Consider the following 288,358-nt stretch of genomic DNA (forward strand, 5'->3'; position numbering starts at 1 on the left):
TCCATTGTGCCGACATGAAGTCTAAATTGCTTTTAAATTCAACAGTCGTTGCTGTTTGCTAGCTGAAAGTGCACCGCTTTGCTTCCACTGCCTTCTCTGCTCCTGTCTGTGCGTCAGAAACAATGCATTTGAGGTTAATCAGAAAAACTGAACTTTTAACACATCGGTAAATCGGTACAGTTTTGTTAATATCATAGCTGTGAATATTTGAACTTCCTAAATATATATATATATATATATATATTTTTTACTATGGCAACCGTTGAACTTGTTTCACCCTCTTTACAAAGAGGAAATTAAAGAAAATTTCAGCTTATGTCTCAGGTAGAACATAGATCGTACCTGACCCCAGAAACTCTCTGCTTTGGAGGATTGTCATTACAGTCTAACACCATATGTAGTTTTATTGCCCAGTCCTATCTTCACTTGTTCAGTTGCTCCTTCGCTCACTCACATTTAGATTTTTTTTTTTTTACAGTGAAAGCGCTCAATTCGTCCCTTTCATCCAACAGAGCACTTTGGTGCCAGACAACAGGTTTACTGAACAAGGTCAGGGTCAAAATGTGTTTATATAGCACATTTCCAACAGTTCCAGCAGCACAAAGTGCTTTACAAGGAAAACATCTAAATGTTAAAAGAAAAGTATCAGAACAGAATAAAAAAAAACAGAACAAGAAAAATCAAACATACAGAGGAAAAAAGAAAGACAGGGTCTAAAAACAACCATAAAACATTTGGGCCATTGTGTCCTATGCCACTTCCTAAAAATAAGTCTTTAAAAGTGATTTACCAGAGTTTGCACAGATTTAGAAAACTCTAGGAACTCCGATAGTTTGTTCCTATAGTTTCTAAAAGTTGAATAGGAGGCAGATTTTTTTTGTTATATACAGCGTGAGCAGCCAGATCGCATCGGGCCGTACAGTGTAAGAACAGACAAGGTGAGCTGTGAACTTTTAAAAGCAGAGTGTGACTGATTTATGTTGAATGCCTTCATGATTTTTGGACTTCGGGTTTCTGCAGGTATCCGTCAGATTCTGTAGTGCTGACCTGCTTTCAGAAAGCGCTCAGTCGCTTTGATGACTCTGTTCAGCAGGAATGGAAAAAAAAAAAAGCCAAGGAATGACCAAACACCAGCAGAGTGTTTGGATCTTCTGTGCGGAGCAAAGTGAAACCTCTCTCCCGTGAAAACATCTGAAAAGACCTTACGAGCATTGATAAAACAGCACTCACCGTAGTCATTGTTCAGGTAATGATGTTTTTACATTTCACGGACTCCACTCGTCTTTGGCAACTTTCTTCAAAAAGAACTCCTTCACTTTACTCTCAGACAGACAGAAGCAGAGTCTCTAACTCACTCCCACATTTTATGGGCTTCTCATTCCAATAATCACAGAGAACAGCCACATCTAAGAGAGTGGCTCTTTGTACACAGAGCCTTGCTCTTTTAATAAAAGCCCTGCTGCCAAGTAAAAGCATATCACCGAGATTTTTCTTTTATCTGTAACCCTGAAACGTCCTTTATTATAAATAAAATGACAGAATTAGAGCTCTTAAATGAGGAGAAACTAGTGAATATCCTGCAACAGTGTCCAGGAACAAGCTGATTGATGGGACGCCAGATAACGGCTCACTGTATCTTTTAAAAGACATTTTATAATTAAAAGATAAAGAAAAACATACTAAAAAGAGAAATTGAATATCTGATGTAGATATTATCAGAGTTTTTTTTTTGACACTTTGAACGTTTCTTACAGCGTGTCCATGGCTTGAGGTTTTATGCCGCCCAACAAAGATTAGCTAATGAGCCCACATGAGGTATGCTATTTTTCGAGGCCTCCAGCTGTTCAGGAGCGCAGATCAAATACTCTCCAGCTTTGCCTCGCTGTCATGATCTACAGAAGGCAAAGAGTAGCGTTTAATGTTTAGTGGCACCGGTAGACTCAGCTGATGACACAGGTGATGGGAGAGGGAGGCCCGACCTGGACTAAACTCAGAAACTATCCGGCGGTACTAATTAGACTAGAAGGTGAAAATCCAGCATGTTTGTTTGAATTTATATCCAAGTCAAAGCTCAACAATTTTTCCTGGAATAAAAAGCCGCCCTGCCGTCTGGCTAACAGCTCCAGGTGTGGTTTTTTCCCCCTTTTTTTAATGCTCAGAGACAAATAAAGCCATCTGGAAGGTAATTCTACACACACAATTACTATGACAGCACCATGAAAGTGATAAAAACTTCAGAGAAATGTAAAAACATTAAACACAGGCAGATGAAACCAGGACGACTGCTGGCTTCAGTGAAGATTAAATCCATTATCGCTGATGAACGTTCACGTTTCTAGTTGGGTGCTGATATTATCAGCAGACGGGAAAATGACAATGGGAGCATAATTCTCCAACTTATTGATTCAGACATCTTGAGCATAGATCCTTATCAGTTTAGAGTTGAGGTGTGTATTGCACTGTTTGGCCAGATCTAAGTTGTGCTCCTTTTGAACATATAAGCTTCAATTGTGTTTTTATATGAGCCGTGCTTTATCCTTTAAGAAAAAAGATAAATTAAATAAATAACACATCACTGTGGTTCCGAGTATTTCGCTGTCCCAGTTATGTCATGATTTAAAATCAAATGCAATGTGTCCCTTCAGGCCTGTTAGTTTGTGCAACACTGTTACTCTAATTTTAATCCTTTTACCAAATCAGTTCTTATTAAAATAATATTAAAGGACTTTCCCAGTGGACAAGGCTTTAACTTGTTTTTCTTCTAATAGGTTGAATAAGTATATACATGATGCATTTGAGCAAATATTGAAAAATAAATGTTCAAATTAGTGAAAAACAATGTGACAATTAAAAAGTTGATTATGTTAGATTTAAAAGGTTGCTCATATTTGTATCAGTCAGCTAATATGTGAAGATAAATTTGTAAGTCTTATATTTTATCTGAAATATTTTTTAAATATCTGTTGTTCAGGTGCCGCGGTATCTGGAACAGGGTTGAGCCAAACACAGCAGATTATCAAAATGAAATGTCTCAACCAATGATGAGTTGATAGTTGAGCTGGTGCTTTACAAGTCGTTTTGCTTGAAAAAATAACAAAAAATGAGACAATGATTATCAGTTTTTCTGAAATATTGGTGCCTATATCGTCCTCCAATACTGGAATGACTGACTTAGCAGTGAAAATAAAACCAAAACCTACAAAGTGATCACAATCTTAAGCCGTGTTAAAAGAGGGAACACAAATTAAAACCTGACCTTTTGCACACTTTCTCACTGTCTTCTACTAAAGCAAGAAACCTAAACTCCAATGTTATAAATTAAACAGTTTGACTAGTTTACTTTGTAACAAAATAGATCATCATTATTTTATATATATATATATATATATATATATATATATGTATATATATATATATATATATATATATATATATATATATATATTATTTATTTATTTATTTATTTATTTATTTTTTTCCCCCCCCGGGATTTTGGGTTCTTCTTGCTTAGACGTTGTTTTCTCATGGCTTTACCAACAACATGGTAGTCTTACAATTTTCAAAATTTTTTTTAGTGTTGTATGGAAGTTGTGACTGTAAAACTAAGCCCTCCTCATCTTCTGTTGTTCAGTGATGGCTTGGTAAAATTCAATGTACACCTCTATTTAATTGGAGAAAACATAGTGCATTTCAATGCAAGCAAAGTTGGATGATGCTATTAATGTGTTCCAAAACAAAGAATGTTTTTTAGAAAGGCATTTGGAAAAGACACAGGCCTGTAGTGTCCCTTGAAAATGTCCTGGACATTATAAACAAGTCAAACAACTTTTAATTCTAACAGAGTCCACTGTATTTAAATATGAGTATTATGACCCGAAAACGTTATGATTAAGAGTTTTGCTTAAAATGCTGTCAAAATATCTCCGATAGCTATTATCTTATAATTTATATATTTTTTTTCTTTTTAAAATAATTCACAATTAGCTATTTTTACATGGAGATTAAAGCATTAGGGCTCTGAAAATGTATGACTTGACTTCATGTTTAGAAATATGCATTGTTCCCCCTGTGGTTGGAAAAAAAATCTGTTTGTACTAAAAAAAACAAAATCTTGTTTAATGTGTAGAGGATGGTTTTGTGCTTTACGTTGACTGTTTTTAGCAGCTCTCTATTATTTATGTCACATTTAGTCAGTCATACACAAACTACCTTTCACTCTTCATAAGACAGAATGTTTCAGCTCTGTTTATCTGCAAAAAATACCACGTAGAGCAGCGTTATTGTCATTGTTTTAACAATTGCAGCCATAGTGACTAAACCAGCAATGGGATTTTGAAACACATTCTGGGGCCCAATTTCGCTGCATTTGTACATTTAACAATGGCTTTTGAGCAAGTGGCCATGTTTTTTTCCTACTGTCCAACAAGAGGAAAACGGGAACGCAAAAAGGCGAAGATGACGTAACTAACCCGTGACTTATTAGTTCCGACCTCTGAGGCGAATGGAGCGCACCATAAGTCCTGGAGAACGGCTAAAAGTCCCTGCAATGGAAAAGGTGCTATTGAAATGCCCGTGTGCAACAAAAATGAACATTGTGAGCATTAGGATATACTGCTGATGACAACTCCACAGAATCAAACTTTCAACCATTATTGGGAGTTTATTGTTAAGTATTTGCAAAATGTCACATTTTAAAAGTCAGTGACAGATTCCTGCATATTTTTTCCCCGCTGTCGGACTTTATTTGGACCACAGCTGGTCAGGACGCTTGGCCGTGAAGTCTCAGGTGTTTATGAATTTTCTCCTCACAAAAACTCCAGTGACTACTGCAGCCAGTTTGAGCAATGCCTTTTCTTTTTTTTTTTATTTTGGCATCCTTGAAAACTACTCCATGAACGGCAGTTTCTGACTGAAGAATAAAGAAAAGATGTAAATATGAGTTGGCTGTCAGAGAAGGAAGGTACACAGATTTTAGAGTGGAAGCACAGAGCTGAGGAAATTGTTTTTAACACAGTCAATGTAATAATACGTTTGGGGTTTACCATATATATATGAATGTTTTTAGCAGTCTAACTGCTTGGAGTGATTAGCAGTACAAATCCCAGGTCTGTGGGATATGAAGGATATGAAGTGTGATTGGAATAAAAAGCTATGCACATTTAAGTGAAGTTACTCTAAAATGAATAGCTAAATTTAGAGTAAACAAAAAAAAAAAAAAAAAACAGCCAAAAAACAAAAAATAAATAAATCAAAAACAACACTCCTCAACCCTGTGCAGATGTTTCTTCTGCTCTTTTCCCCAGTTTTTCCAGTCGGCTTTTCCGCGTCTGTTTCTCTGGCAACCATTCAACACGTTCGGTGGAGCAGAAGAGCAAAACAAAACTCATACCAGCGCAAATTTACACACAGCACACTTAGAGGGAATGCAAAGACCCCGGCACCGACAGGAGAAAAACAAAAAGCAACTGCAGGTTTGTGTTTGTAGCAAACATCTGAGCTCAGCCGGGGAGACGAGAACATGAAAAATCAAAACAAGCTTGTTCTCCACAGGCCAACATTGTATACACTGGTGTACATGCCGAGTCAATGGATACCTTTTAACTTTTTGTGGGGATTTTTTTTTTGGTCTTTTAGTATAAAAACACGTATTGTTGTGCTCTTTTAAAAGGCTTTTAAAAGAGCAGCGTTTCTCTTTCGTCTGTCTGTATGTTTAACGTCGCACCAAAGCAGTTTATGTTTACATTATTTACAATCTCAACCATATTAAACCCGTGTACACAGGAAAACATATAATATAGAACGACATAGGAAGCTGAGACAAGTTGACACACCTGACTAAGAAAGGACACAAATACTAAAAAGTTTAATTGTGACTAAACAAATTCTATGATATGAAGGTGTACCATTAGTTGTATGTGTGGACTTAGAACAACTGAAGTTTACATTTAAAGTTGCACCATCTTTTAGAAATCATTAAACACTTTAGAAATATATATTGAAAGATAATCCTAGCAATATTTCTATATTAGAACCTTTCTACAAACAGAGGGATCAATTTTGCCTTGCAAAAGGGAATTTTAAAGGAGTTGCACCCAGACCATGAGGCCAAATGTCTCCTATAGGCTCCCATGTTGGTTATCGACCCGTTGTGCCTGTTTTTCAGCAGACTGTGGTGGTGGTTCCAAGTTTTAGGAAATAGAATCGGTTTTGCTTCTCTGGGAAAGTTTATTTGAGGTGTTAGAAAGAAGCCTCTGACAATAAAAAACAAACTGCAGCTCCAGAGCGGCCATCTTGGCAGTGAAGGAGTGGACCAGATATTTACCCTTGCTGAACTGCTGAAGAGGTCAGGGTAGTTTAGTGGTCCAGATTACATGTGTTCTGTGGATCTAGAAAAGGGTTATGAGTGCATCCCTGGAAGTATGAAATGCCTGGGTTGCTTTTAAGGGCTTTCTAGTCCTTCCTCATCCCAAACAAGAGTTCTGGCCACATTTTGGCACAAACTTGAGTTTGCTCCCGGTGAGGGATGGGCTTACCCAGGCCCGCCCCTTTGCACTGTTTCTATTTGTAGTGCTCAAAGATGGGGTCTTAAGATGTAGTTGTGAAGACAAGTATGTCCGGTTTAGGTAACCTCTGTCAGTGTGGCAATATAAATAACTACACAGGCTGGTTATGTCACATGTAAGTCGCCTTTCCTGGAAAATTGCAGTTTATGCTGCAGGATTATTTTAAAATGCAAAACATTTTGCAATGAAAAATTTATTCATGAGAGAACTTGTCGATATGGTATAAAATATATGACATTCCATATCTTAGATCAGTGTTTTTACTTGTATGTTGTCTTTTTAATCATTCATTATCAGAGCCGTCAACATTTTTTGATACTTAACGTAATTATTTTTCAAATTTTCATAAAAATTGATACAAGCACAACTATTTTCACCTTGAGCTGGTTGCAAACACAGAAACTCCTACCCTTTCCCTTTCTTGCAGAGGGGCCCCAGAAAAATCATGGCTGACAATAAAAGCAGTGAGCTTCTGCTGGAAGTTTAAAACACCATGGGAAGCAGTGGCAGCTTATCAATAACAAAAGCACAGAAAAAAAGTGTATACAGTAAAAAGAAATGAGATAATAAAAGTAAATATCACATGTATTCTCACATAAAATGTCAAACTTTTGATTTAGCTGCTTTCCCATGCTAATTTTTGGGTTTATTTGGAATTACATATGTTTTAATGGCGGGGGAAGACATATGACTGCGTCTGTATGTTTGTAACCTTGTGGTTGCCATGTGGCTTCATGCTGGTTTCTAATTGGTTACTCAGAAGATTATCTTCAGTGCGCAGCTCTCTGAATCTGTAGCCAACCAGCTCTTTTTGTGTCATTCTTCATCCAGTCAGATTAATTCCTAATATGTTTCAATCAAAGTCACATCCCTGGCAGCTCAGATGCGCAGGCGCAAATGTCACCTAAACATAAGGATAAAAACAAGTCAGACAACAAGAAGAAGACAGGAGAGAATGGTGGAGCAAAACAAAATGTGGTTGTTTATTTTTAAAATAATTTCACGAGGCTTTTGCTTCAAAAGAAAAGCGGATAAAGGAATTTAGACTGGGCTGACCAGGCTTAAAAAATCCACCAGCAGACAAGTGACCGTGGACAGGATTTTTAGTAGAGTTTAGTCCAATATCCAACGTCTGGTGACACTCTTGAAATTTTTTTATTACCAGCCGTCTCTGATGACATGTGCATCAAAAGGTAGTTTTTTTTTTAACCCTTAATCCAAAAACGAAAAAGCATTTTTTGGATGAATTTTTCCCATGAGGCAGAAAAACAGGAAAGTCAAACAACGAAGAATGCCAATAACAGCTCTGCTAGCACTGCAACACTACCGAATGTGTCTCAAAAACTGACACTAAAATTTAAGAGGGATTTAAAAAGGTCAGTAAGGCTCCTGTTTCTTGCAACAATCAAGTAGGAAGCATGCCAGAAGGCATTAACTGAAGTCATCTTTTTAAATACTAAATTACTGATAGACCCACTTCTGTTGTCTTGGTTTGAGTCGCCCTCCATCAACTACTCCACTGAAGGCAATTGTCTAATAAAGAGAGTGAGAATATTGTCATACTGTAATTAGTTATGCTTTTCTCCTCTTTATGAAGAACAATCCAGTGCTTTCTAAAACGGTTTCAGCAATATAAAAAATATAAAGTATTTAGATTTAGATAAAAAAAAGTATTTAGATTTTTTCTTAGTATTAGATTTAGTTTAAAATATTGGTATCATGACATATTCTCAGTGGAATATGTCAAATGGACAGTTGGACTGAAATATCTTGGCATAGTCGGGTCAACATAATCAGGTAAATGAAATAAGACATTTGCATGTTGTCGTTGAATTCAACAAACCCTTTTCTAATCCTAACCATAACCAAGTCTTTTTGGTCAGGTTTAAGTACGGTTTGAGAACAGTTCGGTGTTTCTCTAACTAACAGACATTGACAAATATCCTAATATTTGGTTAAGTTAATTTCAAATTGTCATACACAGTTTTCATAAGACTCTTATCATATATTCCTGCACAGATGTCCTTTACACACTGGTGCATACATGTAATGAAATGTGTTATCTTAACATGGTAAGGTTAAAAAATAACAGTAAAGATTATCAAAGAAAATATTTTATTTTTTTCTTCTGACCAATGCGGTACTTTGCGGCACATTTTTGACATGATAAAGGTAAATAGACGCTTGTAAAACACTTCTGCTTTTGCCTGTGTTTAAAACAGACCATTCTACCCTACATAGGAGGTTGGTGTCCTGTAATAAGGATTGAAAAGTTGCACATTGCCACAATAATGCCAATACTCAGGGATGTGATGATCAGAGAAAAATGTCGAAGGTTTTCAAGTTGAAATGTACAATGCATTCCAGAAAACATCCTCAGTTGGATTTTACATGTGGCCACCACCGTCTGAACTCTTAGCCAAACAATAAACCCAATTTGGATCCTTTTAGCACTTATTAAAGTTTTCCAAAATAAGAAAGCTGAATTCTTCCAGGTTTAATGGTCAAAATCTCATTAACAAATGCTTGGAAAACTACAAAACAAGCAAAACAAAACAGTCAAAACTTCTGCAAAGTGTATCTTTACATGACCTGTGAAGAATTTAGTTGGTATTAAAGGCTGAAGATCATAAGTGAACTTTGAAACACATTTGTAATGAAAAAAAAAAAATATATATATTTTGGTGCATTCTGAAGATAAGTGTCCAAGTTTTTAAAAAATTTGACCAATACAATTTAAACTCCACAGGATCACATGATTGCCAAGTCAAGCTTTAACACATACATTTCAACACAATATTTGATCCTAACAAAAAAATAAAATAAATCAAAGCCATGATACATGAAAGAAAATCTAGTCAGATGTGAACGTCTATAATCGAAGGTGGCTCAAGGTCTTTGCATTCGCACACAAGAAACGGTTTGTGAATTGAATAAAAACCAAACAAAAATCAGATCATATAGCTTGTTGATGCCAAATAAAGTTTGTCTGATGTGCTTCTTCTTGCCAAGAGTGCATTGACATAAGGCACAGGCACAGTTCCTCTCTTACAAAAGAGATGCTTTCTTATTTTTTAAGTTTTTCTTCTTTTTTTTTGTCAGTGCAAGAAACAAGTAGGGGGACCACCGCAGAGGTTCAGGCTGCCTATGTTTTATTTGTGATTTGAAATCGGCTGGGATAACTTTACTTCAGCATATTTTTCTACAACATGGTTAGGTTTCTATTATCATTGAAAGGACAGAAACACCTGCAAAGCTTTTTTTTGGGGGTGGGGGGGGGGGGTATATCTAAATGTCTAAATGAGATATTTAGTAATAATCACTTTGTCAGGACTTTAGCACCTAAGAGCATGATTTTGACATGCCATGTTAGCCAATTATTATTTTATCAATTGACTGATAAATAAATGAATGTAATTGATTTGGATTTTAATGCTTGTTTAAAAGAAGACAAAATAAAATATAATTTTTTTGGAAGCAACAAATCCAAATAGCAACAACATCATTACGTGTCTGTAAGAACACCAAATCTAGACGAGCCAGCAAGGAAACCAACTATTTCCTACATACTTATAAATCTGGGTCAATTAAAGCCAACTTTTTATTAGTTAGAATAAACAAAATGTTACTTAGTCCTTCAGCCAGAAAGGATAGTGATCATCTCGAGGTAAACCCGAGCTACCCAAAGATTAGTTTTCGGCTATAAAATGAAAATGGACATTATTAGAAACTGCATAAACAACCAAAAAACCAAGTTAGCGATCCAAATGTGGTACTGGATGACTGACGTTTTTGCATTTCACATATTATTTAAATTACAGTAGGCTATGTTCCCAGGGTACTGCAAAAAACCACTACAATGCATGTTCAAGCCCTTGTGTTCAATGACGTCAGGTTAAGATAAGAATAGTAACCATCGGCCGTCTATATTTTAGCATTTGGAATTAAGCTTGGTTTACTGAATACTGAGAAATCTGATTATTAATTAAGAGAATGAGAAGATAAAGAAAAACAGTAGGCCTGTTGTCATGGGTGAATCACCCTAGTGATTCTGGCACTGACATGCTCCAGGTAGAAGGGGAACAAATCAATGTCTGTATGGTAGATCTTGGGGGAATTTCCTCTCCATGTCTGCCAGGAGAAACCACTTTCTGGTATTGTATTTTAAGTGTTTGCGGTGTCCGTTTGCTTTTATCAAATAGCTTTGTGATGTGAGTTATTTAGAGCCGAGTCAGTACATTACAAACATCAACCTTATTAATAGTTGTCTCTGTCAAGTTCTTTCAACAGGAGAGAGCAAAAGGTGCCACTTTGTCCTTCTGTATTAAAAAGTTGTTAAAATGTGTAACTTTTAGAGTCTTATAGAAGTGAGGGACAACAAATATATTCACACTGAACTTTTGGCACCTGTCAGAGACCTTAAAGCAGACTCGTGCTTATTGACTGTTTAAACACATCAGTTGAACCCAAGGTTAAAGTGTTTTTGATTGAAAAATGATGTCTATTTGTTTGTCCGTTGGCTCCGGCAGTCACTGTATTCGCCATGGATCAGTCCTAGAGGCAGACAGTGTTTGCACATTGGTCTGCTCCGAGTGTCAGTTTTCCCCCAATATTTTATATATAGTTTTACAAAAACCTAGAGTAGTAGTCCTAGAGGCAGAAGTTGTTGCTGATCTGGCAGGTGGATCCGGCGCCAGCCAGGGACAGGAAAAGTCTCCCGTTAGGACAAACGCAAACTTCGTAGACAGTCTGCCTAGTCCCCGAGGATGAGGAGCTGGTGGAGGCCTTTCCCTCTGGCAGCCTCAGCAGACGGATCCTCTGAGCATCAAGAGCGATCTGAGGTGGACGGAGAGAAAACTGGTGAGACTTTAGAATATGGTTTGGGCATCAGAAACACTCGATTAACAGAGTTTTGTAGCATAGTTTCAGTTCCAGTCAGAGGTTTGCACACACCTAAAGGGACAGTGTTTAACTAAGTTGGCTTTTAATTAGCAAAAATCAAGTATTGCTTTCAGAAATACATATTCTGGTAAAGTCTAATAATATCACATAACAAAAGGAAAGCGTTTTCATAGCTTAGAATTAGTTTATAAATACATTGGTGACTGTGCACCCACTTAGAGGCGCCATGTTGCGTTGGCATTTCTGATTTCAGTAACCGAAAGGCGACAAACTTGTCACCCTTACGCGTCTTAACTATCTGTCTTCTATGTGAAGACATGCTGTCGGTGGAAGGGGAGTATAAAACAAGTGAAGACGACTGTAGAGCTTCCTCTTTGCCGTTTGAAATTAAGGACCATCCATACTCTTTGCCCAGCTAGAAGGAAGAGAAAGTAACCAAGAAAAAAAAAGAAGTACTAACCGGGAGAAAACGAGAGTCTGTATCGGTGCAGCTATTATTACCAGGTCGAGATAATTTATGAGGGAGTGGGGATTCAAAATGGATGTGGAGGTTGCAGGCTTTCTGCTGAACAGCAGGTTAGTTAATTCTATATAACAGTGAAGTTTATGTTAGAGTTATGTTAGAAACAGGGCAGTGTAGTCTAGCAGCTACTCTGTCCTACTGGCAGAGATGGCTAGTTTGTTTGTCTTGTCTCCCTTTCAGGGAGTATGTGTGTATGCGGAGGGGCAGAGTGATATTCCCAAATAAGCGACTACACGTTCAGAAATGTGCCCAAAAAAACAAGACTTACGGAGTTTACAAGCGACTTTAGAAAAAAAAAAAACAAGTGGACTTGACAACAGTGCCAAAAACTATTACTCTGGCTATTAGCTATCTGCAGTAGCTTGGTATCAAATACATAAAGGAAAAGGTCTGTTCATCCTGAAAGTAGTAAATACATTATGTATTCACAAAATAGGAGGTTAAAAATCGTTTTCTGTGGGAGTTGTAGGTCTATAAAAACTCCAGGTCTGACCAATCCATGCCCCTCGGTCCGAAGGACTTGGATTAGAGTTTTGTTCCCCGCTGTCCTTCAGGTTCCGGGGGTATCACCTTATCTATTGGTTGTCCCACATGCCAAATATTCTGATGCGCTCACGTAATGTCAAGTGTTCTTGCTCATTCCTTCATGGTCTCCGCTTGCTGCGCAGGCGCACTTCTAGTGTTTATGTATCCGGTTAGCTTAGCAGCTAGCTTAGCAGTTAGCTTAGCGGTTAGCTGTTCATTGTAGCTCCGCTGCTTTCACTGCAGACTTTGAACATGGCTGAGAATCGCATGAAGCAAACTGCGTTCATGTTTACGAGAAGAAGAGGAAGGACTCAGTAGAAAGAAATAAGACCAGAGTGGATTTGGGAGATGTTTAAGACGTGATCCCCCTGAAGAGCGGAAGAGCGAGGTAAGCTGGTCTTGCGCATCCACAGTTATTTAAAAAGGGACTTGGGGAAACTTCTGGAAAAATCCGACCCTAGCTTTAACGGCGAGGTCGTTTGTAAATAATTTGGCACACTATTAGATGGTGCCCCAGTGTGTAAATCTTACACTGAGGCTGTAAATATGTATTGTATTTATAAATCACAGTTATAGTTTGTTGTGTATAACAATTCCACCTTCAAACAAGTAAGGTCCAAAAGAATGACCAAAATCCTCAAATTCATATCAGAATTGCGTACATGATGAGTTGATTGAAACTTACAACGGAAACAGTATTATCCTCTGAAAGGCCAAGAAACAAGCAAACACAAGTTTATCATAGACAATACACCTTATTCCCAGTTTAAAACAAATACTGGGGAGGATATGTACATGATTAATAACAAGCTGGGCTTGAAACCCACATTGTTTCACTGCAGAGTAATAAGGATACGAGCCGATGACATCTTTACGGACAATTCTCTTGTCCTCTGGATTACGGCATTACTGGGGTAGCTATATTTAGTTAAACAGTGAAATATTAGAGGAATTCATGAAACAGGGGAACCAGTATAGATGAGAGGTAAAAGTATTTAAACTTTTTTAAAGACAGGACAAGTCATATGGGATTAATGTCAGAAACGGACTCCACCTGGTTAAATATTTGCAGGACCAATTGGAAATCTGTGCAACTAAATTTGATCTGAGAGGCAAAAGGAAATTAGAAAAAGATATTTTCATGTTGTGCGCTTTGTGATGACCATAATGTTTCATTAATCATTCTTTAACTGGCATGAATTCCAATTTAATGTTTAGTATAACTGGTTTAACAAATTTCTGCCTTATGCCATTATACCACCAAGCTCATACAGTATGTTGGCCCATTCAGGTAAATTTTTTTTACAGAGAAAAGACAGCAGGCGATTTACACAACAATGTCAGAAAAAAATATGCAATATGCATGATTGTACAGCAACATCTCGGAGTAGCTATGGCGTGTGCTTGTGTACCTTAGCATCTGAAAAACTAATGATAATCAGATAAGAAATGCAATTTTCTGTTATACTGAGGAAAATACAGCAGCCGATTTGCACAATGAAGTGAGAAAAATATACAATATGCACGAATGTCACAAGTTTTCATTCCTTTTTTCCTCCCTTTCTTCATGTGTTCAATATTTTCCCTCTAATTAGTCCAACAAGTGTGGGTGGATTGCTATTGACGTGGGGAGAATTTCATGTCAGTTGCATCTTTACAAATATGTTTAATTGGAAAATGGATGATGTGGTCAATGCATATATTGGTATATATAAACAAAAAACAAACTTCTTTTACTCGGTATCGTTACATTGGCTCACTCTCCTGAATTTATTTGCTATTTTGGTATTTTCTGAATTGCGCTGGAGTGTGCTGCCCTCGGGCTAAGGCCGACAATAAAGAAAGATCAATAACCGTGATTCACAGAAGCGTGTTTAAATTTTAACGAATATTTGTTGGATAAAAATCCAAAAACAGTCAGTCCGAAAAATCGCCTGCAGTTTACTGCTGGTTATTTCTCCAGAGCAAAAACAGAAAAAGAAAAAAACAATCTAGTTTGCTCTGCTCCCCTCCCTTTACAAACACATTTTCTCATAACTCATTTTATCTCCCTCATTGATTGGAACAAAATATCTTTCTCTCTCCGTGTTGTAAAAAAAAATAAAAAAAAATAACCCACCACGGCATGAATCCAATCTCTCTTCCCTGTCCTCCTCCTCGTTCTCCTGGGGCTCGTGCCAGACCGGTGTTTTACTGGCCACAGAGAGGAGGAGCTCTCCAGCCGTAAAAAAGAGGAGGTAAAGGAGCCATTACCAGGAGCTCCGGGGAGGCATCGTCACCAAATGACCTGGAACCCTTTTTAAAGCTGATTCTCAGCTGGCTTCCTCAGACAGCTGCTGCTGAACAAACCTTTCCACCACGAGGGGCAGATAGACCAGGACTCCCTGGGAATTTGTGGGTCCAGAAGGGTAAGGGTACACATAGATAAGCTTTGTGAAGCATTAATCTAACCAGAATATTTCATTGTTAACGAACAAAGCTATTCTTTTTTTTTTTTTTACGATCTCCCACTTAATGTTTGTTTTCACATAGAAAAGTGTAAATTATATATCATGTCGCAAACACATGAACAAGGAGAAATAGACATCCCTCTTAAATCTAAAAATTTACATGAAAGGGATTGACTTAACATTTGTCAATAAATCAGATTTAAAATGTAAATTCCCTTTATAGACTTGCAAATTTAAGACAGATAATTTTTTTTAATCTACTTGACTGGCAACTTTTTTAGTTGTTTCATCTACTTGACAAGGAACACACAATGGAATTTAATTATATCCCACACTGCAAAAAGGGAACTAAAAGTGAGTGAAATGTTCTTGAAATTAGTGTATTTTTCTTTGATCTGAGCAGGTAAATAAGATTGTCTGCCAATGAAATAAGATTTTTGCACTTAAAATAGGAACAATTCATCTTCATCATCTTATTTTGAGTGCAGGATGTCTAATTATTTTATTTTGGGGGTAGAAATACTAATTCCATTGGCAAATAGTCTTATTTAGCTGCTCAAACCAAGAAAGAAATACTAATTTCAAGAAAATTTTACTTACTTTTAGTTCCCATTTAGCAGTGCATTTTATGTTTGTTTCATTGCAATGGCATTTTTAATGTTTAAAATGTTTTTATGTGTTTTGTACAGCACTTTGGTCCCTTTGGTAATTTAAAGTGTTCTATAAATAAAGTTGGATTGGATGGATGAACAAACGGACACATGGCTATTCATCTGTTTTTGGTAGAGAAATGTTTGATCTGTAGATCGTAAATACTCCCATCCATTCATTGGGAAAAGGTCAATTATAGAAGAAACTTTTGTATTTATAATTTTAAAGTTGGCTAAAAAGAATTCACTGGGAAAATATGAAAGTTTGGTGGTAAAAATGTTTATCAACCCTGAAAACATATTTTTCATTTTACATCAAAACCTTTAGCCCTGTTGTTTTAGTTGTCTCTTTGTGTCAGTCTGTGTAAAAAACATCCCGATTAGACACAAACTTTACCTTTTTGTCAGTGATTTGATTACTATGTTTAGCCTCAGTCTAGATGCACAGTCTATTTAAATATGGGAGATGCTTAGAAACACTTGTTCTAACAGACTCTGTCTATAGAGCTCACATTTATCTAAGGAAGACACGGACACGTGCTCGGCTGCCCGTTAATGAGCAACCTCGCAACGTTTCTGATAATTTCAGTATCTGCCCATGTGGCCCGTCGCTGGCTAATAACCAAAACCTCTCTTTAATTGCGGTGGCAGCTCCCGAGGACATGGAGGCTTCGGTGTAAGACAGAGGTTTGACAAATGGACATTTGCAGGACTAATGGAGTGTGAGAGCGCCGTTCTAATTATATGCTCTGTTCACAGTAAGTTCCACATTTCATCTCTGAGCACACGTCCGTGAAAGCAGCGAGAAGCCGCGTGTGCAGGCGAGGCCTTGGAGCGCCGCTGCTTCTGCTTTTAATTGGACCAAACCGGATCCAGGGTCACCTTCATAACCTCCGCCGCTCCCGTTCGTCTCATATCAGCAGCCTGTTTCTAGTGCAGCAAACTGTTTTTTGTGGGGAAACTTTTAAATACTTTCTTCCCCCTAATCCTATTGCGTTGATTTCAACAGATCTGACACGTGAAGACTGCTGCGGTGTACAGGGGGGAAATCCTTTTATCAGCACAGCAGCCGACCGTGATGAACGCCACGGCTGATGGGCGTAACGAATCGCTGGATGGTTGGAGGAACTTAGGAACACAAAGAAAAGGCGATGGGCGGATGACCCAAAATAGGAGAGAGAAATGATAAAGAAGCAGCAGCAGCAGCGTTAAAGACAGAAACAGGAAAAGATCGAGTGAAAATGCATAGCTGTTAGGAGATGAAAGGCTCAGCTTTGTTACACTGGCCTTGTTCAGCGAGGGAGGAAGGCAAAGAGAAAGCAATCAACTTCTGCTCCCAGTTTTCCTGCTTTTGTTCGCTCCTGGTGGACGGCCAGCATGCGGGAAAATTGCCAGTGGCCATCTTAATAATGTCGGTCCATGCTGGCTCAGAGAGTTAAACATTGTTTGTGATGTTTGCTAAAAATAAGTTTGGACAGAAGGAATATTAAACTGAGCTGGAGCCAGAAGACAAGGACAGTTAATTTCTCCGCTTGCTGCAAACAGAGTGGGAGGTTTTTCTATCAATAGAAAGCCAAACCTAGAGGTGATTCTTTTGCTCGGCTCCTGGATTTGATGATCAAAGCATCAGAGTACCATCAAAGTAAACAATTAGGACACCAACGTTCAGTTCCAAATGAAGAAATGTTCACATATCGATGTGATTTATCCATCTCTGGACTACAGAGTCACGCGTTAATCCCAGTTTTACTCATTAAACTAAAACAACGTTGTGTATTCTAACCAAGTGCACTGCCTTCCTAACAGCTGGCGTTTTTCCCCCTTTGGCTGAAAGAACCTCAATGAGACGGTTCTCGTATCCAACTATCAGTCTGAGTAAACTTTGCCCCACTCCTCAATTTCAGTTGTGAGAAATAAGCATTTTATCCATTCTGGTGTACCAGTAATTTTATACTGATGTGTCCAAATAACACCGTTCCAGAAGTCCTTTTTTGTCTATTTTCTCTTTCTCTTGACCCTGCACACTTCCCATAGAGGTAAATGTGTTCAGCCGCTTCCCGATCGTGCATGTTGCAGCAGATAGAGTCTCTTGTAAGTCCTCTGATGACATGGTAGCGTTTCCACAAAGTTCTTTTAGCATCCTGCGGTGGGTTTTTAGTGTGAACATGCTGCCACAAGCAGACCAGGACATGTCAGCAGATGTTTTTAATGGCCTCCAACTTGTAGACTGTTATCTATAACGCAGAATGACGTTGAGATCTGTTTAATTCCATTGCCAACCCAATTAGCTGCTCCAATCACCATCCTGAAGGCCTCAGACAGGTCTTTCTCTAACATCATGGTGTTCACCATCACGTCAGTCTGGATCACACCAAACTAGCAGAGTTAGGCTTCTTCAAAACCAATATGCTGGATAAAAACGTTCTCATGCACCTGATTTTAATGGTTAGCAGTGAGTTGTCCCAATTTAATGCTCAAGAATTCCATTATTATTATTATTATTATTTACATTTTACAGAGAGATTTAAAAAGGTTGTTACATCAGTTTTTGTGGTTTATTTATATTACTTTCAATTTCTCAGAGTTGTTAAAATAGGAATGATGATGAAATAGAGGGCAGCCCTTACTTAACAGTCTAGGCATCAAGCTTTAGATCTCTCCTTCTAGCATGATACCACATGTGTAAAAAAATAAATAAAAACATGATGCAAATATAGTCAAACACAGAGAGAAACCAAAGCAAGTCGCCTTCAAAGTAAAAGCTATTTTATAAAACGGTTTTAAGTGACCACTGTGGCCCAGTATACGACTTAATTCAAAACTCCCGGGTCTGGTTTAAAGAAAGGGATGTCTGGAACTTCACTCCTCAACCTGCTTACAGCTCAGCCTGACTTGTGAAAGGGAATGAAAAAAAGACAGAACTATGAAAGTTTGATCTAAAAACACATCTATTTATTCACACAAAGCCGTAGGTCTCGTTTGGTTGCAAGAAGGGGTTGCATTAAACTAAAGGAGGTTAGACACAGCTCTAAAATAAGTAGAAAACACCTGGTGTTGTTGTTTCTTTAAGAAATTCCATCTTGTATAGAAAGAGCTTCTTCAGGTCTTCAGTCTAGGTTTTAGTCCCAAGAATCACTGGAAAATCAGTGAAATAGAGCTGTTAAGGCCACAAGTCAGTGGCCCTCTCCTCTAAGTAAAAGATTTGGGCTGCTGTCGCTTGGGGATTTAAACGTCCCAAACATCCTCAACATATGAGCTGTTTTGTTCACGTCTCAAGGCGTGACTGGCTGCAGAACCACCTGTATACTATATATAGTATATATAGAAAACTCAAGGTCTCTATATAATACCAAACAGAGTAAACATTGGTGACCTTAAAGCAGCACCGTGTACGTTTTGACCCAAGCATTAGCTTAATTAGAGATATATTAAATTATTTTTTAGGCCAATATACAGTAAGGATTTTCAGTTCAGGCTGCCCATCTCAAAAACTCAACAATGTAACTTGAGAGGAGCTAAGCTTACATGCTTCTTCTTTTCTCATACTCAAGTAAAAGTTTGTCATGGCCATGGTTATTACAAAATTCAGTAAATATAGTTCACAAACCTGCATGTCAGGTTTACTCTGTTGAATTTCCTGCATCCTTTCATAATCAGATGATTGAGCCTGTAAATCTGTAAATTACAGGTCTAGCGCCCCCTGGTGGCTAAAAGTTACACGGTGCTGCCAATCAGTGACCTTAATTGCCCTGTTAGTGTGATTGTTCTGACTGTAACTTATAGGCCTGTTGTTTCCAACCACGCTGCGAAATGAAGACGTCTCTTCAAGAACCAAGAGAAGAAGTCCAGCTGTCGCGTATAAAGCATTTCAGATCACCATGTCCTGAATAGACTTGACGGCGCCTGGCAATCAGTTTTGGAGCCTCGGCCTTTTCTGACCAATCAGTGACCGAAATTTGTCCCAAAGTGAAATATGTCCCAAAGTATTATTGGTAAAAAATAAATAAAAAATGTTGTCAGTTGGGAAATTACAATTCAGACGTGTTATCCTAAACGTTTAGAAGGTGGAATACAATTTGTTCCTTTCCCAAAACCTAAAACGAGTCTAGAAAATTGTAAAAGATGGATAAAAGCATGCAGCTGGCCACATGAGCAGCTCAACACAACAGCGATCGAAGATCCGAAGGTAACTCAAGTTTTGCTCATAATTACATTGCATACTTAAAGGTTAAATTAAAGGGTAATGCTTGTGTATGTTAGAACTTCTGGTTGCATAAACTAAATTTTTGTCAGCTTCGATCAGTTAACAGGACTCAGACTTCGCACAAAGTGTTTAACAGGCAGTATAAAGTAAAATTTCCACTCCTTAATTCTGTAAGTTCTTTCCATGGACAGGTCGATGTCAGGATGAAAACATTTACTGCAGTCTGCAGTAAATGTTTTGAGTTACTAATATATATATTTTAATTTGTGTAATTAAACTTGGGCTTCACCGTCAATTCTGTCTGTGGTTACCTTGAAATAAGTTTACGGACTAGATGTGCAACTCGTTTGAAAATATTTTTTCAGTCTTTTTCTCCTTACTGTTGGAAGATACAGCAACGATGCCCCACCACAAGCCTCCGTTAACACTTTGAGCGTTACCATCACTGCCAGTACAACGTCTTTGTTAACGAGAGTAGATTTATCAGGGGTACGCCACGATCTTGGCGAGGCGATCTTACAGTTGCCGTCATGTCAATTGTCAAGAATCTATGACAGCGCACTAAGAGGAAGCTGTTTCAGCAGCATACTGCAGGGAGCTACACTGAAAAATCCCTTAATTTATCACTTTTGATGAGTTTTTTTTTATGCGGTTGATGATATTTAGCATCCAAGTAGCGCGACAGTCAGCGTGGGAGTTGACCCACCTCTCCGTCTTTGGACTCCAGCCGCAGCTCGTTCCTGCAGATGGCCTGGATGTCTCCAGCCTCGGCCAGGATCTGGATTCCTTTCGGCGCCTCCATCAGTAACGAGCGAGTGGGAGACTCCAATCTGGAAGAACACAGTTACGTTAGAGATCCAGACCCCTGATATCTGGACGGGTTCAAGCTCGTCTCCCTGTAACCACCTTTGTGATGCAGAACAGCCCAAACCGAGTTTTTTGTTACATCGCTCAGACCCATTGTAGCAGCAGATTCCAGCTTTCACTACACTGATGACTACAGGCTCTTACAAAAGTATTCACACTCCTTAAATATTTTATACATTTCGTCACATTAAAACAACAATCTTTAATGTTTTTTATTTATGTTATAGCGCAACATAAAGCTGTGCATATCAGTGAACTGGAAGGAAAATCCTACATGTTTTTCTCAACTTATTTTAAATAAAAATGCAAAGTATTCAACCCCTTTTACTCTGACTCCCCCAAATAAAATCCGGTGCAACAAGTTGCACTGATGATGCATTATGGTTCATAGTTTTTATTTTAAACAGCCGTTGGATGTAAAATAAATAAATAAATAAAATAAAATAAAAATAAAGGTGCTTACATAAATAAACTTTGATTTAATTAGCTGGCTTCAGAGCACACATAATTACAAAAGAGAGCCCAAAGTCAGTGGCTCAATGTATTTTATTGGAATTTTAGAGGAAAAAACACTAAATAATGCATAATAACGAAATATTTGGAAATTGGTGGTTTTTATAATTATCTAATGTGGATTTGTATTTATTTCCTTGAATCAACACTTTGTAGAACCACCTTTGGCTGCATTGACACCTGCGAGTGTTACAGGTTATGTCAGTTTTGCACATTTAGAAAACAAAATTTATGCCTATTCTTCAGATAATAGCTCTGACTCAGTCAGAATAGCAGAGAGCATCTGTTAACATCAATTCTCCAGTCTTGCCATGATTCTCAATTCGATTAAACTTGTTATTTGTGACGAGGCTATTTAAACAAAAGTATTTGATCCGATCTAAATCTTTCAATTTGAACTGTATGTTAAGGGTCATTCTTTTGGAGGAAGGTGACCCTCTGCGTCATGCCTCTCATAGTGGACAACTATTTTATGTGTATGTATCAGAATAATAGAGACAAAGGCATCACACGATTGGTCAGATTGTCAATAAATTTTAGAAACGATGTTCATGTTCCTTCTTTATCACAATTATGTTACATAATTGTTTTGGTTTTGCTGTAGCAAACAAAATCACAGCAAAAAAATACATGTAGGTTTGTTGTAAAGCGAAAAGTAATGGGGAAAAAGTTAAAGGGATGCACACATCTGCCTGGCTCTGTACAACCTAAACCTCTGAGGACCCGATCCCACTTCAACCCTTTCAGTTTGTGAACCGATTGAAGCAGAAGCAGGCGAACATGAGAGCCGTGTAAACCGAAGTGGACCTGACACCTGACCACCACCCAAGTGAAGCAGCAGTCAGAGATTTGTGTTTGCGGATCAAGAACCGTCTCACTTCTCGTGTCATCGCAACAGAACCGCTTGCAGCAACGATCCAGAAACACGTCCGAATGTTTCCGTAGATTCAGACGTGAACTTGGATCATCTGTCACTGCTGTGGTCGGGAATAAGAGCTGTTCACACTGTGTCACACCAGAGCTCTGATATCACTAATGTCACACAAACTGCATTCAGCTCTTTTTCTGAGTTTTAGTCTTGCAGACAAAAGGAGATAAATAAACTAGATACATTTTTACCTTTCAGCAAGATGCAATGAACCAGACCCATCATCCCAAGTGTTTGTAAGCAGGAATTAAACGTTAACATAAAATGTTTTGGATCATTTCAAAACGGGGTCATTGGAAGGCCAGTTAATGTAGAACCAACTGTGCCTAAAAGAACTGAAACATGAGGACATTAGAAAAAACCAAGTAGTGAATGTAAAAGTTTCTTTTTATTCAGGATTTTCTAAACACACAGGCTCAAATACGGCTGTGTTTCAGTAAATTACAATGTTATTGAAAAGTGAAATCACAAAGCGAAACAAAGATTTAGGACATACAGTGTATTTCAATGACACATCATATTAAAGATTTTTAACACACAAATGAAATGTAATGATTTACACAATCACGGAGAAGATGATTGAGTTGAGTGTTGCTCGGCAGACATTCTTCGTCAACCTCCAAAACAAGGTTAAACCAAGAAAGAAGCTGTGGTCCAGTATTCAGGCTAAATGTTGGAGGCTGGCTGGGAGGAGAAAGCGTGTTTGAAAAAGATGCACCAGGAACAAGTTTGTCTGCTTCCTTCAACAGGTGAGGGAAGACAAATTCAAGAGTTTGGGGAAGATTCACGAGTCATGAGCTGCAGCTGGAGTCAGAGTTTCAAGAGTCATCAAACACTGACATATCCTGGACCGGGGGTACAAATGTTGCATTCCTCATGTTGGGACACTCCTGAACCAGAGACAAAGGACTGGACTTCTGCTCTGTGGTCCAAAGTCCTCTTTTCTGTTGAAGGATCATTTCGTATGGAAATCAAGATCCCAGAGTTTGGAGGAAAGGTGGAGAGCCTCAGAACCCACGTTGTTTCCACAGTCAGTGATGAAAAACGGCGCCATGTCATCTCCTGGTTCTGGTCCACTGGGTTTTCTGAAGTCCAGAGTCAACGGAGCCATCCACCAGGAGATCTGAAGAGGCCTTCATGCTTCCTTCGGCTGACAAGCTGTTCGGAGATGCTGGTTTGGTTCCAGCAGGACTTGGTACCAGCCCACAGTGCCAACGCTACCAAAAGCTGGTTCAGTGACTGTAATCTAGCCTGACCAGAACCCCGTGGAGAATCTATGGGATGTTGTCAAGAGGAGGATGAGAGACAGCAGGCCCAACAACGCAGATGACCTGAAGGCCGCTATTAAAGCAATCTGGGCTTCCTGAACACCTCAGCAGAACCGCAGGCTGATCGCCTCCAGGCCCCGCCGCATCGAGGCAGTAATTCATGCAAAAGGAGCCCAGACCATGTATGGAGTGCATAGAAAGGTACAATCAGCTAAAATAACAGAACTAAATGCTTGAAAGATACAGTATCTCTCTCAGTTTCACATTTCCCATTGAATTACTGAAAAACTCACTTTTTTGATGATATTCTAACTCATAAATTTATATGTACCTATATGTACAGACTCACCATTTGGTCAAATGCCTCTTAGCAAGTTGGTTCGTAAAGACTCTTAGTTCATTTGGCCTAAATTACTAAAAAACAAACACTTTGCATGGAAAGAAGGCCAATTGCTCTAAATGTATAAGTTGGGATTTCAACATAGCTGACTGCAAGGAAGAGGGTATTTGACATAAAATGGCTGCATAAGTTAAAAACAATCAAAATTATTGCTTAATATTTTAGTATATTACTACCAATAAACCTTATTGAGCCGCATCAAAAGAGATGGAAAGGCACTAAGCTGCTGGTTTATGGCAATGACAACATAGGAGTGTTAAAGAAATGCAAAGATCAATGTCAAAGCAGACCTAATGAAAGCGAAAGAGACCGACCTGACTCCCTCACCAGGTAATAAAGTCGGAGGTTTGACTGCTGCGCTAATGAACAATGAAAGGTAAGATGACACGACCGCATAGCAGCCTCACTTCGCTGGTTATTAACTGTGATGATAATCATAATCCTGCCACTCCAGTTGATAATGCTGGCTGTAAAACGACTGTTGGCTCCCTGTAGTTTTTCCCTTTCATTTATATTAAGAGTTGGACTCTCACTCAGACTTCAAAACCAGGAAGATTTATGGGTTTGGGTCTTATTAAAGCTGCCCTGTTTGAGTAGTACAAAGGCAAGTATGAGAGGAGTGGCAGCTAAAAAAAAAAAAAATGGTGAAGGTCCAAATTAAATCTATAATCTTATTTTATTAACCTCTTGCTCTCTCCTTACAAAGAGGATTAAAAACCCCTTAACACATTATAACAAGAGTTCTTGATACTGTAATTAATTAAAACATTCTATTATGCGTCAGCACTGTAGTAAAGTTTTTGTGCTGTGTTTTTATTGAGCATGCGAGGACATTTGCAGTTTATGTCAAAGTGAAAAGGTTTTTTTTCTCAGTATGGAGGGACTTGGTATTTCTGGGGGGGTGGGGGGTGGGGGGGATACTTGTAGTATCCCCAGAGCTGTTTCTTGATTTAAAAACCTAGTTTAAAACCAAACGGTGAAGCTTACTCTTCACCTCTTTAGCTGGATCTCCTTGTCCATTTTTTCTGCCTCACAGAATAAAGTGTTCTTCTGCCTTTTAATCTTCCATGCTTTATTTTTTCTGTGCAACAAAGAGAGCTAAAAGTATGAAAATGTTTCTTGAAGTGAGTCTATTTGTCGTTGATTTGAGCAGGTGTATAAGATTATCTGCCAATAGAATGAATGTTCTGACCCCTAAAATGAGATAATTAGATACACTGCACTTTTAATAGGATGATGGAGATGAGTTGTTCCCATTTTAAAGCTATAGTTGGTAGCCTGTTCATACACTTTTTGTTATACTGAAATGGTCCTTCCATTCTGACAATAGTTGTTACATTATGTATTCAGAAAAATTAGATTAAGAAAAATGTCATTTTTGTTCAAGCTGCAGGCCTGTGACCAATCACTGCCATTCGCACTGAATGGCAGTGATTGGTCAGAGTTTTTGTTCTGGTCTCACTCTCCTCTGACCCTCAAGTTCTGGCAGTATCACCTTATCTATTGGTTGTCCCACATGTTAATCATTCTGACACGCTCACGTAACACCAGTGTGCGTGTAGTTTCCACTTTCTGGCTGCGCCTGCACACTTCTAGTGTTTATGTATCAAGCTAGCTTAGCGGTTAGCTTCGTGTTAGCATCTCTTTGTAGCTCCGCTGCTCTCACCGTATACACTGAACGTGACTAAGACTCGCAAGAAGAGAACAAAAAAGACCAGAGTGGATTTGGGGTGATTTTCTTCACGGAATCTCCTTGAGGAGCGGAAGAGCAGGTAAGACGGTCTTACGCCTGCGCAGTTATTGAAAAATTGCAGACTCTACCTTTAAGTGCAAAAATGTTTTCAGGTTCTTTTGAAATTGCCTGCTCAACTCAAGGACAAATACACTAATTACAAGAAAATGTTACTTACTTTTAGTTCTTTTTGTGCCGTGCTCATGGAAAGACCAAGCAGTTGGGTTTGTGCTGAAGTTGCCTTTAAAGGTATTTTTGTTTTTCTCTCTCAGGCACTGACTCAAGGTTATTAGGCCGCAGTCAGGTACTTAATTTGGGTCAAAGATCTCCCTGAGTCTTCAACGACTCTCCACCGGATCCTCCAATTCAGAGCAGGCGAACCATTTTGGGACCACTTGACCTTCTTGCCCCATAACACTCGGGATCTTTTGAAAACTTTAAATGACTGTGTTGATGCCTCCGTCCTCTCAGCTCTCCTTCTGCAGTCAAACCATCCAGCCTCATTCTAGGACAAAAAGTATTTTTTCTTTTACAGTTAGGGGACCTGACAGAAAAAGGACTTATAAACACATCTATGTGCTGAATTTGACATCTTAAGGCTAATTGTCTTAGCGTCTGGATCAGCTGGTGAATAAAACCTGCCGCCTGGAGTCAGTTTGAATCACATTTAAGACCATAACTGCAATATAAATGGGCAGTCTAGTCACCGTTTCATTTATTATTTAATCTAATCCATCTGGTGATTATGCAGCAAACTATTTTAATACACTTTGCTGCTCTACAAATTTGTTCCTCCTCATTACTTATTCAGTTTCAATGTTGTCTGTGAGGAAAATAAATCTCTGAATGCAAACAAAGCAGGTTTGTTTTTAGCATTCAGAGAGGTGCCTGTTGAAGGAAAGGCCTGCCTGCTCTTCTCATCTCCTGCGGTTCTTTAAGGTTCCCCCCTCTGGGAGTCCGGCGAGTCTTCCTCCGGCTGCAGTTCTTTTTCATTTCCTCTTCACGGCCCCCGTGAATTCGACGCTCGCCTCCTTTTAATCGGTTTTGCTTCTCCTTGTTTTCTTTACGCTTATTTTTTTTTATCATCGTATTCAAAAACAGTTTTTCAAATCAAACAAAACTGGGGGAATCTACTTTTGTAGCGCTCTATCAAGTCCGACGACCCCAGAGTGCTTTACGCCACGTTCAGTCATTCAGTCGTGGAAGAAAAAGAAAGCTTCAACCTCCTGTCTGGCTGTTTTATTCAATATTTGCCGTCTTTTACCTGCTGTAGCTTTATAGTTTGTTTCCATGATGTCATCCGTGTTACTTTTTACGACTGGCACAAGCTCATTTCCTCTCAACGATCAATAAAGTTTCATCTTCCTCTGACCTGTTTTCTTCTTCGCTTCATTCCCCTTCATATCACCCCCCTCCTTCCCAGGCGCTGCTTCATATCTACAAGCAGGATCAAAGGTTAATAACTTTCTACGCTTCTTCCTCGTATTGTTCGTATTCAGATAACGGCGACCGGTTTTCAAAGCTGCAGATAGATCCTGTAGATGTGCGCCATGTGAAACGTGCAGCTTTAACGCTCCCTGCCTTTGGCTAAATGTGACTTCTCTCTCCTTGATCAAATGAACGTAGCACTTCTATAAAGGATTCACACATCCTGTCATCGGATTTCCACTACTTTGCTTTTTTTTGTTTTGTAATAACCCTAACGCTGTTTCAGATCATCAAACAGATTATTTATGACAAACATATGATGACAAAAGCAGCTTTTTTTGGGAAGTGATAATTTCATGATAAACTGGCGGTGCCATCCCTTGGCAGGAACTGCTGTCATCAAACGTTTGTGATATCTGGCAATGAGTCTTTTACATTACTGTGGAGGAACGCTGGCCCACTCTTGGTAGAATGTTTTAATTAGACCTCATTACGGAGTTTTAGACCGTGAACGCCAGGTTTGATGACCAGGCCACTCCAAAACACTTTTCTGAGCTATGCAGAGGTGGGCAGAGGCGCTGGATCCATACCCTGTGTGCTCATGAGGTTAAGGTCCCAAACTCTCTGGCCAGACATTATTCTTCACGTTATTTTTTTCCCAGAAAGCAGAATTCATGGTTCCATTACCAATGACCAGGTCCTGCCACAGCAAAGTAGCCCCAGATCAGCACACTGCTACCACCATGTATGACTTTTGGTTTAATGTTTATTTCCTGAAATGTAGTTACGTTTGTGCCAGACGTAACGGGTTACAAAACTTCCTAAGATTTTCCACTTATGTTTTGTCAGTCAACAGAATAACTTCCAGCAGAGTTTGGAGAACATTAAAGTTTTTTTGGGGCAAAGGTAAGATATACCTTTATGCTCTTTTTGACCCCCAATGGTTTTTGTCCAGGATTTCTTCCATGGCGGCCATTTTGTCTTTGTTGAATCGTGAAATCTGATCTTAACTGAGGCAAAATAGGCCTTCACTGTAAGTCTTTTACATGTTCTAGGTTATTTTCTAATCTCCTGGAGGGTTTGTTTTATTGAATGTCCACTCTCAGGAAGGTTCTCCACTGTCCCATGACTCACTGTGCTTCCCTGGAGGCTTTATGAACTTTCCAGAGTGATAAATGTCAATGGCTATGGTTCTTATCTACTCTTGAATTTCTCTGGATCGGGGCCTGTTGTGTAAAGTCCCTCTGTGGTGTAGTGGGATCTGTCTGGGTCTTTGTGTCTTGATACGGGGCGACATGAGTTTGCATCCTGGATGCATCAGGAAGGGCATCTGGAGTAAAAACTCTGCCAAGTCTGTGTGTAAATGGCAATGACTTGCTGTGGCAACCCCTGAATAAGGGAGCAGTGGAATGGACTCAAAGGACCTGTTGTGTTGCCATTTTCAGATCTTCTAGCCTACTTCATGTTGTCAGATGTTGCCCATATCCATAAATACCGCCACCCATAACATCCATCCATTTTCTAATACGTCTATCCCTTGTGGGGTCACGAGAGGTGCTGGTGCCAATCTCCAGCTGTCAATGGATCCAGAAAGAATCCACATTTCAAATAAAATGTTACTGAAACATTTTCATAATTTTTAGTCATTTTTAATTCTTGACATTTTTATGTAGACCATACTATCTAGGAACATTTAATTAGTCATCAATGACTCCCTGCTTATCTGGTGTATAAATATGACATAAAGAGGGTGACTTAATTTAACCTCCCTTCAAAATGGGAAAGACAAGAAGACATGACATTCAAGAAAGGCAGATTTCTGTATGTGTTGATCTCCTTAAATCAGGAAATGGTCACAAGGATAACACCTCCTCTCCTAAAGCTTCAGGTATCTAACGTTTTAACACATACAAGGAGACAAGGAGAGTCTTCTTTTTCTAGTACATTTGCAAACTGCTTAGTTTCTGAGATAAATGCAGAAAAACGAAAATGAAAGCACTGTGAGAGGAGGGATGAATCAGGACCTGTACGCGCGAAGGAGGAACTAATAAACGGAAACAGGCCGTCAAGGTATTTAATGCAAGAAATAGGAGTGAGGAAGTACAAGCAGGCTGAAGATGGAGTAAGATTAGCGTTGAACAAACGAGGGAGGAGAGAGTCTACCGGGGAAAATAAAGGTGGTAAAAATCAGGGATGACAAAGAGGCAAAGAAGCAAAAAGTTGCAAAAAAGAGAAGAAAACTTGCAGAAAGCAACATTTATTTAATCAGTGATTTCAGATGCAGCAGTCAGGTCGATCTGCAAAGTCATTGTTCTTAAAATAATCCAAAATGCTTCTCTGCAGCTCTGGCTCTTCCTGTCGAGGTGAAGCAGAAAACAGTAAATGTGGAACACGCTGTTTCCAAGGTGAAAGTCACCTCAGAGATTTAACTTCTAATAGGCCCTGAAAACGGCGCCTTATTATAAATCTGTGACCTGTCGACCTTCCAGAAAACTCCTCATGCTGTGCTTTCACTGCAGTTATTTCACTTTTAGGACTTCTATTGTTGACAAACATAAGATTTCAGGAACCAATTGGCCAGTCATTAGTAACTGAGAGGGAGAATTGTAAAAAAAAACTGTCAAGAGCGGGCTTTATTTAAAATGTTCAGTAATGAGAAACTAGTACCAAAGCATATCAAGACAGGTGAATCTCTGGTGAATCAAACACTAGCAGATGGCATGGCTCCTCAAATCATCACTGAAGTTGAAAACCCAGCGATTTGCAGGCATAGCGATCCAAGATATTTATCTAAGCTGTGAAACCCTCTGTGCTTTTCTGGTTAAAAGAAAACTCACAGGACTGATACTTTCAGAAAAAAGGTTGAGTGGAAAGTTTAGATTTAGAGGTTCAAGCAAAGTTCTCAGCATTTCTCCATCGATTGGTTGCAAATACATAGCACCACAAACGCAACACTTTGGTGACCACATCAACGAAAAGTTCAGGATTCAGAGGTTTTATCTTTATTTCTTCTTTGATGGGAGAAGTACAAAAGCTGAAGAGAGTGAAAGCGCATTGGTTTGCACAATGAATTTGGAGCATATTGGGGGCATCTGGTCCACAGAACCACTGATCCATGACCCCTAGCTAAATGTTTAATTTCGTGCTGCGTTCAGGATTCTTATGCAGACCAGAAAATCCTGAATTAGCAAGTTTTCAGGTCCGGATAGAAATTGAAAATTAAAAAAAGGTGGTGACAAATTGGTATTTCCATCATCACTGTACATCCATCCATCCATCTGTCCTCTGCATTTAACCCACCACTTTGGGACCCAGATAGCAGCCTGGGGGTATTTGAACTGGGGAACTTGCATCCTTCCCAGGATGCAAGCACCATGCTCTAACCACGACGGTGATACGCCCCTCCATCCATCCTTACTTTCTTGTCCTTTTAGTTTTTCTCTCCACCTTCTTTCCATTGTTACGACTCCTTGTGTTCAGCGTTGGGCTTTTACCTTCCCATACACCACTGATTTTACTGACTTCCTCGCTTCATATCAACAGATTTGACTTGAACTTTAATATGATTTAAATAAATAGCTTTTTTTTTTAATTCTCATTCATGGTGTGTCTGCCTTTTTGTCATGGTCTTTGAGCCAGGTCGTAAAAACCATCTTACTCTTTTGTCCATCTGCCATTGCTTTTTTATTTCCTTCTGTGCTTTTTTTTTTGGTTAGTATTTAAAAAACTTTATTTACAGTTTGAGCTCAATAGATGAATGTCAGCATTTAAATCGTGATGTACCGTGAGACGTAATCTTCAGGAACATGACGACTTTGCTCATTTCAATCTGGAAAAATACCAAAGTTATGTAAATATGTCTAGGAACACTGTATTTCACTTTACTTCTACTTTTTCTTTTATCAGACTTTAAAAAGCAAGTCACGTCATAATAGAAATTACACTTTGCCAGAGGAAAATGACTCAAGAAATATCAGGAAACTTTCCCCTTGTGACATTCATTCAGCTTCATTTTCTAATTGGCTTATACGACAGGGGAGGCTTTTATCAGTCTGCTATAATATAGAGAAAAGGATCCAGTACACCAAAGAAAGGCTCTAGTTCTTGAGAGAAGAAGAAAAATCTCCAGATGGAGATTCTGTGGGATTAACAGGAGTTTTTCAAAGTTTTTGAATGTTAAAACTTTTTTTTTCCGTCCTTATTCTTCTGAAGGAGGAGAATCACCCCATGCCTCCTTTCAGCTCAGGCACCTTTCTGTTGCATATTTGTCTTCCAGTTCACATTCTCTTTCCTACTTACTGCTTCATATATATTCCTTTTATCTGTGCTCGGTGTTAGTATGGATATAAATCAAGCTACATTATCGAATTCAGCCACGCTGGAGTTTCGCTTTGCCAAAGACGACTGACTGATGCAAGGACACATCCTGTTGACAAGACATTACCACGCAGATGGATATGATGGCAACGGCTTCAATAAAAGAAGTGTCAGCTCTGGCTTGGATGTGTGTTTTTATGTGCAAATGCCTGGTGTTATGATATCCCCAAATAGGATTTGGATGCTTGATTGCTACCTGCTATGGGTTTGCAGAGATTTGAGAAAGATTAGATTTTAGCTACACTCCAATGAGCCTTCACGTCTTTCCTGACATAATTGCCCATTTTTCATCTTCAACTGGCTGGCTGGCACCAAATATCTACAAACTGAGGACAGCGAAGGTAAAACTGTCAAATTATGTAGACGGTGACGTGACGGGTGTGCTGGAGCGTTCAGGAATTAACTGAACTTTGTTAATGAAACTTTCTTTAGTCACTTGGCGTTTAAAACGAACCACAAAGGAAAGCGGCAGTGATTGATGATGATTTGTCCATTTCAATGCACACATCATTGAAATGCTGTTACATTTGTCATTTAAGTCCTTTGTGTCTTAACCCTAAGAGGCAGCACACATCGACAGCGCAGGACACATGACAAAAATAGATGCTCCGGTTTAAAAAAAAAAACCCTGCAGAGCAGTGATCCTTAAAAAAAACAAAAAACTGTATTGATGAATAAAAGATCTGGAGCACAACAACAGAGGGAACATAACTACACTGAGATTTCCAGGGAGGATTGAGTGCAACCTATTAAAAAAATGCAAAGAATCACATATGCAGATGGATTCAGAGCCTTTCGGTTGGTTGAGTCCAACACAGATTGTATATAATGTTGCCGATCTCTAATTAAATACATAAAATGTGATATTTTATTTATGAATTGACATATTTTAATGAGATCTAGAGTAAAAAGACTTTTGATTATATTTATAAATAAATATATTTAAAAAAATCTACTTTTCTTGTCCTGTTTGGGTGTGCTGAAGAAACAACAAAACATGTATTACCAACAATTAAGTCCTGGACAACATGGCCAATAATAAAGTTCCTGAATTTCTCCCAAAATCTCTTTGCCCGGTGATCTTTTCGAACATTTTCTGTTCAAAAGCGACAACAATCCTGATGAAAGTACCGACGGCAACGTAGAAAGATCAACAACGCTCATGAACGCGGATCAGCGCAGCTGCTAACCTCCTGCGCAACATAAGCTAACGCTAGCTGTTGCTAGCTTGACAACCAGCCGGATGACGTTTTTATGTAGTGGCTCCCCCTTCGAGCGGGGGTCATGCTTCAAATACGAGAGAAAGCTGAGTGCTGCAGGGACGACGTTTGGTTTGAGATTTGTAAATTTGCCACATTCGGAATAACTTGAGCCTAAAAAGCGTACTTTATATACATGTTGATCAGATTATCAACCGGCATACACCACCACTCTCATTCAGAATCCCATTTCATTCAGATTAAGTTTAATCTGATCACAATATTCTGATTGGCGGGTTTACATGACGCTTTTTTATTCTAATCGGCCGTTTATTTAGATTACTTTTGTCTGTGTAAACGTAGCTATAGTCTCAAACGAAGGTTCAAGGCTAAAATATGTATTATTTTTTTTACTCAAAAAGTAGTGATTCATATCTAAAATTAGGGTGAGTGGAAGAAACGGTATCACCTTTGATCTATTCAGCTCCATAACAGTCCGTCATAAACATGCCGAGGCACGGTTTCACTGTATTTTCATATGGCTGGATTATCGCTGTGGAGTTGATCAGAGAACTACATGTCTTTGGGATGGAATTAAAATATTTGATGCGGAGGTATTTGAATGCCATTTTGGTCCATAGATTTTGAAGTGTTGAAGAAATAACTTTAGTAAATGAATATAAAATGCCCTTGTTACATGATCAGGAAGATATTACATTTCCTATGTTGTATCGCTATTGTCTAAGTCAACAAAAATTGGGTTATATTAATATCTGGTTTCAACATGAAACGAAATAAATTATGAAAGATATAATTTGTTAGAATCAACACTCCATATTCCCCTATTTCACTCCATCTATAGTTAACCTCATCCATCACAAACATCCCTCTCTCTCCTTTTTTTCCCTCGGTTTCTGTCGCAAGCTTTCTTCCCTGATTGACTGTCATAACAGCTGACAGCACAGCCGAGAGAAAGATGATAAACAAGACATTTACATTAGAGAGGCGTCCGTACCTCACACTCGCACATAAAATGTACGCGGTGGGGGGATACAGGGATGGAAAAAAGCCACACAGCCAGCCGAAGATGAAGTGGACTGATGGCCGTCATGAAAACCTATAGAATCTGGAAAAGCTTTCTACCTTAAAGAGATATTTCATGAAAAGCCTTTTGATTTTTGGGGAAACCTGCAGCAGCAGTTTAGGGGCTGGTCTTAGGTTAGACATAAAGCAAATCACTGAAAGCAGGAACATGAATGAGGTGCATGGCCGGATGTGTAAGGCGCCACAAAGAGAAAAACATAATTTATTTGGCAAATGTAAATCAAGCCAATCTAATGACTACAGATCTGTATTTACCAGCTTCTATGGATTAGGGATTATCCTTTTCAGACATTGTTTTGTTTCCACTGGTGAAATACAGATTTGTTTTTTTCCTGTGACACTAGACCCGTATTATCTGTGTCCATGGATTTCTTTCCTGCAGTACAAAAGATCCATTGTCTCTGGTGATCATCGTTTTGTTTCTGCAAACGACTACGGATGTGTTTCTCGTGAACTTTGTTTCCGCAGGTTACTACAGATTTTCTGTTTCCAATCGGGATCACAGGTTTGTTTCTGCTATGGATAGTTGCTTCTTTTTAGTGCTGCAGAGTCTTGTTTCTACCAGTTGCAGCAAATGTGCTTTCTACAGGTGACTACTGAGTTGTTTCCATCTCTGACAACAGCACCACAGACTGAAAAAAATCCTTTATCCCTGCTGCCATTAATCTGGTCAATTCCTGGTCTATATTTTAAGGACTAACATGGACTTTTTTCTTTTTACTTCTCTTGTTTTTGTTGTGTGGCTGATTTTAACATCTGGCACTGCTGTCTGTCATTGAGAATAATAAAGTTTATTTGACTTGACAAAACTGACCAGAGACTGGATCCTAGTGGGGACTTTTGATTCTTTTTTTCCAGCAACAAGAGATTTGTTGGTAGATTATTCATTTCTTATAAAAAATCTTATCTTTCAGGTCCCTTGCTCTGTGTAAATATGATTCTTTGACATCCTAAATTCTCAGTGATACCTCCGTAGCCTACTATCTTTTAAAAATCAACAAGCATTTCCTTTTTTGTCCAGAAAATACAGCTCAGGTGTAACAAAGTTATAAAGGTCCGTGGGGACCTTATAGATAAATCTGAAACTAAACAATTTCTATGCGGAATAAAGTTAATCTTATCTAAATATTATAATTCTATGATTGTTAAGGAAGTTTATGTGCTCAATTTCTCCACTGCTTAGTTGGTGGATCAGCCAATCAGCTCTCTGTTTTCACCACTACTCCTAAAATATTGTCACTTTAGGAGCTCTCTTAAGGCTTAAGAAGCTTTGTGAATAACTTTTAAATTTTAAGAAAAATCTTAGAATTCAGAAAATTCTAAGAATTGTCCTAAAATGACGTCTCTAAAGGCTACTCTTAGTCTCAGGTATCGTTGTGAACAAGGTTCTGCTGTCTGTGAGTTAAAGAAATGGATCATTATGGAACCTGAGCGTAAAACAATGACCGACAATAGACATCGTCCCCCCTTCTGATGATAAGTGTCTGAGGGTGACGCCTTTAAGATCTTAAAATATTATAATATGCAATAAATTCAGCATTTGCTCTGAGTCGAACTATTTGAAAAATTAAAGATCAAAGATCTGTGTAAAAAGAGCGAAAAAAAGCAGGCCTGTGTGTGTGTGTTGCTATACGTCAGATGTTTGATTTGTGAAACAGTGTACAGCTAAATCCTAATAATAATCTTCAGAGTAATGGCTTCACTGCATTCAGAGGGAGAACGATAAAAGTTACATTTTGACCATTATTTTTAATGTTTTGTTGGATTGAGGGGGTGAAATTTTTCTAATTCTTCGGGGGTGGGGGTTACTAAATAACTGGTCACCACACTGCAAAAAGGGAACTAAAAGTAAGTACAATTTTCTTGAAATGAGTATATTTTTCCTTGATTTGAACGGCTAAACAACACAATTTGCCAATGGAATGAGTATTTCTACCCCTAAATTAAGATAATTAGATGTACTGCACTTGCTATAAGATGATGGAGATGAATTGTTCTTATTTTAAGTGCAAAAATATTATTCCATTGGCTAATAGTCTTATTTACCTGCTCAAATCACGGAAAAACAAACAAATTTCCAGAAAAATGTACTTACTTTGTGTTCCCTTTTTGCAGTGCATTGTTTAAGAACTTTTTATTAAATTGGTCAACATATTGAGATTTGAGAGTTTTTTTTTTTTTAATTGCTGTGGATTTGTTTTGATATCCAGAGTACTGGATGTACTTGAATGCACCATAAACGCTGTATTCAGAGCCTACCAAACGGACATGGCTGTACAGGTACTGATACACCCTTCGTACCATGTTTATGCTTTCCCGGACAGCTTACAATCCTTCTGTGTCTTTTTAGTCACCGCTCTAACCTCATTGCCATCCTTTTACATCGCCCCGGTACGGGATTTGTTGCTAAGATGTTTGCAGATGAGTCGATTTGGAGGCAACAGGCTCTTGATAAACGGAGGAGAGGAAAAGCACCGTGATAAGGCAGCTGTTTCCAAAGATGAACCCATTGATCTCATAGATTGCAAACACAACACTGACTCTGACTCCTACAAGCACGGATCGTTACAGGGTGTTAACCACCCATGAAAAAAAAAAAAGCTGCTTTCAGCACTTGGCTGGATTCTGCGTTCTGAGTTCTTATCAGGTTAAACGCTTCTGTTACTCGACAGGTGGGAAAATGTGCGGCTGAGTGAACAGTGGACATATATTATGTACCCGAAAACATCCATGAGCACGATTAAACAGTTATTACCATTATATTATTTATGCTTATATGGGATTTATTGGCACAACTATTGCTGCAAACAGATGGGGAAAAAAAAAATCAAGCATCTAACTAAGCAGTGATTTAATTGTGTATAATATAAGAGCCAACAGGAACTGCTGGCTAAAAATAAAAATGATAACTGTGTGAAGGCCACTAAGAAAAAAGCACAAAGATACAAATCTAACTAAAAACAGCAGCAATCAGTCTTCTAACTTTACAATACTTTTTCCTGCCTGTCTTTACTGCTGTCAATAAACTATTTTTACTGTTTGAAAGCAATATCCTCGCCGGTAATGGTCAATCTGGAGTGACAAATGAGTTTCCGTTCCTTGAAATACACACTGCATGAGTCAACATCACTTCAACGTACTTTACGCTTCTTTGTGCCCGTTTCACTTTGAGAAAAACATTCACAGTGTATCTTCTTTTAATTGTCGCGTAATATGTTTTATTTTTGGTCGTTTCCATGGTCTCACTGGAGAACAATCTGAGGCTATAACTAATGAATTACTGGCCCCTAAAACGAAAGTATTGACCTTCTGAAAGACCAATTTAATGTCTATTAATTGTGTTTTCCTTGTATAGATTGACTCAATAGCCCAGAAAAAGAGATATTGGGTTCATTAGAACAGAAAATTAATAAACTAGGTACTGCACAGCGGTAGTAACTGGTCTCACTACTTTATTTGTTATGTGAAATAATGCCGCAGTATTAGTAGTAGTGCTGTAGAGATGAAGGGAGGAAGGTCGTTTTCGGTAGTTTTTGAGTACTGAGATCTTCTGGAAGCCTGAAACTGCCAAAAATAAACCTGAAAATATCTAAATGACTCGATAAAAAGAACAATTGTATTGTAATTTTATTCTTTATTCTTGTGAAGTTTTACTAAATTATTGTTAGCAAGATTTAACATTAGTTTATATTACATTTTTTTCATTACTTAATAATATTTCACATTTATTTTGCATTTATTTTTGCACTATTTAATCACTGTATGAGTTTTGATCTGCAGTGCAAACGAGGACAACTGATCATTTCTAGAATAAGTGCATCGTATACGACGGCTATCAGTCCTCGATGCGGCTCACCGGTAACTGTAGTTTATAAGTGTTATTATTAGCCTTTCGTCCACAGGATGAGTAGCACTAGCTACAAAGTTTCCATGGTCCAGCAGACAGTAACCTCTGAATAATGACTTGATAGCTACATTCCTGTTGAGTACAACACAAACTCGCCATGTGGAGAAAAGTGGAGTGGAGGATGCAATTCTCACTCTACTTTTTAAACACTTGGATTTCAATGAGACACAAGTCACATTTTTATTTGTGGACTCTTACTCGGCTTTTAATGCAGTCCAACTGCGTATTTAAATCGAAACGCTCCTGAAACAGTAACGGTCTGCTGTGTTTGATCCTGACGCTGTATCAATCGTGTCTCAGATTCATCTGGGTCACCTCAGGGCTGTGTACCGTCACCTTTGCTTTTTATTCTGTATGCTAACGTGTCGGAGCGTACGTGAAAATAGATCCGTAATAATGGATGTGGGTGACTGTGTTGTTTGTCTCCGCCAGGAGAATGAAAGCAGCCACAGTCCGGTGACTGATGACCTCCTTCAACGGTGTGAGGAGGAGTCTTACCTCTCACTGAATGCTGATAAGACCAAAAGACATGATCATTGATTTTAGGAGGAAAAATCACAAGCACAAAGCCACTTTAATTGAAGGTCAGGCCATTAAGACTGTGCACAAACATCTTGGGACTATTGTAGATGATAAATTGAACTCTGAAGCCAACTGTGAGGCGTTGTGCAAAAAAGACTCATCAGCGCCTATTCTGTTGCAGGAAAATGTGTCATTTTAATACAGACAAAACCAAAATGATCCTCTTCTATCCTACTTTTATCACATCCGTTTCATCCTTTTCTTTGCTGTCATGGTTTGGTCATACAACTACGAAAGAGAGAAATTCCTTCCAGCAGATAAAGTGCCGTCCAGACTGATTGGAGAGTCCCAACAATCAGTCTCATCCCTGTAGAGCAGTTAGGTACAGTTGATTGCTTCTCCCCTTCAGAGTTTCAACTCCTTCCCTCCAGATGGAGATTCTTAGGCCCAAAATGTGGGACAAGACTTTTTAAAAACAGCTTTGTTCCTACTTATGTTAATGAAATACACGAGCTGAAATGACACATAGGCTCTCAATGCATATTTATCTTGATTGCCCTCCTCATCTGTGTCTTTTTATTTTTACATTTCTTTTTCTTAGCACTATATTTTATGGTTTTGGATATATTGAGATATTTTTTTTGTTGTTGAACCGCTGCAAAACAAACCTACCTACGGGTACAAATAAAGGAATGTTGAAAGGTGAGACCTCCTCAACCACTGCCTGGCTCATTAAAAATAGTGAGCTATTCTAGTGGCACATTTGGGAGGAGCCTATAGAAGCCTTTGCACTTCAGAGGAACACTGTTAGTCAGAACTGGAGAAGAAATAACATATTTCTGAATGCTGCCAGATTTGTAGGTTTTTCCCCCACAAATCTTGTCAAATTTTCCACTCTTGATGCCCATTGTGCTACTTATTGGCATCGCAGTTTGGCCCTACATGTAGGATATTATCACTCTTTGCCAACTTTAGGCTGCATCATCGGCTGCCTTGCACCTGATTTTCTTTTTTTTCCACACTTTTACATTTGTTTTGATTTTAGACGTGAAAATGTCCACAACCATTGTGAGCTCTAAGTCTAAACAAAGTTGAAAAGAAACCCTTGTAAAAATAATGATGTATTCTGGTTGTGACATTAAAGGACCACATTGTGGTCGATACATACAATTATATTTCTTGAAAATAACCTCCTTGCACATTTAATGTATCAAATACCTTAAAACCCACAGTTTACTGCATTAATTTCTGTCGGTGCTAACTGTGCTAAATGCTCTACTATTAAAAATTCTGCTTGTGTATTCAGTATATTCTTTTTCTGTATATCTTTATAATCTTTAAAGGAGCATAGCATAAGTTGCAGGATTTTTGCAGACATCTGCCTCCTGTGGCGTCAAGTTGAAATTACACCAGTGTTGCGCATGTGTCTGGGAGAAGAGGAAGAACATCTGTCGCTGCGATGGCACAGGCCTTTTCTTTAGAGATGTAATCTTCTGAAGTAAGAAGGCTGTAAATATTTAAGTTAGCCCGTGTTCTGTCGCTAATGCATTGATTACGGCGGAGACTCAACAAAGTAGCCAGGTGAACGAGAGTGTGCGGCGCGTCACAACCACGCACACGCCCAGAGGAATCACTCTCACTTCAGTAAATAGTTTTACACTTCAGGCAATTGTAAGGGCAAGTATGGGAAAGACAGTACTTGATATCTAACTTCAAAAACTTGCACTATGCACCTTTAACAATGCACCGTGTAATTGTTTTATTTTAATAAGCTTTTTCAAAAATGGAAGTATCAGGCTCCTGTCCATTCACCCGTAGCAGCCATCCCATCTGATCTGTGAGCAGAACTTGGACTCACCGAAGCTCTTTGAACGGCTCCGCCCTGACATGCGGCGTCTCCACAGATTTGCTGAACACTGCTCCTTCTGCCCCTGAAATCACAGAAGACAAAGTCAGACCGTAGGCTGCATCAATTGAAACCGCAACCCCCGCGCCCCATCTGATCAATGGACATAATCTCTGAGACTCTGCCAATCTATACGGCTCTGGTCAGTGTGCCCAGCGGCCCCCATCTCACCTCGCAATAGGATGGGAGAATGCGCTTCTTGGAAAATATGAGGGTCCACGGTTAAAAAAACAAAACAAAACAGCAACATTTTGAAAGAAAGTTTTCTCTACCGGGCTTCTTTGATTTCACCTTTTTTCCTTTTACCTCTAAGTGAAGAAGCTCACAGCAAAGCAAATATTAGATTTGTGAATGGAAGAAGACCAGACTTTGCTCTGTCATCACAGCCCCTGAAAGGTAGGATATGAGCCAAACTACAATAAAAGCATGTATATACTTGGCAAAAGTTCTGCTGTTTCGTAGTTTTTCTAGTCATATAAATGAATTGCTTGTACTTGTATAGTGCTTTTAACTAGTCTGACGACTACTAGTTTAGGTTCTAGTGTTAGTCTGGGTCGTCCCCGGGATCTCTGTCTTCAGATTATATAGTCATGTGATGGCAATTTTCACTGCATAATTGATAAATGACGATGATATTTTAAAAACCGTTGCACATGCGGGACGTTGAGAAAAACTGCCATTGGTGTCAGTGACATTGAACTCAGATTGTGACTTTCAACACTAGAGCTCTGCAAACCGATTCTAACTTCAACTGTTACTCTTCTGTCGTTTTTGCTTGATTGCAAAGAGGTGCGACATAACAGCACCGAAGGAAAACAAAACACACACACACACACACACACACACACACACACACAAAGAAGGTAATTGGCTGGCCCTTTACCCTGAGGCCCTGATTGACCTTAGAGCCATTGCAGCAGCCTGCCGCTTTGGGTAAGCCCAACCATCCAGTCACATCAAATCAACTAACCATCAGGTGAAGATCAATAGCCATGACTAAAAGCAATTCAAGGCGTTTTAAACGGCTGCGGAGAGCCCAAACAGCTATTGCTCACTTTTCAACAGTAAGTAAGAGGGACAACAAAATGATCCAATCTTTTAAATAGCAATTCTTGTTATGTGTCCTCGGTTCAACTATTAAATGGGAATTTTTACAGCTTTAGTCCAACTGTGTCAAAACATGTCGTATTCCTGACACCTCCATTTTAACACACTGTGCTTAAAGGTGGGTAACGATAGTGATTTTCTGCTGAATGGAGTCCTGAGCTTTCTTTTGTGCTTTGGAAACATTGAAAGAACAAAAATTAACACGTAATGATTTACCTTTGGCTTAAATTCTACAACCAGTTCTGCTGGATCCCAGTCAAGGCTGACCCACGGTTGTCTGGGGCCTTAAGGAGAATCTGATTTGGAGCCTCACTTCCAGTTGAGAGCATCACCACCACTAAAAGTATTTCAATACAGATTTGGCGAATCTGGTAGGGGGTGACAAGCTTAATTGGCTGATTTTATTAGCAAACAGATAAATGTTTATTATTTTCTGAGATGTATTTGTGAAAAAACCAAACTTAAACACAAATAAACGTCTAAACCCATGGATTGTATTTATGTTAAAAAAAGGAAACTTGCCAGTTGTTGTCAACTTCATACTTAGGGATTTATCAATGTCGAAACAATCAAATAAAATATAATAGTGCTCCCATTCTCAATAAACAAATGTAAACATTTAAGATCTATGTCTATGTTAAAATTAAAGCATTTTTTTGGAGGTTCCTAGTGGTTTGGGAGCCCTCATGCATTAGGATGGCTCTGATCCCAGGTCTCAAGGTGTACAAGTTTGAGTCCCACTTCAAAGATTTCAATGTCTTAAAATACTTAGTTATTTTATTTTGAAGAAAATGTGAAGAAGAGCTTCTGGTCAACACATCTTTTGAACAACTATGAGTCTTGCACTCTTGCAACACCTAAACTGAGACACTTATCGAAGGTCACTTGTTTTTTCTTTCCTATTTGTTTTGCTGCCTCACAATGAAAGCCATCTTTGAAAAATATTTCTAAGGACAACTCCACAAAAACACCACACAAATCAGAGCTAGGGGCTTTCAGCAAAACAACATGATGAGAAGACAATAAGGCAGTCTAGCTCTGATATGGGACATACCCTAACCTCATCTGTTGCCACCGACCATTTGCTGATGATGGCGGTTAGCGTGTTGATTGCTCCAAACAAGAGTGGTAAATGAGAGCAATTGAGATGCGCTGTATAAGAATGTAGTATGAAAGTCATATCTATAGGAAGGACTTGGTTTTAAGAACAGATCAAGTGAGAATTCTCGTAATTTAGTTAAAAACAATGTCAACCATTTGTTACTTCACAATGAGCAGAGGTCCACAAGCTTTAGTATCCAGGGCTGGTCGTGTTGAACATTTTTATGTATTCTGTTGTTAATGTTTTATTTATCTCAGGTATTTAATTTCTGTATAAAGTACATTTTATGCCACCCATTCACCCATTGCTAGAACAACCTTATGAAGACAGATTGGACTTATAGCCAGGACAAAGCTCGGTCCTGATCATGTGGACCCCCATTTGTAGGGTCAGGGGTAAAGCCATGGTGTGGGGGTACGTTTAGAGATATACTGGTAATGGCCAGGGTTGATATTAGGTTTAGGCACAAATGGAGTTAGTAAAATAAATAGAAGTCAATACAAAGTCATAATATGGTTTGGAACACAAACCTGTATTGAGGGGTTGAGGGCATTGACCTATAAATCACATTTTAGCCTTCTGAATTGTAATTGAAAGAGTCCCATCCCTGAAAAGCAAAACAGGAAATTGTATCGGAGCTACGAAATCTACTTTCTACCAATATCCTACAGAAAGGACCCCAGACGAGGGATGATATAGAGAGATTGTGCAAAGGAGTGGTCAAAGAACCCTCTCTCTGTTTCAACCTTGTGCAATGTTAAGTCTAAAGTGTGTCCTATTGGTATGAGAGGGTGGTACAGAGTATTACTGGCGGCGTGGCCACCCTAGGGTGCAACTTATATTTAGCAAATTTAAAGAATATACCTTCATGCTTTATTTGTAGATAATGTATCTACTTTGCTGTACGCAAAATACATAAAAAACAGCCTACCTTCCTACAACTGAAGCTTTTTTTTAATACTCAACACCTGGACTGAGGCGCTTGTGGCAGGACAAGTCTGACATATTTGCTATTTTTTAATTAAACAGGTGTTTAATGGTTGACTTTCTCTGAAGACTGGAGATATTTACAGTCTCGCTCCTTCGGGGGAGCTCTTCATAACACAGATAAACCTGTCAAAAACTGGGGAATATAAAGCATCTCTATGCAAATTCATGTTATCGCTTATGTGGAATAGATAACTCTCCCCTTAATCACTGCTACAGGTGGCGCCACTTCTGTTCCTCTCTTTTTTCTCCCCTAAATAGATTGAGCTAGTTTTGAAAAATGCCTTGTCAGTACAAGATGTGAATCAGGTAGAACAAGCTATGGCTGGTTAATATATATATTTCACAGTATTGTGTTTTTTTTTTAAAGTCAACATTTCAGTGTCAGATCTTATTCATCTATATTCTAAAGAGCAACATTTCTTATTTTTTTCCCCCAGAGAAATAAATCTGAAGTAGCTTTTGAAAGGCTGAGGTAACATTTGAATTATCTACTGCTCACTAAATCAGAACGTAGATTTAGAGGGTAGAAAATGAACAATCTTTCACCACAGACAGCTGGATGGATGGTTGGATGGAAAATCACATCTTTGTTTACTGGTTGTGTCACATCCTAAATTCCTAAAGGAATTGAACTTTGGCTTTTCATTAGCTGTAAGCCACAAATAAAATATTAACAGTAACAAACTTTAAGTAGATTAATGGCAGCATGGTGCCACCACATCAAAACTGAAGGAGTAAAAAGGAGAAAAAAAAGTAAAAAAAAGAGAAAAAGGGAAAGGAAAGAAAAGAAAAAAAGAAAAAAAGAGAAAAGAAAAAAAAAAGAAAAAAAGAAAGAAAAAAAGAAGAGAAAAAAGGGAAAAAAGAAAAAAAGCCAACAAAACTGAAGGAGTAAGTAAACTAATTGTAAAATAAAAATTATTACATCTATTCTCCCTTAAAACGTGTCTGACTTTTCAGCCTTCACATTTTACTTTGGGCCTTTTTGGGGGCTATACACACGAGGGACACCAGAGAGGTGACTATGTATGAATGTTTTCAAACTTTTGAACTTCACGTGACATCATGCTGGTCTCTAATTGGTTACTTAAAGATTCTCCTCGGGGAGCAGCTCTCTGAACCTGTGGCCAACCAGCTCCTTTTGTGCCATTCCCCATCCAATCTAAATTAATTCCTCATACCTGTCAGTCAAAGACGCACCACTTGCAGCTCAGGAGCGCGGGCGTGAATGTCACTCAAGCATATGAATGCAGACGGAAAAGTCAGACAGTGATAAGACAGAAGAGAATCGCGACAGCAGAATTTAATTTGGTCATTTATTTACAAAATAATAATTTCACGAGGCTTTTATTGGAGGAAAAAGGCGGACAAAGGAACTTAAACTGGACCGACCAGATCTGAAAATCCAGCAGCATCCAAGTTAACGTGGACAGATTCATTTTAAAGTATAGTTTAGGGTCATAATCTCCGAACCTCTGGTTCTTTTAATTCCCGGCCACCACTGCACTCTGAGTGTGGAAAGTAGTATTGACTATTCACGCTTTAAAAAGAATTAAAGGAATCTTTTAACTTTGATATTTTAATATACTGTCCTGTAATTTATCAAACTGATCACTCAGATGATCAGTTCATCATAAAATTTGCCCATGATCAGACTCCTCCGCCGGTGAAAATGCAGATATTTTCAGCGCCGCTGCCTGCTGGAGTAGCATTCAGAGCCCCGGGAATGAGACAGCTCCATTCATGTGCACCTCGGGTGAATAAAGTGTGATTTATCTGATCCTCTGGATCACACGGCGCACATGAATAGCGAGCAGGAAGCGACAATACGTCACAGTGCTGACATGTTGGCGGAGCAGCTGGGGCGGAGGGTCGGATGAGAAAATAAACGATGCCATTAAAGATTAATGCGTTCGCTCGAGCGGCTGTGTGTCCGTGTGAATCCATGTCCGTGTCGAGGTGTTTATGAGGTACTACTACCGAGCAGGACCAGATATCATCAGTTGAGGCTTGAAGCATCTCAGAGGTGATGAAATACAGAGACATACACGCCACAAAAGAAACTCCCTGCAGGAATAATCTCTGTGATTGGTTGAGGCTGTAGACATGCATGAGCAACGTTGACTGAATACCAAAAGCCTTTGTTTATCTGCCGGCATTCATGAGCGTAATGCACAATCACCAGGGAGTAATTTTGACATTTCAGCATTATTACATGAATGTTTACCTCCTCAATCTCAAAGACTGCGGAAATCAACACATATACTTAGACATATTTGTGTTGTACTGGCCAATTTAAATGGATTAAGGGTAATGGCAGCTTGTACTGACTCTGTTTGCCAGCTGTAATAATTAGTAAAAGAAATTTGTAAAAAAAACAACAACACTTGTCTTCCATCCTGGTATGAGTCAAAAGCCAAAGGGAAATGTGCCAAGAAGAAGAAATAAAAATAAATGGTGCTGTTACAAAGCCAATTATGAATTGAATCATAACAGCGGACTGTTGACTGAAGAAGAATGGCGTCTTAGGGAACACGGTAAATCAGTTTGACACTAACTGCTGTTCCAGAGCCTTCAGCTTGGTCTCTGCCCACCATCATCTTTCTGGCTTCTGGAGCTAAAACTAATAGAGTGCAAGTAATTGGACCAAGTGAGAACTTCACTTTCCACCCATGGAGCATAAAATCAGGTAAACCTGCTCCGCTTCCTGTTGTAAACAACTTCACCCTTCACATTGACTGTATTACCCAGAAACCTTAGGGCTTCTGACAGCCCCCCCAAATCTAACCAATCACCATATTTCACTGATGAATAAATAAATTAAAAACTCTGCTGCTCAGAGTCAGAGAATATACACTAAAATTAATGATGCTTTCCTGAGGAAGTCAGCAGCATAGACGTTATATAGGTAGATGCCCCATGGTCTGGTGCTGCCTATTGGAGCCGACGTTTCAGTGCGGCGGCCATTTTGGATGGGTCTCTTACGCGCCCCCAGTGCTTTTATTTGTACTGAGGAAGCTGTTTGCCCTGCAAACTGCCGAGATGTGGTTATGATACAGGATGCTGTTACAATAAAAATTATGTTTTCATGCTGAAATATGTTGTTTAAACAACGTATTTCATAAATTCACGGTCCTTAACAGACATGGCATATTAATGTAGAAATAGATGATTTCATACCGAAATACTGTTTCTTTTGCTATTTAACAAAGACAGACATGTGTTATGGCATTTTATTAAAAATATATAAATAAATATGCACTTCAAGCTGAAATACTGTTTTATGCTCTTAAACAAAGATACATGTGAAATTATATATTGATAAATGTATAAATTAATATATTGCATGTTTTAATAAAGAAACAAATTGGAGTGTTCGTTTAAATGTATTTCACTCTCTGTACTCTGTATGTACAATCCTGAGCCTTCTGTACATATCAACAGTAATTTCTTCATATATTTGCATGCACAGATGCATACACAGTTTTTTTAAAGGCCTGGAAAAGTGTTTTTTAAAATTTCCAGGTCATTCCAGTGTCTTACACTACCCTGCTTTGCACAGCTTCTCACATGTGTTGGCACTCTATAACTCCAGGTTACTTAATTTGGCAACGCGATTCAGCGTTAGTTGGTGAAATACAGCGATATGAAATTAAAGAGCATACAATTATGTTTCATCTGTTGGGTTTCTGCATTGTTCTCACCAAGTAAAACTCATCTTCAGAACCAATCTCAGCCCAGAAAGGTGATCCCGGGATCCGGGATCTGCTTTCAGTAGTTATCCCCGATTATTGTAACCGTCAACTGCAGAAAATCCGGTCAAAGTTGCTCCCTCTGCGTTTACTCCCATCGACTCCTATGCCAGCCTTGAGTAGGAGAGACCCATCCAATACGGAGGCGACGCAGAATGGGCTCCAGCACGTAATGAGGCGTCTACTTTTTATAATGTCTATGGTCGGCAGATCAAAAGAGACCAAACACATATAAAAAAACTTCCGATTGGATAATAAAGAAGAATATGAGTATTACCAGATATGAGCATATATTATTTTATATCAATCCAAAAGAACCTGATTCATATCTAAGACCAAAGAAAACTTTAAAATCCATCCAACCATTGTGCCTTTAGATTTGCCCATCCATCCATCCATCCATCCATCCATCCATCCATCCATCACTATGGTAACACATGGTGACAACAAAGACTCTTGATCGATCTTGTCTATCCAGTTTGTTCATTCATCATTCAGTTATCCATCCATCAATTAAGGCATTCAGTTATTTATCCATGCTTTGGGCAATATCAGGTTCTATATTTATGATTAGAGAACTCCAGAGTTATTTGAAAATATGGGCCAAAATGGGTCAGTCTATAAAATTATGAAATGTTGACATAAAAAAGTCAAGCAAAAGCAAAAAAAAACAAAAAAAAAAAACATCCAAACAGTTATTTATAATATTTTGCTTATATTACTTTTAAATTCCAAACAATAAAGCCCTTTTCCAAGGATGCAAAAAAAATATAAAGTTTATTTTAAACTGTCTTAAATTTCAAGTTCATTTACTATACCACAGCAAGGTTCTGGATTTCAATGTTGTCGACATAAACACAAAAACTGGGTTTGACCATGTATGAATTTTAATGTGCTCCGGCCATATGGCAGCAGAGTTATCATTAGCAATAAAACTGAAACTTGCACTCAGTGGCTCATAGTAAACAACAAAAAGATGCATGAAGATGATTAGAGGAACAAGTGAAGCCCCCCTGGAGCCGATCAACCAGGAATTCAATCTCAACTTTTCCCCAGAGGTAAAAAGATGACTGATTATCATTTCAGGGACCTGTAACCTTTCAGAGGAAGTCCATACTCCACTAACACTTTTCTGCTGGGAGCTCAGCATATCTGTGCAGCTTGTTCAGGTTTCCAACCATGAAATTATGAACGCTGACTTGACGTCCAGCAGCGTGAAACCCACTCTCCTCCTGTCAGAGGAAATTCTACTCTCCACGCTGCCAGATAAAAAACGATTTGTGGTGATCACTGTGTTCCGCGCTGATTTGGGGATGAAGGGTAATTTTCTGTCATGGTGTACCCAATTTCCCTCAATCTGTCTCAACCATCTCCTCTGAAACTTGTAACTGCCTCAATTTCCCTGAACAAGTCTGAGGAGGCAGAGAGGAAAAGTTCAGTTTGGACTCTTGGAAACAGAAAACAAATGTTAAGTCAAATAAAAACCCAGAAGATGGGAGAAATATTGAAGTTTAATGAAATGGAATAATGCAGCTGTACTTTGACTTTGACCCAATATGCTAAACTAAAGGCAAACAGAGTTGCTAATCTTGTTCTAAGGAAGTTCATTTTGCCCTCTCACCTTTTCCATCTACTAGTTTCCTTCTACAATAACAACTGCTGTATGAATGATGACTAATGTATTATGCATATATAAGCAAAGTGTCACAAACTCAGTTGGCCCCTGCTAGGGTCAGGCAAAGTGTAGATTAACCCATGCTCCAGCATATATGAAATAAATTAGTTGGCTTTCAGTAAAACGTATACAGAACTCAACTTCCTCCAAAGATAATTCAAACTTTTGCTTTAGCTGTACTGTAGTGCAGCTAAAGCAACCATTGGTGCGACCATCCATGTTTTTTCCGCCACTGTCAGGCAAGTTGGAAACTGGACAATAAACGTAATCCTCGAGCCTTCATAGGTCCGACTTACGAGGCAAATAGAACGCATCATTAGAGAAGAGCTAACAGACATTGTAGATTTTAGGTAATATGGAGCTGAGGTAAAGGCCAACGCAGTTTAGAGCTAATGGCAAAGAGAGCTGAGTTACTGACCAACAGAAAGTTGAGCAAAAGGCTTGTAGAGATTTGAGCTAAAATATAAATAAATAAAATATAAATAAAATTATAAAGTAGACTTGGCAACTCAGCGTAATCTTTATTTAGGTCTAAGGCGAGGCGTGCCATCTACTGTTTGTAAATACAAATTTAAGGAAGCAGTCAAAATACATAAATATCCTGTACGTTGAGAATACCGGACATCCCTGCTAATATGGGACAGCTGAAAATGCAGGACCGGTACCCAGATGTGCTTAATAAAATATGTTTAGGGATTGGCGCCAACTAAAACGGAGAGCTAAGAACAAGAAAGCAGAGTTGAGTCAATCCCCAGCACACGGTGAAATATTACACAATTTAACCTGAAAACCTGGATTACTTGGAGGAAAATGCAACGGAGAACAGAGCAGCTGAACTGCACGCTCCGGAGCCCAGTTATCACAACAAAACTGCATGGTCCTCGAGGTGAGTTTATAACTTTCTGAAGACAAAGGGACCTGCCTCCCACAACCCTGCAGGTCCAGAAGGTTTAATATTCACCCATTTAATATTTTTTTTCCCTCTGCTCCCTATTACCCACCTCTCACTTTCCATCATTTCCTTGTGCTCGTTCTCTGCAGCAGAGTCTATAATATTCTCCTCCTTTAGTATTTCAGTCAGACTGGAGGTGTAGCCAGCAGCCCTATCTAATAAATAGCCATTGCCACCTGCTGCGACATTTTGCCCTTATTCTCTCCTCCACGGCAGGCTGTGAGGAAATCAGCGGCTTTTATTAAAGGGGGCAATTCTCCACCTCAACCATAGGTTTAGGTTGCCAGTGTGTGCAACCAGTAGATTAGTGAAAGGGAAAAAGGGAGGATGAAGTTCAAAGATAACAAAAAAAAAAAAGAGCAGAAATCTGTCACAAGCTGCACGTATCCAGTGAAAGTATCTCCCATGCTGCAGGTAAGTATGAATAATTTACTCTCGGTCATCGCATCCCTCCTCAGCTTCAGCTCTCTTTCTTTTTATATTGCCTCGGGATGCTGACAAAGCATGAAGCTCGACAGCGATCGCAACAAAAGCAAGTGACTCTACACCGATCCTCTGAGTTTCAGCGGTGATGCACGCCTCAATCATCCAACCCAGTCTGCACCAAGCGACAAGCTGTCATCAAGTGGTGAATAATACAGGCAAACAAGAAGCGGCTATAACGCTTCCGGGAGGCAGAGCGACTGTTTCACAGGATTATGATGCGGTTTTTAATGTGGCTACAAGTCATGGGACTGAAGTTTGTTTTGACTTCTAGAGGAGAAATGAGACATTTTCTATCAAAAAAAATCTCTGTGGGATATGTCAAGGCCCGGTCATTAGTTGTGTGTTAGCTACAGGCCAGCATGGGTTTTTTTTTCCAGATCTGTCAGAGCTATCCACACTGAGTCAATTATTATCTTTGTTTTTATCCATCAATATGTTGTGAAAAATGGCCCTGCTGAATTTACCATCATGTAATTTTTTTTAACGGGGTTTAGTAAAAACATCCAGAGATACTGGATTCACCCAAGCTAAACATAATTTCCTTAACAATCCTGAGAACCTTCTTTTTTTTCCACAGAAAGAGAAAAAGTTTAACAAATCCTGAACCGTGTTCGAAGAAATCAAATCAGTACGGCACATGTGTCAAACTCAAGGCCCGCGGGCCGAATCCGGCCCATCAAGGCAATTTATCCGGCCCCCAAGAGCCAAGAAAGGCATATCATCTCATAAAGTAGAGATATATCTCCTTTTAAATTGTATAAAGTGGCTAAAACTGTGCCTCCTGTAGCGAATATTGATTTTTTTATTTACTGTGTAGTAACAGCATCCTGCCACTAGATGTCAGTTTTCCCACAACACATTAAAACAACCCAGAAATGTCCAAAAAGAGGAAAGGTGATGCAGAATGATGAGAGTTTAAAGAGTAACTCACCGAAATATCAGCTATATATACATCAGCTGTATAACTGGACCTAAGGGTCCTACTTTCATGTTACTGTGCATTTTTTTTATATTTCTATGTGAACTGAAATTAAATTCTCAAATCAAAAGTATCATCTATACAAGTGCAAAACAACCTTTTTATGATGCCAAAGTGGCCCAACATAGAAATCAGTTTGACACCCCTGCAGTACGGGATAACTCGTCTAAAGTTTGAAAGGTCTATATTAAGCCAATGTGACATGAGAGTAAACCAATGTTTTAAAAACATTTTATTTCAAAAACAGTTTATTTCAAAACTGCAAATGAAACAATAGGAGCCCCACTCATCACTCTTAAGATAACTGGACTTCAAAGCTACAGGTGGAAAGCTACAAGTTGGTTGGCAAGATGTTATAAATAAAGGTTATTAGCTCATAATACACATCTGTTTTAAATCTGAGTTGATAATTCATATATGAACTCAGAATTATCACACCTTGGAAATCTCCTCCCATGGCTCAATCTTAGGTGGTCCTAATTCCAAAAAACACGTTAACCCCCCCAAAAAAAAAATGCTATCATCACAAACAATCTATCTCAATTGCCGTTTTAAGCAATTTCCTTTGGTTCTACAGTAATCAAGTTAATGTCTATGTATTTTACTTCTTTACCTAGAGATGATTAAATGCAGTCCCTGTTCCTTACAAAAACCCTGCCATAGCCCTTTAAGTTCAGCGATCAATCAAACATTCAGATCGGATGCCAGATTCTGCAGCATTAGCCAGCCATGATTTGCAGTCATATGTAATTAGTGCTTATACATTGTTTGTTGTGTCTTTAACAGAATATATTTCTCCATGACACAGACACATTAAGACCTTTTAAATTGTAAAAGATACGCAAACCACCTGCGTTGAAAGAGACTTCATCTCAGCAAAATTTGCTAAAAGATTTACCACCGTCTTTTACTAGTTGTTCTTCTTTGCTAAGTTCTTAGACAAAATTGTACCTCTGCACTGAATGACTTGTTTTAATGAGCAGTGTTAGTTTTGTTGCTTTTCAGCTGTGAGATTAAAACATGCAGTTGCCTAAATGTTAAATGGCTGGCCTGCAAAAAGGATGTGCCAGCAGCTGAGCTGAAAAAGCTGCAGAGCTCCCTTTATTGATTTTACCACTGCAAATGTACTGATATGCCTAAGCACATAAAAAAAGACACACAGCAGCTATAGTGGAAAGAAAAAGTTTGAAAAACCTTCAGAAAGACTCAATTAAACTATTGATGTAGACTTGAAGAGAAATACCTATAATAAGACATGCTCTAAAACTTTGTACGGCTTTGTATATAGGTAACATATTTACCCGCCAATTTAGTAGGAAAACCTGTTCAGCTGATCTACACAAATCCTCAATCAGCCAATATCTGAAGGAACTAAAAGAGGAGACACATTCCAGACTGAAATTTGTCAGTTTTCCCACCAATTATAGGCTCTACTAATGTGCAACCTTACCATCAGACATGTTTTGTTAATAACGCTGGGTAAAGGTCGTTCCTGCACTACGCGGTGATTCAGAACTGATGCATCGAAAATTACAGGTGGACATTGGTGGCTTTGCGGTTGGTTACATCAATCAATTGCCAACAATGATTCTACAAATGTCGTTATGAACCTGGGACCTTTATGTCTGTGTCTGAAATCTGCAGCCTGAGGGGTGGCAGTAATGAAGTCCCGGACATCTAATTGGAAGAACGAGAGTGAACGCGGCATTGGATTTTCCTGCCGAGGACGTGAAGCGCGCTTATTAACATGGCTTGGCTTCTATGTTGGCTTGTATGTTTGTACACCACTTTGTCTGTTAACTTTGTTCTAATATTCAAGGTTTCTGCTTCAGGAAATCACATCATGTGTGTCTTTATGTTGATCCCTGCTTGGCTTGTCAGAGTCCTGTAGCAGCTGCCTTCTGTTTGGATAGCAGTGTTCACTAAAGGAAACTGTCTAGCCATGTTTTAATCAGAAAGGAGATGAGAAAGCTGATAAGGTCAGCTGGACTCCACACAGTTATTTAAACTAACATCAGAATACAGTACATTTTATGTACTCTAGGTGTGCAGAACAGTTTACTTTCTCCAGGTGCTGCGTACATATTTTTGTATTCTATTTAGGTCATATTTTTCAATACGTTCAATCCGCTTTCTCTGTTCCCTATTACGTTTTTTGAACTATTACATCACAGTATTTTCTGCGGAGCTGCTAAATAAGGTCACGGACTTCCAGCTAACCAACTATGTGAATCCGCCTGTTTCAATGGATTATTTTTATGTCAAGCTAATACCTGTGCTAATAGATAAATACACTAAAGGCTAAGAGTTGAGCTAAAGGCGCATGGAGTATCATATTATCAAAGATTTCAGACAACGACTGAGATAGGGTGACCAGATGTCCCAGATTCCCGGGGACAGTCCCTGTTTTGGACGACCTGTCCCTGGCTAAAGCTGTCCCTGGAAAAGCCCATGATTTCATCGTTTTATGAATGAGAAAAACATGTTGAGTGCAACAACAAGTTATTATGGTAGATGGTAGAAGAAGCACAGAGCACGCTGTTGAACCCCTTCAGTTAGACTTGCGCTGTGAAAAAGAATGAAAGAAAAATGTTCACTGCTTTTGGACACAGTTCGTTCTCCATCTAGAGAGATCACATATGGTACTTTCAACTAGCCATGGAACCTCAACATCAATAACATAATAGATGAGCTGAAAATATGGCAAAAATAATATCATCCATCCATCCTATTTTTGACCCGCTTAGTCCCTCATGGGGTCGCGGGGGTTGCTGGTGCCTATCTCCAGCGTTCACCGGGCGAGAGGCGAGGTACACCCTGGACAGGTCACCAGTCTAAAGTAATATCAAGTCATTAATATTAAAGAAAAAGTTCAGTTACATTAAGTCTTATCATTTTTTAGGAGTTTATTAAAAGTATTAATCCACAGACAACGCCATGTTACCTCAACGCAGTGAAGCCGTTGCTCTGAGGATTGCAGATAATCCTTTCCTAGTCATACTACTGATTGCAGGTACAGACTAAACAGCAGGGGGTGCTGTTTCCACATTTAAAGGATTTAGAAAGCTTGCATTTTCTCGATGAAAACAGGCAATTTTATTCTTGCACCACTTGTAATACGTTCACACACCCTAAGGGGGCACACCCCACATTTTGAGTAGCTCCGGTGTAGCTAAATAACGTACCTGTGTGTAAATAACTAACGCAGAAGTTACTGCAAAATTAATGTTATGTTAATAAAATTGAGTATTTTTTATGTTTTATTTATTATTGCTTTGTGTTTATTTGAAGTCATTAAAGGCCAGAAGGATATGGTCTATGGTAACGAGGAAAAACTTTTGTCCATCTCGAGGACAGAATAAGGAGCAGACATTTCATAGCAATAGAGCAGTCACTATTCCTTCCCAACAAACGGAGCTAAATTGTGTGTTTGGGAATGTGACAAGGATAAGGAGTTCAAGGCATGCCAAATTGGGATGAGGCTTAAGGTAATTACATAATCCTTACCATTCAAAGATGCAATTCAATTGCAGAAATAAGCAATCCCTCATACATGGCTGTTGGTCTCCAGAGCATCTCTTCTGTTCTCCATCTGTTGTGACTCATCTGTACTTTCACAACCTAGCGGTGCCAAATCCAGCACCGTATGCATGAGTTTATTTTCCGATTCTTTCATGGTGTCGCGGGCGTGGGGAAGACGGGAACCTGTCTGACCAGCCTTTCCTTTCATGTTCCTTTTAACTACCACGTAATCAGCCTTCATCTCCTGATCTCCCGGTCAGTCGATATACGAGCGGTAGCCTCGGATCGATACCGACCCACATCACATTTACACTCCTCCACAATCGCTCTTTACCACTTCAGTTTACCTCCTCCCCTCGCCCTGTTTGCCTTGTAAACATGAACAAACAGGCTTCATGTGGGAATCGATGAAAGCCTTTGCGGGGATTTATTTTAACAACCAAGAATATTACAATGTTTTTATTTCTAAAATGTGTGACCTCAGTCACGTCTGTTTTTCTTGCTTTTTATATTTTGTCTCGTTCAGTCAGTTTCTAGCTGACCTGCTTCCCCAGAGTTTCATCCGTTCTCAGTCTCAGCTCTTTACTTTGGCGAGGTACTTACATTTCTTGCCCTTCTTGTTTCCACTACTTCAGATCAGATTCTTGTTTCTCTGGATCTCAGCTTTTCATTGCTACGTCTTTTTTTTTTTTTTTTTTTTTTTTACTTTTTCCTTGTATTTTATGATCTTTATCCATTTCCTTGGATTTTTTCCTCTTATTTCTTAGTCTTTGTCTGCAAGATTTTTTTTCTATATTTTTGCTCTAGTGCTTTTTCCATTCCTCTGCTAGTTCCTTATAAACACACACCATAAAGACATAACCAACAGAAAACCTAACCCTAAATTTTAATCCTGGAGATTACAACATTTCTAAAAATCCACCAAAATTAACTAAATGTCTGAAATAAATGTACACATCAAAACACACCATGAACCAGTCAACTGTCAACGTTGTGGTGGTAAATAAAACACTAGTCTTGTTAATAAAATTATTATGCAGCTAGCAACCTAAAACAATTTGAACTTTGTGCAGTTAATTGTTGTTTTTTTTCCCCCTTTCTGTCTTAATCTAGCCATCAGGAAACAAATAAAATGATGGCCCTTTTGTTGGTTCTGTTCACTCTCAATTGGTTTCTGAAAGATTCAAACACAAACTAAAGATGTTTGAAAAATATCATCAATTTCCATCCATGCTATTTAACCATGGAGCACTTTGCCTAATTAAACTGATGCTCTGATCTGTGATTCATGTTCAGATCAGAAGAGCAATAAATGATCCATAGTTTGTCATGAGTAAAAAAAAATAAAAAAAATGTATAAATCAAATCAGCTGTAGCTTACTGTGGAAGAAACAAAACGCACACAGATTCACATGTTACTTATCGGTTTGATTTATACAGACTCCGGACCAGATGAGGACCTACAGTGTTGCTGTAGATCATGATCCGTTACTCTTTTTGAAAGCTTTATCTGTAAGTATAAAGCTTTCAATGCATGTACACATTTACAACACGTCAGCGCAAACAGAAAACCCTCTGAAGTTAACGGTTCCATAAGACGAACCCACCGGTAAGTAACGACGGTGCATTATACCAAACAAACATGTCTTTGAATATCACAAATCATTCAAAGAGGTAAACTCATGCAGACTCATGCACACATACAGTATTGAATTGTATTGCATTTCTATGCTGACCAGTGACAGGTCTATCTGCCCTTAAAGCTGCAGTACGGAGTTCTGAGAAAACGGTGGACTAAGCCTGAAATTTAAATTGGACAGCCAAATTATAGCCGCTGTAAAGTCCTGCTTTTATAATTTAAGGCGGCTGAGAAAAGTGAAATCTTTTCTGATCTGGCAGCTCTTTGAAACAGTTATCCATGCTTTTATTTTGCCCCGGTTGAGATTTCTATAATGTACTTTATGTTGGAGGGAGTCAGTCCTTGCTCTGTCATCGGCAGCTGGTTCAAAAAGCTGCTCTACGTCTTTTAACTGGTACTCAACACATCACCACTGTTCTGGCCTCACTCCAATGGTTGCCTGTACATTTTAAAGTTCACATAAAAAGTCTTATTATATATAAGATCTTGCCCCGCTGTACCTCTCTTACCCTCTTGGTCTGTCAGCTCAGCCAAACAGCAGCTCCTGCAGGAACAAATGTTTTTCAAACTAGCCCTAAAACCTGTTTCATTCTTCTGTTTTTAATCTCATTGAGACTCAATGTGATCTTACTTGCTTTAATATGGCTTATTGTATTGATTTTTGTTCTTACAATATGTTATATTTTTAGATGTTTTATCTTTTAGTACATGTTTGTAATATGCAGCTATGTTCAGCACTTCCTTTCAGTGTGGTTGCTTTAGAGCACTTTTTAAATCAAGTTGGTATGGTAAGTTATGGTACGGCGATATATTTCAAGTGTTTATTTAAATAATCATGGCTTACAGCTAATGACAGCCCTAATCTAATATCACATAACTGGAATAGAATAATAGAGCAATGAAAATGGGTTAACCCAGAAATGTGAGGCTATTTGAAAGGTATGTTCACTCACTGTCTAGTATTTAGACCCAATACTTGGCTGTTTCTCAATATGCATACTTGAGCGTTCTCTTTTGCTCGTGACACGTCATCAGCCTATTCTAATTGCCAAGAACACCAGACCGAGAACGGACAAAATCCCCGGATGTTGTTCTCGCCCCGCCCTCTTCATGGAGCATGCATCTGAGTCAAGGCCGCAGCTTGATATAGGGCAGCGCAAACGGAGCTCACAGTGGAAAGTCAAAAATTCCCTTTTCTGTTGCTGTTGTTCTTCAAAAGCAAAGATCGTTTGAGGCAAGAATTTTTTAATTGTAATTAATTAAGATTTAATTCTAATTAATTAACTTAACTAGCATGGTGGCTCTTCAAACTCTGACGCTGGCTGCAGTCCACACCTTGTGAACCTCCTCCAAATTCTTTATAATACTTTGTTTCACAATCGCCTCAAGGAGTTATTTTTTTACCTGGGTTTTCCTTCCACTAAACTTCCCAGTAATATGCTCGGTCACAGTAACCTGAAAAATAAGCTTTATTAATATCAACCAGCCCCTGTAGCACGTTATGGCCTACCCCCCACATGGAGGATGTTAATAATTGTTAATGAATGTGTAGGCCATAACGTCATATCTCTCTATATATTTAATGGACTGAATATATTTTGCGCTTCTTTTAGTCCTAAGGAAACTGGATGATTTCATTGAATTGATTCTGTAAAGCGCCTTGAGATGGCATCTGTTGATGATTAGATTTGGATTCAGTCATGCCGACTCATCACACTTTACACTGCAGCCACATTCACCCGATCGCGCTCAGAAACGCACACACATTCATACACCGCTACTGTTAAAGTCAAGTCGTCACAATCTTTGTCAACCTCACGTAAAATTCAGTGTTTTTGAGAATTTTCAGGTTTAAGTTTTCATCAGCTGTAAACCATAATAATATAAATTAACAAAACTAAACACTTGGAATACATCACGTTGTGTAATAAATGTATACAATATGAATTTCACTTCTTTTTTTTTAACTCAAAGTATATTTTCAATGAAAGTCTAACTCATTTAAAGTCTATATCTGAACCCGGTTGTGACGGAAAAACAAAAGCACAAGAAAGTGTCCAACAATTTGCCACTTGAACAAGAAAAGTAGCAGTATGGATTTCTACACTTCTCTTTTATACGGTCTTAAGCCCAAAGCAAATCAAAAACTATTCAGCTAACTTAATTTAAGTCCAACCAAACGTAATGAAATCATCATCCATATCCAGCTTCCTTCCTCCTATAATCTGTTTTATCTTTATCTTGCCAATTTTCCCCTGAATCTACTTGAGCCCTGAATATTTTAATCGTTTTCCTGTTTTCTTCCTCTCCTGTTAATCATTTTCTAAATGAATTTCCTCCTAACGAACCCAACCTTTAAATCCATAGAGGAGACAGGGAGCAGGACGATGAAGGTGAACGCCGGACCAAACGACGGCCCTGGACGAGGTCCTGGAAAAAAAAAAAAAAAGGGGAGCGCGGGGGACTTTAACCCCACAACAGGACAGTGAGACTGCACATTATCAGGAAATATATTTAGCCGTGCTCCATCTCATTACAGCGGGTCAAAGTGAACTCGAGGAGAGTCGGTGCCAAACAGAACAAAATGAGCCACGGGACAGATTTAACAAGAGGGGCGACGGACTGCCTGCAGCGCCAACAGACAATTAAAATCCCTCCATCTCAACTAACAGGAGAACTCAGTGGCTAATGGCTGAGGACACCGAGCTTTTAAAGAGGTAGGATGTGGGATGTGGACTGAATCCCATTAACTCTCATAGGCAAGAAGTCACAGAGGATCTCACGTATGGTTAATTCTTTCTTTCTGTCTGCAATCTGCCTATGACAAAATCTCTGAAATAAATGATCAGTCTAATAATTGATAACACGCACAAGACTTTAACCCATGATATCCCTATCAGTGCTATTCATTGGTAAAGACAACATGCATGCAAACAGATGCATCTCTGTGAGACCCTGCTCTGCATTTAGGCCGACTTTTCCTCCATACTGTAGAAGCGCTCACTGTGCCGCTTCCACTCAATCAGCGCCTGCCATGCGGATAATGACAGAAAGCCATATGGCAGACACAAACACAAACGAGGGCAGCGCCTGGGCAAGTGACAAGTGGCACGGTATTTACACAACAAACAAACAAAAAAAAAAGATCCATCGTGACAATTAGAGCGCCGTGTGTGGGCGGAGCCACTCGTGTTCAGCGTGCTCATGTTTGCTCTCCGCTGCACGCGTTAATCAGCGCCTCGGCAGCTGCTCGAATCCAACGCAGCAGGCGAGCGGAGGGCGGAGCTGCATGGACGACATGTTTTATGGTTTCATTTTAAAAAGGGGACAGCGTTAGTGTTGAGCTTACTGTGGGCCACTAATGTACTGTAAAAAACTAATAATGTGCGTTTGACTCAATAAGAGATTAAACGATCTTTAGGGCGACTCTGGTGAAACATAAGAAAGAGGAATGTTTAATGTCGGATTTTCTCACCAATAATTTCTTTGAATCACCGGTTGCTATAGATATTTCCACTTAGAATGCTTATGTGCACTGCAAAAAGGGAACTAAAAGTAGGTAAAATCCTCTTGAAATTAGTGTATTTATCATTTCTTTGAGCTGATAAATCAGACTATTTGCCGGTAGAATAAGATCTTTGCACTTAAAATAACAATTCATCTCAATTATCTTATTTCAAGTGCAGGATGTCTATTATTTGTTGTTATTTTAGGGGTAGACATTCTCATTCCATTGGCAAATAGTCTTATTTTGCTGCTCAAAATATACATATTTTACCAAAATCTTACTTGTTTTTAGCTCCCTTTTTGCAGTGTGATTGGCATAGAGCAGAAGTTATATTTCTGGAAGGGCCACAATTAATGAAAGCCAATAATTCAAGTGCTGTACATTCAGCAATTTAAGACATTATGCAACCCCCCCCCTCCCCAAAGAAAAAAGAAACAAAAAAAAAGATACAATGATTACAATTATCTGTTAACTTAATCCATTTCACTGTATCAAATCTTGTAATAAGCAGAACCCAAATGTGTAATTCAAACAGAGACATCAAGTGATGTAAAACTGCTCAAATATTCCTCTTTAAAACAACGTTATGACACCATAAGCATTCTGTAGCGACCTAAAGGACACTCCTGAGAGACCCTGTGGGGTTATTAGGCTTGGGTTGTTGCAGCTCCCAAGCTCTTGTCTGCACTTTGGTCCAAATACAAACAAGTTGAGCATGAGCACTGTTCTGTTTACTGACACCGTCTCTGTTTGGTTTGCCTTCAGGTTAACAAATCTTCCCTCTGAATGACCCCAGTTGAGAAGCCCTGGTATTGAGGCTTCTGAGTCAAAGGCTGCCTCGGTGGTAACTGGCTAGCATGCGGTGAGTTGGTGGTCGCTGTGGCTTAGAAAGAGCTTACTCACTGGCTGCTACAGGGATTCCCGCTCAGAAAACGATTGTCATTGTAATCCCTGGCTATGTCTACAGTGGTGCTTTTTTCCTAGAATGTGCTTAGTCAGTTGTTGCTTTGGTAATCCCTGTTTAGAATTTGCTGAGTTGGTGACTGGCTATTACGACCGCTGTCAGTGATTGGCATTATTATTGGCATTTCTGCTTAGAGTGCTCGGATCGGATCGTATGTGCACTGTCGTTAAATCTGTTTGAGAACCAAGAGTGATATTTCAGAAAAGATCATCACATGGTGGAGGTAGTGCTATGGTTATGTAGAAGAACAGTGGTTCGAAGCAAACCAAGCAATTCAGTCCATGGCCTAATCAAAGTCTGGACGTAAAGTTGACAGATGTGAGGTTAATCAGGCCGCTTATCTTTGAAAAAAAATCCTCCAGCGTATCTGAAAAAATAAATATAAATTCTGCAAAAAAGTGTGGGGAAGATTTCCTCCCCATTGATGTAATGGACTCAGAGTTATTAAGCATTTATAACTGTACACAGATGAGCTTTGATAACTCTTTTTCTTTTAAATGTAAAACATTCTAAAGATTGCCTTTTCTATTTACTCTTATTGCATTTGTCCAATGACAAAATCTAATTGAAGATCTGAAGAATTCACATGTGACAACAAAGCCAAAAACAGAAGAATCTGTTTTCACAGTACCTAAAATGTTTTTTTTAGGTACAGTCGTATACATTTTTCCGTCTTTTGCACCTTCACAAAGTCACTTTCACTTGTAACTTTCATTGCATTGACATCTTAGCTAATGTATTTTGTTTCGCTTGTCCTTTAACAAACTTTGCAAGATCAAAGAAGTTATGTTATAGACGAACAAAACTTTAAAAAACTTTTTCAGAGTCTATTTAACTGCCCCACCTCTCTTTTCCAAAGTCACCTCAGAGCAAACTCAGCCATCGGTGATGAAAGGAGTGCATCATGTCTGTCGCTTATGCTTCCACACAAGATGTTATGAGTACATTAGGGCTAGCGCGCTCGCCTCCTCGCTCACACAGATGGCCCATTATGTGTCGAGGAGGATAAAATCAGAGCGCACATAACACTCCTGTGCTGCCTGTAGAACAAACGCTGCCTGTCACCGACATCTAACTGCCTTTGCAAAACACCGGCCCAGCTGTGATCGCCGAAGACGGCCTTACCAGGGCATTTACTAGGATCATTGGAGACGGAACCAGCTGCAGACCTCGGGAGCAGAGGTGGATCTCATTTCTTCCACCATGATCACCATGTAATCTGGCTTCCTGACTGCTGGAGTTCAGACTGGCCCTGGGACAAAGCTGTGGGAGACGTCCTCACACCCTGTAGACAAGCAGGTGTCTTGTGTGTACATGTGCTGGAACAATTTTCCTTCAGGTGCACCGATATCCGCTAAACTGTTTTCACCTGTGCAGATGTTCCACTAGCCTCGTGAGACCATCCTGATCTCGCGAGCTTTCAAGGTTTCACTCGCAGATCAGTCTGGCTACTCTCCGTTAAAGAAAATTTGGAGCCGTTCACCAAACGAACGTCCAATCAGCGTTGGCTTTGAGGCGGGTTGAGGTGTGACGCAACGAGAAGCGCGACAGTTCAGTCTAAAGAACATGGCGGCTTCAGCCGATGAAACTAGCGTTAGCGTGGCTATCGAGCAAGTTTTATCGGAATTACAGAGTATTTTTTTGCTGAGCTAACGAGCCTTTACCTGCAGCAGCAAGAGTAGCTTGGCTTGTGGTTGTGTTTTCGTCGTCGCTCGTAACAGAGCGACGACAAATCTGATTGGTTTATTTGGCCCGTCTATCACCAACATAGGCCAATCAGCAAACCAGTATTTTCGCCCCTTCCCAAAATTACTTCAACGGAAGGTTTCCAGATGGATATGCGGAGCAAATCTATCTGGCGGAGTCAGGTAAATGTTCCACAGGGCAACATCAGAATGTATAAATACCAGAATGTATAAATACCAGAGTAAATATTGCACAATTATCGATAATATGACACGATCAAGTAAAAATAAGATGAAATATTTAAGTTTATCAGTGGAAAAATCCTCCAGCCCGTTTAGAGAGCTGACATGATATAATATGCAATATGCATCATAGTACAGCAGCATCTCAAAGTAGCTAAAGGCTGGTTCACACAGCAGGATTTTGAAAACAGGCTGAGAGACACCGCACGTAATGATAAAAAAAAAATCTTAGATAAAACAGATCAAGATCAAACGTGAGTTCAGAGTAAATAAACATGGGCGATATTGGCGATAGTTTGTGGACTGATTTCAACGGAGAAAAAACATAAAAAGAAAAGGCGTTGGTTAAAGAAGCGGAGACAACGCAACCGGGGGCCTCTTCGCTCGTTGCGCTGTGAAATGGAGGCGAGTCAGGGGGTTTTCTCTCAGGGAATCCTCACCTCGATGTCTAATTGGCTACACTCCACATTCAACAGGCTCCGTGCTCGTTTGTCTCCAGGGAACACCACACATGGTAGGATACTCCCCTAAGATTATCTTAAGACACACGGCGATAACTGGCGCTTCTCAGAAAGGGGGAAATCGGGGAAGAAAAAAAAAAAATCGGGCTAAAAATCCTGCTGTGTGAACCAGCCTTAAGATGTGTCCAGGACAGTGTCAGCGATTAATGACTGGATCAGAACCCGTGAAACTACTAGCACATTTGTAAGCAGTTATTGAGTCTGCTGTGAGCAGCAGAGGTCGTAAAGTCTAACAGCAGCTGGGAGGAATGACCTGCGGAAACGTTCCTTTGAGCTTCTGTCCTCCCGGCAGAGATAGCTCATTTGTTCGTCTCCCTCAGAGAGAGAGAGAGAGACGAATAGAGAGACGTGTGTGTACGCGGAGGGATATCAGCCGGCCCCTTCACTATCTGTAGCACAACAGCAGAGGCGGGTCTCTTTACTGTATTTTATAGTGGCTTATATTAGACCCCAAATAAGCAACTGCATGTTCAGAAACGAGCTTAAAACACTGTGACTCACGGAGTTCACAAGCGACTTTAGAAAGCCTGAGTTCTTTTAAATCAAGATTAAAAACACATTTGTTTAGGATTGCCTTCGACTGTTCTACTGAAATATCATTAGTTTAAATTTGTAGTCCAACTGTTTTTAATTAGCCTTTAGTTTCTATTTTCCTATGTTTTATTTTGTTTCTACAATTTATTCCAACTTACTTTTAGTGTTTTATTTTCCTATATTTCAATCATGTAAAGCACTTTGCATTGTCTTTATACTGAAATGTGCTGTACCAATAAATTAGCCTTGCCTCTCCTAAAGCGTGTGCAAATAGACATCAGCATCTGAGAAATGGTGTAAATCAGGGGTCGCCAACCTTTTTGAAACTGAGAGCTAATTCACTGCTGCTGTGTCACACGAAGGGCTACCAGTGCTGCTCTTTGAACTAGAAGAGTCAGAGTTCACCTTAACTTTATGTAAAATAAACATTTTTTAATGCTTTGTTGTAGATATTGTTGTTTTTAAATCTATATAAATGCAAGAGTGAATAAACAGGAAGAGGAACAGAATAAAATAAAGTTGTAGATGCAGCTCACTGTTGGATTAGGCTTTTTTTTTTTTTTAGAACAGGCTCTGCTGGTGACCCCTGGTGTAAATGATTCACAATAAGCTCAGGACCTGTGCATCCATTAGCATGTTTGTAAACCGTTATTGAGACTGTTGTGAGCAGCAGAGATTATAAAGTCTAACAGCAGCTGCGAGTAAAGGCATTACTGTGTGATATCCAAGCCTTAGCTCTCATTTTCGGGAATATTAAAGAGGAGTAGCAACAGAAATCCAACAGTTTATTAGTAATATTGATGTTGTCTGGTTACAGTCTCTGCAGGACCTGTAACATCAACATTTTATTACTTGAATTGCTCAGCTGGCACTGTAACAATTCATTAATCTTATTTAAAGGCATCTTCATCCAAGCATCTTCTCAATTTATCAGATTTATTTAGAAAAAAATGCTTATTTCTAATTGACTTCACTTGTGAAAGGCAGAGAATAGATAATTTTTAATTTTCACCAACACAAATTTGAATTGTTTGCTGCTGATTGAATGAACAAAAACATAGCGTATGAAATAGAGTGTGAGGCAACACATTTGCAATCTTTGTAAACTCCTGTAAGACTGTGCAGTCTTTTACAACAAGAAAAGCCTTTTGTTTGGTTCGCACCTGTACGGTTTTGCTGGATGAGAGCCTGGATCAGCAAAGTCTGGATCATTAAAACCAGCACACAGAGTTGACATGAATCCTACACCATGCAGCAAACCCATGTGTGCATTTTGTTCTTTTATCGATCTCTTAATCAGAGCTAAACACAATCTAACAAGTAAGCAGTTACTGAACTGGATTTTCTTGTGTACTCCAGATAACACCATAAAATGTGTCTTTCTTAGTCTGGCTTTAAATATATCCTGTGCTGTGACGTGGCCTCTTGCAGTAACTCTCGAGTGCCTTTTATGGTCTTATTACAGTTTAACGATGTCCACTCTGGGGGAGGGAGAGCTGGGAGTAAAAGTAGCAGCAGCCTGAAGCTGTCGGGGTGGATATACGATCCAGACTGGGTGAGATCTGATGAAACATAAAGATCGTCCAGGACAGACTTCCTGGGGTAGCAAAGAGAAGATGAGGAAAGATGTCTCCTTTTGTATTCATTATCAGGATTGGGTATACTATGTTGTCAAATTTGCTGTGAGTCAGTGCCATAATTTAGACTTAATGCAATAAAATACAATAAATAACTTCACTGGAGAGGATTTACAAATTCCAAGTCATAATAAAGCTAAAGTGATTGACTTAGCACTGAAGCTGAAATATAAATGGTCCGTGTACTTTTAGTGTTACAGTATTTCTTATTGTATTGTATTTATACTCAGGCTAACATGGCCTTCTGATGTCACTTCGATAACATCCCTATAAATACCAAAATATAAATATTGATATTGGAGTTGTGTTCAAACTACTCAGAATAAGTATAATTGGAAAAAGGTTTTGCTACACGTATTTTTTGTCTTATTTAACTGTTTCGTTATCCTGACAATTTCTAAGCTAATTATTAGACCCGTGTTACGCCAGCTCCACGGGCTGGAAGCCTAAAAAATAAACAATGCTTCTGTATTTCAGCAACTATCACTCAGAAAAAAAATTGCAACAACATACTTACACGTATGTCAATATGTATATTAGCCCTAAATTAGCATTTATCTTAGCATTTTAACTGGACTTCAAAGAACCCAGCAATATGTCTGGACAATCGTCTACTAACATCGTTAACATGTTGACATTAGCATGCCGCATCATGTTTGTAGCAGTGTTTTAAATTTTTAAAAATAGTACACTAAATTTGGTTATTCAGAGTATAATGTATTGCAAACTGAGCAATTAAGGCATTTTAATGTTAGCGCTTAAGTGTTATTTTTAGCATGCAGAGGTTTAACAGATAATCTCAGCATTTTCGTAGCATATGCAAATTTTAAAACAATTTATTAAAATGATATTACGCAATCATGGTTTAGCAGTATTTTAACGTAAACTGACATTTTAATACATGTGGTTTAGTGAATGTAGTGTACATATTCCTAACGCTGATATACTAACACAACACATTATTAAAATAACACTAATATTAAAACTAACTCTAGCATGTTTTATCGGTGGATTAAAAGTTCATTTCTAACAATTTTCATTTACTATAGACCACCAGAAATTTGTCGATTAATCAAATGGCGAATGGGAACATTAGCATTAAAATAATAGAATAACAAAGCTAGAGTATGTTAAATAGCGTTCCAATTGTAATGTTAATTGTTTTAAAAGAATAATAAAAACCTCTTTGCATCTCAGTACCGCACATTGCTTAGTGAAGAACAAAAACACCTGTACTGAACAGACAACATTGTTCCTTTTTTTGTCTAATTATTGAGACATTTTTAAATGCAATTTTAATGGAAAATGTGAACCAGTTTTGACTGGTTCAACTTTACTTTTTGTTTAAGCTTGATAGGAAAATGGTATCACATGTCGTATTACACATTGGTTGGAACTGAAAACAATATTTGAACTTTGGCATGACCAATTATCCTTAGAATTATGCTTTGACATCTATAGTACTGTGGTGCAGTTAAACCCTCAAATGGAAAACATAAACTGGTTATGTGGAGAAAAGTGAGACTTGCAGAAGCAGTGCATGACTCTTAAGGTGTGTTAACATTGAGCACGAATGTGCCACGCCGAGAGACAGATTTATATGATATCCGAATGCACAGGCCCCATGCAGGACCGACGTGTTGCAAAATGACGCTAAGCGAAGGCACAGAGGCAATTATAGGAACGCGCAATCTTGCCGATTAAAGCGAAAGCAGAGCGACACAACACCTGCGAGGGATGCAAGGCTACAGTTGAGTTGAAAAAGCTGAACTTTGGTGTGTTGTCGCGACGCAACAAGCCTTCAGGAACTGGATGTGGCTGTGACGTGGGGTGGAGACGAAGCTGTTTTCATTCAACATGGAAGAAAAGCTAATAGAGGTGGTCTGCGGTCTGCCTGAGTTGTATGACTCAATCAATTATTACTGCTGAGACAAGTCTTGGAAGGAGCAAGCCTGGAAAAAGTGAGTGAGGAGACTGAAGTGGCAGTTAAGTGAAAACGTCACTAGATAGTGCCATTGTACTGCTGTATTTCTGGCTTGTCGACCTCTGTGCAATTGCTGCTGCCTGTCGTACGAACAGCTGGTGATAATGTCAGGAGAGCGACAGCACGCAAAAGCGCCAGCATTGTGGCGTCAATGTAAACGCACGTTCACAAAGAAGGCTATTCTTGAGACGTTGATGAGTAACATTGGTGTTCAGAGCTTGAGCATAAATGACATCAATCAGAATGCTGCCAGAAGTTGCATTTAGTGGTTATCCATCACTGCTGCAAATTACAGGCAAACTGGGCCCACCACAGAGTGGTCCTGAATTCCTTTCTTAGGTTTGTTTGGTCTCCAAGCAACTGCACCCAGACAACATGCCAATGCGTAACTTCTCTTTATGAACTCTCTGCCATGTTATGCACATTTTGTCCATTCCCTTTTTTCTTTCTTTCTTTCTTTTTTTTTTTTTTTTTTTTTTTTTTACATATTTCTTGATTTAGGTGAAGGAGCAGAATAAAACATTTCTGAACACAACTGAAAACAAAAAAATTGTAGAATACCTCCGATAGCCACTAGGATGCATCTCTGACAGACTCCACTTGCAAAACCAATAGGCAATACCACAAGAGTGATAAAATATGCTCATGACAAGCAAAAATCAAATCAAAGATTGGAAGAACAATTTAGGGCATTCAGGTGTCTTGATTGGTTCAATATCTCATCTTTCCCTCCTGCCTCCCCTGCAGTGGTCTCTCACAGACAACAGAAATACATTATATTAAAAGTCCTTCAACAAAAACAAGAGAAAAACACTTTTCCTTGGACAAACATTTCAATTTCAGGCCAACCTGGAGCCAAAAAGGCTGACTCAACGGCTGCCGGAGGTCCGCAGGGCAAAGACAGACACAGAATAATGCCAGGTTCTACTGAGCAGCCGTGAAGAAAACCATCAACAACAAATGGGCTGGCCTCATTACAGAGTGGGTCACAGCTCCTGGAGCGAGAGTGCAGAAGGTAGCGGACCTTGATGTCTCTCAGGTCGTGACCCCCAGCTGCAAGCTGAGAAAGAGCCGAAGGTCACAGTTGTTTCATTAACAACAGAAAATAATTTAGAGTTGAAAACAGAAGTACTTGAGGTCAGCGAATTACAGCTGGGTGAAGGTGCCCGGCCAATCAGCTCTTACACTCATGCTCGAAGCTGTTTTCGTAATCTGATACAAAATGGTTTGCCTTAATGAGGACTTTCTGGCTTCTGTTTACATGTTCACCAGGAAAACCTTTTCTGCTGAGTTTGAACTACAGCTTCAGATTTCTAGATGCATCTGAATGTCGATGGTAATGACGATAATGATTCCGCATCGATGCAGTGACATCTGATCATTAAAAGCCTCCGGACAAAAAAACAACAAAACAAAAACAAACGATAGCACACGGTCATTAATTATTTGCTTTTTTGCTTGTAAAAATAAATTATCTATTCAGTAAACTACCTCTGACATTATAAAATAGAGAGGATGTCACATCTTCAGAAAACATATTGTTTTTCCTTCAATGCCATTAAAATTATTGTTTCCGCATTGACCCGTATGTTTTCAGATTCCATGTTTAACATCATTTGATGTAACCCTGACCACTTTAAACTCCCATACTGAAAAGCCTCATTAGGAAATAGAAAATGAGAAAAATAAATAAATCTATCTTTACCTAAATAATCTGGTGCAGGATTGCAGGGGGCCTGCAGCCTATATGCTGTGGATCCTGGACCGTTCGCCAGGTAATCACATAAAGCTTATACTAAGGGGCACTTTGGAGGGGTCAGTTATTATTAAATGCATGTTTTTATATGATGGGAGGAAGCTGGAATACCTGGAAAGAACCCACACATGCATGGGATAACCATCCTGATGGGGAAGATTCCTATAAAACAAAGATCAAATAAAGTAATAATAATAATAAAAACTAGAAACAACAACAGGATCACCAGCTACACAGATGACTCCAGTTTTTTTCAGATGTTGATGCATCGCAAAAGTGGATTTTATTATTGTTAATTTAAACAGGGGAGGAAAAAGAACGGGGAAGAAGGCAGGAGGGCAGGTGAAAGTAATCAACAAGACCAGCGACAGGTGAACAACATGAAGTGAGAGAGTTGCAGGAGAATAACGACGGGGTGGAAACAAACAGAAACTTAATACAGGACAAAATAATAGAAATTCCCTCCTAGATCCTGAATGTGCAAAAATGACAGAGGGTGTCTGGGAGAAATGTAAATCTGACTAAATAACACTAGGAGGGAAAAACAGGGAAGAGCACGGTCCTAAGGACATAAAAATAAACAAACATAAACTAACTCTAGTGGCGAGGAACTCCAGAGAGGAAGGAACACGGGGAATAGAAAGAGAAAAAACAACCTAGAACAACCAGAAACAACCCTAAAACGATAAAGAACCAATGAAAGGAGGAGCCAGATTAACACAAACAACCATGGATCCTGAAAAACTGAACTCAAAACTAATCTCCTGTAAAGCTGACAAAAATAGGGAAAAAAAATTCAAACTTTAACCAAAATGTTCAATCAGGCCCTTTGTTCTTAAGACTATCCACAGAGTTTAACTAGAGAGTCTCTGCACTTTAAAAGCAATAAAACAGAACTCAAACTTCTAAAACTTTAATTTGGACCCTTTTAAAGTGACATCTCTTTGTTTCTCCTCCAGAATGCATCGATTAATATTTAATGTTTTTATTCTGTTTCACTCCCTAACTTTGGAGTGTCACATTATACAAAAAGGTTTTAAAAGAGGAAGTAATTGTTTTCATCCATCTGCGAACTGAAACCCCGACCGTCCTCAGATGAGTTTTTAAACAGTCCGGAGTGGGAGGAGCAGATGTTGACTCCGTACCTCATTTCACTGCGTGTTAGTTAAAACTGCTGCAGTCATGAAGCGTCACATCATCCACGAGGGAGACGTTTGTTTAATGCTAAAACTGAGAAGAGTCAGGGTAAACAGGATTTGAAATATTAATCTCCAAAAACTTGATAAACTTATTTGTCATTTTCCTTGATTTACTTCCTGATAGTAAAGACAAACAAAAGATAAATAAAGCCATGAAGTGACGAGTTTATTGGACATTTCTATGTTTATGTCCTGCTCATATTAGGCCCGGTTCTGCTGAAGGTTTCTCTCTGTTAAAAGAGAGTGGTTCCTCTCCACTGTCGCCACATGCTTGCTTAAAAGGAGGGATTGCAGAAAATTAACAATGTTACAATCATATGTAGTTCCTTAGATAAGTTTTTACCAATTTCATTATAGAATTAACTGAGCAGCTGTACTGTACAATCATATTGGACTGTATGCACTTAATCTTTATCATTAGATTGCATTGGAAAGGATAGTATTGAATTGAATTTGAATTCTATATATTTTATAAAGTCTTGCAATGTAACTAGATATATTTGGTGAGTAACGAACAAAACTTTGTATTTATTGAAATTTTGACTAGGTGGATCTGTAGTGCTCACTTTTCAACTGTCTGGCTATTGATTTATCTAGTTGCAATTAGTCCTTGGTCATTATCGTGCTTCCTTTAGTGCAACGCAGAAGTAAGACTGGCAGCAAAATGGTCCCACAGCATAATGCTGCCACCGCCATACTCAACAATGTTACATCTATTCATCATGACCAAACAGCTTAATATTTGGTCCATCTGGCTACAGAAGTATCCTGAAGACCAACATTTAGCTGGTCCATGTAGGTAGAGTGCAAATATTGGGGGCTTCTTTCTTTGTCAGCACCAACTCAGTCACTGTGATGTGTGTTCTTGACTTGTTAGAAAACGCCAGAACTGAACCACTAAAGCAGTCACATAGAAAATACACTCCTTATAAAAAAGCCTAGCTGATGAGTGTCAATGCATCTGATTTACTCTGAAGCAGTTGCACCCAGTGATGCGCACGTGTCTGAGGATTCATCGTCAAATCACAAATCCTCAGAATGGCAGCTGAATGTTGAGGAGACCAACAATTTAAGAACTCCTATATTCACTTCTTACTTTAAGACCTTAAGCCTGAAACATTTTCCGTGTTGAAACTTGTATAGTAGATGCAGCAGATTTTCCCCTATGTAGTCCAGCTTTAATATTTAGCTAAAAATAATTAGTTTCAGTTGTTGGTTCCGGTGTTCTCGATGCATATCAGTGCAGTTACAATCACTTGTAACAATTCAAATGAAAAAAAAATAAATAATGTTTTTCATCCAATACAAACCCAAGGAATCTTAAAAGAAAATACTAACTTTAAATATATTTGATGTTAAACACAGTAGTTATATCTCGGGGAGATCCACAAATCCTTTCTCTGGGTTCATTCTTGCGTTACTGATGGAAGCATCCAGCAGTTTTGTTAAAGTAGGGCTTCCTTTTTGCCCTAATTAAACCCGATAAGTTCTGCTTACTCAGATTACATGTTGGTATTTGAACCTGCTTCTGCACTGCACATGCATTTTGACTTCCTGACATACCAAATAAATGACTTGTTTTGTTCTGCATACGTAATACCCCGTGTTCTCATCTTAGCATGAAAATCATTGGTCTTTGGTTTTCATTCCGACTCTGATCTCAGACAAAGAAGTCTTTATATTTGGATGAAATCTTCTCTGTGATCACACAAGGATCTTTCATTTGCTTTTGCTGAACATGAAAGAGAATGAGCTCCGTAATGTGGAGTGGTGATTACTTAGCGAGTGCATCAAAGCTCAGGGAGGGCTGATAACACGTACCATACGGTGGAAGTAAAAACACTCTCCCAATTACCCCCCCCCCCTCCCTCCCTCTCACCTCGACTCTTCCCCCTGCAGCCTGCCCTGCTCTATTATCAGAGCCTGAATACATTTTCTGCCAGACTTCAGAGGCACATAATTGAAGGTAATGAAAGGAGTTTGATTATAATTACAACAAAAAAGGAAGAAAAAAAAAAACAGCCACTGTTGTTGTTTTCTGTGGCCCTCAAGATCATTTTGGCAAGTCTTCATTACCATGAAGGCATCATATGTGTTTTAGTTTGCGTTAGCGGGACAGAGCCCATGCAGGTGTGAAAGAAAGGAAGAAAGAAAGCATCAAAACGCTCCTGAACACTACAAAACAGCAGAAGGTGGGGGATTATCAGCCCTCCAAACACAGAGGGATTACAAGAGGAACTGGTTTCCACAGAGAGGGTTTCTGTGTGTATTCCCGGTTCAGAAACCTTTTTCCCCATCACATCACAATCAGTTTCCTTGTGAAAGCTTTGTGATTTCACACGCTCCATCAGCCCCTTTTGTGCTAGCTTAAACTTTTTTTTTGAAAACCTGCATGCATTCGCCATGAGCATCTGCTTTTGTAATCAAATATAACAAAGGTATTTTAACATCCTAAAATGATTATCTTCAGAGATGTAAGAAGTCAAGTCACAGGTTACTAAATGTAAAAGAGTTTAAAGTACCAAAAGATGGAAACTTAAATGAGATGTTCTGTGAAAAATAGGAAATAGCGTATGCTTTAATAACAGGAAAAAAAAAATAATTAGGAAATCTGGACAAATGTTGCACATATTGCTTTAAAGCACCCTGAAATAGTTTAATTAGTTGTCTCAAAGTTAAAGAACACTTGTTTTGAGGCTCAGTCAGTTTCTCTAGGTTATCTTAATTTACAACGAGTGTCATCTGTATAAAATATGATCTCGTAAAAATGTTTTTTATTAAGTTGGTTATACAGAGACATGTAAACGGATCACTGTTAAGTCTAGTGTTCTAAGTTTAGGAGAAGAAAATATTGAGACATCAATGTACCTACAGTATGAAAGGGTAAAGCACATCAGCGCCTTGGACCGTCCAGTTTACGATGCATAATTATTTCAAGACAACTACAATTTGGCAGATTTTGTGCAAATGAACCGAAATGCTTTCAGAAAGTTACAAAATAGAAAAACTGCAGCAAAACAACTGTAGATTGTAAAGGATTTATAAGAACTTGCATCCCCATCGGCATCATCCTCTGCCATTTATTTTATTGCAGACAAGAAAAAAGTTTGCATTCCCATTTTTTTTTATTTCACAGTAGAAAGTTAGTTCTCACAGAACTCCATTTAATCAGACGATCTTTCTTTATTTAATGTACTTGCTATCTAGAGACCCGCCCGCCTTCTTCCTGGTGAACTTCAGATGTTAACATGACTCTAATCCTCGGTTGTAAGCGGACTCTTGTCTTTGCTGCCTGCCTGTAAAATTTAAGCACCTCTGGCCTTTGCCGCTCTACGCTCCGAGCTGTGTACTGTATTTATCTGTACAGTCGGCTGCTCCGCGGTTCCCTCTCTAAGCTCTGAGGGGAAAACCAGAGGCGCGCACCGCCTGAGTGAGCAGTGCTTATTCCGGAGCTGGAGTCTGATTCGAGGCGGGACCGAGCGGGATGCAGCTCGCAGGAAAATCTGTTGAGGGAATATCGGCTGACCCAGTGACTCAAAAACCTCTGCTGCACTGCAGAGTTTTATTTAACTCAATGGAAGGAGACTAGGCAGCAGTTGTAGCAGAATTAAAAATCACTGGATGACTTTAAAAAGTCAACATGTATACATTTAATGTTTAAAAGTGGCTTCTTTTACATACTTAGAGTATTTCAGGTTTATAATTGCACCCTGTTTTGTTAAAAATATAGGCAGCTATAATTAAAATGATAAACTAAGCAGTCTTAAAATCAAAAAATTAAAGAAAATCCTGAATGTGACAATTGTGCGATGGTCTCAGCATAAACATCACCTTATTTCCCAGAATAAAACCAAGTAGTGTGCAACCAGAGAGATCAGAAACAAGCCAGAGGATACATGTTTGACACGACTAACCATCGTTCCCACCACGTTGGTTCACAACCGTCTCCATCCTGCTGGGAGCCTGTCAGTGGATCTGACTGCACTGCAAATGGCTCCAGAAGCCACTGACATCAGCCTCATGGATTTCCAATGACCTCAGCTGGGCCAATTAAAGATATACGCAGAGGATGATTATGCGTTTTATTGGAGGGGAAGGAACAATAGGTTCTGTAATGATATGTGACAGTTTATAAGATGTCTCCGTCCTTTCATGTGTTAAAAAGGACAAAAAAGAGAGAGCCAGCTTCTCCCCGGCTGCTTTTATATCCGAATGTGTCGGGTATATTCATGATTCCCTCCACTGATGTTAACAGTATTGAATCAATCTTACATTTACTTCCTTCAGAAAGCTAATTTTAAAATGTGTTGAAATATTACTTAAAAGAAGAAGAACCTACTTACCTACCTTAATGCTGAGTCACTAGTTGCAGCACAAACATTTAGGCATCAAATAATGTTTTTTTTTTAAAGTAGCTATTTAAAAAACAAAACAAAAAACTGCTATACAAAAAGTAAATTAGAAGTACGTCAAAAAAATCTAATAGTATGATAATATAATTAACCTAGTACATAGATTTACTACACAAAGTGAAATATTGTCACCTTCCTAAAATAATGGCCTATGTCATTTTTATCAGGTTATTCAGAAAACCCGAAATTCAATTAAGTCAAATTCAATCAAATCAGACAGATTGGTCAAAAAGTTTTCTATCTAAGGAAACCCAGCAGGTTGCATCAAGTCTCTCCAAGCAGCATTCACTCCTCCTGAAAGAGCGTAGAGCCACAGTGGACAGTCGTCTGCATTGTTGATGGCTTTGCAGCAATCCCTCATGCTGAGCATGCATGAAGCAACAGTGGAGAGGAAAACTCCCCTTTAACAGGGAGGAGAACCTCCATCAGAACCAGAACCAGGCTCAGTGTGAACGGTCATCTGCCTCGACCCACTGGGACTTAGAGAAGACAGAGCAGAGATACAATAAGAGACAAAAAAGCACAAATTTCCAGGAATCTTTTCTACGTTATATGGTAATAGCGGTTCCTCTTTCTTCCCTGGATGATGTCACAGCTAACAGAGTACCAGACCAGGTGTACCTATTGTGAAGAAAAAAAAATGACAGAGAACAAAAAGGTAAAAGATGAAATAACAAGCAATGCAAATTGGAGAACAGCAGGAGAACTCTGCAGAGTGAGAAACGTATCTAGAAATAAGTTATTGACCTAATTTAGACAAAATAAATAATTGGTTTTGGCAAAAAATGACATATGCCATTATTTTAGGAAGGTCGCAAAAGTTCCAGGGTTTATTTCTTGTAATTTAGATTATTATGGCTTAAAAGGTTATGAAAACCCAAAATTCATTGTCTTGGAATCCTAGCATATCGTGTACAACTTAAGTACAGTTGTGTGGAAGGATAAAGGATAGGATAAGTTGCCCCAGCAACAGGGATAACCACAGCCTTAAGCAAAATCCGTTCTTTGCTGAGACACTGAATTTTGGGTTTTCATTATCTTGAAACCATAATCATCAAAATTACAAGAAAGAAAGGCTTGAAATATTTCACTAATCATTCTGTATTATATTTGAGTTTCAATTTCGGAACAAGATGTTGAGCTTTTTAAACAATACTCAAATGTTTTGAGCTGTACTTGTAAAAGGAAGATTAAGGGCTGATGTATAAATGGAGTGAATAGGAAGTTGGTTGGATGAAAGTAAAATGTTATGAATATGAAATTCTAACACGTGGAATTTGTAAAAGGTTAAACTAATTTTATACGGCCCACATTAACGGAGATGAAGGATGTGGCATTCTCCACACTAAATCGCTCTACCTCAGTTGTTTTAAATATTCACTGTCTTGTACTTTAAAGAAAGAGATTTTAGTTGTTGAGACATTAACAGATAGAAATTGATCCAAGTTTAGGTTAAAACTCAGCCCAGTATGCTTTGCTGTTAAAAATTAAAGCAGTTAAGAGTAAAAAAAAAAAAAAGTGGAATAAAGTGTAATTTCTTTGCTCTTAAGCAAATTCAATAAAATGGATTTGCTCGTCATTTGGTGACTAATCTGATTTCTAGTTAAATCCTTATCTAGAAACCAGATTAGCACCTTTTTAACCATGATTTTGAGATCTCAAAATCATGAGCACTAAATCCTGGTAAAGCTACATGAAGTCATAATTTCCTATCAAGTATTCTTTGTACGTTTCTTTTTTAAAAGCATATGGTGGAACAGCAGTTTGCTCGTCCTTGGATGGAAAAGTAAGACTAAATAATACGTTTCTGCTAAACAGTTTTTTTTTTTCTAGACTCAAGCTGAATATGAAATCTGGAGCCAATCTTGAGCTTCTCTGATGAGACAAAGTTGGTTTTCAGGGCTAGAAAGTGTGAGGCTGTTTAAACCCAGTGATGGCGGAACGACACGCTGTTTTGGCTCTGACATAAATACTGCAACAGAAAGCGCACCTTTCCATGACCCGACTCAGAACGCTACCTGTCTTGTTGTCTCCCGGCATCTCCCATCTGTGCCGCCGTCTGCAGGGAGGATCCTTTCACTGAGCGGTCTGACAGTAATGAACTGTGACTCTGTCAGGCTGGAAAGGTGGCAATGAATGCAGATGAGGTGGAGGAGTAATGGCTTACACGAAGGGCTCTCAAAGGTGAATGTCAAAAGGCGCTGGTTCGGATTTTTTATTGTTTTTATACTTTGTCAACTTCAGTAATGCCGACATGCTGGAAAACGTTGCCTTTTGGCTAAGGGTGCCCGAGTCCAGTCCTCAACAGCTTCTTTTATATGTATCCCTGCTCCAGCACTGCTGAATTAAATGGATAAGTTGTTATCAGGCCTCAGCTGAATGACTGAGGAGGGAATTCAGCCATTTGATAAAGGTGTGTTGGAGAAGTGATGCAGCTAAAGGATGTTTACAAAATAAAACGCTTTAATAACCTGGAATTTTTCCCTTGCAGAGTTTGGGTTTACATCTTGTGCCACTTTCTTGTTCTCTCTTTTAGATTTCCCCTCACTTATTTTCAGGAAAGACTTTCAGCTTTACGCAGAGGAGGTCTGGTATCTTCTTTTTTTTTTTTTTTTGTCTCTGACCGTTGGTAGGATGGAGCCCGGGGTGGATGGATGGATCAGATCCTTGTCTGCAGCAATAAGGGAGCAGCTCCAGTCTATCGTGGTAAAGAATCAGCAGAGTCAGAAGGTAAAGCTCTTGATTTACCGGTCCATCAATGTTCCAACCCTTACCCATGATCCAGAGATATCGATAATGACTGAAGGAATGAAATCCCGGATTCAAGCCACCGATAAGAGCTCACTTTGTAAGTTGGACGGGTTCTGCCTTAAAGGAAAAGCGAGAAGCTCTGTTATCCGGAGGAAGCGCCGTTGCATCCAAACATGGGTGTTTTTGAACATTTGATCAGGATTTCTCTAGTTTGCCTCACTGTGGAGGGTTCCAGACGGGTTTCACCTGTTCACAGGGTAGAGCAACCCATTTTTGCATCATATGTGAGCAGCTCACCTGTCCCTGCTGAAGAAAAGCATCTCCACAGAACAAAGCTGGCATGTTTTATGGTCAGATATGCAGAGATGTTTACTGTCACAAAGTGTTTAGGAGGTTGGCATAAAGTTGAACTTTGGTTGCATCTAAACTCTGCAAACTGGACTTTTTACAGATTCTTTCAACACTAGCTTTCTCTTTGCTGCTCTCCCAGACAACTACTGTCCTCTCAGTAGAGTCTCCCACATGAGTTGTGGTTCTGTGCTGATCCTCCATAGTCACAGTGAGCCTCTTGGCTGCGTCTCTGATTGATATGCTGGTGTAGATTCTCAGTTATCCAGGACATCCCGAGTGCTTAGACTGATGGAAACTGGACTTTTTGCTGTTGCTTTTTGGAATCGTCCAGAACGCTCCTTCAGTTTTGAACATGGATGTGAAGCATCGGGCCTTTAAAAACCAATCAGAAGACATTAATAAGGCCAGTTGATGTGATTAATGACGTGTGTGACCTTAACGGCCTCCCGGGATACCGTTTTATAAGCCAAGTCTGTTTTAAACTTCTCCACAACTTTATCCCTGCCAGTAATGTTCTCTAACAAGCTTCGTAGGCCTTCACAAACCAGCTGCATTTGTACTGAGATTAAATTACACAGAGGTGGACTCTGGAAGGCAAATGGCTGCAAGGGATTTTAGATTTAGGTGTGCCGTATTAAACAGGGCTGAACACAAATGCATAAAACACTTTTAAGATTTCTATTTGTACAATAAATGCAGAAATCATATTTCATTTCCCTTCCACTTCACTATTAAGCACTACTTAGTGTTGGTATGTCATATCAGATGCCAAAAAAGTACATATTTTCATCATGTTCACAGTTTTGTGAATAATAAAGTCTTTGTTTGCAAAGGGAGAATTATTCTTCATGGCACTGTGGATTTAGAATAATTTCCGTCATTATGTGTCTCAATTTATTAACTGTTTCCTTTTTGCATGGTTTTAATCAGTTTATCTTCTGTTTTTGTTTTCTGGCTGTTTTAAACGTGCTTCATGAATAAACTTGATTTAATTTAATTATCCTCACTGCGGGCTATTTAAGCTCCTTCAGAAAACATCCCGCTGTGCAAGACAAAGAACATCACATAAGAAACAAGTGATGATTAACTCAGCCCTTCCACACTGCCATTAGAGGATTTCCTTACGCAAAATATATGCAGAGGTTGATTTTTTTTATGTCCCTCCCTGTATCTGATTCATTTCGATGCCTTCTATTATTTTTCTCCGCTGAATCCTCAGACAACTTGCATTAAAGGACGTAGAAAGCACCAAGAGTACTTAAAACACACTTAAGGCCATAGTGTCAACTTAACATGGATCTAATAAAGAGCTGGGACACTACGATAAATAATAATATTGGTATTTCCATTACTGAGGTATTTATTTAATATCTAAAGGGAAAAGTCTACTAGAGTAGGCATTTGTCTCACATTCTGTATTGTGAGCTTTTTTGCTAGAAATATTAACACTTTTTAGAGATGTTTACAGCAAGATATTAATAATGGTCTAAAAAGTCTAGGGCGCTGCCATTTTTACAATCAATGTTGGAAGTTCACATTAGGTTTTGAACATTTCTTCTTCTTAATATGCAGTGATCAAAGGAGAGGTAAGGAAACCTAAACCTAAATTTGTGGATTTAATACTTAAAAGCAGCGTATCCCCTCCCCTAAGGGGCTGACCCTAACATTGGTGGTGGATGAGACCTAAACCTAAAGACAGTGGTTTTAATATGACTTCATTTGCTTTCCGTTGGGACCGTCTTCTGTTTGGTCACAACTTCTGGTGATTTTCGTTAAGGCTGCTTTATGCTTGACACACGTACATTCTGTGTGTTGTTAGTCCATCATACAACAGAGAGAAATATTATCATGAAGTGCAAATATTTAGGCCAGCTGCCAGTCTTCACAGAGCGGATGTCCTGGCAAACTCACACCAAGAGCTGATTGTGTAATGCTCACAAAGAGATGACACAAAAAAAGGCATCAGTTAGCATGTTAAATATTGAATTTCATGACAATTAAGACTGATTAAGTATGGCTTGTTTGAAAAGTTAAAGAAGAAAGTGTCTTCTCTCCAAATCAGTGGTCTCCGACTCTACAAGGGCTTGTGCACTGCAAAGAGGGAAATCAAAGTAAGTCAATTTTTCTTGAAATTTGTTTGTTTTTCCTTGATTTGAGCAGGTAAATAAGACTATTTGCCAATGGAATAATATTTTTGCACTTAAAATAAGAACAATTCATCTACATCATCTTATAGCAAGTGCAGTATATTTAATTATCTTATTTTAGGGGTAGAAATACTCATTCCATTGGCAAATTGTGTTATTTAGCCGTTCAAATACAGGAAAAATACACTCGTTTCAAGAAAATTGTACCTACTTTTAGTTCCCTTTTTGCAGTGTGTCCAGCAACTTTTAGATGCATCTCTGCTTCAACCCACCTGACTCCACTTCTTAGCAGAGCTTTAGGCTAGTGAGGCAGTTCAGCCATTTGACTCAGGTGTGAGGGGCACATCTAAAAGCTGCAGGACACTGGCCTTCGAGGATTTGAGTTAGGCAGAAAGCATCTGGATAAAGCACAAAACCAGATGACATCAAAGTTGAGATGTTTGTTTTTTTGTGAAAATCAAACACGCCGTATCGGCACTAACAGCCCGTATCAACTGTGTTAGAAGGCTGGTAAGGGCTTGTTAGAGCCCCTTGAACTCGTTGATTCCACCATGAACTACACCAAATATATTTTACATCCAACCATGCAGCCTTTAGTTTAACAGCTGAAGCTTGGTCCTTGCTTGGTTACTAACAGAACAATAAGCCCAAACGTAGAAGCTAATATAGAACAGAATTACAGAAAAGGAAATAAAATCATTTTTGGAGACGGCTCCAATCAAAGTCAAAAGCTCTATCTGATTGAAACAATGTGGGTTGGGCTTTGACAGAGCTGTGCAGAAACTAATGTCTCCAAATATCAATAAAATCGAGCAACATTGTAAAGAGGATGGGAGCCCAAAAGGCTTTCATATATAGATGTAGGAGATTGATAATCCTGGGCAGATCATGACGGCTGAGAGTTTTCTCCATGGCTGTACAGTTCTTCGCCTCATTACTGAAGACACACAATGATCTCTTACAGGAAGCGTGAAGTTTTACTTTCTGCCACACTGAGGAACAAACTGCAAACTCCCATGAACTGGAGTTAGAAGATCGGGTTCTGTGTCTATAACTTGAATAAACGTATTTCTATTCTTTTATATGGGGCTAATGCTGCCCTGTCCACGTTTCATCTTCTAAAATAATTTCTGGTTCGGCTGGAGCAGATGTCATCGCGACCCAGTGCTGGAACCAGTGGGTACACGGTGGCTTCCTCATGCATCGTGTCATCCTGCACTGCAACAAAACTCGGCACTCCACAACTTTCTCAACAGACTGAACGTTTGAAGAATGCTAAACATGAGATATTTGGACTTTACAGCTACCCCCTGCTTAGTTTCTACACTTTTTTGTCAATCCCTGCCTGAAAGTAACATCAGGTTGACATTAATCCAGCTACTTTTAGCTGCGTAATAAAAGATTTTCCGCCATGACCGGAAGGTGTGAATAACTGCTCAGGGACTGAGTTAGTCTTTCAGTACAGAACAGCTGAGCAGAGCTGGTACCCTTAGCGTTCATCTTGGCATCTTTTTTTGTTTTTGTACCTTTCATGCTTTCCTGCACCTCTTCCTGACTCTAACGTTGTCTCCAGTCGCCTGCCGCATCATCCTGCGTCTCTTCAGTGTACAAACCCTGACTCCCATTTTGGTTGACAAGACGTCAAAATGCACTTTTCTTGTTTAACAATGTTACATATTCTACTCCGGAGGACAAATTTAAGTACATCTTCTTATAGAAGCCTACATACAGCTTATGGTTCCAGTCAAATGTTGCCGTGCTCTCACCACCAGGACATCCTGATGAACTTTTCTTTTGTCCATGAAGGGTCACATTTGTACATAAACCCCCACAAATAGGAAACGAGAAGTAAAGTTAATTTACACGAGTCTTTCTCCTGGTTTTAAGCTTGGTCAACAGAGCTGAGGACGAGGCCTTGGAAAGGTAATTGCTGAAGACTAATGTTGGCCTGCATTACACGTCCACTATCCAGATGTGTTTTAACTGTCTGACCCAAACCTTTTCCCTCAGATGAGAGAAAAATTTGTTGGAAACAACAGAAACAACCCAGGAGCCTTGGAGGCGCCAACCTGTCAAGAACTGGAAGCTCTTTGAATACCGGTGAAGCCAGACTACATTACCACAGAGTAAGAATGCTCCAAAACCGCCATCTTCAAGGCCCACTAAACACTTGGTCAGACGATTAAAGTAAATTCAGTTTATTTATATAGTGCCAATGTAACACACATGCCATCTCAAGGCTCTTTAAAAAGTAAATTCTATCAATTCATACGGACAGATTGGTTTAAAGGTTTTCTATCTAAGGAAACCCAGCAGATTGCATTCTCTTCTCCTGGAACAGCATGTAGCGACGGACAGTGGCTTCAGTTGTGTCGTTGACTTAGCAGCAATCCCTCACACCAAGCATGTATGTAAAGAAGAGGAAAACTGCCCCTTCAACAGGAAGAAACCTCAGATAAAGAGACTGGGCATGTCAAAGGAGCATTTCACATATTTATTTTGTATTTACTGAGAATGAAAGACTTTTAACTCCAAGAACTGTCAAGCACAGTAGTTGGACCATCATGCTGTGGGTTTGTTTCCCTGCCCACAGCTTGTCTCCTCTCCTGATTTCACATGTTTGTGTTTTGACAATATAATCTTAATGGTTTACAAATGTACCCAAAATCCATCACATAAACCCAAACTGCTATACATTGTCTTAATTATTGACTTGAAGACACCTTAACTGGCATCAAAAGTATTTAAGTCCACTTGAAGCTCAAAACATCATTACATCTAGGCTGTCTTCTAAAATATAATCTTGTACATCGACATAAACCTGGCCCTAAACGCCTCCAGATGGAAGAAGGCTTTGCTGCCTTGTATGTGCTCATAGTGAGCAGACAGGTAACGGAAACAATTCAGTAGGACAATCGTTCAATTTCGCCCCAAATCATAACTAGATGGTTGGAATTTGGACACAGTTGGTTTTCCAACAGAATAATGATCCCAAAGCAACATTTTTGAATGAATAAATCAGCCCCAACTGAAGCTTCTGGACTTCTCAAAGCCCTGACTTCAATTATAAATCAGTGAGTTGTGTTTAAAAGCCGGGTCTGTGCAGGTTAACTAAGCGTTATGTTGCCATGCTGATACTACTGGTGCATTGCACAAAGTGGATGGAATAACGCAGAAAGAGGATTACCAGGAAAAGCTTTAACTTCACCTCAAAAGTTAGAAGGCCGAAATTTGAACACAATCCGGAAAAATTATCACAAACATGTTTCTTAATGGATAAAGTCGGGTAGCAATAAGCTTCTGGGATGTCCCGGACCTCAACCCTGTCACAGTTTTATGGAATATGGTTAAAGATTTGGGTCGGTGCCAGGAAACCAACCAAATCAAGAGAAATCTGCTAATTCCATTAAGAATAATAATAATAATAATACATTTTATTTAAAAGGCGCCTTTCTAGACACTCAAGGTCGCCGTACAGAAGGGTAAAAAACAGAATGTCAGGAACAGAATCAAAACAAAAAACATTTAAAAAATAGATAAAAAATAAATAAATACCGAGGCTGGGACAGGGAAATTGATAATTAAAGAGAATAGGCGGTCTTAAACAGATGAGTTTTGAGTTGTGATTTAAAATTTTGAAGTGAGTCCGTGTTTCTAAGTAGGGGTGGTAGAGAGTTCCAGAGGCGGGGGGCAGAGCGGCTGAATGCTCTGCTCCCCATGGTGGTGAGACGGGCGGAAGGGACAGACAGGTGTAAAGCAGATGAGGATCTAAGAGCACGGGAAGGGGTGGGAATGTGCAGGAGGCCTGACAGATAAGGGGGGGCTAGGTGGTGAAGGGCCTTGAATGTCACCATGAGAATTTTATATTGAATGCGGAACTGCACGGGGAGCCAGTGAAGCTGTTGGAGGACCGGGGTGATGTGGTGGATAGAGGGAGTTCTTGTTATGATGCGAGCAGCTGAGTTCTGGACCAGTTGTAGTTTATGGAGTGATTTCTGAGGAAGGCCGAAGAGGAGAGAGTTGCAGTAATCCAGTCGGGAGGTGACAAGGCTGTGCACAAGTATGGCAGCAGTGTGTGGGGTAAGGGAGGGACGGAGGCGGTTGATGTTTCTTAAGTGAAAGTAGGCAGACCGGGTAATGTTATTGATATGGGATTGAAAAGATAGGGTGCTATCGAGGATGACACCCAGACTCTTAACCTGGGGGGAGGGGGAGATGGAGGAACTGTCAATAACAAGTGGGAAACTGTCAGTTTTGGAAAGAGTTGAAAAGTATATATATAGAATAGAGGTGAAAAGTCCAGACAGAATATTTACCCTGTGTGGACATAATCTAGAATAGCTTCAAACTTGTGTGCCAAGTTTTTAAAAAAAAAAGTCATTTAATTTGGTTGTTGTGCAACAGGTTGCTTAATAAAGCATAGTGAAGATGGACCCAAGTGTCTGCAGAGAAATAAACTATGCAGGTAGTTTAGAAGGAATAATTTGCTGCTGGAAATCTCCATTGACTTTGTGTATTCACTGGACGGTTGTTCCGGCTGTGAACTCATTGCTTAGCAAAATCCATCCACTTAGCATATCATCTATTCAGCCTCCCTGGTCGAATATCTGACCTCCCGAGGTCCTCGGCAGCATAAATTTCCCCTTCCACCAGACCCAGCAAATGGTAATTTGAGCAGCAGCTCAGTAATAACCCTCATGCTGGGCCTCACTGTCAAACAAATTTCATAATTTTCATTTAATTTAATGCTGAAATCTTCTGACACGGCCCCTTAGAAAAAGAGGAAAGCTAACATTAAATCTGTCACCTCCTGCGGGCAGATTACATTTCCCATCACGCTGCGAGATCGTCTTTGTTGCAGCTTTAATTGTATGCAGATGCTTTGTTTAGGCCTTGTGTATCACCCCCCCCCCTCCCACCCTCACGCTTCCCGCTACACCTCTCAGCTCACACAGGAAATCACTTGTCACGTCTCCGTCGCTCGGAGGCCGTCCAGTTAAAACAGCTCTGTCACTTCTTATCTCCCGTCATAAGCACAAAACTCGTTTGTCTAAAGGACTACATGTCACCTCCTCCCCCTGGAGCCCTGCTGGAAATATGAGCTCCGCGCTATCGCTGTTCTTGACCGAACTTAAATTTCCTCCCTCTGAGTAACAGCTTTAAAAAAAAAATAGAAAATAAAAATCCTCTTTTATCCGCAGGTTGTCATCTCTCCAACATGAGATCTGAGGCCCTCACTTCTCTCTCCTTTTGATGCTAATGTAGGCTTTGCTCGACATCGCTTTGCGTTTAATCCACAACAGCTTGATACATCCCCCAAAAAACACAGTTTTAGAAAAATGCTTCGACCAGCTGATGTCAGGGACAAAAAAAAAAAAAAAAATCATCCTTGAACAGCCAGCATCTTTTTTTGGGGGGAAGGTTAACACCTCGGACTTCACGGCTTGATTTCACACCCCGAATTCAGCGCGTCCAAGCACTCCGGCACTCAAGCCGGCCACTCACCCATCACTCGGAGCCTCTCTGCGCCCACCACCACCTCCTGCTCGTCGGCAGAGAAGAGCAGCTTCCCGGAGGTGGATTTGACTTCAAACATCTTCCCTCGTGCTTTAAATCCGCTGGATCCTAAAGCGAACACAGACAGACAAGACATCAAAGAGGAGGACCAAAGCTGCTGATGTCTTCCTCCTCGGTTTCGCTGTGGAAAAAGAAGGGGATTCGTGAAAGTGTCCCGCAGGCCTTAACTGGCTCACTGTATTTGCGCACCTGTGTTGTTTCAAAACTTAGACGAGGTTCTGGGCTTTGAATCAAAGCTCAGTGCAAATGTTTGTCTTCCAGCAAAAAAAAAAAAAAAAAAAAAAAAAAAGGTGCATCTCGATTAGAATATCATTAACAGTAAATGTATTTGAACTCAAAAAGCAAAACATGGTTCCTAAGGATGGATGGATGTGTTTTGCATGCCAACATTCAAACTTCTTCAGTGAGACTTCCAGAGTTCTCCTTTTTAGTCCAGTTTTTCATTTATGATTATTATTAGTTATTGTTTTTACAGTGTCCAGGGCATGAAATACAGAAATAATGGATTACAGATTAACACATACTGGTATACCTAAAAACAAAAAAGCCATAATTATGATAAAGCTCCATATTTTTGTGTTTGTTTTTTACTACTAAAAGCAACTCATTTCAAATTAATATATTATATTCTTTGCCGTGCCAGAACCATATTCGGTGTGAGCCCGGCATAATTCTAACTCCACAGCCAGAAGCAAACTGCGGTTGGACTGAAAGGTGCCTCTTGCTTACTCAGGTGGGCCGGCAGCAGTCTCCACCGGACCTTTTTGATGCAGGACGTTAGTGTAACGGGCCTATAGTCATGGAGAACTGATGGGTGAGTTTTCTCTGGTACCAGAACAAGGCAGGATGTTATCCACAAAACTGGAACCTTCTCTTGAATCTGGCTAAGTTTGACAAGGTGCCACGTAATTCATGATATGTTCCTCGCGGGCCTTCAAGACTCTGGGGCTGACAGCATACGGACCTGCAGCCTGGTTCTGGTTCAGTCCCTTCAGCAACGTCTTTACCTGACTTCTAGAGACAGGCGGGAGTGGGAAGAATAACGCAGCACAAGCATTTCCTGATTTGGATTCAGACAAAGGTGTAGAAGTAGATGGTTCCACGGCGGAGGTACAAGATAAAACGTTTGGATGGATGAATGATTTGGTTATAAAGGATGGTGGGAATGAATGGATGAATAGTAAAGGCTCCCACATACTTGCGCAGACAAAAGTCTGCAGAGCTACATTTTTACGACCGCTTATGCATACGCGGCAGAAAGTGTGGGAAATGTAGGAATTTGTCAGAAGAAATGTAGGCAATAGGTACACTCAGGTATGATGGGTAAAATGTCTGCGGATAGGCTGCGCGGCTCAAAGTAAGCGCACAGCACACCTGAGTATGTGGGAGCCTTAAGGAAGGACATAGACAAACAATTAATGGATAACAGAGAGAATGTATTGGTGCCTGGATAGATGATGGAAAAAATAGATAGTAGTATGGATAGAATTATGGATAGATGTTATAAACTGGATGGTTGGATAGATAAAACGATTAGGATAGCACTGGTCTGTATTTTATTTTTCGTATTTATTCAGACCTCAGAAATGCTGCGTTCCAGACTTTTCCATATAGAGAAGCATCCCTCTGTTGAGATTAACTAATTTACAGACCTTTTCAATGAATTAGAATATTATCTAAATGGACATTTATTTTACTAACTCAATTAGCGAAGTGAAACACATTTTATAGAATTGATTACACATACATTGATGTTTTCTAGGCTTTATTTATTCTAATGATTATTTGCTTACAGTTAATAACACACAGCAATCAAAATTTGAATATTACATCACACTAATAAACACCTTTAATACAAAAACATGTGTTTAATGAAAAGCATGCTTCGCATATGCTTGAAGGATTTATTTTCAAAATGGGATTTTAAACGGACAAATGAGCCTCCTCAGAACACATATTCTGTGTATTCTGTATAGATTTATTGAATATGTCACTAGAGACTGTGGAGAAAGGATGCATCCAAAAGTTGCAGGATAGTAACTTTGTCTAAGTCCAGCTCTTGAGGACTGGACTTGGACATTCCTTTAACTATTAATTAAAACAAGCGTATTTTAAAATAGATATAAGAAAAAGCCTGTGCTCAAGCTTGCCTTTAAGTTTTTGTGCCAACTGAGAAAAAAAAAACTGTAACCACTCTACTTTACACTTCCAACATTTCTAACTACAATGACTTCATTTGTAAAATATTTTGTTTCCATGTGATGCATTTAAGCAAAGACAGCATTCTATTATTGATGGAGCAATAACTTCTGAACAATCCCATAAATATATTACACATTACAATAAAAAGAATCAATAGAGATGTTTATGAATTGAACAGAAAGTGGGTTACAGAGCAACACAATGGAACTATACATAGAGGCTGCTCAACCAAAAAATGACTTGATAAGAATTACATTAATGTTCAGGAATGGCTAATTCAAAGTCTTGACCTCAATTCAAGCGAAATGGCGTGGAAGGAGCTGAAGTGAGTCGTTCATGTGAGGAAATTGTCCAAGAGAAGCGGATGCTTCGTTCAAATGAGCAGGATAAAATTCAACTGAGCATTTGTGCATTTGGTAGAAATGTTGCATCATGTTTGTTTCATGATCCCCATAGTACCATATATGTTGGTTCTCCTCAATAAATAAATAATTAGACATAACATGAAGTGCTTCACAGGGTTCCACTTAATGCTGAGAAAATCTACTTATTCTTAAGTGCAATTGCAGAAAATATTGTTTACTAACAGAATAGAGTCCTTATATTATCATAGTTTATTTAACTACAACTTTTTGATTGTGGCTTAGCTTAAAATCAGTTCACATGAATAAAGATCCATTTACTGGAAAACAATTGTTTAAACGTTTGCTGTAGAAAACTTTACAGCATTTACTGACCACGCTGTTAATAACTGCTAGGGAGATTGTTTGCTAGTCATTGTAAAGCTAACTGTTGCTAGTCACTGGTATGGTCGGCTAATTGGTGCTAATCAATAAGATTAAAGCTATCCTGTTCAGAAACACTTCTTGTTATACTGGGTTAAATCGTTCTTCCATCCTGAAAATAGTTAATACATTATGTATTTAGAAAAAGGAGGTTAAAAAAAAAATCAGCCTTTAGTAGTTAGCTGTTCATTGTTGCTCTCAGTGTAGACTTTGAACATGGCTGAGAGCGGCAAGAAGACAACCGCGTTCATGTTTATGAGAAAAAGAGGAAGGACAATCTTGTGCATGCTCAGTTATTCAAAAATGGACTTGGGGAAACTTCTGGTAAAATCGCAGACCCTAAGTTTAATTGAACAAGAGTACTGCTTGGCTAGCTAACTGCAGCACAAAATGATACAAAATATTTTTAAATGAATTGTCGAAAACAAATGCTAGCCTTAGGGAAGCTAGGCTAATTGATGCTAATCAGTGCTGAGCTGCAAATTTAAATCAGAATATAACTACTAATCACTATTAATTTAAGTTGATAGTTGATACTAATCACTACTAAACTAATTGTTTTCTAATAACTGCAATTAAAACTGAAACAATTCAGTGTTTGACTAATTGAGCCTAAACTCTTTTTTGGCTATCAAATATTATCAAGAGCTCTTTGATGCTAATCTGAGCTAAGCCAATTTGTACTAACTACTGATGGCCTTAATGATGTTTATTGGTTTTAGATAGCTGAGGCAAATAACTGCAGGGCTAATTATTGGTAATTACTGTTAATAGATGCTTACTACTGCCAAGTAAGTAGTTGCAAACCAACCATGGTTTAAACATCTACTGATTGAGCTAACCGCTATAAGAGTAATTAATCCCGTCTATGCTCATTCATGCTAATTACTGCTCCGCTAAATGTTTACTAGCCACTGCTATGGTATTTAGAGAAAATTACTGTTTGGTTAGCTAACTGCTGCATTAACTGATGCAAATTGCAGCAAATCTGATGATTGCCCATCACTGACTGACCAACTGATGCTAATCATGGCTAGTTATCCTGATGCTAATATTTGCCAACATAGTTTTTGCAAACCAAGTAAAGACTTAATAAAAGGTAAATACTGTTAACAACGAGAGAAAGAAGCTTCACATATAGTTTCTTCTATGAACCCGGCGCTTTCATCATGTTCCCGGAACGAAAGTTTCTGTTTGCTTAAAAAATGACTTTTTAAAATATATCCCTATTGCTCTTCAACTTTTTGCTTTAGAGATAAATTTCCCAGCATACCTCCTCACTCACCTGTAGATTCAATATGGAGTTTAGGAAAGCATTGTTGCTTGTTAGAGTCTGACAGCGCTTTAGTGTCGATATAATCTGCATTGCTATTGGGCGCCCCTGAGCCAGGGGTACCGCTTGAAGTTAGTGGACTGAAAGTGGCGGACAAATAATCTTTCCTGTTTTGACAGGCTTGCTAGCTTCAGAGCTGGCCAAATTTCATAACAATATCCATCTTTTTTGTGAAAAGTCCATCCAGAATATAACATTGACAATAAATTGTCTGGTCAACAGTTTGGTCAACACTGTATGCAACAGGACAGATTGCTTTGACCCAGGAAACTAATGTCAGAAATTTAATTGGTCAAATGCTTTATAGAAAACAATGCATTTGGAAGCTGCAATTAGTGAAAAAGTTGTAAAAGGAAGTGGACAGACCATTTGAAATTATCTAGCGTTTAATATAGTATCCAGGGACAAAATACAATTAACATCAGTGCGTGATTCAGCTATTTCTTAGGCCAGCAGAGAAGGCCTTGCAGGGCCAGACAGCCAACCACTGCTAGGATCATTGATATTAATCGCTGTTAAATTAATTGTTGCAAAACCACTACTAGCCTTATTGATTAACACCACAGGCCAGGAAATTATTGCTTCCCCGAACACTAGGCTGATGAATACTAAACACTGTTATGGTATTTGATGCTGATCATAAATTTATTCTGGTTTTTCAATCTTAAAACTACCCATTTCAAACCAGCATAGCAACAGCGGGTGTTGTATTAAGCCAACATAGTTTTTATTTTCCATTTTTTTACAGAGGCATTTTGATGCCGTTTTGAAATCTGACTAAGCAGGTTTCAAATATTAAGACTGAAGGAGCCATTTGGCACTCTAATCACCTTTTGTCTCTCCTCCCTGCTTGTAGAAGCTGATTTGCTATCACATATTTTTTTCTGAGCTGGGTTTAAACTCCTTCATCAGTCCTAAATCAGATTGTGCATTATTTATTCACGTTATTACTTCACAGGGGTAATGGGATGCTCTCATAGACCATTAGCCAGGGCACTGACTGCTTTAAATTTCACTGGCAGATGGTTAAAGAAGAAAATCCTCTAAGTGACACCCATTGATGCTTGGAGCCTTGTGAATGCACGTGCGTGCACTTTAAATTTCAATAACTGGCTTGATATGAATAAAATATTGTGACATCATAGACAGAACGTGATTATGAAACAACCTTCCCTTCCAATAAAAAAACCCCAAAAAAAACATACCAAAACACGTCACAAATAATCTGCAGCAAATTTGAGAAAAACCTCTGATGCAAGCGGACAAAACCGAATGGTGTCATGACCGACACGAAAACACAGGCGAATGTGTCTGACCTTAATTGCTTTGTGTAACCTGGCGGCAGAAAACACTCGCCTTCGAGTGTGACTGATTGACAGGAGAGCAATTCATTGTGTCATTCTCCAGGATGATTCCAAGTTCTTCCCAATAACACGAGCACTGCTTAGTCATCCGAGGGAAAAACTTTGGGGCGTGCTCGGCTGCGTCATTTTCAGAGCCAGAAGCCAAATGTCAGCACCCTTTAAGGTGAAAGACGCTTCCCGAGCTTGTTCACACAGTGTGAGCACCGTTCATTCAACACTGCCAACTCTTTTGGGTTGTGACAGGTGCAGAAAGTAAAGGAGAGACTGTGATCATGGTACAAGAAATGAAACGGAGGCTAAGCTGATGAAGGGCACATTTCTGAGGATTAACAGAATTTAAATGAACTGGAAATGATGAGCTAATATTGCTCAGAATAACACATCTGCAACACAAAGGGGCTCTTTCTCCTACTTGGTGTGCTTTTGAATTTGCTGGGGAGATGTGAAACTCTTTGAAATTACAATTTTGGAATCAACCGCTTTTAGAAATAACACTAAATAGGTTTTTCATGCCTGAAAAAGCTCTGATGGGGTTGAGTTAAAAACAAACTCAAGTAGGGTAGAATTTCTCCAAAGTGATCTAAGAGACTCATTGCCAGTTATTGCATTTGCTTTCTGGGAGCATTTGCCGCCAAGAGTAGCATGATTATTATGTTTAATTACAAGGCATTTTTTTTTTTTTTTTTTTTTTTTTTTTTTTACATAGGGCCAGGTTTGCAAATGCAATCATCATTTGAAAACTGCATTTTTTTTCTTGGGTTATGTTTGTCTGATATTGCATTTTGTTTAACAATCTGTTTAGTTGTGTTTCCCTTTGAGACAGTCTTTGAGAAAGCTACAAATGCCTTTAACACCGTGTACGCTCTACTGTTTCTCTTTAATATAGAAAATACTCCTGGACCAATGTTTCTGGGGGTTTTGTGTGTGCTCTGTCTTCTCAAACTAATTGTTAGTCTCAGCAAACAGCTGCTTATGTTGAGCTGTTGGAGGTTTGCTGTTAAAAAGGAGTTCTTTCTTTCCACTGTCACCACTTGTTGCTTGCTCAGTATGAGGAATTGCTGGGCTTTGATTGAAATCTTTATAGTAATTTGAAATAAAGTGACATTTGTAGCAAACTGGAGTTATGTAAATAGCCTGGATTGAATTCTCATACCTTTAACTTGGGTTTAGCAGCAGATTTTTTTTCACGGGTTAATTTTTAAGGCTGAATGTCTTGAAAATAACTTACCTGTAAAATGCTGTTTACCCCTTTTAATCCACAGCCATTGATGTTTATCCAGACTGTAATAAAACCTGGTTTCTACTTCTCAAACTACAACCCATGGAACAAATTATTACTGGTGAATTTCCTCAGAAAAGTGCAAATATGAGAAGGTGATGTAAAAAAACAAATTCAGGATGTAACTAAATGTAACCCTGGTTAACAACAACGCAAGGTTACAGTTTATACTACTAAAAAAAGGTTTTACAAAATATGACCATAAGTAAATGTCCAATTTTCTTCACATCATATATTTCTGAAAACAGCTCTCTTTTTTTTTGTCAATGAGCATATTTAATCAGGATTATTGGAAATCAAAAGAACCATATTCTACACAAGCACCAAAATAACCAACATTGTTCAGCTAAGTTTTTCTGTGTGCCGACTCCTGAACATGACTATAGTAAAACCACGAGTCATTAGCTCCCATAAGTCAATTTTTAATACACATTCTCAAAGTCCTTACCTCTTCAAAGTAAAAAAAAGAGTTTTATAGAATCCAACTCTTATATTCCGCCCTCTAGTGAAGGATGCAAGAACTGCAGGTAACCTATGCCAGTTTTATTCCAGATGCCAAGATGGCTGCATGCACCTTCTGTGAATAACTTTTTTAGTAATGGGTACGGGGAGCAAAATGAAAAAAAAAAAAAAAAAAAAAAAAAAAACCATGATTGTTCATTTAAATTGGCTTTAAATAGAGGAATACAATAAATGATAATCTAATACATGATTAATTGTTTTAATGATTAAGGACTGATAATTGATATTTGTACTACATATAAAATAAATATAAACTGCAAAAATACTCAATTAATTTAGTTCAAGTTTAAATGTAGTAAAATAATTACACAATATATTGCAAATACTATTTGCTCATTCCTCCGAATCATGATATTCAGGTGTTGCAAAATCTTCCATGGCCACTGGTGCAAAAACAACAAAACAAAGGCAGCTGAACACGTAGACTGCTTCTGCAAACATTTGGGAAAGAAAACAAGCAGGATGTTGGTGAAATAAAGTGTCCCAATATTTGTGGGAAATGGACTTAAAAACTCCTCCCCCACAGTGGCCATGCTGCTCAGATGTTTACCCTGATTTTATTTTGGGCTAGGCCAAATTCTTTCTTTTTCGCGTGCCCTGATCTAAACGTAGAAAAACATGAAAAGCAAATAATGAAAAGTTGAAAAACACAACAAACAAGAAAATGCGCCCAGGTCTGGATAGAGGAAAGGATGCCGTTTGCAGTAATTTAATTATCCATAGGAAGTAAGCATGCTGCCGAGCAGAAGCTTTTAACAGTGGTAAATATTTTTATGTGTACCCTTGTGTTATCTGACGTCTAAGATGGAAAAAAAATCCAAAAAAAGGTTGCATCTGTTATGATAGAAGAAATATATAAAAATCCAGGTAATGTTTTGCAGGGCCCAATTAAAGTTTCTTTTTAAGAAAATTGAATTTTCTGTCTGTTATCTCTCATATCATACGATATGTGGGTAAATAATTCACAGTTATTACTGTTCAGAGGCCGGGGGGAGATGGCCAGATCAAGTTTCGTGAATGTGTTGCTGATGTAGATGTTATCAGGACTGATGAAGCAACATGCATCACATGAAAGAAACATCAATGAGCTCCCTGAAAGCAGTGGGTGTGGGTCCTGCTGAGTCTTACCTGTGACGAGCTGCGTGAGCAGCTGGTTGTTGCTGTTCACGATATTGACCGAGACGTTTCTGGACGACTGCAGGAACAGCGGGCGGCCCTGTGGAGAGATCCTCCGCGTTATTCATTTAAAAATTCAGCCTTACTGTTTTAAAAAGCACTGATCTGCCAACAACAAACACAACCGTAGATATTAAGCTCATTTCTTCACAGGCAGGTTACCAACAATGGCTTCTGTACTATAACAGTTTGTGTGTTTAAGAGGACTAGAGAGATGTAAAGCTGATGAACAAAGTCAGATCTGAACGAGTGGGTCTGCAGTCTGTCTGGAGAGGCTGGCATTGAGCAGATGTGATAAAAAGTGAGATCATATTCCTGTTTCCAAAATGATTCGTGAAGTTTTCCAATCCTTTTTAATTCAACATGTGCTGGCAATTTCCTCAGCAAAATGAGACTAATTGCAATCTTCATTCATGTAAGTTATTCTAAATGAACCTTTTTCGTTTCTCAGTCAGTTGTGATTTCAGCCAAGCGAAATAAAATCACAATGTTACTAATGCTAAAAGAAGCAGCAGAGAGTCCCTCAAGAAGGGACCGCCTCTCACAGCAGGGTGCCTCCCAAAACTATAAGGCCAGCTACACCGAAAAGACGCTTCCTCTTTTCCATGGACTTCTTGAGGAGAAGGTCTGCACAGGAGGGACGAAGAGACCGTGGGTCTGAATGGAGTTCGGTGACCCACAAGCATGTGTGCAGGCTGGAACCAAGCTAAGTACAGTGTATTTTCGGTGAAAATAAAAGCTGTGGTGATCTTTCTAAGCTGTGCAGGAGAAAGCTGACCCTGGAGCACGCCCCCCTGCCACAGGTCGCGCAGACTTCCCCATGCTGCGACCCCCTCCACAGGCCGAGCACAACCCACCAGAAACCCGCGTTAAGCTCACCCAGGCCTGGATTCATAAAGAAGAAAGAGGGCTTTGGTCAGCTTGGCCTCGCCTGTCCTGACATCCTGCAGCACAAATACTTCCACTAGCCAAATGAATAGATTTGTAATGGAGTGTTGTGCTGAGAAGAGAGGTGTGGATGAGGGGCAGTTTAACTGGGTAGAGCTGCCAATCATAATCATACCCAACCCTTTTGCTGAGGAGGGACATTTTGCCTCATTTGAATGTTTTTTTTTTTTTTTTTAAAAAGGAAATTCTTTGGAGAATTTATATATGTACCAATATCAACCCCATTAAATGGTTTATACAGTGATGTCATGGCACCTTTGAGGTGTGACTGAGGTTAAGACTTGGAGCTAACAGGCTAAGCAACCTGTTAGCATAGCTTTGAAACAATGCTATACTGATGTGTTTTGGGTGTGTTTTACGGTTATGGAAAACTTTATATCCATAAGGGTTTTCAACACTGATGGAACATTTTCTTTTTTCCGATCTGCTAGTTACACCAAAATATAGCTTAAAAATCCATTAGATAACCTCTGAATGTCCACTAGCAATAGCCGCTATTAGCCTCCCTAATAACTTGCTACTAACCCTTGTTAAACATAATGACGGTTTGTTTAAACATAATGCTTGTTTTCGGTTCGCTCTGCCATCATCTTATAGTGCCTTGAGCATTAGTACTACATTAATTGGGAACATTAGTCTTGATTTAATAGTGTTTTGTGTAATTTAAGATTAACTCATCAAGCTAATGGTGACATGGACCTGATGTGCCCCGACACACATAATTTCCAGTTGATCGTCGGCTTACAGCGCCCTTTAGCTTCTTAAGTTACCAATTTGAGTCTTAATTATTTCCTGGGGAAATAATTACATTAATACAATCAAGTGTCCTAAAAGTTATGGATTTTTATTTAGCATATCATTCTTTAAAATGTTATTTCCTCAAATAATTTGTTTCATATTCTTTAAGATGAACTTTGGTTCTCTAAGTTAGATCTGCAATGAACCCAAGATTCACTGAAATATTCTTATGGTGACAGTTTACAAATATCTTTATTCGTCCTTTTATGTGTACATAGTTCCTTAGTTTCTTTAAGTTGAATTTTGCTTAGTAGTTTTAGTTAAGTTTCACTAGCCTAGTAAAGAGGATTTGTTGATTTAAATATAGTGAAAATTTAGACAAACAATCCAGGGAACACCGTTATATAACAATGTTCCCTGGATAAGCATTTATTTCTGTTAATAAATTATACTTGAAGAGAAGTTTTGATTATTTTTTCCATGTGTGCAGCCAGTGCATGAATCATCCTTTCAACTATTGCCCTAATATCAGCTGATTGAGCTAATATCCATCGGACAATACCTAACAGACCGAGAGGTATATAATAAACATTAAATAACTTAAAAACATGAGTAATTGCACAATACAGTTGAAAATTTAAATAAAACCTTCAATTGACAAAACATATACTTTATTTTATGGAACTGCCATTAAAATGAGCCAACTTAGGGAAACATTTTGAGGGTTCCCTATCAGATCCTACCGAGTCGCACGTCTTTGTGTCAAGGTTATGCGATGGAAGTGATCAGAGACTCCTGCGAATTAAACAATAATAATTTGAGCCAGATTCTCTGAAAAAAATAAATAACTGGATGAAGATTATCAGGAAGATTCAGAGGTGGAAAGAACAACCCTCCCTTTGAGACAGAAATTGGATTTTCGTTGGCTTTCAGATGGATAAGACAGGCAGGAATTAAAGAGCAAACAAAGCAGCAGAGCTGGTCTGATATTTAAAAAAGGAGATTCTTAAATCTCTAGTTGTTGCTGATTTTTTGCTGCATTCAAACTTTAAGTTAAGTCCAGAATCACGTAGAAGATGAATATTACAGGACATAATTATTTTCTTTGGAATCTGAAACTTTAACAAGTGATAAAAAAGAAAACAATGCACAAAACTGGGATTACCTGTACTCCTCCCCCCTTTGATTATGTATTATATTTAATTTTGCTTTATTATTGTTAAATCACTTAATATGGTTACATTTATTTATGATAGAATTTAATGCGAACCACCAAAGTGCAGTGCTAAATCAGGGATGGCACTAGAACCAGTCCTTTAATGGTTCAACATGAGAGTCCATTCTGTTGAAGAACCAGCACTGAGCAATGTTGAAACATATTTCCCTTTTCTCCATTTCAGAGAACACACTTTAGTGAAAATGGTTAGAAGAAGAAGCCGATGTCCACAGACGAACTCTGAAAAAGCTCCACAAAGCCTGACGGACAGTTGATGAAATCCACCTTAGAACATTCCAGGGAAATCTGGAAGTTTGACGTGTTTCTGCAGCTCGATATCAGCAGTTTTTCTGAGCTGATGAGAAGCAGCGGTTATTACCCTCTCTGGGCCTGGTGTGATACTTCCTCCTGGGTCATTTAATTGCATTCTGCGTTTGCTGAGGCCTGGCGCTTCAGCCTTTGAGCTGTAAGATCATTAAAGTACAAATATACCTACAGAAAGAAGCGAGTTACAAAAGTGCAACTTCACAGTCATACCCAGCAAAGACTTCATCCTCTCGCAGCTTTTGATAACTTCGTTTTCCCAGGGTACTTTGAGTGATCTTGAATGCTGACCACGTCGGACTCTCTCTGGTTAATCTTCACGCCTCACTCAACTTCCTAATTAGAGATAACGGCCTGACCACTGTGCTCCGCTCACAGCCCAAGAAGGGATTGGCTTTGTCTGTCTGTGTGTGTGTGTGTGTGTGTGTGTGTGTGTGTGTGTGTGTGTGTGCGTGTTACTGTGTGTGTGTGTGTGTGTGTGTGTGTGTGTTACTGATAACATTAAACTTATTGAAGTTTCAACAGTAAATACACCTAAAGTGTGATACACAAGCAGGAAGTTACCCCAGGAACAATGTGAGGAGCGCAGAACGGAGAACAAGAAGCTGCGGAGGACCTGCAGTCATTTAAGGAGGTTTCACAAAACGCTCTGATATGCAGATAGAGAGATAGTTTACTCAAAATGGGAATGACGGTCATATTAACTCTGAGCTTTTGATGATTTATTGAAATAAGGTGGAACGATGTGACCGATTATAGCCTCCATGTTTTTAAAAACAGATGCACAAGTTTGGATTTATTGCAGATTTTCTCCTATCCTCACATGGTCAAAATATATCCATACAGGTTCCGTAAATATCCATGCAGGCTCAAATACTGGCTTGCATTCACCTAAGTCCGTATAAGTCGATATAAGTCAGTCAGTCACTCTAACTTTATTTTATGGTGGTGCTGAAGGTTCTGCAATGCTGCAATCTAAGGCGGGTGGATGATCCTGATTTTCTTTTGTTCCATTTTTATATTTGGTTGAAAAAAAACAACTATTATCTGCAAAGTAAAAATAAATGTTGTTGTTACTCATATGAGTTTCTTCAAAGTTGATTTAGATGCTGATGGTTTTGTGCAGGAAACATCTCATATAGAGGTCAGTATTACTGTGGATTCATAAAAGCCTCTGACTTAAGACACTTTGTTATCTGACAGTCTGATGAAGAAGATGCTCAGTGTTCTCCATGATGCTCTTTGATTTTATGAAACATCTTTGTTGAAAAAGTTATCTCCAGCGGTTCCAGAGCAGTCTCTCTGGGCTCAGCTTCTTGTCCATCTCTGATATACCTGACCGCTGCAGTCATCTGAGTATTTCTGCAGACAGGACTCAGGGGTAAAGGGTGAAAAAGAACGGTGAAAATACAGATCCTTGTGGTGCTCCTCTGCTGCTGACCACCTGGGTAGACTAATGCCCCACAGTCTCACAAACTGTGGTCTGTTTGTCAGGTAGTCTCTGATTTAGACAATGGTTGAGGCCTCCACCTGAGTCTTCTGGAGTCTCTGACAAAGGTAAATGGACTAAGCTGCGTTAAATGCTCTGGAGAAATCAAGGAAGATCATCCTCCTAGTGCTGCCTGCTTTGTCTAGATAATAGTGGGTTTAAATACCCACACACTCCAAGACCATCAGTTCAACCGATTATAGTTAATTTAAGATTGTCCAGATGGGTCAGTCTGAAAAGAGACCCATGTGGTCACCCTCAGAAACACTAATTGATTAGGATGTTCAAGAACAATCTGATAAGGTGCAGCCTTCCATAAACTCTCAAATGCTAGATGACCCACAACATTGTCCACAGTAAAGGTATGAAGAGAAGGCTGACCAGGAAAGGTGATACGGCTTAGAAATCCACACCTTCTTCTGGTAAGAAAACAACAAAGATTAAACTGTTTGGCCACAACGACATAATAGAGGTCTAGAGGAGTCAAGGTGAGGCTTTCACACCTAAGACCACTGTAGCAAGAGTCAATCATCCTGGTGGCATCATGCTGCATGGCTTTCTGATGCTGTATCAAGTGAATGTAATCACGAAGGAGCAGGATTACCTTCAAATTCCTCAACCTCACCCCAACAGGTAAATGTTGAAGGTTTGGCACATTTGGGTGAACAAAGTGAACCAAATCCTGAGCCTCGACCTCTTTGTCTTCAAACACTGCTCTGCTTACCTCGAAGGGTCTGCTAGATATATTATTTAGTCTCAATAAACTCCTACTTTATCAAAATACAGGATCTTCTCACAACATCCCACTAGTCTCTCAAAATAATGTTTTTGAACCAGCCTGTATCAACCTGCTCAGATCACTTCTCAGTCATCAGCCTTTAATCAGTTCAGTTCTCAGTCTCCTGCCAGTTATAAGCCTACTCACTTCTCAGTCACTACTCAGTCTGTCAGCATGTCACTCCCCTGTCACCAGTCACCATCCAATCAGCTTCGGTTTACTTTCAGCCACCACCCTTCCTCTGATTAGTTCCACCTGTTCCTAGTAATTAGTTTCCTACTCTGTTCACCTGTTTACTATTTATGCCTGCCTCACTCCTCTGTTCATCGCCAGATCATTGCGAGCCTTACGGTCAGTCATATCCAGCGTTCTTGTTTTCTGATAGCCCTGTAGACACCGACCCGATTTACCTTGACATCTGAGCCAGTCTGATCCCTGCAAACTTGTTTTTACTGCCTGTTCCTGACTGATTACCTATGTTCTTGACCATACCAGTTTCTGGATTATCTGATCTTGCCTGATCCCTGTCTGTTTACCCTTGCCCGCCTGTGTACCGATCTGGATTGCTTCCTGACTACCAAGCCTGCCTGTCCTCGTCTATATAAACGTTCCTACAGCTGGTAAGGCAGTTAAAAATAACACATCTTAAAATAACCCAGGAATATTCATTATTCATAGTTTAATGATCAGTGTTAATCCTGTCATATAGCTGTGTTTGACTCATTTATTCTGAAGAATGTAATGCAGTAAACTCCACACTGACACTAAAAGCACTTTCAATACTGCAGCAACGTCTTCGGAAAGCATAGGATTTTTTTTTCTAATTAAACGTGAAAAATTTCCTTATTGTCTTAAATTGGGCTAAATAAATAAGTCCAATTATTCAGCACAAAAAATCCTATTGACAATTTGTGGACTTTGTAAACAAAACCAAATCTGTGCCAGCGGACTGAGTATTTAAAGTGAACTCTAGACATTCTGCCAACAGGAGTTATAAATATCCAGACAGAACAACATGTCGGTGGTAGCAATGTAATCATCTTATAATAATTACATTAATTCTAAAAGGAATTGAGTAAAATAAATGCAAAATAATATTACCACCTGAGAATTTCTGAAAATTCACAACAAATCCAAACCCGTGCATCTGATTGCTGTTTTTAAAGCCTTTCAGCTTTATAATTTATATAATAAATGTAAAGAACAGTTCAGGTACAGAATTAATCAACCTTTTAATGTCTATAATGAGTAGATATAAACTTCAACTTTATAAGTTTCCCCCTATAGCAAATAATTTCTCTCAAAATAACTAGGTTGGAGGGTTTGTAGAAACATGCAGTCAGGTGAGACTGTGAGAAATAATTTTAAATTCACACTTCCTCGATATTTGCAGTGTGGTCCTGAATAAAAAAAGTTTTCTCTATATTTCTCTCAGTTCTCATTCTTTAGTGTGTGAACCTCATTGTGCTGACAGCTCATTGCTCATTCGTTAGCTCTCATTACCCGCGGCTGCGCTCAGCTCAGGCAGAAAGTAAGGGGAGATCTTTTTACTTTATTTTATTTTTGTGACTTTTATACGAATATCTTCTGTGAGAGAGGAATACACACTGGGAGCATTTCTGGCCTATTTCTTTAAACAAAATTTCACCCGTAAGTGCATGCATACTATATATTTCTAATATCTCTTCCAGGCTACAAACAATCATCTGTGTTTAGACTCTTTGGGCAGTGTTTTTGTTAGTGGATGTTGCTGATCCTTTTCTATTTGCTGATTATATGTGAGACCATATCACACCCAGCAGGAAAGCTCCAGTGCTGAAAGCAGAGAATATATAAATATAAAGTAAAAGATTCTTAGAGGTAGATCTACTCCAAACATAGCAAACATCTATTTTGTTAGACCCCTGACTTCCTGTGATATTGCTTTAAACCTCACTGCACATTTTCAGTTTGTTTCCACAAATCTATTTATTGTAACTGTTACATGTTACCTGCTGTGGAACAATTAGATGATGTGCTGGATATTTACATCAACACCTGCTGCGTCTATTATTGTGTCCTTTTTTCAAGTAAATGAAAATAAAGTAGTTTTAGTGAGTAGGCTCTGAGCAAAAAAGAAAAAAAAAAATGCATCTTAAAACCTTTTTTTTTAAGAACTTGCAGTTCAAAGAGCAAGTAGGAAAAAAATTCTGAAAATCAATAAAAGCAAAAAGGGGGAAAATATTTTCAAAGAACACAGGCTAATGCTGTGCTATCTTTGCAATCTGAAGTTCCCTGCCAAAAATAAACACTGAGAGCTCCCCAGACCACCCAGTTAGGAAGCAGAATGGCTGCTGCACATACAATGTGGTAAAATTTGCACATTTATACCAATTATCAGCAATTCTGAAAGTTTGTATCTCTTTAAAACAGTGAGTAAAACATCCCCGTGTTCGTCGGTCATGCTGGACAGGAGTACTTGAGGACCATGTTTGGGTACCACTGAACTAGAACTAACACTGTAACTAGGATGTTACACCCTAAACTAGGGTGTAACATCAGTCCCGGCTCATATTGCTCACTTCACAGTATGGTGCACATGATTTGTATATTTAGTTGTCTGAAACCTTGACATGTGCAGACCATCAATGTACAGAACTAAGGTGCAGGGTTCTCCATTCTGCTGCAAAACATTAAAAAGTGACCACAAAGCAGAGCATGAGGACTCCTCACTAGAACTAAAGACTGCTGCTGGGGAACAATGCAGTTTCTCATTTAGCAACAATGACGATGGAGAAAGAACGGAGAGTTCAAGAACAAAAGTTTTTATATCAGCATTTTTCCCAAAAGCTGCCTTTTCAATGTTTGTATGAGGATTTTAATTTTGATTTGACAAAATAAAACCAAGTCTCCATCCAGTTCTATACTGGCCACTTTTTGAAACACACCAGAAACCACATTTTAACATTTGATCTTTACTGTGAAATATTGTAAAAAAAAAAAAAAATATATATATATCTGTTTATCCTGAATTTATCCGTGTTCTCTGGCTTTAAAAGTGACAGAAGGGAGAGCAAATAAGAGGGTCAGCTACAAGCCGGATTAAAATCTATTCTAGCCGTAAACCCGTCCTTATTACACAGCATTTACCCTGTGAAACTGTACTATAATCACTTTAGAAGAAAGATGCTGTTAAAACTAGAGATGTGTTTTAAAAGAGCATGGACAACACATTCAAGTCTCTTAAAAACCTGATAATGATACATTTTCTTTCTTTACACCTCAGAACATAAAAGGTTTAAAACCTGAAACTAGAACTCAATCAAGGAGTTTCAGTCAGCTGAAAATGCTGAGCACTCTCTCCAAGCAAAAGAAAAGTTCCCGATAAATTAAAAAGCACTACCTCCCCTCCCAGGCCTATTTGTGGGGTAAATTTCTACCGTGGTGATTCCTAAAGATCCTGATAAATGTAGTGGCAATACGGCCAAAGAAAACTGTTAAGGTTCCTGGAAAAGAGATGATGTGCTGATAAAACTGTGATAACTCTGGATGAGCTGCAGTAAGGCGCAGCTCAGGTGGGAGAATCTGTTGACAGGACAACTATTAGTTATCCACTCCACAAATCTGGCCTTTATGGAAGAGTGGGAAGAAGAAAGCCACTGTTAAAATAGATCAAAGAGGTCCGGTTTGTAATTTGCCACAAGGCGTATGAAGGTCAGAAGAAAAATTCTGGACAGGGCGCCGTGGTCAGATGAAACCAAAACGTAACTTTTTAGTGTATTTGGCAGGAAACTAACATCAATGAACACGCTTGTGAAAAATAGTGGTGGCAGTATCCTGCTGTGCTTTTTTTCCCCAAAGCCCACTGATCTGTTAGAATGGCCTAGTCAAAGTCCAGATCCAAATCCAACTGAAATGTTGTGGCAAGATTTAAAAACTGGCCACTCTCAATCCGTGTTTGAGCTATTTTGCAAAGAAAAACCGACAAAAATAGTATCCAGACGGGCAAAGCAAGACCAAGGCACCTTTTATGTCTTTGTGCACCTGATCTGCCTCCTGAACGTTCAGGAAAATTACACCAGCATGTCAGTAATGTGATGAGATGTGAAAGGGCTGAAAGAGTGTAAAAACTGCAAATCAATTATTACAGTATAAGAGATATACAGTATAAGATTATTTTAGTATCCAATTAGATACTAAAATAATGACAAAGCTCCGAAAAGTCCAGGAGGTTTTGTAGAAAATCCCCTTTTTGATTCTTTGTCACTTGTTCCAGTCCTGAACTTTACCTTTTACCATGTAACTCCAGTCACCTCAGCTGCTTTGCTTTTTACACACCCCTTTTCATTTTTCTATTCTTAGTGTGATTTTATATTCATCTCCCCTCTCAGTTTAATAGGAGCAGACATCATCTCCACTTCCAATACTCTTCTGGCAGCAATAAATATGTATATTTTATGAGGGGGACTAAAACAGTTTCCAGCCATCTTTAATGTACCTGCCAGCTAATGTTCTGTATTTATCACATGTTGATAGATATGCTCACATGTTGGCCTGAGCCAAATCAAACCGCCTGTGCAGGGTGCCAAATTGTGCACGGGGGAGATTATCCGTGTTATCTATATCTGCTTCCTGGAGAACTCTGGACTTAATTTCAATTTCGCTGCGAAGATGTTGTGCATGATTTAGTTGCTCTGTCAAATCAGAGTCGCCTGCTTCACATCTCTCTCGTTCTAATTCAGTCCTCCGCCATCTGTCTCCCTGCTTCTGTCTCTATCACCACCTCTTCTTCTTCTCCATTGTTTCTTTACTCCGCTATGTTCCCCCTCTGCTGCCGTGTCTCCATCCGTCATTCTCTCCCTCTCTCAGCTCACGTTAGCTCCCAGACAACAGAGATAAAGCGCGCCTCTCCTGCATTATCAAGCCCTCTGTCCACTACCTGCACGCGGAGATTATTACAGAAGAGACGGAGGGAGATTGGGCCTCGCTCTTTATCTGCCCCCCCATCTCTTCCAATCATCTCGGGGGTCGCGTGTTCCTCCTGTAGTTGTTGTAAGGAACAGCAGGAAGGAAAACCGCGCCTTGCCGTGAAAACCAACAACAGAGCCAAGGCCCTAAAACCGCGAATCAAGCATTTGCGTGCACACATGCAGAGGCTGATGGAGCAGCTGAGGACGGTTGTCGTATTGATCAGAGATTCCTATGATGTGATATTCAACAGGAAATGTCGTGTCATGACCCTCGGATGAAACGTGGTTGGACTGCAGCACGGCCCGGCCCGCCTGAACTGTGTCTGAGGACACGAAACCAAACCTGCGTCTTATCTTCCTATTGAAGGAAAGATGGATTTCTCATACAATTTATTAGTTAGTTATGAAGGAAAACGTCGGCCTGTTCTTATAGTTGACCTCACACTACCGGATAAGATGTCTTTAATTCGCACCTTTAATGTTAAGATCATTAAAAAGGAATATTTCACATTGTCAGTAACAACATGAATAAATCACTGACAGTCCTCCCACTGCTTTTTAAATCAGAATGCACTTTTCTAACACAATGAGAGCCACTGGAGGCAGGCCTTATTATATATACACAACACCTTGCACATTTATTAAGTATTAATACTTTGTGCAACCCTCTTTTGCCAATAGGGTCGCGCTCACGTCTTCTTCTATATTACTTTGCAAGGGTGAAGAATCCATAGACGGATCCCGGATCATTCCTCTTTTTGAGCGATCTTTCTAGATCGTCCAGAATGCTGGATTCTTACATTCTCCTCTCTTAAACTCTCCCTGCTGGCTCTCTGCAGGATTTAGATCTGGCAACTCAGGATACATCCACATGGAGCCAAACACTCTATGCACACAGAAAGGACTGAGCATAAAGATGAAACTGCATGAAGCCAGAGGAAACGCAACAGGCATCGTAATACCTACGCTAACGGTGCTGCAGAAGTTATGAAGGAAGAAGAAGAGTAGGCAAGAATAAATAAATTAATAAATAAATAAATAAAATTAACGCTGGTGAGAAAAAAAAGAGGTTTGAGTGGACCTAAGTCAGTCTAAATTTAAAGGAGCAATAAGCGTTATTTCACCACTAGGTGGTGCTCGAGCACTGACTGTAGACCAAAACAAGATGTTTTGACAAGCTGCAAAACATCTTTTGTTCAGTTACATGCCAACTGGTTGTAAGTCCCTTACAACCAGTTGGCATGTATACCGGGGTTGTTGTCCAGCCTTGTTTATCACAGCTAGTGGTTTTAAACCAGGGCTTCACAATATATTGTGAATATATCATCATCATGAGCTGGCTGGTATATTAATAGTGTTACGAACTTGCACTGTAAATGCTAATGCAATGTTTAAGCAGTTGGACAGAGCATAACAGACGCAGATGCTCAAACCAGACAAATGACTTTGTCCAGAATGCTAATGGTCACAAAGTGATGGAAGTGAAGAAGAAAGAAGAAGATAGGCACATATAGCGACTGATATTTTCATCGCAATATTACCAATGTTATTGCAAGATTGTCTGAAGTTGTGCAGCCTTATTTTAAACTTTTCACTTAAGGGTCCAACGGTGGATATGGAGACGTTTGTTCTTCTGGGTTTCCCAATCTTAAAAGCATTTCCCCCTCTGGATACATGCATTCAAACAAAGCGTTGGCTTGTTCTAAATTTTACAAGTGAGAACATGTGTAAAATAACAAATCTAAAAGAAATAAAGAGAAATCCAAAAGGAACCAAGACAATTTTTGCAGAAACAAACCTGTAGCGTTAAAATTATGAACCATAAAACAACAATATATCAAAAAATCTCAATGACTAAAACCCAAGAGAGAAAAATATCAACTTTAGGGTGAAGCCACGGAAACTAAACAAAGACAAACTCAGAAATATTGCGTGAAAGCTAGGCTGTCAAGTTCCTGCCACATGCTGAATTATTGGCTTGTTATGCGTCTTTTTCTCTGGGTTGCAATGAATTAATGTGGACCTCCTAAAGTCTGAACAACAAAGACGTCATTATAGCAGCTGACAATATAAGCCCTGTCTGCTCGGCTTTCATGTCTAAAAACACGTGAGTTACTTACTGGACTGGACCGGATTTCTTTGGCATAGAGGGGTTGGAGGAACTCGGAGTCTCCCTCCAGTTTCAGGCCCTTTTCTGTTATTCTCAGGTTGCCCATGCCGTCCTGTCAGGAACAAGAAACAGTAATGTTTAGTTTCCTTTTACAGACATCCCTTCCCCAATCTGATAATAAAATGTTAGGTTTAACATAACTGGACAACTTCGCTAGCAAATAAAACAATAAGGTCTCAACACATTTCCCTTTTAAATTAAAAAATCTACACATAGAAAAACATTTACATAATTCTAATACTGTGGACCTTTTTACTTCTACTTATTTATTTTATTTTTTATTTATATATATATATATATATATATATATATATATATATATATATATATCTGTCCCCGGTATCTCATTGTGCTTGCCTTGACTTGATCATTTGCTTATTTCTTTATCTATTTTTTTTTTTTGTGTGTATTGAGTGTGTGTTTGTATGTGGGTTTATTTGGGTTTGTTCTAGCCCAAATATGTTTGTATGCCAAAGGTAAATTGTTAACTGTATAACTGTTGCTCTGTCTGTACATTGTGCCACATGTTAAAGCATAAATAAACATGGGGAAAAAAAATAAAAAAATAAAAATCTACATATATATGTACATTTTTAAGGCCATATTTCTTTTATAAAGACAGACAGTTGGTGTGATGCTTTGGATTTTGAGCGTTGTCTGGATTTAATGATCGGTGATCTCCAAATACCAACAGAAGACCCAGAAGACTCTGATGGCTAAATTCAAAGCTCGTTCTGGATAAACCAAGCGGTTCATTCTGAGAAGTAGTTTTTTTTCTTTCTTTCTTTTCTTTTAAAAGAAGAAAAACAAGTGTCAAGAAATTTAGAAAATCATTGAATTTTGAAATGTGAAGCACAGAGATCATACTCTATTTGCTATATTTTCTCAAGCAGGGAAGCAGAAATATCAAACGCCCAAAGGAATTAGGAAATATGTACATATAGTTCTTTAATAGTCTTAAACATACAGGGAGATGAAAATTGTTCTTTTTCTTTGACAACAATCCATCTAATCTTCAGGCTTTCCCCCAACTTATTACTTTTACTCAGCCCCCCGCCAGGCTAGGCGCGGTCTCTTTATCTTAAATGCGTCAATGTTTGAGATCGACATAAAACAGTGAGTAAAGATCCCGTCCAGGAGAACACTTTCAACAAAATAGCTAACACGCTAGCTGTTAATAGCTCAACGCACACGTAGCGCTCCCCTTAGACCAGCAACCCTTGGGGGGAGGGGTGTGGGGGGCAACAACAACGACGCCTACTGCCAGGATCAGCCCATTTTCTGGGGTAAACCCTGAACTCATACATACAATTAATTTATTTTTCATAAACTTTTTTTCATTTTGTTCTTAATTCTTTTAATTTTGAAATATGATGTTCAGCCTTGTCACATCACTTTCTGTTGTACATAGTACTACGCTAACAATAGTAACAACACAAATATACTGTTAATACAGGCATGCAAACATTTGTGGCACTTTAACTACAACAGGCGACCATATTTTGCACCAGAGTTTTTGTTTACAATTGCAATATTGCACTGATATTACAATGCTATACATTGTGCAGCTTATGTTTAAATGAGTATACAGTTGGTTTTCTGCAATTATCTCTGCCACGCTCCACAATGTGTGGGCGATATATCCACCGTCCCTCATGCAAACCCAAAATAATCTACCTATCACACTCCAATGAAATCATAACCCTTCTCTGACTGAGACGTCAGACTGCTACAGACCCATCTCTGATCTGCATTTACACCAAATTACATCCCAATCTGTCTCAATTTACTCTGGGTGGTAACTTACAATTTCCAAACCAATTAAGGCATGTGGAATTGCTTTCAAATGCTCACTGAGCTCAACAACAAACGTTAGCAGCTTGAATTTCCTTCAAACTTTCTGTTTTTGATTATGTTAATATTTCCAAACAGACGCCTTTAAGGACAATTTTAGATTAGCTGAACAAAAACACCAAAACCTTCTGCATGCTGTGTTTGGAAAATTGCATTTTTTCGAGCCCTCAGCAGGTGCTGAAATAATTTCATACATCTGCATAAATAACAGAGGAGGGGGAAAAAAAGAGGATGGGAAGTTTATTCTCCGCATAACAGTTCTGAGGTATTTGCAGGATCGTACAGGTTAAAGGTGAATGGGACTGAACAGGCAGTAATGAGAGGACCTCTGGTGATAGAGGACACAAAGAGCAGCTTCCTAATCTGATTTTGATGTGATATCCACTGTATTATTTAAAATGATTCCGAACATGTATTAAAGGAGACGGAGGAGGAAGTAAAACGGGACCCATCTCCTCCTGTGATTCTCTCCTGTCTTCCCACAGAACTTTGATCCCTCAAGTTCTAACCAACAAAAGGAGATCAAGACTACCTGAAATCCCAGAAACGAGAATGATTTGCAAACACCCTGAAAGTAATCCCCCCCCCCCCCCCCCCCCCCCCCCCCACACACACACACACACACGCAGCATGAAATAGATGAAAATTCTGGTACTCCTGTGGCAGCAGAGTGGGAGAGTCCTGAAAAATTGAATTATTCCCAGGCGGGAAAACCAGGAGATGTCAAGCTGCTGTTCCTGCAACTCAATACCCCCAAAGTTGATGAAAACCAATGAGAATCACATGCAGATGAGCTCCATCACTGGAAGCAGTCAACTAATTCACCAATGTTAAAAGTGAAGTGGATAATCTTTCTGGAAATGAAGGTATGAAGCGCCCATGTCACTTTTTGAATAACTGGGGATGCGTAAGACCATGTTACCATGCTGTTACGCTCCTCATGTGAAAGAATCTCCCAAATACACTCTGGTCTTATTTCTTTCCTCTGAGACCTTTTCTATTATTTCATAAACTTATAAGACCGTTTGCTTCTTGTGACTCTCAGCCATGTTCAAAGTACACGGTGAGAGCAGCGGAGCTACAATGAACGGCTAACATCGAAGCTAACCGCTAAGCTAACCGGATAAAGAAACACTAGAAGTGAGAATGCGCAGCAAGTGCAAACTAACAAGAAATGAGCATGCATATTGGCGCTATATGAGCACGTCACAATGATTGTCATGTAGGACGACCAATAGATGAGATGATCCCCCTGGAACCTGAAGCTGAAGAAGATCATCCACTACACCTTTAAGACAGGCTGGAGCAGCACTTTCTGGCAGGAGAGAGATTGTAGCTCAATGGGAACTGCCTGATTAAATGGGAAATAACAAAAATAAAAATATTTAGAAGATCAAGGCCTGGACACTGGCGCTCTTGGTTCATACCTGCTCATTTTCGAGATCTGTTTCCTCACCACGGTACATGTTTGAGTAAGGGACGGTGCAGCTACTGTTCCACTTGCACAGTAAATCCAGCAATAAAATTTCCCTCGCTGCTAAATGTTCTAGTCAGCTGTTTGTTGTGTTAAAAAACAAATGGAGAATTATTGGGAACCAAACGAAAACCAGTGCAAAGCGATGTCAAATCACAGAGCTGCTGTAGGTCAGCAGGTGGTGAGCCACAAAAGGTGCCAAGTTTTGTGCAGAGTCAGCAACAAAACTCAAGAGAGAGTGAAGAGCTTCCTGGAACATGTCTACATGCCTGAGCAGCTTCATCTTACTCTTATATCACCAAGCACAACGTCACCGTGGTGTAAAGGACACCAGCACTGGACTCCAGAGGAGTACAAATGTCTTCTCTGCTGTTAAGAATAAGGCGTCTCTCTCCGGAGTAGACGATTGTTGGTTTGGCTGTTGCCAGAACCGCTCTTGCCTAAATACCTTGTGTCAGGTGCATGTTCAGCAGTATTTGTGGAGCGCCAACTGTGAGCAGTGATAGGTATGTTTTCAAAAAACTGAAGCAATGCAGGCAGAATACATGTTTTTTTGCCTGCCACCCAACATGCATTGCACATGATCCCAACGTTCCTCTCTGCGGGTGGTGGGCTCACATAAAGGGGGCGTCTGGAAAGTTCTTTGGACCCTAGGAGCTAAAATTCGACCACCACTCACCAGCACACTCCACCACAGGCCGGGTCTCCCTAATAAAGACGAGGTTCACCTCTTCTTGTGGTCAGCCGTGTCATTGGAATCACAGATTTTTTTATGCATTAGTACATCAGATGAACGAGTAGCGCCATTTATTCTTACTTGTAGTAGTAGTACGAAATACTGCTCCTATTTGTGTTTGTAGATACAATACAAATCCTCTTGTGGGGACTTAAAAATATTCTAAATGCAAATAAAAGTACACTTTTCTACTGACCTTTTACTGATTAGTTAGCATGTTGTTTTCAGTAGATTTCCTAACTTGGATAAAATAAATTGGTAAAAAAAAAAAAAAAAAAAAAGCAGTGAGGGTCACGATTGAACATGAAGACGACAAGAAGAGCTCAAAGATCTGACATCTTGCCTCCAAGCTGCTCAGATGCTGAACTTGCTGTATTCTAGCTTCCCTCCTGATCTTGCACCTTTTTTTTATTTTGATCACTGCAGGCGGTACATTGAGCTGAGCAGCCATGAATAATTGAAGGTAAGTGTGACCTGCATGGATACTCTTAGGTGTTCCTTCTTACTTTAACTCTTCTCTCCAGCTCCTACCAGATACCATTAGCCTCTAATAAAATCCTCCTCCTTGATCGCGTAACTTCATGGCCCAGATGAACACGGCACAGTGTGGACATTTCTTGATGTGCTTTGGGCTTATTTTTCTCTGCGAAGCATAACCATGTGCTGGCCATGAATAGTTCCTACATATTTGCCATGCTGGGACAATAAAGACCATCCATCTGTCTCTGCGGCTCTGAATCCAATCCACCGCCAACCCTGACGACGCTGGGACTCTCAGCCACATGCAGACAGTCAGCATTTTACGGCCCGGACAGATTGCCGTTCGTCCTTACTCAAGCTTCAAAATGTGTGGCTGTAGGTCAACGGCTTCTCCGCTCTATGACGGCTCATCTGTTTCAGTTTGAGAGTGTGGAGCATTTGAAGCCAGGAGCGACGTAGAAAGCTTCTTTTTCTAGGATGGATTTCTTTTTGTCGCTGTTTTATGAGCATAAATTAGTGGCTGTGATGAAAACTGATGGTGTGTTTCTGTGGGTCTTGAGAATCAAGTCTTGCGAAAGTGTTCATCCCACTCTGACTTTTTCACTTTCTCATGGCAAACAAAGGCATAAGTGCATTTGATCAGCAAAAGAGATGCAGAACCTCTATGTAGAGGAACAAAATTATACATGTTCTCTTTTTTACAGTGTGCCGTCAACATATTATGGTCTCCTCTTTACCATTATTATCATCGTCTAAATGCCTTCAGAAGTCCTCAGAGGTTTGCTGGAGGAAATCAGAGCTATTTCGCAAAGAGGAACCGGTAAAACATTCAGTCTCTAAATGTGCAAAGCTGGAAACAAATGCCCGACACAGCTGTCAGGTTGGTATTTATTACGAAACGTAACTTTTCAATTATGCTCTTCTTATGGGTCGTCTTGTCGCATAATGCGCCGAGGTTTGCGGTAGTAACTGGACAGGGTGTGAGAAGGTCCAAGACTTTTTGCAAGTCCCAGGACCTGTGGGTTTTCTGTCAGCGACTCAAAGATCAAAACGAGTTGCAAGAATCAACAATTATAGACATCCATTTATGCTCCATCTTATTTAAATTGGAAACGTTTGGAAACTTAAACATGTTTCCATATAAATATGTTCCATTTCTGTCCAAACAGGAAAATTGTAAGATAAAACAGAAATAAATCCCATACTTCAAACGGCACTCAGCCCTTTCTTTTTCTCCTGTCTTCATGCCTCTTTAGCCCTGTTGCTTTAGGAATAAACGGACGCTCTTCTCCTGCTAAGTTTGATGCTTTTTGTGTGTGAATTTACTGCGTTTTTCTGTGTGGTCTCTGTTTGAAGGCTCTGTTTGTGTTCAGTTTCTGTTTGGAGCGCGAGCTCAGGTGAAAAACGTCTTGTAAAATACCATCTGGGCCTCGGCTCCCTTCTGTTGTTCTGCAGATTTTATTTGGCCCAGCGGTGTGCTGCAGCACAAACAGAAAGGGTAAAAAAAATAAAATAAAAATAGAAAAAAGGAAAGAAGAGGACCAGCGAGGAGCAGAAATGTAAAGACTGACGCAACGCTGTATCTTGACTCCTATCTGTCGTCTTATCGGCATCCATTGCGCCTCTCTCTCCCCCTCTGAAGCTGACATCTTCAGAGGGCCAGGACTCGCTGCTGTCAATAACGCTGAGCTCCTGGCCTTTCATCGAGTGTCTGCTCGATACGCATCAAGCCACCACCCGAGGCGAAAGCAAATACAGACGTCTCTTAGGAAAATATTACAAGGAGTCGGTCTTTTTTGCACGCCACACACTAATCACAGCTCTGCATGTTTAAAAAGGTGAAACCTGTGTTTGAATACTCCTACACAAGACGAGGTCTTCTGGGATCAGCCGTTTGAACCGCTGCGTCCAGGAGTGAGAAAAGAAACGGCTGAATGTTCTCACTCTGTGCCGCTGAAGGCCGTTATCACACCTTTAATGATGCGATGAAGCTGCTGCTGCCCAACACAACCCATCAGGAGCTTTTGGAGACATAAAAGGGTTTCAGTTACTGGAAGATAAACTGTGAATGCAGCAGTCGTTATTATTTGAACCCTTCCTTTTCAGGGTGGCGTACTGGATTTTCTTTAATCCACACAGGGTCAAAATGTCACATACATGATCAAATATATAATACATACACTATCCAATAATATTTGGGTAAATGTGACATAGCAAGCTCCACAGTGGCCGCATGTTTCTGTTGCTGTCACCAGGCAACTTCTGAGATTATTTTATTGCCAAAAGGTTGTGAGGTTCAACAAAATGAGTTGGTTTCCTGTCACAGAGCGAGTTTTTTTCCAGTAGGATTGACGTCACGACTCTCACTGGTGGTGATGCTGCCACCGGAGGTACGGCCTCAGCTCAGCCCTCAAACGATGATTCTTCCCACTGTGACCAAACGGCTCCGTTCTTTTCACCAGGACTTTGGCTCGTCCGCGTGGACAGCTGCAGATTTCAGAGGAGCTTCACAGAGTTATTTTTATAGCTTCTGTCTTGGTCTGAACCCACTCTGTCCGCTGTGATTTAAAACGGGCTTCAACCTACTGAGAAATGTGGAAACTTGGTTGAAAAGCGGAGTGTAAAAAAACGTCAACGTGAAGACGTCTAATGATGCTTAAATGTGATCAAACATGTATCTTATAATAAGCCTTGTTTTTGCAGCAGAACAAGCTTCTGGTCTCATTCTGTTTGGGTGTATTTGGCAGAATTGGTGGAGTTCATTTAAACTGGTTGGCATCTTGCCACAGACCCTACCTGGTCCATTCATATTCTAGAGGGTAGAGGTCAGTGATTTGGTCTGCTATACCAGAAGCTAAATATTAATTTCTATGCGGTTTTTGGCACCAATGTAGACCCGATTGTTTCCTAGTTTCAATCATTTAGATCATTCATGGAAACACAGTAGAGGAATTTCAAGGCTGTCATTATTCCATCTACTTGGCAATGGGAATGATGCCAGCCTACAGCATGATGCGGCCGCCACCATGTCAGACACTCTAAGGTTTGAAAGCCTCACTGACTATTTCAGACATACTTCCCACTATTGCCTCGTCTGAAGATAAAATGTTTCTGTTCAGTCAAACTTAAAGGTGTTGAGGGGCTGCTTTCTCTTTTAGCACTTTTCCAATCAATGGTGATGTAAAAAAAAAATGGCTTCCTGGTGGACAATGACATGGGTGCTTTAGCAGTTTCCAGTTCATATCAAGCTTCAGTCTTCAATTATGTTGAAAAACATTTGGAAAATGTCCACACAAGGTGAAAACGTGCTTGAAAAGACATTTACACGAGGACGTCTACTAATACCTCATTAATAGATCTTGACTTGCCTCTTGTTCTTGGGTTAAAAAAAAAGCTATTTTAGTTGCAAAGGTGCAAAATCTGTGCTGCCAGGCTAATGTGTGTCCATCATTTTTAAAGTTGTATTTTTGCTAGGGCTGAACGATTTTGGAAAATAATCTAATTGAGATTTTTTTTCTTAATATTGTGATTTAATGCGATTTTTTCCCCCAGTTTAATTTATCATGTCTTTTTAAACATTTACAAACAACAAATCATTTTGTTCCCTCGCTGTGCAGATTAGTTGCTAAAAGACCCGCATTATCTAAACTCAGAGCAGAAATGATTGCGTTCTGCCTACAATAGATTTCAACCAAAATTGCAATTTTGACTTTTCTCTGCGTTAACCACAAGCAACAAAAATGGCGTCTAAATAAAGACATTTGTAAACAAGGACTATTCAAAACAAGAACTTTTAATGTTTCTATTAATTAGAATATTGTTCAAGAGAACAGCTTTTAGTTGATTTGGAAATCAATCCTTGTTGAACATAAAGTGCAACCAACAAGCAAGTCTATGTATTAAACTGATTGACCTGTACTTAATAATATGTATGATAATATAAACTCTAAAACAAGTAATAAAATTAGATTATCTCACTGCTGCAACTGTCTTCCCTTCCATGTGGAGGCAAACCGACTTTAAACATTTTACCAACACCTAATGGACGTGTCTAATTCCCTAATTGTTACATAGCCAAAAATTGCAGACTCTGCGATTTGGAAATTGCATTTTTTTAAAATCGCGATTATATTGAAAATGCGATTAATTGCTCAGCCCTAATTTTTGCGGAGTTAGATTTTGCCAAAAACTAATGACTATGAATAATGCAGGACTCCTGACAGGTGGGTTTAAAGGTAAATGGTAAATGTGAGCCAATAAGTGACTCAGGACCAAAAACACAGGCCTGCAACACAAGAGGAGCTCTGTTTATTCCCCCATTTACCAACACAATCAGCTTTCATGTTTCAGATGCAAATGAAAGAAGGCTTTGGCCACCTGTGTGCCATTTGCCAAGAAGCACTCAGACGGTAAAATGAGGCCCCGTTCACGGGCAACAATGGATCCCACTGAGCACTCTTTCAATCAGCCTGTTGCGGCCAACATGGCCTGGCTCCAAACTAATACATTTTTCAGCCCATCCCTTTTGTAGCCACTAAGTTTTCCCATACAGTTGGAGCAAAGAGCCACCTGGAGCAGCAAGTTGCAGAGGCTCACGCTGTCTGCCGTCCCGCGGCTGATAGCTGCAGCGACATGTAGCAACACCCTGTGATGGCTATCAGCAGAATTGGCTTTGAGATTGCTCTTCACCGGCGAACCCCTCCCCCCCCTCCCCCCCCCTACACCTCTATTCTCTGATTGAGGCCCCTCAATGCGGTGCCGCATCATCCATCAATGGGATGAGAAAGCCGACAGAGGTGGGAGTTTGGCAGCAAAAGATGAAGGGGGGGGGGGGGGCTGATGGAGTCAGGATGAGATAAGACTGTGTAAAATAGATAAACACAAAGAGGAATGAGAGTAAGGGAAAAGTGTGTCAGAACGTCATTCCTAGTTGGAAAGGGGTTCATATGAAAACGGAAGCAGGAGCAAAAACAGGGAGAGTAACGAAAATCGCTGTGGGCACTGCAGACCTGTAAACCTCTGCTGCTCTCCCAGGTATAATTTTAGACAGAGAGTTAATGAAAGCGCTTTTACCCTTTATGAACCTTTCACAAACAGCGAGCGCGCCAAGTCTGTGAAGCTAAATTCGACAGCTTCTTATCCTCTACAGCATTTGTTTTTTATTTTTCTGTGCTGCTGTGTTTTACCTGTTTTGTCCCCAGAAAAAAAAGAAGCTCAAAGTTACAGATTAAAACATCCTATTCGAAGTTCTGAAGCCACTGTGCCTTCAGAACTTCGTTAATTATTCCTGTGAGGGATTCAACAAGGTCTAGGCCCTTTCCTGTAGTGACCGCTAATACAAACAACCACACGCCTGAGGTTTTGCTTCATGTCCTTTCAATTGTAACCAAGTCCAGTTGTAAGTCCTCCGCTCTGCGTGATACATTTTTACAATTCTTTGTTGAAAAGACTGTCTTGCTCTCAGAGTCTCATCATCTGGATAAAGACCCCTCCATCATCCACATCATGCTCTACTGTTGTTTAGCATTTTGATCATGTGATGTTCTCTGCTTTAAAGCCGATAGGTCATCAGACCAGGGTAATCAAACTACCTTTTCTCTCCAAAGTTTAGAAACTCGTGACATCTGTGAGGAATTTTAGATCAAGACAGCCCCTTTTAAGAGTCTTAATGATATTCTTGTCACTGTAGACTTGGAAAATCCTGTTATTTTAATGTTTTGGGACTTCTTAGCAGTCTTTGATGCCATAGACCATAATAATCTTTTAGTCCGGTTAGAAAATGTTGCCGGTATTAATGGTATTAATCTATGACCTGATTGAAGTTATAGCTTAAGAAGGCTTATTGTTCTTCAGCAGCACTTCTCCATTTTGGTGTTCTCAGAGGGCTCCATTGGTACCACTGCTGTTTGTTTTGTACATGTTTCTGCTAGGGTTTATCTTTAGAAAACATAACATTATTTTTTCCATTGTTTTGCAGATGACATTCAGGCCAATATAACAGCTAAACGACACAGCAGTGATGCACTGACACCCTCCTTAAATTGTGTGTTTAAAGTTAAAATCTGGAAGAAGTTACATCTTCTAAACATTAACAAACGGAAGATTAAGACCATCTGGTTTGGAAAATCTATTCTCCTTCCTATTGCAGCGGATGTTCCTGGTTCTTTAACTACATGCAGTCACTCTGCAGGAAGGAACTGGGGTGTCTTTCTGGATATTTCTGCTAAGTTGGACAAACAGATAAGTGGTGTTATTAGGTCAAGCTTTTTCCAACTACGACTCATTTCTAAAGCAAAGCCTTATGTCTCTAGAAGGCTATTCGTGCCTTTACCACCTATCGTCTGAACTACTGTAACCCTTTATATTTTGGGATAGATCATTCATCCCTGCAGCATTTACAAATAGCTCAGAATGCTGCAACATGTCTTTTAACTGGTACAAAGAAGCATGAACATATAACTCTTCATTGGCTTCCTGTCTGTCGTTGCATCGATTTTAACATTTTCTTGCTCACTTTTAAAGTATTAAATGGTCTAGCCCCATCCTATCTACAAGATCTCAACACCACACACCTTTTAGAGCCAGCTAGCTTCTCCTCTGTGTTCCAGGATCAAAGGTAAAACGTGGAGATAATCGAGCATTCACTGTGACAGCATCCAAGGCTGTGAAATCTCTTACCTCTAAATTTCTGAACCGCTCAGAGCATACAATAATATAAATGTCTTTTAAACAATTGTCTTTTGATTATGAAATGTTAAATAATTCTTAAAAACCTTAATTCTTCTGCGATTCCAAAAAATTAAAAAACAAAACAACTGGATATTTTTTTTGGAATGACCATGACCTGGATGACGGAGAATCTTCACCAGCATAATTCTTTTGTGGTTTATCTGTTTTATCACAGGTTTATTTATTTTTTTTTAACAGCGCTATATGAATAAAGTTGACATTGACAAACATTTCTCTGACACTTTGGTCCTTATCGAGAGGAAGGCTTCACTCGGTAGCTACAGATTTCTCACCCACGCTTCACATTGTGATTCTCTGGTTCAAACACATCTGAAAGGTGCCCCATCAGACTGAGGTCCCGGGACTATGGATGCAGATGGGAAACAGCAGGGACGCTCAAAGTACAAATTAACCTTCTTGATATTTCTTTTTTTTTTTCTAAGCAAGGTGTTGCAATTGGGGCGAATCAGCATTTCCATGGTGACATGGTGTGACAGCAGTCAGGAAAACATGGGTATGTTCATTTGCAGGGTCTCAGGGCGAGTCTGACCAGCTGCCATAGGCTAAACGGAGCAGGGAGGAGTTCATATCCTTGATAGTTTTGGAGCGAAAAAGGCACTGCATTAAACCAGCCACTTCATAGATTCACATCTTTTAAACTCTTCACTCATGAATATTTCTGGTCAAATCAACCGCATCTCAACATCACCATGTGGTCGAATGTTGATCTGATGGCTCATTAGGTGTTTGCACTCAGGAATGGAAATCAGAGCCATCATTTATCAAGCTGAATCACCTAGTTCTTTTTCAGTCTAGCAGGCAGACATGCCGTCTGTCTTTCCTTTAAAAAAAAAAAAACCCATATAAACAGAACAGCTTAGAATAAATGTAACTTTCTGTATTATCGACACACCTTCCAACCAACCAGTGATTTCTGTATGAGTAGATTCAAACAAAGAAAAACGATGGCGCAGTTCCAGGTTATATGTCAGAACAGCGAGTTTTAGTTTTTATGAAAAGATAAAGAACAGCGGCACGTTTTTTTTTTTTTTAGAAGCAGGACTTCTGCTGCCTCAGCCTGCAGCTGCCGGTTGTCAGTGTCACAGAAGCTGATAGATTTCCTATTAACTCCATCTTCATCTTGGATAGATAGCACGGCACTCGGAGGCCAACGGCATCAGGGTCTTCACACAGACGGTGATTGAAGGGTGAAAGAACAAGTCTACGGGTTTGGGCCGGTGGATAAGAGAACAGCAAAAAAAAAAAACAAAAAAAAAAAAAAACGAACAAAAGCTGCCATTTGCTCGGTGGAAAAAAAAAACACGCAAATGTGGAAGCTGACTTTGTTTATAATTAAGGACTGATAAGTAGTGGAAATACTTCCCTAAGACCTTAGACTACTGAAGGGCTTGCATCTAAGTGACTTTGTTTGGGTTTCTCTCAGGTTTGTCTTTTTTTTTTTCATTTTTAGCCAGAATTTGTTCCCATGTAAGATGTAACTCACATAAACACTGGTTAGTCACACAAGGACCACAGTTCAATGCAGAGAGCCCAAAGACAAATGTAACTACAATGCCGACTGAAGGTCAGTTTAATATGATGGTTTTAAGACTTCAAGTCCAATATTCTGAGAGAATGTTTTTCTGTCTGTTTTCCACAGACAGAAAAAAAGCTATGGTTAAAAATATACTAAAGGAACCAAAAATTCCAAATAAAAGTCCAAACACTTCAATTGTTTGGTCAACAACTCTGCGGGAAATAAGTAAATCAATCAATTCAGGTTCCAGTAGTTCTTTATTAATAGCAAGAACTCCCTAAGTAAACAATCTTTTCAAGCAGTGCTACAAACCAGTATAAAAAGAAGACTTCCCTGTTCAGTTTGTCGAGTTATGCCATATATATTTTGTTCAATGATACAATTTAATAATGTCTTCCATTTCATGAAAAAAATCCATGTCTACAACTAGAAAATTTAACTGAAAATATCTAAAACTGGGAATTCCCACCCCTACCTTAAAATCAAATATTGATGCCTTGCAGAAAACCAAAACAACTGAGTGAAAGCAGAAGTAAAGAAAAAAAATCTATTTAGTTTCACTTTTGATGATTTGTATCTCTCCTTCACAAGGTACCTTACAGTGAGCTTTAGTATGTTGCTATTATGTTTAAAGGAAAAAACAGAAATATTATATCTTGCTTAGCTTTTATTGGTAATTGTTTGCCATTTCACTGAACATATCAATAAATAAATAAATACTACTGACATTGAAACATAAAACTTTCCTTTACTATAAAACTTATAGTTCAGGTGGCATAAGTTATTCTATAGGTTACTTCCCTGCAACTTTCTCCTACTACTCTCCAATTCGATACTTGCTGCACTTATTGCTTAACCTGACTCCGCCAGATGGATTTGCTCCGCATATCCATCTGGAAACCTTCCGTTGAAGTAATTTTGGGAAGGGGCAAAAATACTGGTTAGCTGATTGGCCTATGTTGGTGATAGACGGGCCAAATAAACCAATCAGAACAACGAAGCATATGACGTACTAACTGCGACGACGAAAACACAACCACAAGCTCTTGCCGAAACCAGTCGGGAGAGGAGCAAAAACATCTTTTCCTCTGAGAAAAGCCTCCAGAGCAGTGTTTTGCTCTTCTTTCAGTGAAGAAATACTCTGTAATTCCGATAAAACTTGCTCGATAGCCATGCTAACGCTAGTTTCATCGGCTGAAGCCGCCATGTTCTTTAGACTGAACTGTCGCGCTACTCGTTGCGTCACACCTCAACCCGCCTCAAAGCCAACGCTGATTGGACGTTCGTTTGGTGAACTGCTCCAAATTTTCTTTAACGGAAAATAGCCAGACTGATCTGCGAGTGAAACCTTGAAAGCTCGCGAGATCAGGATGATCTCACGAGGCTACTTATTGCTGGCATTAACCTTATGTTCTCTCCAATTTTTTCCTTCCTTGAGGGGACCATTGGCTGAGATATTGGGTTGCCCAAAACTTCATATTCTTTTGTTGTTCATGGTAAACCAGATCCTGTCTTTTGATGTTCAGCATGTACCTCTCCAAGACAACTCTAGTGGGGGAGCTATTGCTGTGACCAACTACACGTTTTGTAGTAAACTGTTTTTAATTTCTTCTATCACTTTACTAACCTAATCAAACAGTATGACTTAATTTCGGAGTCTAGTTTCTGGAGTATGGGGAAGGGGGATTACGTTGTATTTAAATTGGCAACACCAGCAGCAAACAAAGAAATACAAACAACATGGGCTGTTAATTAATAAATAAAACTAATTAATTGTAAATCTGTTAAATTAAACTTGAATAATTGTATGTCTAGTCAGCTTATAATGAAGAAAAATTAAGTTATCAATTCAACATAAGGGACTTTTCTTTAAACTTTGACATACTTTTAAAATGCTGTGAAATAAAAACAACATTAAATAGGCTGTGCTTGATGTTACCAATAATTGGTTGGTCATCCACTGTTAACCAGTGACTGCATATGGAAGTAGTCTTACAGCACTGTCTACATTTTCTCCATTGTTGATTTTTGTGTCAGCCTGGATGTTCTGCACACATAGATAGTGTCAATCGGTAGACTTATGCATGTCAATGCAAAGACATGCATACACTAGTAGTCATCAATAAAGTGAGCTGTGACTCCCAAATAGATATAATTGCTTGCATTAGTCCAATGATCACATGCAAGAGTGACATATGACAGTTTTTCTAACAGGTTTCGCTTTGTTGCTTTCTGGTTTTTGTACATCGCTTATCATTTACCTGCGAGGCAAAAACAGTATTGCCCAGAATAGTGGAGTGTTTTTTTTCCCCATTGTTACCTTCACTGAGCAAACGTTAGTGAATATGGCAATGCAGAGGGGCCACTTTCTAAATTAATTGTTGGGCTGCTTTATTTTATCGCGACAAAGTAGAAAATAATAAAGCAAATATTTAACATTTTACCAGCTCTATTTGTTATATAAACAACTCTGCAAAGAAAAAAAATCATAAGGTCTTTTCAGTTCACACACCCCCCCCCCCCCCCCCAGTTCCAGTTTAGCTAGATCAAATCTCCTCAATGGTTAGTGTTCATGACCGTTCTGCTGAGTGGACTTGGGGATCCACAGTTCCTATCAACTCAGCAGGCATAGATACAACCTCTTTAAAAGGTTCTTGTGTCAAGAGTAGCTCACTATCACCGATTTCACACAGTATGAAACCATCCCAACAGAAATCTGACATGTAAGGAGGTCAAAACAAACAATAAACCTCCATTTGGTTGTACATTTTTATATTTAAATTAACAAAACTTTGGTTTTACCTTTTGCTATAGCTTAATTTTTTATTTTTTTTAAAAAAAGCATCACATTAATTGTGTTGAAACAGCAGTTTGTTTCTATTTTAACAACACAACGACAAAATAACTAAAACTGCACAAACCTTGTTCTACTGTGTTAATTGGTCCACATGTTGTTTTTATGGGGCTTTTTATTAGTGATAGCCCTGAGCTATCAGAATTAGGTTTTTAGTTAATATCGAAATTGGTTAAAATTGTCAAATTAATAAAATCCTTTTTTATAAATACTGAACACAATTGACTCATCGCTGATTGTGGGTAGGAAGCTTTTGAAAGTCCAACATCTTCTCCAACAGCTTTGTATCAGGCTGACAGAGGAAGTGAGGAAACAGGAAGTCCCATGACTTGTGACCCTTTAGAGACACTACAGGAAATTAGAAAGAATGCAATTTGGTAACCATGTTCAGGTGCTGAACCCTGGATTACATTAACTCCAAAGCCTGATTGAGCATCAGTTGGATGGAGGAAAAAGGGGAAGCATGAAATGACTTGACATAATTAACTGGCCACTGTATTAAGCACAACGCGGCAGAACTACATCTAGCGGAGTTGGTTCACTCGCTTCAATCTAGTCCAAAGCCAGAGAAACAGTGTACCAGAGAATGTCAGGGCACTTCCTGCCTTCTTTTGCCGGCAAGCTTTACGGAGATGCTGATTATAATAATCAGCCTGACGTGGCTTTTGCCCACATGAAAATGGGAACACTGTTCCTGATTGGCCAGCAAACCCACCAAACCTAAACCCCATAACAAATCTATGGAGTACTAATATGAGGAAAATGGGAGACACAGGAGTCAACAATGCAGATGAGCTGAAGGATGCTATAAAAAGCAATCTGGGCTTCCTTAACACCTCAGCAGGCTGATCTCCCAATAATATGCTGCATTAATCCAGTAACTCGGGCCAAAGAAGCGCCACTCAAGTATCTACTGTGCACCCTCATGGACCCATTAAAAGGTGGCCAAAATCTAACTCCACTGGGTTCTGGAGATGTGGTTTGAATACCATCATCTATATCTGGTGATCATCGCAGACTGTAAGATGCTCCAGCAGCTGCCTGCAACACCACTCTGATGCTACTTGCCTGGTGCCCTTACCAGAGCACCAGCTTTGTGCAGTCTGGACCAAACATTGTCCATATCGGCCCTTTGCCTCCAACTGCTTTTTTAGCCGTTCTTATTCCTAAAGGAACAATAAGTAATAATAATGTCACCTAATGGTTAAAATTGGAACAACACACACACAATGCCTTTCACGGAGACCTGCCATTTACCCATTCCAGTGAAACTACTGAATTTTTACTTACACAGGATAGGTATATGATGTTGTATTCTGTTCTATTTCTGGTCCGCTTCTCTTACTGGATTCCATATTTGCAGGCTGCTGCTTTTTTGCCAAGATACAATACCAACGGCTGCACTCTGTTTTGAGAACCCTGGAAACACTCATTTGATTGGCTCAGGAACCATGAAGTAAACATGGGCTACACTCTGAACCGAAGTAGTTCTGGACTGTACCTCTAGGTTTGAAAGGAGAAAAAAACTGACTAAGACATTGTTGATGGAGAGGACCGATTGTTTATAGGGAATGTTACTTCCGTCACGGGTGAGAAATGACAATGATTTAGGTTGATTTTACAATAAATATCTTACTTATAGCTCCTTTAAGGTTATCATTCAGACACAATTCATATTGGATTTTGTGAAAATGACTGGAGATAAACTCTACTAAGCAAAAAAGGAAACCTTTTGTGCACATATTATCTTCAAGGACGACTGAGGACCTCTAGTCCCAACAGAGACAAAACTTCCCAACACGCTTTCTGAACATTGCTAAAGTAACTTTGACAGTAAGTTGCTGTAATTATCTCCTGATTATTAAGTAATTACAGTTGGCTAATTGGAAGTAGTTATTGTTTTAATGATACTTTGTGTCAAACTTTCATCAAAGACGGAAACGAAGTCCGGTCACCGTCGTGGCCACGTCCCTTCAGATGACATTACTTACCCACTCCAAGCCAAAAAACCACTGTTTAATTATACATAATGAACACACTGCAGTAAAATTTGTACTCCTTAAAGGCAAGTCCATTTTCAGAACTCGATCCAATGAGCCCATCACTCCCATCCGTGGACAACTCCACCGGCTGCCTGTTTAATATTTAATTTGGTTTAAAAATCTCTTCCTCTGTGTCAAACCTGTCAAAGTTCAGCCTTCACCCAGACGTCTCCAATCTTTTCAGCGATCTGTCTTACCAGAAAGAGGATCAGCTCTGCTTCCTTTTGCCCCGGGATCTTTTCTCCAGATATCAGTCTAGATAAGTCTTAACAGTGTTTCAATGCTCATATTGTGTTGTGCATACAATGTATAAATACTATATTCAGAATCATTACTGTGTGTAAATACCAACATCAAGTAATGCGTAGTTATCTGGAAGTACAATGATGCATGCTTCCTTTTTTTTTTTTTTTTTAACAGATAAAAGTGTCAAGTGTGTGTGCATCTATTCTGATACCTCGAAATAAAATCCAGTGCAACTTTTGCTTTGAGGAATTTAATCACTGTATAAATCCAGATATTCTATGTTGCTGGATTTGGTCACGTGTCCACAGTGTACCCCACATCTCATCTAATGGCTATTTGAGAAAGGCAGTCCCACAGTGAAGCTGCAAGGATAAACAGGTATGGACAATGGATCGATGGATATTCTGTGAAGACCTCAGCAGTTTGTTAAAAGAACATAGGAGAATAACTAACTTCATGCATCATGAAGCCAAGTAACAAATGTGACAGTTAAGAGACAGAGAGTTTAAAACAGGGTTAGTTTATAAAACATTATCCCAAGCTTTGAACATCTCACAGAGTTCTGGTCAGTCCATCACCTGATGGTGGCAAGAGTTTGACACAATCCACCAAAACATGGGGACATACCTCAACTGACATGCCAGCAAGAGGACCATTAATTACAGAAGCAGCTAAGAGGTCTTGGATAACTTTGGAAGAACAGCAGAGACCCACAGCTCATTTAGGAGATTCTGTTGTCTACACAACTGTTAGGTATTCAGAAGAAAGCCATTAGAAATTCAACATTTTGGCCTATAAGCAAACCATCTGTGGCTTTAAACTAGAACTCAGAGAAGCTGGTCAGAAATGAATGTAAGACGGATAAAACTAAAGTTATGACGACCGTGGAAGAACATCTGAGGTTCACCTGTCCCCAGGATGACAACCCTGACCTGGAGACAGACAGATGTCTCTTTTTATCTTGGTCCTGATACCTTTGTGCAACTACCACAGACAATGGCAGCTACAGTAAAACCTGTTACTAAGTAGTACCTAAAAAATATTTAGTTTCAGTTTAATTCAGAAAGCGGGAAACTGGTGAGGAATTGGACGCTGTTTCTATGTGCACTAATTAACCATGGACTAAGTCTAAGGATTTATAAGTATGGGTTACTACTGGAATAAAAACAGGCTCATCTCTGATCCTGGGAAGTTTGGAAAGACTTTAGAACAAAACCTGCTCTCCAACTCAGAGTCAGATTTTCTTGAATTAAAGAAAAAAACTCTGAAAAGTAGAATTCTGCTACTCGACTCTTGTAAAAAAAACATTCCTCCAGTCATTCTAACCACTTTAACTTAAGTCCTCCAAAATCTCTTCTGTTCATCCTTCAGACTCCCTCCTTCCTTGTCTCTTCCTCTTTAAGTGGAACAGTTTCTTTCCTGACCCAACATCATTCCTCTGATTTTTGCTTTGACCTGTTCATGACTTACCGCATGCCCTTTTGCAGCTAAAATAATTACTCACTCCGGGACAAATAAAGGTGTTATGGCCGGTTTTCAAGGAAAGACGACACGGCAAAGAGGCGAAAGTGTGATTCATTACCAACAGATGTGTCCAGTCCAGGGAGAAACAAGGTGTACTCGTGGAAAATTACCGGTCTTTTCTCTTGCTGTTTTTTTTTTTTCTCGTAGTAACGTGAAGAGTTGTAGAGATTTATCAGTGCTTTTTTAAAGAACAGTCTAGCAGGATTCACTGATGGAGACTTACAGTGACGGTGAAAATGGCAAATCGCTTCGAGAAAAAAAAAAAAACATTTTGCATCTTTATACTCTACACCTACAGCTTAATTAAAAAAAGAATTTTGATCAAGTTTAAACTCATGAAATTCAAGGTAAATGTTAATGAAATAAATCTGCAGAACTGACGGAATAAGAATAAAAGGATAAGGATTCACATTTATTTACCCATTGTTCCCATTTGAGGATCCTTCAAGGTCATTTGCTACTGAGCACAACCTATGCTTACTAATTATAAAGCTCGCACCCATCACTGTGAGCTGTATTCTCGTGTAGGGTGGTCTGCTTTGGCTACACAGAGGCTTTGTCATTGGTATACATTTATATATAAGGCTATTCTTGGTGCGCTTCCATCTTGTTTATGTTCACTTCTTATGAAAAAAAGTACTGGTCATTACTCTCTCCGTTCTCAGGCTGTTGTTTTGTTTTCTGTCCCACGTGTCAGTACTGAGCTGGGTAAAAAGGCCTTTGCTTACTCTGCTCCCTTTACATGGAATTTTCTGCAAAATAACTTGAAACATAGTAAATTGGTTCCTTTGATTATTTTTAAGCTGAGAATGAGACGCTTTGAGTTGGACTCCCTCACATGTCAATGTTTTAATTGAGATTTCATTGTAAGTGCACATTTGGCTTTCATGTGTGTGTCTTTGTACGTATGTAATTATGTGATGTAATTTTGATGCCTATCTTGGCCAGGTCTCCCTTGCAAAAGAGATTTTCAATCTCAATGGGTATTACCTGGTTAAATAAGGGATAAATAAATATAACAAAAATATGGTGCCATTAGGCATGGAAGGTTATCCAGGTCCAGAAGAGGCAAAACAGGCTCGGTTCGGTTGGCATGTAGATGGTATCTAATTGTTTCCTGGTAGACTTGGTCAGGGGTTCCCAAAGTGGGGGTCAGGATCCCTGTGGTGAGATGATTTGTGAGATGATTTGATGCTAATGTGCTAAAAAGATTTAATAATTCCTTCTTTGTGAAACTGATACAAAGTATAACTTTCCGAGATGCTCCACGAAAGTAAAAAAAAAGAGGGCGAAAGTAAAAGTGCACTGTCGTAAAGATGCTCAGCTGTTCTGGTTTCTCCGTCAAGCCAGGCGCGGTTGTTTTGAGCTTAGCAGACAGGCGAACGCAACGAAAAGTGGAAAAAACGGCAGTACAAACAATGACTAACACAGTGAAAGTATGAACATCAGGGTTTCCCGCAGCGCTATCGCCAAGATACCGCCTCGCCAACATAAAAAAAAAAAAAAAAAAAAAAAAAACTCGATATGCTTGCATGTTTATTTGACGTTAACACGCGGTTCTTTGTTGTTGCTTTCGCGCGTGCATATAGTGAATGGCAGGGCAAAAACATATGGCGTTCTCGCCGTAAAGCAAGACCGACTCTCGCGGTCTTACACGACACTTCTGAGCCTGTGTGTGCGGGCCGAGGGCTCTTGCAATTGCAAGTACGGTATTTCCCCCACAGACCACCAGGGCGGCCGAGAAAACCTTTGTTCGACCTGAAATTACTCATTTAATCATCCAAAACGGTATGGAATACATTAATTAACTGAAAAATGTTGCATAGTATGCCTTTAAATCACTGCTCTGACTACCTGCTTTTAAAAATAATAGGTTTTAAATCCAACTTGATCTGAAAGGCCCTGAATGGTCTGTATGATCGCCTTGAATAGAGCCGGCGTCTCTGTTGAGGCATTAAGCGAAAGAAAACACATGGATGCCTGAAAACATCCAAACATCTCCGTATGAAACACTCAAGATAAAAAAGGCACAGAAAAAGATGAAGCTAGAAGAACATAGAGAAGGACACCGGGACACCAACGCAGCGCGGTGGGATTCCGAGCAGATGAAAGTTTTCATCTAAGATATCTGTGTCCCTGAGTCTGGACACTACGACATGTCATTGATTCAGACGGTTGAGTTGGTTCTGACAGTACCACCGACCCCCCCCCCCCCCCCCCCTACAGTCAAGCACAAAAACCCACCCCCGGTGTCGCTCGATGGGACATAACAGCAGCCTGACTAGTCGATGTTAATATTGATCCTAACAGCCGGTTTGAAGACAGTCAGCGTTTATCTGCATCAAGCAAGATCACGACCCTGACAGGAGCCCATCAGACGGGGACGTGAATCCTTCATCTTAGACTCTCCCGTTCTGTTCACATCAGCGTCACCGCAGCTTTTAAAGCCTGCCAAACGCCAAGAAGTGGGAATTAGCGCTTGTTTTGAGGAAGACGCTGCCTGACGCCGCAGGAAAGCAGCCTGCTGGGAGCTCTGAGACTGAGCAAGATCTAATATGCCCCGCATCACAAGCTCAGAAGTGGAAGAGGCTGCGCACATGTGCAGGGTTTGTGGTACTTCCACGCAGACGGATGTCCTGAGACAACCTTTCATTCCCAGAAACCTTAAATTAAATGCCTGCAAGTGCTGACGGATCCAGACGGGGAAGCTTTATTTTTGGTCTTACCTCCAGCTGACAGAAGTGTCGTAGAGTTAAATCGCTGTAGCAACCATACAGTTGAAAACACAGGGTTATGTTCCAGCAACAAACTAATGTATTTTATAGGGATCGCCTTATTTATTATTCATTTATGTACTATAAATAATAGACTGACACAAAGTAATAGAAATCCTAAGTGGGAAACAATGAATGGTTTTAAAGTTTTCTTACATATGAAAACCTAAAAAGTGCAGCATCTAGTGGATTCAGACCCGTTTTGCTCCAACACCCCTAATTAAACCCAGTGTAACAGGTTTCCTTCGGAAGTCCCCTAGCTGGTAAACAGAGTCCCTGTCTGTGTAATTTAATCTGATCTTAAATGCTGCTCCGCTGTGAAGGCCTCAGAGGTTTGTTAGAGAACACTGGGGAACATCTGGGAACCACTCAATCGATCTGATGACGTTTAACGTATGGGACAACTGTGAACCTATGAAAACATGGCCGTCCACCTACACTGATGGGCAAGAAGAGGAGAGAGCATTAATCAGAGAAGCACTCTGGAGGAGCTGCAGAGATCCAAGTTCAGACAGGAGGATCTACCACCAGGACAACTATCAGCCATGCAGAACACAAATCTGGCCTTTATGGAACAGTTGCTGGAAAAAGGAAAGTGACGTCCCATTTCTAGTATAAAGGAGACACTGCTCATCTGGGCACATTAGAGCAAAGTGAAACGTTTTTTGTTTTTTTACAAAACACTGTGCGCGAAGGACATTTAATACTCCACATCACTCTGAACGTACCATGCCCACAGTAACACATAGCAGTGGCAGCATTATACTGTGGCGTTGGTTTTTTTCATCTGCAAGGACGGGTTGCTAGATGGAGCTAAACTTACTACAGGCTGCAGAAGACTTCAGACTGGGGCTGAGGGTCACCTTCCAGCTGGAGGATGACCCAAAACATGCGCCCAGAGCTACAATGGAGGGGCTTAGATCACTTCTTTTTTTTTTTTCGATTGTTGGAATGGCCTAGTCAAAGCCCGGTCCTAAATCCATTTGAGAATCTGTGGCTAGAAGGGAAAACAGTGGAAAAAAAAGCTTCGGTCTAGACGTGCAAAGCTGGCAGAGATAAGCCCTTAACGACTTGAACTTGCAGTGAAAGTTGGTTCCACAAGACGCTGGGGTGGTTTGGGGGTGTGTGGGGAGGGGGGGGGAGGGGGGTCACAGCCACACTTTTAAAAAACATAAATGAAAATCATATTTCCTTATATATATTTCACAACAATGAAACACTTTGTGTTGGTCTATCACATAAATCCCCTCAAAACACATTGAACTTAAAACATAAAGCATGAAAAAGTCCAAGGGGTGTGAATACTTTTGCAGCACAGCTCTGTTTTCTGAAGCCGGTTAGGAACTTGGGGTCTCACCTTCCAGATTTCATCTTTCGACGAGGATCTTGTTAGTTTTTTTTTTAAAAGCTTTACATTCTCCTATTCAGCCCCCTCTGGAAAAGTGAGACCGTTGTCTTTGGGCAGCTTTTATTAATTTGTGGTTTTTTTATTTGCAAGATTAGCCAACTTTTAGAAAAAGTGTAGTGGTGGATCACTGGCATGAAAAATAAAGGCTCTTTAAACAAAAAAAGTCCTCGCCTCTGCCTGAAGTAAGTGCGGCGAGGCAATTAGTCTCTCAGCTGAGTAAAGAAGCAGATGACCTCTCGTGGAAGTTAACGGGACCTTAACGAGAACGCTGATGTGCAGAACCTTGCTGAAGGGTAGATCAGCTAAAGTAATCACGGCGTGGCAGCGCTGGTGTTTGAGGCTGTCGGGCTCAGACTAATAAGCCTCACATCATTTGATCTTTAGTAGCAGCCAACTAACGACTCATTAGCAGAAGATCTGTGGTTTTCGTAAAGCGTTAGTTTTGTAAATAACCTCAGTCTTCGTCACTCGACGGAGAAACGGGGACGTCAGGGACGGACAGCTCTTTGTTTGCTTCCTGGCAGGTAAATTGCACCTCATGCTTTCTTGGTTTATCGACGCGGCTTCTTTTATCTCTAATTTATACGGATCACGCTCTGTGTTTTACAGCGCAGCATCGTGGCTGAATCATCCGCCCAAATTGAGGGCATCAAACACGGACTGTTTGGTGCCCTCTAGACCGTTCTTGAACTCTGTGATTCTGCCATAAACGTGCCGGTGGTTTGCAGCCGGACTTTAAACAGAGCGTAGGTCAAACCCACTTGCTTTGACCTTCACTTGTTTGTTGCTTTTCTCTGCAGCCGTGAAGCGGGGCTTCGTGAGCTGAGGCTGCACTCTGGGACACATCTTCCTTTGATTTCATACTCTGAATAATCATAGAAAGTATTTATAGTAATTAGGACAACGTTTGGAAGTGTTTTGTAGTTCTTTTGCATGGTGGAAAGTACTACTGCATTCTGAGTAAAAGTGCTGACTCTGCACATAGGACATGTAAGTCTTGGGAAGGTGTGTGAAGGGTCCAGATCCATCACAGGTCCCAAAAATATAACATTGTTGGCTCACTTACTTGAGGAGTCTATGTAACATGAGAGAAAGGCATGTTTATCCAACTACTGAATGGAGATTCGTTGCAAATAAAAAAGCCTGCGTTGGTGATAAACCTGAAAAGAACAAAAATGTCTTCCAGCATCAGAATCTGCTATGACCTTTTTTTAGAAGATAATTTGCTTTCAGAATTTGATCTAGTTTGACTTCTCAGAGTTTAATTTCTTAATTAGATTAGGTCTACTTAAGAATTTTCAGTTAACCCATTTCAATACTTCCACCAATAGGGTATTGAAGAATGCTATTGAGGTATTGATGTAGAAATTAATAATCAAACGCACTAGAGATTGTCACTAATTACTAAGGTGGAGCAGTAACTGAGGTCCCTGTATTAGTGGTGTTACCATGAAGCATAATCACTGATGCAACTAATTGCTAAAACCCGCACAACCGTTGGAGCGGTCTTTCTGCTTGGTCCACATCTGTAAGCTAAGAAGAAAAGAGGCATTGGTGCTTCACTGTAGAAGGAATAAGAAAGAATGGCACCAAACAACTAGATGGAGAGATGCTGCAGTTAATGGATGCCTGTTTCACTTTGAAATGTCATAAACTCATATCTTCTGAGCTCGTTTGTCTAAAACAACTAACGTTTTTATTTTCTGTCAGGAACAGAAGCTTAAATGAGATAAAGTTATTATTATTTAGGAGAGCTCCCAAAGTGACAGAATGTTAGGAGTAGTGAGGAGGACGTTTAGCGAGCCAAAGAAGAAGTCTGAAGCAGGGAAGCTGGTGGAAGAGAGAACTGAACTGAACCTAAACAGTGAAGGAAATGAGCTCACAAACTTCTTTAATAATCATACAATGATTAATATGCAGATAAGATAAACTTTATCATCCCCGTAGAGGGAAATTAATTAGTTTCAGCGGCTGACGGGTTAAAGGCGCAGCTCTAGTAACGTAATTTTAAGAGAATAAATCAGCATTAGAAAAAATATTGAATAATCATGAAGCAAGAGTGAAATATATATATATATATATATATATATATATATATATATATATATATATATATATATATATATATATATATATATATATATATATATATATATATAAATAAATATAAAAGAGGTGAGAAAGTATTTTCTGTGTTGCATGATAATGTCAGCATCTTAAATGGCCATCTAGAAGTTTGCTTGTGTTAAACCATCTCCATGCAAAGAAAAAGTTGATCTGCAGCAATATGCTTCAAAGTCTGTGTTTTAGCGCCGTGATCCAGAGACCAATTCACCTCTCAAATCTCCCCTATTCTCCTCCCAGAGCTGTGGGACAGATGCTCTGCCCTCCAGTTCGTTTTTTTTTTTTTTACCTCTTTGCTCCATCTCAGTCGGTCGCTTTGCCAAATACAAGCAGGCAATCTCAGGAAAATGCTGACAGGTGAGCGCGCATTAATATCAGATAGATGAAGTGGTAAAATGACTGGTGAGCAAACATAACAAAAAGCAAATCAAAATAATGATGAGGATGCAAATAAAGTGCATTAAAATTTTTTTGATGCTGTGTGACAATTTATTTAACTAAATTTCGTCATCATGCCACACATTACTTCACCCAATATAATCGTTTCATTTCTCTCATTTCATTACTAGGAGCACCTTTGTGTATTTAAAAAAAATAATAATGTTTTCCGCTTTTACTATCATCTAATCGCAGCTCTTAAAAGACAGCCCCACACCTGGCAACAAGGTCAACCACGCCTCCTCACTAAGATAAAAATCTCTGTAATTTTTTTCCTCAGAATCGCTCTCGGCAGCATCTGAACCACTCTTGAGCTAAGACTCCTAGGTAGGAACTTTTAAGTTAAGATAAGAGCTCTCTGAGAGGACTTTTAATGTTTTCAGCTGGTGAAATAATAACTCATCACTCTGAGAGTCTTTGTTGGAAAGGTCTTTTCTGGACTTCACCTGATCTCAGGTAATGTGTTCTGTTGTTCTGGAAGACTCTTGTCAATGGAACATCGTTTGAAAAGCCTTAGAATCAGTAAGGGTGGTTTGACTCCCCAATGAACATTTGAATACTGAAAAATGTTAAGTTTTGAAATAAAAATGCTGTGAAAATGAAGAAATTTTAATTTCTTCAAAGGAGAATGGTCTGGGATTTGTAGACATTAGAGTGCGAGTTGGACCACATACCAATAACTACTCTGATACAAACAATGTTTTTCAGTCTTTGAAGAAATCTGGCCCAAAAATCTGCCTACATTGTCCACCACCACTGCCCCACTTAATTATCAATCCTATGTTGTAAATGGGCAGCATTACAAGGTAGATATGTGATGATGTAATATTTTTGGAGCTTGAAAAGGCAGCAATTACAAAATGTTGGTTGATCCATAGAAGTGATTGGAATAATGGAAAAAATAATTATGGTACACACAGAGGTTTTTGTTTTTTTGAGCCGTATTCAAATAAAAGTATTTCTGTAAGAAAATAAAGCAAACTTTACGTGGGTAATACTAGTTTTTAAATGCCCCCTGCAGCTTTTATTTCCAAATTAAAACTTAAGCATGGTTCGATATTGTAGCTGACAGTCAGCAAAGGCTGGACATTTGCACATTTTTACATCCATGTTTGCCATCTCATCTTTTGAGCATTAAACGGGACAAAAGTTGCAAAGTTTCAGGAGGGCAGTACGTTTCAATAACATCCCTGTTCACTACCAGCGTTTCTGTGTTTAATCTGTCCGTGTTCTGTAATTATACATTAGGTTGCATGTCTTGGAGCAAGCAAAATTTCCCAATAGGGGCTATAAAGGCTTGAAGTTTAGCTTTATTAGTTGTCCCCTGAGTGCTTAATTTATGAATTTAGGCAACTCTGCCTCCAACATAATTAGTGCTCTCAGCTGTAATTCCATTTTACAGTTAGAAAATGCAGCACGGGCTTTTTGTCCCTCTCTCTGGTTTCTTTCATTCAATTAGAAAAGGATTACGTGACCTGGGAAAACATCCAGGTAAAGGTGTTTTTTTTCTTTTTTGCCTTCGACTGACGCTCTTATTTTGAAAGGAAAATATACGAAATCTGACGTATAACTTACTGTATTGATACATTTTTAGAAAGTAACTTTTTGCACTTAAAGTTATAGTTGGTACTCCTGTTCAGAAATGCTTTTTGTTATATTGGGTAAAATCGTCCTTCCATCCTTAAAGTAGTCAATACATTATGTATTCAGAAAAAAGAGGTTAAAATCTCTGTGTGAACAGGAGGCGTGAAAAAACTCTGACCGATCACTGCCCTTTGCACAGAAAAGAAGGGATTGGTCAGTTTAGTTCCTGCTCTCAACCCCTCCGTCCCTCAAGTTCTGGAAGAATCACTTCATCTATTGGTTGTCCCACATGCCGATCATTCTGACGCGCTCACTTAATGCCAGTGTGCGTGTTCAGTCCTTGTTAGTTATCTGGTTGAGCATGCGCACTTGTAGTGTTTATATATCCAGTTAGCTTAGCGGTTAGCTTCAGTGTTAGCCGTTCATCGTAGCTCTGCTGCTCTCACTGTAGACTTTGAACATGGCTAAGAGTCACAAGAAGCAAACCACATACAAGTTTACGAAAAGGAAAGGAAATCAGTTGAAAGAAATTAGACCGGAGTATTTTTGGGAGTTTTTTTTTTCATGCAATCTCTCTGAGGAGCAGGAGAGGAAGGTAAGACGGTCTTGCGCATATTCAATTATGCAAAATGGGACTTTGGGAAATTTCCGGAAGAATCGCAGATCCCAGCTTTAAGTAAATACTGATGTTAAAATAAATCAGCATGATGGCTTGTTGAAATGGACACTTGTAACAAATAAAGATTAGCTGAACCAACACCATATAATGATGCAAATTTTATCAACTGCTGCAATTATTTTCCACAAGTGGAGGCAAAACGTTCAGCCTATAATTAAATACCACGACAACAGACATAAAACTGGATATAAATACAGATTTTCTCTTCTTAACTGTTGTCAGAAACATTTTCATCACTGTTAGCTGCATGGTTATTCAGTCTCTGACTTCTCGTTACTCTTCCTTCTTTTGCATGAGTGGAACACCATGGGGATGCAGGGAAGGCAGACTGCAATCAAGAATGAAAATTACTGCTCTTTCTCCTGTGAGCACTGGCAACAATCAGCAGCGAACCCAGAGATGTTGACCTACTGAAACTCCTCAGATGTTTCATGACCGGGCTGCTTTCTGAAAACAGTGCTGACTTCATGTCTATTTCCCCATTGTGCCACCGGTACATGACAGTACTGCCTCTGTAGGGAAAGCCCTGGATGTCTTCAACCAGACAAAAGCCTAAACACAGCCAGATCAATAGAGGCAGGAAGAAAATAAAAAGTGTAGAGAGGAGAAAGGAAGGTCTGAATGTATAAAAGTGGAAAGAGAGTAAACTAGAAGATCAAACAAAAACCTATGAACCGGAAAAACAACATTAGCCATCCACAAACCCAAACAGCATTGTTTAAATCACAGGCTACGCCATTTGTCACTTCTAGCTCCAGGTTCACAAGACAAACTGATGCAAACGATTATCATTCTAATATCTTTTGATGGCACAATTAATCTGCAATGACTTTGTTTCTCGTGAATGCATTTCACATCGTGAAAGGCACTCTTGCATGAAACTAACATGCTATTTTCATCAAAAGAAAATTGCTTCAAGTTATACATGTTTTTGGGTAACCCCATGCTGCAATATTAATGGTGTTTCGGTAATGCAGTCTAAAGCAAAAAAAAAAAAAGCAAAGCAAAAATCACATAAGTACACCTAGCACAGGCTTTATCAGTGTCTCAAAGTGATGATTACTTCCAAGAACCTTGTGTTTATGATGAAGGCTATTTTTGAAGTGAACCAGGGAGACATAACTATGGGCGAAAGAAAAACACCACCAGTAGCAATTTGCTTCCAGGACACCTTAAGCAGTCTCACCCGGAGGTTAAATTGAAAATCATATTATTTTTCAGGCTGACTGATGACTCTCCAGATGCCGCTGCACTGCATGGGCCAAAATCACTGCCATAAACCAGCTCAACAAGCATCACAGCTCTTTACACAACAGGCCAAATTTAGCTCGGCACTCAATGAGTTGGTGTGCAAATCTGAGAGCTGGATGGGCGTTTTACCACACGTCATAAAGAGGGCTCAATACTAGGAGGCTGCAAATATCTCAGCAGCTCACAAGTCACGACAGCAAAACAATAGAACCAAAACCTTCCCAGAACCTAGAAGTTACGTTCCTAAAACTCAATGGGTACTTACTCTGCGCCTGTTCTTAAACTCACAAGCCAACATGTTACTTCTGAAACTGTCGTGTTACTTTTCTACAGCTGAAAACATTACTGAGCGTAGAGGACTGTTTTCTGTTTTTTAAAAACCTGCTGGCTCTGAGCAAACATACTTCTTCTGGAACTCACAGGTCTCTTTCCATCAGGTTTTAAGTCACGAACCCAAACTTTAAAGACTACTTTACTGAAACTTGAGTTAATATACCTGAGCCTACTTGTTTGTTTACTGGAGCTTTAGGAAAAAAACAAAACTTTACTTTCCCAGAAGATACTTTCTAAAAACGTATATGCTTTTTTCCAAAGCATACGAGGGTCCTCTCCAGACGAAGCGGTCGTGAAACCGGCAACATTTGAAACGTGCTCCCAGATAGGCAAAGTTTGAAGCCACCCACCGTGGCGGCTCCGTCTAGACACCCCTATCTGCATAACCAGCAACAAACTGCTGTGTTTTTTTCACATGCGAGCCAACATAGACATCACCTCTCCCTTAACATGCATACACAACCAACAATGGTGGAGTTCAGAGTTGCCAATGTGTTTCAGAAGATATTCGATTTATTGTGGATTTTACTTCACTGGTTTAAATCCTACTGAAGAGGACAGGGACTTTTTGTGTCAGTAGGTAACTTTACATCAGAGATGACGAAAATCACATGTGGGGTTCCCCAAGAGTCCATATTGGGTCCCCTCCTGTTTAATATCTACATGCTCCCTCTAGCTCAGATCATAAAAAAACAACAACATCAGCTACCATAACTATGCAGACGACACACAGCTCTACATCACCTTGTCACCAGGTGACTATGAACCAGTTCAAGCACTGAGTAAATGCTTAGAAGAAATCAATGCATGGATGTGACAAAATCTTCTTCAGATGAATAAAAATACAACTGAAGTAATAATTTTTGGGCCGATAGAGGACTGATCAAGAGTTAGTGCACAGCTTCTGCTGCTTCAAATAGAAACCACTGATCAGGCCCGAAATCTGAATGTAGTGATGGACTCAGACCTGAACATCCAAAAGCATCAAAAGACAACTAAGATAAGATAAGATAGACTTTATTGATCTCACAGTGGAGAAATTCACGTGTCACATCGGCTCAATAATCAAAAGAAGGTGCCTAAGGGAGGAAAAGGTGCATGAGGTATGTACAGTGCATCCACATAGTGCAGCATTGTAAAGTCTGATGGCAGCAGGGATGAATGATCTGCGGTAGTGCTCCTTTTTACAGACAGGGTGTATAAGTTAAAGGTTTTTTTTTAGGAATTTACTTTACAATAACCAAATGGCAAGTACCAGAGAGTAATTGGACAGCACAAAAAAGTACCTGAAAGTAGCCTGTACTATATAGGTTCCAGGAAAGTGACCTGCATATTCCATCAGACCAAAGACACTTCAGTTCTTGAAGAACCACATGTTAAAGTTTTTGGGAGTGGTATACTGTGAAGAAATTGTCTGTATTCTGTCCCGTGTCTGTGGAGGGTTTGTTTTACAAACATTTACAGACCAGAGGAACGTTAACCGCTTCATTCAAGGCAGGGCAAGTTTATTTCTATAGCACATTTCAGTAACAAGACAATTCAAAGTGTGGAGAGAACATGGAGTCAAAGACTGGTGGCCCCCCGTAGGAAATATACATAATAGTGATCACACTTCAATGCCATTGGTGCCCTTCTAACATTATTATGAGGCAAACCTGCATTCCACAATCCTGCAAACAAGAAAAACACTGGAGCCCGTTTGGAGATGCTTTTGGCAGGAGAAGGGGAGGATTTAGTTGCCCCTCAAGGTCTGCAGAGACTCGAGGAGGCAGATGTTTTTTGGATTGTTGGATCCATGTGACATTGTTGCGAAAGCTTCATGCTGGAGGTTTGAAGTTTTTCCTCCAAGAAGCAGTGACCTGTATCACACAGTCACAACAGGCCACTCCACTTAGCTTTGGGTGCAGCCTCCAGCTTAGAGGAAAATGGAACAAACAGCCGTTTGATGTATTTTTTATTTAATTATTCCTTCCTTTGATTGTTCTCATGCCTGCACTGTCTCTGTGTGTTGCAATAAAGCGATTTGTTGCATCAAAGTAAACAGCGGGGCATTATAATAATCAGTCAGCTTGTAGTCATAAAGGCTACAGATGCACTCTAAAATGTAGAATGAAGTAAGACTAAAGTTGAACTCTAATAGTCCAAATTTGTTCTTTCAAGATCTCTACAAAATACTGTAATCTTCTTCATAAACTCGTTTTTCTTTTGCAAGAGTTTGTTTGTATAAGTCTAAAATATGTGCAAACAACTACTGATTTTACATTAATTGACACATGTGAACAGACATATTGGGTCATTCAATGTATAATAAGCACCAATCTTATTTGTCAGTGGTAAACCAGTAAAATGCATTACTGCTCGGCTAATCAAAAGTTTTTATTTAAATAAAATAAATGTTTTACTAGTTTTTAGAAGACAGAGTTGCAAAGAATTTATCACACACTAAATTGAATAGATTTTTTATGAGAAGACCAGCATAAAATAATTAAAAATAATAGAACTGTAAAGATTGAAGGAAAATTATTGATTAAAAAGAAGAGGTTTGCCAGACAGTTTGTTTCTTATCCTTTAAATCCAATACCCTAAATCAAATTCAGATAAAAAGAGCACACCTGGGTGTAATTTAATGTCAGTATAAATCCAATAAACAAAGAACATCTTGAGGACAAAGAATGCATCAAATCTTAGAAAGCTCCAAAAAAATGGCACAGCAGCAAACCAGGACATGGCTGCTCACCTTAACGGACAGGCCGTGCAAAATGACCATTAATAGCAGAAGCTGCCAAGAGGCCAGTGGTAACTCTGGAGGAGCTGCAGAGAGTCACAGCTCACGTAAGAGAATCAGGACAGCTATTCTTCATGTGTCAATCTTGCCTTATTGAAGAATGGCAAGAGGAGAGCCTTTGTTAAAAGTCGCTCATGCAAAACTAAACAAAAAAAAGTAGAATGGCAAATATGCTTAAAAGGATAAGGTCAAAAATACAAAGAATTGCAAACATACGGTATATTCCACATTGCTACCTTATCATTTCACAGTGTGCAATATATGTTATGTTTGCAAATCTTTGTATATTTGACATTATGTAAGGGACACAGCAAACATGTGGAAGTAAGTCAAGCTGGTCAAAAAAGACCTACACAGATACAGCAACATACAGCATAGTCTGGGTCTGACCCTAAAAACACATCCAGAGCTACAGTGGGATGATTTCAATAAAAACACATTCAGGTGTTCAAGTCCAGACCTAAATCCAAACGGGAATCTGTAGTGAAACTTGAACCTTATGTTCACTGACGTTCTCCATCCAATCTGACTGAGCTTGATCTATTTCAAAAGCAAGAATGGCCCAAAGCTTTAATATTTAGATGTAAATGCAGCAAAATGTGGTTCTATAGTGAACCTTGAATGAGAATATACATAAGCAGAGCAAACAGGCTTAAAGCGGTTGCCTCTGATTCAGGCCTGTTTCCTGCTGAGATGACCCGGCCAACTGAGAATCTTCACAGGTACACAAACAGAGTTTTGGTCAACCTTGTATTAATCTATTACAAAAAATTCACAATAAAATATATTGCTTTTATCTGTAATCTGAAAAAATTTGGAAAAATTTCAAAAGGTAGGAAGATTTACACTGTTCTGTGTCTAAAGACCACAGAAAAAGAGCAGCATACAGAGCCTTCCAAGAGTTTACACCTCTTTAGCTTTTTACCTACTTTTGCTATATTCCAACCTGTAATTAATGCAATAAGCAAATCATTTTGTTTTGCTTCACAATAAATAAAACATCTTCAAAGTTGTTGACATGTTCTCAGAATCAAGTTTATTCCCAAGTAGGTTGGCACTTACAAGGAATTTGACTTGGTTTTGATGGTGCAGACAAAACAAAATAGATAGTAAGATCTTAAGTTAGCTAGCTAGATAGATAGATAGATAGATCGATCTGTAAAGGAAATGGTGGAAAGTCTCACACAACCCAATCTGAATTCTGATACTTTTGCAGGTCATGGCACATCAGTTTGAGCCCGTTTAGCTGCATGTGGGCCAGGATAACCTGCCCTAACAACAAAACCTGAATCCTAAAAGAACATATTAGGACACCGGTCTGTGACCTGAATCTCCAGACTGGGCTGCTCCTTCAGAAGCATGAGTGGTAACAGGTCCACAAGTCTTTGATACAAAACACGGCAAAGAATAACGAAAAGCCCAAAATCTGAAGTTATGACCAAAAATAAATAAAAGGACATAAAGTAAGCATCTCAAGAAGAAACGACATTGGATCATTTTAACGTTTAGAGCTGAACTTCTAAATGTCTGAAGCCTTCAAACCAACATGGGACACAGATCTCTTTTACAGTAGCTTGCAAAGACAGTTGGCGAAAATGGATAATGTGCCATACTTTCTGTCATCAGACATAAAACAGACTTCAGCATGTCAGCGCCTCCAGTCCATCTGATTTTCTGGGTAAAGTGTTTCTGTTTTCCCTCTAAACCGTCATAGCTGCCCGTTGTGGACTGGCCACACCAGCATCCAGGTTTTCCAAGCATTTTAAATGCAAATACAACTTAGCATGTTTCTCCATCTGGTGATCAGTTGCCGTGCTTTGGGAATGCCAAAGATTAATGAAAGCAGCTCCACTAGAAAATGTGCTTGCAGCCCAGAGCTTCACGACGCTCAGCAACAGCTCGTGAGCGGTGTTAGTCATACACGTGGCGCTCCTTGCCTAATTGTTGAGCTCCCGAACACTAAATTAAAGCTCACCGCACCAACAGGGTGGGGTGCAGAGCGTCTCATGGCACATTTTAACCAGATTTAAACCCACCTACACTTTGTCGGACATCTCTTGCTGTCCACCGCCTGCCCACATTCGTTATTCATACTCGTCTCTGTAATTGCGGTTCATGTGAATATCTCATCTCTTCATGCCTCCGACATTTTCTCCACCTCTTGTCTCATGTGCACTCAGGTTTAAAAAACGGATAATATATGCAGCAAAGATATTAAATATAGATAGAAATATAGACTTTTGTATTACTTGTGGTTACCCTTTACTTCTTGATAGATAACCCCATTTCAAGCAGCTCTTACAATGAACCCATACTAGGAAACTGCTCTGCTGGGTGTACTACGCTAAAAATAACTTTGACCACACCAGGATAACCTCCTTGGCAGTGGGCTTTGTATTTTAAGGTCAGTGCTCCCATTTGAAACATAAAAGTTGTTTTCAGCAAACAAATAAATACACTTATTTTCTTAAACTACACCAATGGATCTTTACTGGCAGCATAACAGAGGCTGTTGATCTAAAAGCGTCACTTTTCAATGAAAAATCTTACTCTAAATTGGGAAATGATCTTGGTATTTCTACCCATGCCAATTTGTTATTTTCAAAAAATAAATTTAGTAATTTTCCTTTAAGAACCGAAAAGTTGTAGTTAAAAAAACTGGGGTAGCCTTTGTTACATCCACACTCAAATGGCTCCAATGTTTGTTAAAATGATGCATATTTAGTCATAGTGGTTTGGAAAAATACATATCCTTTGTTAAATTCACATGTACTTCGAATGCAAATGTAGAAAAACTGATAAAAAAAGGCCGTTTTGATGTATAAAGTCATGCTCAGATTTTTTTTATTTCCAATATACCCTAAAGAAACTAGTTACTTAAATAGCCAATATTTATTTAACAAAGGGCCTGGAAGAAAATTAGAAGTGTTTAAAATTGCACAAATAGTATTAAAAAGATAGATATTGTGCTAACTTCTCTCAGTTTAGCCTTTAAGGAGCAATAACTAATAATGACACCTAGTGTTGCAAATTGAAACAACACACACAGAACACCGGCCAGGGGGAACATCCATTTCCTCAACGGTCCGTTGCTGCGGTCAAAGCCCACTGAATTATTACTTCCATAGGACAGCTATACGATGTTTTATGCTGTTCTACTTCTGCTCCGCTTCTCTTACTGGCTTCCATGTTTGCAGGCTGCTGCTCTTTAGGCAAGATCAAACACCAAACGCTGTGCCCAGTTTAGAGAAACCTGGGAACTCTCATATGATTGGCTCAGGAACCAGGAAGTAAACACGGGCTACCCTCTGAACCAAAGTAGTTCTGGACCGTAGCTCTGGGTTTGGAAGGAGAAAAAGGTGAATAAAACATTGATGCTGGAGAGGACCGATTGTGTCACTTCAGTTCCTGGTAACAAATGAAAAATATTTTAGGTTCATTTTACAGTAAATTTCTTACTTATTTCACCTTTAACTTTGCCAGTATTTTGAGTTAATGCCGAGTTCAGCTTATCACGTGTAATATTATCACTGTTCGGCTGCCTTGTGCTCGCTGTTTAACGTAAACACTTAAAAAAATATATATATTTCTTGATCACAGACATTGAAAATTAGGTTTTTAGAATTATGACTATGTGCTGTTTAACTGTGAACCTTTACCAAAAAGTAATATACTTGACGTTAATTTTATTGAGTATACTTAAGTATAAGCTGTTTATATGTTTAGTGTAAGTCAAGTATACTTCACTATGCTAAGTACATGAAATAATGTTTAGAAAAGTAAACTCAAAACATTTTAAGTATGAAATTAGTATACTTGTAACTACTTTTTACTAAGGGAAAGCAGACGGCTATGTGGAGTTGTGCATGCATGCACCCTGAGTGAGTTTACTGTACTCAACACGACTTGCAGGCAGAAGAAAATAAACTCCAACAGCCTGTGAATCCTCTAACTTTGTTTTCTGAGACCTCTGTACATGAAGATCTTGTCTTTAAATCATGATATTTTATTATAAGGTGTCTCAAAAGACTTTCGCAGTTGATGAGGACTGAAATCATGCTCATAACGGAGACTAAAGTCTGTTTGACTTCAATCAGCTGGTAGATAACAGACTACTAAAATATCAAAGTGATAAAAAAATGACATTTTAATTGTCACATAATGTCATTTACCAACATTTTAAAACTTCTTCCTGTGACAGTCAGACAGGCAAGTAGTTTCAGGAACAGGAACAAAAACTAGTCCATACTGGGGCACGGACGTGAATTATTTAGTTTTTATCTGTGTAGAGTGAATCAGGAACCAGTTTGGGCGACTAGTAAACTCGCAGCACTCTGTTTCTGCAGAGCCCCAGAAACAGCAGCTCGGCTCTGAAACGTGTGCCTGGATTAAAAGGATGTGCTCGCTGTCACCGAGACGTCACACGGTTACTGGCGGAAGGAGAAGTGGAAATATTTCTTCCTTTGCTTGATCTGCTTTGACTTCATTATTTTTTCCCCCCCTCCTTTTAAACCCATCTACCACATTTCAAATGTTTTTCACATCCTATAAATCCATCAAGCAGACACATTAAAAACATTAAACGAGCCGACTGACTGCAGCTCTCCGTCACAACACGCGGCTCCGGCATCTTAGAAAGTCTGTCCTGATTTATGTAGATCTCATATTAAAGCTGCGTTGTGAAGCGGGCCTCATGTATTATTCACATCAACAAGCATGTGAGCGTGCCCCTGGGTGCTGTACGTGTGTGTTGCCTCCGCTGTACTGACTCATCACTGCGCGCCCGCATTGATACGAGCAGAAAGACAATGTGTGCAGCTGATAGGGTGAAAACAAACGAGGAAGGTAGGGAATAGTAAAAAAAAAAAAAAAACAACAAAAAAAACGGAGGAACGCAGCAGGGAGGAGAGGAAGATGGTCTGACTCGGTCGCAATTCATCTCAACAGCTTGGGAAGGAGCGGCTCTGCAGGCACTGATGGATGTGAAATGTTTTACACGTTTTCTAAAGCTCAGAAACACACTGGAGTCATATGGGCGCAATAAAAAAAAATAAAAAATGCACACTCTGCAATTTCTACAGCCAAACCTAGTCTCAATTGGATTAGAGCAATTGTGATTTAATTAGTTCTGTTTACCTTCTATTCATCAAATTTGCTCTTTTCCTCTTAATTCGTAGTAGAGTTGTCTTCGTATTTGCTATACAAGTAACACTGCTTCTCTATTTTTTTTTTTTTACGTTTGTGGACAGGAATGATTAATGAGCTTTGTGAAAGCCGAGAGCTGCATTCTGTACATTTCAAAAATGAGCTCCCTGTGAAAATATAGATTTAATGTCAGAGGGAAACCCAAAGGTGGGTATGTTTTTTGACAGTCCGAGACCAAACTCAGAGGCAGATTTGTTCTGGACGGTATTAAAGTAAAATCACAAACTGAATCAGGACCGAGCAAAGCAGAGCTAAGAGAGACCCCGGGAGGCAAATTCACAAAGCTTTCAGGCCTTGTAAATATGTGCAAACCAGACTTTGCAGCTCTCAAAGCGTAGCCGAAGGAAGATCCGCTCCTTAAATAGCTGTTGCCTACATTTAAAGAAGGTGATAGAATGAGCTTCGGAGAAAAGCCGCCCATGTTTATATTAATTTATATAAAACAGCTTTGGATTAAGACAAAAGCGTTGCTGCCTGCGACATGCTGATTGCACAAAACAAATCGCATCTACTGAGAGCCGTGGTGCCCACGGCCACTACCCTTCAACACAGAAAAGGAAAGAATATCCTTCATTGTTGCATGTAGCCGCTGAATCTTTGTAACGACCGCATTAGTTTTACAATCCAATATGTTTTGAAATCGAATTGATGCTTTTCATCTCTAAAATAATCAGTTTTATTGATTAATCATCATTTCACAGTGGCGCATAAAACCCATCCTTATGGCTTATTGATTTAGAAATACCATATGGACCATAATTCCCCCCCCACCCCCTCCCCCCGCTACTGTGAGATGCTCTTGAGGTTTCTAAAGAGTGCCTTATTAGGTCAAGACCCGAAGCTTTCTTAGAAAGAAAACTTCTCTTGATGCACGCTTGTTGTGTTTGTTGCTGAATAAAGAACAAAAGAGGCCCAGAGCGAAATTAGCTCCAAATTTCTCCCATCTGCTGGGTTTTATAGATTCACATGTACAACTTCATTTATTGCATAAGCCAGATCAACGACAGCGCAAACCCGGTGAGAAATCACAGACTACAGTCCTACAATGGGTTGTTTTTTTTTCTTTCGATCATGTTAACCAGACCTGTAGATCACAGGAAGAAATAAAGAAACAAAACAACAAACATTGAACATCAACTCTACACGCTGACATTAACATTCAAGGTACAAAAGAATCCAATTTATAAATGATGCCATAAAGCACATTGTGATAGTGTTGAAAGGCCTTTGTTTCCTTACAACAAAATGTGTCAGACTAGATTATTAAAAGGAGAATTCTGAAAATATACAAGATAAATGCCGCTAATTTGCTTGCATATCAAACAGTTTATAAACTAACTTTGGTTTTAGTGCTCTTAAATGCAAAAGTAGCATGTAATGTGTTAAACTGTCCATTACGTGTCATTTTGCCTTTTAGTTATTAGAATATTCCTAACAATCTGTAAGACGTCTGCATTCATGTTCCATCCTTTTAAATGCATCCCTGACAGACAGATCCGTCTTCTTTTGTAGTTTGTAAGCTGCAATCACAGAGACTCAGCACCAGGTTTTAAATAACCCGCCGATAAATTGGTTGCATAATAATTTGAATCATCCGTGTACAGAAAGTAACTTACGTTGCCTCTTCTTAAAAGCACTTCAGCGAGTTGGAACATTAAAGAAATTCTGCATTAGAGAGACTCCTGAACAGAACCCTGTTGAGCTCCACATCATTTTTTTTCCCCTCCACTGACTCAAAATCATTACCGGTGTTCGAACAAGGCGAGCATCATCATAGAGAGCCACAGAGCGGTCTGAAAGAAAGCTGAGGCAAATTTGCACGTACAGTTATGTCAAATGAATGTGCACGCGCTTATTTATATGGGTTTATATATATCAGGACACTCAATATGGTACCCGGAAAAGCCCAAAATATGATAACACACACCTGTATTGTTTGCTCCAGAACATAAAAAATAAACGACCAAAACTCCTGCTTTCATGTATTTACTCATACCAATGATCATCTATCGAATCCTATGGAGGCAGCAAGGGTGTACTTATTTCTTTTTAGGTTCATCTTCATTTAATCAGTAATAATGTCAGTTGGAATGTCCAAGAGAGCCGCTGACCTCAAATCACCACCCAACGTCTAATTAATCAGCCAAAAAAAATAAATAAAAGTAGGCCAACTTAAATATTCAAGGCTCGTGCATTCGTGTCATGTGGAATCATCAGAAAATGTAGCGACTGGCTGGATTAATGCATGTAGTGTTGCGCTTGCATGTACAGCAGCAGCAGTTACTTTAAAGGGCCTCCAGTGCTCTTCAGTGCTGTTTAAAAATAAATAAATAAACAAAAAAATAATGATAAAGAGCAGTCAATGCAAAATGTATAACATCTTTGAAGATGCACAGCAAAAAATAGAGTTAATATTTTCGGCATCAGGCAATAAATCAAATAAAAGAAGATAAACAGGAGACAGAGGGGAAAAAAAGACTTACAATGGTGAAGTTCATGACTTTGAGGATCCAGATCGTCAGTGCCAGGTTGATCAGGATCAGGATCATCAGCAGCAGGACGAAGAAGTAAAGGCAGCGTTTCCTCCAGCCGTATATTCCCACTTTGTACACTTGTGGTTTCTCTGAGCTCTGGACATTGTTCCTATGAGAGCACTGTTCCTGGGTCATCTGAGGAGACACAGATAATGAGGCATGATTAGAGACAGTGGCACATGGTGCTGCAAACAAGTGTCAGACTTTGTCCTTGGGGGTTTATTTGGCTGTGGTTAGGACTGACAGGTCCGTTTGACATAGATGACAGGAACTGGACAATGTTGGAAAATGCATTTTTCCAATCGAATCACATGAAACCCTAGATCAAATAACAGAGAGGGAAAGGAGAATTTGACCCTGTTGAAGATCCCTTTCCTCTCCCAACACAAGCATCCAGATTTATATTTAAACAATAATGTTAAAAAGCAATTCTGAGACAAGCTGTTCCTTAAACCTTTTCCCACTGCTCTATCAATTTTCTGCTTAATAGACCTTCCCTGCAGACGGTAGCATCCCAGCAGGACAGTCTAGTCTAATCTGGCAACAAAGCATTTACTTAAGTTGAAAAATCAATAATCATTGCAATTTGGCAGCGTCTTAATGACATAAAAACACAACAAGGTAGTTTCCTCTACTCAGTTATGAGCCTGTGAAGTTTGAACTCTTTCTGCTGAGTTTTGCGGTCAGTTATGCGTTTTCTCTCCGTTTGTCTTTTCCGTAGAAAGTACCACTGGCTCAGCAAACATGTTTGCTCAGGATGACAGACTGCTGCAAAGTCAAAAGACTAAAAGAAATCAGTTGGGCTGACAGATGCTGTTTTCTCTGCTGGCATGTGGGTTTGGCTGCATGGCATTAAACTGTGTAATTTGATCGGAGTCTGACTGTAGGATCAGATCGGACTGGAATGAAAATGATTGATCTGAGCTGCATTTGGACCAAGTTGGTCTCTAAATGAAGGAATATTAACTGGGCTAGTTTGCCTTGCAAAGAGCCCAGAAGTCTAATTGGTTGTGAATGGCTGCTGTTTAAACTGAACAGAATAAATTTGTCTTCTGCTCTGCGGGTTCAGAGCAGACGAGGACGTACAGTAGGCCTTGATGCCATTATACCACCCACCACCCTGGAATGAAGGGCTGCTCCGTTCCATTGCAATGGTGATTCACACAGATCTATTTTTCACTTATGGATCATTATTTGATCAGAGTACTATGAAAAACCTGACAAACTCAAACAAACTGCATTTTCTGCCTACAATAAACACGTATACCACTGCTGTGGTAACACCTCCCTCTTTGTGATATTCATGGTGGCTTACGCATGTGGTCCAGCTTTTTTTTTTTCCCTCCCAAGAGTCCGTTCAGATCTTTAGATACAGCAGATATGATGGTGAAAACAGGCCTTCCAGATCCATCCTGGACAACAGCTAAATCCCTCAAGTTACGTTAAGAAGTTCATTAATAAGGTGGTAGGAGACAGAAGACTGAGCAGAGGTTGCAGACTGAGGCTGACTTGTAACCGGTGAGCAGGCAGAGGATGACTTTTAACAGGGCGAACCAGACTGACCGGGACTGGCAAGCAGAACCAGACTTGATTCGAAGCTGCAGGCAGAATCAGACGTGACTAGGGCTGAACAATTAATCACATTTTCAATATAATCGTGATTTAAGAAAACGCAATTTCCAAATCGCAGAGTCTGCAATTTTTGGCTATGTAACAATCAGGGAATTAGACACGTCCATTAGGTGTTGGTAAAATGTTTAAAGTGGGTTTGACTCTACATGGAAGGGAAGACAGTTGCAGCTGTGAGATAATCTAATTTTATTACTTGTTTTAGAGTTTATATTATCATACATAGCATTAAGTACATGTCAATCAGTTTAATACATAGACTTGCTTGTTGGTTGCACTTTATATTCAACAAGGATTGATGTCCAAATCAACTAAAAGCTGTTCTCTTGAATAATATTCTGATTAATAGAAACATTAAAAGTTCTTGTTTTGAATAGTCCTTGTTTACAAACATCTTTATTTAGAGGCCATTTTGTTGCTTGTGGTTAACGCAGAGAAAAGTCAAAATTGCAATTTTGGTTGAAATATATCGTAGGCAGAACGCAATAATTTCTGCTCTGAGTTTAGGTGCTGCGGGTCTTTTAGCAACTAATCTGCACAGCGAGGAAACAAAATGATTTGTTGTGTGTATATGTTTAAAAAGACATGATAAATTAAACTGGAAAAAGAAAATCGCATTAAATCGCAATATTAAGAAAAAAAAAAAATCGCAATTAGATTATTTTCCAAAATCGTTCAGCCCTAGACGTGACCAGAAGTTGTCGACAGAATCTTACTTGAAGCCACGGACGGGTTCCCTGCGTGAGCAGAGCGACACGCAGACTCCAACTGGAATCCTTCTTCCAGGCGGTGCACACGAGCACTACCAAGCAGACCGGCGAGGGCCGGGCGAGGACCGGTCCCAGGGAAGACACAGGAAAAAAACGAAGGGAAGTCGCTGGAGCAAACAACTCATGAAGGCGGGGAAACACGAGGAGACGTTCTGGCAGGAAGTGGTTGGCTGAGGCCGGTATATGAAGTCAGAGCTGACTGATTAGTGGTGGCAGCAGGTGGAACCAATTAAGGAGACTGGTGGCTGAGAGGAATGAAACATAATCAGTCCAGAATAGGCCAAAAACCCAAAATCATCACATAGTTTGCATTCTGCAAGAAGCCACCGCTGCACTAATGTTTTGTCTATTTGCATGCAGTGAATCCAAAGGCCACAACAAAAAAAAAAATAGGCTTTCAGAAGCTCTCTGTTGTGTAAAATTATTCCCCTTTTTGCGTGTCTAATTTAGCAAATGAGCAGGGCTCTAGTACAAAAAAAAAAAAAAAAAAAAAAAAAAATCAACCTTTTAGACTGGTTTGGCCTTTTGTTATTGCAACCTTTCAGACATCCATCAAAGATCCACACAGGCGCGTCCTGCAGAGCTTCTGTAGAAACCGATAATGGAAAGGACACATCTGAGCAGAAGTGCAGCCCTAAACATTCCCCTCACATACCTACTCTCCAGTCCTCTCCGTTTAGTCAATGGCCAGCCGCTCGGTTTTGGCACCATGACAGACAGTTTAGTTAGCAATCGCATTGACTGATTACCCAATAAGTGGTCTATAACTCTATTATAACCCTCCGGCCCACTGATGTGCTGATAGTAGCGATTAATGATGATTCTAATTGTATGGCTGTGAGGACGATGAGGCATTGTTCACTTCCAGCGCTGCTATAATAATGCCCTAATAACTCTGTGGAAAAATACAATTTACTGTCCAGCGCACTTCACAGGGCAAGCCTCACACCACCAAAGCCAATCGTTTTTGACAGCTGCACACATTACCCCCCCCCCCCCCCCAAACTGAAACAAATGGCAGAAGACAGGGCGACGGAGAAGAAGTGCTGAACGCTGCAGGAGACGCCAAAGCCACCGTCAGCAAAACACCTTCGATCTGTAGGGGATTTTATTTTAGTTTTTTTATGTGATACGAATGAACATGTTGAAAGTGTTCGAGAGCTGCGACGGCTCACGGCTTAAATTATGTGACGAGGGGAACCGGCTCGCTTGATGACATCTGATTGGCTTCAGATATCACCGTGTTTAGTAACAGGTGGATCAAATTTTTTTTTTAAATACGAATTAGAAAAAAGCTTTATTCTTTGTCGCTAAACACGTTTCTCACCCATGCACCGATGCTTCATTTGCATACTGCCGCAGATGATGCAACAACATGAGCAAGTTCCAGGGAAGAAAGATGTATTCACCACAATATGCAGTTAGTGCAACAGATGTTTTTTAAACTTTCATTTTAGAAAAACAAATTATAACAAAAAGACAAATTTAAGACACAGTATTATACATGCATATGTTTACCCATGCATTTTTCCTTCATTCAACTGTATTTACAATATCAAGTGTTCCACTTTGGAATAGTGTCCATTTTCCCACTGTTTATCAAACCTATGTTTAGTCAAAGGCACCCACGTACTTGTGCGGACGTCCCTGCATACTTTGTTCACACAGAGCTCAATCTTTACGACCACGTATGCGGAGTCACACTGTAAACTTCTCGGTGGCAAGAAGTCGTTACATCAAACTGTTTCATACGTGACACCTGGCTGGAAAAGAAACTCAGCTAGCTAATCAGACATTTTACCATCCCGTCCGCCGCTTCTTCCAACTGGCAGAAAATGTAGGAAATGTAGGAATTTGCCTCATTAAATGTAGGCAATAGGTGTGCTCAACTATGATGAGACTTCAGCAGAGAGTCAGCGCAGAGTCCTCGAGGCTCACAGTATGTACGCCCGAGTATGTGGGAGCCTTAAGGTTGCTTGTTATTTTTCCCATTACTGAAATCTCCTCCGTAATCCTGACCCAATCATTTTGATTAGGTTGGTAGTTATTTTCGGGGCTGGCTATGTTTCCACTTTCTGCTCAGCTCACCCTGCTAATTAGTGGAGCAGCCCCACCTGCAATGGCTCTGATCACCAGCAAGCCGTTCCACCTGTGTCTCCACTTATATATGCCTGCTTCTCACAGCCAGTCAGCACCAGATTGTCTCCTTGGCACAGCGGTCATGTCGGCATCGCCTGTTCTAACCAGAGTTCTCATTTTGGATTCCCTGCTTGCCTCGCCCTCGCTGGATACCTCATCGGCCCTCTGACTTCTGGACACGACCTTGAACTGTTTATTGATCTGCCTTTGGACCCGTCTGCCTTCCCGTGGATGGTCCTCGCCCGCCTGCTTTCTGCTTCCAGCCTTATTAGCCTGTCATCTGCTGCAGATCAGATCAGCTTGTTGCCTGCCCACCCCGGACTCTTTCCTGCCATCACCATGGTTTTTGTTTCTTTTAGTTCTAAAAAAACTATTTAAACACGACACCGTGTCAGGCTCGCATATCGAGCTTTTCACTGCTAATTACAATTAGCAGTGAAAAGACGGACAGCTTATTGGAGCTCGTTAGCTCCAATAAGCTGTCCGTCTAAACATCCAAAGTTTAGACAGACTCAGAATTAATTTCTTTCTTTGATATTTTGACATTTTCATCTCAGAGGATGATGATGTCACAGTCTAAATGTTAAATATTCTAAAATTTTGTCCACCACAGCCAGGTTTAACTGTCACTATGATGTTACGTTAAAAGATTTCCACTTTTATCTTGTGTATCAACAGAATATTTATCTAAAAATAGCAAACAAAGACTTTCATGTCTTTGTTTGAGGCATGACGTGTTGCCTTTTGGAGTTATTTGGCCTACTTCGTGTTGTCAGACAGGTTCAATCATCGCTGTAGTGAAATTAACAATGTCACAGTTAATACCTGATATTTTTATGTGGGGGGGGGGGGGGGGTAAGATTTTCACATAGCTAGGTTAAATTAAATCATTTTAAAACTGCATCTTTATTCATTCAGGCCATTTGTCCGATTTGAAAGGTTGCTCGATGATCCGAAACATTTAGGCGTGACAACAAGCAAAAACAGAATAAATCTGTAATCATTTTGTGATCTAAAGAGGGAGACGGTTCAGACTGAGTCGGTAAAGTTGTTTCTTCTGTCAGCCCACTTTAAGGGGTCTGATTACCCGTGCTGAGTATTTAGATCAGATTCATTCAAACACAACCACCTGCTCCGGCCACTCAGACGCCAGGCTGTTTGATCAGCTCCTTGGCAGTATCCTCACAGCGAAACCGCAGCCTGTGTGAGTCGGGATTAATAAAGCACCTGATTCTGCATCACTTGCTGTCCTCTCCCTCTGTCGGTGAGCACCGGCCGCAGGAGACACCTTCATGATACCTCCGGACCCCCAGATCTGACCTTCGCCCCCGTCGCGTCGCCCGTGTAAACCGGGTCCAGTCGGGCTGACGGGAAGATTCTGACATTTGTTTACACCGCGAAGCCTGATTATGCGGAAGAACACCCACGGTCCAAAGGCTGGCAGACAGGTTCCCCATTTCCTCTCCCCAGATTAGTTTTGATATTTTCTTGTCTGCTGTGACAGGCTCAGATAACTGACCCTGAACTTGATGTGAAATGAAACAGATTATGTCAGTAAAAGCTGGCAGGCTGGTGTCAGCTACAAATATTAGAGTTTCACATGAAAGTTTTGTACACTGTGTCTGCATTTTTTATTTTTATTTTTTTTTTCAGAAAGAAGTGAAAATGGCACAAACATTTTTAATTTAGAGGTCCGTTGCTTTTCACGTTTATTTATGAATATCAAGCGTAAATCAAGGCCAGAATGGTTGAAATGCCTGCCAAGCGTCTCCAGGTGTGAGGACGACAGCCCCGGCATCTTGGCGGCGAAGCAGCGAAACTCAAAGCGAGTCAGATGGAGCGGCTCGAACACTCATGTATAAATGTATTACGGATCAGGAAAAGCCCGGTCCTGACCCGTACAATCTGTACTGCAGGCTTCTTGCTGCTTAAAAAAAAATTTAATAAAAAGCACACCGATATCAGCTCTGCTCTCCAGTGTTCTATTGTTCCTTTCTATGTGCAAGTCTGCATGGTTGTGCTATAAATTTGATTTATTGTCCATTTCAGTATGACTCAAAATGAGCTGGAGCATATTTTTCTGGTATATATTAAATTGAATGGCAAATTTTCAATAACATGCTAGTCAACACATACATTTATATAAATAAATCTAAAACCCAACAATCTTTACAATGATTGGGATGTAATATTTAAAAAAATTTCTGCTTTCTTGGCTAATTACATGTTTCCCTGTTCGCTTTAATGCTGCAAATTATATAAATATTTCAAGCTTTTTGGGACGTTTTGGCATCAAATTAATATAATTTCCAGACAGACAATAGATATAAAAAAAGGTATCATGTGTTTTGTGTGTAAAACATCTGACCAACAAAGATTTTTTGAAAATATTTCCCATCTAAATGAGGTATTAAGGAAATAATACCTGTTAGAGGAAATAGAAAAAAATAAAAAATCTTCAACAAACTGCTTGCTTAAGTTTATGACTTTGTTTAAATCAACTTTTAATTAGGTTGCAGTCTTTTTTGAAACATTATTAGTGATTAATAACGGCCAGCTGTGCTAGCAGGATTTTCTGACAATACATCAGGTGGCTTTAGGTTAACAGTAAACTTAGTTATATTAACCTTTACCTTAGTAACACCTTTAAGTTAGTAATATATTAACAGGTACATCTAGTTTAAATGGTTTGGAAAGACCCAGCCACAGTCACAACTAAATTGTTCTTGAAGGGAGCAAGAGATTAGGGTGATGGCAAAGAGGTCTTCCATTCTCAAATAACTGGAGCTGGAAAAAAACATTTCTTGGCAAACCATTTAAAAAAAGTAAATATAACCAAATATTTATGTTGATACTCCTTTTTCATTATTTGATTAACTTTTGAGGGATGCTTGTCTTAATTCCTGATAGAAACAAATACCTTGGTTGAGGGACAATTTTACATCTATGCTAAAAATGAATTTAAGTGTTTTTTTGATGTTCAAGGGTGCACAAACTTATGCAGCCAGGTAGTTCTAGATTTTTTTCTTTTTAATACGTCAATTTAGCTATTTAGTTTATTCATTTATCTTAAATTGGACAGGATTGTAAAAGTTGGAACAGTTCTAGGCTAATTTATCTAAATCTTAATATTTTACAACACAGAATTTAACAGGGGTGTGTAAACCTTTCAAATTCACACCTTCTACGTGAAAGTTTCTGATTCCAACTTGATTCCGTTGTTTCTTCTTAACACAACATGCAGGTTGTAGTAAATAAAACAAACGTCTCGTGGAATTGCACTGGGATTGGGATCCCACTGGTTTGTGTGGAAATCCTCCAGGAGCAGGCAGTTCTAACATTGCCAGAGGCAGGAACAGGCAATCAGAAAGAAAGAAAAAAAAAATCCCTCACAACAGCGACGTGGGTCCTGGTGGGCCAGCAGTTCCGGTACTTAACCACAATGATGAAGTCAGCAAACACGGCGAATAAAGTCGAGGGGAAGCCTGGAGTTGAAAATGCAGCGAACAAACACACAGCAAGGTGTCTTCCAGCTAACATTTCACCCGGTTGGAAACATGTTTCAAATATTAAAAGGACATCTGAAGCAGCAGAACAAATATCAACAGCAACGCTTTGCTAACAGTTTGCTTTAGCAGGAACTAGACGTTGGAGGGAATAAAATTAACCGTCTCTGTCAGAGAATTGCACTTGGGTTGGGATCCCACTGGTTCTGATGGAAACCTCACCGGAGCCGTCGGTTTTAACATTCGCACAGGCAGTAACTGGGAATCAAAGAATAATAATAATAATAATAAAAAAAAAAAAAGAGTCCCTCTGCAGCTCTGGTTCCAGTACTTGACCACAAAAATAGTTTTTTCAGAGCGTCTCCCATCTAGATATGCTTTTGTTTAGTTTTAAACGTGCCGAGCACAATTAAAAGACGATTTAAAGCAGGAGAAGAAGAAGAAAATGGATGGAAACAGTCGGGATGTCATTTCTCTGCTGTTTGTCAGAAGTAATTAACTGTTTGGTTTTTAAACTGTGGGCTGTGAAAGCATGACGGGTTGGGTGCAAGAATAGCCCTGCCTTTTTTTTTGTGTGTGCAGAAAATACAGCGCAGTCATTAATCCATAGTAAGAAAACAAAATATGCGTAACTGGTGAACTTCTGAAATGACAAAGATAATAACCTATATGTAAACTTTTAGGACAAAAACAATCCAAATTAATCATAATAATCATCACAAAAAAACCTAATTCAGGCAGAAGAAAAACTTTTCTAAATCAACATCTTTCAACAGAAGGTAGGTAACCAATGTCAGACCAGGGTAAACTATTTCCAGAGACAATATCTACTGTTTACTGTAATTCACTTGACCTCCAAATGGCACAATAGGCTCAGCAAAAAGAAAATTACATTAAAACAATTAAGCTTGTGTGTAAACACGAAGCCTCATTATAACATAAACGGTAAATGTGTTTCAGCTTTTTGTACCTTTTTTGTGGAACGTCTTTTGTTCTTCATCAGCAAAGCAACTCACTGTGCATGGAGTACCGTATATTTCAGACTATAAGGCCCACTTTAAATCGTTACATTTTCTCAAAAATTTATGATGCGCCTAATAATCCGGTGCGCCTTATAGTCCGGTAGCCAGGAATTGTAAAAGTAAAAAGCAAAGCGCAGTAAAAATACTCCTATAACAACATTTTTCTCAGGTAAATGTAGCTGAGTAAATGCAACTAGTGACTACTGACCTCGGCTCAGAGCAGGAAGTTTGAGTTCATTTAATGTAATGTAGTATAAATTTAATTTTAAACCAAATGTAAACATGACCAAAAGCGCACCAAAGGGGAATTAGAAATATAAATGCTTCTTATGCAATAAACAGGAAAAAAATAGAAATAAAAAATAGGATACACAATCTGTGGTAATACTGTGTAAACAGCTTTGATGTAATAAAAAAAAAAAAATCCACACGTTGAATTAAATAAAAATACAAGTGACGATAAGATTGTTTTGGGATTTGGATCGCTCTGGAGCATCTCTCACTGGAGCAAATGGTTAAAGCACCGACAGAGGCAGGAAGTGAAAAAAAAAAAAAAAAAGTTCCCAGTGGAGTACGGCTTCCTAATCACTGAATTCAGGTGTTTCTGTTTATTTCATGGCCACGTTTACAACATTTAGCTTCCAGACAAGCCGACCGCCTCTGCAAACATTTGGGAATAAAGGAGTTCAGTGAAATCCAGCAGAGATGGGACGCCACCTGTGCGATGAGTGCATTCATGAAATGTAGTCTTAACTAAATATTCCTCAGTCAGCTGGTGGCGTCAAGAGAAAATGGAAGTGATTGGGAAGGACAGCGACCGGGCAGAATTGGCAGGCCAAGTCAAATCACAGAGCAGGGTCCAGACAGTGTGGAGAAGTCCCCAAAACGTCACGTGGCCAGATCAGTCCTAGAAGAGCGCACAGAGAATGGCTTTTGACAGCCGAGCAGCTGCAACACAAAGTGCTGGATGCGGTGGTGTGAAGCACGCCGGCACTGGACTCTAGAGCGACGGAGACGGGACAAAACACACAGCTGACCATTTTGGATGTGGCAGTTTCCAGGAAAACGACACATCTATGACTGCATTGTGTTCAGTGTAAAGTTTTTACATTCAAGTTTTTAAACTTCCAGAAAAATGAGCTCTTAATGCTTCAGCTTAGTTTATGCTCCCAAATGTGTAGGAACAGTTTGGGCCCCATTCCTGTTCCAGTATGACAGCATGCCAGTGCACAAAGCAAGGTGGACAAAGATATTAATGATAAAGCTAAAAGAAAGTTGACTGACCCCGCATCTACCTGGTCAAACACATTCAGGGCTGCATTAAAGCAGAAAATGTGAGCTTTGTGAGCAAATGGGCCTTTGTTGGAAGCTAAATAATGACCACTCTTCACGTCCAACATCAGTGTCTAACCTCACAAATGGTCCGCTGGAAAAACGGGGAAATATTCTCAAAAGCAAACACCAGGACCTTGTGGAAAGCCTTCCCAAAAATGTTAAAGCTACGATAGACGCAAGGTTGTATGTATGTATGTATATATATATATATATATATATATATATGTGTGTGTGTGTGAAAGCACACAGGTGCATCTATACGGGCATCACAGGGGAACACAGTCACACAACTTTACCTAGAACCCTTAGAACAGAACCCCTTGCATGGGTTTTTTGTTTGTTTTAACAAAAACAACTATGAATTTTCATGTTGTGTCTCTCATGTTTAACTCTGCCAACAACAGGAAACGACACAAAGGGGAAAAAAAAAACTGATCCAAATGTGCATTTGCCACTGGTACTGGTACCAGTATTTCCCCACAGTAATTAAATCAACAAGTAACATTGGATACTGGAGCTGGACTTTCAGGCTGTCTTCATTCTAGTGCATGTTCAAGGCGCGTTTAATGGATGGATGCTGGAAGATGCAAATAAACCGCTGCAAAAGCATTGTGAATGTGCAGAGAAAGCTTTAAACACTTGCAGCATTTGTTCAAACAAGGTGTCCAAAAACTGGAAAATAGAAAAAATAAACCCAAATGTAAAGATACATCCTGTAAACGTCAGAGCCTGGCCTCCTGACAAAACAGATGGGAGCTCTGCTCACGAGTCCCCACGCTACCAACAGATTCCCAATAAAGAAAACCAATCCAGCACTTTTCCTAACGTGCAGGATTGGTTTTCTTGTTGCCACATTTACGTGCTGTCACGCCGCGGATCCACTTGCCTCAGAAAGTGTATCACAAATCAAATAAATGCAGCACAGTAATGAAATATAACTGCTCTCTCTCTCTGCTTTCTGCAGACCCTCCGTGCATGCACAAAGAGCACTGATAGGTTTCCAATAAAGTCTGAAGGGACGCGCCGACTGGGGGAAACTAAATGGGGCTTTGTTGGAAGCTAAATAATGGCCACTCTCACCACAGTGGAGGTGTGTGTTAAGAAAGTGGAGCTGAGGAGAAGGAAAATAAGTGGCAAATTGGTGGCAAATCAAATCATTGGCCTTTGAGCCCCCCCCCCTCCCCCCGCCTCGCATCCTCGGTGCCGTCCAATGGTGCCACTCATTCAGCCCGCTATTCATGCACAGCGCGGCTAGAAAACCCAATGGTCCACAAACAAAGCCTGTCTCTGATTAGGGAGAGAAATGAAGTTTTACGAAATGTTATTGGTCAATCCCGCTGCCAAATAGCCAAGCAGCTCTCCATTAGGACTTTTATAGATGCAGTGTGAGGCCGATGGCTGCTGCCAATATATAGGCCATTACTGGAGGTTGCACGCATTCTGACTTTATAAACACAAACTAGCAAAAAAAAAACACAAAAAAAAAAAACATTAGCAGCAACTCGCGGGCCAACAGGCATGTGGAAAAAGGCTGAATGGGAAATTACTAAGACTTTTCCACGAGCAGAGACAGAGATGTAAAATTTTACGTTAGCAGCTGCTCCATAAATGACTTCCAGGCACAACAGGCTCCTGCCAGAAAGTATAATTTCTCTCTGAATGTCTGCTTTTTTTTTTTCCAGACAAACAAAAGAGTCTTATTCAGCCTGGAAAAAAAAATATGCAGTTTGATTTGGTTGTTTTCCAGAAAATGCGGGAAAAGGTTTGCATTTCCATACTTTATCGCCTACAATTAGTCTGTCCCTCCACCCATCCATCCATCCGTCCATCCATCCATCCATCCATCTTTGAAATCCCATTTTCAAAAGGTCCAAAAAGATTCCTGGAATCCTGGTACAAGAGGTTTATCCAGGTCCAACAGTGTTTTCTGGGTCTACCCCAGGGTCTGTAGGACATTCCCCAAAAACCTTTCAAATCGATGCGTTCTGATCAGATGCCTGAAGCGCCTCAGCCGGCTCTTTTTCAGCACGGGGGGAAAACAGCTCTTCTCCCAGATGACATAACTCCTCACTCTCTCTCAAAGGAAGATCACGATCCCAGATCCTTGGATTTTAGGTGCAGATCTCTGGTTTATAACTACAGGTAAGGGTTTGAGGGGAGATGAACCACTAAATCCAAAGGTTCAGCTTTTGGCTCTGCTGCTTCTGCACCACATCAGACACCATTTAAAAAAAAAACAAAAACAAAGCCTCTACTGATCATCCAGTCAAAGTTAAGGGGATCCCACTAGTTTTCTTGCAGCCTCAAAACTGCACATAAGTAATAATTCAGGCGCCTTGGAGGTGAAGGGGGAGTGTGCATGATTTGTGTAAAGAGGCTTTCAGTCCCCGACGCAGCCGTCCCGGGTTCAACTCCTGGCCCGTGGACCTTTGCCATGTGTCTTCCTCCTCTCTCTTAACCATATTTCCTGTCAATCCACTTTCAAATAAAGGCCAGCAGTGCCACAAAATGCTTAAAAATGAAAGTAATTGTTGTCCCCCTTCATTGAGTTACTCTTTTTCTTTGAGCTTTCTTGATCTGGCTTCTGTCCAGGGAGCAGATGTCAGGATGTTTCTAACAGTCTGGGTTAGGGGAAGGCCCATCTTTTTTATAAATCCACCTTTTTCCAAAACAATTAAGTAATTTTTTTGCCTCACGATCTAAAGTTCTAGTTCAGGCACCAGGAAGAGGGACATCAGACACATCCATCAGTCACCCCCCCCCCCCCCCTCTGTGCCAAAGCCGCAGCTTACGACTGTAACTGCTTTGTGTTTTTTAAATTAAACAGTTTGTTCAGTTTGATTCGGCACATTAGAGAAATATATTCCCAGATGTGACCGAACAGGCGAAGAAATGTGAGCACAGCGTCAGAGTTTAATAGAAATGCAGCTTGTTAGGAAGAAATGGGGCTGAAAACAACGAGAGAGGGCTAATGTTTGGGTTGAGAGCGCTCTCAGATCAGAGAGAAGCGCAGTGATAGGTCAGCAGTGCGCCGCTCGCCTTTATCCCACCGGAGGCTCGCCGATGCTAAATTGCCTGTCTCTTTTTCAAGCCTCCCCCCCCCCCGTCTTCCACCTCTCGTTCCCTCTCCGCCCCCTCCTCCACACTGTTAGAGGCTAACATCTTAATCATAATTGTGTCATGAACCATAAACACTCATATGCTTTGCAGTAGAAGCACCCTCGAGGGGAGTACTGGTGCTGAATAATAACAACAATAACTTTGTTTGGAGAGCAGTTCAGCTCAACTTCTCACGGCTTATTTGTTTCATACATATTGACGAAAAGTGATAAGGTGCAGTGAGAATGTAAAACCCTTGGTTATACAATATTAGGGGTTCTTAGGAAATTAATTACAGCAATGGTAAGAAAGTATTCAGACCTCTTTTGAAATGAAGACACACTTCTATGACACAAAAAAGCATTTTGAGTCACGCCCTGAAAACTGAATATGAACTCCTATATGTGGACGATGAGGCAGCTTTCCTTTATGGCTTTTAACTTGTTTGTGCCGTTTAAGAAAACATTTTTAAAGGGAATAGGATGAATGGATGTGTGGCTGCTTTATTGGCAACACACACACAAATGTTGGAATAATACATAAACAGGTAAGCTGGGCAGATTTTTCTCCACAGAAACCCTTTTTGTCCCCGAAGTACGAGACAATTGGAGGGAGGAGAACAAAACCATGTTCATACTTCAGCTGCTACAGACATCTCATGCAGGGAGTCAACAGTCAGACCACCAAAGCCACTTCTGATGTTGTTTGTGATGGTGAAGTTGATTGAATAAAATTATTTGCTTCACAGCTGTTTTTCTTATATTTAATCTGTCTCCTGTTTATAAAGATTGCATCAAATCAACAACCACTTTGTTCAAATATTGCTCCCACATCGTTTTAACCAATGATAGTTAGCTGCACCTAAGGCTAAGGCTTATGAACAACAATGTCCTGGGTGCACCGAGCATTTTAACTTCCTGTATTCTCATGTGTAGTTTTCCCTTTACATGGATTGTTAGGCCCGTGTCATAGGGGAATTGGCCTTTCAAATTGTGAGTGACAAGATGGGTGCAACCCTCAAAATAACTTTGACAATTACAGGAGGTGCACTAAAACTCTCAAAAGTAAGAACCCAGACTGATTGTGTAGAGAAAAGTGAGAAGAGCAGAAACAATGCACGGCATAGTATAAAGTATTCTGTTGACAAAGTTGGAGAAATGGGAGTGCTGAATTGGAGTTCACATCAGAGTAACAATGCTGGTCAGAATAGGAACATTTTACCATTGCAGGTTACACTTTTTGTCACAGTCACTTTCGCCTGGGGTGAATTAAACACAAACTGGTCTCACCAAATAAAGCTTTTAAAACTCGGAGTAAAGTTCCAAAATAATCTTTTTTTCTTTCTTTTTTTTTTCTTCTTGTGGCCATCTCTGCTTTCTGTTTTGGCGGATATTTCATCATACTCTGAAACTGCAGTTTGGCTATGCAAACGTTGCTCTACCACTCTTAGGCAACATTCGGCTCTAGTTTCAAACATTAAAAGAAAAAAAGCTTTTTTACGAGCAACACGTCTAAACAGGGTTGGCAAAATTGCATTTTCAGCAATTCAACCACAGATCACTGTTTAAATCTACTGTTTCCATCATTATGTATTTGATCAACGGACTAAAAGTGGAAGAATTATCCTGCTCAAAGCATCCAAATCAGTTCTAAAAACCACATATATAACAGAACCTTTCGGAGGATGGGAAAGGGAATAAAGTCTGGAACCAAAGGTTTTGCCTGACTATTTTCCGTTTTTCATGCATTTTCTAAACTTTTAAAGACTGTGCTCCACTGTAGCAAAGCCATGCACATTTTTAAATACATACTGGAAGTAAAACCAATGGCACCTCCCTTTCAGGTGTCCAATGAGTTCTGCCTGTGTCCCTTGATGGTTACTGTGGATTTTATTTGGGGTGGATGATCTCAGACAAATTTTCCCTCCAACAAGTCTAAAAGCTCCAGAGTACCTATGAGGCTGGTTTCAGCTGCAGGGAGAATTTCTGTCAGAAAGGCTGTTCTACTTTGGTGAGCACTGCAGATCATCGCTCTTACCTCAGAAGATCTCCTAGGAGACTCAAGAGCGAGTATAAAAAGAGGACAGACACTCACAGACGAGATGTCTGAGCTAATGCTGAACTTTTATTCTGCCCAAATAAGATTATGACGAGTTTCGCGAGGGCCTCATCCTGAAGAGGTTTCCATACTCTGAATATTATAAAAAGCCTCACAAAGAAAACACTCAAGGCCGAAAGAAAACGCTCTCATCCAGGCAGATAGATTCTGTACAGCCTTATATGTCTTAATAAAACCCTTAATGCTTGACCTGATTACTCGCTAATGCAGACGCAACACTGTGGTAGACCACTGGAGAAAGTAGGAGCTCTTAACAGCTTGCTGGTGAGCCACGGATATCAGGGAACGACAGAGAGACCTTCACAATCTGCACAGAGCAGTATCATTAGACCCTCACAACTCCAGACAGCGAATCATCACTCTGCCGATGCATATTTAAAGCGAAGCGTAGATCTTTTAAAAGATATATACATATGTATGTATTAAGATGAATACTGCGTACTGGTACTTTTTGAGGGTCCTAGTTTTGAAGCTGCTGAAACTATGAATCCATTAGTGTATGCAAAGTAAACACGAGCCATTTCCAGACAGCTTGTTGAAGGTCGAACGTTTGCGCCTCTGTTGTGCACCAGCTTCCTGTTTTTAACTGTAAAGGTAGGACGGAGCTGGTAACGGAGGATGTCAAGGGGCTAAAATATGTGCACGACTTTACAATCAATACACTGGTCATTAGCAGGACGCCGTATCAGAATTTGAGCGCATGCTGGTGAGACAATTCAGACATTGGATTCAAATGTTTTGGATCAGCAACACATCCAAAAGTTGGATGTGAATATGTCCTCTGAGGATTAGAGCATGAGACCCCTGCACTACAGACAGAATGGCAAGACAAGACATATTTAGTCACTGGATTTTGAGGGTGGGTAGGGGAGAAATGTAAAGTTGGAATCCAGGGTCCAGATTCCAACCTTACAAGGAAATTTCAGTTTACTTCACCAACTTGAAGAGTAATGTGGACTGGAATATGTGGACGCGGGAACTCGTGAGAGCAGGAGAGATAGAGAAGGATGAGAGAGCTGGAGAGAGAGAGCTGAGAGAAGAGACCATCTAGCTAGCGATGAGATGACGATCTCTCTCTATCTCTCTCTCTCTCTCTCTCTCTCTATATATATATATATATATATATATATATATATATATATATATATATAAATAAGAGGTGTATATTGGGATAAAAGTAGTACCAAAGCAAAATTCCTTGTCTGTGCCACAAACATGGCGATTAAAGCTGATGACTTAAGACTGCTTGTCAGATTTCTTAAGAGACAAGTTTGAATGGGAGTTCAAAGGTTAAAACTGCTATGAGCTAATATGAATCTAAGAGGCTTCTGCCATCTTATTTCTTTAATCAGATCACAATGTCAAAAAACACATGCCATTAAAAAAAAATTTGGCCATATTTCAGAATAAAAGTCAGACACAAGTTGGAGAAATGTCTCCAAGCTCGATGAGTAAATTAGAGTTTGTTTACATTAGAGGAAGACGTTCAATGGGATTAAGCAATCGCATATTCAGCCCACGTTTTCATGTTCAGATGTATGGAAGTCACATTGCTTCAAAGCAAAGAGCTTTTCTTTGTTTTCTGCAATCAGTTGCCATGGGGACGAGTAAGACCTTTATAATTATAGACTTCAAGTCCATTTTATTAACACAAGAGTGGGGTGAAAGCGTCGGCCAATATCAGCCGTCGCTGTGACGTTTTCGGAGAAGGCACGTTTCATCTACTATTTCATTTATGTTTCAAAAGTGCTTTTACCCAAAGTGCTCCACAGTTCTTTGTGTTTTAGCACAGACAGACTCAAAAATGAAGAGGCTGCTGAAACCACAGCTCAAAACCAACTGATTCAAGAAAATAATGGGGCAGTCTGAATCCTATAAATGCAGGAATACATTTTGGATCATAAGCTACATAAAGGAAAGTGAATTTTAGATATAAAAGAGTTTCTCGGAGAGTGAACAGACAGGAAAAAAAGGAGCCTATGACACTTCTGACACAGGATTGGGGAGTTAAGAGTGAGGATTTGTTGTTGACTTTGAAGCTCTGGAGCGGAAAAAGATCCAAACAGGTTGGGTGGGAAAGGATTTAGTTTCAACCATCAATCTGACTGATGAAATCCGCTCTGTTATATGTTCTGATTCCCACACTGTCCAACCCTCACGTCTGTGCTGAAATGATAAGACAGCCTCTTTATAAAAGGAAAATATTCACTTATCAGAACCTTTCTAGAGAAAGTAGCCGTCTTATAAAGTGATCAAACACAGCAACAGTCATTGATCAGGTCTCCTAATATTTCACTGTGAAGGATGATTGCTGAGAGGTGAAAACACAAACACAGTCTTCAAAATGATCACAAGTGTCAACCGGGTCTTTTGCTCTGATGCTCCTAAGTGGCTCCAAAGAAAAACGAAGAACGCTGGCTATTGTGATCTGGAATCACAATAGCTCTTTCTGGACAAACATTTCCAGAGTTCTCTGTCTTTTTAGACACATTTTTTAAAGAAATTCTAAACACCTTTGAGAGGAAATTTAAGAGCAATATATTTTTACAGAGGTAATCTTTAACTATGCAAAAAGTAAAAACCCTGGATGAAAGTATAAATGGATGATTAAACAGACATTCATCCCGATTGATGTATGTCTAGAAGTTTGGGTAGATGGAGGTAAGAATGGACAGACATCTTAGATAGATGGATGGACAGTCGGATGGATGGATGAATAGATGGATGACTGATGGATGGAGAATGGATGAAAGAACAGGCAGATGATGGATGAATGGATGGATGGATGGATGAATAGATGGATTAATACATGGATGACTGATGGATAGAGAATGGATGAAAGAACAGGCAGATGATGGATGGATGGATGGATGGATGGATGGATGGATGGATGGATGGATGAAAGAACAGGCAGATGATGGGTGGATGGATGGACAGTTGGATGGATGCATGGATGGATGGATGAAAGAACAGTCAGATGATGGATGGATGGACAGTTGGATGGATGCATGGATGGATGGATGGATGGATGAATAGATGGATGACTGATGGATGGAGAATGGATGAAAGAACAGGCAGATGATGGATGGATGGATTGATGAAAGAACAGGCGGATGATGGATGGATGGATGGATGGACAGTTGGATGTATGCATGGATGTATGCATGGATGGATACATGGATGGATGGATACATGGATGACTGATGGATGGAGAATGGAGGAAAGAACAGGCAGATGATGGATGGATGGATGGATGGATGGATGGATGGATGGACGGACGGACATTTGGATGGATGCATGGATGGATGGAAGAAAGAAAGAACAGGCAGATGATGGATGGATGGATGGATGGATGAAAGAACAGGCAGATGATGGATGGATGGATGGATGGATAGATGAAAGAACAGGCAGATGATGGATGGATGGATGGATGAAAAGAACAGGCAGTGATGGATGGATGGATGATTGGATTGATGAAGACAGGCAGATGATGGATGGATGGATGGACATTTGGATGGATGCATGGATGGATGGAAGAAAGAACAGGCAGATGATGAATGGATGGATGGATGGATGGATGGATGGATGGATGGATGAATGAAAGAACAGGCAGATGATGGATGGATGGATGGATGGATGGATGAAAGAACAGGCAGATGATGGATGGATAGATGGACAGTTGGATGGATGGATGGATGGATTTTGTTCAACTCTATCCCATCATTCCTGCAGTTGGAGTTTTTTTTTTAAACCTCCAACAGTGAAGTGAAACAGTGAAGGAATCCTCTCAGTCCTGTGCAGCATACAGTAGATTTACCCCCCCCCCCCCCCACACACACACACACACACACTATTCATGTGAGCTGTCAGTTATCTGTGTATCATAGCCAAACCGTAAATTCAACCAAACTCCACCTGGTGAAAACAAAAATAATTCTTTTAATTTTTTTTTTACAGTAAACACGTTTTTTTCTTTAACAGAGACTTTAACTATAATGAAGTAAAAATGTTGAATTCACACCAGCAAGAAAACCGATTATCAGACATGGGGCGTGTCCTTAAAGGCACTCATTTATCAAAAAAATGTTGAGTTAAAACTGTCTACCGGTTGTTCTACCACAAGCTACATCGGTTTTAGCAGCGAAGCCCGCCAGCCTGCATCCATGTCTGTGATATCTGGGAACCTATTAGTTGTCACTATCTTGCTGCATGAACTACAAACACCAAGAATCACAAAGCAGCCCTGCATTAAAAAGCACACCCACTCTAACTGGGGAAAAAATCTGTAAGTCAAACATCACAGTATACAAAAGATCGAACAAGTAATTAAGACTATAAGTGAGTTTATTTCAATGGAGGTTTCCAAACCTTTTACCATGGGGGCCTAAAATGTCAAATTTAGGTGTCTGAGTGCTTCAAAAATCTTTTTTTTTTTTTTTAGTAAAAAATGGGAAAAAGTACATTTAGTGTGTTTTGGTTTTACCCACAATAAACAACAAAGTATACAAAGTGGTCAGATAGTTGAGGAAATTGTGTCTTTAAACCTTAATGATCCAAAAAACAAAAAAAGTGTTTTGCTCAGTTGGTTTATGTAAAGAAAGGGATGCAGTTTCCAAAATGTCGGGAGTTTGATTGTTTTCTACATTTTACGAGAAATAAAACTTGTGATTGAGCAACAATAACTGGATGTGCTTCATTCTTCTTTTAAATACGCCTGCTGTATTTAGCCAAGTTTATTGAATCGATTTGCAGAGTAAAAGTCCCTGCGATCCTATTTCATTTAAAGTACAAGAGCAAAGCTCGTTAATACAGGAAGAAATACTTTGTGTTGTATATAAACTTTTCCATTTTAAGAAGATTTCAATTTGTCTGTAAAACTCTTTCCTTAAAAACATTTTGATAGCGTCAATCTGCGTCAACCACCTGATATCCAATTTATTCCAGTCCAACTTGAAACTGATTAAAACTTAAATCCATTTAAAAACTAATTCAATTCAATTATAAGAAAATAGAAAACACAGTAAACGGCAGGATTGGACACCCGTTTGGTATTGGAATTAAAGAGACTTAAACACCAGTTCTTTATCAGACCAATTTCACTACAGACACATTTATTAAATTGAAATATGCGTTCCCATGAGGCTTGTTCATCAGATTAAAAGTACATTTTGAAAATAACCTTTAAGTAGATATTAAACATACTTTTCATTCAGCCCACATTTCTTTATGAAAATGTTTTATTGGTCTGATGTTATATTCCTATCTTTAATGTCATGTTTCTATCAGCTGTGCGCAGAAAAGCATCATAATTAACCGAAGTACAGGCTTTAAAGACACCAGTCTGTGTATAATTAATCTGTATAATCAGTTTCACTTACGGCACCGAGTTACTGAAATAAATGAACTTTTCAAAGATTTTCTAATTTATTTTATATAACTGTATGTGTGGAAGTTGATCAGAAAAGGACTTTAAAACAAACCTAAAACATGACATTGCAAGTAGAACATAAGGACTCCAAATGGAAGGGAAGGAAGGTCACTGACTTGTGACAGAAGTAGATTTAGGAGAAAATCCTGTTTATGTTACGTGTTATTTCTTTCTGGACTAAAGCACTTTGTATAACTCTCCCAGTCTGCGGCGTGACAAGCTGACGGATGGTGTTTTTGACTTCACTTAAAGATGGTTTTCAGTAAAAGTCTGTGTCGCCGGCTGCAGACTGCGTTCATCCCACGGCATCATCATTATAGGTGCTCAGCTGCAGCTGTCCATCTTCTCCCATGCCCGCTAAACATTCATTTGTATGCACGCTGCTGCGTTGTTTGGGAGCCCGCCATCATTTAGAACAACAATTTTTATGCTAAGTGCCAATCGGTCATGTTGTACCCTCTCAGGGACGTGACGGAGGAAAGAGAAAGACAACGGAGGTGGGTGCGCACACACAGGGAATCAGGAAAATGAGTGGCAATGATGATAAAAAAAAAAGATAGAATTAAAAAAGTTTAAATAAACAAAGAGGAGGTGAAAGAAAGTTAGGAGAAATCATGAAGGATATTTAAAAACAAAAGTAACGAAAAAATCTTTTAGTTTCCATAGAAAATAAAAAATATAAACCGAAAACATTTACCTTTAAAGGTGCATAGCCACGTTATTTGACATTTTTTATTTATACGTCAGTAACTCACTGTGGTTGCATATGAATTTTACGAAAGATTACCACGTTCTGCTGGCCTATCAGTTGTTATTTTGGTATTTTATGCTTTGTTTTTGCTCAATGTGTTAGTCAATACAGCTTTTCATGTTTATTTATAATAATAATGGTGGTACGACACTGCGCATGTGCAGCATAAACAAGGAAGCAGCTAACGGCTATTAGCATCTCCCAGCAAAGTAATCGTAACAATGAAGAAAGGTCCAAGATCCAGTGAGGGAAAAAAAAAAAAGCAAAACAATATGATTCCAAGAGGGATAATACTGGAATAGCGTTGAGCATTATTTCATTTTAATTTATTCATCTCCATATGGCTTTCTGATAGTTCTGCGGTACTGCCGGTACCGTGTCTGTTTATATCTGCTCATCGCGCCCGATAAGGTGGTTATTTATAGGCTCAAAACAAAAACACTCTCTGGAAGGAGGCTTGGACTTGACCATACGGTGGAGCGTTAAAAAATGAACGCAGGCAAAGAGGAGATTATTTCTGTTGTTATGATTGACTGTTACCAATATGTGTCTACTCATTGTTAAACTGGACAAATTCACTAACCAAGGGAATCTCTGGTGGTTTCTTTCCAACTGACATCAAGACATTTCCTGTTTTTACCTCGGTATCAAGAATTTGTACCGAGTAATAGCATCCATGGAACATTATAAGCATTACAGTCTGTTCAGACACTTTTCATTTGTGTTTACAAGCCCAGCTGCTTTAGAAAAAGCACTTGGAGGTCAGATGTTTTACACAGCCACGATTCTGTTCAACACGCCTTTACTGTGAAGGACTCTAGGTTTTAACTTTGGGGTACACTGCTCCCCTATGCATGTGTCATGTCAAGGCAACGGTCAATGGTGAATATCAATGGGTTGTGAGGATGAAAACTTTTCTAAAAACGATCCTGTGTGTACAGTATTATGATGCGGAGGAGATATTCATTTTTATAAATACTGCCTACGTGTGTATAAGGCCTGTGGTTAGTCACTCTAGGGCAGGGGTCTGCAACCTGTGACTCTGGAGCCGCAAGTGGCTCTTTGGACCTTCCACTGTGGGTCTTAATAACTTTGGCTACAAATTATATTTTTATCATGGTATTTAAATGTAACAATGATAATAAATGCAGGTTTTAGCAGTTTTCACTTGGAATAATTAATGTTCACAACATAATGATGATAAACGTGCCAGTAATATTTAATTTTAAATCAATATTTTTTCATTATGTTGGAATCTATGATTTTTTTTTTTACATCATGATCCACAAAAATCAACATTCCGTCCATCCTCTTTTTTTAAACCTCAAAATACACATAAAAGGGCGTTTCTTTAACGATGACAACATATTTCCTACAGTAGATCTTTATCAAAAATTATAAGTCGTCTTTTTTCAAAAGGCCAGGCAACATTTGCAGCTCTGGACGAGTTTAATTCAAGTGGACTGTAGGGAAAAAAATGGCTCTTTAGACTGTAAAGGTTGCAGGCTCCTGCTTTTGGGAAATGGCAAATGTTGTGGTCAGAGAAGTTTGTGGCTGAAATAAATGAGTGAATCTGATGCAGGTTGCCAACTATAAAAGCTTTTGTTATTGACTTTTTCTACATGTAAAGGAATGGAAATGAAATGTTGCATGAAGTCTCTCAAACTGGGTCTATTTCTGGCTCTAAAAGCATTCAGACAATTTTTGCAGGTGAAATGCTCAGGGTGAAATGGGCTATTTGGTTTCAATCACTTGAAATAACAGGTGGAATTTCAATCTGAGAATCACCAGTGATTTCCAAAGAACATGACAGCTCATGCTGGAAATGATGACATGAACCACACACATCCTGAGCAACAATTTGGAGTTACTCAAACTGCTGAACAAAGAATGCACAGTCACACTGTGAGAAACACCAGCAATTAGCAAAACAAGCCAATTTGCATCAAACAAACATTTATCTGCCAATCAGACCTCTAACCAGATCACAACTTGTATTACCTCGCTTTGTTCTCCAGAGGAGTTGATTGCAGTCATTAAAACTCCACAACATTTGGCAGATTTGCATTGTGAGTAAAAGGAAATTGAATGCTTGAGATTTTAGATTGACTTAGCTAAAATGTGATAATGTGGCATGTTTTAAATTTGTGATTGCAGGAACTCATGCTGAGCCCAATCAAAACTGGACAACGCTGCTGGAATGAATTGTGAAACACTCATTACCTTAACAGCTAGCGTTCAATGCAATGAGAAAAAACAACTTTTAGTGTCAATTTCTCTCGTCGGTTATTTATTTAAAGTAAGAAGTATGTTTTTAAGCGGAAACATGTTTTGACTGGAGTTCAATTAGATTAAAGTCTCTGTTTGATCACAGTCGGAATAATCCATAATACTGCATTTTACCACCTTGTCATGTTAAATAAATAGAAATTTCCCTTGTGATATAACATACCTGATGGTGCAAATGAGATGCAAATTAACCAACGAAACTCTTCTCATTTATACCGAATCGTTTGTTGTCTGTCGTTGTTTTTGGCCTCATTTAAAGTCTCAACTATTTTTCTATCGACAATAAACCATACAAATTGTTAAGAGGTAAAGTAAAAAATAGTGTCCAAAGGTTTTACATGACATGGTTCAGATTTGTTCTGTGACCGTAGTTATTGAAGAATTCAAATGCTACATTAGCATACAAAGACTGCTGTTGACTTATGCTTAAATTAAGATAATACACTCCAGCTAAAAATTACAGAGCAACACACCGGTGTTAACTTAGCATGGAAACATTAGCATAATGGACTACATTGGTCAAAATAGATCACAATATTCTATCGCCCTCAGATACTGGAGCATTAAAATGCTCAGCTACCACACTGAAGCTAATGCTAGCTGCCACTCATATTAGCATAATGCAGCTCAGGTTGAATTAACTACCATGCTGATGTTAAATGAAACACACTGGCATTAGCATAGGACGCTATGCTATGCTGATAAAAATCAAAATAGCTTTGCCACCTCAGTTAATGCAAAGCTGTCAAGTTCAATGGAAAGTTCAGTGTGTGTGTGTGTGTGTGTGTGTGTGTGTGTGTGTGTGTGTGTGTGTATGGTGGGAGGGGGGTGGGGGGGGGGGGGGCTTGTGGCAGTGCAGTGAAATGATCACTCACAGCCCATTCAGCATGGACTTTGTTATTTTTCTTCTGTCATGCGAGGTGTGTATGCAAGCAAAGTCGGGAAAATGTGTGTCTCTCACACTTATTGCTTAAGACTTGAGTGCGCTGATTACTGAAATATTAAAATGTATGCTAATTCTGAGTCAACTAAGAATGCTAATGCTAAGACAATATCCTAATATTTGCATTAACAGCTTATGTTTACCATACAACATAATAGCAATCTGACAAGTGACCAGTTTTACCTGATTGAAGTGACACATCAGTATCATACTAATTCATTCGTTATTAGATGAGTTGTGGTTTTAACTTTATTAACCAAATTAAGGGAACCTGGTTTGAATTTTTCCTACAGGTTATTGAACATTTTTGGTTTTAGTTTCTATGTGAAAACATGCTTTAACAACTTGAAATAATAGTCTGTGTTACCATGCTAGGTTATGTTTTACAGGCTAAAACACTACTTAGCTGCATTAGCATGTTATGTCATGGCTAACAAAGTGTTGTCCAAAGTGCAATGCAGGGGCATATATCGTCGGCCCCTGGAAAGATTTTTCTGTGACCCACAACAAAAGTTCAAAAATAATGAAATTGTGGCCTGCCAACCCCAGGGTTTGATGTGGATAAACATTTTTTAGGGCACAACTTTTAAAGGCAGATTGAAAACTTCTTAGAATGGAACATTTTAGACACAATTACAAAGTATTTGTTTAAATTATTATGCGTTTGTGGATCTTCCCACATGGTTGGACACCTCTGGTTAAATGGCCAAACACAGCAGACTTTCCCTCTGCTGTTTGTTGAGCTTCACAACCTAACCTCAATTTAAGGTCACTAATGTGAGCCTGTAAAGTGCTTAACAGAACAGCGCCAACCTACTTGAGTGCTCTTGCAAAAGATTAAATCACAATTTGGTAATTCCGGTCATCAAGGGATTGCTGGCTAGCGGTGCCGACACCCCACTCTTCAGTCCAGATGCTCTTTATGTCGTTCCACAGCGGTGCAATAACCTACCGAGCTCTACTAGAACAGGGGCATCACTGTCTATCATCAGGAAACTCCAGAAGACTGATCGTCAGAACGCATCTTCAAATTACTGCTCACTCTATCTCTCTCTCTTCCCCACTTTCTGCCACATTTCCTTTTTCTATTTAAATTTCAGAGACAACGATGGCTTTGGTTACCGATCTGTCAGATGGAGGGACGAGACAACAAGATGCAAAATGCAGAATAGAAACCTTATCCTGTCAAACATGTCTACTGAACACGCCTGATTCTAGTACGAGTCGTTTAAACCAGACATGGTAAAATAAGAGTGTGTAAGGCTGTATTTACGGAGATGGAGTAAGGGAAGAGTATGGAGGGAAGTAGCAGAACAAAAGTCCTTAAAGACACAGCAGCAGAAATGATCAACTCAGAAAATAAACCACTGAAAAAGAAAAAGAACAATGAACACTTATGCAAGTTTAATGTATAAAAATAAGTTCCAATGTTTTCAGGAGTATTTGCTTCCGGACTTACTGTTTACTGAAAAGACTCATTTGTCTGCCATAAAAAGCTAATGAGCTTCATTTTGAACAAAGTCTGGAAAATCTGGAAATGTAAAACAAAGTATCCAAGTTTGAGTCAAGGCCTGGTTTTGACAGGACATTAATCACACAATCATCTCTATCCCGGAGAGTTGAAGACGCAGCAAGGTGCTGCTTACCAAACGCATTGATCGATCAGTCACTCAGCATCAATGATCTGAGAGAAGAAAACGTTGCTGCCAACCAGTCTGGGGACGGTTATGCACCCATTCTCAAAGGCTTTAAGGTCCATCGTCTTACAGAGACAATATTCACTAGTGGAGATGTTCAAGTGGACATCTCAGCAAATTTACTACAAGGTTAAACAATACAATGGTTGATTTTAAAGTTTAAAGGCCCCAGGTAACATTTCAAACATAATAGAAATAACAATCAAAACAAAAAGAAAAAAATTTGCTCCTTGGTACAGTTGCAGAACAAAGCCTCTTCTCTTTAAATAGAAGAAGGCTACATAAGTATAAAAGGCTGCATCTAAATTAACCTTAAGACTTTTGGACAGAACAGACCAGAGTAGAGATGTTTGGCCATAGTACACATCATCATGTTTGGAGAAAAACAATCTTGTTATTGGCCTGGCTTAAAGGTTTTGATCACACATATGATGGGAGAACTGAGGTGATGATTGGTCAGTTCTCACCATCAGCCAGCCAGGCCAATAACAACCCTAACAACTCCTCCTTACAGCGGAGTGGACCAGTTTCGGTCCAATCTGCTGGCTTAATGGCTTTAACGACTGCCCATTACTAAGGGGTGGACCTGTTTCGGTTGAATTTACATGTTATCTAAGCCATTACAAGGCCTTTGTTTGGCAATGGTGTATAGCATGGTACTCATCATTACTCCAGACTTTTTGAATGGAGAAAGCTTCCTGGAGAGGAAGCGAAACGTCTTCAACTACGGTAAACAAGCGTGGCCAGTTTTGTTTTTTACTTTTTTGTTGGAATGACCATGACCTGGATGACTGAGAATCTTCACCAGGTGATGATTTTGAAACCCTGTAGACATTAACGCTCACCAACAGGACAACAATCCCAACATCCCTAAACAGAACAGAAAATCTACAACACCATGTCTGAAGAAAGAAAATGATTCAAATGTTGCAATGGTCCAGTAAAAGTCCAGACCGCAGCCTGCTTAAGAGAACTGTGTGAAAGTGAACATGACCGACTCTCAACAACCAGATTGATTGTTTGAAAGGAGAGTAGGACAAAACTCCCTCTCCCCCCCCCCCCACAACCACCTGACAGACCACCCAGTTGCTGCAGCTGAAGGTTGTGGTAGGAGCTCTTTGGTTTGAAAAAAATCCAGCCATGACAGCTTGATGTGTGAACAGCCAGTGAGAATGAAGAGGGGTGTAACACGGCATCTTCCTCCAGCTATCCTCTAATTAAGATAAAGTGCAGTTTTCTTTCTGTGCTTCAACCTGCGGCGCTTTATCACAAAGACTAAAAGGGAAGCAAATAGAGAGCAGCAGCCACATTAAGCAATGGGTCCTTTCTATTTGGACATGTTCAAGTTGTTTACTCACATTCTGCACTATCCAACTCGTCTTCATGCTAAATTACCGTAGTTTGTATTACATGTAGTGTTTGAAGTTTCTAAACCCCACTAAATGCATTCTTGTTTTTCCATGCGAGTGCTGTATATTAAGACAAAAACTAGGCTGGAATACAGCCTCTTATATAAGGTGACTTGATTCCATGATTTCAGAGTAAGACTACAGACGGTAAATCTATAGGTATCACATCAGTGTGGAAGTTTCTCTGTCTGCGGTGAGAGCTAACAAGTCTAAGCTGTCTGCAGGAGACGGAGCCGGACAGTCGATGTCTGGAGGGGGGGGGGCGGGTGGGATGTTTTTATAGCGCTGACTCTGTTCCCGATATAACTCTGCGCTGACCTGCAGCTGCTGTGGGAGCAGAAACAGGTGGGATGCTTTACATGTCGGCGTCTCGGAGGAGCTCTGGACGTCTACCTCACAGCAGCAGAGAAGAGGCCAGACAGAAAGCTTCACATTTCCTTTCTACAGCTCCACAGCCGTGGCGTTTATGCTGTATATCCCAGACAAACACCGCATTCGGTGAGAAGCAGAGAGCTTCTTAACGAGGGGAGACTGAAACTAAGAAGCAGCTTGGTATGATCCGCAGCCTCCGTGATGCGGTTTGGGCCTCTTCTAGACATTGTGGTCCTTATATAAACGTGGGGATTAAACTGTTTAAAGGGGGGGGGGGATGTTGTCGGGGTATAGTTATGGTTCGTGTGTGCAGAGATGTCTGCGTCATGGGAACTTGGAGCGTTGCAGGCTGGGAGCTGCCAGTGAGAGGCGTGGTATTACACGTTGAAGTTTAAACAGCTATTAAACATTATTTTTAGACCATGTCTATGGATTATTAGGGTATTTCAATGCATTCCAGAAAAAAAACAAAAAACAAAAAAATTTGTTTTTTCTTGTTTTTACAATTCTTCCTACCTAATTTCAGTTTTCCTTCTTTTCTTTAACTTTTCTGTTTTAATACCCCGTAATTCTTTCCTTTTTCCCCTTTTAATTAATTTATTCCTTCCTTCGTCATTTCAAAGTTCTCTTCCCTTTTTTACTTTCAATCCTGCATTCTTTAATTTGTCCTTCTTCCATTTCATCCTTCCATCGTCCTACTGTTTAACATCACGCCTTTCTTTTCATTTATGCTGTTATTCTTTCCTTCCTTGCCCCTTTTTTCATTCATTAACCTTTTTTCATTTTCTTATCACCAATTCTTCATCCTTTTATTTCTTTATTTCCCCCTATCCAATGCATCCTTCCACTATCATTTTTGTTGTTCATTCTTCGTTCCCTATTAATTTCCTTATACATTTTCACTTTTCCAGCTCTCCCTTCTACTTTCAGTTCTTCTTTTTCCATTAGTCTATCCGTCCCATTCCCCTTACTCTTGTTGTTCCTTATTCATTTTCCTCAATACTCTTTTTCTTTCTTTTCCTTTTCCCCCTTCTGCTTTCCTTTAGTCTTCCTTTCTATCCTTCCACCCTACTATTTTCTGTTCTTTTCTTAGTTATTTTTCCACACTTCTAGCCTGTTGAACTGTTATGTTCCCTTTCCCTCTCTGCTCTCTTTTCTGCTCCTTCCAGTTCACTCTCTTCCTTCCTTGCAGGTTTTATTTCCCTCCTGTTGCCCTTTATCCCTTTCCTACCTCCTTCATTCCAATTTTTCCCTAGAATTTGCATTTATGTTTATGTTTAATCCATCCTCTCATACTTATCAGTTCATTTACTTGTAAGGAGTTTGCAGAGAGTTATGTTGTTCCACTTCACTCGTCAAAATGTCGATACTCAACATTAATTGCTCGGTTGTGTTTTGCTTCAGTAACGTTTGGCTGCCGTGTCTGAATTAAGGTATTGGGTGTCATAGGTTAGGAAGGCTCTGCAGCAGAGAGTATATCAGTCCAGAGAGGAGTCAAAATAACATTTCTGCAACCTTAAGTGCATAAAAAAAACTCCTTCCAGTATCAGGAGGGGTTCTTTGTCCAGGAACTCCCAAAACAAAAACTACTTTAGAAACATTTAGAAGTTGTATTTTTCTGTCCTGCGCTACTGATACACAGAATTAAGGCACCTGATGTTATCAAGAACTTGATTGACCCAGAATAAAGTGATACATGGTCAGACCACGAGCTCCTGCCTCGTGTAAAGTTTGGGATTTACATCTTTCATCTACAAAACTACAAAACCGTTCTCAGCAAAGAGCACAAACCCTCATGTATTCTAATAAGTGCAATCAAGCGTGGCCAGACTGTGGTTTCGTTACGCTTGCAAAGGTCTGCAAAAAGTTTCCCGGACAATAAAAGGAGGATAACGAAACCTTTTGAAAGCTCTCTGTCGTATGTTTGGATCTGAAAGTTTTCCAACTGGTGATAAACAAGTTCCCAAAGGAGCAATTTTATTTCAGATGTCAAAATAATGGGTGGGTACTCTGAGGAAAAACAGATCAAATCTTTCAGAAGCACAGCTTTATGGACTGCCTGAAGAGCGTTGGGGATGACAGGTTATGGAAAGAGAAAACGGAACTGGATTTACGATGGTTTATTAGAGAAAAATTATTTAACTTGAATAACCTTAAATTCAGACAACAGCATTAAAAATATACCCGTGCCATCCATTTTGCTTAGACAATAAATTTAAGATAGGTATATTGAATTAAAACTTAAGTTTTTAAGAAAAGTGTTTTTAATAATAAACATCTTGTGCCTTACCAGCAATAGCAAATAGACTGATAGATAAAAAAGTTAATACCGCAGAAGGAATGGTCTAATTTGGATGTAATTTGGTCCTCATGCAGATTAGAGATGGGGATGTAAATGATTCAATTAGCAAGGCGCCATGTCTAGAACAGCAACCAGAGGGGACGGTGGTGGTGCTGGAGTCTAACTGGGCAGTTCCCTGAGCACCCGACAGTCATCGCCCAACCCAAAAAAACGAACTCAGTCTTGGTTTCCATTTTTTCCACATCACACCTTTTCTTTCTGTTGAACGCGTTCGAGCAGATCCCGTCTCTGACTATCATCTTCTCAGATTCATCAACATGTACACTTCTATCACCAAAAAAAAAAAAGTAAAGCTGTGCAGCCCTGATGAGTCCCGCCCTGAGCCTCCGTTGGGTCGTGTGTCTGCCCCTCTACAGTAATCCCAGAGTGGGCTGCAGTCTGTCCACACTCCGTCCGCTTGTTGTTGTTTATTCATAGCAGCTCGTTCCCCGGAGGGAAACTAAATGTTGTGGAGGAAATGGGACTGGCAGCCCACCCACTCCTTGGGGGGTAAAGTTCAGATATGTAACCATCAACTTCAGAAATACTTTAATAACCCCAGAGTGAAATTACAGAAACTTCACCTCCAGAGTTGTCTGAATGAAAGACGATTAGTTAGTCCAAACTCTAGCGCTCTAAGGAACTCTATGTTTGTAAAGTGGCAATAAGATTTTTGGAGCGGAGTAATCCAGAAGCAGTGTAGAGGGAAGGAGGGACGTCACTTAAAGTTGGAGCAAGAAAGCCACAGCAATCAGAGCTGGACCCGCTTCCCCGCCCACCAACAATCACATGTAATGAGCACTCACAACAAGGCAGTCAAACCAAACTTACCATGTTTTCTTTGCTTTGTGTCCCTCCCTCCTGAGCTGTACTTCTTTATATCCCTCCCCTCTGGGCTCCCGGTGAGCTCTGCTGAAAGTCCACGAGCGTCAGGCGGATAAAAATGGAACGGAGCTGCTGCCGAGAAGCTTCATGAGGCCTTCACTGACCAATTCAAAGTCAGGACAGCCACCTCTCTCCTCTTCCACCTCCCCTTTGACTTGCTTGCCTGTCAGCTTTTCTAACAAAAAAAAAAAAAACACTCCCCGTCTCCTCTTACTAAGCCCCTGCGTTTGAGAGTTGTTTCCTGGACACTCGGTGACCCTCCTCTTTGACTCTTTCCTTTTTTTTTTTCCAGAAGCGGCAGCTCTGCTGTGTTGTGTCTTATTGCTCCAGCCTCGTGTCTCCAAGCCGTAGCTCTGCCTTCCTGCCAGATTTAGAACACATGTGGGCTTTGGGTCTCAAGTTTAAAGAGGCGGGACTCACCCTGGAGTGTTATTTTGCCATGACAACCTCCTTTACTTTCCTTGCCTGCTGTCACCGTGCTTTATGGACAGCTATATCAGGCACATGATCCCGCCAGACAGTCAGGAAGTGCCTTACCAAGTGAAATGACCTGGAAGTTTCTCAGCAGCTGCAGTTCAAATACTCTTAACCTGTTGCAGAAATGAGCGGCAATGCTTTCTTTACTACTCAGCTTAGCAGAGAACCATATTCTATGGGAGAAGAGGAGAATATTCCATCGTATTTACATGACCCCGGCATTTGTCCGTTTACTCTGAGGTCTAAGCATGAAGTGGAAAATAATTGGAGTCTCTAAACTGATACGGTACGGTGGCCAACTTCTAAAGAAGTGTTTTTTTAGGATCATGTTCACAAAAATGTTTATCAGAAACAGCTTTATTTGCAGAGATTTGCACACAAATAATTAGGTTTAGTTTCACTTTTGTCTCAATGAAGACATTTTAAACATGAATGTATGAAAAGGGAAATAAAAGTAGTTTCCTGACCCTACTCCTGGATGCAGGGAAAGTCAGTCCTGATGATCCTTCTGCAGATCTGGTTGTATTAGTTTGGACTTGTCCTGTTTTGTGAAGAGCCAAACCACTTAGTGATCGACTTACAAATGACAGACTGAATGATGGCAGTGTAGAAGATGACCAGCTGCTCCTCTCAAAGGTTGCACTCATTGAGTTGCTGTATGAAGTATAGTCTCTGCTGGGCTTTCTTCTGAACAATGATAACCGCTGTAGTGTCTACATCAGTGTATGTTTGGTATTAGTGTCTTGCACAAGCACAATTTAGCCAAACCCGTTTTTTCTAAAATGAAAAACTTGACTTCTGATGATACATTTAGTTTCCTCCCAAGACTTCAGTTTACAGATTAATGGGACTGACATTCTACATGTGGATCACAATATTCTCCTAGAAAGACTTGAACATACTGTGGGGATTAAGGGGAAAGCATTAGGCTGGTTTAAATCTTACCTGTCTGACAGTTTCCAGTTTGTGCATGTTCATAATAAATCTTCAAAACTCTATGGTCACTTGTGGAGAACCACAGGGTTCAGTCCTTGGACCAGTTCTGTTTACCATATATACATATGCATCCGACTGGTGAAATTATCAGACAGCATGGGAATAATTTCCACTGTTATGCTGATGACACTCAGCTATATTTATCCTTAAATCGTGATGAATCCAATAAATGTCTCTGTAGTTATGCTGCTATAGGCTTAGGCTGCAGGAGAACATCAGAGGCATTTCTCTCACTCTGCTGAGTTCTCCTACTGTTCTCCAATTTGCATTATTTGTTGTTATTTTAACTCTTAACCTTTTGTTCTGTCTTTTTTTTCGTCATAGTAGGTACACCTGGTCTAGTACTCTGTTAGCCGTGACATCATCCCGGGGTGTGTGTGTGTGTGTGTGTGTGTAGGGGGGGGGGGGGGGGGGGGCAGACCATCCTCTATTGCCATATAACATAAAAATTATTCCTGGGTCAATGTGAGCTTCTGTGCTTTCTGTGTCTCTGCTCTGTCCTCTCTAAGCCCCAGTGGGTCGAGGCAGATGAGCGTTCACACTGAGCCTGGTTCTGGTTCTGCTGGAGGTTCTCCTCGCCTGTTAAGGACCTGCTGCTCCACATCATGGGGTTGATCCCATGTCAATAAATCAATCATTGCTCAATAGAAATATAGCCTAATTGTACTCTCTAAATATGTAACGTAGTAAAAAACATTTTTGCGCTTAAGTAAATGGACGAGGAGGATCCCTAACACAATTCAGTAACAGAAAAGTTCAGATTGTTGAAAACAAGCAAAAGTTTGTTTCACTCTAGTCAGGCGTCCACCGCACTGTTCGCGGGATCGCCTCCTACTAATTACCGAATTTGCACCCTTCACATCGCTTAAAATGCACAGTTCACACTGCCAGCCATTAATTAAATTCTGATCGTGCCTTTAAATAAGGATAACATGTTAATTTCTCTCTCCATATGCCAGGGTGAACACAAACAAGGTAAAATCCCTTAAATAGAACCTGTCTGACAGTAGGCCAAGAGATTACAAAAAGCAACACATCACTAGCCAATATCCGGAAAGGGTTACGTATCATTTTTAAGGCTTTATTCATTGTCTCAAAATAAAGAATGAGGACAGAATGAACGACAGAAAAGTATCTAACCTTCAGGAGTGGCCGGCCCAGTACCCAGAACATCTGAAGTGCTGTAGGTCTCACTTGCCTCAGTTAAGCGCAGCTTTCAGGGAAAAAAATGAAAGAAACTGCTGCAATGGAAGAACTCTAAAACAAAATGTACTGCAGACCATTTACCAGTGAACATTTTAAATATCCCCAAGGCTTTCGGGAGAATTTCCTTAAGACTGACGAGAAAGTTGGAACTTTTTGGAAGGTTTGACATAACTTGAGGAAAAAGATTATCTCTTCGGTCAAACACGATGGTGGTAGTCTGATGGTCTGGGCCTGCTTTACTGCTTTGGGGCCTGGATGACTTGCTCTGATTGATGGGACCAGGAATTCTAATCTTTACAGAAAATCCAAAAAAGAGAATGCCCGACCATAAATTACTAGTATTAAGCTCTTCCCCGCAGGTTCGGCACAACCAGTTATGTTAAGGTTTCACATAGGAACAGGTTGGTTTGAATAGCTTTTTTTTTTTTTTACCTTAAATCATCATTTGCATTAAATCATCAGTTTTTCATATTGTTCCATTTATCTTTGTCTAATATTTAGCTTTGTTTGATGATCTGAAACCTTCGAGTTTGACAAAAGACCATAAGAGAGAAAAGTGAACGTCAGAATAAACAGCACCAAAGACTTAAGATTGCCTCAAGTAGGTTACGTAAGGTGAAGGCTCTGTTATGCTGTGGGTCTGTTTCTGCCAAAGCCCCTGAGATCTTGTACAGTGTGGTATTATAAATTCTTTAAAGCACCAGAAATTTTAAATAAACATCTATTTATGTCCCCAGGGAGCTACAAGAAGTAGTGTGACGTGTAAAGCTTCTAAAGGCATGTTAGAAGAGAAACCTAAGTGGTAGAAGGAGGTTGTGCAAAGCATTGGTGGGCAGATTTTACAGTGTGAGATTATTTTTCTGCAGCATAAGATTAATTTAATTTTTTTTATAAAACATCTGTACCGAAGATGCCAACAAATTTGTGGAGGTGGGTCTTAAACGTGCCGACTAAACGGCACATATCTACTTTAGTTCCTTGGTGATTTTCTTTATTCTTTCCCCCTTTTTTTTACTATCAAATCAGAGTTGTTTTGTTTGTGGGTTTTCTCCAAACAGCTCAGCAGATTGCATGTGCAAGTTTACTGCCAGAACGTCAGCATGTGAGTTATGAAGGAGAAGAGGGAAAGATTTAAAGAATGCAAATTCCTTTCTCCCACTTTAATGTTCTGTGGCCTGACAGCGAGGGAGGAAAAAAGCTTCAGAAAGCTTCTCCTACAAAGCTCCACTTTCTTTTCTCCCCTCTTCCTGCTTCTTCTCTTCACAGCCACACTGATCCCATTCTCTCTGCCGGCTTGTTTGTGGCGAAAGCGGTTCTGGTAGGTTGGGGGAATACTTTGCGCTTTGATGTTACATCAAGTAGTTTCACAGCGGAGCGTCTTTGATAGCAAAAAGCAAGGTGCTGCGTTATTTGAAGAGGTTAAAAATCGTTTCAATCACCTAAAATAAGGGTTAAGCTACAAATGCGCCTATGCCCTAAATCCACATTTCCCCCCCCCAAAAAAAGTCTGGTAATGTCTACAAGTCAAATTTAGATGTTTACCTTTCCCCTTTACCTCCAACATAAAAGCCGTGGCGGAAATGCAGCCAGCGTGCCTCAGCTCTGCAGCCTGGAAAAATTAAAAGAACAATAGGAAGGATTGTCTAACAGACGAGACCAGTCCTGCATGTTAAGCGGGCAGCTGGGATGAAGGCCACAGAGAGGAGGGGAGGCTCCGCGTCGTCCCTGAGCTGCTGCCGGAGCTCCACTTGATGATGTATTAATCAATAAATAAAAGGGGAGCCCCCTAATAGGCTTCTGTGAGGAAAGGAGGAACACGGCAAGGCTGTTTGAAATAATGAGCGTGTAAGCAGGGCAAATGCACTGAAAAAAAGGCAGATCAACTTACACAAAGGTTGTTAAAGAAAAAGTCATGCTGCATCTGAAAAAAAGTTCAGTTATGGTGTCAGTAGTTGGGTTGGTGTTTTTAGCTCAAGTCAGTCAAGAAACGGCATCCCGAGTTAATTTTTCACCTCAATTAACATTGCACTAATAAAAAAATTAAATTAAATTACTTGGATAACCTAAAACCAAGAGGTTATCATCCCATGCGTAAACATTATTGTCATGGATACAGTTTGAAGAGAGAAAAAATGTATTTAAATCCCCTAAACGCAGTTGATGAAAGACGACAATTCTTCACACTGTAAAAAAGAGATCTAAAAACAAGTAAAATGTTCTTGAAATGTGTGTTTTTGTCCTAGATTTGAGCAGGTAAATAATTTTATCTGCCAATGGAATGACCATTGGCAGATAAATTATATTTTGACCCCTAAAATAAGATAATTAGACATCCTGCACATGAAATAAGATGATGGAGATGAGTTGTTCCTGTTTTTAGTGCAAAAGTCTTATTCCATTGGCAGATAATTTTATTTACCTGCTCAAAATCAAGGACAGGTACACTAATTCTAAGAAAATATCACTTGTTTTTAGTTCCGTTTTTGCAGTGCAGTTTTAGAAAATGATTTTTAATCTCTTTTCAAAAGCATAATTTAAAACTCCCATCCAAGATCTTTTTAAAATATCTGCATCAACCTTCTGAATTGGCAAACAAAATTTGTTTCTCTGTATTTCCAGGATATTTTGCTCCTTCCAACACCAGGCTATCACTAAAACCCTGCCCCTCATTTGTTTCACCTGTTCATGTTTAATTTATCTTATTTTATAATTTTGACCTCAGAGATATAAGAGATAAATCCATGTCTGTGTAGAAGGATGGGAGAACATCCCCTAAAGTGGCAGTTCCGTCTGTTACGCTGCATTTGTGCTTGGATTTGCCACATTTCCACCCATCTTACAGCTTTAGCAGATGTCTTTGTCCCTCCCGGTGTGTCTCTGCAAACCAATCCTACAGTGTTATGCATGAATGTTGTTGTTTTTACCATCCAGCTGCGTGAATCATACCTAAGGCAGGAAAATCCCCCATCCAGCGTCTTTGAGCGAGAGCATCGGGATCTTCCAAGCCCGGTTCTTTGCGCGTTTGAAAACAGCCAATTACAGAGTGAGACCGGACCTGCGACAGGGTTTAGGAGCGGCACCGAGCGCGAGCGACCTTCTGTCTCAGATGCCGTCATAAATAAATATGACTATTTATTTCCATCTCCAAGTGGAATCAAATTACTTTCTGCCATGTTTGATTTGTTTTGCACCTCAAGCTGTGAGCTGGATTCTGCTTTCTAAAATAAACCAGGCTGAAGATGTTCAAACAACGCGGTGATGAAATGTCATGTTTGCCAGAATTCCCCTGAACGCCTCACTGAGATATCTAAACTGTGAGATGCTATGAGATTCTGGGACGGCGGCTTTTGCTTTAAGGATTCTGTTCGTTTTCAGAGCTAAATTCACATTCTTATTTGGGACGAAAATGATTTGCTCACATCGCTCCATAAATGCTTTTCATTTTCCAAAAACAAATTACAGCCAAGAGCCAACTCACTTGGGAAATACTCCGTGAATTCAGAGCTCTCTGAAGGAATCTCTGTGGTTTTGTCACACCTTCGCTCCTACAACAGCGCCCTGAACTCAAAGTTCACGAGCAACAAGCTCAACAGACAGAACTCCTTTCCTCCAGAGGCAGGTTAGCTTAATCTGTATTAGCCGTAATGTAATGAGCCAATGCTTTTAAGTTTAGTTAACCATACTAGTTTTTTGTTTTTTTTACTTATCATGCAAACTTTCCTTCTGCAGGCTATGCAGAGAAACCACTTTTAAACAACCTCTCCTAACTACTTTGATAAAAATCTAAAATACAACCAGCCAGTAGATTGAATCCCCTCTAGGGGCTTTAAACATCCAACGGGCTCTTTCAGCCCTTCCTGCTGGCGCCTGATGGACACTAGAAACTCCCCGAGAGATGCTTTTATCACGTTAATTCAATATGATTTTAAGAGGATGAATATGGAAAGTATCGGATGGATGGATGGATGGATGGATGGATGGATGGATGGATGGATGGATGGATGGATGGACAATCTTTTTAATATAAAACACTAATTTGGTGTTTGAGGAAAAAAATGTTGGTTTATGGCCTTAAACAATTTTTAATAAGGCAAGGCAAGGGAAATTTATTTATATAGCATAATTCAGTACAGAGACAATGCAAAGTGCTTTACATGATTTAAATACAGGGAAAAGAACAGAATAAAAGCAAGTTGGAATAAAATGTAGAACCAACATAGAACATTAAAAACAGTTGGACTAAAAAAGTTGAACTAATGATGTTTCAGTAGAACAGTTTAACTAGAACAGTCAAAGGCAATCCTAAACAAATGTGTTTTTAATCTTGATTTACAGGAACTCAGGCTTTCCGCACTTTTACAGTTTTCTGGAAGTCTGTTCCAGATAAGGTAAGTCATTTATCTGGTTGACTCTTCTGATATCGCTCCATGAGCTGCACCTATTTTAGTTCAGGTTCCTCCCTTTACAACTTCTCCAGGCAGACATGCTGGAGGATCCCTTTCAAAAGAGGGATGCAAAGTTAACGTACATATGAAGAGTTTTTCCCCTTTTGTGTCAATACTTTACTTCATTTTCTAACTTTCTTTAAGCCTGCTGAGTCAGCTCCCAAACTTCAGCTCTTGAATGATTCACTCAATTCAGCCATTCCATTTTCCTCCTGTCACTTCATGCTCCCCCATTTCTCTTTTTAATTGGTAATTTTGAAAGATACCTCACAGGAGAAAGGGAAGTCTTAATTGGCAGATTGTCACAGGACTCCACGACTCATCTAAAGATGAGCCAATAAAAAGCAATTAAATGGTGACTTTTTCAATGTTACCAGTCCTTTTTACTGTTTTTATACAAGGTAAAAAATGTATAACCCTCTCTACATATAACAATGTGGTAACATCAGTGTAGACAAGGCATTTTCAATGCCACTTATTGCTAAATTGTTGAAACAAGGAGATAACTGTTAGCCCCATGGTGTTTGACTGTTTCTCTGCCAGTGGTATTGTTGCATTGTACACAGCAGATGGAATAATGAAGTTTGAGGATTACCATACTACCAAATTGCTCAACTTTACCTCAAATGCACAGCTAGATGCATGCAACTTGGATACAGTTCAGGATAATGATCTGAACAACATTAAATTGGTTTTTGAATGGTGAATTCAGGTGAACATTGAGCTTTTGGAATGAACCTCCTAAAACCCAAACAGCAAACCAATTGAAAATTTGTGGACTATCCTTAAACTAAGGATGTACCAAGGAACAAATCAGATTTACCAAATGCTACCAATTCTGCCAGGAAGAAAGATATATGAATCCAGAACTGAGCCAGAAGCTTTTACTTAGTCAAGCTACAACATGTAAAGGATGGTCTTTTTCAATATTCATATTTCCAGTGTTCTTAATTCCTCTTAAAAAAAATTTTTTTTACTTCTAAAAACAAAAGGTCACAATGAAATTGGGGAAAACTGTTCAACAGCCATCAGGCTTTAAATGTGGAGCTTTAAAACATCTAGAAACACTAAACTAAGCCTTATAAAATCTTCAAAACACCAAGGTGAATAACTTCTATTTAAACTGTCAGAGCACCACTTTTCCTAAAGTGACACTTGTTTCACATTGGCAGGGACTGAAAGGGTACAGCCATGAAGAGAAGTCTTTTTATTTTTATTTTACATAAACTCTGCTAATTTTGCCAAAAACAGTGATGCAGGATAAATAAAGCTAGTGACCACAGTTCTACTTTCTAAAGGACATTTTGCCAAAGATTAGTGGGTGGAGGGGGGGGGGGGCATGTGTGTGTGTGTGTAACTTTGGACCAATGTAGTTTAGTGCAAAACTATAATAAATTCAATCTATTGTAACATCTGTAATGCAATTCCACCTAGCAGATTTCCTCTGCTATGGACTTGAAAGCTTCATGAGTGTGGGGGCATTATGACATCCAGGAATTTTCAGAAGGGTTATACTAGAGCTATAGACCCAGCATCCTTTATCAACCAGGCCCAGCCATCTAGCTTGCAAAAGAAAATAATTTCATAAGGGCTGCTTCAAAGTAAGAATGTGGGGAAGGATGTGAGAGCAGGGTGTGAGGGACAAATCATTTGAGTCTGGATAATTACAATATGGAGTACAGGTGACAGTGACCATAACAAGGCTGGTGTCATCTTGGCCTCTTAGTTAACGCCGCCTCACACCATGACGGACAGCGGCTCCTGACAGGGCGACCTAACGGCTGATAAGACTCCAAGCAGGAAGAAATTACTGAGCCTGATACACAAAGTTCAGCCTCTGAGGTGTCACTTTAGTCTTACTGAAGGAAAATGAGGAGGGCTGAATCTCTGACAGCTGGTGCGAACAAAAGCCCCAGGCAGGACCTGAAACGCAAAGTCTGCATCTAAATTCTGTGACACGTGCTCGTGCCGTTTCTGCTGACACCCAGAGCTGTGTGCGAGAGAACAAACAGGTGATTTAAAGATTAATTCAAGCTGTTCATATATGACAAACGGATCACACGAGTTGGAGTTGAAACCTGTAACATGTCAGCTACAGCGTTTTGCTTCCAATGATGGTGCAAGAACCTTGTTAAAAAAGCAGCTGAGATAAAGGCTCATGTAGGAAGTAGTCCTCAGATAAAAATTAATTTAAGATAAAACTGATCTATGTTTACAGACTCGATACACCCACTGACAAAATCAACTAAGAACCCAGAGGAAGCGGTTGAATTTTGATCTGGTTAGCACCCCACAGAGACTGGTGATTCCTCTTAAAATCATGGGTTACAGGCAGTTTTCTAAGTGTCTGATAGTCAGAAAAGTGAGTGAAGGTCAGCAGACACAGAATGCTTCGTATAAGCTTTAGACAACATTAGCAGGGCTGGATTGAGTTTGAAAGGGGTGTCTTTTTGAGAGTTTGTGTGCCTGAGAGTTTTTTTGACCCAATTTACACATAGCAATATTGAAAGCCAATGTGGAAGCCATTTCTATTGTATTCTGCTTTATTCTACGTCATTGAGACTCAGTAATGGCTTAATGTTTTTTTTTTTTTTGTATTTTAATTCATAACATGTCTGACAATTAAATGTTTCCCACTTAAAAGTCAAGATTGTCAGTCTTCCATTGTCTAACAATTTTCCAATGTGGTGGGAGGGACAGTACCAAGAGGGAAACTTAGGATGCGTCCGAAAACGTCTTTTGGGTAAGGACTCTTTAGTCATAGCGGAAGTGCTGTCCGAATAGTGCAGTCAGAAAGGAAGGAGGAAGGAAAAGGAGCCTGTATACTTCCTCTCACAGCTAATTTAGCATGGGAACCTTGCAATATACCATAACAGCATTAAGGAGCTACAATCCTTTACATGACATGACGTATGACCAAAGCCAACCTCATGGAAATTAATGAAAATGTCCAGAGAAAAGATAGCAAGCACTTCGTAGTGTATCATCTGAAGGCTTAAGGCCCCGATTTGACTAGAATGATCCACGTGTGTTTCTGTCGCATAATGGCACATGAGTTAAAAGTTGTTTGAAATCGCCACAGCAGTCCAAAGCTCCTTTCCTCCCTACGATAGAGTTCTTACTGTTGACGCCATGAAAGGTCAAGGAACAGGAGCTAGGGTTCATAATTAGACGTTTGTGGATGGAGCCTTAAACATCCTCTAGTCTAGCAACACTCTCCAGGTCATTCTCAGGTTTTTCAGGGATTTAAAGGTTTTCCTCCAAGCAGTATGTGCTGGGAAAACCTCAGAAGAGAGGCGTCCAAGGTTAGGGTTAACTCAGGAAACTCATTTCAGCCACTTTTATCAGAAACTTGTTTTTTATTTTTTGTTTTGCATATCAGTTACATCTGTTGACCAGGTCGGATGCATGGATGGTATGGAACAAGTATAACATTTAGAATATTTGCTGTGGACATTAGCAGGCAAAAATTAGCATAATATAGTCAGGATGCTTGCACGAACAAGTGACCGATTTGCAGTTTGGATTTATTAGAGGTTTAAATTTGTTTTCAGCATCTGTTTTTCTCCAGGTTCGGCTAACAAGGAGCAACTTAATGAAGGCATCTTGAGCCGGGGTGTTTTAAACAACTTCAAAACCACAGTATTAGAATGCCTTTGCTACGCTGCCATCATACTCCTTCAGCGCAGGGAGCAGTGCATTACAGTTTGCACTAAACAATGTAGTGCACAGACTCTGCACTGTAATTCATTAGGGTGAGGTGCTAAACTTAGTGTTCTTCAAGCAGATAATGACAACAGCAACAATTAATTTATGTTTAGCTAAAAACTAGCAAGTATGTTGACCATGATTGTTTTTCAGTTATAGGGGGCAATCAAAGCAACTAGTTCTATCTAAAATACTAAGCCTCCTTCAGGGCCATGTTTTGCATCTCTGCCCCAGCACACTGATTCAATTCATGTCATAGCATTACCTACTCACCAGCCATTGAGTGCTGGAGGAGCCTGATAATCACCTATTTATTTATGTCAGATGGGTGGCAGCAGGGAACCACCTAAAACGTGGGGAAATGGGTCCTCCTGAGGACCAAGGTTGAGAACTCCTGGTCTAATCCATCTTCACTCTTTAAACAGGGACAACAACACCAAGCATATTGCTCATATTACACCAAGACGTTTAGTTTTGGTATAGAAAGCAGTGATTGTATTTCTGTTGGAGCGTGGTGAAGTAGATGATGGGTTTGGCAGGCAGCAGACAAGCCTGCTCTGATGAGTTGAACACTCTGCTGGAAGAGAACAGGGGGAAAGAAAAAGGGATGAAAAATGGTGCAGCATTTAGCTCTGCTTGGCACCACTGCCTTGAGTTCATTGAGTCAGAAATGAGCGGGCCGTCCTGGTGGGGTGTGACTTTCACTGTCGGATGACAGATGGCATTCTTGGCCCTTGAAGGGAAGTGCGCAAGAGAGAAAGAGATAAGCAAAGAAAGAAAAAAAAAAGAATAGCAGTTTCCCTTATTGTCCCTCAATAGGGAAAATCAGGTCTACCAGCAAAACCCTGAAAGGCAAACTAAAGCATGTGGATTTCCACAAATGTAAGCATATAACATAAAATATTAATAACATACAGGATATTGCTGAGCTTCTTGATTAAATTAACTGCTTCCTCTCAGCAGCACATAAGCTGCTGATGCAACTAATCATCGTACATACATAAGGATGGCGGATGCCATCACAGAGTAAAAAATAAGTTTTCACGAGCACCCCCTGCACTCAAAAAGATCTCAGGCCCTATTCCCATGGAGATGAAATTAGGTGTATCAGCAAAGGTATTTTGTCGTTTAAGCTGCTTGTCCACATGGATGCGACATTTTGGGAGACTGTAAATTATACATTTTTTAACCTGGTCCCAGAGCGGATACATTTCAAAAAGGCAGTTTCATTTTTCCATGTGTACATGCGAGCCGCATCTTTTTTTAAAATATTGATATCGTAGCTTTGCCTCCCTCTGTGACCCACATGCTCCTTACTCTCACAAATAACAACAAAGATGGGCCGTCCATTGTTGCGACTGTTGTTACGGCTGTTAGGAGCATCCTATGACTCTTCCTTTCTAAAGAGCTGACCATAACAGAAATCTGTAGATTACAGCCTGGACAGTTGATTGAGAAGTCCGCAGTGAAGTGGGTGAAGAGGGATGGTGTCACCACAGTTCCTTATGGGGCCCCCGTACTACAGACCAGTCTGCCATAGACACAGCTCTCCATATTCACATACGTGGGCATCCAGTGAGGTAGTTAAATATCCACTAGGACATTAGAAGGTCCGCTCCTGACGACTCCAGATTTTCCATCTGATGTCCTTGCTAGATCGTATTACAACCATTGGAAAAATCAAAGGACATGATCCTCACAGTACTTCCTGGCTTCTCCAGGTGGGTCAGAGCTCAGTGAAGATGGTAAATGATGGCATCATCAAACCTGATGCCAGACCAGTTGGCAAACTGCAACAGATCCAATGAAAACCTCCCCAGGGGGTGAAAGTGGTGGAGGACCTTCCTCTTGAGGTCTGAGACACGAGGCCAGTGTTACCAGCTTGTGCCTGTGCCTGCTGATGTCCTTTGGATGTGTGTTTGGCACTGATACCGTACAGGAAGTATTCCACAGCTGTGGTACTTTCCCCAACTTCCGGCCAAGGTAGAACATGTGTCCCATGATACCACACAGTTAATCGCCACAGCATCATCTGCACCAGCAGCCTTTTGCTCCTTAGTCTTTCCCAGCTTGTTCCTCAGCTGAAGTGTTGAAAGGGGGAATGTGATTGTGCGGTAAAGGGCCTTTAGGATGGAGTTCTATAAAGCAGAGAAGGTGGGTGATGGCTAAGAGGTGAGAGGTGTAAAGTCCAGGGAAGAAAAGCAGGCAGTTGTCAAAGATAAGTTGGGTTGCAGCACGGGAAACTGGGCTAGTGGAAGGGTTAGTGTCTGATCAAACCTTGCTGAAGAGTTGGTTTGGATCATCAACCCCTGCTAAATCTCCTACAACTTGAGAGATTTGTGACCTGGAGTTTTCACCAGACTCTTCTATACCCCACTGATGCTTTTCTACTGCAGCTAGTCTTAGATCTTTCTGTTATGCCATTATACCATGACGAACTTTAAAGGAGCTATAAGTATTTACTGTAAAATCAACCAAAATCATTCTCACTTCTCACCTGAGTTGGAAGTAACATTCCCTATAAACAATCGGTCCTCTCCATCAACAATGTCTGAGTCAGGTTTTTTGCCTTTCAAACCTAGAGGTACGGTCTAGAACTACTTCGCTTCAGTGTAGCCCGTGTTTACTTCCTGGTTTCTCAGTCAATCATATGAGAGTTCCCAGGGTTCCCAACACAGAGTGCATGATTTGATAATTAAACTTTGTAAAATAGCAACAGCCTGCAAACACAGAAGCCAGTAAGAGAAGAACAGAAACAGAACAGAATACAACATTATATACCTGTCCCGTTGTAGTAAAAATTCACAGCAGCAATACACCGTTTAAAAATGGCATATTAGATTGTTGTGATTGCCAAGCTGTTGTACCATCCTGAGCCACAAACTGTCAGAATTACAAATAGCTCCTTTAACCACAGCTCCTAGCATGCCACGTGGCTCTGGCTCCGCCCAACAGGTGTAACCCGAGCTGCGCAAAGCGATCTGGCCTCTTTCGCAGTGGTCCACTGTATTGAAGATAAACTCCAAATCTCAGCTGAGCGCCCCATGCCTGAACATGTGGTGGAGCCCGTGCATCAACCCTCTTACTCTTTAAATGAGAGCTTAAGAGCTTTAAGCTTGAATCAATCGACAAAGCTTTGGCCGAGCACATCACACGGATAGCTACCACAACCGTTCGTTCTGATCGCAGATCGGATGAGCCCACGTACATCCACTCTTGATTAAGTGTTAAAATTACTGAAAGACTGCTACCTCCAAGTTTCATCACTTGGAGGTAGCAGTTGTTTGATTTCGATAGTTAGTGTGGTCAATTAGTATTATTAAACATACTAATTGTTGCAACAGGGAATTATTGGTTTAAACTAGTTTTAACTAGCTTAAGTGTGGTTGCCTGTGGTTATTTTTATATCAGTGATCAACTTGTCTCTAAGAGTTAGCGAACCATCTCTTTTGAGTTAACAACATGTGTGCGTGTGTGTATATACATATATATTCCTTTCTTGCAGTTAATTATTAGTAACTGCTAATTATACGCTGCAAATGCAGAAACGCAACTAATACAACTCGGCTTCACAACTGTCTTAAATAACCACTTCTTAATGGTGGACAATGACAATAATGGTTTATTAATAAGCCCAGCTTTAAGTTATAATCATTAAAGGCAGTAGCCCCTAATCACAACCGTTTGAAAAGTTTTTTTTTTTATTATTGCTTAACCTTGATTAGCATAATACATTATTAATTATAATATACAATTATGATTATTAAAACTGTTCATAATCAAATACATAAAATTGCACAGCATTTCTATAGACAGGTTTTTATTGAAACAGTCCATTGGAGCTTCTTGAGTCTATCTGTGCATCTCACAGCTGGTTCTCTGTGTACAGGTGAATTCATATACAGGCTGGAAATGAACCAGGCTGTAAACAGAACTCTCCCCGGGAGAAGGAGAGCCAGTGAACTGCACTCCTCCTTGCTGTTAGGATACAGTATGTCCAGCGTTTTATTGTCTCTGGTGTGGCAGATAACATACTGGGTAAAGGTGGAAAACTGGAAGACAGGGAGACATGATTGAAATCCCCGGAGGTCTGAAAAGGAGCTTTGGGATGCTGTGTTTGTGGTCTGCTGGCAACAGTGTTGAGGGTGCCGCAGCATTATCTGAGGGGGAGACATGCACTGTTCTCTTAATACTATGTATATATTCCCAGGGCAGATAATATGGTCTCTTACTAACAACTAGCAGATCAGTGTCCTCACTGCAGAGTGTCTCTTTTATAGTTAAATACTCAGAGTTGCACCACTTAACATTCACAAACTCAGCCAGATCCTATCCTCTCTTCTTACCCCTTTACTTGGTTTGTTGGGAAGTAGTAAATAAAAACCATCTTTGTTTTTGTGTTCTAAGTTGATTTCCAGTTAGTCTCATTTTAGTCAGGAGAACCAAGCTGCTCTTGAAAGGCCTGCCAATGCTGGGTAAGCGCCACCAGTTTATCCACTTTGTTGAGATAGGAACTCACACTTCCCACGAGGATGGACCAAGGGATAATGGTCTGTACCTTCTCTGGTTGTTATGCCCAATGCCAGCACAGTTCCCACACCTCTTTCTCCTTACCTCGTAGGGAATGCTTCACTTGTTGCGGCATCGCAGAGCCATGGCAAGCTGACAGCTAATCTCTGGCGTAAATACTGGAACGGTGGACCCTCATGTGGTCTCTGAGCACAAGTGCCGTAAGAACAACTAGAATGGAAGAAGTTGTCCACAAGACGGTTAGCTCCATTATGTGAACAAGCAAGCACAAAGAAAAACAAACGCACCACACGTCTATAAAATAAGTCAATAATTTGTAGAACTACCTTTCACTTCTTCAACAAGAATCAAAACTGTTGGATAATTTTGCTTCGGGGGAGTTTATTAATCATGCAACAATGTCAGAAAGCATTTGATTTTGATTTTATTAGTATTTTTGTCTTAGTTGTGTTTTTGTTTAACTAACAGCTAATGTTTGGCATAAATAATGGAACGGTGGCCATCCCGGATAAGCGGAAGACAACAGACGGACAGATTTTTAAATCTATATTTTAGTAAGTGTTACTTTAAGAGTTTTTTAAGAGTTTTTATAAGCATGTTTTTAGAGACCTAACAGTTCTCTCAGGTAAATGAGATTTCGTGTCTCAATAAGGCCACCTATATAAACAAAGGCTTACTATTTTAATAATAATAAACCTGGCAAATTTAAATAGATTCAAACAAGTTACAAAAATATCCAACAGTGTCAGATTAATATTTACAATTCTAATTATAGACTTAGAATACCAAAAGTAATAATTATAGAAGCATCACTGTTAAAAACAAATCAGTGTGCCGTTAATATGAAGTACAACATAAAAACGTACATGTATGTATTTTCCTGACTTCCACAAAATGCGCCAAAGGCAAAGTAATTAAGCTGTAGAATGTAGGCCGTATTTGTATGACGCAAAATGTCAAGTTTGCCCTTCAGTTAGACAACTTGATGCAGTGATTAATCACACCATCAGACATCGGTTGGAGTAATTTCCCTCCAAGCTCTCATGTGATCTTCATGGAGCGAGAAGCTAGATCATAATTTCGGTTTTAAGGTGGAATGCTACTATAACAAGCAACAGTGATTTTAAAAAAACAACAGCTGGTTGCGCAACTTTTATGTCATTGTGGATTTTCTGTAACCCACACAGACTTAAAAATATTCTACTATAAAAATTGCAACAGCCACTGTTCAACCCTTAGAGGGCGGCACTGAGACAGTTTTAATGCAAATATTGCAGAGCAAAACACGTTAACATAAAAATGCACAGTAACTTTAAAGTACCACACTTAGGCCTGGTTTATACAGTTTAGTTGCAAAGAAAGTTGTTTTGGGTTGAGTCATACTTTAAGCAAATGTGCCCTAGCAAGCTGCTGCTCAGCTGCAGATGCTTTCCAGCCATCAACAAGCTTTAGGCATCGTTGTGTCTGGATATACAAATACTGCCCGACAGATTTGGCTTGTTGACAAGAAATATTATTCAGACTTCTTCGTCAGGATTGAGGTCAGCATCATTCCAGGAGCCTAATGATTTCCTGCTTTATCTAGTGTTGTGTGTTTTGGATATCTGTCCTGTTTTAACAGTCAATTCTGTCACAGTTTTAACTATCAAGTCCTTGATTTGACGTGGAGTTCAATCATTTGGAGGTAGTCCTTCTTAGGTATTCTATCCACCTTATGCAATGGACAAAAACCTCTAGTGCAGCTATAGCATGAAATCATCATCACCTTGCTTTGCAGCTAGTAAGATGTTTTCAACACTTCTAAACACGATGCCCTTTGTTCTGTTGTGTCTACATATCTATATATCTTAATTGACCTTCTACTAACTTTTCTCCATAAAGTATGTGTCTTGTCCACGTCGGCAGCTGTAAGTTTTGGTGGACATTGACGGACTTGACTGCAGAGTAGGGGTTTCTTTCTTAATCAACCTCCTCTTGGTCAATAGCGATGTAGAACTGCCAGACATTATAACGGCTAAACCAATTTGGGTCAGCTGGTAATGCTTGGACACAATTGAGTGTTTTAATGATACAACGATCCTGAACACATACACAATGTTTTTGGGATGGATAAATCAAGGTTTTCGGAAATGGCCTGCCCTGTGCCCGAAAACCAAAAGATTTAAACAAACTCTAGCGGGAATCTTAGGAACATTGTTGAATATGGCCAGAAACATGACAGAAGCATGTTGATGGTTATAAAAAACAGTCATCTAGTATTAGTTTGGTTTAAGTACGTATTTCAGTCTGTATGTATAATTTTGAACCATATTTGGATTATTTTACCAGTTTAAATGCGTCCTTAATCCGCTCCTTGATGAGTGTTCCTGAACCGTTCATCATTATGACATAAAGTTTCTGTGCCTTTCTAGGACTTATGATTGGGCAAATGTCTTAGCAGGAAAGGGGTTTCAACAAAAATGTTGCATGTGAAGTCTGTTTATTTCAGTCCAGCCCAGGAGGAGCGTGATCCAAAACGTTCTATCCAAAGAAAGACCTTAAATGTACCAAAAAGGTGGTTGACATTATCGTAACTTTCATGCAACCTCAGAAGCCATAACATGACTGAATACCGTCACAGGAGCCAGAAAACCCTCATTTTTCTTCTGTCAAGTCGTAATCAAAGGATGTGCCAGCAGAGAGGTGTGAGAGCCGAGACAAAACAGCGAAAGCTTTCAGGTAAAAAATAACAGAGACGCACAAACCCAAGTAATAAAACCGAATTTTTGCTTTATTTTCCAACTTAAACACCTTGGAAAACACACAGCCCAAAATTGCTAATGTGAGCAGTGGAGAAGATGAGTTTCATGGACAGCCTTGAGGTGTTTGAATTGTTCTCCCAACCTCTCGAATGAAATCTCCAATAGATCACCTACTGAAGAAAAATGTGCTTTCAGAGATTATTTGGAGAGTGTACCCTGACTTTAATGTCATAGACCCAGTGCTTTAAGTGGGCCGATAGGAACCGGTACACAGTACCGACACTTCTATATTTATATATTTAAATATATCCATATTTAAATATTACCTCTCAGCGTACCGGGACTTTTTTGTAGCGTGCAACACGTACGGGGACTTCTACCTTCAACCCCATCCCCACTGACCTCTCAACAGTTTACACCTTATAGCCCATTTGTTGATTTAAAAAAAGTTGCCTCATTAGAAACCCATTGCCTTGGCGCACAACACTTGCCATACGTTCAAGTGGATGTAGTTGCTTCCCATCAGCAAGAGAAAACCCCCCCAAAAAAAACGGAGAGCAGGGGTGGTGCTGGCCATTTGGGGGCCCTCGGCACAAATGCTGTGTGGTGCCCCCCACATGGAAATGAACAATAATACAGGATTTGTCAGTGTGTGTCTCTTTATTGCCAAAAATAACTTTTTGGCAATAACTCAATTTTAATGTTTTGAAAAGAGTTGGATAAGTAAGAGGAGGAATTAAAATTCTGAAAAAAAAAAACAAACAAATTTCGTATCAACAAAGGAGCAAATACTTCCACACAACATAACTCTGTTTTACCGATCAAGGAGGAAAATTAACAAAGATCATATAATTTAACAGGGATTAAAATGAGAAAAAAGAATAAAGTACAATAAATGAAATGTAGCAATGGGGAGTGTAATACAGTACTACGACTCATCCTATGAAGTGCTCTTAGAATAAGACTTTTTTGTCGTCTTTTCACGTGTACTTGTTTGATGAAAACCTCTAAAAACATCATAAATATCAGACTTTCGAGGGGAAACTAAACAATGTGATCATTAATTCATTAGGAGGAGCTCATTAAAACCAAAGATCCCCAAAGGCTGCAGAACATCTGCAAATTATTTCAGATTAGAAGACTTTAACACTGTTGTTCAGAGTAAACCATTTTGAATTTGGACAGACATAACAGGCTGAACATGGGATCAATTCTCTTGCCTTTGTTACTTTTGCATTTATAATTTTTCATGTTTTTCATTTGTTCAAAGAAGTTTACTGCTGCTTTAGTGAAAAACCGCAGGTAAAATAATGCTTTGCTAATAAATAAATCAAAGATAAAGGTATAATGAATGCCCCTGTTGAGGAATTTCTATAATCCAAATATAAAATTTAAGGATTTTTAATTGCCCCTCATAGTCCACAAAATAGGATAAATAAAATAATGTCACTTCTGTCTGATCAAAAACAACTTTAGATGCTTGTTGGGAATCAATATTATGCTGAAACACCCAGCTTTGTCAAAATTTCAACCATCTGACCCAAGCTGCTGCACTCAGGCTGAAGGAAACTAGTTAGGATGTTCAGCAACCAACCAGAAACCATGAAAGCTCAAGTCTTCCAATGGACTATAAAGCAGGTTTTCATCGCCCTGGACAGGTGGGGGCCAAACAAGACAGTAGTCCCCACCTCACAAACAAGATATAAGAACTGTTGTTATATATGTTATATAAGAACAAAGTGTATTTGTTTAGGAGTTAAGATGAGGTCTCCATCCACTATTCCATGTACCCGTTATCCTTGCAAGGTTAAATCAGATAGGAGGCATGCAGTTCAATTATTTGTAACAGAAAGTTTTACTAATTTAGAAAATACTATCTAAAACATGATATACAGCCTTGCGAAGGGACAAAAAACAGCCTCTTATTCTGTTGAAAAAAAAAAAAAAAAAAAAAAAAAAAGAGTTCCTGCCATTCCCACTTATAAATATACCAAACAATCACAGCCAAGTTGTCAACATCCTGCTGTGAAGAATGCCAGAAAACAGGAGGTTTGTTTAGAGTCGACATCAAATATTCTCCCATAAACAGATATTTCTGCACCTCAGTGACTGAAAGCAGCATTTACAGGTTGCCTTTACTCTTAACAATCTATGCATGTTGAGCAATGATTGCAAGGCTTGCAGTGCTTTCATTACTGAAGTCACTGTGTTTTTCATCATTTTGGGTTTAACCCGTTTTGTTTTCAGGGTTTCGTGTTAAGTCTACACTTTATTTCTCTGAAGTGGAACTTCTCTAATTGTAGTTGCTTGAGAACTAAAGACAGTATTATTTATCTGGCAGTAGTTAACAGTGAGAAGAGAATAGGAAATGTGACTGAGACATGATGATTCATGTTAAATTTCATCTGGACCTTGAAGGGCAACGAGCAACTGGTCAAGGAAATACAACCCTAACATCCTTGGCATCTGGTCGGCAGTAATCTGTTAAAACATAAATGCAAAGGCAACTACATTCTGACTCCCGTAGCTCCTTATGCACTACTTTAGTTGTCTGTCTGTGGTTGGATTGTAACTCAGACTCAGACATACTTTAATGATCCCAGGGGGAAATTACTTACGTGCGGTAAGTAACCTACTAACAGCGTTCAAATGAACGAAGGTTAACATGTTTTTAAGCTTGATCACACATAAGACCCACAATCGATGGTAATAGATGTTAGCTGGCGACTGATGTCTCAGGTGACTGGCTATTCTGTTTAGAAAGTTTTTTTAAATGTAGACGTAAACAAGGGATGCAACCAAGAAAGTAAAGAATGCATTTTGTAAATACAGGATATTAATTAAATATTCTAATGTGCAACTACTGGATTTGATACTCCAGAAATGTTTGCCCCTGTCCCATCAGGTAAACGTTTCAGGAGCATCAAATCCAGTATGAGCAAACTTAAAAATAGCTTCTTCGTTTAAAGCTGTAAGGACTATTGCCCCCTGCTGAGGAGACTGAGTCTGTACACGTTACAACATCACCAGTGTAAATGCATTTTTTTTTTTTTTTACACACTCTCAACCACCAGGAAGGTTACATAGAAGTTTTCATTTCACAGTTCTGGATATTGAGGTTTGAGTATATTGCACAAGATTTACTGCAGGCTTAACATGTTACAATATCACTACTGTGAATGCATACTTCTCTTGCACGCTCTTAACTATCAGGAAGGTTTTATTGCACAGTTCTGCATATCAGGTTTGAGAATATTCCCCAAGATTCACTATAAGCTGAATCTATCATCAAAGAAGCTTCAGGTGACGGATGCATCCGACACAATCGATCACGTTTAGGTGGGACTGACTTTCGGAACTCGGTGCGAGTACTAGCAGACCACAAAGACTATCTTGATCTGATTGTGTGTGACATAAGCCAGAGTATGTCCTAAAACGTTCACCATGGTAACTCGCGGTGACAATAAAACCTCTTGATTTTTCTTTATCAGCCAACCAAATGACACACAAAGATCCCTTTCCCAACCACATTGTCATAGTAACACAAAAAATTTAGCAAATGCTTCCCAACATGAGTTGTAAACTTAATACAAAATCAGTTGGAATCTTATTGGGCCGTTTATAATTGACACTGACCAATGCCATTTCATTGTGAAAATTGATTAACCAATGACTATTAACCACTGATATGGTCAGGTTTGCCAGATTCTAGACATTTCAATATAAATGAACTGATAAAGTTAGTGCAAATGTAATTTGATAACAAGTTTACAAGTTGTTGTTTTTTTTTACTTTCCTGCCACACAACAACAAAAGGCAAAACTGTATGTTATGAAAAGCAGTTCACATTTTAACAAAAGCCATTTTCTTTTTTCTAGCCCATGTTCAAAAGATGGCCTATTGGGCGAAAGTCGCCCAATCTGCCAACACTGTTTAGAGAACAGCTATGCCACCTGCTAGCAGCAACAACAACTGCATTTAGTCCAAATCCACCGATCTGTCCCGATGCGTTTCAAAGGCTTAAAAAACGTAGATGCGTTGTCACTAATGTGTATTCCCCTCAAAGCACCCAAAACTTTGTAATTCTTCTTTTCAAAAGCAAAGGCCAAGGAACAATCCACAGGATCTTCTGTCACCGAACGTAAATCAAATTCCCAGTTTTATAAACAGCTTACTGGATGCCTTACAGAGGGCAGAAGCTGTAACAGAGACACCAGATAGAGGTTACAGCACAGGAAAGAAAAAGCTTAAAGGGGCTTCAGATTTAATTAAGTTGGTAAATGTCTTCAAAACCTTTACACGTTTTTAACAATTTCTGACATCTCTTCTATACAGAAGAATGAAAGGAATCCTTCGTGATAACATGGACGATACAGTGTTCTTTGTGGAGCAGCAAAACTACCAAGCAGCAAGAGTAAGAGAATTAATTGCTTGCATTTTGCCATTTCTAGGAGAACGGTTTAATGTGGTTTAGGTGGATGTTTGTCGGAGGTGTTTATCTTCTCTACAGAGGTTGTGCTGGCTTTACTTGGATCCTTTTTCTCCATGAAGATTGTTGGCCGTTGTCCTCGGCTAAGTTATTTTGGCTTCCATTTTAAAAATGGAGCAGAAATTAAAAGCTTAAGTTCCAATTTGCTATCTGGAAAATATGGTGATACCCTTTTCCTTAGAGAAGCTTGGGCCATTACAAATGGGCTTGATGAAACGTCGGTTCCACCCTGTTAGGCAACCACAAGGTGCTGCATTAATAGTTGCTTTGGGGATGCCCACCCTTTCTAGATTAATTACCTGGCTGCAGGTACAATTCCTAAAGTCCATTGTCCTGTGGTCCATCCCCCAAGCACCTTTCTGGGCCGTTTCTGCTCTCATGCAGTATTGCCCAAATCTACATAGAATCTTGACACCTAATACTAAATGCAAGACACCCGAATAATATCATTGGTCATTTTTGTTTTACATTGATTATCATCTTATGTGCAGTTGCAGACAGGCACTTGGGCAAGTTATCCTTTGCAGTTGAGCCAACTAGAAGGAACTTCTACATCAACATGAGTTTTTTCACAGTGGAACCTCATCGTCGGTGTACACTGTGCGATTTGGGCCGTCACAGACAGAAGACAGCAACTGTAGGGATGTGCGGTCTTATGTCATACTGTAAGGCAGGTCCAACGACGTCTGTTGTTAGCGTGCTGTGACCAAAGACAACCTGCGATAAATATCTGACAGCATCAGACATTTAGAATGACTATCTCACAGTGTGACAGCTGCTGCAACCTACGTCTACCAATCAGAGCTGTCACCATAGGAGAGACTACACAGGTTCCAAACAGCGCTACGCTGCAAATAAAGAGACAAAAAAAGAAATAAGTTTTGGATTTCTTAATCAATTCCTCTAAGAGCCAACATCGTTCTAAGGTTTTTCTATTGTCTACATCTTTTATTGTGTTTTTATTGTGTTATATATTTATCTTGTTTTATATTGTCGTACAGCACTTTGGAAACCTTGTGTTTGTTAAAATTGTGCTATCTAAATGAAGTGGATTGGATTGGATGTGGCAGTGCAAGAAGGCCTTTAGAGTTGTGTTTGACCTTAGAACGATGTTGGCTCTTAGAGCGTTTTTTGAAATTCTGCTGCCGCGTATATTTTTTCCTTCCAATTAAAACTAACTGTTTTACCACTAGTTGCTATGGTTTGTTCCTTTTCAGGTAGCCATCTGCACAAGCACTGGTTGCTATGGTAATTCCTGCCCTTTCTATGTAAACAGCTTTCTGATTGACAGGTTTTTAATAGTGATTCCTGCCGTTTTAGGGAAAATAAACTTTCTGTGGTGATTTCGACTCATTTAAAAGATCAAACTACTTAGTTTGTTACCTCAATGGAGCCTGTAAATACGGTGACTAAGTCATTTGTTGCTGTGGGGACTTGCTTTTTCTGAGAAGAAGAAGCTAGGAGAGGGCAGTACGCAGCTTTTCTGCTGAATGCATGCAGACAAAGGCAGCTGTGGATCGATGGAAAAGCAGTCATCTTAAATTTGGAAGGTTGTGAGTTTGATTTCAGCATGGTATCAACGTGCCTTTGGGCAGGACACTATAATCAAGTTGCTAAGCCGTCTGTAATTTCGAGTACCGCAGGATGAATGATGACTCTACTCCACAGATGTCAAACTCCAGTCATTCAGGGCTGAGCCGTTTTGAAATGCCGACGGATGCTAGCTGCGCTAACGCTAAGGTTTAAATTGAGGACAACTTAAAGGAGCAATAAGCAATAATTCATTGTTTTAGATGGAAAGAACTGAAAATAGTGAGTTGAAAAACAAAATGTACATTTTTAGATAGATTATGGTATGACGTCCCACATCAACTCTCTGTGTTGTTCTCTAGTCTTTTTGTTTATGAAGCCGGGCCAGCTGTGCGGGCATGTACGTGCACGTGAACAGCTGCCACTTAGTGCTTAGCCCCTCCCTGCCCATAAAATGCTTCCACCATGTTCACCTGCAGACATTCAGGGCCTCATTATTACCACAAAAAGCAACGGTCTTTGGCAAAAAAGTTGTAAGATAAGGAAAGAGACCAAACGAGGATTAACATTGGCCCCACGTTTCCAAAGTGGAGAACATTTCGAGAGCAGAAACAGTTTGACTCAGAATAGCCCCATTGTGAGGAGAGAATGTATGTCTATAAGCAATATAGTGAAAGGCAAAAAGGGAAAAATATACAAACTGAAGTTATAATAGAAATGAAGTATTCACAAAACTGAGTTCAAAGTATACTTCAACTAAAGATGCAAACATTTGTTTAAGTATTTTTTTTTTTGGTCTACGTTTATACCATCCGGGGAAACAACACTTTCGAATCATATTTTTTTTAGTTGGATGTCAAATTTCTACTTTCTGGTATTTCTCCAATTAAAGTATTGTTATAGATATTATGTTAATCTCTTTGTTAGAAATAAAGCTGGGCTTTCAAAACAGGTTGCTCTGATATTGAAAATGGTAGCGAGTATTTTTTTTAGTATCTGTACTGGGTTTAATATTTTAGTATTTTGACAACCCAATAGGTCTATGTGCATGTCAATATGCCAAGACTACATCTTGGAGTGAAACGTTTTCTCATGAGGCCTAAGAGTGATTCATTAGCTGTACGAATATAAGCTCCTACAAATAATTTTATCATAATAAAAAAAAAATCCTACAGAGTGCATTAAACTGGCCTGGAGCTGGATTGCAGTAAACTGAAGTGCCACTGAATAAACCATCTTTCCAAATGAAGTTAACACAGTGAGCGCAGACCTGTGCTGCCAGCTGCTGATAAGAGGAGCTCTCTGTGTGCCTGTAAGCTCCATATCTGTTGTTTGATCAGTGTCGTTGGGTCTGTTGTTGCTGAGTGTAGGACACCGTGATGCATTACACTGATGGCAAGATGCAGACCTAGCAACATGTCAGCACTGGAAGCCATCCAGCTGTGCTGTCAATGGTGTGCTTCCATGTAGGAGTCTTTGTGTCAGAGAGGGGATCAAACGCAGACAGAAGAAATGGGCACAGTGACATCAAAGGGGAAGATTGTTCAGTATGAGGTTGTGAAATATAGACATCCGCAAAGGAAATAAAAAAAGGATGTCAGATAATGCATCAAAACCTTAAACAATTGTTAATAAATCGTACAACTACAGTAAAATATGCAATCAGCGATACATGCATTTTTTTTTTTTTTGCTTGTCAGAAGTTTGTTTGAAGAGGAAACGGCTCCAGAAGCAAGTGTGTACATTGATCAAGCATACGGAATACGACCACTGATTGTTAAAGTAAATAGAAATAATTATTTTGTTATTGCACCTGTGAAATTAGTCAGAAAATTAAAATTTTGCCCTCAAAGTAGATGTGTTGACAGTAGGAAGTGTAAAGATTTGAGTGGGTGTTACCAGTCTGCAGTGGTTAGCATGTATGAAAAGTGGCCCAAGGAGGAAAAGAACTAAAAAAAGACAGGCTCATGGGGGGGCTAAGGGTCACTGATGCACAGGGAGAGCCAAGGCTCGCCTGCGGGGTCCGATTACACGAACCAGCCACTGTAGCTCAAAGTGCTGAAAAAGTTTTGATAAGAGGTGTCAGTACACAGTGAATCAGAGTTTGTCGTAGAAAACAACTGCAGGGCTGCCAGTGTGCATATGCTGAACCCTTGTTCTGTCCTAAAGAGACCAACAATGGCAATGTGTGCATGAGCACTGGACCAGGGAGCAATGGAGGAAGGTAGCCTGGTCTGAGGAGTTACATCTCCCCTAGTACACTCTGATTTCTCCTGCATTGTCTACATTTCAATTGTTTACTTCACTGCTGCACCTTATACTGTAACTCAATTTTACTGCAATTTACAAGCTGTATGCAACGAAATTTCGTTCTGTACGCACTCTGTGCATACAAAATGACAAATAAAGTTGTCTAAGTTTAAGTTATTTCACATCATGTGGAAGGCTGTAAGGTAGCCAACTGGGGAACACAAGGCACCAGGATGCATTATAGAAAGAAGGTAAACCGGCAGAGGTACTATGATACAACGAAATTTGTTCTCTGCTTTTAACCCATCCCCTTGGGGAGCAGTGGGCTGCCATGTGCGGAGCCCAGGGAGCAATCAGGGGTTAAGGGTCTTGCTCAGGGACCCAGAGTGCCGGCGCTGGGGATTGTACTGGGTACATTGCATCCTTCTCTGAGTGCAAGCACGCTGCTCTAACCACTAGGCCAACACTCCCCTAGTGCAAGCTGACCATCAAGCCACTTTTCACTACGCATTGAAGGTAATAACTCTGAGATGACAGAAGTATCAAATCGTCTGCAAAGACCAGATGCCACCTGGTTGTTTTAAACAACACATCCTGCTAACAACATCCAGATAATGAAGAAAGGAATGAAGGAGGACACAAAGAAAGATAGAATGGACAGAGCGTTCAGGCAACAAGACAGGGGATAATGTCTGGAAAACACTGTTTTCCTTTTCTGGAACAATACCTGAATATTTTGAACTAGACCAAATTGGTCTAGGCCAGCGGTTCCCAAACCTAACATCTATATTTTGGTTACAATCTCTCCAAAGAAAGAAAGAGGAAAGAAAGTAAAAAAATTCCTTGATTGTCCCACAATGGGGAAATTCGGAAAGAAACAAAAGCGTTTCAGATATCTGGTGGTTCATTCAGATGTAGTGTTGACAACTGTGCTGTCAAGAACATTAACAATCAGCATTGGGTCAATAAAAACAATACTTGCTGTTCTAATTTAAAAAATATATATATTAGTTTTTGAGTGGAAAAAAATATTTTCTTGACACAAAAAATCCACCCTAAGTTATCCGTCATTTTTAAATGTTACGTCTAATCCTGCACATCTGTGCTTCAGCTCCACAGAAACAGTTTAGCGTGAACACTTCCTTGAATATTTGACTGAGATTGCTCTCCCACGGTGGGGAAAAGACATCGGATCTCCTGCTTTAACATTTACAAACCAAAGTTTAAATAAGAAATTCACCAGAAGGGGTTGGAGGGATGAGGGCTGCGGTTAGAGACAGATGATGATGATGATGAGTGGGCAGAACAGGATTTAGGATAAAACTGCGAAAAATGAAACCAAAGCATCGGACGCAGCAGAGAGTCGCATTAACTCGGCTGTAGAGAGGGAGGTTTGAGTAACTTTAAATATGTATTAGTTGTCTTGGTGGTTGAATCTTGGAAAGTGAAAACATCCCTGCAACTCTCTACTATCTGTCTTTGCAGAAATGCTTTCAGTGTCTGATCTGCAGTTAGAGGAGAGCTCTTCTAAGAGCTCTTGATAAGAGAAATTTAATCTTGTGAGGGAAATAAGAGCAGTGACTTATGTTAAATCAAAATGAATACTAAAGTGGCTTAACATGTAAATATCAATTTTTCCAAGCAGATGTTCACCTCTCTGCAAGTACAGTTAGATTGGAGGGTGTACTACGTTGGTCTGAACACATTTTGATTGAAGCTCTTTAATCGGTTCACACTTACCATCAATTATAGTGAAACTTATTAATTAACCTGAAATAGGTTTCAATTGTTCTGGCTGGATTTTCCTCATATTCAGGGTTCTCTCCGGGATTTTTTTTGTCAGGGTAATACCGTGGTGTGGGGTGGCAGGGTCAATGGTTTGTTGTTCATTGTTTCAGTTGCTATGTATTTATTCAACAACACGGTGGAGCGCTGCATGGTGCAGCTCGAAGATGGAGCTCAGAATCCGGTCATTGGGCTGTTCACCAAGCTAATAACAGCTAGCGTTAGCTTATGCTGTCTGGAAGGTTCACTACTTCGCTGATGCCGATACAAGAGCTTTACTGACCTTTATGCTGCACTCAAAGATCCATGTCATACTGTTAGCTTAGCACATAGCACCATTTAGCTGTTAGCTTAGCCCGTGGCAGCATTTTGGTTTTCTTGTCTTTGTGTTTATCTTATCTACAAAGAGGGTTGCATGTATCCTTCTGGCTGCAGCTCATTATTTGGGTCAGGTGTGCGGCTGCAGGGAGGAGACGTGTCTGTGCGGTGCTGCCAGAACAAGTGCGACAGTTTGGGCAGATGTGAATGGGCCAGTGGGGGAAACCCTGCGGAAACGGAGCCCAGATGTCAGCCAAAGAGCTGTTATGCTGATTAAAAGTCAGCATATTGGCCTAATTACGGAGTAATTTTGACAACTGGCAGCAAAATGGCCCATTACGCTGAAACGTGCTGGTGAGAATCCTGACATTTTTTCCATTCGCAATCTTTTAGCTCAAGCCATAGTTTGCAAAGCGGTTAAAAAGGAGGTAAATATATAAAGGTACCAGTCAGGAGTAGAAAGAAAAGGAAAAGACATTGTGAATATGGCGGCTAAAACCAGTAGGAGTATCATCATCCACAGTATAATGAGTCCTGTACTGACATGTGCTGAAAGGTCACTCAGACAGGAAGAACCCATTAGTCCAAAATAAACATAAAAATCCAGATACCAGCTTGTATGTACTCTGGGACAAAGACCTTGCTGTGGTCTGACAAAACTCAAATTAAAGTAATGGACCATAATGGCCATCTTTACATTGAGATAAAAAAGGAAGAACCTTGCAAACCTGATTAAAATCACCTCTACTGTGAAGTACGGTAGTGGCAGCATCATGTTGTGTGAATGTTTTGTAGCAGTATGGGCTGGTGCACTTTACAGAGTAGATGGCATTGAGGGGAGAGCACAAATTTGTGGACATTTTAAAGCAACATCAATTAATCAATCAATCAATCAATCATTTATATAGTTCTTTCCACATCCACATTAATGTGACCAAAGTTCTTAATAAAATCAATGTCAAACAACTAAAACACACAGGTAGATTAATGACAACAGTTTAAAACACTTTGGATGAAAGCAAATAGTGAAAACAAGGTAGATAAAACCAAAAGTGCCACCGCAGTTTTAAGTATTAAAAGCCTGCCTGAATTTAAAAAAGGCCTGAGCTTTGATTGGAAAAGGCCAAGTTCAGTTATAGATCGATCGGAGATCTCGTGGAAGCTGATTCCAGAGTCAAGGTGCGGCCTCAGAAAGAGCTCGGTCACCCCAGCGTTTGTACTTTATCCCTGGAACCATGAGTAAATGTTGACTGTGTGACCTCAAGGACCTTGTGCAAAGAGAAAAGCTCAATAACTCAGATAAATAAGTGGAGGAAGGCTGTTAAGAGCTTTAAAAACAAATAATACAAATCTATCCTGGAATAGATGGGATAGCAATGTAGTGAAAATAAAACAACAATAATGATAATAAAGGTGTGATGTGAGCTAAAAAGTGAGCTGGTGCTTTCTAATCTGAGGACATCAGCAAAAAAGCTAAAGTTTGGGCACAAATTAGTCTTCAGATTGACAATGACCTTAATCACATTGACAAATTTGTTACCAAGTGGTTTGAATTTATGTAAACTTCTAAATTGAGTGAAAATTATAAAATATTTATTTTCCATTATTCTTCCAATTACCAAATTGAAATCATTTGAACAGCAAAAGGAACCTAATGTCAGATGGTTAGAAAATTATAAGATGTTTTCTTTTGCGGTATATGCAAACACTTGGTTTGAAATGTACACACAATCAGATTATGTAAAACTGTTTTTTTGCATTAAATTTTTGTGCATAAACCACAAAACCACATTTCTGCTAAAGGTCGTTATACCATGAGACTCTCTTACTGACCCTTACCCAGTGCAGATATTGCAAACAATGCAGGGGGTTAAACGAGAATAATTCTGGTCACGTTGCCTCATGCATGGCAATGTGCATTTAAATGAGCCAGCTGATCATCGTTATTTGACGGTTAACTTTGGCAAATATGGAGAAAAGAGCAAAAAATGTCCCACAAACTCCTTTATCAAATGTGTAAATCAGAGGTAAAAGCCGATATGTTGTCCATATTAAAAGAACTTGTTAAAAAGTGAACCTTACTGCTGTCTTAAACGTGAGATGCACATGTTTAAATTATTCTGAGGAGGGAGGGAGACCAAGCAGGATGAGGGTTCTCAGACCCGCACTGCCACCAGTGTTTTAGGAAGCAGACTCCACAGCTGAGCCCGCACAGGTGTGAGCTGTATTAAAGCACGCCTCCTCTGGGGTTTGGAAAGCGGTTGAGGGCCCAACACCTGAGGGGGTAGCCACTGTCTCCTATATAACGGGATGCAACGCTCTAGTCTAGGGGATCTAGATTGACATATTAGCCAGTCATGATTATGGGCCAGGAAATCTTGGGGATCCCTGAAAATTCTCCCATTTGCAAGGTCTTCTAGCAGAGCTGCATCCCCGGCGCAGCATTTCACGAGTATCCCCCACAATATTTAACCGTTTACAGCAATCACAATTATTTCTTCACATAATGTCATAGTTTATGTGTTAATCTGTGGCACACGTCACTCTGGTGATCACCGTGGAGAGGGATGGGATGGTAGAAAACCCCAGATGAATGTTGCGCAGATGTTTAGGCTTATGGGCCTTTTTCTTGTTATTAACTTAAAAAAATGTCCTTATGTATTAGGTATGTGTCGCCAGAGCAAGCATGGATAACACTATGGCTTATGATCAAGTCCATCTATGAACAAAGTCTGATATGGAGGGAAATTGAACATCTCACTGCAAAAACGGATCTAAAAGTAAAATGTTCTTTAAGTTAGAGTATTTATCCTTGATTTGAGCAGGTAAATAACATTATATGCCAATGGACCCCTGAAAATAAGATAATTAGACATCCTGCACTTGAAATAAGATGATGGAGATGAGTTGTTCCTATTTGAAGTGCAAAAATCTTATTCAGTTGGCAAATCATCTTATTTAGCTGCTCAAATCAAGAACAAATGCGCTCATTTTAAGAACATTTTACTTATTTTTAGTTCCGTTTTTGCAGTGTAGGAACGACGATGCAGTGTGGCCGAGATTCACAACTTTACCATCTGTGTCGGCAGTTTCCAGTCTCCAAAACGAGCGTACGCGTGGATGAGGGTTCGCGTGAGGGGCCGCACGTTCTGACGTCCAGTTTGTCTTTATAGATCGCTGGCTTTGCGTAGAAAAAGCGACGTACTGTGGATTTAACTCCCGTTTTTGTGCACACGCTTCATAAATGAGACCCCAGACCTGTACAGTACACACATACACACGTTCTGCAGAGCAAATGAAGACCTTACATTTCCTCTTTAAAACTCTCGGTGTGATCTCCAGCGGCCTCATTACTTAAATCATATAAACACATAGCCTGGGACCTTGATTTGTTCAATAATTCAGGCTGCTTCTCTACGCCTCCTGACTGCAGCTGCTGAAGGCAAGTCTGCAGGATGCTGGTAAAGCCGAGCGGAGAACGCAGCCCCTTCTGTGTGCGTGAAAATAATTAAGCCGGGTAATGAGATGAATACACCAGACACTGCCTTTGGGCAAACCTTTGGACAAGTGGAAATTCCCCTCCGTTCTTACATGCATATTTTTCTTTAACTGAAATCACCTGGAAACTTCGGTAATTGGATTAAACTAGTGAGATTTGAAGACGGCTTTGACACAGCTAACCGATGATGTTCCATACTGCTAAAATGAAGATTTATTGCCAAGCTTGATCCTAAGGCGGTTCAACATAGTAAAGATGATTTGGTAATCCCCAATTCTCTCTACAGTTTGGTTTAAGACAAAATTTTAACAAACGTTTCAAGCATATTGATAGAAAATTGAGTGGAAGGAAAAAGTCTGGGGGGAGATAAAAACGTTCAACAGAACTACATAAAATGTCACTCGCCCTTTTTGAACTGAATTACTAAAATAACTTTGTTTTATCATATTCTAATGTCTTGATTTTATTAAGACACGCCTGTATTTATTATTCTGAACCTTGACTTGAAAGTGTTGTGGCAAACACGTCAAACTACATCCAGCTAGAGAGCAGGAAGCTTTTACATGAAATATTGTTTTAGACGTACTTTGTCAAACTTCACAGAGAATTTTTTATTTATCACCACCCTACCCTTCACCTGGCCGCCACATGTGGGTGTCGGCTGTGTTTGTGGCTAGTGTTTAGACTGCTACACACTGATTTTATGTATGATTGTAGGGATTCATTGATTAAATGTACATCTATGCTTTAAATTCCACTAGTGCTGCAGCTATTGAATATTTAAGTAATTAAGGGCCGTATTGTATAATCAATTGATCGGGTTATTTTAAGCACATGTGCTAGCCTTGTTACACCAACACAAAAAGCTGCGCCGTCCCTTTGCACCATCCAAACTCTTGTTGGACTCTTTTTAAGAACACTTTCTTCACAGAAATTAGGCCTCAGGATGTTGGTGCTATTGCTTACAAGATTGAAAAAAAAAAATCATTAATGATCCAGTGAGGAATAATTTGTTCTCTGTAACTATGGTATGTAAAAACCTACAAGCGCTCAGCCCAGCCAGAGCAGTGGGTAAATATGAGTTCAGTCTTCCTGAGTGTAACCCAGCTGTGATTTGCAAGGTTGGATAAAACCAACCTCTAGGTCCTAGACAACCTCTCAAACCATGGCTGGTTGTTTTTATAAAGTTTCCTACAGGTATGTAGAGCTGAATGGGAATATACCCCAAAACCTTCATGTTTGGCCCGAGTGCGACACTCTGTACTTTAATAATTCATATTTTTCTGTTTCTTCTCCAGGAAGGCTGCTTTTAGGTTCATTTATTGTTATAATGAATGAATGAACGAAAACCTGGACAGTCTGACGCACAACCAACAACCAACCACAACTTTTACCTCCCCGACACTAAGCTGGAAAAATACCATTTAGTTTGAGCGCATCATGAAGAAAATAATGTGTTCAAAATGCATCTTCAACATTTGAAGCACATACAAAGAAAAAGAATCAAGCTCTGATCTTTTTCGGAAAGTAGTAAAGACAATACGCTGCAATTCCTCTTATAGTTGGTTAGCATTTTGTTGCTTATACTCCCATTTTCACAAAAAACTATTTTCTTGTTATTTACAGCCTTAAAGAAAGATCTGAATTGACTAAAATCGTTATGAGCAGCTCAGAGCTTTACAAAATCAGCGATCGGCCAAACAATGAGAATTTCCTCTCGAGCATAAAGATGCACGCTCAGCAACTTCGCTGTTAGGCCCGTTTGTTGGGACGTTCTTCTAACTCGGGATGCCAGTTTGCTCAGAATGATTCATGATGCAGCATCTGCTTGTTTGTCTCATTGTAAGGCAAATGCTGTTCAAATCGGAGCACACCCGCCTGCTGTTATGTTACTGTGGTGGCGTAATTTGGTTTTATTGCACAGCGCGCTCACTTTTCTTGTTTGCTCTTGTCCCAGTTTTAATGCCACGTGTCTTACCAACAAATATGTTGACTTTGCCAGAGAAACTCTTCATTATCCTCCCTCACTCTTTCTACTGAGACATTAAGCGTGGTTTCTAAATCCGAACTCTACGGACTCTTTTCAGTTGCAACTTTTTTTTAGTGCCGTCTTGTGTTGCTACGTCATTGTCTGCTGACTCCCGTGTCTCCAAAGGTTCAGCATATTGTTTTTTTTTTTTCCTGTATGTGCCATTTTTAGCTGGTGTGGAGAGGAAGAGGAGGAGAGAAGATGATTAAGTAAGAGAAAAAGAAAGAAACAAAGCGATAAAAAAACCAGTAGAGTCTCCCAAAGGCAATTAATTAGATTTACCATCTGCACACCAGCCAGTATCATTCTGGGAAAATTAGAACATCTCTGTTAATATTCTCTGGGTGTTTTTTTGTACACGTCTCCCTGACTGGGATTTAAATTGCAGTGTTTTTTGTTGTTGTTGTTTTTTAGCCAGAAAATGTAGTTTTATGCTAACAGAAACCAAAAGGCATGCAACTACATAATTTTTTAATAAGAGAGCAATAATAGTGCCCCCTCTGATTCTCATCCTCGGGAGAAAAAAAGCTTTTTACAGCAAATATTCTGACTTCGATTTTCTGTCAGAGTAGGAAAAAAACATAAGAAATATGTGTCACAACTGGGCGATCGAGTTAGTTTTGACAGAGCAGTTGCTTTAATTCGGAAATACACTGAAATATTTTCAGTGTAATTTCAAGATGCCTGCTGTGAAGTCTGGCACTAATAAATATCAAAAATCAAATGACTGAAAATTGCTAAAGCTTCTTAGGGGTAATTGTGTCACCCATTTAGCCTGGGACAACTAGACCTGCCATGAAAACTTATTTTTAAGAAGAGTGACGAGTAGTTCTGAGAAATCAGCGTCCTGTCCTACAGATGGCAAAGTGGCAATAGAGAAAATGCAGAAGATAACTATTTTTTGGGTAAAGCTAATTAAGGCCAACCAAGATTCAAGTTCACACTGAATCTTAATTGGGCTAGATGTTCTTTAAACTAACAGCTAGCTAAATCGAAGCCCTTGTTTACCAAGATCACAGCAGAGGGCTATTTAGAGTCCAGCTAAGCTAACCTATTAGCCTATTTGAGCAGCTCTGACGAGATCCAAACCCTCTAAGTTCTAAATCTAAAACATGTTAGAGTTCGTGTTTACAAGTGTTTTAAATGGTGGTCATTATTGTTAACCAAATGAGAAAAAAAATACATGATTATGATAAAAATAATCCTCTTTAATGTGCTACTGACAAACTCAAATTATGTTCTTAAAGCCCCCAAAACTGGCAGGATTAAATTAAATACAATTTTATTTTATTTATATATCGCTAATTCACAACGCATGTCATCTCAAGGCACTTTACAAAGTTAAATTTAATCATATCATCCAGACAGATTGGTCAAAAAGGTTTCACAACCCCTGAAAGGGTAGAGCCACAGTGGAGAGTGGTCTGCGTTGTCCATGGCTTTTCAGCAAACCATCATAATGAACATGCAGGTTTACTTTTGCTATTTGTACACTTTTTTTCCACAGGGTCCATGAGTGCATTAATAAATATCAATATTTAAAAATATAATTAAATGGAGTTATTGTTTGGTATTTAGTGAAAAAAACTGCACATCTTAGATTGAACTTCCAAAAGCATTACCAAAAATAATTTTGAGCTTTTTTTTTAAGTATTTGTTTTACTACTTTTATTTTTATTACAAAAATACAACGAAAGCAAACTGTCCTATGGCTCATTCCTATTAGGTATAATGCATCTTGTCACTTGTAAGAATGTCTGACTGGCTGGTCTGTGGTACAGGGGTCATGTAGGGGGTCATGTTCATGGTCTACTCTGTAGACTTCACCATCAACTGCCCTGGCTGCCACCTTCAGAAGTTCTCAGATAACTCATCACCAGTGAGGATTAGTCAGAGTGGGCAGTTTTCACAGGACTTTGTGGATTTATTCCAGTGGAACCATGTCTTACTTTTTACCACATCTTAATTAAGGTGGGGGAAAAACCCAAGAAGCTGGAGGTGGACCAGACTGACACCAGTGAACATCCAGGGAATGACACTGTGTGGAGAGGAAGAGAAGGCACTTAAAGTGGACTCCTTTAAAGGAACTATAAGTAATAATGACACCTAGTGGTTAAAATCGGATCAACACAATTGATTATATGATTGGCTCAGGAACCAGGAAGTAAATACGGACTACACTCTGATCCGAAGTAGTTCTGGACCATACATCTAGGTTTGAAAGGTGAAAAACTTGCCTCACTTTGTTGATGGAGAGGACCGATTGTTTATAGGGAATGTTACTTCCATCCTGGGTGAGAAATGAGAATGATTTAGGTTGACTTTACAGTTAATATCTTATTTAAAACGCCTCTAAATAAACTAAGATAAACTAGATTTCTTCTTCTGTTGTGGACGTTCCCTTACTTGCAGCAGATTCAACTGAATTTCTCCGTTGTGGGACAGTAAACAATTATTCTGTTCTATACTGTTCTATTCAATTAAATATGAATAAGTTTGGCAAACAAAAAAATGTCGGTTCTAACACTTAATAATCGCACATTCCTTTTTGGGTCGGCCATTACATCACAAAGATCCCTTTCCTGTCTTTGCAGGAAATACTTTACATATTTATTGCTGTAACAATAATCAGTCTGTAGTTGTATTCTTATTAGAATGAAGAGGGAAAAGTCATGGCATTAAATTTAAACTGATTGCAAGTCAGTTCCCTTTGAATTTGGACAACAATCTCATTTCATATTACCTGCAAGGTTGTGTTTTTTTTTATTCTTACACCTGTAATTTTAAGTGAATGTTGATTTAGATAACGCACAATATGATCTGTTGTGTCCTTCCCATCATGTCAGGTGGTTTCTTCCCTTTAAACAACCTTGTGTCATTGCATGGATGTCTGGGTTTATAACTGAATGTTATGCGTTAGTCTTTCACTTATTTTCACTCAGAAAGACGTTTTTTTTATTTTTATTATTTTTATTTTTACAATTACACTTGTTCACTTCAACTGCAGGGAGCAACATAAAAAAATCTTCATTTGTAAAATCCAACAATCATATTCCAAAGGGGCCCTTTTAAAGATATTTTTAGCATGCTGTTATTGTACAGTTGAAAGTAAATTTAGAATAAATACAATTTTGTGACTACAAGTCTCTGAGATTCAGAGTTGGAGCTGAAAGGGCCAAACTTTTTTTTAAAGTGCTAATTAAAACTCTTGCGGCAGACTTTTCTCTCCCCTCAGTGTAGAACTAAAATGCGTCATCAGAGCTCTCGGGTTCACACTTCGACTACTGATTATTGAACTGCTTATACAGTTCGCTTTGCCTTCGTGCATGCACATCTTCTATTTTCTGTTAGTTCTGTTCAGAGTTAGTTCAAAGTATATAAAAAAACTAAATAAATCAGTTTTTTGTTAAAGGTGAAAGCTCAGCCGTACCCTAGCCCTTAGTAACCATCCATCCATCCATCCAACTATACTGTTATCCTTTCAGGGTTTCTGGGGCTCTAGAGCTTATCTATAGTGGTCATGGGGTGGAAGGCGGGGTAGACCTTGGACTGGGAGCCACTTTTAGATAAAAAAATAAATAAAAAATGTATTTATCTAAAAATAATACGTAATAATACTTTCACCATGTAAAACTATTAATAGGCAGATTTCCTGTGTTGGTCCTTCTTAAGACACATTTACTCTGGGGGTCATTTCGGGCATCTGGGGTTGTGGTTCCACTAGCGTCTGCCTCGGTGCTCTGGGGGTCTTTGGCTCCTCACAACCACTGTTGAGCATTTTTCTCATGGTCAAACCTTACATACACAAGTGCACTATCACAAACACCTGCAGGTGCTTGGATCCAGGTACTTAGAGATTCACTTCTATACAGAAAACTTCAGCTGTCACTTTATACATGTCGTATTAACTAATACTGTATATACTTCAGTGATATCAAGGCATTACTTGATTGTACCTGTAATACTTTATCGGCTGGTTGTGCTGTTCTTTTTACATCTCTCTTTGCAGGTGAAGAAGCAGATTGAGGATGTATCGTTCTCTCTCTTTTCTCTCCTCTTTCTATTTCACCATTTCTCCTTTTTTTTCTCTTCTACCTTCTTGTTTCAGTGTCCACTGACATGAAATATTCCCTGCATTAATTATAATAAAGCTTCTTGCATGTGTAAATCAAGCGGAGCACTATGGCGAAAGCGGTAAGGCTCCACTTGTGAAAGTAAAATCTGTTGGGCTCTTTTTGGCATTAAGACAACAATTCTTAATGCCACATTGCCAGACAGGACACTATTAAAATAAAATAATAATAATAATAATAATAATAATAATAATAATAATAATAATAATAATAATAATAATAATAATAATAATAATTTCATAATAATACATTATAAAATAAAAGTATTATTTATTCTTTTACTCCTATATGAAAAAGAATATTACGGGGTGGGGGTTGGCCTTCTTTAAAACAAAAGCCAAGTCTAAGTTTGGCAAACATCTTGGAACCAGCACCTGGGGCCATGTGATTCAGCCTGTGCTCCCGGGGCTCAGTGAGGCCGGCGTGAATGAAAGCCCGGGAAGCCACCTCCATTATCGACCCACCGTCTCTTGGGGGAGAAGCCGAGGCCGATTTCAAAAGTGTTTTTCCTGCATATTTCCTCCGACAGTCTAGAAAGTTGAGATTAGCTGGTGCATCAGATTGCCCGGAGGAATAAATGTGCATTCATGGTTCTTCGTTGGCCTCATGATGAACAGGTGACCTTTTTCATTTGAGCCCCCTCTCACCAATATTGACTTTAGGATTAAGCAGGCACAAAAGTGAGTGAGTGAGTGAGTGAGTGAGTGAGTGAGTGAGTGAGTGAGTGAGATAACCAAGCATCTCTGACCACGTCCAGCTGTGGAGAACAACTTGCTTTTTCCTGTAGTTGAAGACCTTGGAGCTGCGGTAAAAGCTCCCATCAGTTACAACTTCACTCAGCAGCCAAATGAAACATTTGGTAGCAGGCTGGTTGATCAAAGCTTGAAGAGCAGCCATTAAATGTGATTTGTAGACTTCAGAGACGACTGATGTGTAGCAGACAGGACGTAGAGACACACACACTCGGCAAGGAAAGGTGCCATCTAACTGATATTCGGGAGAGTTTCTAGAATTAAAAGGTAATTATGACTGATCTGTTTGTACTTGCATGAAAGTCAATTACGAGTTTGGAATCAATCTTTTTGATGTTCAGAGGTAAAACAGACATGCAGTGGTGTGAAAAGATTAGGACACCCTACTTCAGCCTGTGTTTCTTTTTACAAACTTAAACATATGGATGTCTGATTTTAATTTAGGCACCGAGTAAAATCTCCTGGTTAAGTGAACAGGATGAAAGAAAACCATCCAGGGTTTTTACTTTCCCTAAGCCACACTCCCCACCTCTGAATGCAGGACAGGTGTAGGTGTGGTGACGGGATGTTGCTAACATGGGCTAACGTTCAAAGCAGTAACAGAGCCCAAATGTCAATTTGTGATCAATGCCCCCAATGCTAGCGTACCCAACTCCTGAGTCTGACTAAAATGCTTTAATAAACGAATGCAGGGCTATGATGACGTAATAAAGTACAATTTGCCCTGATAGGAAAAGTAAACTGGAATAGCCACCATTCAACCCTAAGAGGGCAGAACTTAAGTTCACATAAAAATGTAAAAAATTACACAGTTACAATAAAGTAGCACCCTTAGGCCCAGTCTGTACAGTTTATCTGCAAAAAAAGTAGATTTTGGGCTGAATTACACAAACGACTCTTAAAACGTTCCACCAAATGTGTTAAAAACAAAAGCAGCTTTTGCTGAGGAGGAAAAACATCCGGATTGACTTCCATATAAAGTGTTAAAAGCACACACAGGTGTACCATACCTTATGGACAGCATTAATAAAGCCGTCTGGTGAAGGTGTGCCCTGTTTAAATCTCAGACGTTCAGTTTGGAGCGCCTGACTTAGGTGAGCGTCGACTCCATGTTGAGAAGCAAAGAGCTGCCTGAGGCCTTCAAGAAGAAGATTGTAGCTGGTCATGAGTCTGGTAAGGGATTGAAAGATGTCTCAAAACAATTTGAAATCAGCCATTCCACTGAATGGCACATAGTCTTAAAATGGAGGACATCAACTATTTTTAGGAGCTTTCGAATAAGTACAATAAAGTATGTTTTCACTCTTCTGTAGCATCAGATCAAGGATCTGTTCAGAGGGTCTCATCAAGACAAGCAAACTGATCCATCAGTGTAACATCATGTTAATCCATTAGTAATTCTTTTTGCCTTCTTGTAAGGGTTTATTGATCCTGCCTAGACTCTCAAGGTCTTTGCTAACTTAACATTAAAGGGATTTAGCTGGGATAAAAGATGCATTTATTTAAATTGCATGGTTCGGTCTTTGAGTCTGCATCTCATCAACAAGCTTCACCTCCATAGAATCAAACCCACATAAAGCGCACCCAGAAGCCGTTGGCTCGCAAGATCTGAATTAGCACGTTTCATATCTGTCAAATAAAAAAAAAACAGTTAGAAAACAGGCTACACAGCTGTAGATGGTGCTTTTATTTCCTCTTACATTAATTCCAGAAGTTCATGCTGTCTTTTAAAGGCATATCCCAAAAAAAGGAAGAATCGTGTTAAAATTTTCTTCAGTTTTTCCAGCCACTCGAAGTTTTAGGATCACCGCGTCCCCCAGAAACGTGAAGCCGAGATGCTCTGAGATCAATCATTTCATCATTTATCTTTAAAGCTTGAAGCAGGTTCATTAGGCTTTTTTTTTCTTTTTGTTGAGTCACAGGAACCCCCGCCGGCTTCTATTTGTGCTTCGTCCCGAGAAAACGCTTCCCAATCAAGCTCAGCATCTCGTCATTGCTCCCACCGTTCCTCTGAAAGCGGCTGCCGCATCCTTCCTGAAGTGCTCCTGCTTTCTCCTCCTCCCACGTCACCGTGAATCTTCACTGTTCCGTCGTTTTCTACCACGCTATTCGGTTCTCTTCCTGCCCAGCCTCTGCATAACTCACACACAATGAACCGACCTCAGGGAGGGTTATGAGGGGGGTGCGTGCAATAAATCCCCAGCTGACCTCCCACACCATTTCACTTCTCCAATCCCAGGCCAAAACGATCGAGGCGAGTGGCTGTCGTCGCTGCCTTATCGGGGGAAGGTCGGCTCGCTAACTAATTTACCCCCCATCGACCCCCCCCCCCCTCCCCTCCCAGTCTTTTCCCCCAACGCTGCTGTAAAAAAAAGCCCCACTGTGTCATTGCACTCATGTATGGAGGTCACTGTTCTCCGCTGGGCAACCTCGTAAGTTTTGTGTAGCAATTAATTACTGTCACCGCGGCAGACACATATGGGCCTATTATCATAGGGCCTCACAGGAGGAATTTCCTGCTGTGGGAAGTCATATGGAACGCTGCAAAATGCCAGCAAACCCGAGTTTCTCTCCCGCCGCCGCTGTAGCCTTGCAAGACATGAACTGATAGATTTGAGCTGGTATTTTAATTGTCTATCAACTTGGAACACAGAGGAGGACATTTGTGATGAATTTTCATTCCAAGATGCTCTACATAGCCAAAGTTACAAAAAAGAAAGTACATCGTCGTTCATTTAGAACATGATGGCTTATTGGGAAGAGTTAAAAGCAGAAAGCCTCTCTAAAAAAAAAAAAAAAAAGAACGTCAGGATTTCGGTTTGCAAGTTTGGACCTGAATGAACTAATCTATACGTTTATTTTTAGTGAAATTGATTACTTGATCACAGGTCTGCTTAAAAAGTGGATCAGACAGCTGCAGATGATCCAGAACGCTGCTGCCCGCGTCCTCACTAAGACTAAGAACGTAGAAAACATGGACCCGGCCTTGTAATGGCTTAGATAACATGCAAATTCAACCGAAACAGGTCCACCCCTTAGTAATGGGCGGTTTATTTTATATTTTTATATTTTCGACCGCCCATTACTAAGGGGTGGACCTGTTTCGGTTGAATTTGCATGTTATCTAAGCCATTACAAGGCCTTTGTCTGGTAATGGTATAAAGCTTGTTACTCCACATTACTCCAGACTTTTTGAATTGAGAAAGCTTCCTGGAGAGGAAGCGAAACGTCTTCACTACGGAAAACAAGTCCAGTTGTTTTGTTTTTACTTTTTTTGGAACTCACTAAGACTAAGAAAGTAGAGAACATCACCCCAGTTCTAAAGTCCTTCCACTAACTCCCTGTACCTCAGAGAATAGACTTTAAAATACTTCTGTTAGTCTATAAATCCCTGAAAGGCTTAGTACCTAAATACATCACAGACTTGTTATCAGTGTATCAACCATCCAGACCACTCAGGTCTTCTGGCTCCAGCCTGCTCTGCAGAACCACAACCAGAACCAGAACAAAACATGGAGAAGCAGCATTTAGTTCCTATGCTCCACTTATCTGGAACAAACTTCCAGAAAACTGTAAAAGTGCTGAAAGCCTGAGTTCCTTTAAATCAAAAAACACATTTGTTTAGGATTACCTTCGACTATTCTAGTTAAATAGTTCTACTGAAACATCATTAGTTTAACTTTGTAGTCCAACTGTTTTAATGTTTGCTTTTATTTTATATTTTTCCATGTTCTATTTTGTTTCTAGATTTTATTCCTACTTGCTTTTATTCTGTTTTTTCTTTTCTTTTTTCCCCCTGTATTTGAATCATGTAAAGCACTTTGCATTGTCTCTGTACTGAAATGTGAAATAAAGTAGAGATGCTTCACTCTTATGCAGGGCGTCATATTTGGAGAAAAACAAACCAACAGCATATCAGGGAAAACACCTCATACCAATTACCAAGTGAAACGTTGAAGGGCTCTTGGTTTTGGGCTGTTTTTGGTACCTTGCAGTCATATAGTTGACCATTAATTCCTCCTTATACCCAAATATAAAATATGTGAGACTATCTGACCAGCAGCTGGCAAAACAATATCCTAATATGTCTGAAGAAGGCCTACATGTCTGACCTGGAAAGTCTAAAACCAAAATGTATCATCAACCCATACCTTTGTAAAGGATTCCCTCACTGGTTAAATTATTTTTGGGGTTTTAATCTAACAGCCTGATGGATGGATGATGCTGCATTCAGCTGGAGGGATTAGCTTTCTAAAGCCGAGGACACGTTTTTTATGTAGGTTCACTTCTTTGTTTTGGTAAAACAAAGAAGTCATACACACGTGAAGCATGCATTAATGGTACAAGCTCTTAGAGCAAAACGGTCGAGAACATTCCCAACCTGTGCCACAAGGATAATTATTACCTGGGGGGAATAGCTGTTGATTTCCCTCATCTGGGAAATCAGCTCAGCAGCTGTGATGTGAAATCTCCACAGATTACTGTTGTTCAAGATAAAGGCCTTCCAATATTGCCTGTTCAGTGGGAAAACTGCCCATTCTGGAAATCTGATGTCACGTCTTTTATTTTTATTTCTGCCATCATTAATTCACCTCGTTGTGGTTAAGTTAAACAGCTGCAGAAAACAGAGCTAAAATGGCAAAGAGCATCTGTAGAGACGATACAAAAAAACAGAAAAAAAGAACTTTGACAAGAAAGGAAGCCAAATGGACTGCTGTAATCCAGTCGGCAAATAAAAATATTACAGTGGATCGATTACAATTTAGTTCAGAAATATGTTAGTAAAGCAAATGCATTAAAACAAGTCATAAAGGTGCACTGAAATTTGCAAGTCAAATTTAAACATGCATACACAGGTTGGAGTTTTTTGTATGCAAAAGCTTTTTCAAACATACTTTTTAGCACTGCATTCATCGTTAACACTGTAGCATCACAACACGTGTGCTGAGCCCGTCTCTGTAAAGCAGTTCTTGTATTAGACCGTCACGAACCACCTTAGTCCTCAGGTATTCTGGTGAAACATACATCGTTATACCGCTGACAGATGACTGATCCTCACAGGAATATTACAAAACAGAAACACTTCAAACTATGGTGAAACAAAAGCCATCTCCACTTTAATTGCAGCAAACCAAAATACATATTCATAAACCCTTCACCTCAACAGCACATTACAGTGGATGAACAAGGCAGTAAAATAGTGAACTGCTTTAAATGTGGCCCTGCCCGTTATGCTTTCTCTATCTCTCTACTTGTACAAGAAATAATTGAATCCAGGCTGGTCCAAACTTAGATCCATGACTCAACTAAGGTTTTGGTATCGTAAGACTTTCTATTCAGAATCTAACAGAAAGCATAAATCAACCTGAACAACGGTAATCTGGCAGGAATTATTATTATTATTTTTTTAAATCAAAAACAACTCAGGACAGCTGACATCCACAAAATTGCCACCAAGCAGTCCTACCTTCTGGTGGAAGATACATTGCGCTGAGATGAAGAAGAGCGCAGTCACCATACTAATTCCGGTTCGCTTTTCCAGGGATGGATGTATTTCGGTGTGAAATATGCATGCATCTACGCAGGAAAAAACAGCAGAAGACCCTCTGATCCTGGCTGGAGCTCGTAAGAAAGCGTCACAGCCCACAGAGACACGAGTCGTGAGCTGAAATGGGCCAGAAGGCCACTCTGAGGAAGAAGCCGTGGCCACGATCCCCAGGGATTCGTGCTTGTTTGGACTGCTGGGCTCGGTGCGTTCCCCAGTTTTTTTTTATCCTTTCGTGTTTGTTTAATTTTACCTTGTGATTTAGTGAGTGGATTCTATTAGTTCATTCTTTATGATTCTGTATTATGCTGCGTCAGGCTCCCCTGTTTCCTGCCTGCTTTGCCCGTATCATTTATTCTCCCTCTCCCTCGGTTTCCTGCCTTCATTCCCTGCCCTCAGCTGTCACCCACATCGTCTGATTACTTTCACCTACTCTCCACGCTCTCCCCTCTCTCTCTCTCCTCACTTCCCCTGCATGAGAGCCACCTGGTCATCACTTCACATTTGTCGGATCCTCTGTTACGCAAACCCCCCCCCTGCGCGTTCCCCAGCTCCTCGTGGACACACTGTGCCCTGCCTTCCTGTTTCTGTGCAGGTTCATTTGCTTAAGGTCATTAAAATGGTTTTCTACACCCTGGAGATGCCGAGCTCCTGTCTGCTCTTCGATCCAGCTCCTGCCTCCCTCGACGTGACAGCGCGGTGACTCCAAAAACAACATAAAAAACCCAAATTACAGCTTAGAAACGCTCCCAGAGAGAAAGCCTTCACTTACGAATACATGTCACGGGGTCTGATGATCTTAAATTGAAGTTTTGGACCATGATAATCCAAACGTTTTTGAAAAAATCTATCCTCTTTGATTATTGTGTGTAATCAGACGGGTATTTGGCAAATACAAATCATTTCGGTGATCCAAACTGACCTAACACAAGAAATGTTTGACAGTAGAAAAAAAAAAAACATTTTATATATATGGGTAAATATCTAGTTTCAAATGCAGCGGTGTGACATCAGAGTGACTCCATGTTGGAAGCAGGGGTGCTGTCTGATGGTGTAAAAAAAAAGAAAGAATCTGCCTTAGTTTGGTTTATGTTCTCAGGCATAGAGCTATAGTTCATAGACTGAACACATCTATAAGAAGACAGCCATTTAGTTGGGGCTGAAATTGAGACGTTATCTTTCTGCGACTGGCAGTGGAAGCTGCGTCGACTGCTTGGTCTCTCCCAGCAGCGACTGATTCCTCAACTCCACCCAGACCCGCAATGAAAATCCTCCTTCTGTCCGACTTTCACACAAACAGCTCATCTCTCCCAGAGAGTCAGCTGCCCGGGTGTTTGTTTCTGATTGTGTTGTATTTTCTGTGTTTATAACAGTCACAGCAGAATAGAGGGTTTATGCTGCGTTTACTGCTTTTCACTTCTGAGTCTACCTTACCTCCCCCCCCCCCCCCCCCCCCCCCCCCAGAGTCCTGCCTGAGCCTTTCCCTTTTTGCCTGCACTCAGCCTCCCGTGACGATCCATTTTCCAGGCTCCCTTTCTCCGTTTCTGACTCCTGTTCTCCCGTCGCTCCTCTCCTCCCGGTATTGTTGGCATTGCTAACGGGCCTCTTTGAGGTGGTTCCTTTAGAAGCAGCTGGATCGCCGCCGGGAGCCTTTGGAGACCTGCCAGGCCATCACATGCTCCTCTCCACTCTGTCCTCCTCTGACGTCTCACCTTTGCTTCCACATGTCTACACATTTTAATCTCTTTTTGCCTCCAACAATCCTCCCTTTTTTGCCTCTCTTACCCAACTATACATCTATCCACCACACTCTTCTGCTTCCCTCCCCCTCTCTCTCTCTCTTTCTCCTCTGACTCGCGTCTTTTCATCAGATTCTTTCAGAATAATCAGCAGTAAAATCACCACCCAATCCTCCCTGAACATTAAACTGCCAGAGAAACAAAATTAGGTCTTTGCAAAACTCAAGTTTTATAAATATCTGCATGCTGCTCTCAAAGCTATTACTTTAAAAGTTTTTTATATTGATTTTTGAAGCGATTTTTTCTCCGTTAAAGAGAACCAGATCTTGCAGTAGTTGTAGTTTTTCCTCATTTATAATGAATTCTTGACATTTTATTGGTGTTATCATGAAAGAAGCTTACTTAGCATCTAACATTTTGCTTTTTTTGGGGGGCTGTAATGGTTAGAGGTTTTCTTGCACTCATGTACAAGAAAATTTTTAATATATTTTCCTTTTAGGGGTATTAATGTTTTATTTAAGTTACTCATTTTCCAGGACTGGATCGTAGCGATTAAAAAAGTAACAGGGCTGGTTGCTGTGTCCATTGCCTCTGGACACGATTCACAGATGATTGCATCCTGATCTGCCCCTCATCAAACATCTCAATTTTTCTAATTGTACCACAGTTGTGGGTCTGATTTCAGTAGACGATGAGTCGGCGTACAGAACTGAACCGCATCCCCGTATCCAGCGGTGTGCCAGTAATGACCTCATCCTCAACACCTCCAAAACCAAGGAGGTGATCATCGACGAAAGCCGATAGTTGGAACACACCCCATCTCTCCACATTCACAGGAAGTTGGGGGAAGAGGTGGATAACCCGAGGTTTCTGGGAGTTACACTGACCTGGACCAATAACGCAGCACAACTGGTTGAAAACTAGGCAGTTTCTAGGACCCCAGTCAAGCGTTAAGAAGTAGATTTCAAGATCAACTGTAGCCACGTTCAGTTCAGTGGGATCATATTGGCAAGCGAAAGATGACTCAGTAACGCCAATGAAGCGATCAGGCTCATAGTGCTGGTGCTGGAACACCAGTTTCACTATCCAGAGCGAACCCAGTTTTAGATCAGCATGGATCAAGAGTGCGTCAACGAAGAAAAAAAAAAACCCTGCTCCGCTATTGACACCTTCAACCTCTACTGAAAGCAGCAGCTGCCCATATGGACCAGCCGAATGCCATCTGAAGAAAACCTTTATGCCCAGGTGAGACAAAGATTGAGCTTTTTAGATGCTGACATGTTTGGAGAAGCAAAGCCTTGGGTCTTTAGCTCTGAGAACACTGTAGGCCTGATTACTCAAGCACAATGGCGGCAGCATGCTGCTGAGGGGCTGCTTCACTGCTTGTGCTCCTGGTGTATTACACGAAGCAAATGCAAAAATCAAAGAGTGTTCAAACACTCGTCCAAACTGGTTTTGGGAAGGATACCACAGGTTTCTGACGTGGCTTTTCAAAGCTCCAGCCTGCACTGTTTTAAAAGTTTATTAACGATAATTAAAAGCTGAGTTTGTGCCAGGTAACCACACTGCAAAAACAGAACTAAAAATAAGATGAAATCTTCTTAAAATTAGTGTATTTGTACTTTATTTGAGCAGGTAAATAAGATGATCTGCCAACGGACTAAGATTTTTGCACTTAAAATAGGAACAATTCATCTCCATCAACTGTCTCATTTTAGGGGTAAAATTACTCTTTTTATTGGCAGATAATCTTATTTAACTGCTCAAACCAAGGACAAATACACTAATTTCAAGAAAATGTTACTAATTTTTAGTTGTGTTTTTGCAGTGCAACTAATTTAAACGAATGTGTAATTCTGCCAAGTATCTAATTTATTTTTATTTAATTTATTTTATTTATTTATTTTATTTTATTAATTAATTCATAATTTATCTAATTTATTATTTAATTAAGTATGTAATTCTGTCAAGTATCCAGGTAGAATTACACCAAAAGCTGGTTGATCTCTACAAAATGTATTCAGCTAACCTGCAACTTCAGACAGTATGTCACTAAATCTTCATTTAATGCTTTACTTATTCATTTCTAGGAATCATGATTAGTAAAACTGCACAAAAATAATTTTATTGGAGGATCTCCCTATAAGGCCCATAATGAGGTTGCTGTTGGTTCTTCCCCCATTTTCAGACATACAATTTTTATTTATTTTGGAACTATTGCATTAACTTTAATTTGCATGATTAAGCTTTAACTTTAATTCAACTTTGGATATCAATACACGATTATTACCGGCTTAAATTGAGACAAAACCTTAGAGGTATTCAGTTGGAATCGGACCATGATTGTGTTGAATTGTGCTGCTTTTAGTCTGAGGCAGTTTTTTCTTTCCTCTATATAGTGCCTTTAAATAACTTTTGCTGTGGCTTGGTGCTATTCACATAAAACTGAGTTTATCATTTGCTAACAGTAAAGTTGTGAGCATTTAGGTTGCCTTCAATCCTACGTGACCCGACAGCCTTTTTCAGTTTCTTTAGAGCAGAAAAGCACAGGTGCCCCTCCTGAATCCAGGCCCACGCAGCATATGGTTTGCCGTGAGATAGGATCCAGGTGCTTGTTCCTGTACGGCACAAAGGAACGGAGCAGTCAGCCTTATTGTGGCAAATATTGTCATGTTTCCAGAGCGGTTAGGCTGATTTCAGAGCTGTTTCCCACAGCGAGAAAACAGAAGTGGCTTTATGAAATCAAACAGAACCGCAGAGAGAGGCGACGCCGGGAGCAAAAACAAATGCTCCTGTGTTACTAGATGTGTCACCTTGTCGAGCCGACTTACTTCACTGCCACCAAACTCTCAAACAGAACCAACTGTAGCAGCAAAATAATGTATAAAACAGAACATCTTGACTGCTGAGGGTGTGCGTACAGCCTTTCGGTCTCATCGTGATCTGCTTAGGAAGATTTAACAAGACAGAGAATTATCTTTTATTACCTTTAAACACTTTAGAAGCTTGGTGATCTTTAGGGTCCATTTTTGCTAAACCGTATTTCGGATCCATATGTAAACTGCAAATTTAATAAACATTTTTTTAAACAAAAAAAATGTTTAGTTTGTGGGAAAAATACACCATTTATTCATGTTTTTTTTTTTTACTTCTTTATGTATTGAGCATTTGTTAAAGGAGCAATTACGAAATTTAGGTGGGCTGTTGAGTGCTGTCTCTAGAGCAAAACAAGATGTGTGACCTCCACTCCAGCTGCAAACCCATTATTATTTCATTATTTCTATCTGAAATAATTTCTATCTGAAATAAGTAGATTATTTCTAGATTATTATTATTTCTAGATGTTTAGATAGATTATTTCTATCTGAAATAATGACATTTTCTTTATTGCTCCTTTAAAGACCAAAACATGTATGCTGTCTAGGCATGGGCTGGTAAGAGGCTCTCCTAGTAAGAAAACCAATTGCTTGTATGAAAATATTTATTCTTTCTATTTATTTCTATTGAATCAGAACTTCGGTGTCTTCACTATCCTCAACTAAACTTGAACTACCGGGGACTACTTTAAGCTCCCAGAAGCCACCATTTATCAGGACCTGAGATGGTCCACATACATAGATGAAGTTTGGAAAACAGCTCAGCGGGAAATGTACAAGTGCGGGAAAAGTACAACCTGCCACAGGACCTACTCGTCATCTTCTAAACTGCAATCATTCAGCCCTGTCCTGTCTTGTTGCTTTCACTGTGCTTTGGTTCAGTGACAGCACAGGACAGGGCCAGACTGCCACACACAAAAAGGTCTGCAGAGAGGATCGTCAGGATTGACCTTCCCTCCACCCAGGTGCCATGGTCATGAAGACACCAAATAACATCTCTGCAGACACCATACATCCTGCACACAAACGGTTTAGACTATTACCTGCAAGTCTGTGCAAACAAAGCACTATTTGCAAAAAAAAAAACAAGCTGTGAGATAGGGGACTCAAAGCTTTATTTGCTTTTGCAAGACTGAAAAAGTATCTATTCAATCTGTGCAAGGGATGTGGGTGGACACAACCAGGTAAACAAGACAAATCTCCCTTCACCCCTCAAAAACAATCTTTCCTTTGGAAACAGCTTTTGCCCTGCAATTATGAACTAAATGCAAATTTTGTTATGAGGGAGAGAACAACCCAAATCTAAGGAAAGAGGATAATGATTGTCAGTTAATTCCATAACTTGGACATAATGCACAAGCAGGAAGTCAACAGCCAGACCATTGAAATAACTGCAGCTGTTGGTGAGCATAAAGCCTATCAGATACGGAAATGCTTTCTTTTAGAGCCGTTTTTAGCTCTTACATTTTCTTAGTCAGTGCAAAACGTCTGTTGATATCTTTATTAAATAATGACAATATTTGGCTGAGCATTGTAACATCCCCGGCATTTACCACATGCATGGCATAGCTTGGGGTGGCATTTTAGGACTTGTCAGGTGACTCAATAGGCAGATTTTCTTTTAGAGTTTATGCCAAGTCACATATTGTGTCAAGAATACATTTTTCTCAGTTACATTTCTGAGATGCAGTTAAATCATAATCAGTAAAATGCAGAATATGGAAAAAGCAGATTTCTGAGATTTATGAATGGCTAAGAAATATAAAGGTATGGCGGCCGGACAGTGCACATACACATGTTTTCATCTGTATCTCTGCATTTACTCTGAAAGAGAGCAGGTGTTTACACGTAAGAAGGGTGGTCCTGCAGTCACATAAATAATTCAGGCAAAAGTGTTATGGGTTACAGGAAGAAGGTGGACAGTCCCTCCGGGGAGTTCTGGGTCTGCATAGGGGTTTCCTCTTTGTTGGTATCCACGAGGCATTCCAATTAGAGGCCCAATTAGATGTCCAATTAGAGGTGAGGATTAGAACTGGATGGCCCAGTAACAAAAGACCTTCACCTTAAAGTTCAGCTCTTTCGCTGCCGCAGGCTGGTGTAATGCCGTGCAAGTGAAGCTATCTATCAATTCAGGGATAGTAGATTTACAATACAGATTCAGAATTCATCTGAAGTCTACTTTTTCCAAAGGTCAAGTGACCTTTTTCTCCTTCCGGATGTAAATCCCGACAAGCCTTAGATAGACTTGATATGATGTGGATGTTTGTTGTCCCTTTGCTGTTTGTGGGCTTGCCCCAGATGTGTGTTTCAGTCTTTGGTCTGTTTTTTGCAGTTTTTGTTAATTTAACTGAATAAAGAAAAGGAAAAAAAATAGCCGATAGCAAACCTGCTTCGGGTTTAATCACAACAATAGGTCTAGATTTCTTTGTTGATTTTTTTCTACATACCGAGATCACACTCTTTGCATCTGTTAAGAAGTGGGTACGTTTGTGTATCCAAGGATACAGAAAAAAATGACCTTTTATGTTCAAACAAACTGGATTATAGAGGAAAAATGTTTATAAAAATAACCGTTTGAGAGATGGTGGAAAAGAAATGTCAGGGCTTTGATTATACATATAAAAACAAGCTTTCAGAAACATTGGCTAAAAATCTAGCAACTGAAAATCTTCTAGACATGCTCCCAACTTCATACAAGCACTGGTCAATATGAGAGTATGCCATACTATATATAACTCACAAGGGTTCAAAACAAAGTTAACTTGAACATGAATAAATTCAAGAAAAAAGCACCATATATCATATTAAGAAGCTAGTTGGACATAGCCACTACTTAAAAATAAGAAGATTATAATTTGAATAAATTGAAAGTATGCCTTCTCTGTGTGGTTAGAAAGAGTAGTTAAATAAACTTGAGATAGCTTTTCATAATTAAAACAATACATTTCTTTAAAAAATTCTGGAATTAAATAAAGGGAGAAAAATGATTATACTGTATTAGAAAATTAACCAGTTACAATAATAGCTATTTTTTTGGGGTCATACTTGACAAATAGATAAAAAACTTGGAGTAATATTCAGAGAAAACAAGTCTCACATTATTTCCTTTTAATGCAAATAAAACAGTAGCTGTCTCATAAAGACAGTTAAAAAACTGTGTATAAATCTTTAGTTTTCTTTTTCCTTGTAATTTTTTTCTCATCCTTGTCACGTTCATATTTTGCTGCAGAGCTGGCCTTTGGTTGCTTAAATAAGCATTAAAGTGTTTGCAAGAAGTATGTTTAAATTTTACTGCACAAGCAGAATTCCCTTCAGTGACTTAACAGAAAGCTGGTTCCTCCTCTTGGTTCTGTAGTGAGAAAATCCTTTCAACGTTTGCATTCTGTGAGGAAAGTGTAAAGCCACACTGTGATATTCAGTGATTCTGAGGATAATGTTTTGCTTTTGGCCGTCTCAAAATATTTAGCCCACTTTTGGTGCACCCTAATCCTTTTCACCAGTGAAACCACAAATTCAGTCGAATGACCATCGAGATCTGCTATGCCGATGGGCCCAGCCATTCTACTACATCGGGACAGCGGCAACACCAGCTAAATACCTCTTGTTGCTCTTTTTTTACTCCATCATGATACGCTGAAATCAGGGACATTTCCGGGGACAGCTTTTGCCGGGGACAGGTCATCCAAATCGGGAATCGGGGACGTCTGGTCACCCTACTTGATCAGCAAGTCAGAGCTAATGTAAAGTTTGAGGAAACTACTAGCGCATGTTAGCTTTCAGATAGCCACACTTAGTCAGAGCTAACAGGTAGTTCGTGCCAATGGTTAGTTTAACCCAGTAACACATAAAATGAACCACTAATGAAGGTGGAGGTGTTGGCTTGATAGTTAGAATTAATAGCTAATGACAGTAGTTATTAGAGCTAAAAGCTAGTCACAGGAAGCGAGCGATAAAGCTAACAGCTAGTTGGAGGTAACCGCCCCTATCAAGCTAATCACTAGTGAATGTGAGCAGCTACTTTGATGAGCTTGCTGAGAACAAAACCTTACAATGAATAATTAATCAGAAATATCATTGTTACAGTCAAACCACAAGTTTGTATAAATTTGACTTTTCAAACAGTTGTATTCCAAACTCTCTCACCCAAATGTCAACTTTCCCCCCGTCATTAGCAGCTTGCACGAGAAGCCATGTAGCACAACCAGTAAAAACACGCATTACAAAATAAATGCACCAAGTTGAAAGTGAACCACACACCCACACTCACCTCAGTGTGCTGATTTGGAGTACCTGACAGGGTCCTGGGGATTTTTCCTAATCACCTGTGAAAGGAAGGAGAAAGACATGGTCAACATGTGAAAGACACATTAACTCGGAGCTGATAATCTCCTCCCAGACCTCTATTATTATTCCCCACATTTCCCCCATTAGCTCATTCCCCCAGCAGTTCCGGCTTTCATTACAAGCAGAAACAGGTAAGAAGGAGGAGACCGGATCAGCAAAAATTGCTCACAGAATCCCTCACACAGGAAGCTCTGGAGGTCGCTTGAGCGCTCCGTGCCCTCGTTTCAGGCTATGCTTATGCTGTGTGGACCTTTGTGGTTTTATGTTAGGTCATTTTTTTAAGCTGCCAAAGATTGAATATTTAAAAAAAAAAGGAGGAAACTAATTAAACTGATGACGCTCTTCTCTTATAGCAGCATCCTTTTGATTTTATTTCCACTTTTGCGGTACGCACTGACAGGTTTTCCTGAGCTTCTAGTAGTGCAGACCTGAAGATCTACTGTTAAATAAAACTTATAAAAGTTTAAACCTAGCTGTCAATAAAAACCTTGACTCAGCCTTAGAAAACGTTGAAGCAGATACCTTTTTGTTGGCAACAAGAAAACTAAAATAAAAGTGGTGTTTTTTCTCCCGCTCACTATGAAGATCTGATGTTGTGCGGTGGCGAGTCTAATCGATGTTTATTAGAGTCACAGAGGCAGAAGCGTCACTAGCAGGTTAGTACTAGTTTCACCAAATGTACATTTACCAAAGGAGTTAGTTTTGGTCAAAGAGAGGTGAGGACAGCAAAAAGAACCATCGGGACAGAGCTTCCCTCCTAGCCTGGCCAGCCAAACTGATTTAGACCATAAACACGGCATATCAGTCTGAAAAGCTGCCGGTAGAGCTGATTTCAAGAGCGGGACAAACAGTGTCAGCGGAAAAAGGGTAGGACCAACCGGATGTGATGCAAATTCCAAGCAACACGCTCTGTTTTAGCTCCTACAGCAGCCAGTTGTGAAGGTTTTGAAGATCAAGCTCATTGAAGACATAATAAAGGGCACCATTAAAACATTGCTCCGTTGTGGCCGGCTACACTGGTGAAAAGGGTTAGGGTGCACCAGAAGTGGGCTACATATTTTCTTTGGGTAACACTTTGGGAACAAAAAGCCTTTTTTTTTATTACAGATCTGACACAATATTTTCTGGAGATACAGAATTTTGGGTTTTCATTATATATATATATATATATATATATATATATATATATATATATATATGATATAATCACCACAACTGCAAGAAATAAAGGCTTGAAATACTTCTCTGTATAATGAAGCTATGTAATATATAGGCTTCACTTTCTGAAGTGACGAAAATGTTGAAATCCTTCACTGGACTCAAATTGTTTTGTGATGTACCTGAACATACCTACACCATCCAAACCTACCAGACAAACGTAAAATAACTCACATCAAAGGAGATGAAAATCGCTTTGCGTTAGTTATACCTCTTTGTAAGACTCTTTACTTACAGTCCTAATGTCTCTTTGTATCACAGCAGATTCCAAGACTTCAACAGTCTGTGGATTTTTTAATACATGATACAGTTTGAGGTCTTGCAGTTGGCTGTTATAAAGGTGAAAACAACAAGAAAAGATTTACATAACTTCACCATCCAGTTCTGCACAAACAAAGAAAAGCTACCTCATTCATTAAGTTTGCACTAACATACCCTGAGTCGGTGCACAAAGCTGGTGAAGACCCACTTTTTTGTAGGTAAGTTTTGGGTTTGGGGAATTAAAATCCGGTAAAAGGTAGCAGCTCAGCAGAACAGAGCCACAGGACATATGGGGGTTTCAAAAATGTGGACGATTCAGCAGCCTTTACTTCACAGCAACTCATAAAACTGCTTTGCAGATAATGCTTAAAACGTCACTGTATGCGTTTGCATAATTATGCAACTGCAGGTAATGAAAGTCACGCACATGGAGTTTATAAAGCTAAAGCTGCACAGTTATCATGAATAAAAGACTTTGACACCCAACAGCACAGCCTTATAATCTCTCACAGGACTTGGTTTAAGTCGTGGAAAACATGTAGAAGATTGAGGGTCACATATCCTCCAACATCATTCTACACATGTTCACTGTTTAATCACTGGTTTTCCAATTAAAAATGCACTTCCAGCCTCTGCGGTAAGAAAAAAAATACATGTTATTCCTTTACTTCTTCAAGGATCTCAGGATCCTTCTTTTAAGTAAAACCAACCTCCAGAATCTTAAGGAATGCCAGGACCAGAGTTGATATACAATCACTTTATTTGTTACATTAGTTCAATTACTTGCCTTAGCACTTTATTTATAAAGTGCCTTAAAACAACAGCAAGACCAATCAAAATTTCTGTATAATAAAACAACCTAATAGAAGTAGTCCCAAGAGTTAGAATAATAAAGATACGAGGATGTCAAGAAAACTCTTACCGGGTCAAAGGACCTGCAACAGAGAAAGCTCTGTCACCATCTTGCATTGTGGGCGCGGACTCAATAAGAGAGGGCTGTGGGATATACGACTGGAGCAGATCAGAGAGATAACAGGGGGCATAGCTGCTAAGACATCTGAAAACGTACAACAGGATCTTAAAATGTATCCGGTAATGTCTCAGACATCATTGACTGCATTGCTCCAGTTAAAGTGAAGGTTTTTTACGGGAAGAAAAAATCTCCTTGGAGAAATGCTCCATCAGTTAGAAGTGAAAAAAGGGAATGTCGCAAAGCTGAACGCAGGTGGAGAAAGAATAGACTCCTGGTTCACTATGACATCTATAAAGAGAGACTTTACAGATATAACTTACAACTGAAAAATGCAAGAGAATCTTTCTTCTCTGAGATCATTAAGAAAAACATTAATAACGCTCGTGTCTTATTTGCCACAGTCGACAGATTAACAAATCCTCCTGTGTCCGTGGCTTCAGAACTCCACTCCACCAGGGCCTGCAACGAATTTGCTAACTTCTTTACTGAGAAAATCCTAAAAATTAGAGGATCAGTTAGTACATCCACACCAGCTCCAGAACCAAAGCGGTACTCAGCTGGAACTTATCCTGACAAAATGTCCCAATTCAGCCAAATAAACTACAAAAGCTTAGAGCAGATCATTCAGCAGCTAAGTTCCTCTTCATGCTGTCTTGATGTTCTCCCCACAGCTTTCTTTAAAAAAGTTTTACCTGTCATAATGTCTGATTTGACTCAGATAATAAACACGTCCCTCCTGTCAGGTGTTTTCCCCCAGTCCCTAAAAACAGCAATTATCAAACCACTGCTGAAAAAGAATAATTTAGACAAACTTCTACTCCAGAACTACAGGCCCATCTCAAACCTCCCCTTTATCAGTAAGATTATTGAAAAAGCTGTATTTCAACAATTAAACACCTTCTTAACAACGACCAGCCGATTTGACGTTTTCCAGTCAGGTTTCCGTGCTCACCACAGTACAGAGACCGCCCTGATCAAGGTGTTTAATGACATCCATATAAATACAGACTGTGGAAGAACCACCGTGCTGGTACTATTGGACCTTAGTGCAGCATTTGATACTGTCGATCACTCCATTCTGTTAGAACGCCTGGAGAACTGGGTCGGCCTCTCTGGTACAGCACTCAACTGGTTTAAATCCTACTTAAAGGACAGGGACTTTTTTGTATCAGTAGGTAACTTTACATCACAGATGACAAAAATCCCATTTGGGGTTCCCCAAGGGTCCATTCTGGGTTCCTCCTCTTCAATATCTACATGCTCCCTCTAGCTCAGATAATAAAAAATAACAACATCAGCTACCATAACTATGCAGACGACACACAGCTCTACATCACCATGTCACCAGGTGACTATGAACCAGTTCAGGCACTGAGTAAATGCCTAGAAGAAATCAATACGTGGATGTGCCAAAATTTTCTCCAATTGAATAAAAACAAAACTGAAGTAATAATATTTGGACCAATAGAGGAAAGATCAAAAGTTAGCACACAGCTTCAGTCGCTTCAGCTAAAAACCACTAATCAGGCCCGCAACCTGGGTGTAGTGATGGACTCAGACCTGAACCTTCAAAAGCATCTAAAGACAGTTACAAGGTCGGCTTTCTATCACTTGAAGAACATTTCTAGGATTAAAGGACTGATGTCTCAGCAGGATCTAGAAAAACTAATCCATGCGTTTATTTTTAGTCGAATTGATTACTGCAACGGTGTTTTTACAGGTCTGCCTAAAAAGTGGATCAGACAGCTGCAGCTGATCCAGAACGCTGCTGCCCGCGTCCTCACTAAGACTAAGAAAGTAGAGCACATAACCCCAGTTCTAAAGTCCTTACACTGGCTCCCTATATCTCAGAGAATAGACTTTAAAATACTTCTGTTAGTCTATAAATCCTTAAATGGCTTAGCTCCTAAATACATCACAGACTTGTTATCAGCGTATAAACCATCCAGACCATTAAGGTCTTCTGGCTCCAGCCTACTCTGCATACCTAGAACCAGAACTAAACACGGAGAAGCAGCATTTAGTTCCTATGCTCCAATTATCTGGAACAAACTTACAGAAAACTGTAAAAGTGCGGAAGGCCTGAGTTCTTTTAAATCAAGATTAAAAACACATTTGTTTCAAATTGCCTTCAACTGTCCTAGTTAACTGAATCACCACTTTTTTGTTCTATTTTCTTTCTATATTTTATTCCTACTTGCTCTTATTCTGTTTTATTTTGCTATATTTTAATCATGTAAAGCACTTTGCATTGTCTTTGTACTGAATTGTGCTATATAAATAAATTTGCCTTGCCTTGCCTAATGAACCTGGCAAAAACAGGGAATCAGCCAGTCATGTCTCAGCAAGTCAATACATTTATAGGCATCACAATGTGGTGAAAACAACCGCCAACAGAGTATCAGATCAGAATGGGGAAGACGGGGGATTTAAGTAAAGGGCTGGTGAGAATTCTTCACAAAATACTGATCCACTGGGGTTTTCACTCACAACAGACTGTGGGGTTAGCAGACAACGGTCCAGGAAATGAAATAGTTACTGAGCTGCATGTTGATGTCAGTTGTTGAAGTGACGACAGTGAACGACTGTTTCCAGATGACAGAAAGGCAACAGTAGTTGACATAGCCGCTCGTTACAACCAAGGTTTGTGAAATACCATCTCTGAACTCACAGCACAAGGAAAATTAAAGCCGCTGGGCTACAGCAGCAGAAGACCACACCTGGTGCTACTCGTGTCAGCTGAGATCAGGAAACTAAGGCAACGATTGGCACAGACTAACCAAAGTTTAACAGTAACAGATCGGAAAACATTCCTTTGTCACACACATCTCGATTTTGAGAGGGAGCCATCTGCAGTCACAGGGTGCTGCCATATGTCCAGTCTACACTGGAAGTCCACACCTGAGGTTCCTGACAGACGATGCACCGTGTCACTGAGCCCACGCTATCTCAGACTTGTTTCTGGAACAGAGATCTCACTACGCACGGACGTCCTCTGCAGTCACCATATCTCAATCCATCACAGCCCCTTTAGGATATGGTAGAACAGGGTTTGTGTCATGGTTGGGGTACTACTTGTAAGAAGGTGTATAATCTAAAGTGTCCAGTGTGTACTTTAGGAATAAATACATTTCTACACCCAGTGGTACTGGTAAATAACTGTTTCCGGTTAATAAAGCTTCTCAGACAGTGAACAGCTTCTTCTAAAAGGGTCCAAAGAAGTTCCCAGGCCAGAGTAGACATTAGGTTATTGAACTGAGTTGGGTCTACCCTGGAGTATCCCCCCAGCAGGGTATGTCCACAAAATGGCATAAGTCAGGAGAGATCAAATACAAAAACAACTGATTCCTCTCAATAAAGCAAAACTCTGATCTCAAGCTTCCCCTGAATTTCTTACCTTATCTCCAAGGGGAAAGCTCATTTCAGACTTTTTCCAGAGTAAAATCCAGTTCTTTTAGTGGTGATCCCAGTGGCGGCTGGCCAGTAGGGGGCGCTCGGGCGCCGCCCCCTTTAAATCTTTTAGATAATAAATGATTTCTGAACTGCAAAGTTCTTAGAAATGTATTTATTCATACTGTGTGTCCAATAGACATGTTAGAATTTATTAAAATAGTAAATACATAATTCTATTTAATTGCTCACATTGTGCACACTTCCTCCTTCTTTCCTATGTGCAGGGCGCCGGTCTAATGTGAGTGAATGTAGGCGCAGGAACTTGGGCAAGCACGTGATCTGAGGCTGACTTTTAATTGGTTATCTAGGTTTTTGCATAGGGGCGCAGAGCTCTGCGTCCCGGACACACCTATTCTGTTGTGTCATTACTGGTAGAGTGTCAGTACTGGCTAATTTTTTTAAAAACATTGTGTGATTGGACAATCCCCGATTCGACTCAGCTCAGCTGCAGTTCGTTAGGTTGATTCACGGTTATGCTTGCAAAGTTGAGTAGTTTCAAAATGAGAGAAAATTCTGTTTTGTCTTTACAAAAAAATGCTTTTACAAAGCGTTCACTTGAAGAAAAAAAAACAGGATAAAGGAGCTTGGACCGGATAGTCTTAATTTACAAATTCAGCAACAGGCAAGTGATCTCTCCACTCCATGGTTGGACAAAGCAGTGTAGGTATTAGTCAGCCGGTGAAGAAGTGTTGGATACTCAGTGTAGAAGACCATGAAAGGATTGCTGAAGAGGTGAGTTGTTGTGGAAAATCACTGTTACACTGGTTTATAGTAATGTTATTTAATATATTAGGAAGATGTGCTTTGTAGTTAGAAATACCTTTAGTTGTGTCTATGCTGTGTAGGTATGTTGATGTAATGTTTGTCAGCAAGATATTTTATTATTTAAGTTATACTGAAGTTTATGGGTAATGGGGAATAAAACATTTAGTTACTGAATTTTGTATAATCTTGTCCCACAAAAATGCTGTAACACATTTCATAACACAGCCTTAAAAAATGGCAGCAAATGTTATTAAAATCAGGAAAACAATCTAGAAGAAGTCTTTTCAGAAACTGTCACGCTCTTGAAGATCCTCCTCACCACACCCATGACCACAGCAGAAGCTGAAAGGTGCTTTTCAACTCTGAAAAGAATCAAGACTTTTCTGAGAAACTCAATGACTCAGGACAGACTGAATGCATTGGCCATGTTGTCAATGGAGAAAAGACTAGTCACAGAGATGACTGACTTTAACAATTAAGAATATAATTGAGAAATTTGCTGGGCAGAAGGAAAGGAGGGCAAAATTCATGTTCAAATAGTGCTATTTTTTAAGATTCGCTTTGTTTGTTTTTCGTTTGTTTGTGTGCGCCCCCCTCAGTTTTTTTAGCACCAGCCGCCACTGGGTGATCCATATCTTATTGTTACTAGTGAAAGTCAAAAGGTAGATAGACTAGTAAATTAAGAGCTATGCCATTTACCTTAACTGGATCTTCAAAGTAAAGCTCAAATCTATCTCTCCCAGAGGCTCTCCATCACCCCATGAGTTGTGAACAAGAGATACTTAAACTCAGACGAAGATTCCAGCCCAACCATTTCATTAAGCAACAAGCAATTTTGTAGTGTAATACAAAGACAGATGTTTTTTCAAACTCTCAAAGCTTAGCTGGAGCTATTTGCCCAGAGATTTCCTGATTTGCATTCCTCTAACTTTTCATTAGTGTGTAGGTAGGAAGCTCCGCATAAGCAAATCCTTATGGTTCTCATTATGCTAGCGACGTAGCAAGACAGCAACACCCACCTCCTCAGTTTGATTAGAGTTTCATCTTTAAAGAAAGCAGTTTTAATTCCCCATATGTGGCCGGAGGCCGCCCCGCTGACAAAGACTTAGCAGAGAACGCATGACAGTCCTGCCAATGTCACGATGTCTTTTCCTTTCCACACGTACAGCAGGAGAACGCAGCATCCATTACACACACCGCTGCCCAATTAGAGCAGGAATGTGAATTAATGGGCAGGTCGGGGCAGGTTAATGAAGGGTGGTGCCGATCTGCTGAGGACTCAAATTAAAAACTGTATCTCCCATATGAACAAAGTTTCTTTCCACCTCTGCCTGAGATTGTCATGGTAATGCTGTCCTGTGGAGGTCTTTTTCTCTGTTTAAAAGACAATAAAGGGCTTTAAAGTTGCTGTGAAGGCCGAACATTGGGCGCTATATTTTAGCTGTCTCAACTAGAACATGACGTTAATGTCACCATTTCCTGCCAAGATAATTAAAAAGACCAGTAACAACAAGAATTTGAGATGGAGGAGGAATCAAGGAGAAAATTATTTTGAATAATTTAACAAGCTTGCACTTTTTTTTTGACAGATTCTACTTATAATCTGTGAAAATCCTTTTGTTTCCCTAAATACACCAAAAAAATTGCACAGTTAACACAAACTGCAGTACTTTTGTTGTATTAATCTTTTATGGTGGTTTTTGCAGGTGAGAAAGGTACAAATATACAAAAAATACACCAAAACAAGATGGAAGACATTAATTATTACCAGTTACTTTCTGAAGTGAATTAAACTCAACCTGGATGTTGAACAGGTAAATCTTTTGACAGGAAACAACAAATTGTTTTAGTTACAAACACGCTTCTAAGAAATCAAAAATACATTCCCAGCATTTGCTTATGTTGACTGATGAGGACAGAGTTGATTAAAAATCATTTCTGCACCATCACAGTGAAAAGAAAGCACACCCTCTGTTAATTCCAGAGTGTTATGCGTCAGGACATTTTAAAAAGGATCAGGGAACTCATTTATAAAGCTGCCGTGCGCAGAAAACGGGGACTAAATCTTGCGAATGTCACTTTCCACTCAAAGGCATTGATCTATAAAGAAAAACTTGACGTCAGAATGTACGGTCCGTCATGCAGTCCCCCCCCCCCCCCCATGCTTATGCTCATTTTGGAGAACGGGGGGGAAACCAGTGACACAGGTGGTGACGTGGTGAATTGCAGCCACACTGCATCATGATTCCTCTCAGATGTTCAATTTCACTCCACATCAAACCAGATCGACTTCATCATAAGAATTCAAAAACCACAGTGTTATTTATGCTTACCCTAGCGAGCCATAACTACACACAAGGACCTGTCCAATAAATAAAAAAGGCCCATAAGCCCATAGGATTAAATCAAAGTCTGCACAACATTCCATCAGAGTTTCTCCGATGGTCACCAGGGTGGTGAGGATGTCACGCCACGTCTAAAACAACAATACGGTTCACTTTATACACAAGTTCTTTTTTCATGTGGACAATATACATACTTTTACCTCTGATGTCCACATTTAATAAATACAGTTTTTTTGCTCATTTCGCTGTGGTTGACGATCTTTGTTGTAAAATAATGACCAGCCAGTTCATTTAAATGGGCGTAAGCAAACATTTAGTAAAGATCCAACGCATTGCTTTATAAAAGAGACCCCTTTGCCAGCTTTTACAATTATTAGAATCTAACGTCAAGTCAAAAGAAAAACACAACTCATTTCACACTGTGATTATTTAATAGGAACAAATAAAGCAAAACAGAAAATACTGCTGCCAGAGTATTAAAAGAAGAACCAACCTGATCACCATTATCGTGGTCATTGTGTAGAAGCAGAGGTTTTACATGTCTCTGCTCTGTTGCCTACATGTTAATGTCAAGGTTCAAGTGGAAAACATTTAAGATAGTTAATCTTCCCTGACGGTGACATCCCAGCAAATTGATCCTAAAATCAGACCCTTTAATGCTCAGAGAAATAACAAAAAGCTAACAAGCTCTATCTCTTCAGCAGGATCTGAAAATATCCATGTTGATTCATCCAGGTCATTTTAAATGTATTTTAGAAATCTTCCTACAAAACTTGCAATTCAGCTTATTTAATCTGAATTGACTGTTTTAATAATTTGTATTGTTACTGTGTTTTTTTTTTGTTAGTTGTTGCCTTTTGTTTTATTGGACCAGGTGTTTTGGGTTTCTTTATGTCTCTTTTTCTTCTTTCTTGTTTATGTTCTGTAGTTCCTTCCATTTCAGTTCATACTTTTGTGGATTTGCTTCTTAGTTAATAAATGCGTCCTATGTGCCTTTTGTAACAGATTATTCCCTCCATTACGCCAGCTTCTCTGTTTCTCATCTCCACCTGAATGGTTTCACCTGTTTCTGCCATACCGTTTTTTTTCTTCCAAACTTCAGTTTTTAAGTTCTCTGGTTATCACTGGTTATCTCTGGTGTCTTCAGTTGTTCTCCCTGATAATTTGTGTCCATGCACGGTTATCCATTTGTGCTCCTTGTACCTGTGGTAAATTGTTTGAAATGTCATTCTTGAAATCCTGCATTTGCCACATCTGTCTGCGCTCGGGTCCTTCACAAATCTACACATGACAAAACATCTCTTGTAGAGGAGATCTTGGATCTACGGAAGAGGATTAGGCCATCAAAAACAAATATAAAAAAACTAAAGTCTATTCAGTTCTGACTTTATTTTCAGAATTCTGACTTTTTTCTCAGAATTCTGAGAAAAAAGTCAGAATTGAATAGACTTATTTTATTTTTTTGAATGGCCCTAATCCTCTTCCGTGTGGATCTCAAGGAAACAACTTGCATAAATAAAAGTAAAAAAGCAAAAACCTGACTGAACAGGCTGCAGTTAGCATGTTTAATGTTAACTTCCATGACAGAACGATTACAAAAAGTAATGGAGTTTGGCTTGATTCTCTCTGACTGAACCCAGTGACATCTAGAATAATATTCTGTAGACAAGAGAGACAAAATAAATATTTAACTGACCACCATACATTGTGCTAAATTTGGAGAAAACTGAACAGTACTATAGAAAGTAACCTCATACCAACTGTCACGTTCAGTAGTGGATGGCTGAATATTTAAGCTTTTTTAGACACATTTCAGTCATTGAGTTAACCACGAACTGGTCTGTATATCAAGGTACTCTAGAGTCCGATCTGAGACAATGTGTCAAAAAGCCAAAACTTGGTCATCAAACCGCACAATGATCCCAAATAAAGCGGTGAATCCACAACAGAATGGCTGCCAAAAGAATCAATGTGTTGGAATGCCCCGGTCAAAGTGAAGAGCTCAACTTGATTTAAATGCTGCAGTTGGACAGTAATTGAGATGTGCAGCAACGAATGCCTGCAAGGCTCAATGAACAGCACAATGTAGTGAAGACGGATGGTCAGTCCATGGCAAAAAGGCTGAAAATCAGGAGTGCAGGCATTGTAAAAGCCTCATCTGAAATAAAAAGACAAATCTATGGTATGCCCTAGAAATAAGTGACAGAACGTTTCAATTGAAAACTCACCGGATATACATGTGTTTGCAGTCATAAGTCAGAATATATTATTCTCTCCAATAAAGTTCCTGAAATTGTATCAGAATACTGGAAAGCATCCAGATTGAAATGAAAATATAAAAGGGGAAGTGAACACCTGCATGACTGAACTAAACCTGCAACCCTAATGAGCCCCAGAATAAAACAGCTCCAGTGGGAGAGTCTGCATCTGTGAGAAACCAACATCAAACAGTTTAACCAAACGGCAAGTAAATAAATATATTAAATAAAAATGCAAATCCTCGAGTCTTTGGGGAATAGAAAGGCCTCAGCATCCCGGGTAAAAGCTGCAGAAGTCCTACAGTAAGTATGGGTAAAGAAGAACCCCCCAAAAAAAGCAAATATCCTGCAGGGTGAGATAGCAACAAACCACAAACCAGCTAAACAGTACAGAATGGAGCGGATCTGCATGGCTCCTGTACAAAAACAAACTCATAACAGATATTTGGAGATGTACTGAGCACGATCACTATGCCTAAAGAAAATAATCTTCATCTGAAGCTAAAATATTTCAGACTCCCACCATTCCAAGCACAGGATTCAGTCCTGCCATTTACATCTCATCTGTTTTTGTTAAGGACGTCTGAGCCAAACAACATTCATGCCTCTTGACTAACTGCAGCATTCAGGCTGCTGAAGTATGGAAGGAGTATAGTCTAATTTAAATCAGACTTTTCAAGAAGCTTCTTCCCTCAGGGTAGCTGCTAGCTTATCTCTGCATACCTCGTAGCCCAACTCTTAATAGTTGGTAGCTTGAGTTTCTGTTAGCTTCTCGACTCAGAGCGACTTTTGGCTCAGTTCCCCACAAAATCTGCTACACGACACCCAAAAAGTAATTACTGTAAATGTTCTTTGGCACAAGTTAGATACTGTCAGCTTATGATTAACAAAAAAAAAAAAAAAAAACACCCTTAAAACTAGATACAATGAAAAAGTAAAACAGACATTTTTTATTTAAAAGAAAAAAAAAAATCCAGTAAAGCATACCTCAACACTTCTTTTACAGCACTTTTCAAATCAAATTTACTGAAAACAATATCTTATTTTTTGGGGCCGGCGTGGCCTTAAATAAAGCAACTGATCCGCAGAGAAAAAGGCACCTACAGCACATCTGTAACGCGGTTATGAGAGTCGTGTCTGCGAGGACAGGTATAATAAACATTTCCTGGCTTCTTCAGCCCTCACAGCTCTGATGACTTATTACCCGCGGTATCAAAGCTGAACACTGTGCCACCGTTCTGCGGGAGAGAGCTGTGCTGGCTGGCTTTATGAACTCATTGTGTGCGAGCGCCCTGAGAGCCGGTCTGAAGCAACCATCTGTGTGCATTCATTTATTTCATTTCCCTGCTCTTAAGCTTGTTTCTCGTAACAATTATCATTCCGAGCACACTCGGACGCATGCGTAATTTCATACGGACAGGGTATAAGCACCAAAGTCCATCAAGTGCTAGTAATGCTGTCTAATGCATCTACGAGGAATTCTCTGTCACTCACGCTTATGAGCGGACCGACATTAAGATGGAGAGGAAAGTGCACTCACAGAAAAATGCTATTAACATCTCGCGCGGCCAACAGGATGACTAAAGGGTTAGGGTTTTTAAACGAAGGCAGATTTTGCTGTTTCACAGCTATATTTAACGTGTCACACCTCTGGACCTTTTAGTCGTGGGGATCCGGTTGTCTAAATGAGGATTTTGTTGTTTTCTTTTAGACAAGATGACAAAAAGGCAAAAAAAAAACAAAAAAAAAAAACACCCAAAGCAGATCTTTGTAAAATACCTCTCAGATTAACAAAGAGATGTGAAAGACGAGTCACTTCAAAGCTCTTCTTGAAGACTGTTACGTGCGAACGGAGTCACAGTGACATGAGTCAGCATCGGCTGGTAATTTGATCTCTGCTAATCTGCTCTGAATAGACGCGACAGACAGAGAATGCAGAAACCGAGATAGGGTGTGATGAGAAAAGCTCGGGGCTAAAAAGATAATGAAGGGAGGCTGCAAAATGAAATGATGAGCACGGTGGAAATGAGACTTGAATGGAGCCCAAAAAAAAAAAAAAAAAGTAAATAAATAAAGAAACTTTTTGATTTCCTCCACAAAAAAAAAAGAGTTTCTTTCTATCTGATGCTCCCCCTAACCCCTAAACCTTCCCATTCCTGCCCAGTAACAGCGAACAATTATTGGACTGTTGGCTTTTAGCGGGCAGTCTGCAGGTGGTTCAGTCTTCCTTCACCGGTGACCTTTCAGATTTACTCCTCTGTCCCGAACCACCCTGACATTTTCATGACTCGGAGCATCTGTTTGGTATGAAGCCCAAAGTGCATGTTATCTCTGTGTAAACTGACCCAATCCATGGCAAAAATGGCCAATATATCCGACGTGTCCCTCTCTGACCGCTTGTTAAGGCCAATAACAGAAGCTGCAAAGCGCCGCTGCAGCAGTTCGACGCTCCAAACTGCCGTCGCTTGCCGCTGTTTTATTACGCACTCCGAAGTCGATTGTTGCTTTAAACACGTGTAATTTTGCCGTGCGGGGAACAAGAATCCATGTTTATTGCTAGATGTTGGGTTCTGGGAGCCATAGCTGCAGGATGCATAATAGTTTATGGCATAATGGTCAATCAAAGGGAGTTCAAGCTCATCCACAGAACACAAATAAAAAAAAAAAAATTCCACCTTCTGCATAGTTTCCCATTTTTGAATATTTGGGATTTATCTTTTGAGAGGTTCCTCTTCATTTAGCTGTTTCCAGTTGCTAAAGTGATGCGGAAAAGTAATTGCTTACTTAGAGATTAATTTAACTTTTTCCGGAACGTTTCAGATCAAACCAATGTTTAATATCAGATGAATTAAAACAAAAATATGTTTTCAAATTAGGATTTCATTTATTAACGGGAAGATTATAATATCCAAAGCAATCTGGCTGACAGTGAAATAGCGAGCCAGCTCTGCCCAGCTGAGCTCAGTTTTTCCAGCCACATCCAGACGTGATGATGAATTAAGGTTAGAAGTTTTTAGTGATGGGGGTCATTTTGGTGAAACTTTATTATGAATAGAAACAATTCTCCCATTTTAGCTGTGGTTTAGAAAGGTCAGATCAGAGACCTTAAGTTGTAGCTTTGAGAAATGTATGAATAGAAAAAAATTAAGCTTTGAATTTGTAGTGATGAAGCTCGTTCCAGTGAAACAATGAAACAGAAGAAGTTATTCTAGGTTAGACTTTGGCAAGGTTGGACAAAATTACTTTAGATCAAAAATCCCCAATAATAAACTTAGCTTATTTCTTATGATTAATAGAAACAATTAAGTCTTTCTGTATGTTTGTTAATGTATGAAAGAAGTCTAGTCAAGGATTTATTTAGCTTATTCCTTTGTTTTTCCTATGTCTGTCAGGTTTTTATGTTCATGTACAGCACTTTGAATCGTCTTGCTACTAAAAAACTGCTATATAAATAAACTTACCTTACCTTGATGACTGCCTGAAATGTAGAGGAACAAATTAACTCCTAAACAGGCGCTGTGCAATAGCAATGAGTAGACAAAGCGGTCTAAGAAACCAACACAACACGCCTCCGTCTATAAGCATTCAAGAGCAGATGATAAAGCCAGAAATTTATTGTCCTTAAAAATGCTACACAACCATTTGTAAGGCATTGGGACTCCAGAGAACTCCACTGAGCCATCACGCACAAATGTAAAACACGTAGAACAACGGTGAACCTTCCCAGGAGCGCCTGACCAACAAAATGTGCCGTGAGGGTGCATCGACAATACATCCAGGAGGTCAAACAACATATAAAACACTGCAGGTCTCACCTGCCTCAGTTAAGGTCAGCACTCATGTTTTAACAATAAGAAGGAGAGACTTAGGAAAAAAGACATCCGTGAGAGTGGGGAAAAACACCCACTGCTGACCAAGAAGAAGACAAAGACCAGCTAACATTTGACAAAAACATTGTGATGGTCCCTTGGATGACAATAGTGAACGAGGTGTCTGACTGTTTTGCAGGGTTTTTTTTTTTCTGAAATGCTGATTTGACAGTCAAACATGAGGATGGTAGAATAATCGTCTAGGGCTGCTTTGCAGCTCCTGGACCTGGACTGTCTACTCTAATCTATGGAGCCACCTGGACATCCTAAAAGAGAATGTCCTGCTGTCAGTTCAGCTCAAGCACATTTGCTGCAGCACAATGATCAAATCATACCTCTGATTTAGTCAACAATGATTCAAATAAATGTTTTGGGGTGGCCTAGTCAAAGTCCAGATCTAAAGCTGATGGAGATGCATGACCTTCAGCATGTCGTCCATGCTCTAAAAAGCTTCAATGTAGCTGAATTCAAACAATTCTGCAAACAAGAGCGGGCCCAAAGTTTTCCACAAGGATGGAAAAGACTCATCTTCAGTTTTCACACATGCATGACGACAGCGGTTGCCACCAAGGGTGGCACAGCCAACGACAATTTCTTTCTAATATTAAAATGCGTTTAATGACCTGAAACTGTCATCTTTTAAATCATGAAATAAAGGGGGCAAACATGATGTCCCGTTCCTTCCTAGGACCCTAGGAAGGAACGGGACCCAAGGTGAGACACCCAATCCATCTGGGAATGGGTGTTTCTAGCTTGTAGAAGTAGCTCAATTCAGCCGTTTGTGATCTCTTTCATTGTTTAAACACCCGGCGTTTATGATCAGAGAGGGAGAGTTGGAAGGTTGAAGGAAGTTAAATCAGCAGGAGAACCTTTCCTTGAATGGTTTACCAGGCTTCATCAGGAAAAAAGCAGCAATACAACCCTCCAAATGAAAGATACTCCATTCCACATCTGCGCCAAGAAATTCATGACAAAGAGTAACCCTGGCAGAGTCTAACGCTCACTGCGACCAAGACTGACATTTTACTGACAACTCTGAAATAACCTTTGCCTTCAATTGCACAACTATCAACATGCCCGTTAGTGTGGCACCTAAACCCTCCACAGGATACCACAGTTGTTCATCCACCCATCCTTTTCCACTTATCTGAGATCAGGCCGCAGAGGTAACTGGTCCACGAGGGACAAGTTGAGAACAGCACCAGAACAGTAGGTCCTCAATTTACTCTCCAAGATCCACAACCAGGCTTTTTTCACATCACTATAAATGTTTAGATTAGCTTTTTCTTTTAACCCATTAAGATCACACACATCAAAATGCGCACAACTTTGCCTTAAAACCAATTTTCTTTTTTTTTTAGATAAATCAATCTGGAAAAAACATTGAACTAATGTCGCCCCCCCCCCATTTCTCTGCCAGATTAAAACTACCATCTTTTTTTAATGATAAATCCTGTGACCAATATTGCAAAAGCAATGTCTTGAAAATAATAGCTTTGTGTCAGCATTTCTGTCAAAAGCCTCAAAACAATCAAATATCCTGAATCCCTTCGAACAGGAAACAAATATCCTCTGTTGTTCAGCTCCAAAAGAGATGCAGATTAACATCTGATCCCAGCAGAAGGTTTAGCATATGAAATGTAATACAGCCCCTCATCTGTCAACTATTTTACTATATTTTTGTCCGAACATAGCAGCTCATAAATATGGCAAAAGGGGCGTTTTTGGTAGAAATGTAGTTCAAATTAATTTGGCAATTTTCACACGTTGCAATGTTTACAGATTTCATTACATCCTTTTGTTTTTTTTTATTTTTACACTCAAGGCAAGCCCAGAAGTTCAGAGGAAGTGGATGATATTCAGTAAATGTTAAAAAAAACTAAAAAAAAACATGGAACGCCTAACAATTCAACTTTGAGACATAAAACGAAAAGGTTTTGTTTATTAAGGGGTTACTAGATGATTAAAACAAACATGTGCACAAAATAAAACTTATTATTATATTTTGCTGACAATGATGCTCAAAGCTTTGCATTCAGAGATTTGCAGCCCATTAAATGACTTGTGCCAATGCAGGTTGATAACATCCATCTGGAAGGAATAAACACGCTACAAGAAGCTCTCTTTGGCAGTGTAGTTTGAGCTACAGAAAGCAAAAGAGTATTAGTGAGTTATCTGGGTGTAAAATTCATCAGGGGGGGGGAAGCCAGTAAAGATGCAGCCAAGGAGGAAAGGGAGGAGGGCACTCCGGGGCAGATAAATGTATAAAACGCTGACTGAATCTTATTTGTTGACATTTACCCACAGAGGAGCCCAGATGTTTCCAGCATGACAGAGTAGCTTTTAACGGATTTCCATCCAGAGCCAGGAGAGGTGGTGGATTAAATACTGTCTTCAGTAAAGGGCAGAGCTGCAGCTCCTGCACATGAAATCAGCAAATATCTCCCAGTAACACGAGGCTCACTGAAACACTTTCAGGCCATGGTTACCCATCACAGTCTGGAACATTCACCAGCGTTTTTCACTGGTTACAAACCCCGTTGTTACTCTTATTCTCATATGCAGATTCAGACATACTTTAATGATCCCAGAGGGAAATTACTTTTGTTACATGCTCCAGAATACACACATTGTTATATATTTATTCAAAATATTCCACACAATGTATTACCATATCACAATAGTCATATTGCGCATGCGCACACATATGCAGTAATTCGTGTAACTGGTGTGTCTAAAACTCCTGGACGTGTACATTTTCACCTTTCATGCTATCCGATGCTAAATTTCTGACTTTTAATGATTTTGATGAGAGACTAAGGGTGCTTTTAGGTGGCTTTCAGAGAAAACCGATTCAGCACCGTTAGTGCAAAAGCTTTGGTTTCAATAAACACAGTTAATTAGCATACTGTTCTCGTTGTTTATGTTGTCTTTCTAGTTTGGCCTTCAGAGACCATATGGAGCAATTTAAAAAAAAAGTTTTAAGACAACAAAGACTTTCTCCATCTAATAACTCCACACTTCCGTCTATCAGATATTATGGTTTCTTTGGAAGCACCTCACTGTGTTGGTGGGAACGGTGCTGTCTGTAACGGAGTATAGATTGTTGGCCACTCACACAGTCATGGAAATGTTATCTGCATTTAGTATGCCATGCAGAATATTCTGCCTCACAAATGGCACGTTGGACGGAGCAGCTGTATGCATTTATGTTTGCATAAATCATATCCAGCGTTTAATTCTTTCATTGTATGAATATTTGATATTTTTGCCAGTTGTGAACCTATTATTAGTAATGTTTGTGTCCGTAGGTTTACAGCCGTTTATTCATAAATATCGACTACGTTTTGGAATGTTGGGCAATGTTTGGTTAAAATGTCTTAATTATTGACATCCATCCATTTTTCAAGGATCTTCCTGCTGCAAGGTAGCAGCGCCATCTACCACTGCGCAGTTGACAGCCTTGTTAAATTAAAAGTTTAATTAACATAACGTGCACAACACTGCATTTTGCACCGATTTACTGACTGATTATTATAGTGCTCAAAAAAATAGCAAGACTAGAGTAAACTGTCAACTGGGTACCTTTCGCTTAAGAGAAAGGTGATCACAAGGTGATATTAAAATAAATCAAATTTTTTTTTTAAAACAAATCTAAAGGTTAGGATAATGCAGAGCAGAAATCACCCAAAGTTTGATGCTTTACATTTTGCAGAGACCATACAGACAGCAAAAAAGTATGAAAGGTAAAAATCTGTAGCATCTGAGTGAAGATGGCTGCTGCAGAATGGAGACTGAAACATATGATGGGCAAACTGAAAAGCGCAAAAGTGACAGAAAACAAAACAGGGATTCTAACATTGCTGCAGTGCCTTCTGGGTGAACATCAACCATAACACCCCCCCACCCCCAAACAAACACACACACACACTTTCTCCTCATTTTATTCTTCTTTTCCATCCTTCATATCCTCAGGATGTTTCTCAGGCACCAAGCTCAACGACTTTTATCATTCTTCTCCTCGGGGGACTTATTCCAGTTTAGAATCATTGATACTGATTACCCCGGGCCCTGTCATATTGATTTTTGAGATTTATTGTTGGCCGACTCTCCAGCAGAGGTCCCTGGCCCCCTGTGTCCCTGGGTTGGCAGTCATTTGTTAAACACTCTCGCCTCCTGACAAGGGCTGGGCCCGACCAACGCCGTCAACACCAACAACTAAAAGGTGTTTCTTTTTCTTTAGGGCACAGGTGTCAAACTCAAGGCCCGCGGGCCAAATCCGGCCCGTCAAGGTAAATTATCCGGCCCTCGAGAGCCAAAAAAAAAGGCATATATCCTTTTAAAGTGTATAAAGTGGCTAAAACTGTGCCTCCTGTAAGTGTAACTCACCCCAATATCAACTTTTTTTTGCAGATAAACTGTATAAACTGGGCCTAAGGGTGCTACTTTTATGTTACTGTGCATTTTTTATACTACTGTGTGAACTGGAGTGAAATTATGAAATGAAAAGTATAATCTATACACATGCAAGCGGCCCTTTTAATGACTTCATGATGCCAAAGTGGCCCCATATAGAAATTGGTTTGACACCCCTGCTTTAGGGCGTTCAGTTTAAAACACATTCATTAAAACAATGGCCAAATTTTAAGCCGTTACTGATCTTAAACACTTCACCAGTCAAGTGTTTTGGACACACAATCAGTCAAACAGGCAGCAGCCCTGGGTCAATGTGGTCTTTGGAGGCTCTTACCCCCATTTTCTCCCAGCCTAAATCCTGTAAACATAATTTTGTGACCATGGGCCTAATCAGTGTGTCCAGTATAAGGAGTTTTCCTCATATAATCACAGAAATGCTCAAATCTTATAAGATACTAATGTTTTTCTAAATAATCTGGATAACACCCTGTTTTCCAGTTCATACAGTTTTCATGTGAGAAATCAACCAGATTTCCTCCAGACTCGACTTGCCAGAGTGCCCTGTGTTTTATATTCACTTTGAAATATCGAAAAACTGAGGCAGATATTTGTGCAGTAGGCAGGCCTTAGACCTGGACAACTGTAGCTGGAAAGATCATGTCCTTTATTCAAGAGGATATGAGGGAAGGACAGAAGGAAAGACGCAGGGAATGAAGGGAGTAGAACACAGGAAAGAAGCAAAGAAAGAAAGTGAAAGAATGAAGGTTACAAAGGAAGAAGGAAGGACGAAGGAAGTGAGGATACAAAGACAGAGGAGACATAAGGAGGAAAAGGAGGATGGACAAGAAAAGAATGGAAGTATACAAGGAAGAAAAAAGGAAGGAAGGACAGATAGAAGTGAGAAAGGAGCTAGGACAAGGGACAAAGGAAGAAAGGACACACGAAAGGGAACATACGAAGAAGGAGGACAAAGGGAAGGAAGAATGTAAAGTTGGAAGAAAAAATAAAAGTAGGTGATGTAAAAACATGATTAAGTAAAGCGCCGGCTGGTTGAAGAAAGAAATAAAGAAATTCCAGCCTTTTCCAGACAGTAAAGGAAACCTGCAGGTATTTTAACGTGATTCATCAGGCCTTCTTCCATTGCTCCACGGTCCAGTTCTGATGCTTACATCCCCACTTGTTGCCGCTTTCAGACTACGTAGGCCAGGCCTTCATTCCTCATGTGCATCAGTGAGCCATGTCCACCCCCCGACACGGTGGCCGGGTCACCGCTGTTCCCTGTTTGGATCCCTTCTGACAGATAATGATCCTTGCAGACCGGGGAAAACCCTCACAAGCTGCAGTCATCTAGCTACCACAGCCTGACTCTTGTTGAACTCTCACACGTCCTTCCTGCTGCAGCTTTGCAGACAAAACTTTCCCTCGCTGCCCAATTCATACTAGCAACTAACAGGCATCAAAGTGAAGGAACGGTATGCCATAGTGGTCTAGAGACCAGAAAACACATCCTTTACACTAAAAGCGGAAACTAAACCTTTAGAAATCCAGTTCTAACAATTCATGAAACAGAGTCTAAAGGCAGAACTGCTGTGTAAAAATGCTGCTGTGGGATTTTTTTGTTGTATATGTCTAAAAAAAAACATCCACGCTTAACATTTCCTTCCTTGCCACTTCGGCGCAGGAAGACAAACTTATCCATGTTTGCTCAGACTGGCAGCACTCAAGGGTGGGACACCATGACCTCTCTAAGTTGATCATGAACTCCTCTGTAGAGCAATGTTTTCTTGGGTGAATTGCGAGGCCATGTGTTTGACAACTGAAATTTGGCCCAAACAGGGTCATCAGTGGGACAAGGATCCCAAAACGTAGCAGCAATTCTGCAACAGAATGGCTGAAAAAGACACACAAAAGGTGTTTCCTTGGCCTAGACAAAGTCCAGACCGCAATGAAGTAGTGGGACTAAAGAGAGCTTTGCAGAAACTTGGGGCTTCTCATGGTTTCTAAATATGGAACCCCATTTTAAAATAGTTCTTTAAACAGAGTTATATTGCAGTTTTGTGTAAAATAATTGTTAAGCTGCCAGTCAGATGAGGTGTGAGGTTGAATATGTCATCATTGGACTGCACCATCATGTATGTTGATGATCGGACTGCAGATGGGAAGCATGGATAAATTAACCTAAATGCATGAGAAAAAAACAAACAGAACAGCATTTTCCAAATTGATAAACGCCACCAACAGAAACCACACCAGCTCTTCACAACACCACACTTTGGAATTCATCCAGGGTTTGCATTTGCAAATAGTTCCTGCAAATTTAAAATCGTCTTTGGGGATTTTTTTTTTTTTTTTTTACCATAGTTTAACCTCAAATTTGTGGATTTTAAACTGTTCTCACCATTAATTTATTCTGATGGACCCTACAATGGCTGCCGGGGTTGAAGAGGTTTAATTGGTCTAATTATCTGTGTAATTCACATATTAATCGTCCGCCTCTCATGATCAGCGTGACAGTTTTGGAAATACAGTCTCATCTTTAACATTTGCATTCATTTAAAATGAATTCCCAGAATGTGAACCGACTAACCAAACATCATCCCGTAATTGTGGCTAAGTTTGACAAACTGGAGTTTTTCCCCGTACTGTAAAATGCAACGTGTACACACACACACTTCAGCTGAAACAAACTGCCAAACACAAAAAGTTTTCAGGACACCCCCTCTCCAACTTAGAGGCTGAAGCTTTTAGCATAATGGATTAGAATTAAATCTGTCTGAACAAAAGCAGAAGCTGTCACTTCATTCAAAGGAAAGGTTCTGTCGATGTCAACGATGAGGAGGAGGGGGGGAAGCAGGAGAAAGCAGCATGAAGCAGAATACTGTCAGCAAAAGAAGAATGAGGAACAATGGATTCATTGAAAAGAGGTAGCAGTTCTGTTGTCTTCTCACGCAGCATCATTACACTGTGAAAAGGATCGCATGTGCAGAATGTAACAAGCAGATTGGCATAATAACTTGACGTCTCGATCTGTAAAGTTTGATGGAATTGGTTTATTATGCTAATTGATGCTCTCTGCGTTATCGTTTATCTCTGAGATACAGATGTCAAAACATTCTAGCTGCCTGTTTGGTTTGAGTTTTTGCATCCACATTTAAAGCGTAATGCTCGGTTCCAGTAATGCCTTGCTTTTTCTTTTTTTTTTTCCCCACCAGGGAAGAAAGTTAAAGTTTTTGCCATTAAAAAGTCTTAACTTGTCATTGTATGCTTTGTAAGTGGTTTCTGGCTCTCCATCAGCAACAGAACATTGAATCACTAGAAAGCTGGGCCTAAGGGGCTGGAGTTGTTTGCCCACAATGTCCCAAAGACACTCAGTTGGATTAGGATCTTGAGGGTTTAATGGCCAAGATCAACAACTAAAAATCGATAGCTTCTTTCAGACCAAATATTTATGGGCTTTAGAAGGTTGTAAAAACTTGGTCCAGGCATAAAGGACAAAAATACCCATCATGCTTTTTTCACTTTGCCTCTGTATTTATGCTAAGAGGCTAACATTTTATTTCCTATCATAAAGAGGGGTAGAATGTAAAATGTACTCAGAAAAGAGATAAAGCAATTTTCAATAAGGTTTATAAAGGGCCACAGAGCTCATGAACAAGTTGGACCAAATGTATTTGAAGCAGCATAGACACTGGGAATGTGTGACGCTTAACTTTAGCTGTTAGCATGATTAGCATTTCTGATTTATTAGCCGTTAGCTTCATAGCCCTTTAGCTAAATTGTTAACTTGAATATCAGTTACCGTTAGCTTCTGCAGGTGTTACACAGACTTTGAGAACCAGTTAGACAGATTTGCTTTAAGCATCATTAGATGTTGGCTTTAAATGCAGTAGCCTTGATTGTGAATAATTATTAAATAACTTTTAACTTATTTATGAGATGCTACCTTTGGGCAGTGCTTCTCAAATGTTATTTGCCTCCCCTCCCTTAAAGAATGAAAAAAAATGTATTTTCATTGTTTTCTCTCGTAATGCATTGAAGTTGTCGCTCTGAATATCACCCAAAACTCCTTTTACATTTTCACAAAAGTCATTGCCACATTTTTTAAACCATACAGCCTAATATTGACAACAGTATAAAATGTTTTAGCCTGACACATCCCTCCAGTCAAAACAACAGATACTAAGCACAGCACATTCTCCGTGTGGAAAGGGGGAACACAGCTTTTAGCTAGCCACAAACCTCATTAATGAGATACATAGATCTAAACAAGACGAGCTGAAAATATGGGAAACGTGATATCAAGCAATTAATATTAAAGAAAAACTACAACTACGTGAAGTTGTATTCTACTTAATACGTTTATTAATATTATTTGTCCAGACATTCAGAGCTAGGTTCATAGCTACAGGTTACCTCAATACAGTGACGCTGTTGCTTTAAGGATTACAAAGAACCCCTTCATAGTCATATGACTGCAGGTAAAAGATTTAGGACGTCCCTATGTACCTTTTTAACTGTAACACCTGTGCATGTTCTGGTAAAAAAACAAACAAAAAAAAAAAAAAACAGTCTGACCATGTTGCCGTTTTCCTACTTAACTGTAAGCTCGAATTAATTTTAACTAGAAGCTGTTTGCTTGACTTCTTCCCCAAACCAAGGCTAATTTACCTCTGTACAACAAGGCTACCAAGCCCCCATTAAAATACACAATTATCTAAAATAAAAAATGTACAAGGTATCTTGTTAAAAACTGATTTTATTTTTTTAATCAATTACATTTTTTAATAGTGAGAACAGTTTTTTTTGTAATCAATTTTCCCAAATTGTACCATTGTGAGCCAATAAAGGTATCTCTATTCTATTCTAAATAATTTTGTTTCATATTTTAACTGTTGTTTCAACTGTACATTGTACACCATGCAGTTAATCAAATATATGATTACATGTATTAGCCCCTTAGCTACTTCTGATCAAAAGTTTCATGCAATAGCTAAACTATAATATCCAATATTTCACTAGTGTTGACTTAATTAAATGATCATATACATTTATCAGCTCTAACTCTGCAGTAAGAGCTATAAAGACCACACAGAATCCCTCTTCTGTGCTATAATTAGATTCTGCAGCCAGAGAGGCATTTTATTATTCTCAAATTACTCCTACGTCATTTCTTTTTAGAGTTTATTCGAACAATTGTCATAAGATGTTATGTCTTATGGCATTTAACAGATGTTGCACATAGCCACGCTTCCTTCTGCTCCATGTCAGGAATGTCTTCGCTGGACTATGTCCCACCCAAACATATTCCCAGCGTCTAACTTTTTCAGTGTACATGTAGATAAAAGTCCCTCCCGGCCGCTTCCGAATCTGTACTCAGCAGCGAATGTCACGTCTTCTTCCAACTGTCGAGGTTTGAAAGATAATCTGAGCGCTTAAAATGCCAGGTTGTCATGCTGGACTGTGTTCAGCTGACAGGCAGATTTGTCATTCTGGCATGTGGCCATGAAGCCTCCGACGGCCTGATGGATTGTGGGACAGAAGGTCACAGAGATGGTCTGGGATCCCCACCCCTCTCTCAGCACCAGCAGCTCTGCATCACCCCTGACACATTCACCCCGACTCACAGCCTTTTCCTCTCTGTTCATATTTAGAAATATGTTTTTTTACTTATATGTCGTGTTAGATTAAATATCTGTGTTTAAAAATCAATCACTGTCATCAACAACAACATTTTCTCCTTAGAACGATCAGAAATGAAACGTGGTCAAAGACCTTTGTTAAAGATTTGCAGCTTAGCCAATGGTGGGACAGGTTCAATGTTTTCTGACGACAGTGTGGGACAATAACAAATAAGTTAGAGCCAGAAACCCTAAATACTGTGCCTTGAAAATATGAAATAAATCCCAGTCTTTCCATTGGTATTTACATGTTAATGGTAATTTCAGCACGTCTGTTTCTAAAACCAAAGAGCTTTTTGACAGATGTCCTTAAAAACAGATGTACATTTCCATATCAGAATCAGAAATACTTTAATAATCCCAGAGGGAAATTACGAATGGAATATATGGGAATATATGGATGATGACCATAGTTTTACTGAACACATATCTTTTTCCCGACAGAATATTTTTCCACAGGGTTGTATACTTGGGCGTTTTGTGATTGCTTGAGTTTCCTTTCTTGTTTAAACATATTTCCTAGTTTTAGCAACTGAAATGAATACTCCTCAGTTTTGTTCCCAATCCTGAATAAAACTGAAATGGAAAAATCATACAAGTGACTATATATGCTCTTTGGATCAGGATGCTCAGGACATGAAACACTGGAAAATCCCCATTTTTGATGGATTCTGGATGTCACGTTTTAACACCTTTCAGTACTTGGAACTGTTTTTTGCAAATGAGCTGATTGTAGCTGAACTATTTGAAAATTAGCCAACCAAACAATCTTATCCAAAAATTGCCACATTGACATGATCTCAACATCCTCCTCCGACACACCACCTCTTCATTTGATTAGTGCAGTTACAGTAGCTGAAAGGATACGGTTCTTCTTGCTAAAGCTAATTTAATCTGTCAGAAAATTATACCTTCAGAACATGGAGGCGTTACAGAGGACAAAAAAAATAAAAATAAAACAATGTGTTCTGCTATTTGCAACTTGGGAAAGCAAACCTGGTTTCAGTTTGAATTATTCAAACTTCCTGTGACCTGGAAAGGTGCAAAATCCAGTTTACTTCCAATGCTCCAGGCAAACTGCTGTCACTGTTTTCGCAACAACAAGGTGACGTAAAACGATTCTGTCTGTGATCACGTCCGAACACCTAATGCTCACTCATACAGAACCGCTGCTGCTCTCGCTCAGAATCACCAGAAAACACAGTCGGACGAGGCGAGGGCTTCCATCCATTTGAATGATTGAGGTCAGCTGGAAACGCTGGCTAAATGGAGTGTGAATGACTTTAACGACCGGCTCTACCTGCACGTCTGCAATCTCTCCCTAATATTTCTTCAAAGCTGTCATGGCTCGCTGTCTGCACCTCTGCCGCCGACAGAGTTTGATTTTAAACGAGTCGCTGAATCCCAAAGTTCCAGGACTTTCACATTTTACATCTGGCTCCCATCCTCCGTTCACGCTCATATTTCAAAGTTAAAGCATCAAGAGTCAAACTTTTAGTGATCACGTTGTAGAAAGTTTGTCTGGCATGATTGTAAAGGAGAATAAAACTACAAATGGAGTAAAACACTCTGGCTAAAAAGAATAGTGACAGCGGGAAAAGGAAATAGGCATTTAGAATCAGCTTAATCATCAGGACGGGGGTGAGGGGAATCATCCATGGGCTCCAGAGTTGAAGATTTGAAACTAATCTGTGCATCTTGGCTGTTTCAGTTGTTGTTTTGGGGCTGACTGGCTGTTTTCTAACTGAAACATGGACATCCAGGATACAAGCAGCTGTATTTAACTTAAGCGTAGTCTACACATAGCAGACTTTAAAAAAAAAAAATAAAATCTCTCCTACACCGTTTTTAAAAATAATACCATACAGACGGGAGTTTGTTTTTCTTACTTTTAAAAAAGTTTTCATTCATGCAAACCCGCAGAAATGCAGCAAGCCTTTTTTTAAATATGCCAGATCCATAGTGAGTAGCGCACCGCAGAACTAAAACCTATGTCAGCCAGTCAGAATCCTTCAAAACAAGCACAACTTCCTGTTAGGAATTATTCATGGCGGCGGGAGGTTCGATCTTGTAAGAAAAAGGAAAAAAATACAAACAAAAAGTGTGTGAAGGGATGTGAAAATCAACACCTCTCTGACAAAATTCCTTTGCAACTCCACCGTATGGCCAAGTGTGTCAACAATGGCCGCCCGCGCATGCGTGATGCAGCGCAGCAATATTCGTCAGAGACCGCGTCGCGCTGGACATTTATATCCGTCTTTTCATGTACACACGCCTACGATAGACTGCCGACCTGTCCAGGGTGAACCCCGCCTCTCGCCCACTGACAGCTGGATATAGGCACCAGCACCCCTCACCACCCCACAAGGGATAGACGTGTTAGAAAATGGATGGATGGATGGATGGATGGATGGATGGATGGAAGCATGGATGGATGTACACACACAGGCCCACAACCAGAGCGTTTATAAATCTCCACTTAGGCTGGAGTTTTTAGGATCATTTGTTTTAAGGGATGCTTATGTGTAGCTGAAAGGCAGAACCGCATAAAAAAATCTCGTTTTTCCCAGATATCCTGCAGCGTGTGGACTAGGCCTTGAACCGTAGGGCGGCCAGCCTCTCCCTCACTGATGCAGGCTTGCCCCTCATCCTGCGGGAGCTCTGCATAGGTCCACTTTACCTCCACCTCAAGGCATAGTGGTTCATTTATGCAGTTGGAACAGGAAGTGACTGTCTGGTAACACCAAAGCTTTGTAGATTTTCCTGCCACATTTCTTAGGCTAGAGACTTCAGGGAAGAACCAGAACTTTCTGGAGAGAATATATATACACTTATACACTTTAGCGTGGGAACAAGTTGTAAAACTCTGGAAAAACGAGAAAGTGCCGTCTCTCCTGAGGTAGTATGGATATATGGAAAGCTTTTGCCTATATGTACGTTATTAACCACACAAACTAACTTGCAGGCTTGTGATCAGCTGTTGACCAAATGATAGATTTCTACGCTTTGTTTGCTTTGTTTTTTCTTATAAAATCAGTAATTTAATTGGCGGATTTTTCAGTGTAAACTGTGACACGGCTAAATTAAATGAGTAAATGGTATCTCTTATGCTGCAGTTTTTATCCAACAGCAGCGGATTGTGGTACACGGCACATATATTTACTCTTATTCATCTTTAAGCTCCGACCAAAATAATTTGAGATGAGGTATTATCGCATGCATTCCACGCGGGAGATTAAAGAACACTTCCTCTTCTTTCCCCGTTTAATCCTCTTTTTCTCCCCCTTCATCTTTCCATTGGCTCGGGCTGAACAGCACAATGAAATATCATCAAAAAGGTATTAACTTTTCCCGCTTCTAACCCTCGGCCCGTTGAGGAGGATAAAGTGGGAGCAGTGATCTGTCAGGGGTGGGTGTTACAAGCAGATGGGGGGGGGGGGGGGGGGCGATGAGCAATGTTTAGAGTCATCATTTTGTTTTCTTGTTTTTATCCACATGGCTGAACAAGAGCCGAGTGCTGAGCTGGAAATTACACATGAGCGGAGTGTTTAACCTCAGCGCGTCTGATCCTGTGCGCTTGGTCGTTTTCCAGCATGTTCCCGCGGTAAACCCAGACGGAACAGGGTCCCGATGCTGCCGCTCTGGGTTTCAGTCATCCAGGAGAAAAGGCTGCATGTCATACATCCAAATATCTGCATTTTCTTCTTAAACAGCTCGAAGCCATCCATGCTTGGTTAGGTTTGTTTGGTAATACATAAGGACCTTCTCAGCATATGAACCCTTAAATGGACAATCACCTGGACTGAACGTGGGCTTCGGAACTGACTCAGTTCTTCATGGCATCCATTAAACAAAGCTAAACCGGGTACGTTGGTCCATGTGGACAGGATAGTGTCACATTGTTGCAAATGTGCCACTGCAAAACATCTCAAGGGTGCTGCATTGGATTTAGGTCTACTATGGGCATCAGTAAAATACACTAAACTGGCTGTCTTGTTTAAGAAACCAGTATGAAATGATCTGAGCTTTGTGACAGGGATACTTCAAGCCGGACAATTTCTCATCACAAGATGGGTCTACTTTGGTCATAAAGGGATGGGCATGGTCAGACGCAGTAGAATGTGGCGTTTTAACATTGTGCCAAGAAGCCCAAAAATGCCAAGATAATATTCAGCACTTTATTCCACCAACACCACAGCCTGTTAAAACAAGGCAGGATGCTTCCATGATTCCATGTTGTTTTAGCCAAATTCTGAGCGTAACGTCTGAAGTTTAAAGCTGAGATCGAGACTTAAGAGAGCCTCAGCTTCCTGTTCTTAGCTGACAGGAGGTGAGCCTGGTGTGATTTTTTTTTTTTTTATTGCTGTAGTCCGTCTGCTTTGAGACTTCATGTATTGTGCTTTCAGTGATGGTATTCCACATATGTTGGTCCCGATCGGCCATTGCATTTCTATCATTTCAAACCAGTCACAGTGTGTTTTCTCGACTTTGGATCATTCTTTTTAAAAGCAACTGTATGTGCTCTCTTTCATCTTCTAGATTTAAAAACGGGCTTTAGAGTTTAATCTGCTTAGCTGTGTCTCTCCTAGATGAAGCCGCTAAGGAAGCTGCTACTGCCATTAAATCTTTACTTGTATTTAACATAGAAAGTACTCCTAGTGTGGAGGACCGACTGCTTCTGTGTTCTTTTTATGTGTATGCGGCGTCTTCTCTAACCCCCAGTTGGTTATGGCAGATGGCCGTTCACACTGAGCCCGGTTCTGGTTCTGCTTCCTGTTAAAAGGGGGGTTTACCTCGCCACCGTTGCTACATGCATGCTTGGTATGAGGGATTGCTGCAAGGCCGACGACAATGCAGGCGACTGTCCGCTGCCGCAACACGTTCATCCAGGAGGAGCGAATGCTGCAAGTCAATGAATCGATCCAATCTGCTGTTTGAAGAATTAATTGAACTTAACTGCATTGTGTGATAACTAGGATCAATTGGAATGTATGTACCAGAACATTTTAGAGTGAATTTTAAAATCTTAGTCATTGCCCTTAGAGCCCTGAGTTGTTTAGCTCCAGCTTATATTACCAACCTGTTACAACCATATTCCCCTTCTTGTAGTTTGAGATCCTGCAGCCAAAGCTTTTAATGGTTCCATGAACTAATTTCAGGACTAGAGGGTATCGGCCTTTTAAAGCTGTGGCCCCCAGACTGTGGAGTGCATTGCCTTTATTTTTACGCTCCCTTGTCTCTGTTCAATCTTTTAAGAAGCAGTTGAAGACCCACTTGTTCAGAAAAGCTTTGAACTCATTTTTAACAAGTTTTATGCTATGATGTATCATTTATGCTGTTTTATCTTTTTTATTTTGTGTTGTTTTATGGTTGTTTTTATTGTGAAGCACTTTGTGGTTTTTATCCTGTAAAAGGTGCTTTATAAATAAAGTTTACATACTTACTAATTGACTTTAAATCTGCAATATTTGATTGAATTGACATATAGTGAATTGTCCGTCCGTCCATATAATGAATTGTTAACTATATAAATAAACTCAATTATATTAGATATTAACACCATCTACAAAAGTAAAAGTGACAAAAGCAGTATAAAAAAGTTATTAGGCTGGCCACTTAGAGTCTGCATGTTAACACATGGATTTAATTTAATGTGCATCTAAAAGTTCCCATTATCCGTAATCCAGAGAAAGATGAAGCAGGCGGACAAACATGTCTAGCTTCAGGATGCATTAACAGCTTTTAAAACAAAACAGAGTGTCTTCTCTTCAGATGTTCATGGTGAATGCTACTTGTTACAGTGGGTCAAGACAAAATTTCACAGAGCGTCCAAACCATCTATTTTTTTCTATATCGACCGACTTGAAGGACTCCCTTACTTTATGACAGTTTTGATAGTTAAAAAAGCTTTTATAACCTTGCTTAATTGACATTTGTGTGGAAACTGTAACTGAGATGGAACTTACCAATGAAATGGCCGATACCTAATGTATTAAATCTAAAACTTTTGGGATTCTGGAATATATTATGGGTCTGGGAATACATAGTTTTTTATTAGTGCCTTTCTAGATTTGTTTGTACTTTAAATATCAAAATAGAAACTACAGTAAATTGCTATTTTATTTCAGCTCGATAAACTGGAAGAAATGTTTTTTTGTTTTAAATTCGGTATTTAGAATTTTTTTAATTATGTCACCATTATGAAATTTTGGTGTGACACAAAACACAGAGACACAAACAAGACACAATGTTCAAATATCTGAATGCACCGACAACACTTCCTGAGTGGCTGAAAGCGTCCAAATAGTCCTTTGCATCCGATAAGATTAAAATATTCGAGTCTAGAAAGACAAACAGCAGTCACTTTACAGAATTATGTTAATTACTGTGTCGTTGCACAGGGATTTAGATTTATGTCTATTGCATAAAATTTTAAAGTAGAAATATGTGGAAAATATTGATTTTGATGTCTTATAGAAAAGCATTTAATAAAAAAAAATACATTTCTAAAGTATGGAATAATTTCTCATGTTGGATTTTAAAGGATTCAACTCATTAAGGAAACATAAATGCCGTCAAAAGTAATTTAGTGGCGAGCGTTCAGTAAACAGAAACTTTTCCTAAAGGAAGCCGATCCTTTCTGATAAATAAATAAAAAACTGTCCGAGTTGTCAGTGTTTGGGAGCTGTCCCATTTTTAAAAGTGGTTCCGTTTTAGCAGCCTTTGTTCAAAATAAAAGCTGCCGTAGAAGTGATTAATGAACAGTAACGCTTCGGTGACACGGGTATTACATCATTTCAGCCAAAGCTGTCCTCACTGTCTCACTTTAACAGCCGTTCATAGCGGACCACCTCTTCTGTATGAGAGTCCCTAAGCGCTGCAGTGAGTAAATCTTGGATAGACCCTAAAAGAATAAAAGGATAATGCCCTGAAAGGCTGCTAACCTTAAAGGCCTCAAAGCAAATAAGCAGCACTGAGGTGAGAGGGAGCATAAAAATGAATGAATTCCTTCCAGGGGTCACTTTATGTCTGTCTGAGCTCCGGCTGTGTGTCTGAGTCGGTTAATGAACCCTCGGAAGCCGAAGCCCCCCCCCTACCCCCCACCTCTCCTTTACAAGATAATTTTACAACCCCAGTGAATCTCCAGGAAAGCCATCAGTGTGAGTCTGAGTGTTCATAGAGGCATATGTGTCCTCCTCCTTCAAGGGTTTGTCTTCATAATTTATATGCCGGTGCCACTGTCTGTGTGTGACCTGAAACAATGCCCTCCCATTTTACTGTCTGCACCAGCACTTTTCTAACTGAAATAGAAAAAGGGGACTAAATGAAGTACAATAACCTTAAGACAAGGCAGCAGTAAGTCACAAGGCGACAAGCCGAGTGGAAATAATATCACCGCTGTCCTCCGGAGACCTCTTAACTCCGGTGTTATTGGATAATCCCCATAACAACTGATGCTGGAATACAAAGAGAGTAAAATTGTCATGGAAAGAATCATGTTGGCATCCTAATTGAGTCTGGAAGTAAAAACACATCTTATAACCAAGGACAAACAAACGGCAAAGCCAACATAAAGTTTGATGTCGGGGGCATCCAAGGTGAACTCAATTTCAGCCCTTGAACCTTCCACTTTAGTAGATCCTCGGCCAGTTGTTGTGTTAATATCAGATGGGCATCAGCTACTCATATCGCATTATTGCTTTTAATCATCTACTGGTTTAAAGGTTGTCTTCACCACGTCTAAAGTTTAAACTGTGCAGAGCGGGGATGAAATGTGATTAAAGGGACTTTGAATGTAACATGAGCTAATGGGATTTTCATGGGTAACAAATTTCTCCGTTTTGTAGAAAATGGTCCGAAAAGACAAAATATCCGGTGAGCAGCAGTTTTGTGGACAGAAAGGCCTCGTTTATGTCAGAGGACAATGTCCAGCAGGTTTAGACACGACAGAAAGGCAACTGCGTAAGAAAGGCAAGTGTAAAGCCTGAATCAACGGCTAACCCAAGGTTTCTAACTAAGGTTCCTAACGAAAGTTCTTTCTTGTTAAACTTTTTGGCATCTTTGTACCACCTCTTTATCGTGTAAAAGCGTCAGCCTACCCGAGGGTTGTTGCTGACCATGATAATCTAGTTAACTCAAACTAGTTCCCTGAATATGAGAACAAGTTCACTGAACTCCAGTGATCTCCACAGCCACCAGATCTCACTCCAGTAAAGCGCCTCTTAGAGGTGGTGAAATAGGAGACTTGCATCAATAATGTGCAGCAGACAAACTTGCAGAAATCTGCATCATCCTGTTAAAATGTTTTAAATTCTCTAACAAATGTTTCTGACACCTTGTTAAACCTCTTCCATGAATAATTAAGACCGTTCTATAGACAATGCCCGATACTAGTAAGGCGTTTCAAAGTGGCCATTCAGCATCTACTGAAGGTTCAGTGTTGGCAACAGCAAGCTGAGACACCAACATTGCAAAGCTGCTGTTTATACCGACATTTAAAACTCAACATTATCCTGTTAAACCATAGGAGTCACATGACGCTAGTTGGTGTGTCTGTTACAAGTGATAACGATGGGGTTCTCGTCCAAACCATGATGCTGTGATACTTCTTTTTGAGTTTGAAGCCGTCTAACGGTCAGACATTAATGTCTGTTAACCCTGCTACCCAGGATTGTTCCATTCAAAAACAGCTACAGATGACCCAGTTTCTGTGGCGCAGAGGTAGGGATGAATATTCGGCCGATTTGGTCCGACACATTGATACATTATTAGCTGCACTTTTTAATGTGGTCATATCATCCATCCATTTTCTATAGCCTCCTTATCCTGTCCCCAGTGGTCAATAATCCCGAAGCGGGGAGCCATGTGAGCAGGTCACTAGTCCATTTCAGAGCCCCGACAGATATTTATATTAAAACTGAAAGTAGCATGTGGTCAAACAGGAATATGTTTTTCTAATCGTTCAGGCAGAAAACTTGTCGGTACTACAAGTTGGACGTGTTAGCAACATTCCTTGAATCGGTTCATCAGAACTTGATCATACTTGACCATCTTCAAAGAGGTTGAAGCTGTAAAAAGGTTTTGTGGAAACAATGTTTTTGATGTTTAACAATTTGTTAGACTACTGTCACCCCCAGACTGAGCTGGAACCTACGAGCGGTTTCACCAACCATTCAGGCTGAGGGTCTTTGCGTAATGGTCGGCGACCTGCCTTGCAAAAATCTCCGCGCAAACCTTTGGTGGGGCCAACCATCAACGGTGCCTGGGTCTCATGTGATCAGTGATCACATCCGCAATGTAGCTATCTGCTGTCCAAGACAATTGTTCTGTGTCTATTGACCAAACAATTTCCTTTAGCAGCAAAGTGTGCTGCATCAGCGCCATGCTCCACTCAGGGCCAGGCTTGCCATCACAATGCATGTCTGGCATGTCTTTGTGTATATTTTTATTAAATATTTTTCAGTCATACTGGCTGTCTGCAGCATTAAAATCAATTGTTTTCATTTCCTTATGTGAAAAATAGAGTTTTAGAAAAACTCTACTAGAAACTTGGAAATATTCAGTCCTAATTATACTTTTAAAAAGAGGGCACCGAGTGTGACGAGTTATCGTTTAAATTCAAATATCCTCCACTCGCTCGCTAATTCACTCACTCACCACTTGCACAGTTGAAAGAGTGTTGAAAGGCAACAAAAAGCCTCAAAGAAAAGAGATGTCTAAAATGCGATGAGTAGTGGTATAATCCAATTTTACTGCTTGCTTCTGTGCCAAAAACATATCCTTAACCAGTCTGAAAGCCACTCACATTCGAACAGCTCAACATTAATTTTTAACACATGGCTGATTGTCTTCAGCTGCGGCTCTAAACTACCACGACTGCAGTCCAACGTGACGGTGCTGAATTAGGTGTAGTCAACAAGCAGACAGAAACAGACCGAGTTGACAATTATCAAAAGAAGAGAAAAAATAAAAAAATATCCAACTTAATTCTTTTCAAAGTCCACTATGAAGCTTTGGCGTTCAATGTATTTTCTGTAATGAGAGACTAGTCAGATAAACATACCTGAAAAATATACATCAGTCATTCAGAAAAAAATGTAGAAATCTGAAAGTTTCAGTTTTAACAAAATAAGTAGAGAGGAAACAGAAGTAAAAGCTCCAAAACATCATAATGAGACCCCGGCAAGATCTGGACTCGTAACCATTCAACCTGAGGTTCACCAAGAACACTGAAAAAAAGAAATCGGGCATCTGTTGGTTCTACTTAAGGCAAATTTAATCATCTTTAGGTATTTTAACTCTATTTTTTTTCATATCTTAAAAGATAATATAATTTTTTGGATACTATCACTGAAGACAAAAAAAAAAAACTTGTTGGATCTAACAATATTGTGTTGATTCAACATTATTGTTTCATGTACTTAGACAATAATAATACTGTGTAAATAATACATACTAAATGAATGCAATGATATAAATTTATTTTCCTGAAATAATCTGTCACTCTGGTTGCACAGAATGCACTATTGGTTCATAAAAGTTGTGTGCTCGCTGCACCAAACCGTATTCTCCTCACCCGTCTGCGAACCACTAAACGTATCACAATATATAAACCTAAAGATGTCAAGGGAACAGGATATTTCACTGGTCAGATAGCTTGCAGGGCAAAGAGACACCATTAGTGCTCTAAAGGATACAGGATCAAAACCAATTAGGTTTCTTATTACTTAAATCCCTGCCCCTCAATTTTTATTAAATAGTTTTGGAGGGAAGTGATTGATTCGTGTTGAAATGAAAACGACCAAATCACCTTGAATTAACAACATTATAGGCTGCTGCGAAAGCAAAAGGTTTACGTGCCACCAATGCCCACTATTGAATTAAGTAGATCCAAAGCATTTTTTCCCTCAGTGAAGAACAGAAAAACTCAGAATTTTTTTTAAAATATAATTTTAGGATCTCTTTTCTCTGTGTGCTCTTGACAAATGATATTTTAGGCAAATGATATTTTAGCCAAATGATATTTTAGGCAATAAAACCCAATCCAAAAACATCTCTGTGTTTACAGATTTTGCTCCAAACTGAGTTTTTTTTTTTTTTTTTTTTTTGCAAAACAAACCAAGAAATTTCTGCTGCATTTCCAGCCTTGAATCAATAGTGAGAGAAAACAGTTTTTTACTCTTGGAAAGTGAAGTTGATGAAATACTGGTTTTATTTCATTCTTGACGGCATGCTTGTCCCATGTCTGGGAAGATGTGATGCAGCTCTCATTATTAAATGTTCATGTTGAAAATTGTAGAGAGAAATAAAACGAGCACAAACTGCTTTGAACGAAAACAGTTTGTGCTTGAATGAAAATTGGGCCGTGCTTCAAATAGTCTTGCCGTATTGTACACTTGAGAAAATCTGTTTTTGGTCCATTATTTCTTCGTCGTAACAATGCTTACTGGTACTGTAAGTCATTTTACATTTCTGTAAAGCCTGTTCAAATGGTGCCTGATTAGTTGCTTGGGTGCATTTGTGGGCTTAACAGTAGAATATTTGGGTTGTGCCTGTGAAGAACTTGACAAATCCTGTCTGCTAATGTCAAACACCTGTTTCTGCTGTTCTCTCTGGTGCGTAGGGGAACCACACACAGCCTTGCAGTTCCTCCATATGCTGCTCAGTGTCTTTGATGCTTGCACGCTGGCATTCCATCAATCTGAAAACCTTTTCATCTTTGAGTTCTTATTTATAAAAAAAAAATGCTGTTCTTTAAGCTGCACGCTTTTCTTAAGCGATAACCATTGCTAACACAAGAAGATGATGCTTTCAGGTATATTTGCTGCTCTTTTATAGCAATCAGTTTGCTAATCACATTGACCCTGGCTGATTGTATGCGTTTGCTAGACTGAGAGTGTTGTTTTGGTTAAATATATAGGTCTACATTTGTTACTATATAAAGCATGTATTGTCCTTTGTGATAAATAATCCATGTCTGGTCACTATGCAGAATAACATGTCTGTAATTGCAGAAAATGTAAAGAAGAAACAAAAAGTTATAAATAAAATACTGTGGGAACGTAAACCAGTGATGACTAATCTATGATTCTCATTTTGCAGCTTTCATGTTTTTCTGTACCATGACTCAACCACTTTGCCTGCTGGTATGCTCGTTTAAAGCCTTTAGTACGTTTTCTTAGTAGTGCAGCACCTCAGGGTCACTGAGCCGAGTTTGTTTAGCCACCACTTTCCTGTATCTCGAGGGCACCGAAGAAGTGCCCTCAAAAAATTAACACAACAGGCCACTTAATGGCCTTTAGACACAAGGCCTTCAAACTGCACTTAAGTGTGTTTGCCTACAAAAAAAATATATATCACATCTCCACCCTAAAGTGATTCTGTTTTTAACTGACCTCTGCTACCAGCAGAGTTGAAACAAGCTTTTTGCTGCTCCCAATGCCCACAAGGCAGCCACTTCAAAGCTTTATTCTACTACAGTAGTCGGAATATTTTCCTGCCACTTTTAGCAATGCCCTCAAGAGCAACCATTATACAGCAAGTACCTTGCACAATAGAGTAAAAAGTGAATGACAAGTTATTCTAAAGTAAAAAAAAAAGGACCGAACGGTATACATAGCCAAATATGAAGTTTAAAATTGTGAAATACAAAAAGGTCAGCTACTGATTGTGCAAGTTTTCCTACTTAGAAAGATGAGAGGTCTCCTCTGGGCGTAGTGCGTTCCTGATGCAGCTTTTGTCACTTTGGTCCCAGCTCTCTGTGGGTCTTCGTGTAAATCTGGGAGTTTTGCTCAGCGTTCTCATGATAATTTTGACCCCACACGATGAGATGTGGGGCCCCAGACAGAGGGAGATTATCAAGGAGCTCTACAGTTTTCTTCCTGGTGTCCATCGGCAGCTCTTTGGTCTCGGCCATCGGTTGAGTTTGGAGTCTGACTGTTTGAGGCTGTGGATAGGTGTCTTTCATACAGATGATGAAATCAAACCATTAAGGTAATGAGTGGAGGACAGAAGAGCTCCTTAAATAAGAAGTTGCAGGTCTGTGAGGGCCAGACATCTTGTTTGTAGGTGACTAAATATTTATTTTCCACCATAATTTACACATAAATGCTTTAAAAATCCTACAAGGTGATTTCTTGGATTTTTTTCTTCTAAATTTGTCTCTCGTGGTTGAAGTGTACCTATGATGAAAATTACAGACCTCTCTCGTCGTTCTGAGTAGGAGAACTTGCACAATCTATAATAAACCAGAAGCTGGAGACCCGATAATTCAGAACAAAGGACATCTGCATAATTTAAGTAGTTTTTCCCTTTAAGCATTTGCGAACTAATCTGGGTTTTCATGTTGCTTTTGTACAAATGGCTTCTTCCTCTGTGAGTGGCCTTACAGGCTGGGTCGATGTAAGACGTCATTTTACAGCCAGCGCCTTCATAAATTGTTTGATTTTTGTTTTTGGGTTGATGAACTCTTCATCAAAACATGTTCATCTCTGAGACACAAACCCTATCCCCTTACTAGACATTATGATGGCTAAACATTCCCATGGCTTTTACACTTGTGTATAGTCCTTTGAACAGATGAATGTGGAGCCTGGAACAACTCCAAAGGTTGGCATGCTAATTAGATACCTGATCCACCTGACTACCTTCATGTAATCAGGACACGTAGCGTCTTCATTCAAGGCTTAGCCCAGTTAACGGCTCTCCTTACATCTCTGAGACTAAGCCTACTGAAAAGAGGAAACTCGTTTCAGCTTCTTGTATCGAAGATCTCGTTCTTTCAATCGTGGTCTATACAATGAAACCAGATGTGAGGATTAGAACTCATCGCTCCTGTTCAAACAGATGTGGCCCTCAATGTAAAACAACATGTTCTTTTAAATCAGATCTTATTTTTTTATTTGCCGTTTTCCAGAACAGATGTTTTACGCGCGGGCTTTATACGCCGTTTTTGAGGCCATGTTTATGCCATGCATTTAATATTTCTTTAAACAGTGTGTCACGACAATAAATCCCGAGAACACATATCTCTGAGATCCCTCTTCCTTTGACAAAATGGCATTCTTCCAGGCATGAATCTAACACCTGGACAGATGCTGAATGTCATCCCTCTCATCACGTCTCTTGACAGTTCCTGTTGGGCGCCGTCTGATGAAACAAAAAGGTCATCCGAGCCTCTGTTGCTCAGTGAAAGTCTTTGATAAGTTTCAAAGACAGTTTTCATTGACAGGTGGTGGAAAACAACAACAACAAAAAAAAAAACACACGGAGGTCATAAATACATGTATGAGCTCTGCTGAGATGAGAGCAAATGATGAGTGAAGGAGAAACTTCAGATAATTCTTCCTCTGAGGTTTCTTATTTAATCGGAGAGAGCCAACTGGGGAAAGATGGGATGAAAGACTAGCGGGATGGGTGATGAACGGTCCTGGAAGAAAAGGTTAGGAGCCTTAGGAGACTGACTCATCCTTGAGAGGCAAAACTTTAAAGGAATATACTGGTTCGATATTGATGTTACACATACTAATCACCTAGCCCTCGTTCCCACTATAGGCAAATGTGGGCCCAAATGGATGTTTTTTTTTTACCAGGTCAGACGTTTTAGCACAAGTATGAACGCTCAGATGTGGCCCAAATCTTATGTGTTTGGGTCACATTTGAGACACTTCCATGTGTGGTCCTGAATCGGTGACCACCAAGGCTGATTTGATGCGTCTTTGACGTCACTTTCAGTTAACGCGTCTCACAACTTTGAACCAGCAGTGGATGGGAGTGATAGCAGGTAGCTGCCTGCTACAGCACTTCTCAGTGGAACGACAGTGAGATGTTAAGGTGCGTTCACATTGAGCGCGAATGTGGCAGGCCGAGCGACAGATTTACATTATATCGACGCCAAGCGAGGCCACTGAGGCAAAAGGTGTGATTTTGGCAATTAAAGCAAAGCCAGAGCGACAACATCTGCGATGGATGCGAAGCAACAGTTGCTGGAGTTGAAAAAGCTGAACTTTGGTGTGTTGTCGCACTGCAACAACCAATCAGGAACTGGATGTGGCTGTGACGTGGGGTGAAGGACTGCGGTGGAGACGAAGCTGTTTTTATTCAACATGGAAGACAAGCTGATAGTGGCGGTCTGCCGTCGGCCTGAGTTGTACGACTTAACCAATTATTATTACAGAGACAAGTCCAGAAAGGACCAAGCCTGGAGAAGAGTGAGAGAGGAGGCTGGAGTGGCAGCTAAGTGAAAGCGTCGCTGGATGACGGCACTGTACTGCTGTATTCCTGGCTTGTGCCGTGTGAACGGCCGGTGATAATGTCAGGCGAGCGACAGCAAACAAAAGTGGCGACATTGTGGCGCTAATGTGAAAACACCTTTAGACCTCCCCGATATATGCAGTGAAACATCTACTCAGGCCAAACTGGACGGCTCATAAATGAACCATTTCGACAAGGAACAGTACATCTGCATCCAATATTTCCCGCACTTTGCAATGCCGAAGAGGTTTGCACTCATAATCCCTTGTATAACATTTAAACAGGGACAGCGTGTTGAAATCTGTGCTGAGCGTGAAGTCGTTCTTCTACACATCCAGGTGATTTTGGAGCATGTTACACTGGAATCAGATATGGGCAGCATTTAGAAGTAATGTGGTTAGAGTTTTTACAGGCCTGCAGCTCCCACAGAAAACATTTTTTTAACCTTTTTGTGAATACATAATGTAATTACTCCTTTCAGGATGAAAGCACCATTTTACCCAGCATTACATAAAGTGTTTCTGAACAGGATTAACATTTCCACATCCTTCCTGTGCCATCCAGCTTGAAACTGGCCACATGATCACAGACCGCCATGTTTCTAATGCAGCTACAGATTTCAGAGGCTTTCTCCGCTTCCATTGTGCTGCCAACACACAATTGGCCAATTAGATGAATGCATGAACAAACGGAAAGTCCCCAATTGTTTCTAATGAAGAGCTCATTGAGTGACTAGCGTCAAAATGTGTTGTGGATCTGAGCAATTTGCTCCTCGTAGTTTGACTGCTGAAGCCTCAGCCGTTTTTTTGTTGCTGTGTCGTTTCAGCCCAGATGTTCACTGCTGCTGCTTGATCCAACAAACGTCACACAGTAAAATGACCCCATGTTCCTCAGCAATGACCTTTTAAATGTAATGACTTTAACAAGAATGTCTGTTACATCTTAATACTCTGCGATTAGATCAGCATGAATATTCATTTCCTTAGAGGACTTGGACCAAACGAGACGGCGGCTCTCCGCTTTCATCTTCTTATTACACCACATTCATATCCATTAATAATGAAATACTACCTCTTTTGTATCATTAATTAATCACACTTCCTTTATGAACATTATCTAGCTTTTATTCTTTAATTTCTTCTTCTGCGTCTTAATGACATGCAGCCTTCCATTTCAACCCACATAGATATTAACTGAATCGTGGATTGCATTTAATAAGAATAACTGTTTTTAATCTGACTTGTTAGGGGCCGCCGGCTTTTTTTTTTTTTCATGTGCAGAGATTGTAATTGCTCCGTTAAAATTCTATTAACAGGGTCCATCAGACAGTTTTTCTATCTAATTGACATTCGATCAACAGAAAAATGACATTGACGATTTTTATTTCACAGGGCTTGACAGTTTGACAAACAAAGTCTTATTTGCAAAGCTTTGTGTAATAGTGGAATAGAGACATGGTGTCAACTCGGCTTTGAGGTTTCTGGGAAAATTTCAAAACATTCTTCCTCTTGGTGAATGCTAGAAAGAGTGAACTGAATCCGTCAAAAGGGCATATTAAAAACCATTACTTGCTGTCACGTTCACTATGTGGTGGAGGAAGAAGTGGATGGAGGTCGACCAGAATCCACAGATGAGCTGTTTGTCAGGGGTAAACTTTCTAATTAGTATGTCTTCACTACGCCAACACAAAATCTTTATCTGACAGATCCATGCTTCTGCATTCCCATTTTCTGTATTACTGTTAATTCATGCAAGCATGGACAGCTGCTGTAACTACTGGTGCCATTGACTTTAGATGTGCTTTGGTTGGAATTTGTGATTACACATTTTTCTCATTCTCTTAAAAGATAAATTACCCCAATGTAAACCATAACCCTGCCGCCAGACAAACTTTGAAATATGGTAAATGGCTTGTACTTGTATAGCGCTTTAACTAGGCTTGACGACCTCCAAAGCGCTTCACACTACAGTTTAGTCATTCACCCATTCACACACAATATAGCACCAAAGTGGGCAGTGCCAAGAAATCCTGAGGGCATGGGCGGCACCAGGGGGTAGATTTTGGTTATGGCAACTGAAAATACATTGTAGTAATTTAGTAATGGGCTAATTTTAATTTCAGGTATAAAATTTGCTCAACACCGTCATTAATTAAGCGTGTTGAGCAATCCTTATATTTTTAGACCTCAGACAAATCTCGGGGGAGGTTAACATAAATCAGTAAAGTGGTAAACTTGTAGGATAACGGTGAGTTTAAAAAAGGAGAATTTTCTTGTTCGCCCAGCAACTCCTGTCTGTCATATAGCAACTGCTAAGCTACCGCAACGAAAAAATTCTGCCACCGCCAGTGCCTGAGGGGCAGGACTAAGTGCAGGGCAGGGCTAATTTAAATTGTTTACTTTTAAATCACTGCTGCACCTTATACTGTAATTTAATTTTACTGCAATTTACAAGCTGTATGCAATGAAATTTCGTTTTGTACGCACTCTGTGCATACAAAATGACAAAGTTGTCTAAGTCTAAGTCTAAGTGTGGTGGTGAGTGGTGGGGGTTAAGCGGGGCTGTAATAAGGATGTGGGATAGTGGCATCTTGAAACATGGAGAGAGTGACCAGGGTGACATCTGGTGGTTTTGCCACAGATCGGTCCTTTGAGGTGGAGGGTTTTTGCCCCCCCCCCAGCGGGCCTGAGTATTACCAGTACGAGCCACTGGCTCAAGGCACTGACTCAGCAATGACCGAAGCTCGCACTGTTGAGGCAGCGCAGGACAGAATGTGTGCAGTTTCTGAGTGGTAAAGTGATGTTGGCAGCATTATTGCTAACATAGGCCAACGTTCAAAGCAGTAACAAAAGTTAAACACTATCGATCAAAGCCCACCAATGCTTGCTTTTCCAACCTCTGAATTTCACTCGCCACAGGGGGAGTGTGTATGAGATGCTTTTATACCAAAACATTGGGCTATGATGACAAAAGCATGAACCATTTGTACCAATAGGAAAATTCAACTGCAATAGCCACTGTTCAACCCTTAGAGGGCAGCACTAAAATAGTTTTAAGATTCAAATTCCAGTAATGAACAAGTTCAGATGAAAATATAAAAAAAAATTGCACAGTAACAGAGAAGAACCATTAGGTCCAGTTTATACAAATTTATTTGTAAAAAAGCACTACACTTTAAACCCTACAGAGCAGATTTGATCAAGAAGTAATTTGACTGTCAGAACATTTGAAAGCTACAGCGCTTAGGCATGTCTGAAGATAAAAAAATATATAAGTAGCAGATATTAGCATTATCATGCTCAGTGAACTCAGTCCACATATTAGCTGCTATTCATAATTCAGTGCTGACCACTGACTAAGTCAACAAGGGCTAAAATTATAAAGTCAAAAGCACTCAGGCAACAACAAAACATTATTTGATTTGTTTATGCAATATAACGTTAATGTGAAACTATACATTTGTTTTCTTTTACACAATATTGTAAAAATGTTTTAACAAAAGTTGTCTTAGTTTTTTTGAGTTAGTAGTTTTAAATTTGGTTACCGTTGCTTTATTAAGCCACGTTTAATGAATGTGAGCACCCATGTCCACTGGGATCGCTCCATTGGAGATGTGTTTCAGAAGGAGGGGCCTTCTCAAGAATCCTTGCATATGATTGGATAAACCACTTGTCCGTCATCTTTACTGACGTGCTACTTCAACCACTCACATCGAAACCAACCCATGATGCCGACGTTAGGGAAGATCAAGCTCTTCCCAAACCCGGTCGGGAGAATGGCGAAAACATCGTTTCCACTAACAAAAATTATTCAAAGCCGTTCTCTAGTATTATTTTAAAGAATTAATATTCGGTACACTGAACAACACTGATGAAATGGTATCAATGTTACCGCTTGCTTCCTCACTGCGAGCCACCATTGCTGTCTGAATCCAAACATTTGGTTCAGTCACATCTACGAAAATCCCGCACGGCGATCCTGATTGGCTCGTCCATTTTATGTGGCAATTAAATCCCTCCCAATGGCAGCGATTCCACATGGATGTGTGGAGCCGTGTGGAGCTCGGCGGAACTACATCTATCTGGCGAGAGTCAGGTTAACAAATCGCCCTCAGGCCGCACAAGTGTTTTAATTCTATTTTTAATACTATTGAAATGTTATCAATCACAGAACTTAAAGGCAGTTGTATTGTTTAAATATGATTACAAGGAGGTAGCAAAGCTAGCGTTAGCATGCTTAAGAAATTACCAAGCCCGGGTCTGTTGGTGAAACTACAAGGTCATGAAGCACATGAGCAGCCTGGATGTGTCAATAAACTCGTGAAACATTTTATTAAAAAAAAAGTTTGATCAGCAATTTATGTTCAATTTACCGCTCAACATTTTTTTTCACCGAACAGTAAAAAAGGCAGCACAGTAGAATTTATTGAGCTAGAAAAATGGAGATATCATACAAATCCCCAACGTACATACTATAATATATTGATGAAGTAACATCTTTGCTTTAAGAAAACTGGACTGTAAATATACAAATATTTGATTTGTACATATTTACGGACAAACATTAACATTTAATGAATCAACAACAAGCAAAGCAACAAAGCTGAATCACTTCTAGCTGGATAACTCAATGTTTTACTGCGTTGTTTGTTGATTCGGTCCAATCTAGTTCAGCGAGGGATTCTCATACAAAGCTGTACAGAGACCGGCTGCGACCTTCAGCGTCCTCATCTTGTCAACAAACTCTCAGGACTTGGAGGAAGGCGACGAGACTAAATTAGAAAGCGCCGTGCAGGAGAATCACAGAATGTGGACTGATTTAATTCACTGCCTGGCTGGAATAATGATGGTGGCTGTTGTGGTGCGTTTCCTTTGTACAGAGGAGCCCATTTATTTGGCTATAAAGCTCCCGAGATTCAAAACACCTCGACCTGTGATTATGAGTTGCCGCTTGCAAAATCCTTTAAAATGAAGATGGAGGAACAGGTAAGATTGGATTTTCTTTCCTTAGGATAAACATCGTTATCAAATGGAAACGTTTTAATTTCATTTACAAATGAAATACAAACTTCAGATGTATTAATAATGTCCAAGTTTTGGCATAAATCTGATCACTACTTTTGAAAGCATACAGAAAAAAACGTTTCATGTAACAGATCTGTGGGTGAAATTAGAGTGAATTGTTATCCATGAAAAAGAGGCCAGTCAGATATGAATGGACACTCTGCAGACCTAAATTAAGCCACTTACCCCTTTAGATGGGTTTAGACACTCAATTCATGTGAACAATCTCAATTCAAAGAAAATAATTTCATAGATCTCTGATTTTATCAACAGTATTTATGTAAATTGAGTATAATTACCATCAATGCTTTACAATAAAGCTATAACAGAAATATCTATCTTGTTGCCTCTTACAAAGTGGTGCAAAGTGAAGGGCTTATTGTGACCATTGGTGCTAAATTGTATATTTAAGAAGCCCGTTACGATGCATACATTTTTATTTTAAGTAAAGCTGGTTAAAACAAAGATCTTATTGTTTTTGCTTTTAAGATTTACTTGCTAAATACCATTAAACGTTATAATAACATGATACAAAACCTTACACAGAGAGATAGCGAGGAGTAAGAGATTAATTAGAGCACATTTTCCTGGTAGGAATAGAGACACTGATTAAAATTCAGATCCATGCTTATTAGCCAAATAAAAGTGAAATCTTTTATAGCAGTACAGACCCATTCAGTAAATGGGGATATCCATTCTGATGAGGCTCGTTTGTCAGATTAAAAGTACCTTTTGAAAATAACAACCTTTAAGCCTGCCTTAGACATACTTTTAATTAAGCTTGCATTTCTGTATTTTTTTGTTTGGTGTGCTGTCATATTCTAACCTTAAATGTGAGTAAAACATTGTCACAGAAATAAAGGCTTGAAAACATCTGTCTGTGTGTGATTAATCAGAATAATGTGTTTCATGGTTAACTGAGCTACTGAAGTAAATTAACTGTTCAATAATATTCTCATTTATTGAGTATGCCTGTATTATGTTGACCGAAGTTTGTCCTCAAGAGAAGAACAAAATGACGCTGTATCCTTGTAGCTTGTTCTCAACACATATTGCAAAGGACATGTTTCTTCTGGTGTCTGATAAATATTATGTGATTGGTAAGAAATTTGAGGTGGATGTGGACATGAGAGGAACCTACGATGACTTCCCAGACGTTCTGCACTTAAAATCTTACAAAGTATCAAATGTTCTTGCATTTCTGCAAGCTCTGCCTGAAGCCAGCTCCACACCAACTACGTTGCTTGTGCCCTTCGTCCATGTTTGCTTGTATGTGCATAAAACCATTCTTTGTTTTCTAAGACAGTTTCGTAAATAAACTTATCCCTTATCTCACATTCCTTGTTGCCTTAAAGAGAAAATGTATTTTACAGCCAGGAAAAGTATTAAAGATAAATTGATCACTCTCAACCCTCTACAGCTGACAGCACTAACAGTGAGTCAACAGCCAGACCGCAGAGATAAATCCTGGGAACTACCATATGATTGGCTCAGGAACCAGGAAGTGAACGCGGGCTACACTCTGAACCGAAGTAGCTCTGCACCGTTCCTCTGGGTTTGAAAAGAGAAAAACGTGACTTAAAACAATGTTGATGGAGAGGACTGATTGTTTATGGGGAATGTTACTTCCATCCTGGATGACAAGTGAGAACGATTTAGGTTGACTTTACGGTAAATATCTTACTTAATACACCTTTAAGGTCTATGTTTAAGACTTAAGTAGGTCAGCAGCTGATTTCCAGCTTTTTCGCTGGTAAATTTTTCCCTCCCTATTTTTATCCAAAGTGACAACTGAAGCCGTCAGTTTATGATTAAACTAAACCCCTATAACTGTTAATGTTTGACGTAAACCATGATCGGTCCATTAGATCATTAAGATCAGGGTATTTTTGTTGTTTTTAGTGTGTTTCCTGGCGAGGACAAGGCTGTTTAAAATCCACCTGATTTTAATTCTCCTGCTTTGTCTCGCAGTACAATGGCGGACCATTTTCATGCCGCTCAGAGCTGCGGCTCAGACTGTGCACACAGACAGGCAGCAATTTCTTCTTTCAGATCCCCCATCATCTTCATCATCAAGTCCTGTCCTCATCCCTGCATTATACACATTCTCTGTAGGACACACGGCAGCCTGATGGATGGGGCGGCTTCAAACAGAGCAATGAAACAATTACTCCAGCGCTCCATCTCTGTCAGGACTCTGTTCAAAGAGTCTGCTGCTGGAAAAGAAAAGCACCCATAACTCAACCCGACGATCATTTGAATAACAGGTGCGTGTTTGCTTTGTTTTTTTTTTTATTTATTTTTTGCCTTCGGGAGCTTGTGAAAAATAGACTGAAATCTTTTTAAAGTGCAGAGCAAAAACCAAACTGGGTCATCGATGGTACAATCCGATCCCAAACCAGCACCAATGGAATGGCTGAAAAGGAAACGTGTCAAAGTGCTGCGATGGCTCCACAACAATGCAATATATTAATTAGGCTTCATGGACAATTATTGCTCCTAAAGCTGGTTCTTACTGCAGATGAGCAACACATCCATGTGCTTAAGGTAATTGCAACTGCTGTGAAGAGAATCTGAACGTTGCAGGTAACCTTTAAGCAGAAGGAGTGGATTATGGGAGTCATTTTGAAGCTAGAAAAACGTACAAACAGTCACATGATCAACAATGGCCCTCAGTGGCCCTCATGGTTTATGTTGCAGACCATTTTATTATATAGAGGAGTTTGCAAATCAGATTAATAATTTTATTTTTGTGTTTCTGTTTAGTTTTTCATGTGTTTTTCCTTTTCCCTGTTTAATTGTGGTTTGGTCCACTCAAGTGCAGGTGTGTTCCCACTTGATTATAAAACCATGAGCTCTTGGAAGCTCAGGAGAAAAAGAGAAGTGTTCAGAATCTTTTTGAAAATAAAAGTCATCAGAAGCTGGAACTGTCGACTGAGGCTGTTTCTTCGGTTCACCCTGCTGAACCTTAACCTCACTACCTTAAACAAGTGAACTAGTGCTTGGATGTTTTTATCGGACAGATGTGGTTTTATTATCACTATTCTTGTGACCATTCTGCTGTCCAAAAGTTTTTTCCCCCCACTCTGTATCCAGATGCATTTATACCCACTTTCTGCCATTGATAAATAAGCTCTGCACCGGTGGCATCAGGGTTCTGGAGCTTACTGGACTGTCCTGGACGTCCTCAAGCTTTCTTCTCTGTAACATCAACCTCCCACTCTGACATTGAGGAAAACTGTTTTCAACTAAAATGTTCTTTGTTACCTTATACCCACAGGACTTTTTTTTTAATTTAATGTGGGCTCAAAGCACACTGGAAGAGAAAAGCTTGGTTTCACATCTTGGGGTGTGATTTTGATATTGTGTTCACACAAATCACATTTCAGCTGGCACAGGTTTGCTTTTGCAGGCCAAAATTCAAGAGCTTCACTCAGGTACAACACTGTGCAAAAATATACGATAGGTGAATAAGTAAACACAGACAATATGGAGGTGGGAAAAAGTGATGAGAAAGAAGTGTTGTTGAAACATAAATCCGTACCTTGCAGAAAAATGCAGAGTGCTCATTTTTCGCTCCTAATCCGGTTAGCGGACCGAGCCCGGTTTTCATTTAAGGGACATTATCAGCCTTTTCACATGTATAGAGAAAAATATGTGCAGGGACGTGATTTCTTTTCATCCACCCACTAACGCGCACCGCATCCCCTCCCACCTCAGGCTCGTCACGTTCTGTGGATTCGGGTTTTGGACTGAGAAAGCAGTTTCTCTGATTCACCGTATGTCTGGCAGCCAAGTCAAGCAGAGAGTGCTTCAGAAGACAAAACCCAGAAAGTTGTCTCCCGTACAGGAAGTACACAGATTTCAGAGGAGCTGTTTGCCTCCAGTTCAAGACAGACTTCTGAAGATGTCGTTTTGATATTTTGACACCAGAGCGAGACTTTAGTATTTGAGACTTGGCTGTACAAAAAAAACTGTATTTTTCTTTATTTTGTCAGGTAGTCGAGGTGAAAAGCAAATCAGGAAATGATTTGTCTTTAAGTTTAAACATTTCTATTGCAATTATTCATCTACTGGTTTAAAAACAAAGCAATGACAAATATATATATATATATATATATTTGGAATTAAGAAAGCTTCCTGGATGGGAAGGGAAACGTCTTTAGCTTCAGAATTGAAGTCCAGTTGTTTTAAGTTTTTAACCTTTTTTGGATTTCTTAAGATTCCTTTAAAGTCCAAAAAGGGAACACATTATTTAATAATGTGAAATCTAGGAGCAAATAAGTGCTTTTTTTCAACCTTTCAATCATTAAGTTGATGCACTTGTAAATTTTTAATAGTCTCAAAGAAGTATATTTAAAAATGTGTGATTTGATGAACTTCCACATCTAGGTGAGCTATAATCTGTCTTTGTACAACAATACCAGTGATATACTGTAATTTGTTTAATTCTTGTATACTTGTATAAATACCTCTGTTCCATAACCTGGAGGATTTTATCATATTTAATGCAAATTATTAGAGACAGACTCCTCTGAAACATTTGGCCTGCTATTAAAAAAAAATCCTAGTTTTAGTTTACAAAAACTACTAAAACACTTAAATATTCAACATTTTTAGAAAATAGTGGGAAAAGTACATTATTTCCAGGTTTCAACAAAAAAAAAAAAAAAAAAAAAAAAAAAACCTCTGCAATTGCAAATCTGCAGATTTTGATAATTGGCCTTGGCTTTTGAGTTAAATTACGTAGCTTCAGTGATACGGTCATTACTTGAGGGAAATAAAATATTAATATTACCGTTAAAAACCAGTCCTTACAAGAGACATGCTGAATGGTCTGACCTTAGTTGAGTTTGCCAGTTCTGCGGATAGAAAGAACCAATACGTCCCTGCAGAGTGATAGGTTTCATTCAGACAGCTGAGACCATAAAACCTCTTCATCCAAATGTTGTATAAACCCACCGGAACCGAAAATGTGATGTTAAGGTTGTTCATAATAGCTTGGCTGCAGGAACCGCAGAGCCATCAAATCAGCAGTAACTCGCATTTATCACAAAGAAGGAATAAGTGCTAAGTGATGCAATTTATTGAGTCTAGTCACATTCAATTTAGCACAATTCATGTTTTGGGTTTTATTTTGTTATGCCGTGAGTGTTGGTAATTGCTGCTGTATGGGGAGTAAACATTTGTAAGCTAATAGGCAAAGATGTTGCTCCTCACCTCGGAGTTTCAAAGAAAAGCTTTTAAAACAAATAGTCTAGCAGCTTACAGTTCTATTTGTAAGGATCAAGGTTTATTTATTTTATTTTTTAGAGGGAACTCTATTAACATTTATGTGTTAAAAAAACATCCCTCTCTAAAAAGAGATGAAATCCTTCTCGAAATTGTACAGATTCAGACTCTCAACATTAAAAATCAGCAGGAAGCAGCACTACACAACATACAATATTTTTTTCCCCTAAAGTGTAAAGAGTATGAATGTATATCGATTAATGAATCTTTTGAAATAGACAATGGTAATTTTCACTTGTATTAGACCCGAAAGACACATTTATGGCTCCTTTCTGACTTTTGTACATCTCTTACTGAAGCAGAACATCCGTATTTCTCGTTATTATCACTTTTCAAAAAGATCACCACTTCAAAACAACAAAAAAAGCTAAGCATTGAAAGACAGATGCATTTTTATCCAGTTAGACCTGAAAGGTCAGATTTACATTTTTTATCCTCTCTGTATTCCTGTTTTGTTTATCTATACGCCTTCAGACCAAACAAACAAACATTTTTGGATTTTTTTTTACCGTGTGTACGATTTGAAATGACTAATTTCCAATTTCTTGTGAGAATCTTTGCAAAATTCTGGTTATTAACTGTTACGTCTTTTTAATAAACCACGACCACCCAAATAAAAATACAATATCTTCCACAATTTAGGTATACATTTTAAAAAAATATTACTTTAGTTATATTTATACAGAAAACTGGAAGTGTAGCAAAGCATGACATATGCATTTTGTAATAAATACATTTCCAAAAAAAAAAAAAAAAAACTCTTGTTAGGTTACAAGAGTGACTAAAAAAACCAAACCGTTTTAACATGAAACAATTTTCCATTGCAGAATTTACAAAAGTTCTATCTAACAATATGAATTATGCTTTGCTTGGTAGCCATTATGTTAATTACAGGGAAAATACAACATGGCTGAATTAGTGAGTACAAGTCAAGAGTCAAGGCTGCTCGAGAGGCTTTGGGTCGGATTTCACGTTGTGCATTAGAGGCTCTCTGTGGAGAACTGGCTTTCAAGCACATTAATGGGTGTGACACAAATAATGGAAAGTCGGCTATTAAGGTTACAAGTCACTGATGAGTAAAATCGCCCTTTTACTGCGGCCCCTTTGTGTAACAGAACAGATCTCCTGCCGCCTTCATAACAGAAATATAACAATCGACAACATGTTTAATTATTGTTGCTCGTGCACGGGGTAATGAGATTTGTGAAGCAACACATGTTCTTTTGGACGGAGGCATTTTAAATGGGCTCAATGCAGTGTGGACATTTTTCTTTCCATCTTGCCCTTTAGTCTAATTATGTTATCAGGGCTTGGGTTCATTTCCAGGAGCTTTACACATTCGTCCGTTTGTTTTGCTCCGTTCTTATGGAGTACAATTATGGTAAGTTTGAATGAAATAAAATTTTAATGAATCAAAAATCTACTTGAAACTGTTTCTGAATCAATTTAGCAGCAAAGATTTGTTGCATTTATCCCCCCTGTACTCCATGTTGCATTTCAGGCACTGGCTTCGCGGTGGAACCCGTTGCTGGCCCTGTTGCCTTCAGCAAGAAGGTGCTGAATCCCGGCCTGGGACCTTTCTGCATGGAGTTTGCATATTCTCCGCCGGGATGCGTGGGTTCTCTCCGGGTACTACTGCTTCCTCACACAGTCCAGAATCATGACTTAGGTTATCTGGTCTCTCTAAACTGCCCTCAGGTATAAACGTGTGTCTGATCATGGTTATTTGACCTGGTTTTCTTCGTTTCCCTGTGATGGGCTGATTTTCTGCCCAGGGTGCAGCCCGCATCTCGCCCAATGGCTGGTGGAGATAGGCGCGCGCCCCCCCCCCCCCCCCCTCTCATGACCAGGCAAGGATAAGCTGCTACAAACAATGGATGGATAGATGTGTTTCTGTGTAACATGGATTTGTGGCAGATCTCAGATTAAACTGGAATCGACACAGGAGCGGTGGAGTGCCTTGGCATCAGAACATGAGACAGATACCGCAGGGTTTGTGTGTAGTCACACCTTCCTGTAGTGTCCCCACAAAGCCTGGCAATGTAACATTTTTGGCATATTAAAAAAAGCAACAAAAAAACTTTTTTACCTTTTTGGGTAGATGCTATTGAAATAATTAAAAATCCCTCCAGGCATCACCTAGCGAGTAATTATTGTCCAAACCATAACACCATTGGCAATTAACATCTCACCCAAAATGTATAGCAAAAATGGTTTTGAAGAACTAAAAATTTTTTTTATTTTGTTTGTTCCTATACAGATTTATCCTTATCTTGGTGGGAGAAAAATCTTAATTTATGGCAAAAGAGACTCGATGTTACACAAACTCCTCACTAGTGCAGCAATTCAGGTGCATGTGAGAGCCAAACATCTTGTGCATATTATGAAGAATGAACATATCCGACTTGCCTTTAGGTGCTTAGTGGATCCAAACCAAAGTCATCGCCTCCTTGATATCATCGTCAATGCCAAGTGTAGTCTTCAAAGATACCAGTCTGTGTAACGAAAGAAGAAAAATTTGTTATTTTAAAGTCAAATTGTTCAGGTTTTAGAGTCTGGGTTGGTGCATGAAGGAATCCCAAAGGGAACTGTTTGATTTTTATGGGAAAATAATCAAGTCTTACTGGAGCAGCACAGTTTGTATTGCCGCACATTCATCTTGGATGTTTTTTTTTTTCTTCCTTTCTTTTTTTAACAACAGAGTATTGTTTGGTTTGAACTAATTCCTGAACAGCAGCGAGGTACCTGCTGAGCCCGAACGCCATGAAAGCTCAGCGGGAGAGGTGTAAGCCTGTAATCAGGGAACGCTTATTTCTGTTCGTACGCCTGTTCAGGCGGCGTGCAGCTTTCCGAACGTGTCAAACCATAAAACCTCTGCCCTGTCCTGCTGTCAAACTACAAGGAAAACCAACTGGGGAAAAACAATGTCTTATCACAACAAGTAGTCACAAAATTGCAGATACATAAATCCCAGCTGGATTCACACTCTTGAAATTTTTTTTCACAGAACGAAGATTATAGTGCAACCATACTTTTGTCTGAACCACATCAGGCAGGAAAATGAAAAAGGTTAAAGAGGAGGGGGGGGGGGGGAGCCCAAGGAGCTGCTGAGGAGTAAACGCAAGGAAGAAAAATGAAGGCGAAGAGAGAAAGTGGAAAGAGATAGCATTTACAAAATAAAAAAAAAAGGGGACACAGAAGGAGTGAGACGTGCTGGAGCGAAGCGGCTCTTTATTTACACTGCAGGATTTATGGCGTCCTGCATATGCTGTGTGGCATGGGAGCCGTAGCCTCCTGGCCAGAGGAAGCAACATCATTTCAAGCTCGAGTGCCCGCTGCCAAAAAAGCGCACGGCTGCAGAATATCAACCAAATCCCCTGACCTTTTCTCCAACACACCGCTGTGTACAGAAAGGCCGCCGTCTCTGCCGCTGAGGTGAAACGCTCAGACACGACCCCGTTACCGTCCCCCCTTTAATAAAAGATGTTTTCATGTGTCTAGCTGTTGCAATTTTTTTTCTTTTAAATAAACTAATTATTATTAAAGTTTTTTTACCTTCATCATGAAGAGGATATTAGTTTTCAAAGACATTTCATATGCCTTTATGAAATGACAGAGCACAGATATTTTGAGGCACTCTTTTGTAATCATGACAAAAGAAAACCATTTATAGTCAGTCGAACACATATTAATACTAATTTGATGACTAGTGACATAATGAAAGGCTGCTGCACTGAGAACAATGCATTATGAATAAAGTAATTAGGCTTTCTGTTCTCTGGAGGCATGTTCAATATTCACTTTTTAAAGCACTATATTTACAGTATTCCACATTTTAAGTACCTGATTACTATTCATGCAGCACCAGAAATGCTGATTATGTGTGGTTTAGGTTTTTCATGCGTCTGCGGTTGTATTTTACTTCACCCTAATAAAGATTTTGTTGCTTCGTTAGACCCAAGATGCATTTGCTCTGGGCATTGATGCCAGTTAGCTTTTTAATAATTAAACCAAGAAAAAGTAGGATTTTTATTGTGTAAAGCTCTTTAAGCTTTGTTTTGAAAGCATAGCAATAATTTATGTTTTTTCATGTCAGCTAAAGAGCTATTGACAATATGGAACCTGGTTTTGCACTAGGGTGAAAGCAATAAAGGATTTAAAGAGTTTGTGTGTTTATGTTGAATGGCTCATATGCATTCCCTTATTTTCACTTAGTACTGTGAATGGTAGTTTTTCTATAATCTACCTCTGAAATATTAAGCAATAGGGGATGGAAACTTCAGTGCTATGCTTTTTGCAATAATTTACCCTCACCGTCTTGTTTTGTAATATTAAGTCTTCTGTAGGCCTATGCAAATTTCTGTTAAAATATTCACGTTTATTTCCCACCAGATTTCTATAATTAGATTTATAACGTCTTTACACTGAGAGTAAAGTGGAACCAAAATCAAATTCCTTGTTTGCCGCACAAACGCAGTGAACAATGCTGATTATGGTTTTTGCCCATTAGTTATTTGAAACCTACTCTAGTAACCCAATATAAGAAATTGTTCAAAATGTAGAAATATATAACAGCCCAGCAGTGGGAGATGAAAGATCCACCAATTTCCTGCCAATCTACCTATCACTAGCAACTGGCTTGGCCTGTCAATAATAAAACGACTCATTAACATGGTAATGTTGACTGTTTTTAATATAGTTTGTTACTTTAAGTAAGCGTTAGCATATTTTGCAAAACCTTTGCTAACAGAGCAATTTTAAAGTAAGGCTTTGTACATGCATCTTTATGAAAACAAATCTCTCCCTCTCATCGTTTATAAAAATAATACTGTACACATGGGAGTAGTTTCAGGAAACGTTTTAATCCACACAAAACCAGACAAATACGCCATGTTGCACTGTTTTAAACATGCCAAACCCATAGGGGGCAGTGTACCTCAAAACTCAAACCTATGTCAACCAGACAGATTTATTTTTTTTTTTTTAACTTGAAGGCATTGTGAGATAGTTGGCGTAAAACAGCTGACCTCAGAGAGCTCTTTCTCCTCTGTACTCCAAAGTTGTAAAAAACAAACGAGCAAAAAGCTT

The 288,358-nt window shown here is 39.6% G+C and overlaps 1 protein-coding gene across 2 annotated transcripts; it reads right to left on the bottom strand.

Annotated features, from left to right (window-relative positions):
- Positions 1 to 7,522: 7,522 nt before the first annotated feature.
- On the bottom strand, positions 7,523 to 232,405 carry sgcd (sarcoglycan, delta (dystrophin-associated glycoprotein)). 2 transcript variants are annotated; one of them, XM_012873406.3, is made up of 8 exons: positions 232,351 to 232,405; positions 147,252 to 147,437; positions 106,662 to 106,763; positions 94,052 to 94,139; positions 85,367 to 85,486; positions 39,921 to 39,993; positions 20,524 to 20,647; positions 7,523 to 11,399 (listed from the first exon to the last, which is right to left on the bottom strand). In XM_012873406.3, the coding sequence occupies exons 2-8, from the start codon at positions 147,435 to 147,437 to the stop codon at positions 11,214 to 11,216; spliced, it is 879 nt and encodes a 292-aa protein (XP_012728860.2). In that variant the 5' UTR covers positions 232,351 to 232,405; the 3' UTR covers positions 7,523 to 11,213. The 2 variants fall into 2 exon arrangements, with proteins under 2 accessions (XP_012728860.2, XP_021177649.2); XM_021321974.2 differs by lacking the exon at positions 232,351 to 232,405 and adding an exon at positions 178,982 to 179,399.
- Positions 232,406 to 288,358: the final 55,953 nt, after the last annotated feature.

This window comes from Fundulus heteroclitus, chromosome 11 (genome assembly GCF_011125445.2).
Source record: "Fundulus heteroclitus isolate FHET01 chromosome 11, MU-UCD_Fhet_4.1, whole genome shotgun sequence".
Lineage (NCBI taxonomy): Eukaryota > Metazoa > Chordata > Actinopteri > Cyprinodontiformes > Fundulidae > Fundulus > Fundulus heteroclitus.

Excerpts from the sequence above, each read along its gene's own strand:
- sgcd (XM_021321974.2), bottom strand. Across the intron at positions 106,764-147,251 it reads AAGTCATGAACTTCACCATT|GACGGCATGGGCAACCTGAG; the intron begins GTAAGTCTTTTT and ends TGTTCCTGACAG. Across the intron at positions 94,140-106,661 it reads AAGAAATCCGGTCCAGTCCA|GGCCGCCCGCTGTTCCTGCA; the intron begins GTAAGTAACTCA and ends ATCTCTCCACAG.